Source organism: Bos mutus, chromosome 2, assembly GCF_027580195.1.
Source record: "Bos mutus isolate GX-2022 chromosome 2, NWIPB_WYAK_1.1, whole genome shotgun sequence".
Taxonomy (NCBI): domain Eukaryota; kingdom Metazoa; phylum Chordata; class Mammalia; order Artiodactyla; family Bovidae; genus Bos; species Bos mutus.
The window spans coordinates 11,048,626-11,292,909 of NC_091618.1; the positions used below are offsets into that span (position 1 = coordinate 11,048,626).

Consider the following 244,284-nt stretch of genomic DNA (forward strand, 5'->3'; position numbering starts at 1 on the left):
TACCCCACAGTCCCCTGGTACATACTATTTTGGGTGGACTGTAGCTGTTAACTAAATGAAATAATGAGAATGGTAATGCACATAAGCACAGAGCCGACCATTTAGCCAGCTCTTGATACAGGACCTACATTATTATCAACAGCACAGTATTGGTACTGAGATTATTCACCTTGAGAAAATTAATACAGTGAGATAAGCAGCAAGTTAATGGTAGGTGTTGTGAATCTAGTTCTGTATCTCGTTTGTTATATGTCCTTGTCCAAATCTTTATTTTTCTCATTTTTTTCACTTTGAAAATGAATATGAGAAATTCACTCTGGTCTCCAGCTTAGCTTGGTCCTTATAAAGTCTGCCCTTTGCAAGATGACACCTGATAGGCTATCCTGTGTCTGCCCAGAGTTTCTAGATGGGGCTCCTCGTACTGCTCTGCTTTCTCATCTGCTCAGTCTTGACCCTTGACCCTAATCCATTCTGACCCCTATCAGTTTGTTACACCAGTTGGCTACCACCCAGCTTCCAGCCTTGAACTACATTCAACCCCACGATAAAGTCCAAAATCCATAAAGTGTCAACTGGAGTCTCATCTTCCCACCTTCCCCTCCTCTGTGCTCCAGCCAGGCTTCCCTGAAGTGTCCTGGAGGCACTAATGTCCCTGAATCAGGGTCTTTAGACCTGCCAGTCCCTTTGCTGGGAACATCGTCCCCACTATCTTTATCAAGTTAACTCCTACTCAACTTTCATGTCTCAGCTTTAACATCACTTCTTCAGGGATTACCTGGTTCCTTTGCAAGAAATTAGGTTTCTCTGCTATATGCTATATGGAGATGGTGAAGGACAGGGAAGACTGTTGCGCTGCAGTCCATGGGGTGGCAAAGAGTCGGACATGATTGAGCAACTGAACAACAACTGCTATATGCCATCTTCCTTATAGATCTGGTGTGACACCTAGTCAGAGCTTCACATTAAAAAATAGAAGAATCTGGACTTATATGTGAAATTTCTGTTTCTAATGCTGGCAAGTAACTTAAAAATTGTAAAACACTGAGGGCTAGCCCCAAATATATACAGAATAGTGACCACCTGTGACCTGCCTGTTTGCAACAAGAGCTGTTCAACCTTGAGCTGAACTTGTTAACTCTTCCTGTGTTAATTATCACTCTGTTTATTAAGTGTTCACTGCATGCCAGGCACTGTGGTTCGTGCTTTGCATAGATGATGTCATGTAACATTCGAAACCACTTGTGAGGTCAATAGAGTTCAAAGAGGTTAAGATAGTTTTGCTCAAAATCATAAGCGGTGGAGCCAAGTGTTAAAAGTCTTTTCACTGCACTACTTGTGTAAAGGACAATTTGTCGGTTTAGAATGGGAGAGGCTTCTGAAGGCTTGCCTGCATGTGTGTTAAGTTGCTTTAATCATGTCTGACTCTTTGTGACCCCCCTGGACTGTAGCCCTCCAGGCTCCTCTGTCAATGGGATTCTCCAGGCAAGAATACTGGAGTGGGGTTACCAGGCCCTTCTCCACGGGATCTTCCTGACCAAGGGATAGAACCCGAGTTTCTTGTGTCTCGTGCGTTGGCAGGCATGTTCTTTACCACTGATGCCACGTAGGCAGCCTGAAGATTTGCCTAACAGCTATCAATATTGGCCGCATGCTCACTATGTGCCAGGCATCGTGCTTTGCTGCTGTTCAGTGGCTCAGGCGTGTCCAACTCTTTGCGACCCCATGGACTGCAGCACACCAGGCTTCCCTGTACTTTACCATCTCCTGGGGCTTGCTCAAACTCATGTCCATTGAGTCAGTGATGCCATCCAACCATCTCATCCTCTGCCACCCCCTTCTCCTCCCGCCTTCAATCTTTCCCAGCATCAGGGTCTTTTCTAATGAGTCAGCTGTTTGCATCAGGTGGCCAAAGTATTGGAGCTTCAGTTTCAGCGTCAGTCCTTCCAATGAATATTCAGGATTGATTTCCTTTAGATTGACAGGTTTGATTTCCTTGCCGTCCAAAGGACTCTCAAGAGTCTTCTCCAACACCACAGTTCAAAAGCATCAGTTCTTCGATGCTCAGCCTTCTTTATGGTTCAACTCTCACATCCATACATGACTACTGGAAAAACCATAGTTTTGACTAGACAGACCTTTGTTGGCAAAGAAATGTCTCTGCTTTTTAATACTCTGTTTAGGTTGGTCATAGCTTTTCTTCCAAGGAGCAAGTGTCTTTTAATTTCATGGCTTCAGTCACCATCTACAGTGATTTTGGAGCCCAAGAAAAGAAAGTCTCTCACTGTTTCCATTGTTTCCCCATCTATTTGCCATGAAGTGATGGGAATGGATGCCATGATCTTCATTTTTTGACTGTTGAGTTTTAAGCCAGCTTTTCACTCTCCTCTTTCACTTTCATCAAGAGGCTCTTTAGTTCCTCTTCGCTTTCTGCCATAAGGGTGGTGTCATCTGCATATCTGAAGTTACTGATACTTCTCCTGGCAATTTGGCTCAAGCTTGTGCTTTATCCAGCCCGGCATTTCACATGATGTACTCTGCATCTAAGTTAAATAAGCAAGGTGACAATATACAGCCTTGACGTACTCCTTTCCCAATTTTTTTTTTTTTTTTTTTTCGGGTCCCACTAAGTTGTATTTGGGCAGCCCCGGGGACAGAAGGCCTGCACCTAAAAGAAGGTGTTGGGCCTCTTGGTGGTGAAGCGTGGCTTGTGCTGGAGATGGAGGACGCACTGGGGCGGTGGGAACTTGATCTTGGAGTCGTGGAACTGCTTGACCGCTGGTCGGAGGCACTTGCTGGCTGCGATCTCCTCCCCCTTCATGATATGGATTGAGTGGGCCGGGCTCGGTGCCGGTGCCGGTAACACTGGGGGACGGCGCCAGCGGTGGTCAGGTCCCGGTACTGCCGGTACATGTCGTGGGTGCCGCTGCGGGAGTCATAGCGTAGCCAGATGCCGAAGTTCTTCACTCGCAGGGGAGATTTCTCGAACACCTGTCCACAGTAGACGACTTCCCCCGAGGATTTCTTCATCTTCAACTGAGACACAAAGTACCAGAAGCGGGAGTTGGCAACAACATGATTCAGCGCAAAAATTCTCATGCGATAGAGGGGCGGCATGCGGCATTTGCGGATCAGCAGGCAGCGCCCCACCACCTTATACTCTCGAAGCGTCCCTGAGGCCTTCATGGCGCTCTACCCACGACTGCTGCCACCCTCGAAAAGGCTCCTTTCTCAATTTTGAACTAATCTGTTGTTCCATGTCTGTTTCTAACTGTTGCTTCCTGACCTGCATACAGGTTTCTCAAGAGGCAGGTCAGGTGGTCTGGTATTCCCATCTCTTTCAGAATTTTCCACAGTTTGTTGTGATCCACACAGTCAAAGGCTTTGGTGTAGTCAATAAAGCGGAAGTAGATGTTTTTCTGGAATTCTCTTGCTTTTTTGATGATCCAACAGATGTTAGCAATTTGATCTCTGGTTCCTCTGCCTTTTCTAAATCCAGCTTGAACATCTGGAAGTTCTTGGTTCACATAATGTTGAAGCCTTGCTTGGAGAGTTTTGAGCATTACTAAGCTAGCACGTGAAATGAGGGCAACTGTGTGACAGTTTGAACATTCTTTGGGATTGGAATGAAAACTGACATTTTCCAGTCCTGTGGCCACTGCTTTTTTCAAATTTGCTGGCATATTGAGTGCAGCACTTTCACAGCATCATCTCTTAGGATTTGAAATAGCTCAGCTGGAATTCCATCACCTCCACTAGCTTTGTTGGCAGTTATGCTTGCTAAGGCCCATTTGACTTCACACTCCAAGAAGTCAGATGTCTGGCTCTAGGTGACAATAACAATAACACCATCATTGTTATTTGGGTCATGAAGATCTTTTTCGTATAGTTCTTCTGTGTATTTTTGCCACCTCCTCTTAATATCTTCTGCTTCTGTTAGGTCCATACCATTTCTGTCCTTTATTGTGCCCACCTTTGCATGAAATATTCCCTTGGTATCTCTAATTTTCTTGAAGAGATCTCTAGTCTTTCCCATTCAATTGTTTTCCTCTATTTCTTTGCATTGGTCACTAAGGAAGGCTGTCTTATCTCTCCTTGCTATTCTTTAGAATCCTGCACTCAGATGGGTATATCTTTCCTTTTTTCCTTTGCCTTTAGCTTGTCTTCTTTTCTCAGCTTTTTTTAAGGCCTCCTCAGACAACTCTTTTGCCTTTTGCATCTCTTTTTCTTGGGGATGGTTTTGATCACCACCTCCGGAACCATGTTACAAACCTCCGAAGTTCCTCAGGTACTGTGTCTATCGGATCAAATCCCTTGAATCTATTTCTCACTTCACTGTATAATCATAAGGGCTTTGATTTAGATCATACCTGAATGGTCTAGTTGTCTTCCCTGCTTTCTTCAATATAAGTCTGAATTTGGCAATAAGGAGTTTATGATCTGAGCCACAGTCAGCTCCTGGTCTTGTTTATGCTGACTGTATAGAGCTTCTCCATCTTTGGCTGCAAAGAATATAATCAATCTGATTTTGGTATTGACTCTCTGGGGATGTCCATGTGTAGAGTAGTCTCTTGTGTTGTTGGAAGAGGGTGTTTTCTATGACCAGTGCATTCTCCTGGCAAAACTCTTGTTAGTCTTTGCCCTGCTTCATTTTGTACTTGCCTGTTACTCCAGGTAGCTTGCCTGTTACTTGGCAAACTTGCCTGTTTGCCAAGTCAAACTTGCCTGTTACTCCAGGTAGCTCTTCACTTCCTCCTTTTGCATTCCACTCCCCTGTGATGAAAATGACATCTTTATTTTTTTGGTGTTAGTTCTAAAAGATCTTGTAGGTCTTCATAGAATCTTTCAACTTCAACTTCTTCAACCTTAGTGACTGGGGCATAGACTTTGGTTACTGAGATATTGAATGGTTTGCCTTGGAAACGAACTGAGATCATTCTGTCATCTTTGAGATTGCACCCAAGTACTGCATTTCGGATGCTTTTGTTGACTATGAGGGCTACTCCATTTCTTCTAATGGATTCTTGCCCACAGTAGTAGATATAATGTACAGTAGGGAGATCAAATCAGTCAGTCCTAAAGGAAATCAACCCTGAATATTCATTGGAAGGACTGATGCTGAAGCTGAAGCTCCTATAAATTTGGCCACCTGATGCGAAAAGCTGACTCATTGGAAAAGATCCTGATACTTTGGCAGATTGAGGGAAGCAGGAGAATGGGACAACAGAGGATGAGACAACTGGATGGCATCACCAACTCAATGGACATGAGTTTGAGAAAACTCTGGGAGACAGTGAAAAAGGACAGGGAAGCCTGGCATGCTGGAGTCCAGTGGGTCGCAAAGAGTTGGACATGACTTAGTGACTTAACAACAATAATTATCAGCTTATGTTTGTGTCAGAGCAGTGGTCTGACCAGCAAAGAGTAAAATTTATTTTAAGTCCTGTTTCTCTAATCCAGAGTCCCACAGAGGTCTTAATTGAAGTGGGATCCTTTTAGTTCAATGCATCTGCTGTTGAGAGATGTGGCCAGCAGGGGGCAGCAACATTCACAGCCTCAATTCTGCAAAGTCCAAAGCAAGGGTGAGGAAGTTTAATAGTTTTTATTTATTTGCATATTGTTCTCTGATTGGCCCAGTAAATTCTTTGCCAATTAATTGGACCTGGTTCTCAGCCCATAAAGGACTACCAAGGCTTTGGTAGCCTTTCACAGTTTGTGAAAGAAAAGATCTCAGGATCTGAAACTAAGGTGAAGTCATTCCGCCCAGTGGGGAGTTTAAACTGTGTTAGGTGGAACTGGTTTTCAGTGGTCCCCAACACTTTCTGAGATCTTCAGTTCAGTTCAGTTCAGTTCAGTCGCTCAGTCGTGTCCAACTCTTTGCGACCCCATGGACTGCAGCTGGGCTTCCCCATCCATCACCAACTCCTGGAGCTTACTCAAATTCACATCCATTGAGTCGGTGATGCCATCCAACCATCTCATCCTCTGTCATCCCCTTCTGAGATCTTAGCTTTTTCTTTTGCAAAAATCTTATTTTGTTGTTATTTTTAAGGCATAGTAATGTGTACATTTAAGGAAAAATTCAATAGCACAAAAGAGCACACATTATAGATTGAATCAGTTTCTCTATCACATTCAAATCACACTATTTTCCCACCTCAGAGAATCCTTTCTGGAAAACCCAAATCATAGGAACAGAAAACAAATCAGTAGATGCCACAGGCTCGGTGAGAAGAAGGTGTTGACCACAAAAGACAGCACAAAGGAAAATTTTGGGGTGATGGACAGTTTTTAATTAGATTATTATGGTAGTGGAAACACAGGAATATATGTGTTTGACTCATAGAGCTGAACACCAAAGTGCATGAAATTCATTGTATGTTTTTAAAGAAAGCCTTCCTCAGTGATCAATGCAAAGAAATAGAGGAAAATAACAGAATGGGAAAGACTAGAGATCTCTTCAAGAAAATTAGAGATACCAAGGGGACATTTCATGCAAAGATGGGCTCGATAAAGGACAGAAATGGTATGGACCTAACAGAAGCAGAAGATATTAAGAAGAGGTGGCAAGAATACACAGAAGAACTGTACAAAAAAGATCTTCATGACCAAGATAATCACGATGGTGTGATCACTCACCTAGAGCCAGACATCCTGGAATGTGAAGTCAAGTGGGCCTTAGAAAGTATTACTATGAACAAAGCTAGTGGAGGTGATGGAATTCCAGTTGAACTATTTCAAATCCTGGAAGATGATGCTGTGAAAGTGCTGCACTCAATATGCCAGCAAATTTGGAAAACTCAGCAGTGGCCACAGGACTGGAAAAGGTCAGTTTTCATTCCAATCCCAAAGAAAGGCAATGCCAAAGAATGCTCAAACTACCACAAAAAATTGCACTCATCTCACACGCTAGTAAACTAATGCTCAAAATTCTCCAAGCAAGGCTTCAGCAATACATGAACCATGAACTTCCAGATGTTCAAGCTGATTTTAGAAAAGGCAGAGGAACCAGAGATCAAATTGCCAACATCTGCTGGATCATCAAAAAAGCAAGAGAGTTCCAGAAAAACATCTATTTCTGCTTTATTGACTATGCCAAAGCCTTTGACTGTGTGGATCACAATCAACTGTGGAAAATTCTGAAAGAGATGGGAATACCAGACCACCTGACCTGCCTCTTGAGAAACCTGTAGGCAGGTCAGGAAGCAACAGTTAGAACTGGACATGGAACAACAGATTGGTTCCAAATAGGAAAAGGAGTATGTCAAGGCTGTATATTGTCACCCTGCTTATTTAACTTTTATGCAGAGTACATCATGAGAAATGCTGGGCTGGAGGAAGCACAAGCTGGAATCAAGATTGCTGGGAGAAATATCAATAACCTCAGATATGCAGATGACACCACCCTTATGGCAGAAAGTGAAGAGGAACTAAAAAGCCTCTTGATGAAAGTGAAAGAGGAGAGTGAAAAAGTTGGCTTAAAGCTCCACATTCAGAAAACGAGGATCATGGCATCTGGTCCCATCACTTCATGGGAAATAGATGGGGAAACAGTGGAAACAATGTCAGGATTTATTTTGGGGGGCTCCAAAATCACTGCAGATGGTGACTGCAGCCATGAAATTAAGAGACACTTGTTCCTTGGAAGGAAAGTTATGACCAACCTAGATAGCATATTCAAAAACAGAGATATTACTTTGCCAACAAAGGTCCATCTAGCCAAGGCTGTGGTTTTTCCAGTGGTTGTGTATGGATATGAAAGTTGGACTGTGAAGAAATCTGAGCCCTGAAGAATTGATGCTTTTGAACTGTGGTGTTGGAGAAGACTCTTGAGAGTCCCTTGGACTGCAAGGAGATCCAACCAGTCCATTCTGAAGGAGATCAGCCCTGGGATTTCTTTGGAAAGACTGATGCTGAAGCTGAAACTCCAGTACTTTGGCCACCTCATGCGAAGAGTTGACTTATTGGAAAAGACTCTGATGCTGGGAGGGATTGGGGGCAGGAGGAGAAGGGGACAACAGAGGATGAGATGGCTGGATGGCATCACCGACTGGATGGATGTGAGTTTGGGTGACCTCCGGGAGTTGGTGATGGACAGGGAAGCCTGGCGTGCTGTGATTCATGGGGTCGCAAAGAGTCGGACACGACTGAGAGACTGAACTGAACTGAACTGAAAGAACAAAATAAGACAAAACCTCGTACTTCACCTCCTCACCAAAGTCATTGATTTCACGTTGACATAACAGCACTTATTGATATAAATAAATAGTTTTTCCTTACCAGAAATGTTTTTTAAAAGTATTTTGCACACTCATCTGCTCCCATCTTTTCTAAAAAATAATTAAATTTATTTATTTTTATTTGATTGCACTTGGTCTTAGTTGCAGCATGTGGGATCTAGTTCCCCAACCAGGAATTGAACCCGGGCCCTCTGCATTGGGAGCACAGTCTTCCACTGAACCACCCAGGAAGTCCATGTTTTTTTGTTTTTGTTTTAATTAACAGCTTTTTTGTAAATAGCTATACCATAGGTCTTTGTTGGTTATCTATTTTATGTATGTATGTATATATGGATCTCCTTGGACAGCAAGGAGATCAAATCAGTCAATCCTAAAGGCAATCAACCTTGAACACTCATTGGAAGGACTGATGCTGAGGCTGAAACTCCAATACTTTGGCCACCTGATGCAAAGAGCCAACTCATGATGCTGGGAAAAATTGAAAGCAGAAGAGGGCAACAGGATGAAATGGTTGGATGGCACCACCGATTTAATGGACATGAACTTGGGCAAACTCTGAGAGATGGTGAGGGATAGGGAAACCTGGCGTGCTGTGGTCCATGGGGTCAAAAAGAGTCGAACACGACTTGGCGAGTGAACAACAACATGTATATATGTATGTGTGTGTGTATCTCTCTATATGTATGTAGTATTTATTTATTATTTTTGGCTGTGCCTTGCGGGAGTTTGCAGGAGCTTAGTTCTCCAACCAGGGATGGAACCTGCACCTCCTGCAGTGGAAGCTTGCAGTTCACTGGACCACCAGGGAATTCCCCAGTTACCTATTTTAAAGATAGCAGTGTGTGACACGTCAAGCCTAAACTCCTAATCTATCCCTCCCTGCCCTCCTTCCCCTCTTGTAACCATAAATTCGTTCTCTTAAGTCTGAGTCTATTTCTGTTTTTTTTTTTTTTTAAGATTCCATACGTAAGCAACATCACATGATATTGTGACTGTCTGACTTGCTTCACTCAAGATAATAATCTCTGGATCCATCCATGTTGCTGCAAGTGCCATTATTTCATTCTTTTGAATGGTTAAGCTTTTTTTTTTTTAATAGAGAAATATTTCAGGCAGGCTGAAATATTTCAGCCTTTTATGTAACACTCAAGTACCTTTCATCAACTTTGTTAAATTTTAGCGTTTTGCCTTATTTCCTTGCAGTTTTTTCAAGGAAAAAAAAAAATCAGAGACATGTTTTAAGCCCCAAAGTATTCTTCCTTTCACCTACCTCTTTCCTTTCTCATCAAGAGGTAGTCACTTTCCAGGGCTTCTCTGGCGGTCCAGTGGTTAAGAATCTGCCTCCCAATACAGGGGACATAGGTTCAGTCCCTGGTCTGGGAAGATCCCACATGCCTCAGGGCTGCTAAGCCCACTCACCATAACCACTGAGCCCATGTGCCGAAACTACAAATGGCTACATGCTCTATAGCCCATCCTCTGAAACAAGAGAAAGAGAGGCTTGAGTAAAGCAACTACAGAGTAGCCCCTGCTCTCCGAAACTAGAGAAAGCACATTCAATCAATTAAGACCCAGCACAGCCAAAAATAAATAAATAAATAAAATTTTAAGGTGGTAGAACAGGGTTTAAAAATAATCACTTACCTGAATATTTTATTTATACATATGATTTTGTATTTTGACAATGTATTTGTGAACACAAACAATACACAGTGCTGTTTGGCACATTTAAAAATTTTATACACAAGGTATCAAGATGTATCTATCCTACAGCTTTTTTCCCCTCAGTATTTTGTTTTATCCATATTGATAACCACTAGCTTTAGATTATTCATTTTAACTGTTTTGATGTATTCTGGATTACAGATAGATCACAATTAACTTGCCTATTCTCCAGGTAGATTGTCTCAATTTTTTTCTTTATTTCTTTATTTCTAACACTGCTACAATGATCAAGCTTGTACCTGCAGCCTGAGTCAGTGTTCCCTGCTGAAAAATTGGAAGCTTAAAAAAAATATAAAGATGAAAACTAATATTACTCATCATAACTTTTTTTTTGAGCTGGTACTGTGTAATAATAAATAGATACTATTATTTTAACCAGGTATTTTGCTGGTACCTTATATATGTTACTTTAATTCTCACCAACCTATATATTAGGTACTGTTAGTATTATGTTTCCTATTGTAAAATGAGGAAACTGAATTCTTTTTAAAAAATTTATTTGATCTGAATAGAAACAGAAGTGTAGAGACTGAATCTTTCTGGGTTTAAATAACTTGGCTGACGGCACCCAAATAGAAACTGACCGAACAGCTCTCTGTTGCCAAAGCTTGTGCTGTTAAATTAATATTATGCTCCAATAGTTTCCCAAAGCCCCAAATCCAGAAATGCTAATAGTTGAAAATAGTCTTTACTGTTAATTCACCACTCAGAAGACAAGAGAGGACTTGCTTGGGCCACCTCCCACTTAAAAATTTTATCAGAAGTATATATGTGCAGAAAAGCATACACATCCTATTGATTAATTTTGACAAACTGAATATACACATATAACCAGCACACAGATCAAAACCCAGAATATCATTAGCGTTTAGAAAATCTCCTCTCACCCAATCTTCCAGACACTGCTTTTCCACTTGGAAAGGTAGCTGCTATCCCAGCTTTCAACAGACTATTTTTGCCTGTTTCGTTTTTTATTTATGTGAAATTATACAAGTATACACTACTTGGTCTGGCTTCTTTCATTTAATATTATTTGTGAGAATCATCCATATAGTTGATTATAGTGTATTAAAGGGCACAAAAGGCATATGGGACAACGTACATTTTGCAAAGAATTATGAGCATCAGTGAGAATGTAGCCAGCTATGACTGAAGATGAGATGATAACAATGGATTCGAGTGTAGAGAATGGGCAAATCTGAGTCTTGCAACAGATGGTGTGGGACCTCTTTTGCCTCCTGTCATCTCAGTCTGACCTTAGATTCTAGCTCAAACGGCAGAAAACAGTTGGGTGGGGGCTTCAACTCTCCTGGCTCCTTCTGCAAGCTGTTCTGGAACTCTTCCCTAAGACACTGGTGGGAGCCTACCTGGAAGTGGGAGGAAAGTTGATGCCCTTGGGTCATCCTAACCAGAGGGGGATGGGAGTCAACGGATAAATGCTTCTTTGTGACAGGTTGATTACACTGAGAAGCTTTCTAGGAAATCCTCAGATGACATTGGTAGGATCTAGCCCCAGGCACCTGCAGCAGTGAACATCTTGGTAATGAATTTTTGTGTTGACTTTTCTTCTTTCCCCATTTTACTCTTTATTTTTACATTAAATCCTTGAGGTCACGTTCCAACTAAATTATCAGCAACTAGCCGTTGTCTTGGGTTTGGTTTTCTGGGGGAAATTCTAATTACAACATATGTAAAATTTCTGGTTCTTGGCAAATGTTCAAGAAAAAGTAGCAGTTTCATTATTACTATTACTGTTACCACCATTATTGTGTACGCTTAGTCGCTCAGTCACGTCCGACTCTTTGTGATCCCATGGACTGTAGCCGGCTAGGCTCCTCTGTCCATGGGATTTCCCAGGCAAGAATACTGGAGTGGGTTGCCATTTCCTTCTCCAGGGGATCTTCCCAACCTAGGGATTGAATCCACATCTCCTGACTTTTGCTTTTGTCCTAGGGTACTGGGAAGCCACTGAAGAAGTTTTCCTTTTTTTAAAACAATTTTTTATTGTATTATTTTTCAGGTTTAATGGCATATAATTGGCAAACAATAAACAGCATATATTTAAAGCATGCAGTTTGATGAGTTGTTTTATCACCACCCCCTCCCCCAACACTGTGAGGCTTACGGGATCTCAGCTCCTCCACCAGCGATTGAACCTGCACCCTAGACAGTGAAAGCCCCAGAGTCAGAATTCCCAGTTTTGGTTTATTTAAAATTCATCATATACCTTTGAAACCATAACCACAATCAAGAAAGGTAACACACCTGTGTGAATGAAAACTATTGCCTGCCATATCAGTTAAACAAAGGATGTTGCTGCCATCAAGTCTCCTGGATGGTAAGCCCCGAGGGAACGCAAGATAGAGATAGGATGACCGCCAGCCATCTAGCACCCTGAGGTAACTCAGGATGAGAAAACACAGGATGCTAGCCCTAGAAACCTGAAGTGCTGATCAAAGAAATGATTTCAGTGGGCCCAAACTCTTTCATCTTCCCATATGTAGAAAACCACTAAATTCCTTGGGACATCTGGTTTTCTTTAATTAACAATAATCTTGATTATTTCTTGACTACGATAAAGCCTTTGACTGTGTGGATCACCACAAACTGTGAAAAATTTTTAAAGAGATGGGAATACCAGACCACCTGACCTGCCTCCTGAGAAATCTGTATGCAGGTCAAGAAGCAACAGAACTGGACATGGAATAATGGACTGGTTGCAATTGGGAAAGGAGTACGTCAAGGCTGTATATTGTCACCTTACTTATTTAACTTATATGCAGAGTAAATCATGCTAAATGCCAGACTGGATGAAGCACAACCTGGAATCAAGATTGCCAGGAGAAATATCAATAACCTCAGAAATGCAGATGAAACCACCCTTATGGCAGAAAGCGAAGAGGAACTAAAGAGCCTCTTGATGAAAGTGAAAGAGGAGAGTGAAAAAGATGGCTTAAAACTCAACATTCAGAAAACTAAGATCATGGCATCTGGTCCCATCACTTTATGGCAAATAGATAGGGAAACAATGGAAACAGTGACAGACTTTCTTTCCTTGGGCTCCAAAATCACTGCAGATGGTGACTGCTGCCATAAAAGACACTTGCTCCTTGGAAGAAAAGTTATGACCAACCTAGATAGCATACTAAAAAGCAGAGACATTACTCTGCTGACAAAGGTTCATCTAGTCAAAGCTATGTTTTTTTCCAGTAGTCATGTATAGATGAGAAAGTTGAACCATAAAGAAAGCAGAGCACAGAAGAATTGATGCTTTTGAACCATGGTGTTGCAGAAGACTCTTGAGAGTCATTTGGACAGCAAGGAGATCAACCCAGTCAATCCTAAAGGAAATCAGTCCTGAATATTCATTGGAAGGGCTGAAGCTGAATCTCCAATACTTTGACTACCTGGTGCGAAGAACTGACTTAGAAAAGACCCTGATGCTGGAAAAGATTGAAGGCAGGAGGAGAAGGGGACAACAGATGATGAGATGGTTGGATGGCATCACTGACTCGATGGACATGAATTTGAGCAAGCTCTAGGAGTTGGTGATGGACAGGGAAGCCTGGGTTGTTGCAGCCCGTGGGGTTGCAAAGAGTTGGCCACAACTGAGCGACTGAACTGAATTGAACTGAACTGAATCTTTTCATGTTCCCATTACTCAGTCTTTGTTACAAAAACTCCTGCATATCCTGGCTCCCTCCTTGCCGCTTCAGCACAGTCTGAGTTATCTGAGATATTGTGTCCCAGGGTTAAGTCTTCAGTTTTATCCACCAAATAAAACATTACTATCAACTTTTATGTCGTGCATTTTTTTTCGTCAACACCTGTCACCCCAAAAGTTTCCTCAATTCCTTTATTATCCCACCCTATTGTGCTCCTGCTTCTTTGGCCCCAGGCAACCACCTATTCTGCTTTTTTTCAGGATAATTCCTAGAATTTATGTAAATGTAACCATATCAGATATACTCTTTTATGTCTGACTTCTTTCACTCAGTAATTATTTTAAGATTCATCATTAAATCATATGTATTAGTAGCTCATTCCTTTTTATTACTGAAGAGTATTCCATTGTATAAATATTCATTTACTTTTTTATTATACATTTATTTATTTATGTTTTGGTTGTGCTGAGTCTTTGTTGCTGTGCTGGCTTTTCTCTGTTGCAGAAAAGCGAGGTACTCTCCAGTCGCGGCGCGAGGGCTTCTCATTACCAGGCCGTGTCTTGTTGCTGTGTGCAGGCTCTAGGCTCACAGGCTTCCGAAGCTGCAGGATGTAGGCTCAGTAGTTGTGGCATCCAGCTTTAGTTGCTCTGCAGCATATGGAATCTTCCCAGACCAGGGATCAAACCCGTCTCCCCTGCATTGGCAGGGAGATTCTTATTCACTGTACCACCAGGGAAATGCCCACTTTAAAATAAACATGTATTTACTTGGCTGTGCCTCGTCTTGGTTGTGGCACTCAGGATCTTTCAGTTGCAGATGAGAACTCTTAGCTGTAACATGTTAGATCTAGTTCCCTGACCGGGGATTGAACCTGGACCCTCTGCATTTGGGTGCATGGAGTCTTAGCCACTGGACAACCAGGGAAATCCATTTACCTTTTGGAGGACATTTGAGTTGTTTCTAGTCTTTGGCTAGTTACAAATAAAGCTGCTGTGAACATTCACCTTCAAGTCTTTCTGCAGATGTACGCTTTCATTTTCTTGCGTAAATACCTAACGTAGGTAAGTGGTTGGGCCATATGGTAGATGTATATTTAATTTTTAAAGAAACTGCCAGACTGTTTCTCAGAGTGGCTGTATCATCTTACAATCCCACCAGCAATGAATGAGAATTCCCGTTGCGCTACAGTCTTGCTAACACTTGATAACTGCCAGTCTTTTTAATGTTAGCCATTTCAGTGGGTGTATAATGTTACCTTACTGCGGTTTTAATTTGCATTTCCTTAACATCTTTTATGCATTTATTTGCCATCCATTTATCATCTTTGATAAAGTGTCTCTCTTAAATCTTTTTTTCTTTTTGAACTAGGCTGTTTGTCTTGAGTTGAAAGAGTTCTTTGTGTGTTGTAGATACTGGTCCTTTGTTAGCTATAGGTTTTGCTACCATTTCACCCAGGTCTTTGGCTTGCCTTTTCATTTTCATAACCGTGTTTTAAAGAGCAGAACTGTTAATTCTGACGATGTGCAGTTTATCAGTTTGTTTCCTTTATTGTGTGTTTGAAAGTCACACGAATTTTCTCCTGTATTTTACTCTATAGGTTTTGTAGCTCAAAGTTTTACATTTAGGTCTAACTTTTTTGTGACACAATGGGTTTGGCATTTACAAAGATCCTCTGGCAGTGGGAAGGAAGGTGTTTGAAGGGTGTCCACTGCCTGGAGGCCTGAAACTAAAGAAATTTGGAAAGGTGATGGTGCGTTCCCCTAGACAGGAGTGGGAAAACTGATAAGGAACTGGGATGACTGGACTTAAGCGGCTGAAGGAGATAATAAAAATGAATCCTGGGTTTCTTCCTTATGCACTAAAATTGAGGATAACTTGATTTTAAGTGTACTGCATTTCAAATTGACCCTCAATAGTTTTGCTTCACACCCCTCCACCACCACCCCCACCCGCCACCACTTTGGGAAGATTATTCCTGCCTGGAAAATCCCATGGAAGGAGAAACCTGGTAGGCTACAGTCCATGGGGTCGCAAAGAGTCGGACACGACTGAGCGACTTCACTTCACTTCATAATTGAAATTCAGCCGGACAGGGGCTGGACAGATTTCTGTAACAGCACACCTGCACCCTGAGCACTCCCTGGAGCCCAGTATTGAACTCTCTCCTTCCAAGTCCAAATGCCTTTGTCCTCCTCCGGACCAGGAAAAGTGCGGGGCATGCTGCGAGACGCCGTATGGGAACGACCAGCCCAGAGCCGAGAGAGGTTCCCGCCATTTTGTCCGGCCCCTGCCGTGGCCGGCTCCTCTCGGAGACTACAAGTCCCATGAGCCCCCGCGGCGACACTTCCTACCCCTCACTGTCCGGCCCGCTGCCTTTCCCCCCTCCTGGGGGCCGAAGCCTGAGGCTGCAGCCTGGCGGCCGGCAGGCCAGGCAGGATTTCCGGGGGAAACTGCTGTGGAGGCTGAAGAGGCGGCGGCGGCGCCCCGGGTGAGTTCGGCGAGTAAAGGAAAGTGAGCGGGAAGTGCGCAGGGTCGGCCTGTGGGTGCTCGGTAGGTCCGGCCGCGTTCTCGGCTCCGCGAGGGGCTTGCGGTGCGGGCCAGGGTAACGGCCGGGCCGGGGTCGCTTCGAGCCAGGGCAGGGCGGGGGATGGCCGCCGCCTCCTCCTCCGCCCTCCCACAACCGTTCCCCGTGGCTTCTCCGCCTGCGGCGCGCCCCGCGCGGGCTTGCCCTCTCCGCCCACCGACTTGGCGGGGCCCTTTTGTCTCGGCAGCTTTGCGCCCCTTTGTGCCCGGGCGTCGAGTCACCTCCTCGGGGGAGCCCTCCGGGCCATTCCCTGATGGGGGCCGGTCCCTGGGAATCCGGTCACTGTAACCAGATCAGGTCGAAGTCCATTTTTCAAACCTGCCCTCCCTCATACCTCTGCATCCCAGCTGGGCAGCTCGAAGGCTTCGGAGCACAGGCGAGGCAGACGGAGTTTCTGCCGAAAACCTCGAGTTTATTGTCCAACTCTTAAACGTCAGCCCCGGGTGGCTTCACGACACTAATCTCCTCCAGGCATTTTTCTCGATAGGGGGATGGGCCTATGGGAAAGAAGCTAGCCCCGCTCCCAGAGAAACCGGGAAAGAATCGGATTTGCTGCTCTGTCTGTATGGGTCGCGGCCGTGATCGAGGAAATCACAGAACCTATGCGAATGGCCAGAATGGTAGTTCACATACCTCTAGAATCTCGGAGGAGAGAAAGTGATTTCTAGGGCAACGAGCAGCCTCTATCACAGCACGCAAAAAAATGTCTACAGTAGTTCATCCGACCGCCCTCTATTCCCCTCAAATCCATGTTTTACTTCTGCTTAAAACAAAAGTTGAAAGCAGACGTCCATTAGTAGAAGGACTTGACTTATAGAGAAACCAAAAACCTAGTGGCTTCTAGAAAACTAACTCATAATAGAAGTGATTTACTGCTGAGAATCCCAAATTGTGTTACTGATATTGTGTAGGGGTTTGTTGTTGTTCAGTCCCTAAATCCAGTTGGTCGGACTCTTTGCGACCCCTTGGAGTGCAGCACGCCAGGCTTTCCTGTCCTTTACTATCTTCCAGAGTTTGCTCAAATTCATGTCCATTGAGCTGGTGATGTTATCCAGCCATCTTGTCCTCAGTCGTCCCCTTTTCCTCCTGCCTTCAGTCTTTCCCAGCATCAGGGTCTTTTCCAATGAGTTGGCTCTTCGCATCAGGTGGCCAGAGTATTGCATCTTCAGCTTCAGCATCAGTCCTTCCAATGAATATTCAGGGTTGATTTCCTTTAAGATTGACTGGTTTGATCTCCTTGCTGTCCAAGGGACTCTCAATAGTTTCCTCCAGCACCCCAGTTTGAAAGCATCAATTCTTCAGAGCTTAACCTGCTTTATGGCCCAACTCTCACATCCATACCTGATTACTGAAAATAGGAAATATTCGATTTGTAATCTGTCAATGAGTGGAGATTGCGTTTTTCTGACTCTGCTTTGAAGAAGCATCCACAGAATTATTCTAGAACTTGACTGTTAATTATTTGTTCAAACATGACAGTGCTATCAGTACCTTTTTTGAAGCCTCGCCACCTGGCGTGCAAGATTTAGTTCCCCTGCTGCTAAGTCACTTCAGTCGTGTCCGACTCTGTGGGACCCCATGAGACGGCAGCCCACCAGGCTCCCCTGTCCCTGGGATTCTCCAGGCAAGAACACTGGAGTGGGGTGCCATTTTCTTCTCCAATGCATGAAAGTGAAAAGGGAAAGTGAAATCGCTCAGTCATGTCCGACTCTTAGTGACCCCATGGACTGCAGCCTACCAGGTTCCTCTGTCCATGGGATTTGCCAGGCAAGAGTACTGGAGTGGGTTGCCCTTGCCTTCTCCCCTACCAGGGCTCAAACCCATGCCTTCTGCAGTGGAAGTCCAGAGTCCACTTCTGACTACTGGAAAAACCATAACCTTGACTAGACGGACCTTTGTTGGCAAAGTAGTGTCTCTGTTTTTTAATACGCTGTCTAGGTTGATCATAACTTTCCTTCCAAGGAGCAAGCGTCTTTTAATTTCATGGCTGCAATCACCATCCGCAGTGATTTTGGAACCCAAAAAATAAAGTCAGCCACAGTTTCCACTGTTTCCCCATCTATTTGGCATGAAGTGATGGGACTGGATGCCGTGATCTTAGTTTTCTGAATGTTGAGCTTTAAGCCAACTTTTTCACTCTCTTCTTTCACTTTCATCAAGAGGCTCTTTAGTTCTTCTTCACTTTCTGCCATAAGAGTGGTGTCATCTGCATATCTGAGGTTATTGATATTTCTCCCAGCAATCTTGATTCCAGCTTGTGCTTCTTCCAGCCCAGCGTTTCTCATGATATTCTCTGCATATAAGTTAAATAAGCAGGGTGACAATATACAGCCTTGACATACTCCTTTTCCTATTTGGAACCAGTCTGTTCCATGTCCAGTTCTAACTGTTGCTTCCTGACCTGCATACAGGTTTCTCAAGAGGCAGGTCAGGTGGTCTGGTATTCCCATCTCTTTAAGAATTTTCCACAGTTGATTGTGATCCACACAGTCAAAGGCTTTAGCATAGTCAATAAAGCAGAAATAGATGTTTTTCTGGAACTCTCTTGCTTTTTTGATGATCCAGCAGATGTTGGCAATTTGATCTCTGGTTCCTCTGCCTTTTCGAGAACCAGCTTGAACATCTGGAAGTTTACGGTTCACATATTGCTGAAGACTGACTTGGGGAATTTTGAGCATTACTTTTACTAGCGTGTGAGATGAGTGCAATTGTGCAGTAGTTTGAGCATTCTTTGGCATTACCTCATACCTATTGCAGTTATTTATCATAACACCGCCAACAGCTTGTGATTTGCTGAAATTTAAATATCGGAGAAAAATAATGGAAATATTTTCATTTGGAGCATCTGATTTATAAGGAAATGGAGTTTCTAGGATCACAAACAATGTCATACTGAAAAGACATGCTGAACATTGCTTCCGTCACCCTGTCTTATGGTCTGCTGGGATCCTTGTGCCTAGGCAGAATGGCAGTTTTATGGGGCCCTGGAGGTGGGGAAGGATGGTGAGTTATTGAGCTGTGGTTTTGACTGATGGTTATTCAAAGTTTTATTTACTAAAAGATTTTGACTAATCTTTGCTTAAAGACATATTAAGAAGTATTTTGGAGAACATATTTACAGCAGCTTTGGCTGTTGAAGAAAGACTGACATTCAGATATTTTTCTAGTCAAAGAGTCAAGACTCAAGAACGTGCTTTCTTAGTTTTTGCTCTTAATAAAAACTTTTGATCAGTTTCAGACTTGCAGTTTAAGCCTTGGGTTTATGTCAGTACATGCCATGAATGTGACATCAGAAATAGAAACCTACTTCACCTCCTTAAATTCTTCTTAGATAAAATGCATTACATGCCAGTGGAATTGAGTCAATACAATTAGTCTAGCCTTTCTAACTAGTAGAAGCCTGTTTTAAATCTCTCTTTTATGAAACCATCATAATGGAAAGGAGTTTTTTTACCTTGTGTTTTTTGGTGTTGGTCTACTCTGTTTCAAATCAATTCAGTCAATGAATATTTATTGAGAGCCTGTTGTGTTTTAAGCTTTTTTGTAGTGCCTGAGAAGAAAGCAATGAGAACAAAAATCTTTCTTCTTTGAGGCTTACAAACTGATTAGGGGTGGATTGGGCGGAGATGTGGAGGTGGTGGTGGTGAGAATGTAGTAGTAAGACTGTGAATAAATATTAAATAAATCCTCTCTTATTTAGTGTGCAGTTTTGAGCAGGAAGCTCTTTGATCTTTAGTTTTCTCATCTTTACCATGGGTGTAATGATTCCTTTTCTACCTAGTTTGAATTGTTTCCAGAATCAAGTAGGATAAAAATTTGGTTACATTGTACCTTTCCACATTCCTGTGGTAAGTTATTGTTACTACTATTAGAAAAGGAACATTGGGGGAAAGTTGTTTGTAAAGAAAAGACAGAATGGCTGGATTCTCTGTTCTGAGAGAACCTGACGTCCCATTGGTAAACCTTCTGTGACTGTTAGACACGTCTTCACCCAGGGCTACCATAAGTCTTCATGTAGGCCTTTTTAAACAGCACGATCAAATAAGACCGTTATTCTTCTATATTGTTAACAGTTATTAATCTTACTGGCTTAATGTCAGGTGCCATGCCCTAGTCTACATCCTTACTGCTTAGCACATGGCTTAGGTATTGCACTGGAACTTCATAAATGTTTGGTGAATGAGTGAATGAGTAACAAAAATAGACAACAGTTGAGTGCCAAAATGGATCTTTTACTCAGCAGATATTTTTGTTTTGCCTATCATGTGCTTGGACTGGGGTTCTGTCCCAGCGGTACAAAGATGTGAAGGTATAGCTTCTGCCTTAAAGCTCACAACATTACAGCACCTAGTAGTCTGGTGAGTGTTAAATAGGGGTGTGCTGTATTGATGCGATAAGGGACTGAATGATTCTGTTCTGGTAGACAGTGAAAGAAGGCATTAGACAGGAAGTAATTTTTTTTTTTTTTTTTTTTTTGCTTGTTCTGGAAGGATTAATAAGAAAAGTTACTGTTAAAAGTTATTCCAGCCAGAGGGGGCAGTTTGAGCATAGGAATGGAGATGCTAAAGTATAAGGTGTGTGTCTGATATGGCTAAAGGTAATTACAGTTGGTTTTTACTTTCTTTTTTTTTTTAATTCAGATACTCCTCCCCATCTAGAAAATTCGAGAATAGCAATAGATTTTTCATCCCAGAAAAATGCATATGAGCAAGCATATGCACATCATTCTAGAAAGTTATGCAGTTCTTAGGAATCTCTGGACCAGTGGGACTGAGAGTTGAAAAGTGCAATGGCTGGTGAAAGGAACAGTTGATGGCTGGATACTGAGAACGATTCTGAATGCTTGTTGAAGACTTCAGGCTATGGGACTTCCCTGGTGGCTCAGTGGTTAGGGTTTAGCACTTTCGGTGCTGTGGCCTGGGTTCAATCTCTGGTCAGGGAACTAAGATCCTGAAAATCGTGCAAAGGCTTGGCCAAAAAAAAAAAAAAAAAAATGACGTTAGCCTTTATGATTAATGAATTGCTAAACCATCAAAAGTTTATTAGCAGGAAATTGATATAATCTGATCTGTTTTGACAGGTAATTGTTTGCTATTTTCAGGATAGTTTAGAGGGTTTAGGAGCATATTTAGAATAAGTGCTAAATAGGAGGTAGGATTGAGGGCTTTTGTTTTTTTTCGGTTTTGTTTTGATTTTAAAGGATGAGAGAGACTTGACATGCTTAAGGAAAAGAAAAGGAGCCAGCAGAGAAGCAGGTATTGAAGTTCTACACACAAGAAAAGGAAGAGAATAGAGAAACCTTGGGAAGAGATAAAATCAAAGCTCATAGAGAGGTGATCCTTGAAAAGGAAACATGAAGAAAGGATGGAAGAAGATATATTTGGAAATGATCAAGGTGGAAGTTGAATTTGGAGTGGGTTACCAACAGCTGATTTTTAATTCGTTACAAAATTGTTTCTGTTTTTGGTTCTTTTTTTTTTTTTTTTGGCTGAGAGACACCTGGGATCTCATCTCCCCAGCCAGGGATTGAACCTGGACTCACTACACTGGAAGAAAAAGTCTTAACCACTGGACTGCCAGGGAAGTCTTCCCATCAGCCTGTTTTGTACCCAGACAGTGATGTAGGTACTTTTCTGTGTGCTATTTCGTTTAATTTTACAAAAATTCTATAGCTTGCGTGCGTGCTGAGTCACATCTGACTCTTTCTGACCCTGTGGACTGTAGCCCTCCAGGCTCCTCTGTCCGTGGGATTCTCCAGGCAAGAATACTAGAGTTGGCTGTCGTGCTCTCCTCCAAGGGATCTTCCTGACTCAGAGATGGAGCCCATGTCTCGTGTGTCTCCTGCATTGACAGGTGGGTTCTTTCCCACCAGCGCCACCTGGGAAGCCCATAGCTTGATTGGATATTCCCATTTGACAGCTGAAGGGAGGTATGGCTCAGAGAGATTAAATTTCCCAAAGACATCTTTGTGGAACTGAAGAAATCTGGAACCCAGATATATATTTACTTCAAAGTTTAATAATTTCTTCCTCATAGGGTCTGTTAATGCTTTATGATTTCTTCTTTTTTTAATATTTTCCTTTCGGAATGAATGAGTTAAGTTATCTGCAGAGTCAAAGGATAGAGTGGGCTAGAGGACTCCAGTTCAGTCACTCAGTTGTGTCCGACTCTTTGTGACCCCATGGGCTGCAGCACACCAGGCTTCCCTGTCCATCACCAACTCCTGGAGCCTGCTCAAACTCATGTCCATGGAGTTGGTGATGCCATCCAACTATCTCATCCTCTGTCATCCCCTTGTCCTCCCGCCTTCAATCTTTCCCAGCATCAGAGTCTTCTTTGCATCAGGTGGCCAAAGTATTGGAGTTTCAGCTTCAGCATCAGTCCTTCCAATGAATATTCAGGATTGATTTCCTTTAGGATGGACTGGCTGGATCTCCTTGCAGTCCAGGGGACTCTCAAGTCTTCTCCAACACCACAGTTCAAAAGCATCAATTCTTCGATGCTCAGCCTTCTTTGTGGTTCAACTCTCACATCCATACATGACTACTGGAAAAACCATAGTTTTGACTAGACGGACCTTTGTATGCAAAGAAATGTCTCTGCTTTTTAACACTCTGTTTAGGTTGGTCATAGCTTTTCTTCCAAGGAGCAAGCGTCTTTTAATTTCATGGCTGCAATCACCATCTGCAGTGATTTTGGAGCCCCCAAAATTAAGTCTGTCACTGTTTCCATTGTTTCCCTATCTATTTCCCATGAAGTGATGGGACCAGATGCCATGATCTTAGTTTTCTGAATGTTGAGCTTTAAGCCAACTTCTTCACTCTCCTCTTTCACTTTCATCAAGAGGCTCTTTAGTTCTTCCCTTTCTGCCGTGATGGTGGTGTCATCCACGTATCTGAGGTTATTGATATTTCTTCCAGCAATCTTGATTCCAGCTTGTGCTTCTTCCAGCCTGGCATTTCACATGATGTACTCTGCATATAAGTTAAATAAGCAGGGTGACAATAAACAGCCTTGACATACTCCTTTCCTGATTTGGAACCAGTCTGTTGTTCCATGTCCAGTTCTAGCTGTTCTTCTTGATCTGCATTCCCATTTCTCAGGAGACAGATCAGGTGGGCTGGTATTCCCATCTCTTTCAGAATTATCCAGTTTGTTGTGATTCACACAGTCTAAGGCTTTTGTATAGTCAATAAAGCAAAAGTAGATGTTTTTCTGGAACTCTTGCTGTTTCTATGATCCAGCGGATGTTAGAAGTTTGATCTCTGGTTCCTCTGCCTTTTCTAAATCCAGCTTGAACATCTGGAAGTTCATAGTTCACGTACTGCTGGAAGTTCACGGTTTACACTGTTGAAGCCTGACTTGTAGAATTTTGAGTATTACTTTGCTAGTATATGAGATGAGTGCAATTGTGTGGTAGTTTGAGCATTCTTTGGCATTGCCTTTCTTTGGGATTGGAATGAAAACTAACCTTTTCCAGTCCCGTGGCCACTGCTGAGTTTTCCAGACTTGCTGGCTTATTGAGTGCAGCACTTTAATAGCATCATCTTTTAGGATTTGAAATAGCTCAACTGGAATTCCATCACCTCCACTAGCTTTGTTCATAGTGATGCTTCCTAAGGCCCACTTGACTTCACATTCCAGGATGTCTGGCTCTAGGTGAGTGATCACACCATCGTGGTTATCTGGGTCATGAAGTTGTTTTTGGATAGTTCTTCTGTGTATACTTGCCACATCTTCTTAAAATCTTCTGCTTCTGTTAGGTCCACACCAATTTCTGTCCTTTATTGTGCTCATCTTTGCATGAACTGTTCCCTTGGTATCTCTAATTTTCTTGAAGAGATCTCTAGTCTTTCCCATTCTATTGTTTTCCTCTATTTCTTTGCATTGATCACTGAGAAGGGCTTTCTTATCTCTCCTTGCTATTCTTTGGAACTCTGCATTCAAATAGGTGTATCTTTCCCTTTCTCCTTTGCCTTTAGCTTCTCTTCTTTTCTCAGCTATTTGTAAGGTCTTGTCTGACAACCATTTTGCCTTTTTGCATTTCTTTTTCTTGGGGATGGTCTTGAGCACTGTCTCCTATACAATGTCACGAACTTCCATCTATAGTTTATCAGGCACTCTGTCTATCAGATCTAATCCCTTGAATCTATTTCTCACTTCCACTGTACAATCGTAGGGATTTGATTTAGGTCATACCTGAATGGTCTAGTGGTTTTCCCTACTTTCTTCAATATACGTCTGAATTTGGCAATAAGGAGTTCATGATCTGAGCCACAGTCAGTTCCTGGTCTTTTTTATCTGACTGTATAGAGCTTCTCCATCTTTGGCTGCAAAGAATATAAACAATCTGATTTGGTATTGACCATCTGGTGATGTCCATGTATAGAGTCTTCTCTTGTGTTGTTGGAAGAGAGTGTTTGCTATGACCGGTGTGTTCCCTTGGTGAAACTCTATTAGCCTTTGACTTGCTTATCTTGTACTCCAAGGCCAAATTTGCCTATTACTCCAGGTAGCTCTTGACTTCCTACTTTTGCATTCCAGTCCCCTATAATGAAGAGGACATCTGTTTTGGATGTTAGTTCTAGAAGGTCTTATGGGTCTTCATAGAACTATTCAACTTCAGCTTCTTCAGCATTACTGGTCGGGGCATAGACTTGGATTACAGAGATATTGAATGGTTTGCCTTGGAAATGAACAGAGATCATTCTGTCATTTTTGAGATTGCATCCAAGTACTGCATTTTGGACTCTTTTGTTGACTATGATGGCTACTCCATTTCTTCTAAGGGATTCCCGCCCACAGTAGTAGATATAATGGTCATCTGAGTTAAATTCACCCACTCCAGTCCATTTTAGTCACTGATTCCTAGAATGTTGATATTCACTCTTGCCATCTACTGTTTGACCATTTCCAGTTCGCCTTGATTCATGGACCTAACGTTCCAGGTTCCTATGCAGTATTGCTTTTTACAGCATCAGACTTTACTTCCATCACCAATCACATCCACAACTGGATGTTGTTTTTGTTTTGGCTCCGTCTCTTCATTCTTTCTGGAGTTATTTCTCCACTCTTCTTGAGTATCATATTGGGCACCTACCAACCTGGGGAGTTCATCTTTCAGTGTCATACCTTTTTGCCTTTTCATTCTGTTCATGGGGTTCTCAAGGCAAGAATACTGAAGTGGTTTGCCATTCCCTTCTCCAGTGGACCACGTTTTGTCAGAACTCTCTGCTATGACCTGTCTGTCTTGGGTGGCCCTATACAGCATGGCTCATAGTTTCTTTGAGCTAGACAAGGCTGTGGTCCCTGTGATCAGATTGGGTAGTTTTCTGTGACTGTGGTTTTCATTGTGTCTGCCCTCTGATGGAGAAGGATTAGAGGCTTATGGAAGCTTCCTGATGGGAGAGACTGACTGAGAGGGAAACTGGGTCTTGTTCTAATGGGCGGGGCCATGTTCAGTAAATCTTTAATCCAATTTTCTGTTGATGGGCGAAGCTGTGTTATTTCTCTGTTGCTTGACCTGAGGCCAAACTATGGTAGAGGTAATGAAGATAATAGTGACCTCCTTCAAAAGGTCCCACGCAGCACTGCTGCAGTCAGTGCCTCCGACCCTGAAGCAAGCCACTCCAAAGAGTGTTAAAAGTTTGGAGTAGCAATCATGGAAAAAGTAAACGAGCCACCAGAGATGAGCAGATGAGCAAAAGGGCTGTCGAACCTCAGGGCCCTACTGAGGTTGGACAGATTAGCCAGTCAGCTATCCGTTCTGTCTCCACCAATTCACAGATGTTTTTGAATTCTGTTGATGTGGGCCTGAGAAGACGACACACTATGTTGTAATGGGAGACTCAGAGCAAGTCACATGTCTTGTGCTTCAATTTTCTCATCTCTGTAAGGGTCTGGATTAGTTGGCTTCTCAAATTCTAGGACTTCTATGGTATTCCGAGGAGTTTTAAGAGAGGAAGTGTGTCTAGTGATTGATTTTTTTTTTTTAGGGAAGAGGTGGTTGAAACCACACAGCTTTCAGATTCAAGCTTAGTTTTCAGTTTAACTTCTCTATTATATTTAAAGTACTAGATCTTTGTTTTTACAGTCCGAAAGTTCTGACATTTATTCAAAGTAATGTATTTACTATCTTTGGAGTCTGAAAACCTAAATCCTAATTTCAGCTCCATCACTTCCTAGATGTGAGCTGACCTTTAGTTTCCTCATTTATAAAATGGAGCTAGTAACCATTTCTTCAAAAGTATCAGGATAATGCATGTGAGAAATCTTTGTAAACTGTAGAGTGTTTAGTAAATATGAGAAAAGATATGATTATCCCTGGCAAGGAAAAGGATTAATACTGTGATCAGTGCTGTACAAGGGAGTAAACTCTGGTTTAAAGTGCACCCTTCAGTTCCAGGGTACTTCAAGGGTACATACTGTCAGTGCATTGCATTTAGAAATTTATTTGTAGTATGTGATGTTACTGGATTTTTTTCAAGTGTACATTTAAAATCAAATTTTATCTTGAATCAAATCTGTGACTTAATAAAACAGCCTCCATTGTTAAATATTCTCTGTATTTATTCTCTCAAATGTGAACTTGTTATCCACATTTCCAGGAGTATTTTTAAACTAGCCCTTGACTGTGTTTTAAGGGTAAATAGCAATTTTATGATTATCTGACATAACTTAATTACATTGCATAGGTTGTTTGTTTCCTTTGTGGAGGGCTGATTCGGATGGAACTCAACATCATCTCTTAGAGAGAACTGTCTGAGCCCACATGACCCTTCAAGTCTCATCTAGCAGATAACCAGAATACTTGATTCTGTCTACCCAGCTGCTTACTCTCTTCTTTGTACTTAGGTTGGAAATACAGTGTCCGAAACTGGCAGAAAAGGTTAATGATTCATCTTTACCTTGAGTGATCCCAAAGCACTTTGTCCATGTCTCTGCAGGGCACTTTTCCCTCTGTAGCTTATTTACCTCTTTATTCTCCCCACTGAACAGCGACTGTTTATGAAAATAAACTGAACTAAGGGGGATTCCCTGGTGGTCTAGTGATTAGGACTTGGCACTTTCACTGCCATCAGCCCAGGTTCTATCCCTGGTGGGGAAACTAAGGTCCTGCGAGCCCTGAGTCATGCCCTGCCCCCCTCCAAAAAAAAGTTAACAACTGAGCTAAGGATTCCTTTGTTATTGGTCTCAAATTATTTAACCATTAGTCTTAATGCTGCCACACAAGGTTTGCACATGTTACTTTCTTCTTTTAAAATGAAATTACTGCTACATTTACTATCCTATGATAAGTGATAGTGGAAAAGAATATGAAAAATAATGTGTGTGTATGTATGTATATATAGCTGAGTCACTTTGCTGTATAGCAGTAATACAGCATTGTAATTCAACTATACTGCAATAAAAATAAATGTTAAAAAAGAATGAAATCACTGGATCAGCAGATATGAACATTTATATAGAGCTTCGTTGTCTAAGTTTTTTTTTTATTTCCTTTTTTTGGCCACGCTGCACAGTTTGCGGTAGTTTTCCTGCCAGGGATTGAAACCAGGCCACAGCAGTGACAGCCTGGAATTCTAACCACTGGGCCAGCAGGGAACTCCTTAATTTTATTTATTTTAATTGGAGGATAATTATAATATTGTGATGGTTTTTGCCATACAGCAACATGAATCGGCCATAGGCATACATGTGTCCCCTCCCTCCTGAAACCTCCTCTCACCTCCCTCGCCGCCACATCCCTCCAGGTTGTCACAGAGCACTGACTTTAGGTTCCCTGTGTCATATATAATCTTGCCTGGAAAATCCCAGGGACAGAGGAGCCTGGAAGGCTGCAGTCCATGGGGTCGCTAAAGGTCAGACACAACTGAGCGACTTCACTTTCCCTTTTCACTTTCATGCATTGGAGAAGGAAATGGCACCCCACTCCAGTGTTCTTGCCTGGAAAATCCCAGGCACGGGGGAGCCTGGTGGGCTGCTGTCTATGGGTCACACAGTGAATATGTTTCAATGCTGTTTTCTCAAATCATCCCACCCTCTCCTTCTCCCACTGAGTCCAAAAGCCTGTTCTTTATGTCTCTGTCTCCTTTGCTGCCCTGCATGTAGTATTGTTGGTACCATTTTTCTAAATTCCCTATATGTCCATTAATATATGATATGTAAAAATATGGAATGGTTCACAGATCTACTCAGCAGATTTCAAGTATGCAGTACTTTGTTATTAACTATAGTCATCATGCTGTACTTTAGGTCTCTGGAACGTACTCATCTTATACCCTTCCATCAGTGCCTTTCCTCTTCTCCTTTCTCTTCCCCCAAAACTAAATCTTTTACTCTGTTTTTTATTCATTTATTTATTTGTGGCTGCACTGGGTCTTTGCTGCCACGTGCAGGCTTTCTCTGGTTGCTGTACAGGCTCCAGGCACTTGGGCTTCACTAGTTGCAGCACAGGGGCTCGTTGCTTGTGGCTCTCGGGCCCTGGAGTGTGCAGGCTTCAGTAATTGTGGCATGTGGGCTTAGTTGCTCCTCGGCACATAGAATCTTCCCGACCAGGGATCGAACCCCTCCCTGTCCCCTGAATTGGTAGGTGGATTCTTACCTCAAATTTTTAGCCATTCTGATAGGCAAAAAAAAATCAAAATAAAACTCACTTTACATTGGCATTTTCCTTATTAGCAATCAGGCTGAATATATTTTCATTTTTATTAACTGTTTGTATTTCCTCGGTGAATTCCTTCTCGTCATTCCCATTTATCTGTTCATGTGTGTCAATCACATAGCTATTTTAAAAGGTTAAGTTGACAACAAATATGAAATTTCATTTCTTTACATGTTTAGTTTTGGGTTAAATTATTTTTGGAGATTTTATAAATAGTATTTTCATCAGAGTTAATGTTTACTGCCATAATTGTTTTTTGGAAAGATTTGACATGTCACTGAATACTGTAGCTTTTAAAATATATGTTTTGTTCTGGGGGATTTTCTCATAATGTGATATATATATATAAAACGCCAGGAAGAAACCATGCTACGTTTTTCTAGGTGTAGATTTTGTCATGGTCAGTGATGATGAATTGCCTTTGATGAGGCCTGTCCTTTATAACTCACTAATATATTTCCTGAGAGTACTTTTGCTTATCAGTAGGCCGCACCTCTATTTCAAAGCTGATTCATGCTGCTTAGTGTAACAGAGGACTGTTTAACCAGGAGGAGGAGGTCACAGTTTTTCTTGAAATGGAAAATTAGTTTCATTTTTGTCTTTACCCTTAGTTAATGTTAGATGTTCATTATATGTGTTTAAAATTAAGTAATCTTTTTGCAAGTGTAACTTTTACTAAACAGACCTTCTGATTTTATTCTTTTTTTAATACTTATTTTATTTGGCTGCGTTGGGTCCTAGTTGCAGCAAGTGGAATCTTTAGTTGTGGCTCATGGACTCTCTGGCTGTGCTGTGCAGGCTTAGTTGCTCCAAGGCATGTGGGATCTTTTTTTTTCTTGGCCACACCATGGGACATGTGGAAGTTCCCTGACCAGGGATTGAACCTAAGCCCCCTGCATTGCAAGGCAGATTCTTAACCACTGGACTTCCAGGGAAGTCCCTGAACAGACCTTTTAAAAGACATTTGTGAAATTGTTTTACTGAGAATGTGATTGTTAATCTCTATTTTAAAATTTTCAGTATTTTTATTTCTGCAAAGTCCTATTTACATTTTTAATTTATCTATATCTCTTTATAATGTTCCATTTTCCCAAAAAAGCAAAAACAAGTGAAGTTCTTATGAACTGACTATTTGTAGCTACCAAATTTTTATGTAGTATTAACAAGAATAATTGAGAAATAGCAAAGAAAGTAATTCTAAGAAACGAAAAGTTTTCCAATCAAAAGGGTAGATTCTGTGGTGTCGGATTATAAAGGTACATGTAGATTACAGTGTTAACTCCTTGTGTTAAGTAGTAGCATCTGTCTGAACAATTGTAGCTCACTCTAGAAGAGCAGTTGATACACTGTTTCTTTTTTTTATGGTGAAAACTTTTATATTTGGAATTAGCCAGTTGGACTCAGTTTAGATAGATGAGCCCAGTTTCATAGGCACCATCCAAAGCATCATAGTCAGGAGCCAGTGGAACATTTGCCTTCTTCTCTCCATCAGGCCTGATCAGGGTACTGACTTTACCTACGTCGGTGTCATAGAGCTTCTCGCAGCTGTTTAGTTTGGTGCTTGTTGGCCCTGACATCCACAGCGAACACCAGTGTGTTGTTGTCTTCTATTTCTTCATGGCTGACTCGGTGGTGAGGGGGAATTTGATGACGGCATAGTGGTCAAGTTTGCTCTCTCCTAGGGGCGCTCTTCCGGGGATATTTGGGCTGCCTCCTGAGCCGCAGTGTTCTGGTCTGGATCTTTTGTGTGTGTGTGTGGCTGTGGACACCTTTGGACATTGCTCTCTTGGCCTTCAAAGCCTTTGCTTTGGCTTCGGCGCCATCTTCATGAAAAGACCACTGTTTCTTAATCTTGTTTATTCCTCTAATGGTTTGCTTTTCAGTAAAGTCCAAGAAATAAATGGAAATAATATTTTATTTATTTTTTTTGGAAGAAAATTAAGTCTTATTTATTTCGAAAACCAAACCACTAGGAAAATATATCACAGTCTTGAAACAGCAAACAGACAATATTATCATTTCAAGTAGTAAGTCAGTAAAAAGACAAGGTCCTTATCAAAATGATAAGGGGCCAGAACTGCGGCAAGAACAACGCATGTAGCAAAGGCCCTGGCAAAAGTGGTATTTGGTAATGGACGGCAGTCCCTTTAACGTTCTGAAGGAGCCACAGTTCATCCCTGAGTTGCTAACTTTTCCTCCCTTGACTTTTTTTGTTGCCAGGGGATTGTCTCAACAAAGCTCTGTTATTTCAGGGGGCAGAGTAAGCAACACTGGGTTTAGGCTTTCATTCTGTTTCATGACAAACAGATTTTTCCAAAGCCCGTCCTTCACAACCCTCTTAATTAACTAGCTAATAGTTCCTCTTTCACTGTTCATTCCTGAATATGAGCATATTATACTGCCAAAATCCCGTTTCCCTTCAAGGCCGAGTGTCACTGTTAAATTGTCTGGCCGCTTGGCTGACTTTGCCGCAGGTGGCCTCAGGGCCTACCAGGGCTGCCAGTGAGAGGGAGAGCACCTGCTTCCCTTACCAGTGTGAGGTCGCTTCTTACATTTTTGCAGGGTCTCCCAACTGAATGATGTAATGTGTGAGAATTTTAAGAAACACACATCCACATCTTGATGGTCAGAAATGAGTACCTACAGGGACCCTTTCAAAGTTTTTATCCAAACTGCCTCTCCCAACTTTACATTTTAACGTCATGCCCTTGTCTATAAAAGAAAAACAAGCAAAACAAACCCCTGGAAGACCACTGCCCCCTTCTGCATTAGTGACTGCATGGATTTTATTAGTTTGTGGAAAATGTTGTAGTGATTCTTCTGGTAAACAGGAGGTAGACACCAAATAGAACACCTCTTTTCATACTCCACTAGACCATAAGCTGGTTACGTGAACCTGCCAGCCTCTTGGTATCTGTGCAGTAAGAGGATCTGGTACCTTGGAGGGCCCTGGTTTGGTAGAAGGGAGACTCCCTATTGGCAGGAGAAGTATTTTCCACATGAAATTCAGGCTAAAACAAACCTCCTGTGCTATCTGTGACCCAAATTTGAGCACCTTTTTTTTTTCCATTTCACTCTCTAGGATCGAAACACAAAGGAACCAGCATCCAGAGGAAAGAAACACAGGCCTTAGACTTGCTGCCATTCTTAATTTCCTCATTCATCAACTCTCCTTAAAAGACCCAAATCCCCATTCCTCTTTTTAAATTGATTCCTGCCCTCAGCCCTGATGGCCACTAGCAGACAGCTGTTTCCCAATGGAAGAGAGAGACTCCTTCATTTTCCTGGTCATGGTTGGGATGAGGTTCATGTGGTCATCCACACACTTGGTCACGCAGGTCTCCAGCTGCTGCTTCACGTGAAGCTCTTTACTCCCTGCATCTATTGAATCTTTGGCCTTGTCATTGCAGTACATGGTGCACCGGGCCAGGTGGTCCTGGAACTTCTCCAGCTCACTGGTCACCGGGGCCTGGGCTTGAGCCAGAGGTGCATGGCAGCGCTCAATGCACTGGTGCACTTGCTGCATGGATGCCTGGCTTTCCTCACAACAGGCGGTGCTGCACCGGAACATAAGGCCCTGCATCTTCCGGATATTCTCTCTCTCCAGACTCTTCACCATGGAGTCCACCGCCTCCTGCACCCGGGGCTGCTGCAGCTCCGCCATGGCGACCCGCATGGTTCTGGAAATAATATTTTAAATTGTCCCTTCTCTGCTAATATATAGTGGTTTCATCATCTTGATAATATTTTTAGATACTACTCATTTTGATCAAGTTTGACCTCTTGCCAGCTAAAATCTGCCTTGAGTTTTGGAACTAAAATCAAGGAGTGAGATGAGCTTTAGCATTATGTAGAAGTACAGCCCTATTTCTCATCTGGTTAGAAAGGGAAGACTCTGTTCTTCACTATCTGTATTTCCATTATTACACATATATTGTATTAATACCTTCTCCTTAATCTGACCATCTGTTTTTCTCTACTGGTATTGCTTTTAAGATTAAGGACCATAAACTTACTCTTCTTTGCATAGTATCTGGTGTGGTACTTAGCATGTAATTGGCTCTTAATAGTCACTTGCTTAGCTCAACAGTTATTAAGTACCTACTATATATAGGCACATTCCTGTTTTGTTTATTTTTTGGGCCATCCCAGTCCTAGTTGTGTCATGCGTGATCTTTGATCTCTCCTGCAGTATATGGGATCTTTAGTTGTGGCATGTGGGATCTAGTTCTGTGATCAGGAATCGAACCCAGGTTCCTGGCATTGGGAGCTTGGAGTCTTAGCCACTGGACCACCAGGAAGGTCCTATTTTGAGCTAATTTTTGTATTTTCTATTTCATTGATTTCCACTGTAATTCTTATTATTTCCTTCCTTTTGTTTTATTTTGTTTTTTTTTTTCCTACAGCTATAAATTTCCCTCTAAGCACTAAACAACTGAGCACACAAACACAGCACTGCTCTCTCTAGGTGAATCCCGTAAGTTTTGGTATTTTGTGTTTTCATTTTCTTTCATCTCATCTACTTTGTATATGTTGGGAGTATAGCTAGAGGGCCTCTCTTCCTGGGGAATACTTAGAATGGAAAGGTTAGTACTTTATCTCCTGCTGCTGCAACTGTCTCAGGGTTACAACTGGTAATTTTTACTTCCTTCCACTCTCCATTTCAGATTCCCCTTGCCCTCAGCTATCATCTCTGCCAGTCTCAATGACTTTACTTGGTGGTAGGACCCAAACCCTCATTCCTGAGGAATCTGAACCACTGGTTACATACATGCTTTTCTCAGATTAGTTTTCCAGCTTGTCTGTTTACCATACTATCAGAATTGGGAAAGGAATACTAGCAGGCACCCAAGTGGATCATCTGGGTTCTAAATATACGTTCACTGTCTCCTTTGTGGTGTGGAATGGCAACCTTCTTTCTGATAAGGAGGTTTAGTTACCCCTGCCAAGATGGTAGTTCCTCTTCTTGCCTGGTGATCCCTGGATGCAAGGACTCCACAATGCCCAGGCAGTAGCCATAGCTTATAGCCTCTTGGGACTCTTTTTGTCTCCTGTGGAAGTATTCCTTTTTTTGATGACCTAGATCTTTAACTCTGCAGAACTCAGAGTTTCAGGGATCCCAGGTAGGTCTTGGGGTTTGATAATAAACAAGGTATGGTATTTCAGCCACTGCCCCCCCCTCCACCATTTCCCACATCCATCTATTTTCCCTGTTTTGAAAATATAGTAACATATGAAGGTCTTTGATTTGGTGTATATATTATACTCTGGAAGATTATATTCTTCTGTCATAAAATATCTTATTGAGTTGGTGCTTCAGCTGTGGTTTCATCAGACCATTCCAATACTCTTTTAGGTTAGCAGCTTCTAGATGTTGTATGTGATAAACCAGTAAATCCCATCCCTTCTTGCACTTACTCTACTACAGAGTGGGCCCCTTGTCATGAAATGATGTTATGTGAGTTGATGCTTATTTGCTCAGTCATTCATTCGTGTCCAACTCTTTATGACCCCATGGACTGTAGCCCGCCAGGCTCCTCTGTCCTTAGGATTTCCCAGGCAAGAATACTGGAGTGGGTTGCCATTTCCTACTCCTCAGGATCTTCCCCAGCCAGGGATCAAATCCATGTCTCCTGTCCTGGCAGATGGATTCTTTACCACTGAGCCTAGGAAGCCTTGGGATGATGCTTACTGGTACATTAAACATTTCAGTAACTCTCACATACTGTTCACTGGAGGAAAGGCAAAGGTACACCCAGAAAATATCCCTGTTTCTTCCAGAGTTCAGTTCAGTCACTCAGTCGTGTCCGACTCTTTGCGACCCCATGCACTGCAGCACGCCAGGCCTCCCTGTCCATCACCAACTCCTGGAGTTCACCCAAACCCATGTCTGTCGAGTCGGTGATGCCATCCAACCATCTCATCCTCTGTTGTCCCCTTCTCCTCCTGCCCTCAATCTTTCCCAGCATCAGGGTCTTTTCAAATGAGTCAGCTCTTCGCATCAGGTAGCCAAAGTATTGGAGTTTCAGCTTCAACATCAGTCCTTCCAGTGAACACCTAGGACTGATCTCCTTTAGGATGGACTGGTTGGATCTCCTTGCAATCCAAGGGACTCTCAAGAGTCTTTCTCCAACACCACAGTTCAAAAGCATCAATTCTTTGACGCTCAGCTTTCTTTATAGTCCAACTCTCACATCCATACATGACCACTGGAAAACCATAGCCTTGACTAGATGGACCTTTGTTGGCAAAGCTGCTGTCTAAAGCTCTGCCCATTGGGCACTGCCTTTCAGTGCCATGTCCTGATGAGACTGTAGTGCAGCCACTGTCCAGTTTTGACTTAGACTCTGTTACAGCCATCTGTGAAGAAGGGGAGAACTTTTCCGTTGTCAGCTGGCTATGAGGGCCCCCTCAGTGGCCAAAGGTATATATTAAGGCAGGGGCACTTTGCAGCAGTGGTAGATGATACGAGGGTTTGGGCTGTCTGCTCATGCGCATGACTTCTGGTCCTACTTGCGCTTGATACTGGATGTATCACCTTCACCTAAAGGCTGGATTATTGCTGGACCCAACCAACCTTACGACTTGGTATATCTCATAGAATCTAGGTCATGGTGGGTGATTCTGGATGAATGGTCAACTTGGTATCACATCATCAGGTGTTCTATATCTGCTGATTAATAAACTCTCCTGCAGAACAACTGGATTCTGAAGGCAGGGCTGGGCCTCAGCTTTGCTAGTCCCTGCCCCCACCTCACCCAGCCTGGACACAGCTTCTCATGCATTGAGAGCTCATTCTGTGCTGATCGACTCAGCAGGTAAAGAATTCACCTGCCAATGCAGGAGACATAGGTTTGACCCCTCGGTTAAGAAAATCACCTGGAGAAGGAAATAGCAACCCACTCCAGTATTTTTGCCTGGGAAATCCCATGGACAGAGGAGCCTGATGGGCTACAATCCATGGGGTCGTACAACTTAAGAGTCGGGCACAACTTAGCAACTAAACTTCCACCACCATTAATATAGTAGGTCTGTGTGATATTTTTCAGGAAGTCCATATTGTCATAGGACTGGACTATATGAGATGGTGGCAAAATTGACATAGTCCTGGAAAAGTATGGTGTAATCCATTCCATGTGAATTGGTTTTGATCCTGCTTCCTTGGGAGGAGTAAGAGAAAAAGAGTTAATCCTTCCATGTTTGTCTGCTTACTTTGCTTGTGGCTGTGTTAATCGGCTCTAGCAATGATACCGCATCTGGCATGGCAGCTGCAGTTGTGGCTACTATTAGATTTTGTGATAATCTCTTACCTTCCTGCAGGATGTGTCTGGTTCCTGCAGAACCCACATGGTAAACCCTGCATCCTGTAGGAGTACAGCACTAATATCTGTCATCTCCCCTCCCTTGCGCCTAGAATACAATATTGTCTTCTTTTGTATGTATTATCTTGGAAAGTGGGATGGGGCACCCACTTTTAGAGGCTTTCTTCCACTTGGCCTTTCCCAGTATAATAACTCTTATCCCTTAGGCCAAGGACTAACTAATTTCCAAGCGTATCTATTTTAGTATACATTTGGGGTCCAGGGAAATGACCACCAGGAGGTCCACACACCCAGCGGGTTCATTGTGAACTGGATCTTAGGCAGGACTCGTTTATTTCCTGGTCCTCCTAAGTGCATGATACTTCCAGACTCCAGATGTTGATGTCAACCTTCCCTTAGAAAGTTAGCATTCCTGTTTATGCAGTTCACAATTGCCTGAGTAAACCACCATAGACAGAGCTGACAGCATTATTTGTGTGCTGGGTACTCCTGGATTGAGAATGGTCAAGAGAAACTGCCCATCAGAAGTGCCATAGCACTCCTAGCCTGAGCAGGGAAAGGATGGCCAGGTGGGGCCAGAGGGAGGGGCCAAGAGACCCCTCCTGGAAAGAAAGGAAGAGGTGGACTGAGTGTGAACTGAGGCTTCAAGCACATGCTTCATTTTCACTATCAGATTTCACTATGGAACTGAAATTCAGAGATAAAATTATTAAGGATTTTAAGATAGTGACAAAGTGTGTTAGTCGCTCAGTCGTGTCCAACTCTTTGAGACCCCATGGACTGTAGCCCAGCAGGCTGCTCTGTTCATGAGATTCTCCAGGCAAGCCATACCCTTCTCCAGAGCATCTTCCCAACTCAGGGATCAAACCTGGGTCTCCTGCATTGCAGGCAGATTCTTTATCATCTGAGCTACAGGGAAGATCCGAAGTCACTCAGTCATGTCTGACTCTTTGCAACCCCACGGACTATACAGTCCATGGAATTCTTGAAGCCACAATACTGGAGACTGCAGAGCGTTAAACTTCAAATGCAGAAACCTTCTTAGTGGAGTCCATGAGACCTATAGCATATGGGTCTCTTAGGCCATTGGAGAAGGGAATGGCAACCGCCTCCAGTATTCTTGCCTGGAGAATCCCATGGACAGAGGAGCCTGACGGGCTACAATCTGTGGGGTCACAAAGAGTTGGACACAACTGAGCGACTAACACTACTCTTAGGCCATAGGTTTCTTAGGGAATTTTTATACTTGCTTTGGTGTTACAAGTTCTTTTCTCTTGGGTCATAGGGGTCAGAATCCGAAACTGGTTCAGGTTCAGCAATAGGGCACTGATTCTGATTTTTCTTTTTTTAATTGAGGCAACTGCCCTCAGCATCCTTATCTTCCATCCCTGATTTCTTTTGATGTGACAGATAGAGAAGTGCTTTTATTAACTGCTAGTCTATTTTGCTTCTAGTGATGTCAGGCTTTATTAACTATCTCCATAAGTCTGTGAGTCAGATCCCTTTGACTGCCACCCTGACTTTGGTGATCCTTATAGTAATTGTGTCCATCTTCAAACATTAAGTACCATGGCCTGGTCTCCTTTGTTTTAGGATCATGTCATCACCATTGCTATCAGTGGCATTAGTTTTATACCAAACTCTTAGGGAGGACAGCTTTGAAACTTCAAGTAACATAATACTTGGATGGGTTTTCTGACCATTTCAGCAAGCCGGCTTCATTATGTGAGCCTTTTAATCCCTTCCTCCCCTGTCTGCCTGTGCGGTTTTGGCATTGCTATTTATCATGGGCCATGGCTTTTCCAGCTTTTAGGAACCATCCTAGTGGTAAGTTCATACCATATTCTGAGATTTTTGCCAGGGTGTTAGATCTTCTATCTTTGGAGAGTGATCAGGAACCTTATGTTCTGGTTCTCACATTCAAGCCCCCTCAGAATTCACATTCACTCTCACTTGGCCCCTGTTGGGTACATGTTGGCTAAGTCTTGCATCACCCTTGAGTTGTAGTTCCTTTCAGACCTTATGAGGCATAGCACATCTGGACCGGGTTATGTTGTGACCTACTATAAGTTAAAGGCCTCCTACCTAGGAGGCATGGGGGTGGCAGGTGCTGAGGAGACGTTGTTTACTGGGCAGGGTGGGAAGGTCTCTGCGTTATCTTCAGGTGAGCGGAGAGCGCCAGATCATATAGGGATGATGGGCCCCTTTTGTTGTTTTAGGGGACACTTTCACATTCAAAATTTTGGAGGGGCATCAACTCCACTATCTCCATCTCGTGTGTTAAGAGTCTCATTCTTTCCCAGTCAGGACCCTGATATTGGCATAGCATACCTCCCTTGGCCGAGAGTTAACCTTCTGTGCTGCTGGGCTACACAGCACCAGTTGATTAACTCCTGGGCCTGGTTTCTAGCTTCTTCTCTCCTGCTGCTGCCACAGAAAAGAGCTTTTGTAAATTAAAGAGCTTCTTTGTAAAAGGTCCTGTGGCCTTCATATTTGATTTTCTTATTTCTTTTTACTTACTTATTTCTTTATTTAAGGAACACCACAGGACTTTGGTAAACTCCGGGAGTTGATGATGGACAGGGAGGCCTGGCGTGCCATGATTCATGGGGTCGCAAAGAGTCGGACACGACTGAGCGACTGAACTGAACTGAACTGAACAGGACTTATGGGAGTTTAGCTCTCCAACCAGGACTTGAACCAAGGCCGTGCTGGAAAGTGAAAGTCACTCAGTCGTGTCCGACTCTTTGTGACCCCATGGACTATAGCCTGTCAGGCTCCTCTGTCCGTGGAATTCTCAGGTCAGAACACTGGAATGGGTAGTCATTCCTTTCTCCAGGGATCTTCCCAACCCAGGGATTGAACCCAGGTCTCCCGCATTGCAGGCAGATTCTTTATCAGCTGAGCTAGACCACCAGCAAATTCCCCATAGTTGACTTTCAGTTCACTGTTAATCACTCAGCTTTTTGTTGTCTTTTTCTAGAGCATCAGTTGCTGCTACTGCTGCTAAGTCACTTCAGTCGTGTCTGACTCTGTGTGACCCCATAGACGGAAGCCCACCAGGCTCCCCGTTCCTGGGATTCTCCAGGCAAGAACACTGGAGTGGGTTGCCATTTCCTTCTCCAATGCATGAACGTGAAAAGTGAAAGTGAAGTTGCTCAGTTGTATCCAACTCTTAGAGACCCCATGGACTGCAGCCTACCAGGCTTCTCTGTCCATGGGATTTTCCAGGCAAGAGTACTGGAGTGGGGTGCCATCGCCTTCTCCGAGAGGATCAGTAGAGTTTAGCAATAGCCATCAATTTAGTTCAGTGCAGTTAGTTGCTCAGTCATGTCCAATCTTTGTGATCCCATGGCCTGCAGTACACCAGGTCTCCCTGTCCATCACCAACTCCCGGAGCTTGTTTAAGCTCATGTCCATCAACCACCTGATGATGGTGGTTGATGATGCCATCCAACCACCTCATCCTCTGTTATCCCCTTCTCCTCCTGCCTTCAGTCTTTCCCAGCATCAGGGTCTTTTCAAATGAGTCAGTTCTTTGCATCAGGTGGCTGAAGTATTGGAGCTTCAGCATCAGTCCTTCCAATGAATATTCGGGGTTGATTTCCTTTAGGATTGACTGGTTTGATCTCCTTGCAGTCCAAGGGACTCTCAAGAGTCTTCTCCAACACCACAGTTCAAAAGCATTAAGTCTTTGGTGTTCAGCTTTCTTTATGGTCCAACTCTCACATCCGTACATGATTATTGGAAAAACCATAGCTTTGACTAGAGGGATCTTTGTCAGCAATTCAGTTACATTATCATTATAATTATTATTTCCCCCTTACTCTTCAGGTGTCTCATAAATCCAATCAACTAGAGCATTCTGTCCACAGATAGATCATCACTCTTCACCACTAGTGAAAGTTTAACTGGACCAGCACCTTGTGCAAGGGATTATTTCTGTTACACCTACCACTGAGTAGTCCTCAGTGCCAGCTAGTCTGTGAGTGATTCAACTCCAAAACCCTGTCACACTCCTAATTTTCTCAGATCACTGCTGGCCCCAATTGTTAGTTGTATTCACTTAAAAGCAGACTATAGATTGAAGTCTAGTATTCAAATTGTTAACTAATAAGTACTCTTGGGATCAAAGCTATGAAAGAGATAAAAAGCAAGATTGAGCAGATTTGGTCCTTGTTTTGATTAAGGGTGAGGGATGTTGAATATCTATACTTACTCAACTTTTTTCAAAACTTTTTTTGTTTTGTTTTCACATTTGAGCATTCTTAACTTACTAAACTACTTTCTACTTTCTTCAGGCAAAACCAATTCCTTCATTCTATGATATCCTCATATTCTTTCCCAGATATTTATGTGAGTTTTGTGGGGTTTATTTGTTTGTTTTTTGCATAAACGCTTCACTTTTGGACTTCCTGGTTGTGGAGTGGTTGAGAGTCTGCCTGCAAGTGCAGGGGACGGGGGTTTGATCCCTGGGCCGGGAGGATTCCATATGCCGCGAGGGTACTAAGCTTGTGCGCCACAACTACTGAGCCCATGCTCTAAAGCCTGTGCTCTGCTACAAGAGAAGCCACCGTGGTGAGAAGCCTGCACACTGCAACCAAAGAGAAACCCATGAAGCAGCCAAAAATTAAATAATTTTTAAAAAGAAACTTGGCCTTTTCCCGCTGCTCTCTATTCCTCCCTCTCTTCCTTCTCCCCCTCCTCACCCCTCCCTTTTTCTCTTTGTCCCCCTTCCTAAAAATTTTTTCTTAACTTGCCTTTTTCCCTTACGCTCTGGTAATATTCAGGATGGAGATTAGAAAGGGAACTTATTTGAGGAAACTGAGGATGTTGTATATTTTTAAATGAAAATTAGCCTTGAATGTTTTATGGTATTTTTATGTGTATGTATCTCAACTCCCTTAAACTAAATCCCAGTTTAAACTATAATCAATGTAACTTAATTGGGTTTATTTTTTAAGGAATATAAAAGGTGATGGATATTATGTTTTAAGTATATCATTTGCCTTTTTCTCTCTTTAGAAACTGTTTGTCACCTTCCTAAACTGGTTAATAGTGGCATGGAAGATCCATTTGGTAAGTATCACCTGCATTTTTCTTAGTAAATGATATTTGTGTTTTATCCTTACCTCCATTAAAGCTTTGAGAATAAAATGACTTTTTTTCATGTTTATTGTGCTAAACTCTCTATCAGTTCTCAAACTTTTTGACCTCAGCATCTGTTTATACTCTTATGTATAATTGAGGGCCCCAAAGAGTTTTGTTTGTATAACATATATCTATTTATATTTACTATATTAAAATTAAAATGGAGATGTTTTTAGAATATTAATTCATTTAAAAATAATATTAATAAACCATTCATATGTTACATAAATAAAAAATTTTAATGAAAAATAACTCCCCAAATAAAAAAGATTAACAAGAAGAGTGGCATTGTTTTATATTTTTGCAAATCTCTTTAGTGTCTAGTTTAATAGAAGACAGCTGAATTCATGTATTGGCTTCCTGCATTTAATTTATTTTGTTGTCACATACCCGGCAGAGTTTGGAGAACTGACTGTACAGTTTGGAGCTAATGAGAGTGAAAAGGCATATAACATTTTTGTATTATAAAAAATAATTCTGACATTGCTGTGAGGCACTCAGACTTTGAGATCTAGGTGCCCTAGAACGTTAGTTACTTCAAATAAAGCAAAGAACCATTTGACAAGTTAAAATAAGTTTTAAATTCTGTAACTAGCAACTAGTGACTAGCCAAGTCACTTCAGTCATATCCAACTCTTTGCAATTCTATGGACTGTAGCCCTCCAGGTTCCTCTGTCTGTAGGATTCTGTAGGCAAGAATACTGGAGTGGGTTGCCATGCCCTTCTCCAGGGGATCTTCCCCACCCAGGGATCAAACCCGTGTCTTTTAAGTTTCCTGCATTGCAAGGTGGATTCTTTACCACTGGCACCACCTAAGAGAGTATAAATCTAGATACACAAAGGTTTTATATTTACCTTTTTGACTAAAATGTCAGTCACTGTGTACTCAACTCTGTTTTCCTATTGAAAACAAAGAGAGGTACTGTCTGGGATAATTAGTGGATCATTTTGAACATTTGTGCCTTAGGGTGTTTATTGAAGCTTTATGAAAACTATTGATGTCTGTTTAGTATCCTTAAGGTTACCTCCATGCTTTAAAAAGTGTCTCTGTAGGAGAGAAATGGTATTACTACCATGCTTTATAATTCTCTAGGATGAGACACCTTAGCTGTTTTCCAGGCTTTTAAATATTAAGCCACTCAGCTTGCCTACATGTTACTGGAAATACTTTCAGAAGTTTGTGGTGTGGTCATCTAGAAAGCCCTTTGGGGGAAACGTCATAGTTCCAGTGTCATTGCCATACAGCTTCATTAGAATTCTTGAGGCATAGCTGAAATGAGCCTTCTATTCTTTTTGACTTCTCCCAGATACCGTTGAGAACTTTAAAAGTAAAGATGATGGGTAAAAACTTTAAAAGGAGCCTTTCCATTATCTTAGGTTGCAGGCAACTTTGTAGTTTTATGTATTTAATTTTAAAATATTTATTTATTTATTTGCCTGCATTGGGTCTTAGTTGCGGTGAGCAAGTCGGATCTTACTTGTGGTGCACGGGCTCAGTAGTTAGAGTGCAGATACAGTTTTTGGGGTTTAACACATTGTATATCCCTAAATTTACATTAATCACTATGCTAATGAGTATGTAAAACATTCTTGCACATTGATGAATATTATACCTCACTCCATTAAAAGTATAACAGCTAAAAAAGAAAAAAAAAACAAATCCAAACTATACACTGGGAAGACTAGTTAGGAAGTACTTTCTACTTAAAATATGCACCACTGGTAGTCCAGTGGTTAAGAATCCGGCTTCCAATGCAGGGGACTTGGATTTGATCCCTGGTCCTTGGGAACTAAGATCCTATGTGCCTGGAAGCTTACAACCAAGCCTGCACACTGCAGCTGCTGGGCCCTCGCGCACTGGAGCCCACACGCCACAACTGGAGAGGAGCCTGCCCACCACAACCAGAAACCTGAGAACTGCAACTAAGAGCCGGTACACCCAAAGATAAATAAGAAGAAAGAAATAAAAATAAAACACGCATCAGCAGAAAAAAAGCAACCAGAGACAGTTTTCCTTGATTAACCTCAGCCTGCTAGAGGCAGGTTTTGATTTGAACATTTTGTGATTCTTCACCACATGGGAAAAATCTGAATCTCATTTTATGGCAGTGTAATTTTTGAAGTGCGTGCTCAGTTAACTTCAGTCGTGTCCGACTCTTTTCAGCCCATGAACTGTTACCCAGCAGGCTCCTCTCTCCATGGGAATTCTCCAGGCAGGAATACCAGACTGGGATGCCATGTCCTCCTCCCGGGCATCTTCCCAACCCAGGGATTGAACCTGCATCTCTTATGTCTCCTGCATTGGCAGGCGGATTCTTTACCACTAGCACCGTCTGGGAAGCCCATAACTTGAAATAGTATAGTTAAAGTGTTCCAGAATAGAATAGTTTCTATTCTGTTCACACATAGTGAAGCAAAACTTCACTGTTGTGTCCGACTCTTTTGCAGCCCCATGGGCTGTGGGCTCCTCTGTCCATGGGATTTCCCTGGTGAGAATACTGGAGTGGGTTGCCGTTTCCTTCTCCAGGGGCTCTTCCCGACCCTGCACCCTCTGCATTGGCAGGTGGATTCTTTACCGCTGGGCCACCAGGGAAGCCCACAGTTACCATAGATGACTGAAATTAGGCTCTTTGGGCTCCTGGTACAATTAAGTAATCAGACCGCTGAGATTAATAGCTGTTGTCTTGTTTTGAGAAGACTGCTGTTTTAAACCTTGTCAGATCAGAATTTCTCCTCTGATTTTAATGATCCTAAATGGCTTCTTTAGGACTTTGGCTTTTTTTCACTCTGAAGTGTACATTACATGTAGCTCATCAGTGAAATTCTTAGTTTGAACAGTAGAGGGCAGTTAGTACTTTTTTCATAAATTTGTAGCTTCTGGGGCGTTATTTATGAACAATTCGGTAAATTGAGTTGATATATTAATAGTTGCCTGGTGACAAATCCTAAAGAACATGTCCATATGATAAACTAGTGTAATATAGGACAATTCCAAAGGCTTTTATGGGGAATATTTTTTTTCCCCTTGAGTGACCTCTTTACCTCACCTAATTTAAGCATATCGTAAATAGACTTTAATCTCAGTAAACTTACTATTAAACTAATTAAATTCAACTTAAAATTAAATGTAACTTAAATTTGGGCTCCCTTGGTGACTTAGCGGTAAAGACTCTGCCTGCCAATGCAGGAGACACAGGTTCGATCCCTGGGTCAGGAAGATGCCCTGGCGAAGGAAATGGCAATCCACTCCAGTATTCTTGCCAGGGAAATCCCCTCAAGAGAGGAGCCTATAGTCCATGGAGGTCACAAAAGAGTCAGACATGGCTTAGCGACTAAACAACAATAACTTAAATTTACTGCTGCTGCTGCTGCTAAGTTGCTTCAGTCGTGTCTGACTCTGTGCGACCCCATAGACAGCAGCCCACCAGGCCCCCCCGTCCCTGGGATTCTCCAGGCAAGAACACTGGAGTGGGCTGCCATTTCCTTCTTCAATGCATGAAAGTGAAAAGTGAAAGGGAAGTCACTCAGTTGTGTCCGACTCTTCGAGACCCCATGGACTGCAGCCTACCAGGCTCCTCCGTCCATGGGATTTTCCAGGCAAGAGTACTGGAGTGGGGTGCCATTGCCTTCTCCGTTAAATTTACTAGAGAATTCCAAAGGGGAAGTTGCTATGAAAGTTATACTTGGCTACTAGTCAGTTGAAATATAAATTAATATGTGCTTTTGATCACTAATATGAGAAAAGGTTTGTCTTCTGTGCTAGTGAGAGGATTTTTTCCCCCTTCTATTTTTTTATTTTTTAAATTTAATTTGGTTATATTCCCTGCATTGTACAGTATATCCTTGAGCTTATTTTTATAGAATAGTTTGTAGGGTTTTTTTAATTGCTCACAAAATGTATGTATGATAAGAATTTGGTTTACTGGTTACGGTCTACTCAGTGCCATTGACAAAGAATAAGAATTCTGAATGCAAAATGAGTTTGTTTCTAAGAAGATGGAGCCTTTAGAAGATGGTTGAGAATTTTGTTACAGTTAGATTAACTAACAGTTATGTAGATACATTGAAAAAGAATCATTTGTTGCATTCTGAAAATTAAAGTGAGAGATTTAGTGGGACAGACCTAAGGCCTCTAGGACATTTGTTACTTACATGGACAGATGTTTACACAGTTTATTATATTTTAAAATTACATTTGTTAATACCACCACTGGTCTCAGTGCAAAGTCTTTAGGTATTAGGAAGTTGGCAAGCTCACTGTAATAGGTACGTTTTCCAAAATTCAAATTTTCTCTTGAAAGCTTGGTGTACCTCACTGGCAACAAGTACTGTCAGTTTTACTTAGAGTGACAGATTCCATTCCTTTTTAAGAAAATATCTGTGCAACGTCTAAGCTTGAACAACATAGTTTTTCATGTAATCTTTCCAATAAAAATGGTATTTCATGAAAAAAATGACTAGTTTGGCTTGCAATTCAATTATACAAGTGCCTTTTGTGAAGGTGACCATTGTATTTATCATTTCATCATGCAAAGCTGTAAAAAGACATATAGAAGGCTTGAGATTTATTAAACTAATAATAGTTTTTACAAATTATCAAGGATTTTATTTCTTAAATTTCCATTATTTTTAACTATAACCGTACAGTGGTGAGGATTATGCGTCCTGCTGCAGTTTGGCGCCACTGCCTTGATCTGGTGAAGGTACCAGCGGTTTTGCTTGCCATTGCTTTTGTACCCTCAGTACAAGTGTCAGCACAGTGAAAAATGCACCTCATTCTTTACTATTGTTAAGTAGATCATTGTACCTCTTGGGTCCTAAAAGGATCTTGGGGACACCCCAGGCATCAGTGGGCCACACTTGCTTCAGATTCCTAATTTTCACAGCATCCCTTCTGTGGAAGTCATGGACAGAGTCAAGACTTAGTCCTGGAAATTGTTTTGGGCAAGGCTTCAGTCTTGGACACTTGGCAGAAGAATAATGGTCAAAGGGAATGAGCAACTCTGTGGTCTCTCCTAAGTTGATCATGACCTGCTTGCAGCTTTTGGTGCTGCTGCTGCTAAGTCGCTTCAGTCATGTCTGACTCTGTCGATCCCATAGACAGCAGCCCACCAGGCTCCTCCATCCCTGGGATTCTCCAGGCAAGAATACTGGGTTGCCATTTCCTTCTACGACCTGCAGCTTTTAGGAATAGGTTAAAGAACACTTCTGTAGGATGAAATGAGTCTTCTGATTTCATCAGGAAGCTCAGTATTTTGAGAAGAAATTCACCAGCATTTAGTCAAGACCAGCTCACCTGAGCATTATCTTCCTTAAAAAAGAGAATAAACGGCAGCAGAGATCTTGGTATGACAGCCTTCAGTATGTCTGTTGGGGCACACTGCTCCAATATGGACATGTGTCCCTGTGTGTGGTACACAGCTGTCATCCTGGGGTATCCTTATTCACCTGGGAACTCTGTTTCTCTCCTGTATTGACTCTTTTGTTTCCTAAATCCCATGTCTTCCTCTTTCTTGATTGCCAATAACTACTTGGTGATGGACCTCATGAAATAGTTCTCTAATTTTCATGTCTTTTTTTCTCTAGCTCTTGAAAGATTTCTTCATCTTTATATTCTATTAAATTTTTCTTTTATACTATTATGTTTTTAATTTCTAGGAGATTTCTTTTATGCTCTGAATATTTCTGTCATAATATTCTTTATTGTTTTCAACAGATTTACTTTGCCCTGCATAGGTTCTTTTCCTCCAAAGTTGCTTTCCTTTGTTTTGATCTCATGTGGAGTTTTCTTCTGAAGTCTAGTAATAATTAGCTGAGCTTATGATTAAGAGTGGTCAGTGAGCTTTAAATTAGCTCCAAGTGCATAGGCTGGTGGCCTTTGGGCCTTACTGTAGGGTGAGCTTCTTGTCCCTATTGTTGAGGAAAGTGAAAATGAAAATGAAAGTCACTCAGTTGTGTCCAACTCTTTACAACCCCATGGACTATACAGTCCATGGAATTCTCCAGGCCAGAATACTGGAGTGGGTAACCTTTCCCTTCTCCAGGGGATCTAACCTACTCAGGAATCCAACTAGGATCTCCTGCATTGCAGGTGGATTCTTTACCAGCTGAGCTATCTAGCTCAGTTGATTATTGAGGAATATCTCTTTTTATCAGTTCAGAGAATGGAGTCTTCTCAGCACTGGATGGTGAGGGGTGACTGGGAGGGTTGCTGCAATCAGTATTCATTATGTTCACTCAATTGCCCTCAGTTTTCCATGCTCTGTTCCCATCATCTTTTGAGTCCCCCAGTTCAGAGACTATTTAGTTTTATCCCTTCCAGAAAACAAGTCGCCAGAGTTCTGCCAGAATTCATATGGGACAGACATTCAGGATCATGGAATGGGGAAGGTGATAAAGGAATCAAACAGCTTTTACCCTAAATCTCCTTATGTTAGTCCCTTTTCTTTCAAAGGGACCTGTGGTGGAGTACAGTTAGAGTATTAACTGTCAGCTTACATTGGTTTAAGCTACTAGTGGTTTGTTGTTTTTTTTTTAAAGTAAGGGCTACACTGTACATAAGTGCTGGGGGAAGGAAGAGCCCAAAGAAGATATGTGTACAGTTTGAGCTAATGTGATGCTTCTACCCACTGCTTTTTAAAAAGCTTCTTTTTTTCTGCTTCTGCTTTCTTTCTCCTCCCTTCGCAAATGTTTGTGGGTTAGCAGTCATTCTTCTAATAGCAGACCCAGGAGGAGGAGAGGATCTGTGTATACTAAATTGACTTCTCAAAATGTTTTAAATTTTCTAACAACTTCATTAAGTTTCTGTATACCCTCTCTTCCACAGAAGTGAGCACAGTTCGTTGAAAAAAGTTTTTGGTGGTGTTTGATGAAATAATTATTTAATGAGAAAAATTGTTGGTGTGAAGCCTGAGTTTAAAGCTAGTTTCAAAAGCTTTCATTCATATGCATGGTATTCAGGGAACAGATTGAACAGATTTACAAGGTAATAGCTCCTTTTGATTAGAATTTGTATCATATAGGAAATATGAGAATCAGTTTTTTGAAGCAGAAAACAGAAACCATATCCTAAACAAACTTAAAGTCAATTATTCCTATTCTAAATCTGAATTTATAAATTATTACTATGTTTTAAAGGGGGTTTTCCTAACCTTTCAAGGACATTTGTTGAGGAGCCATGCTCAAGACTAATGCATTTCACTTCAGTTCATGGGAAAATTTTTTGTGATATTATCATGTTGTTACCACTTGAAGCTCAAAATGTGCTAATAACACAGTCCTTTCCTCCCTTCTCTTTAAGAATGAAGGATAAAATACAAACTTAATTAGTTTTGAGATTCTTAAGGTGTAGGAGGTAAATGCCTCTGGAATGAAACAATGCCAAAAATGACATTAATTCTATTTTTCTCCCTCCTGTCGTGTTCAGTAGAAATTTAATATAGCATTATTATAAAATTAAGTATCTTCTGTCATATTATTTCCTGATAAGAGTATAAACTTATGGAGGGCAAGATCTTTTTACTGTTCTATCCCACTGCTCAATAGTATTCATCTGTATTTCTTATAGTGGTTTTAAATTTTCAGCATGAAATAGAATTGATGAACTTAAGGGAAATAGAGTACGTAGAACCTAAGTTTGAAGTAGAACACTATGGATGTTAATAACACAGATGCCCTATTTTTTCTGTCAGTAGAAAAAGAGCCATCTCTGTAGTAAGGCCAGCCGAAAAGTAGTGATGCTGACTTTCTGGACCATCTCCCATATCCTCTCACCACTTTTCATCACTTCTGGCCACTGCTTACTCCCTAGAAAATTACAGAAAGTGTAATAGGTGGACTAAATGTGTAGGTGATTTTCCATCTGAATTTATTTCTGCATACTGAGCACTTTATCAGTGTGTCTTGGACACTACATAGGCAATGATTATAAGAATGAAAATTAAAAGGGAGGGATCGTGGGAATTCCCCAGCGTCCAGTGGTTAAGACTCAGAGCTTTCACTACCTTAGGCTGGAGTTCAGTCCCTGATCAGGGCACTAAGATCCCCCAGACTGTGTAGCGTGGCAAAAAAAAGGGGGGGGAGGATAGGAAGGATGGATGGTTTTCAGTTAACATTTTGTGTATTCCTGTATGGTTTGCAAATGTATTTTGTTTTTTAACGTAGAAAAGGATTTTATCTGGATTGAAGGGTTATTGGCATTTTAGTTCTTTCTTTATATTTCTCTGTTAAAAATTAAGATATATAAAAGAAAGAGAATAAATTTTATATGCAGTAAAATTACCTTTTAAAGTATGTAATAGTGCTGTTTGACAAACATAAAATCGTGTAACTACCACCACAATCAAGATGTAGAGTATTTCCTTCATTGCCAAAAGTCCCCTGCTTACCTTTTATAATCAGAATTATACAATAGTAGCCTTTGTCTGGTGTTTCCGCTTGGCATAAAGCTGTCAAGATTCATAGATATTGTTGCTTGTATCAGTAGTTCATTCCTTTCATACCTTTTCCAGAATGTAACAACATTGGAATCATATAGTAGCTTTTTCATATGGTTTTTTCAGATTGACTTCTGTCATTTAGTGGTATGCATTTATGGCTCCTCCAATGTCTTTTTGTGACTTGATAGCTCTTTCCTTTTTAGCACTAAAAAATAATCCTTTGTTTGGATGTATTGTGATTTATTTATCCTTTTACCTACTGAAGAGCATCAGTTTGCTTCCGGTTATGGCAGTTATGAATAAAGTTGGTATAAACATCTGTGTGTAGTTTTTGTATGGACATTAGTTTTCAGTTATTTGGGTAAATACCAAGGGGTACCATACTTAAATGTATAAGAGTATGTTTAGTTTTTTAAAGAAACTCCCAGGACTTCCATGGTAGGCCAGTGGTAAAGAATCCACCTGCCAATGCAGAGAACATGGGTTCAATCCCTGGTCCGAGAAGATTCCATGTGCCATGGGGTAACTACACCGGTGTGTCACAACTGCTGAAGCCCCCGCACCGTAGAGCCTGTGTCCCTCAGTAAGAGAAGCCAGCACTATGAGAAGCCTGTGCACTGCAATTAGCGAGTAGCCTGTGCACTGCAATTAGCGAGTAGCCTGTGGTCGCCGAAACTAGAGAAAGCCTGTGCACAGCAACAAAGATCCAGCACAACCAAAATACATAAATATAATACCCCATATTCTCTTCCTGAGTGGCTGTCCCATTTGGCATTCCCATCAGCAGTGAATGAGTTCCTGTTGCTCCATACCTTCACCAGCATTTGGTGCTGTCCGTGTTCTGGATTTTGGCCAGTCTAATAATTAATAGGTGTATGGCGGTATCTCATTGTGATTTTAATATGCAGTTCCCTCATGAGTAATAATATTGAGTAATTTTTCATATGTTTATTTGCCATTCATATCTTTTCTTTGATGAAATATCTGTTCAAATCTTGGTCTTTTTAACAATTGGCTTATTTTTTTGAGTTGTGAATGTTTTTTACATGGCTCACATATAAATTCTTTATGTGTTATTACAAATGTCTTTTCCCAGCCTGTGGTTTCTCTTATTAGCAGATGTTTTACTTTGATGAAGTCCAGTTTTTTTTTTGTTTTTTCTTTTTAAGGTTACTGTTCCTTGTCTTCTAAGAAATCTTTATTTAACTCAAGATTAGAAAGGTATTTTTGTTTTTCCTTCAAAATGTTTTGCAGTTTTGGGTTTTACATTTAGGGCAGTGGTTCTTTTTGAGTTAACTTTTAGATATGGTATGAAGTTGAAAATACTCTTCATTGTCCCCTGAATACTTTGACACCTTTCTTAATAAATTCCTGATGAAATAGGTAATTTTCTAGGGAAATACAGTTTGCCAAAGTGACTCAATATATGAAAATCCCATATAGACTAATAGGCATGATAAAAAAGGTAAAACACAGTGGGTTTTATGGACAATTTCATTCATATTTTGGAGAAGCAGACAGTTATAATGCTATATCAACCACAGTAGAGAAAAAGATAGATCATATACCCAGTAAAATAAAATTAGAAAAAAAAAAATCAAATAAATAAAATTGAAAAAAATGTATTATCAAAAAAAAAAAAAAAAGACTCCATGCTCCCAATGCAGGGGGCCCAGGTTCGATCCCTGGTTGGGGACCTAGATCCCACATGCTGCAGTGAAAGCTCCTACACACGGCAACTAAGACCTGGCACAGCTAAATAAAGAAATAAAATTTAAAAAAAAATAGCAAGCACATTTTTTACTCAATTTTTTTCTTTCTTTTTTTTACTCAATTGATTTTAAAATCGGTAACATTCAGTTCAGTTCATTTGCTCAGTCATGTCCGACTCTTTGCGACCCCATGAACTGCAGCATGCTAGGCCTCCCTGTCCATCACCAACTCCCGGAGTTCACCCAAACCCATGTCCATCGAGTCGGTGATGCCATCCAGCCATCTCATCCTCTGTCATCCCCTTCTCCTCCTGCCCCCAATCCCTCCTAGCATCAGAGTCTTTTCCAATGAGTCAACTCTTTGCATGAGGTGGCCAAAGTATTGGAGTTTCAACTTCAGCATCAGTCCTTCCAATGAACACCCAGGACTGATCTCCTTTAGAATGGACTGGTTGGATCTCCTTGCAGTCCAAGAGACTCTCAAGAGTCTTCTCCAACACCACAGTTCAAAAGCATCAATTCTTCAGCACTCAGCTTTCTTCACAGTCCAACTCTCACATCCATACATGACCACTGGGAAAACCCATAGCCTTGACTAGACGGACCTTTGTTGGCAAAATAATGTCCCTGCTTTTTACTATGTTATCTAGGTTGGTCATAACTTTCCTTCCAAGGAGTAAGCATCTTTTAATTTCATGGCTGCAATCACCATCTGCAGTGATTTTGGAGCCCAAAAAAATAAAGCCTGACACTGCTTCCACTGTTTCCCCATCTACTTCCCACAAAGTGATGGGATCAGATGCCATGATCTTCGTTTTCTGAATGTTGAGCGTTAAGCCAACCTTTTCACTCTCCTCTTTCACTTTCATCAAGAGGCTTTTTAGTTCCTCTTCACTTTCTGCCATAAGGGTGGTGTCATCTGCATATCTGAGGTTATTGATATTTCTCCCGGCAATCTTGATTCCAGCTTGTGCTTCTTCCAGCCCAGCGTTTCTCATGATGTACTCTGCATATAAGTTAAATAAGCAGGGTAACAATATACAGCCTTGACGAACTCCTTTTCCTATTTGGAACCAGTCTGTTGTTCCATGTCCAGTTCTAACTGTTGCTTCACATTCAGTTCAGTTCAGTTGCTCAGTCGTGTCTGACTCTTCGCGACCACATGAATCGCAGCACGCCAGGCCTCCCTGTCCATCACCAACTCCCAGAGTTCACTCAGACTCAAGGCCATCGAGTCAGTGATGCCATCCAGCCATCTCATCCTCTGTCGTCCCCTTCTCCTCCTGCCCCCAATCCCTCCCAGCATCAGAGTCTTTTCCAGTGAGTCAACTCTTCGCATGAGGTGGCCAAAGTACTGGAGTTTCAGCTTCAGCATCATTCCTTCCAAAGAAATCCCAGGGCTGATCTTCAAAATGGACTGGTTGGATCTCCTTGCAGTCCAAGGGACTCTCAAGAGTCTTCTCCAACACCACAGTTCAAAAGCATCAATTCTTCGGCGCTCAGCCTTCTTCACATTAGGACATGTTTTATAAAAATTAGATCTAATCTCCTTTTACCACCACAGTTCAGTGACAACCCATAACATGAATGTTGTATATATGCTTTTAGTTCATTTTTTTCTTTTATAATGTGTTTATATAACCCTTTCATAAAGAACAGCTATGTGAAACCAAGAGACACTACCGCAGTTACCATGAATACTGAAGAAATGCCTGCTAGAGCAAGAGCAAGAAAAGAACGCCCACTGTTACTTTATTTAACATTATTTTGGGGGTTCTTGGTACAGTAAGATGAGCAATCGTTAGAGATATGGTTCCAATAATGAACAGAATAAGTATAAACTTATTGGCTAATATTATTCTCTCTTTAGAAAAATAGTCCCAAAAGAATCAACTGAAAAAAAGTTCAGTAAAATGGCTGACTAAATGCAACTTAAATGTTCAAAAATGAATCATTAAAATTTTTTTATGTATGTAGAATAAATATCTTAAAAACCAAGGGGATTTGAAAGTATTTACAACTAAAATTATAAAATACCAATGAATAATCTTAATAAGAAATAGTGTTAGTCTGCCCTTTTTTATTGATTTATGATGCCATTTTGCTCAAGCTAAGTTTTAAAAGGTCTCAAGTGTATTTTTTGGATCATATAGTCTGTTCTGTTGAACTATCTGTCAGTTTTTACACCAGTTCTACATTGTATTTATTATCATAGTCATTTTAAGATCTAAGAGAATATTCCTTATTCTCCTTAACTATTTACCTTGATAAAGAGCAGTGTGCACAGCACAGTGTATTAGCATATTTCCCTTTAAAAGTGTGTATTACTTTTATTAAAGAAAACTTTAAAATTCTTGACATTTTTATGGTTTAATAGTCAGTGATAAGTGGGACTTTCCTGGGGGTCCAGTGGTTAAGACTTCATGCTTCCACTGCAGGGGGCATGGGTTTAATCCACGGTTGGATACTAAGATTCCACAGGCCACGTGGCATGGCAAAAAAAAAAAAAATCTCAACTTTACTTCAAATTCAGATTTCATATGATCAGTGAGATTTAAAAGTTGAAAGTACAGCTAGTATGAACATTTTGCATTAGGCAGGGGACCATTAGTTTCAAAACCACCTCAATGGTTGGCTTCTGGGGCCTCTAGAGTTCTATCATATTAAAAATGGCCTTTCATGATAGAGCCTTGACTTGACGCAAAGACAGGATAGGTTTTACAAGATTGCAATTTGAAACATCATTGGAGTCCAGAACACACACACATGTGCACACACATACACACCCCGTATCGGAGGCTTCCATTAAAAGAAGGGGATAGTAGTGTAATGGATTATCTTGTGGATAGTGTTAATGGCCTTCAATTCCTCTTTTGAAGACTGGTGTTTTATTTTTTCCTCATCATGCTAGTGTGTATCCATTGCTGGCCAGAGTGACATCGTATCAGATTTCAGTCTGTAGCTATAGCTTTCCTTTGTTTCACTGCGTAAGATTAAATAAATACTACATTTTACTTGACTGCTTAAACATCTTAAAACTTCAGGTTTCTTTCGATGATTGTATATTTTGTTTTTCTTCTTTGATCTCTAAAAGAACTTAGATGCTGTAAAGCAGATGGATCTGCCTGCTTTGTTTTGTCCATTTTGCCGCACCCTCAATCCCCACCCCATCCTTTCCCTTTTCAGTCCAGAGCTTAATAATCAAAGTGCTTGAGTAGCAAGAACCCTTAAGAATTATGTCTTAATAGTAAAAGAGAAAAGTGGCAGCAAAGGAAAGACATTCCTGGCTGGGGTGAAGCACTTTGGGGCGTGCTTGTTACTTTTAGTTATAATCTCATAATGCCGGAGAAGGCCATGGCAACCCACTCCAGTCCTCTCGCCTGGAAACTCCCATGGGCGGAGGAGCCCGGTAGGCTGCTGTCCATGGGGTCGGGAAGAGTCAAACACGACTGAGCGACTTCCCTTTCCCTTTTCCCTTCCATGCATTTATTAAATAAAGAAAAAAAAAAAATCTCATAATGCATCCAGGGCCAGTAGCTTACGTTTAACAATGACGTCCACTTAGTTTTGCTTGATGATTTATTGTCATACTTACAACATACCCTAACCAGTCAAAAGGAGAAAAAGTAGATGGATGGTTGATTGCTTGGCTGAATGATTCATTAATTCATTTAATAAGTTTTCTTAGGCACATTACCCTAGCTGCCATGAAGGGCGGGGGAGGGGGGGACAATAAAATACAGTTTCAGCACTCAAAGAGGAGATGAAAAACTATTAATGCTACACAGAATGAATGAATGGTTTTATATAGATAAAAATAATTGTTATTGAAATTTCATGCCACATTTTTCAACGTGACTTGTACTTAAGGAAATTGTCAAAACAAAACTTACTTTATAGCATTAACATTGCCTTTTCTATACCTGTGTTCTTTGAACACTTTAGAATTGATGACTTTAAGGAGAGTTTGTCTTATTGTTTTTGTCTTGAACCTAACAGGAAAAATTGGTGAACATGGCAAAATAGGAAAAACTAGGGGCTTCCTAAGTATCTTAGGTAGTATGGGTAGATGGTACATGGTGGTAAAATTTGGGTTTCTCATGAAATACTAGGACTGAAGTGTTTTTGTTCTAGATTTGGTTTGAGGAGTAGAAATGGTTCTTTCCCATGTAGTCAGCTTTTCTTTATTATAGACCTTTCACTTATTTTCTAAGAAATCCCTTTAAGATTGATTTTGAAATAAGAAACATCATTCTTGTTGGTGTCATACTGGAAAATATCAGAAATAAGCTGAGAGAATTAATTTTTGGTGTTTTAAATTTAACATTGTCATTTTGGGCAATTGACATAACTCTTCTGTATCTGAATTTTACTTTGTTAAAGTACTATCTCCTAAAGTTTTTCTAAGGTTAAAAATAAATGTTCTTATCTGACACCTAGGAGGTATTGTGTGAATTCAAAGTCTGTTTAGTAGTAGTTGGGAGTGGAGATTTACACCCACTTAGATGTGCTTACTGTTTAGATACAAAGATTACTTAGATATGAAGCCTAGCTTTGCCATTTATTAGCTATGAACTCCTTGGACAAGTTTACCCCTGGGTGATTCAGTTTCCTCAACTATTAAATGGGGATAATAAATGTTATCCTTCTTATAGGCTTGGTGTAAGAGTTAGACAAAACTCAGTGCTTAGAATAGTCCCTGGCATTATAATACATGCTCAATTAATGCTAGTTGTTGTTATTCTGAGAGAATGGGGAGAAGGAATGCAAAGAAGTTGAACTTAATTTATCTTCCCTGAGTTTTAGCTTTCGTTTTCATCAAATCTTTTGTTAGAGATGTTCATATGTAACAGTAAACCATTTTGTGTAGTATAATTTATGTTTTGATTTTTTTTTTTTTGATGGAAACTTTTACTATCTGAGCAGCAGCAGTGAGCACAGCAGAAAAGCGCAGAGGTCAGGAAGCCACATGTGCTCAGTGGGTTGCTGTTTGTTCCCCACCCAGGGGTCAAACCCGTGTCTCTTGCATCTCCTGCATTCTCAGGCAGATTCTCTACCACTGGTACCACCTGGGAAGCCCCATTTAGTAAAATGTACAGAAACCAGGAAACAGGAATGAAGGGGAGAAGATGCAAAGACCAGAAATCAGCTTTGAGCGATTAGAAACTGGTAGTGCTCCTTTCAGCCCACTCCAGTATCTTGCCTGGTGAATCCCATGGATAGAGGAACCTGGCAGGCTACAGTCCATAGGGTCACATGACTGAAGTGACAGCATGGCACGGCATGGCACTACTTTAGTTCTTCTGTTTCTCTTAGGAACTAGAAGAAAAGCTGAGCTTTTTAAAAAAATGTTTTTTATAAATCTAAAAGCAACAATAATGAAAAGATTGTGTTGCTGTGTCTATGGAAGTGAATGTATAATAACATGTAACATATAACCATACATGCATAATTCAGTCTAAAGTACAGAAAGGTAGATGTTCATGGAAGGCTTCCTAGAAGAAGTGGTACATAAGCTGAATTTTGTAGGAGTGGGAGTTAGCCAGATTAAGAAATAGATGGAAAGGACATTTTAGGCAGCTAGAACAGCAAATGCGTGGGTAGGAAGACCTGGGCAAATATGTCATAGTTTAGGAATTCCACGCGGTTTGGAATAGGACTAACAACAGCAGCCATAGGAGAGAGGTGAGAGCAAAGTTTAGGTAGAAAGATGAGGCACTGGTGCAACAACATGGACGGACCTAGAGATTTTAATACTGAGGGAAGTAAGACGGAGAAGACAAATCTATAATCTAAAAGGAAAGGCATTGGGCCAGGTATCGAAGTATTTTTTGTAAACTGTGAAGAACCCTATCAGATTTGTATTTTTATAAAGGTCATGTTGGCACCGCTGTTGAGACTAGATCAGAATGGGACAAAACTGAGGCAGGTAAGAAGGAAATTATTAGTGTCCCAAACACACATAAAAGATGTCACTTTCGAACCCTATGGTGCACAAATTCTGTCAGACTGGGAAAATTTATAAGATTTTTTTAAGGATATAGAAGATTTTTGGCCCAAGTGAATAAATCCCAGAAGAATCATTTTATCTTTTTTCTTTTTCATTCACTACAAATGAAAACAGCAAATTTGGTTATCGGCAGTTGGGTTTTAGGATAGGTGGTATTCTGAAGGCTCTTGGTGCCTAGGTCTGGGAACAAGGTGAAAAGGGGTAAAGTACTTCTAGCTAATTGGATCTTGTTTGATTTAGGGCTTTTTCAACAAAAGACATTATTTTATTTTTAGGATGAAAAAACAATAATCAAATTTGCCTCTTGAAAGATTTTATTTGGTGACTCCATTTTCATAGACTTGGTAGTAGCCCTAATAAAGATTAGTTTTTCAGAAAGGTTAAACTAGGAAAGGTTAAACAAGAAGGCAAAGTGGTTGTCTGAGGAGGCCTTACAAATAGCTGAGAAAAGAAGAAAAGTGAAAGGCAAAGAAGAAAGGGAAAGATATGCTCAACTCAATGCAGAGTTCCAGAGAGTATCCAGGAGAGATAAGAAAGCCTTCTTAAGTGAACAGTGCAAAGAAACAGAGGAGAACAAAAGAATGGGAAAGAGTAGAGATCTCGTCAAGAAAATTAGAGATACCAAAGGAACATTTCGTGCAAAGATGGGCTCAATAAAGTACAGAAATGGCAAGGACCTAACAGAATCAGAAGAGATTGGCAATAATACACAGAAGAATTGTACAAAAAAGGTCTTAATGACCCAGATAACCACAGTGGTGTGGTCACTCTACCTAGAGTCAGACTTCCTGGAGTGTGAAGTCAAGTGGGACTTAGGAAGCATTACTACGAACAAAGCTAGTGCAGGGGATGGAATTCCACCTGAGGAATTTTAAATCCTAAAAGATGGTGCTGTTCAAGTGCTGCACTCAATATGCCAAAAAATTTGAAAAACTCAGCAGTGGCCACAGGACTGGAAAAGGTCAGTTTTCATTCCAATCCCAAAGAAAGGCAATGCCAAAGAATGCTCAAACTACCGCACAATTGCACTCATCTCACACGCTAGTAAAGTAATGCTCAAAATTCTCCAAGCCAGGCTTTAGCAATACATGAACTGTGAACTTCCAGATGTACAATCTGGTTTTAGAAAAGGCAGAGGAACCAGATATCAAATTGAAAACATCCGATGGATCATAGAAAAAGCAAGCGAATTCTAAAGAAAAACATCTGCTTCATTGACTATACAGAAGCCTTTGTGTGGGTTACAACAAACTGTGGAAAATTCTTAAAGAGATAGGAATACCAGACCACCTTACCTGTCTGCTGAGAAACCTGTGTGCAGGACAAGAAGCAGCAGTTAGAACTGGACATGGAACAACAGACTGGTTCGAAATTGGGAAAGGAGTATGACAAGGCTATATATTGTCACCCTGCATATTTAACTTATATGCAGAATGTATCATGAGAAATGCCAGGCTAGATGAATCACAAGCTGGAATTAAGATTGCCAAGAAAAATATGAACAGACTCAGATATGCAGATGATACTGCTCTAAAGAGAGAAAGCAAAGAGGAACTAAAGAGGCTTTTGATGAGGGTGAAAAAGGAGAGTAAAAAAAGTTGGTTTAAAATGCAAAATTCAAAAAATTAAGATCATGGCATCTGGTCATATCAATTCATGGCAAATAGATGGGGGGGGGGGAGTGGAAACAGTGGTGGATTTTGTTTTCTTGGGCTCCAGAATCACTGGACAGTGACTGCAGCCATGAAATTAAAAGACACTTGCTCCTTGGGAGAAAAGCTATCCTAGACAGTGTATTAAAAAGCAGAGAAATCACTTTGCTGACAAAGGTCCACATAGTCAAAGCTGTGGTTTTTTCCAGTAGTCATGTATGGATGTGAGAGTTGGACCATAAAGAAGGCTGAGTGCTGAAGAACTGATGCTTTTGAAGTGTGGTGCTGAAGAATAATCTTGAGAGTCTCTTGGACAGCAGAGAGATCAAACCAGTCAATCCTAAAGGAAATCAACCCTGAATATTCATTGGAAGGACTGATGCTGAAGCTGAAGCTTCAGTACTTTGGCCACCTGATGTGAAGAGCTGACTCATTGGAAAAGACTTTGATGCTGGGAAGGATCCAGAGCAGGAGGAGAAGGAGGCGACAGAGGATTAGATGGTTGGATAGCATCTTGATGAGCATGAGTTTGAGCAAACTGCAGAAGATGGTGAAGGATTAGGGAAGCCTGGCATGCTGCAGTCCATGGGGTCTGCAGGGAGTGGAACCTGACTGGGCAACTTAACAGCTACAAAACTAGAATTGGTCTCATTGCTTTGTCAGATGAGCGAAGGGACAGTTTGTTCCTACTTCCTCTGACTTCATGCATTGTTTCCCTAAAGTGTTAATATGTTTCACTGTTACTTTTTTAAAAATAAGATGTAGAAGCAAAGGTATGTGTAATCCACAACACTTCTTCTCTTTGAATTTATAAATACAACCAATTTTTCCTCCAGTGCCTCACCTCCTAGGTTCTGTGGTTGTGAAAGTTTGAGAGTTTTGAGGGAAAAGAATGGTATAAAAGAGATGGATATCTCTTACATAGAAAACAGAATAAAGTACATTGAATTACTGGATGGAGCAAGTTTGATAGAAACACCGTTTGTGTAGTCACCCTTGGTTCTTTTGCGGAATTACTGTTGACTCATGGTGTAACCAGGTGTTCATTACTCAGAATTTTTATTTAGTAGAAGATAAAGTATGTATGCTCCTGCACATGTACCGGAAAAGAATGTTTAAGGGGATTTCCTGTTGGAAATTTCTGAATAACTGTTACAAATGTTATAGCTATCATCAGGCATGAATTGTATTCCCACTGGATATGTGGCTGAGTATTGGTAATTAGGTTTCTTTCTTACTGTCTTAAAATGAAACTGAGGGCCAAAGAAGTTAGAGTTATGAAAGAGAGAGAAGGAAGGAGAGAAGTGATACTGGCTCAGAGTCATCTCTCTGAGTCATCAGCAATGAATGCCACCTTACTGGAGAACATCCAGTGTGTCAAAAACCCTGTGATGGGCAGCTCCTTAATTTCTGACTGGTTAGTTTCTACACATCATTGATACCTCCAGGTTCCTTAGTGGAGGCCATTTGGGACTTAGTTTTTATGGATGTTATGTGGTTTTATAAAATATTTTTGTATTTAAGATAAGATTTCTCAATCACTTTCACTATAACTACATGAAAAAAGTACTATTTGGAGTAGAAAGAATATTAAATGGATGTTCAGTAAGATGGAGGTTGCTGATTTTCAAGCAATAACAAATGGATATAATTCTACATATATCTTTACACTGAGATAAAATCATCCTTCTTTAGGCTTTAAGTTGTTATTAATAGTCAAAGGCTTTACTTGTGTGTTACTAGGAAAGGAAATAGTAATTCAGCTGTTAAAGGAAGAGTATCAAAGATTGTGAGTATAAATATCTCAGTAGTTTGTAACTGAATAAAAGGAAACTTTTTTAAACTGTCAATGTTTCTTCAGAGTATACTGCCTTTAGTAGTTGATGTTTAGTAGTTGGTGGCATGGAAAATAGATACCACATGCCTATGAAATACTCTGTTTTGATGTTAGTGGAAGACTTATAAGTGTGCTTTAAAAATCCTTTGGGTTCGCCCTGTCTGATAGAACTTTGTGCAGTGATGGAAATGTTCTAGATCTGCACTGGCCAGTGTGGTAGCCATGTGTGAAATGTGGCTAATACAGTTGAGAAACTGAACTGCAAATTGTATTTAATACAAATGTATTAATATTAATTTAGGTAAATAATCATATGTAAGAGGAACTAAAAAGCCTCTTGATGAAAGTGAAAGAGGAGAGTGAAAAAGTTGGCTTAAAGCTCAACATTCAGAAAACTAAGATCATGGCATCTGGTCCCATCACTTCATGGAAAATAGATGAGGAAACAGTGGAAACAGGCTCAGACTTTATTTTTTTGGGCTCCAAAATCACTGCAGATGGTGATTGCAGCCATGAAATTAAAAGACGCTTACTCCTTGAAAGGAAAGTTATGACCAACCTAGATAGCATTTTGAAAAGCAGAGACACTACTTTGCCAACAAAGGTCCGTCTAGTCAAGGCTATGGGTTTTCCAGTGGTCATGTATGGATGTGAGAGTTGGACTGTGAAGAAAGCTGAGTGCCAAAGAATTGATGCTTTTGAACTGTGGTGTTGGAGAAGACTCTTGAGAGTCCCTTGGATTGCAAGGAGATCCGACCAGTCCATTCTAAAGGAGATCCGTCCTGGGTGTTCTTTGGAAGGACTCATGCTGAAGCTGAAACTCCAATACTTTGGCCACCTCATGCAAAGAGTTGACTCACTGGAAAAGACTCTGATGATGAGAGGGATTGGGGGCAGGAGGAGAAGGGGATGACAGAGGATGAGATGGCTGGATGGCATCACTGACTCGATGGCCTTGAGTCTGAGTGAACTCCGGGAGTTGGTGATGGACAGGGAGGCCTGGTGTGCTGCAATTCATGGGGTCTCAAAGAGTCAGACACGACTGAGTGACTGAACTGAGCTGAACTGAAGAGGGACTGCAGTGTTAGCACATCTTTTAAGTATTTGAGAACTGACCAGCCCATTTGATAACCCTTACTTCACTGACCAGTCATTCAGTTCAGTTCAGTTCAGTCGCTCAGTCGTGTCCAACTCTTTGCAACCCCATGAACCACAGCACGCCGGGCCTCCCTGTCCATCACCAACTCCCGGAGTTCACCCAAACCCATGTCCATTGAGTCGGTGACATGGCATTACCATCTCATCCTCTGTCGGCCCCTTTGCTCTTCCCCTCAATCTTTCCCAGCATCAGGGTCTTTTCAAATGAGTCAGTTCTTCACATCAGGTGGCCAATGTATTGGAGTTTCAGCTTCAACATCAGTCCTACAAATGAACACCCAAGACTGATCTCCTTACAATGGACTGAGTGGATCTCCTTGCAGTCCAAGGGACTCTCAAGAGTCTTCTCCAACACCACAGTTCAAAAGCATCAGTTCTTCGGCGCTCAGCTTTCTTTATAGTTCAACTCTCACATCTATACGTGACTACTGGAAAAACCATAGTTGCAATTAATATTTATTTTTAGTACATTAATTGAAGAATGTGTTGCAAAGGTCTCTGTTTACATATCATCTTCCCAATGAGGCCCTTCTGCTTGCACAGTTTATAATTTATTCCCTCTCTCTTAGCCCGTCCTATTTCCTTTCCCGGAATAATTTTTTTAATAGCAGTTATCACCATCTAACACACTAGAAAGAAGGCGTAGATTTTTCCCTCTTTATATCTAGTGCAGTGTTTCCAACACCTAAAACAATACCTAATACTTTAGAGATACTCAGGAAATATTTGTGGGATGAATAAATGAGGATTGTGGCTTCCCAATAATAATACCCCAATTCATTAAGCACTTATTTTGCATTCTATGGCAAGCATTGAGTTGGGTTAGCTATATTAAGTGCACCATGGCCACTGTTCTCTGTAATAAAACATTTCTTGGGACCATTATTTGAAACAGAACACTGAATTAGTTAAGTCATTAGTTTGACTCTGCCATAGAATTTCAGAACTCGAAGGAAACTTGGCAATAATTTGATCCAAATACCTGATGTCACATAGTGGTTAAAGTTTCATGAATGTCATTTTTATCCTCTTCTCATTTCCCTTTTTCCCTCATCCACACAACCTGTGAATCTTTTTGCTCAATTATTTTTTTTCACATCCGCTCATTTCCATTCAGCTAATTCTCATTTTCATATAGGCTTACCTTTCCCGCTGACTCTACTGTGCTGTGAAGACCTACCTAGTCCCTTAACCTAGGCAGAGAGAAACCCTTTGTCTTTCTTAACTGAAACTTTCCTGTTCACTATAATTGTTATGACCAGCTCCTCAAATCTAGAAACAGCTCCTGACCACTAGGGCACCCTTAAGTACTTACTGTCTTTGAAAAAAAAAAGCTTTAAGAGAAAACAAAAGGAATTTCAATAGCTCCCATTCCCTAGCCTGAGGTCTTTTGTTCCATGGATCTGAAAGCAGTCCTGCTGGCATAATTCAATTTCTTTCTCCCATAAACACAGTCCAACATATTGTAGGCTTGTAAGCATTACATTTCTTCGTGTCATGTATATAGCCTTGGTGATGTAGCAGCCCGTCAGAACCTCTCCCATTTTTTAAGAAACTGTGATGCTTAAATGTAAACATTGTGGTGTCATTTAAATATGTAAAGAATCTTAAGTGGGGCAAGAAGAAGCCAAATACATTAAGCACCTTCAATCATCAGACTATAATTTAGAGATTTCTCTTATTTAATCCTCACAAAAACTCTGCATAATTATCTCTGTATCATATGTTAAGTAACTTGTTCAGAGTCTCTCGGAGAAGGCAATGGCACCCTACTCCAGTACTCTTGCCTGAAAAATCCCATGGATGGAGGAGCCTGGTAGGCTGCAGTTCATGGGGTCGCTAAGAGTTGGACACGACTGAGCGACTTCACTTTAACTTTTCACTTTCATGCATTGGAGAAGGAAATGGCAAGCCACTCCAGTGTTCTTGCCTGGAGAATCCCAGGGATGGGGGAGCCTGGTGGGCTGCTGTCTACGGGGTCACACAGAGTCGGACACGACTGAAATGACTTAGCAGCAGCAGCAGTCAGAGTCTCTTAATCAGTAAATGGAAAAGCTGAAATTTTCCACAGTTACATATATATAATTCCGAAACCTCGCTTTTCTCTCTGGTAAGCCATGCAGCCTTCTGGAAGCGGGGCAGGCAAGGGACAACAGTTGCCGTATTTGATGTAGAACAGGTGGCAGGGGTGTTCATTTTTTGCCTCCAATGAGTGAGCCACAGAAAGAAAGCGGTGTTACTGGAGTCAGGGATGGCAGTCCCAGTGGCTCCCCCTTAAGTTTAGCCTATGTCTTTCAGCCTGTTCTTCCAGTTAGTTCACTTGAAGAAGACGTGCTTTCTGCATGAGCCTAGCAGTTGTGATTATATGAGGATCTATGTAAACATTTACCTGACACGTTTGTCTTCTTTGAAAGTTGTTACCACTTGCAAAGCAGTAAATTCTCAAAAACCATCCTAAGATGCCATTTTTTTTTCCCCATGAAATTGAGAGTTTCACGACAATTCTCAAGATTGTTTAGAATGATGGATTAGTGTATGGTCTTTATATTTATTCCATCCCTTCATCTGTGATACTTTTCACCTTAACTGCCTTTTGTTACTATGGGGTTGGCCAAAAAGTTCCTTTGGTTTTAAGGTAAAACTAAAAAACACATTTCTCATTTTCACCAAGAACTTTATTGAACAACAGGTTCACCATTTTGTTCCACTGCCTTCTAGTATTTTTCAGGCAACCTTATAATTCCATCTTCTCAAAACTTTTTGTCTTTCTGAGCAAAGGACTTTACCAGGTGCCTTTTACAGTCTTCCAGGGAACTGAAATTATTTTCCATTTAGAGAATTTTGTAAAGACCAGTATAAATGGACGTCCGAAGGTGCAATGTCTAGATAAATCAGAACTTGCAGCTAAGCTGTAAGTTTTTGCCTAGTTATCAAATAAACATGGTCTTGCGTTATTCTGATGGAAGACTATGAGTTTTCTGTTGATTTAATTCCAGATGCTTTTCATCGAGTGCTACTTTCATTTGATCTAATTGGGAGCAGCATTTGTCGTAGTTAATCGTTTGGTCTTCTGGAAGGAGCTCATGATAGAGGACTCCCTGTCAATCTCGTATACGCAGCATCACCTTTGGAAAAAGACCAGCCTTCAGTGTGGTTGATGGTGGTTCATTTCACTTGCCCCACGATCTCTTCCATTCTACATTATTGTGCAGTATTCACTTTTCATCACCCCTCCTCATTTGCTTTAAAAAGGGAACATTTTCATTACGTTTAAGTGGATAATCACCTGCCAAAATACAATCAAGAAGGGTTTTTTTTTGTTTGTTTAACTTCTATGGAACCCAAATGTCAAATTGATTGACATAATCAAGCTGGAGCAAATGACTTTTCAATGCTTGATTTGGATATTTTGAGTATGTCAGGTATCCTTCACCTGGTATAGCATTAATTGTTCTCAAGTCACATCTCAGTTTGATTGCTGACTACTTCAACTCGTCTACCTGACCTTGGAGCATCGTCCAAGGAGAAATCTCCAGCACAAAACTTCCCAAACCACTTTTGACACAGTCAGTCAGTCACAGCACTTTCTACATACACTGCACAAATCTATTTTTGCATTTCAGTTGCATTTTTACCTTTCTTGAAATAATAAAGCATAATATGTTAAAATATTGTTTTTTATTCCATCTTTAATATTAAAATGGCTACACAAAAATTCACCAATTCTGATTTTTTTTAATGCATACTGATTTAACAGCTGTCACAGTGCAAGCCAACAAAATTGTTTCGAATGAAGTTAAAGATAATTGAGTGCTACTTAGAGCCATCTTCGGAGAAGGCAATGGCACCCTACTCCTGTACTCTTGCCTGGAAAATCCCATGGATGGAGGAGCCTGGTGGGCTGCAGTCCATGGGGTCGCTAAGAGTCGGACACGACTGAGCAACTTCACTTTCACTTTTCACTTTCATGCATTGGAGAAGGAAATGGCAGTCCACTCCAGTGTTCTTGCCTGAAGAATCCCAGGGACGGGGGAGCCTGGTGGGCTGCTGTCTCTGGGGTCGCACAGAGTTGGACACGACTGAAGCGACTTAGCAGCAGCAGCAGAGCCATCTTATGGAAAAGAACTAATGAACTTTTTGTTCAACTTATAGGTGCTGTGAGCAAAGCTTAAAGTTGAGGAATGCTGTTTCTTCCATTGTACTGAAGATTAATAAATACTTTTTGCATGTCCACTGTGCACTAAGTTGTGCCAGGCATTGAGGGTTTCAGTGTAAATACATCATGGTTCCTGCTCAGTGGAGAAGTCTGAAGACCATTGCAATTTGTTTTTTGTGGTAGTTGTTGTTCAGTGGCTAAGTTGTTTCTCAGTCTTTGCAGCCTCATGGACTGCAGCATGCCAGGCTTCCCTGTCCTTCACTACCTCCTGGAATTTGCTCAAACTGTGTCCATTGAGTTGGTGAAACCATCCAGCCATCTCATCCTCTGTCAGCCCCTTTTCCTCCTGCCCTCAGTCTTTCCCAGCATCAGGATCTTTTCCAGTGAGTCAGCTCCTCAGGTCAGGTGGCCAAAGTATTGGAGCTTTAGCTTCAGCATCAGTCCTTCCAATGAGTATTCAGGGTTAATTTCCTTTCGGATTGACTGGTTTGATCTCCTTGCTATCCAAGGGACTCTCAAGAGTCCTCTTCAGCACCACACTTAGAAAGCATCAATTCTTTGGCAGTCAGCCTTCTTTGTGGTCTCACTCTCATATCCATACATGACTACTGGAACAACCGTAGCTTTGACTATACAGACCTTTGTTGGCAAATTTAGGGTGATGTATCTGGCATGATGTCGTAGTTGGCTCTTTACTCTTCCAGTGTTTTCTCTTGCTGCCTTGATATTTTTCTCGCCTCTGTTATTTCTTCTATGACTGACTCAGATTTTAGAAGTCATTTAATTCACAATATTTTCTCTGATCACTGAGGAGAAAGTAGACACCTCTGCACCCACTAGTCTGTGTTTGTGTAGCACCTAGGTGCTTATCGTGCTCTATTCTAGATCCTATTTCTTTGAACTGTAAGCACCTTAAGGACAAAAAACTATTGTTTTTAGTTCCAACACATTGCTGGGCACATAATCAGTGATCAGTAAATCTTTGTTTGAATTCTGCTTGAATAACTAAGAAAAGGCTTGTAATAGTGGAGGCAGCATTTGAACCAATTCTTAAAGGATGAGTGGGAGTTCCCTAGGTGGATAAGGAAAAGAAATTCCAAACCAAGGGAGAGGTTTATACAAATAGATGAGATAATGAAGCATTTACAAGGGCTTTATAATTTCCACTTGGAATTTGAGATATAGATTATCAAAGGATGTTATCTCCTGTTCAGACTGATGTTTGAAGCTGAAATTCCAATACTTTGGCCACCTGATGTGAAGAGCTGACTCATTTGAAAAGACCCTAATGCTGGGAAAGATTGAAGGTGAGAGGAGAAGGGGACGACAGAGGATGAGGTGGTTGGATGACATCACTGACTCAATGGACGTGGGTTTGGGTAAACTCCTGGAGCTGGTGATGGACTGGGAGGCCTGGCATGCTGCAGTCCATGGGGTCTCGAAGAGTTGGACAGAAGTGAGCAACTGAACTGAACTGATCTCCTGTTCAGAGCCAGCCAGAGTAGATAGAATTAGGTGGTGGAATAAAGAATAAAAAGCTGCTCCCTCCCTCAATTATATATCCAGAAGTTGAAAATTAGTCTTTCATTTGAATATGTGTCTGTTTGAGCTGTTAATTTCTCTCTGTGAACCTTTCCCAGAGGAAAGTGATTTTCTTCCCAACCTCTCACTAAAGTTCCTTCTTGAGACATCTCAAACTTAAGAAAGTTGTATGCTGAATTAAGCTGAGGGAAATGTGATTGAAATAGTGAAGAGCTCACTCTCCTAGGTAATCCAATTTATACTGATACTTCGGCATAAAAGTACATTTATATGGAAGCATTACACTTTTTTGATCTTGTAAACTGTTGAAAATATAAAGCATGTTGTCATGTTATTGTCTGATGTGCTGGCCAACAGGAATCGAACCTGTTATAAACATCACTAAAGGTTTTGAGTGCTCACCCTTGTTTGCTTAGAAACAGTTCTTCAATAAAGTGAGACTGGTTAGAGGGCTTCAGTTTCTCTTTAAATCTAAGCTGTGGGGTTTCCCAGGTGGCTCAGTGGTAAACAATCTGCCTGACAATGCAGGAGACACAGGTTCTATTTCTGGGTCAGAAAGATCCCCTGGAGGAGGAAATGGCAGCCCACTCCAGTATTCTTGCCTGGGAAATCTCATGGGCAGAGGAACTGAGGGCGCCAGTCCATGGGGTTGCAGAGCTGACACGACTGAGTGACAGCGCACACACACTCAAATCTAAACTGTAGCTTAGATTACTTTGCGTATTAAGCTTCATAAGGCCTCTTTTGCTCTTTCCCTGAATAAAACTGGAAGAGATTCACAAATTTAAATCAATGACTTGCCCCATTCCTTGAGGCAATAATCTGTGGAAGAAAAGTATTCTAAAAGAAAGTATCTTATTAAATAAGTAAGTGTCAGTTGCTCAGTCGTACCCAACTCTTTGCGACCCCATGGACTGCAGCCCACCAGGCTTCTCTGTCCATGAGATTTTCCATGCAAGGATACTGGAGTGGGTTGCTATTTCCTTCTCCAGAGGATCTTCCCAGTCCAGGGATCGAACTGGGGTCTCCTGCACTGCAGGCAGATTCTTTACCAAGTGAACTACAAGAGAAGCTTATTAGGTGACTCTTAAGAGAGAGTTGTCTACTTCTTACAAAGTTGAAGTGAGAGTTGCCTTTGCATTTCTAAAATGTACCGCATGGAAAGCTAGAATGAACTCAAGGCCTTATTGTTAAGTTTTAAAGCCATCAGGGGGCCAATATCTTCCCCTCTCCCCACTTGTCTACTTTTGTTGTTACAGAGTAAATATTGAAGACTCTCTAGCTCTCTAGGGATTAAGACTTTGCTTTCCAATGCAGGGGGTACAGGTTTGATCCCTGGTCAGGGAGCTGGGATCCCACATGCCTCACCACCACAAAACCAAAGCATAAAATCAATATTGTAACAAATTCAATAAAGACTTTAAAAATGGTCCACATCAAAAAAAAAATCTTGAATATTGATTGTTAGAATGAAACTGAGACATGCTGGTTAGGGAACATTTGTTGGTTTGGTACCTCAGTTCATTCAGTACAGTCGCTCAGTTGTGTCCGACTCTTTGCAACACCACAGACTGCAGCGCGCCAGGCTTCCCTGTGCATCACCGACTCCTGGAGCTTGCTCAAACTCATGTCCATTGAGTCAGTGATGCCATCCAACCATCTCATCCTCTGTCATCCCCTTCTCCTCCTGCCCTCAATCTTTCCCAGCATCAGGGTCTTTTCCAGTAAGTCAGTTCTTCCTGTCAGGTGGCCAGAGTACTGGAGTTTCAGCTTTAGCATCAGTCCTGCCAGTGAATATTCAGGGTTGATTTCCTTTAGGATGGACTGGTTTGATTTCCTTGCTGTCCAAGGGACTCTCAAGAGTCTTCTCCAGCACCATAGTTCAAAAACATCAATTCTTTGGTGCTCAGCTTTCTTTATGGTCCCACTCTCATATCCATACATGACTACTGGAAAAACCATACCATAGCTTTAACTAGACAGACCTTTGTCGGCAAAGTAATGTCTCTGCTTTTTAATATGCTGTCTAGGTTTTTCATAGCTTTTCTCCCAAGGAGCAAGCGTCTTTTACTTTCATGGCTGCAGTCACCATCCACAGTGATTTTGGAGATCAAGATAATAAAGTCTATCACTGCTTCCATTGTTTCCCCATCTATTTGCCATGAAGAGATGGGAACAGATGCCATCATCTTTGCTTTTTGAATGTTGAGTTTTAAGCCAACTTTTTCACTCTCCACTTTCACTTTCATCAAGAGGCTTCTTAGTTCCTCTTCACTTTCTGCCTTAAGGGTGGTGTCATCTGCATATCTGAGGTTATTGATATTTCTCCCGGCAGTCTTGATTCCAGCTTGTGCCATATCCAGCCTGGCATTTTGCATGATGAACTCTGCATATAAGTTAAACAAGCAGGGTGACAATATACAGCTTTGACGTACTCGTTTCCCAGTCTGGTTTGGTACATAGGTGACACCATTAGAATTTCTGAGAGATTTGTGATTGTTGTAAAGTATGGATTTCCTTGGGAAATGATTCTGTCTTTAGGAAATAAATATATCCTTAGCCATTTTTACAAGAACCAAAGTGAGTCCTGGAGTTAGAATCAGGAGACTTGGGTTTTAGTGCTGTCTCTGAGCAAAGCATTTAACCTCTTGAACCTTCAGTCTTTCTTTTATAAAGAGTAGGAGATTGAGCCGGATGATCACTAAGATTCTTTATTTAATCCTATGTTTATTGTGCATGCATGCTCAGTCACTCAGTCATGTCTGACTCTTGGCGACCTCATGGACTGTAGCCCTCCAATCTCCTCTGTCCATGGGGTTATCCTGGCAAGAATACTGGAGTGGGTTGCCATTTCCTCCTCCAGGAGATCTTCCCAATCCAGGAATCGAATCCGAGTCTCCTGAAGCTCTGGCACTGGCAGGCAGATTCTTGATATCTGAGCCACCTTGGAGGCCTTGGATTTATTTCTGGTTTCAAATACCCAAGATTAGTAGTGAGCCAAGTCAAGCTGGGCATTTAAAATTGGCAGATGGTAAACAGTAGCCATATGAGATAAGGATCCTTAAATCTATCTGTTCTACTCTTTTTAAAAAAAATTATTTTTGGCTATGCTGAGGTTTTGTTGCTGCATACAGGCTTTCTCTAGTTGAGGTGGGCGAGGGCTATTCTTCCTGAGGTGTGCGGGCTCCTCACTGCGGTGGCTTCTCTTACGGAGCCCTAGAGTGCAAGCTCAGTGTTTGCAGCCTGCAGGCTTTGTTGCTCTGTGGCATGTGAGATCTCCCCTGACCCAGGGATTGAACCCATGTCCCCTGCATTGCCAGGCAGATTCTTGATCACTGGACCATGTAGAAACTCCCTGTCTGTTCTATTCTTATACGGTTCTGTCAGCACGAACTAGATTCTGTAGTACAGTTTCTGGGCTCTGTGTATGTGTGTGTGTGTTTAATGTGCCTGTTTTGAACTAATTCATGGTAGTCCACACGTCTGGGCTGTTCCATCTGCTTAATGTTTCTGTGCACCATCCCTGATTGTGTTCAGACTTCCTCCTTGGCCTGCTTCTTCCAGTTTGCTCTCTGGATTCATGGTACAGAAATGTCATCCTCTTCCGTTTCTGACTAACCTTTTGGTAATGGCTGGGTTTTCTGGCCTAAGCTCTCCTTTTTTGACTTGTTTTTTCACTATAACAACAATGATGAGTATTGCTTGCATTTATTGAGATTTTTCCATGAGCCAGACACGTTATGAAGTGCTTTATTTCTGTTCGTGTCATTTAATGCTTACTACTGCCTTGTACTGCTAAGTATTGTTATGCGCACTTTACAGATTAGGTAACAGATGAGGCCCAGGGAGATGAAGCCACTTGCCTAGTGTTCACACCTTGTAATAGAGCTGGAATTAAAATGGTAGTCTGCCTCCAAAGCTCATCTTCTTAAACTATATGCTGTGTTTTCTTCATGATGATGGTAACTGTGATATGTAGGTGCTGGGGATGTTTTTCCCACCTCTGCTTCCGCATTTTCCAGGAGTCAGAGGTGCTATTGCACATGTGTGTTTTCAGGCTAATAAATGTAAGGGCCCGCTTTGAAGGTATTTGACATTGTTAAGTTGGAGCATTCTTTCAATGTAAAATTTCAATGTATTTTTCCTTTTATTCTTTCCAATTTTCATGGTCAATATCATATTTTTTTTACTACTATTACTAACAAATAATTTTTGTCCAAGTGTACACATTTTTTTCTTACTGATGCCTTAGCATTGTCATTTTCTTATTCCTTGGTGGTGGTTTAGTCACTGAGTTGTGTCCAACTCTTGCAACCCCAGGGACTGTAGTCTGCCAGACTCTGTTCATGGGATTCTCCAGGCAAGAATACTGGAATGGGTTGTCATATCCTTCTCCAGGAGATCTTCTCTAACCCAGGAATCAAACCCAGGTCTCCTGCATTGCAGGCAGATTCTTTTACCGATTGAGCTACAAGGGCAGCCTCTTATTCCTTACCTTTGCTATTTAATCAAAAGCAGATAATAGAGGGGGTTTCTTGAAGGTCCAGTGGTTAAGACACCACATTTCCACTACAAGGGGCATAGGTTCAATCCCTGGTCGGGGGACTAAGATTCTCATGCTGGGAAGCATGGCCACAAATTCAAAAAAAAAGGCAAACAGATAATAGAGATAAGATAATGGGAAAAGAAGAGCAGTGCTAATGAAAGGCAAAGGGAAAAATCCAGATACTAGAAATCTTCCTGGAATCTGAGTTTGCAGAACAAAGATTTAAGCTAAAAGCTCAGTTTCAGGGGTAGCTGTTTTTTGTTAAAGGAATATTAGGGCTTTGACAAACACAGGATTTGACCTCACTAGCTTTAGTATTCTTATCTGATAATAATATATTCTTCACAATTCCTGTTTAGTTGTGGTGATAATTAAAGGATATAGACAGTGTAAAGCTCCTTAATATAGTGCTCAAAATTACTCAGTTCAGTTCAGTTCAGTTGCTCAGTCGTGTCCAACTCTTCACGACCCCATGAATCGCAGCACGCCAGGCCTCCCTGTCCATCACTAACTCCCAGAGTTTACTCAAACTCATGTCCATCAAGTCAGTGATGCCATCCAGCCATCTCATCCTCTGTCGTCCCCTTCTCCTCCTGCCCCCAATCCCTCCCAGCATCAGAGTCTTTTCTAATGAGTCAACTCTTCGCATGAGGTGGCCAAAGTACTGGAGTTTCAGCTTCAGCATCAGTCCTTCCAATGAACACCTAGGAGTGATCTTTAGAATGGATTGGTTGGATCTCCTTGTACTCCAAGGGACTCTCAAGAGTCTTCTCCAATACCACAGTTCAAAAGCATCAATTCTTCGGCTCTCAGCTTTCTTCACAGTCCAACTCTCACATCCATACATGACCACTGGAAAAACCATAGCCTTGACTAGACGGACCTTTGTTGGCAAAGTAATGTCTCTGCTTTTGAGTATGCTATCTAGGTTGATCATAACTTCCCTTCCAAGGAGTAAGCATCTTTTAATTTCATGGCTGTGATCATCATCTGCAGTGATTTTGGAGCCCAGAAAAATAAAGTCTGACACTGTTTCCACTATTTCCCCATCTAGTTCCCATGAAGTGAGGGGACCAGATGCCATGATCTTAGTTTTATGAATGTTGAGCTTTAAGCCAACTTTTTCACTCTCCTCTTTTCACTATCAAGAGGCTTTTCAGTACCTCTTCACTTTCTGATCTGCATATCTGAGGTTATTGATATTTCTCCCAGCAATCTTGATTTCTCAAGATTATTGTTGAATTTAAACAGAAAGAAAAGTACTACAAGTTGTTGTTGTTCAGTTGCTAAGTCATGTCTGACTCTTTTGCGACCCCATGAACTTTAAGCCCTCCAGGCTCCTCTCTCCATGGGATTTCCCAGGCAAGAATACTGCAGTGAGTTGCCTTCTCCAAGAGATCTTCTCAACCCAGAGATCAAACCCACATCTTCTGCATTGACAGGTGGATTCTTCACCATTGAGTCAGTAGGGAAACCTGAAGTATTATGTAATATCTTACAAATGTTTATTTCAATTTTACTATTTTAGTGAGCCAGATTTTCAGATATATTTCTTTTTATTTTTAGAAAAAAATCTATTTAGTTCTAAAATATTGTTTCTAATGTTATTAATTCCCAGTACACAAATCTCATTCTTCTCTGAGTATGCTCTCACAGGTAGGAACTACAGTTTTAGGGCAAGCAGGGAAGAGTCAGAATGGTCTGATTTTGAGGCAAGCCTGTGTCTAGAACATACCTTGGAATGGACTCCTGCTCCCATCAGCCTGCTTATGCATAACCCTGATGTTTTTTGTGTGATTAAATTAAAATTAAATTGAAGTCTTTGGTAGTCTCGCTTCATGACTGGGAGTCTGGAAAGTTGTAACCCAGCTCAGTGTCAGGAAAAGTAGGTGTGGACTTTCAGGGCTATGCCTCTCAGCAACTAGAATGTGGTTGGCAGTCTCCTCCCCTTCCTGCCCTGGAGCTCTTCACAGTGTGCACTCTGGAATGACAGGCATTCCTGTGTGAAGAGAGCCAGCGTGAAGATTATTTGTGAGAACCACCAGTGCCTGGTCCGGGCGGGATACAGGGAAACAGAAACTCCGGCAGATTAACTGACCTGGTGCCATGTCCTGATGTCTGGCGGTGACACTGAGAGAGGAGTGCACGACGCCTCCTTATGTGGATTTATCATTTAAGAAAAGTTTGCTTTGGTTCGTGACAATTTGCTGTTGTGAGACACTTCAGACAACATAATCATGGGGCAAGCTGACATCTCCAGACCGGTAAATCCAGATGGAGTTGGTGAGTAATAGAAGGCAATAAAACAAAATCTTGACAGAGGCAAGGCAGATTTACAGGTGAAGTTGAATATTTTATAGGAATTTGAATATGAGGATTTTGATGTTTTTAACTTGAGGATATTTAATCACTTTGTGAAGAATAAATGAAGAAAAATATAAGTTCATTTTTCATTCAGTTATATTAATTTACAACTCATAGTTTTGTTTTACTTGATCCTTTTGGACTTTTAAGATAATATTGCTAGGAAACCATCTGTTAATTTCTTAGCCTTGCGGAGAATAAGTGCTACAAGAACTCGTGGTTGTTAAGAAGTCAGTGGTGTTTTACTGCTGTTTTACAGGACTTGAACTGTTGATATATACATGCGGTATAGAACTAGAATTGTTGACTTCTATAAACAGGACATGTTTTGTTTTGGTTTGATTTGTTTTTTTGGCCATGGCATGAGGGATCTTAGTTCCCGAACCAGTTCCACTGTGCCCTTTACAGTGAAAGCACAGAATCCTAACCACTGGACTGCCGGGGAATTCCCAACAGGACCATTTTTAAGATTTAAGTTAAAGTTTTAGGCTCAGTTGTACATTTTCCAAATAAGCTTTCCAAGCTTCTTCCATTGTGCTGGTGTTTCCGTTTCTCATAAGGCAACGCTTGGTATAAATATTTTTGAAGTCAGTGCTATGCATTTGAAGTGTTATTGTCTCAGAAATAGCTGGAGACCAGGCTGATCATTGTAAGAGTAGCCAGAGTTTCAAAGAATATAAGTGAAATGGAGGTTCACTGTCACTGAGACTCGTTTTCCTAACATTGTGCGGTTTTGTCGAAGATGAAGATGGAAAGGTGGAAAAGATAGATGTAAGTGGATATTCATTAAAGGGTTGTTAAATATAAACAGAGTGGGGAAAAACCTGTGAATCATTTCTTGACATTATACTTTTTAAAAAAGGTTTATACCTTCTTATACCTTCTCTTTGATTTATGAAGCACCACAAAATATGTTCAGTCCCAGGCTACTTTTTTTTTTCCCCAGAAATAAAAAATGTTAGTGACTTTAAAGAAAGCCATGAAGTGTGGAAACACAGGTAACACTCTCAAATATGTCTTGTGGTTTAATGTAATTTCATTTCTAGAGGTGTATTTTCCCCTGAGAACTTGCCAGATGAAATTCCTACAAAGTAATTTTCATGTTTTATTGAAACTTGGGCACATCAATTGCAAAGTAAGTGATTCAGCCACATATTTTTAGAACTGAAATCAGAACTTGACTGACTTTACTTTGATCACCAGGGCTGAGTCCATATCAATTCAGTAGCTCACTTTTTTTTCTTAATGAAATATTTTATAGGTAGAAAAGGGTATAGAGGAAAATATAAAAGACCCTCTGGGGCTTCTACTTATCTTAAGAGATGAAATTAAAAATGGAGATATTTCCCCCCATCCCCTCTCTCTATTCCCACGTTCCCTTATGATAACATTTTGCTTCTTTGTTCCCAGAGGTAACCACTCTCCAGAATTTAGTCAATTCCCTTTTGGGCCATTAAATTTTCCTGTGGTTTCTACTACAAAGATAGTTCTTTGTTAATAAGTCAGGATGTAAATCATGCTAGGCATTTATCTGAGAGATGGAAATGAAAGGTCTTTGAAAAGCAAGATGGGTAAGCAGGTACAACTTACTAATGAGTGGTGATATTTATGCAGAATGCTAATTTAACATCTAATACTAGACAAAAAATTTCATCTCAGTAGATAAAATTCATAATCTTTTCTGCCTATAAAAAAAGTAGGACTCATCATTCATCAGTTTTTCTGCCTACCAACAACCCTAATAAAAGATTTCTGAAGTAGGGATTTCCCTGGTGGCCTAGTGGCTACTATTCTGGGTTTTCACTGCTATGATCTGGGTTTAATCCCTGGTTCTTGAACTGAGATCCTACAAGATGCACAGTGCAGCCAGAAAAAAAAAAAAAAAAAAGACCTATGAAGAAGAAATAGAGATCACTCGGGTACCTAACTAAGGCTTTTATATTCTGAGTATAATTTTTGGATTTTATTTCCTATTATCTATGTAATTCAAAGGTAACGATAAGCTATTTTCATGGACAGACTTCATTTTATCATTTATAATTCAGGATGTGTTCTATTTGAGCAAATCAGGACCAGGTCTTGAAGGCTCAACATTGATGACTTTGAGGACTATACCATTACTATAAAGTCTTTTACCAAATATAATAGTTTCTTCATGAAATTTTAAAGGCATTTCAATGGGTAGGTGTCTGGTAAGAATATTTTACCAGATTCTTTGGAAAGATAAATGTAGAAAGTAAATTAAGAGCTAAATCGTTTGTTCAAAGTTCTCGGCCTGTAATACAGTAGTTAGTTTTAAGCTTCAAACTTGATGGTACTGGGTTTGGCAAGCCAAATGATGCAAAAATAAATAAATGAATGTATTGATTTCTTATTTTCAAGGCACTGTGAATGTGGCAGACTCTATGGGTATAATTCCTGTCTGTGCCTTTAAGAAGTTTTCTTTCTAGTCAAGACTTTATAATATTGGGCTTCCCTGGTGGCTCACTGGTAAAGAATCTGCCTGCCAATGCAGGAAACACAGCTTCAATCCCTGATCCAGGAAGACCCCACATTCTGCGGAGCAACTAAGCCCATGCACCACAACTGCTGACCCTGTGCTCTAGAGCCCAGGAGCTGCAATTTCTGAAGCCTGAGCGTCTAGAGCCCCCATGCTCCACAACAAGAAAAGCCACCACAATGAGCAGCCCAAGTACCTCAAGTACCACAGCTAGAGGAGCCCCTGCTTGCTGCAGCGAGAGAAAAGCCTGCACAGCAACAAAGACCCAGCACAGCCATAAACAAACAAACAAGTAAATTTTGAAAGAATGTAAAATATTCAAAGTAAAATTTTTACATATTTTAAAATTTGTATAAGACATATTCCATTTTTTAAGGTTGTTAGCCGCCCATGGCTTATAATGGAAGTATCGAGGTGTTAACCAAGAAGAGTCTGCTTTCAAATAAATAACTTTGCAGGAGAACTCACATACAAATTTATGAGATGTTGTGTAAAAACAAGTATTTTTACTGTAGGTTCTCTCTAACAACAGGTGAGCCAATAGAGAATTTGAATGCAGAGTAAGAATTTACGCTGTGATGTCCATTCAAGGAAATAAACAGTGTTCCTCAGCAGTTCATATTAAAATGAAATATATCTATAGGAGAGGTCTGTAGGTTTACTGAGATAGGGACTTCCCTGGCAGTCCAGTGGTTAAGAGTCCATGCTCCCACTGCAGGGGGTGTGGATTCAATCACTGGTTAAGGAACTAAGATCCTGTAAGCCATGCTCTGTGGCCAAAAATAAAAATTACTGAGGTAAAACTTTCAAATAATACTCTAATTCTCAATCAATGTAAAAGCTGTTTCTGTGTTCACTGGAATCCTTTACTATGTTATCATATGAAAACAAACAGCTAATTATCACATGTCCCTAAATTAGGCAGAAAGAATTTTAATAAATTCTACCCAGCCATTTAGTCTAGAACTGTCCTTCTCTTTCTGCCTTTCCATTCCCCCTGTCTAGCTCTTTTTTTTTTTTGGCCCCATCATGTACCTTTCACTCACTAATTGCCCTCTCCCCACTGCCACTTTTCCTTTGTATAAGGATATGCTGCATCAAAAGATATTGTATTGTCATATTTTCTCTTCATTCCTTTTCCATCATCATTTGATTCATTTTGCTCTGAAATTTGTTGTTGTGGGTTCTTAGACATGAAAATAGTGGTTTGGGAAGGGTGCTTTAGAAATAATATGTTATTTGGAGGCAAGATCAGTAAGGGGATTGGTGGATGGACAAATTTTAATATAGTTATATAACAATATTAACATAGAAATGAATAATAGATGGACTAATTAAAAATAAACTTCTTCATGAGACTTGAAAGAACACTTGGCACTACTTGGTCATCAGAATTATCAGACGTCTCTCATACCTATCTAGACCTAAAAATAAATGCTTCTGAGAAAGAAGGAACAGGATTACTTTCTTCATGTGATGCAAGAATCAGGAGAAAGTGTAGGGGTCTGTCATGAACTCCTTAAAGGATTTTCCGTTGTTATTGAATGTAGAATACCAATCAAAAATTATTTTCTGAATAGCCCATTGTCACAATAATGTATTACTTCTTTCTACTTGCTGGTTAATTTTGAGATGTTTAAGGTTTTTTTCCCTGAGAGAATATATTATCTCGCACCTCACTATAAAAACTTGCAACTTGCAACTTTTATCAAAAAATTATAAACATCCAATTTGCCAGAGTAAAGCACCATAATTTCTTGGTGCAATTATGGTCAAAGAACTGTTTTCCTAGAGTTGGAATCTCAGACCTAATTTACCTGCAGGTACAGAGAAAGATACAGAAGAGAGCTGTCTTCATGAGTGCTTTCCCAGTTCTATTTCCCAAAGGTCAGAACTATGCAGTATTTCCAAGGGAAGTTATGGGCCTGTTGCAGACAAAGCCTGCTTTGTTCATTAGTGGCAGGTTTTGCTTTCTGTAATTTTGTTGCAGTTTTCTAAAACAGTTTTTTAAATCCAATAATAATCCTCTTTTCGAAGGCAAAAGCAACTACAATAGTGTAAGTACCATAAATTAGTGTTCTCCATTTACAGAGTTCTAATGCTGTTAAAATGCTTGTATAAAAGCAAGATCTGTTTCAAGTTAGATGGGCATAAAAGGAAATTAAACAGAATCATGAGATTATAAAAGTAATTGATCACTATATATATAAATCAGATCATTATGCTGTATTCCTTGAACTTAAAAAGATAATTGGTGCCTCTTGATAATGGAATGTGTGTATCTTATTGCACAAAGCTATGTATTTTTAAGTTTTGGACAATAACTGATTATTAAAAGCTTTGTGGGTAAAAGGAGAATTTTATACACTTTAAATTCTATACATTTTTAAAAACTCAATCAGATCAGATCAGATCAGTCGCTCAGTTGTGTCCGACTCTTTGCAACCCCATGAATCGCAGCACGCCAGGCCTCCTGTCCATCACCAACTCCCGGAGTTCACTCCAACTCTAGTCCATCGAGTCAATGATGCCATCCAGCCATCTCATCCTCTGTCGTCTCCTTCTCCTCCTGCCCCCAATCCCTCCCAGCATCAGAGTCTTTTCCAATGAGTCAACTCTTCACATGAGGTGGCCAAAGTACTGGAGTTTCAGCTTTAGCATAATTCCTTCCAAAGAAATCCCAGCAAATTTGGAAAACTCAGCAGTGGCCACAGGACTGGAAAAGGTCAGTTTTCATTCCAATCCCAAAGAAAGGCAATGCCAAAGAATGCTCAAACTACCGCACAATTGCACTCATCTCACACGCTAGTAAAGTAATGCTTAAAATTCTCCAAGCCAGGCTTCAGCAATACGTGAACCGTGAACTTCCTGATGTTCAGGCTGGTTTTAGAAAAGGCAGAGGAACCAGAGATCAAATTGCCAACATCCACTGGATCATGGAAAAAGCAAGAGAGTTCCAGAAAAACATCTATTTCTGCTTTATTGACTATGCCAAAGCCTTTGACTGTGTGGATCACAATCAACTGTGGACAATTCTGAAAGAGATGGGAATACCAGACCACCTGACCTGCCTCTTGAGAAATTTGTATGCAGGTCAGGAAGCAACAGTTAGAACTGGACATGGAACAACAGACTGGTTCCAAATAGGAAAAGGAGTACGTCAAGGCTGTATATTGTCACCCTGTTTATTTAACTTATATGCAGAAAAACTCAATAAGGTATAAGAAATAGAGCTCGAACTAAGAGAGTCCCAGTAAATTTGTTGCTTATTACTAAATCTAGTGAAGGGTAGTGGGTAAAGAAGACTGTCTTGAAAACTAAGTTATCTGTCAACTACAGTTGCCTGTGCCTTAACTTGCCTTCCAACTTGGATGACCAAGAATTGGCTGTAAATCAGATTCTAAAATGAACTGGGCTTACTGTTTAACCCTGTTTTATCCTTTATCTCTAGCAAGTAATGTAGGTATAATATGTACCCACAGCAACTAGTCAATGAATACTTTATCTGAAGATGAAAAGTACTAAGTAATTTTTTAATAATACTATACATTTATTTAAAAATCACCTCAGAAATTCATGTGAATCAACTGAGCCTGAACTAAAAACATTGAGTTAAATACCAACCAGGAAAAAACTGAGGGTTGAAGAGCAAACTGCTAGAACTCTACATAATACATAAGAAATAAGTCTAGGACGTCCCTCGTGGCCCAGTGGTTAAGAATCCGCTTTGCAGTGTAGGGGACACAGATTCAATCCCTGATCCGAGAGGAGGCCTGTGCACCGCAAGTACTGAAGCCTGCGCACTCTAGGGCCCGTGAGCCTCAACTACTGAGCCCGTTGGCTACGACTCCTGAAGCCCATGCGCCTAGAGCCTGTGCTCCACAACAGGAGAAGCCGCTGCAGTGAGAAGCCCATGGTGTACAGCAGCTAGAGAGTAGCCGCCACTGACCGCACCTAGAGAAAGCCAGCACGCAGCAACAAAGACCCAGCACAGCCAAAAATAATGCAAGATTTAATTAGTTAAATTTACAAAAAGAAGTCGATGAAATGTGAGGTACTACAACTTGAAGGAGGAAGTAAGTAGTTTAAACACGGGGGCACAGTTTCAAGATACTACTGAAGCTTCAAACTCCAGACTGTAATTTAGTTGGGTATCTTGCACTCCTAACCTCCACCCCCTCCAGAAAGCACCAGGACCTCCACAGCTTTCCTAGTGGCCTGCAGTTACGTGACTTCTTTGGAACACACACCATAAAACTGTAAGCAGCGTTCTACACCCTGTTTTCTGGCAAACAAAGGGAAATAAGGAGGGAAACCACCTTCTTTTGGCTCTCATGGAAAACAGAATGGGACCATAAATACATTTTAAGTTCCGTAATTAATTTAAACAATGAGATACCCAAATGTGACTCCTGTATTTCTTCTGTGAAATTGACAATAGGAGGGAGATGGTCGTAAAATCAGAGTTGTTGAGGACAAATGTTTGGTTGATGTGCAAATTTGCTTATGAGTGGTTTCAAACTCATGCTCTAAGTCCTTTATTTAGGAGTACAGAAACAATATTTGAGGTGTAATTGTATCATTAAAATTTTAAAAAGTGGTTTCTAGACATCTGAACTATAGTTTTTGTTGTATCATTTATTCATCCATCAGTTTTTCTTTCTTTCTATTGCAGTTTTCTAAGTGGTGCAATTGAATTTTCTTCATGTCAGACAAAAATTCATAGTAAGAAACCTGAACAGTTTTAATGGATTCAAGAATGCTACAGAGATTAGTGGCTTCAATTACATCTAATCAGCCACCCCTATCAAGGATTTGTGCATACTTTAAAACCCTTCATTCCACAGCTGAAAAGCTTACACCTGGTGAATTTAGATTACCATTAACTTTGTTCTCTAGCTTCATCTATCACTATTCCAGATACCAAAGAAAATGGCCTTGAATGGTTTAATTTGGTTAATACTTCGGACTGTGATTTTTATGTGGGAAATAATTCATTTTTATAGGAACCTAATGTTTAGGAAGAGTTGTTTTCCATTGTGTATTTATGTATATGCTGGACTTTATTAACTGTTATGGGCTCCCACTTTCAAAGTGAATTTGTTTTTGTTCCAATTATAAAAGCCATCCATGTTCATTGTAAAGGAAAAACACACACACACAAAATATAAGAAGCTAGAAAGGAGAAAAGCAAATATCCCATAATCCTACCATCAAATTATGTTTACATTTTAGACTAGTTCCTTCCATTCTCCTTTTTAATGTGTAGTATAGTTTAGATAATGTAATGTGTAAATAATGTAAATGTAAATAAATATATACCCTGTTTTTAACCTTGAATTATTACTCTAGAAACCTAGTTTTAATAATTATATATTGTTTTATATAAAATTTTCAGTTTATTTATATACCCATTGTTATACATTAAGATATTCACAATTATATACCACTCTAAATAAGACTGTCAGAAATAATATCTTTAGGCAGCTTCCATCTTCCAAAGCTGAGTCTACTAGATTTTTGTGTGAATGTTAATGAGAACTTAAGCTTTTTGATCCTTGCCCCCCTAGTTCTAAATAAAACTTTGTTAGTTTTGGGGTTTTTTTTAAAGAAGAATATATGCCCAAATGGAGTTTGATAATGGGAGGCTAATACCTGTTTCATACTCTTCAAAGTTGGATTTAGGCAGATGGCTGAGTAGGTCTTTCCAAAGAATGTTATTATAAGTCTACTTTCAGTCAGCTACTTTCCCTTCTTGGAAATATTCTTGAATGTAAGTAGGGAAGGCTTGACTGGCTACTTCTTGCTGCTGCTGCTGCTGCTAAGTCGCTTCAGTCGTGTCCAACTCTGTGCGACCCCATAGATGGCAGCCCACCAGGCTTCCCCGTCCCTGGAATTCTCAAGGCAAGAACACTGGAATGGGTTGTCATTTCCTTCTCCAATGCATGAAAGTGAAGTCGCTCAGTTGTGTCCAACTTTTAGCAACCCCATGGACTGCAGCCCACCAGGCTCCTCCATCCATGGAATTTTCCAGGCAAGAGTACTGGAGTGGGGGTGACATTGCCTTCTCTGGGCTACCTCTTACTACCATTTAATTACTTAAAGATCCTACTCTTCATATGTAGGACATTTGATGGAATCAAGTTTTTGTGAATTCCCTCTGTTGTCAGTAGTTGATTCTGGGGTAAAAGAGATGATTTACCCCTTTCCCTTTTCATTAAGAATGATTAATCTGCTTCTCTTTCTTCTTTTTCTGAAATCTTTCATGCATGAGAACACTCCCTTGATTCAGAATTTATTTCTTTCAGCAGGCACCTAAGCAAAAAGTACATGGGAATAACTTTATCAACACTTCATTTTAATCAGTTATAGGTGTTACTTTTGAATAATGGCTAAAAGTTGAGTTTCTAGAGCACTCTCAAACTAGTCTCCTCTAGAAATGCCTAAGAGTGTGACTTCAGAGTTCTCTCTCCCACGTGTCTTATCAACAACATGAAGAATCTGTTTCAACTTGAAGCAGAATCTTTTTTTTTCAGCTGTGCCACAGTGGCACATGGGATCTTAGTTCCCCTGCTGCTGCTGCTGCTAAGTCGCTTCAGTCGTGTCCAACTCTGTGCGACCCCATAAACAGCAGCCCACCAGGCTTCCCCATCCCTGGGATTCTCCAGGCAAGAACACTGGAGTGGCTTGCCATTTCCTTCTCCAGTGCATGAAAGTGAAAAGTGAAAGTGAAGTCGCTCAGTCATGTCCGACTCTAGCGACCCCATGGACTGCAGCCTACCAGGCTCCTCCATCCATGGGATTTTCTAGGCAAAAGTACTGGAGTGGGGTGCCATTGCCTAACCATGGCCCCTTCCCTGGAAGCACAGAGTCTTAACTACTGGATTGCCAGGGAAGTCCTGAAACAAGATGTAAAGAAATAAGATGCACAACGTCAGTGAAGAAAGACTCCAAATACAGGATATGATTCATAAATAAGAAAGAAAAATCTATAATCCAGTGTAAAAATAGTGTACAATAATGATCTAAATCATAAAAATTGATTGCTGTATCCAATTTAAGTATGAAGGAATAAGTTCATTTTTTAAATTTATTTTTTTAAATTTATTTTTTAATTGGAGGAAAATTGCTTTACAATGTTGTGTTGGTTTTTGCCATAAAACTAATGCAAATCAGTTATATGTATATTCCCTCCCTCTTGAACCTCCCTCTCTTCCAACCATCCCACCCCTCTAGGTCATCACAGAGCACCAGGCTGGTTTCCCTGGGTTATATAGCAACTTTCCCCAGCCATCTGTTTTACATCAGATCAGATCAGTTGCTCAGTCGTGTCTGACTCTTTGCGAGTCCATGAATCGAAGCACGCCAGGCCTCCCTGTCCATCACCAACTCCTGGAATTCACTCAGACTCATGTCCATCGAGTCAGTGATGCCATCCAGCCATCTCATCTTTTGTCGTCCCCTTCTCTTCTTGACCCAATCCCTCCCAGCATCAGAGTCTTTTCCAATGAGTCAACTCTTCGCATGAAGTGGCCAAAGTACTAGAGTTTCAGCTTTAGCATCATTCCTTCCAAAGAAATCCCAGGGCTGATCTCCTTCAGAATGGACTGGTTGGATCCCCTTGCAGTCCAAGGGACTCTCAGGAGTCTTATATGTGTCAATGTGACCTTCTCAGTTCGTCCCACCTTCTTCTCTGTCCACAAATCTGTTCTCTATGTGTATATCTTAATTCCTTCTCTGCAGATAGTACATCAGTACCATTTTTCTAGATTCCATATATACACATTAATATACGATATTTGTTTTTCTTTATCCATTCTTGTTTTTCTTTATCCATACATCTGTTGAGGAACATCTAGGTTGCTTCCATGTCCTGGCTATTGTAAATAATGCTGCCAAAGTAATGACTTCTAACAGAAATGAACAAAGGACTGATAAAGTACCTGCTGAAATTTGAAGTCATTTTAAGTGGGTGGCAAATTAGTTTATGTGCTAAATCTCTCAGTTGTGTCTGATTCCTTGCAACCCCATGGACCGTAGTCCACCAGCCTCCTCTGTCTATGAGATTATCCCAGCAGCAATACTGGAGTGGGCTGCCATTTTCTCCTCCAGGGGATCTTCCCAACCCAAGGATCGAACCAAAGTCTCCTGCATCTCCTGCATTAGCAGGCGGATTCTTTACCACTGAGCCACCTGGGAAGCTCAAATTAGTTTATAAGGAAGCTCTAATAAGATACCTAGCTTTACTATTTGTACCCTTTATACATTTTGATAGAAAGTATCCAAAGAATGAAACATACAACAAAAAGTAGTCCAGTGGTGGGGGGGGGGGGAGAGAAAACCAATGAAATTATATGTATAAAGTCTTGAAATAAATGTAAAAACTGAATCCCCAACTGAAACTACTATACCCAGTGAAAATATCCTTCAAAATAAATAGAATAAAATTATTCTACTTGGAAGCGGAGAATTGCAGGAAGAAATGAAGAATATCTGAAAGCAAGTATGCAGGAAATACAAAAGAATAGTATTTGTTAAAACCACAGTAATGTGTTCTGTGGTTTATTGTTATATGTATGTATAAGTAAAATATGACAACACGAATAGTGGAGTTGAAATGTAAAGTTCTTGCATTGTTTTATATGTTGTGAAAGTACTAACTTAAATGTAGACTGCAAGTCAAGGATGCACAGAACAAATGAGGCAAATGGAAAATAAACATCAAAATGGTAGACCTCTAACCTCCAGCTGTGTGTAAAAGCATTCTAAAAGACAGCAGTTTCAAACTAGAGAGAAAAACAAAGCAAGGATGTTATTAGAGCAGTGTAGAGAATTTCATAATGATAAAAGGGTCAATTCAACAGCAAGATACAGCTTTAAAGTATATAAAGCAAGAATTAATAGAAGTAAAGAGACAGATCCACTTTCATAGGTAGAAATAACAACATGCCTCTCTCAGTAACTGATAGAACAAGCTGACAACGTATCAAAAGGAATACTTATTAATGATTTGTATAACATGATAGACCAACCTGACATAACTGGCTTATATAGACCACTACACTCACTCACTGATACACTAATACACTATATTCCCAAGTACACGTGGAACATAGTATGTTATAAATCTAGAGAAGAAAAAGGAAAAAAAACAATAGTAAGTGGCTAGACGCTAAAAAAATTAATAATAAATGACTAATTCTCTTTAAAATCTAGGGAAAAAATTAATGTAAACTTTTTATTTATTTATAATTTAAATTCTGTCTGAGTCTAGGAAACTCACAGGGAAGATCCTCCCAATTCTTCTGTAGGAATAATTTACCTGAGTCGGAAACTCTGGAATGGTGCCATGATTTTCTGGTTTATTTTTCTTCAACAAAGAATTAGGTTACGTGCAAATAGTGTCTGCCTCTGTCTCTTAACATGCAAAAGCTTTCCAGATAGTATCTGGATTTGAATTTAGCAACCTGACTGACCATAAGAATCACCTGGGGAATTTTTTGAAAACAGATTTCTAGGGCCCACCTCCTGCAGATTCTATGTTTTGAAAAGGCAACTGAACTGATTCCAAGTATTTGAACAGCTTTGGGAGTCACGGAAATAATGTTCTGTTTGTCATGAAAGTGAGGAGGAGAGAAGGGAGAATATGAAAATACGGAAAGGAGAATGTGAGAATATGAATAAATTGGGGATAATAACAACTGGGTTAGGACTGGGTGTGGCTGAGCCTCACTTCATGATGCAAGAGGCATACCCACTTCTAAAAGTTTTATGGATGTGAAGATTAAGCACATTTGCATAAAGCATCAAAGAAAAAAACTGCTGTCTTTGCTTTTTGTATTCAGTGACTGGATGGCAGATGCATTCCTTTTTATCATAAGCTGTTGGTATTTTCCAGATACACTGTGACTTAATATAAACGGAATTTATTTTGAGCTCATACGCTAGCAGGCATAAATATGTTTGATTGGATATCATGATTTTGTTGTTTTGAATGTGTAAGAAAAAGGGGGGATACATGTTGTTCAATATAATGAAGAACTAAAACACATAACAGAGAGGGCAGTGGCACCCCACTCCAGTACTCTTACCTGGAGAATCCCACGGACGGAGGAGCCTGCTGGGCTGCAGTCTGTGGGGTCGCAAAGAGTCGGACACGACCGAGCGATTTCCCTTTCACTTTTCACTTTCATGCATTGGAGAAGGAAATGGCAACCCACAACAGTGTTCTTGCCTGGAGAATCCCAGGGACGGGGGAGCCTGGTGGGCTGCCATCTATGGGGTCACAGTAGAGTTGGACATGACTGAAGCGACTTAGCAGTAGCAGCAGCAGCAAAACAGATAAACTAAGTCCTACTTTAGAAGGCGATTTCTTGCCCAGTTGTTGTGTCCGACTCTTTGTGACCCCGTGGACTGCAGCACGCCAGGCTTCCCTGTCTTCCTTTATCTCCTAGAGTTTGCTCAAACTCATGGCCGTTGAGTCAGTGATGCCATCCCACCATCTCATCCTCTGTCACCTCCTTCTCTTCCCATGTACAATCTTTCCCAGCATCAGGATCTTTTCCAATGCGCTGACTCTTCGCATCAGGTGTTCAAAGTATTGGAGCTTCAGCATCAGTCCTTCCAATAATATTCAGGGTTGATTTCCTTTAGGATGGACTGGTTGGATCTCCTTGCTGTCCAAGGGACTCTCAAGAGTGTTCTCCAACACCACAGTTCAAAAGCATCAATTCTTTGATGCTCAGCCTTCTTTATGGTCCAACTCTCACACCCATATTATGACTACTGGAAAAACCATAGCTTTGACTATACTGACCTTTGTCGCAAAGTGATGTCTCTGCTTTTTAATATGCTATTAAGGTTTGTCATAGCCTTTCCTCCAAGGAGTAAGCATCTTTTCATTTCATGATTGCAGTCACCATCTGCAGTGATTTTGGAACCCAAGAAAATAAAATCTGCAGTTTCCATTTTTCCCCATCTATTTGCCAAAAAGGTGGTTAGGTATCAAAAAGATAGTGGAAGCAGGCTAGATTGGATGTATTTTCATTTTAAGACTTTACAGACAACAACTTTCTGTGATTTTGTTACTGCCTAAGATTTCTATAAAGTTTTTTGCCTATTTTTCTTTGTAAAAGCATCACATAGCACTTAGAATTTTTACTTTCGCATTGTTAGTTTGAGGGTTTTTTGTTTGTCTTGGCTTGGTTTTTGGTTTTTTATATTATCTTCTCTATTACTTTTAACCAAACAGGCATTTTCCTATGTGTCTTTTGGAACTGAGTGAGGTTCAGTCATTGGGTGGGCTGGCAAGAGATTTAAAGTTTCAGTCTATCCCTGCCTCAGTAAGGAAGGCTAATATTTGAGAAAGAACAGCTTATGTTACTTAGCTTCATTCCTGCAAGTGTTATCATGAACATATGTTAAATATTATATAATGAGTGCTCTTCAGTGTCTTCAGGTCTCACTGACATTCCATAATTGGTAGAATACTGTCTTAGTTAAAGCATTCACTCTTAAAAGCAGTACCACGTGTTCCCGCTAGTGCTACTCTTGGTGGTCTGTCCCAGGACAGGAGCAACCAACCTTGAAAAAATATGATCCAGTGTTATATTCTATTGCATTTCATGTAAAGAATTAGAATAGTCGAGACCCAAGATGCCCTCAAGTAAAGACATCAGTGGTGTCCTTTTCATCTCTTGCACTTCAGAAACCAGGCCCCTGTTTTGCCCTTGTCATTTTAGGCAAAATAATGTATCAGCAGCCATCCCTGCAGTCATTCTAATTATGATTGTGTAAATCTGATCTTTACCAATAGACTTCCCTAGACTCATCACCTACCAACTGAAAAAAGATTGAATTGGGCATGTGTTTCTTAAAAAAAAAATAATGCTTGTTGACTGTGTGTTTTCTCTTGTGAAAAAATATCTATTAAGAGGTTTTTTTAGTGCCTATATTATGCTCCTTTGTTTCTCCCCACCTCCAAATGCATTATTTGCTTCAAATGTGAATTTATTTACAATAAATATGTTAACTTATTACACGTGACTATATAGTATGTGGCACTTGATGTATTTCTACAAAGTAAAGGCCCCACTTGAATTCCAGGATTGTTATTCCACATGACTCTTTTTTTTTCTTCTCCTCTAGACTTCTCCAAAGAGCCCTGGGACAGTAGGTGGAGTGCAAAGTTGTATTGTGTTGCCTTCCTGCTTTTTTTTTTGTTGTTGCCTTCCTGCTTTTTATTATTATTATTATTCTTGGCCCAGTCTTGGCTGCTTCTTTCTGTGCCACTAAAGCTCACTCACTAAACCCTGCATGTGTGGTCATTATGAGGGACTCATGGCCTTTCATTTCAGTCCTGCACATTTATCATGTCAGTTATGTTTCTTGTCAAATCTTTAGAATCAGTTTTGTCCCTAAAGCAATCTTGTGATAAGCAAAGTGAACTCTCATTCTACTTTAAATTTTTCCTTTGTTTTGAAGCATCTCTAACACCCCTGTCCCATCCCCCAAGTCCCTTCCAGTACTCCCAAATGACCTAAGGTCTTTTTTGCAAAGGGAGAAAATAATCTGATAACATACACAAGAAATTGTTATCCCCTCCCTGACTGTTTATGTCCTGAGAAAGGAGAGCAGGGAGAGGGCAGTGTTTAACAGAGAAAGTGACTCACTCACCGATGGAATTCTCTGCTTCAGTGACACAAGAGATAGTATTGTTAACTGGCCTTCCCCCATGCCAAGAAGCCTACGTTGAGGCAAGATCTCATGCATATTGGGAAGAGATTCACATTTGTGTGTGCATGTGCCTTTAAGAGATTTGAGGTGATTATGATCATCTCATTGAATTTTTGTCCTAAAATGATGTGTCAGCTCCATTGGGTTCTTTTTCCCCTTAGTAATTTATCTGTCCTGGATTTTGATGTCTGGTGTCCATGGAGTCTGTCTGCATGATTATTCATCATTGCTCTGATCCTTTCCAACTACCACAGGAAGAGAGGGGAAGGGACATTTTCAAGATTATGTTGAAATAATAAATTGGCTGTTCTCTTCCCTCTCTCCCTCTCATGCAACAGAAGAAATAGGTCAGCCCACTGCAGACCTAGGCATGGTCATGGACTGTGTGGAAGCAGGAGACATAACGCCTCCTACCAAAAGGAAGAGCAAGTTCTCAGGCTTTGGCAAGATCTTCAAGCCCTGGAAATGGCGGAAAAAAAAAAGTGATAAATTCAAAGAGACATCAGAAGGTGAGATGTTAAAATTGATGTATATGTTCTGAGTCAAAGAGTTCCCCATTGGAAGTACCTAACTTTTTCATTCTCTTCCCAATTTTCTATAACCCCCTATTTGAAGAGGAAATTGAATCTTTTAGAATTAAAAAACAAGTGGTCACTCACTAAGTATTTTGATGGAATTAATGTTTATCAGTTGAGTGGTGAATGGAGCTCCTGAACTACAGCAGGTCTAAGATGCTCTCTTTTTCTAGCCGCACTGGGTCTTCATCACCGTTTGTTGGCTTTCTCCAGCTGCGGTGCGCAGGCTTCTCGCTGCAGCGGCTTCTCCTGTTGGGGAGCGTAGGCTCCGGAGCCGGGTCTCAGTAGCGGCAGCACACGCACTTGGTTGCCTTGTGGCGTGTGGGATCTTCCCAGACCCGGAATCAAACCCATGTTTCCTGCATTGGCAGACAGATTCTTAACCACTGGACTACCAGGGAAGCCCTAAGATGCTGCTTTTTTCCTATTTTGGCTACTTCCTCCCAGAAAAAGTTCGTCCATAAGTATCTCATTATTGAAATTTCCATAGAAAAGGAAGGAGGGACTTTGGAATTCAGAGGACTTGGGTTCCATCCCTGGTTGGGGAATTAAGATCCCACTTGCCACAGAGCAACTAAGCCCTGTCGTAGCCAAATAAATAATTCTAAAAAAAGGAAGGAATTCCCTGGCAGTCCAGTGGTTAGGATTCCTCCCCCTCACTACCAAAGGCCAGAGTTCAATCCTTGGTCAGGAAACTAAGGTTCTATAAGCCTGATAGCGTGGCGAAAAAAAAAGGGGGGGCAGTAAAGCTGAACTTGTGTAGTTCCTTTTGGAAATGATACTTTGCCAATAGCACAGGATGCCAGAGAAATTAAGTTTTAAAATTTGAAGGTTGGTTTTGTATTCTTTTCTTTCCTAAGAATAGAAAATTGAACCACTTTATTCTTTTACCTAAGGTGTTGACTTTTGTCTGCACATTTCTGAGTATTGTTTTCTAATTTAATATTAGTTTTAGAGAGAAAAATATCTATGCGAAAACCGAGAGAAGAGCTGGTTAAAAGAGGGCTTCTGTTGGAAGACTCTGAGCAGGGTGAGTATGCATACACTCAAATAGCATATGCCTGTCTCTGTACACTTGGTCTTTGGTTCTGACTAGGTATTTGAATTTTCTTTATTATTGCTGTTGTTGAGAGGGGAGAGGACTTTAAAAAACTTTCATCATCTAGAATATATATTTTTAAAACTTTGATTAAAAAAGAAAAGGCAATCAGTAGGAAAGTCAGCAAAAGCACTGAACAGACAGTTCACTGAAGAGTACATACAGATGCACAATAAACAGAAAAAGGTGGGTTTCTTACTTCATTAATAATTAAGAGATGCAAATTAAAACCAAAATAAAAGCGCTACGCATAAACTAGAAAACCTAAAATTAACCAAATGACCAAGAACAAGAACTGATGAGGGTATGAAATAAGTGGAATTTACATACAACTATTGTTATAAGCGTTAAAGTGGAATAATCACATTGAAAAATAGTTTAACCTAATTTACAAAAGCTCAGTTCAGTTCAGTTCAGTCGCTCAGTCGTGTCCGACTCTTTGTGACCCCATGAACTGCAGCACGCCAGGCCTCCCTGTCCATCACCAACTCCCAGAGTTCACTCAGACTCACGTCCAACGAGTCAGTGATGCCATCCAGCCATCTCATCCTCTGTCGTCCCCTTCTCCTCCTGCCCCCAATCCCTCCCAGCATCAGAGTCTTCCAGTGAGTCAACTCTTCACATGAGGTGGCCAAAGTACTAGAGTTTCAGCTTTAGCATCATTCCTTCCAAAGAAATCCCAGGGCAGATTTCCTTCAGAATGGACTAGTTGGATCTCCTTGTAGTCCAAGGGACTCTCAAGAGTCTTCTCCAACACCACAGTTCAAAAGCATCAATTCTTCGGCGCTCAGCTTTCTTCACAGTCCAACTCTCACATCCATACACGACCACTGGAAAAACCATAGCCTTGACTAGACGGACCTTTGTTGGCAAAGTAATGTCTCTGTTTTTCAATATACTGTCTAGGTTGGTCATAACTTTCCTTCCAAGGAGTAAGCATCTTTTAATTTCATGGCTACAGTCACCATCTGCAGTGATTTTGGAGCCCCAAAAAATAAAGTCTGACTGTGTTTCTACTGTTTCCCCATCTATTTGCCATGAAGTGATGGGACCAGAAGCCATGATCTTAGTTTTCTGAATGTTGAGTTTTAAGCCAACTTTTTCACTCCTCTTTCACCTTCATCAAGAGGCTTTTTAGTTCCTCTTCACTTTCTGCCATAAGGGTGGTGTCATCTGCATATCTGAGGTTATTGATATTTTTCCCGGCAATCTTGATTCCAGCTTGTGCTTCTTCCAGCCCAGCATTTCTCATAATGTACTCTGCATATAAGTTAAATAAGCAGGGTGACAATATACAGCCCTGTCATACTCCTTTTCCTATTTGGAACCAGTCTGTTGTTCCATGTCCAGTTCTAACTGTTGCTTCCTGACCTGCATATAAATTTCTCAAGAGGCAGGTCAGGTGGTCTGGTATTCCCATCTCTTTCAGAATTTTCCACAGTTTATTGTGATCCACACAGTCAAAGGCTTTGGCACAGTCAATAAAGCAGAAATAGATGTTCTTCTGGAATTCTCTTGCTTTTTCAATGATCCAGCGATTGTTGGCAATTTGATCTCTGGTTCCTCTGCCTTTTCTAAAACCAGCTTGTACAACTAGAAGTTCACGGTTCACGTATTGCTGAAGCCTGGCTTGGAGAATTTTGAGCATTACTTTACTAGTGTGTGAGATGAGTGCAATTGTGCAGTAGTTTGAGCATTCCTTGGCATTGCCTTTCTTTGGGATTGGAATGAAAACTGACCTTTTCCAGTCCTGTGGCCACTGCTGAGTTTTCCAAATGTGCTGGCATATTGAGTGCAGCACTTTCACAGCATCATCTTACAGAATTTGGAATAGCTCAACTGGAATTCCATCACCTCCACCAGCTTTGTTTGTAGTGATGCTTTCTAAGGCCCACTTGACTTCACATTCCAGGATGTCTGGCTCTAGGTCAGTGATCACACCATCGTGATTATCTGGGTTGTGAAGATCTTTTTTTACAGTTCTTCTGTGTATTCCTGCCATCTCTTCTTAATATCTTCTGCTTCTGTTAGGTCTATACCATTTCTATCCTTTATTGAGCCCATCTTTGCATGAAATGTCCCCTTGGTATCTCTAATTTTCTTGAAGAGATCTCTAGTCTTTCCCATTCTGTTATTTTCTTCTCTTTCTTTGCATTGATCGCTGAGGAAGGCTTTCTGTTCTCTTCTTGTTATTCTTTGGAACTCTGTATTCAGATGCTTATATCTTTCCTTTTCTCCTTTGCTTTTCGCTTCTCTTCTTTTCACAGCTATTGGTAAGGCCTCCCTAGACAGCCATTTTGCTTTTTTGCATTTTTTTTCCATGGGGATGGTCTTCATCCCTGTCTCCTGTACAATGTCACAAACCTCAGTCCATAGTTCATCAGGCACTCTATCAGATTTAGTCCCTTAAATCTATTTCTCACTTCCACTGTATAATCATAAGGGATTTGATTTAGGTCATACCTGAATGGTCTAGTGGTTTTCCCTACTTTCTTCAATTTAAGTCTAAATTTGGCAGTAAGGAGTTCATGATCTGAGCCACAGTCAGCTCCTGGTCTTGTTTTTGTTGATTGTATAGAGCTTCTCCATCTTTGGCTGCAAAGAATATAATCAGTCTGATTTCGATGTTGACTATCTGGTGATGTCCATGTGTAGAGTCTTCTCTTGTGTTGTTGGAAGAGGGTGTTTGGTATGACCAGTGCATTTTCTTGGCTCTATTAGTCTTTGCCCTGCTTCATTCCGTATTCCAAGGCCAAATTTGCCTGTTACTCACGGTGTTTCTTGACTTCCTACTTTTGCATTCCAGTCCCCTATAATGAAAAGGACATCTTTTTTGGGTGTTAGTTCTAAAAGGTCTTGTAGGTCTTCATAGAACTGTTCAACTTCAGCTTCTTCAGCGTTACTGGTTGGGGCATAGACTTGGATTACTGTGATATTAAATGGTTTGCCTTGGAAACGAACAGATATCATTCTGTTGTTTTTGAGATTACATCCAGGTACTGCATTTCAAACTCTTTTGTTGACCATGATGGCCACTCCATTTCTTCTGAGGGATTCCTGCCCACAGTAGTAGATATAATGGTCATCTGAGTTAAATTCACCCATTCCAGTCCATTTTAGTTTGCTGATTCCTAGAATGTTGACTGGAGAAGGCAATGGCACCCCACTCCAGTCCTTTTGCCTGGAAAATCCCATGGATGGAGGAGCCTGGTGGGCTGCAGTACATGGGGTCACTAGAGTGGGACGCGACTGAGCGACTTCACTTTCACTTTTCACTTTCATGCATTGGAGAAGGAAATGGCAACCCACTCCAGTGTTCTTGCCTGGAGAATCCCAGGGATGGGGAAGCCTGTCTCTGGGGTCGCACAGAGTCAGACACGACTGAAGCGACTTAGCAGCAGCAACGGCAGCAGAATGTCGACATTCACTCTCGCCATCTCTTGTTTGACCACTTCCAATTTGCTTTGATTCATGGACCTGACATTCCAGGTTCCTATGCAATATTGCTCTTTACAGCATCGGACCTTGCTTCTATCACCAGTCACATCCACAACTGGGTATTCTTTTTGCTTTGGCTCCATCCCTTCATTCTTTCTGGAGTTATTTCTCCACTGATCTCCAGTAGCATATTGGGCACCTACTGACCTGGGGAGTTCCTCTTTCAGTATCCTATCATTTTGCCTTTTCATACTGTTCATGGGGTTCTCAAGGCAAGAATACTGAAGTGGTTTGCCATTCCCTTCTCCAGTGGACCACATTCTGTCAGACCTCTCCACCATGACCCACCTGTCTTGGGTGGTCCCACGGGCATGGCTTAGTTTCATTGAGTTAGACAAGGCTGTGGTCCTAGTGTGATTAGATTGACTAGTTTTTTGTGAGTATGGTTTCAGTGTGTCTGCCCTCTGATACCCTCTTGCAATACCTACCGTCTTACTTGGGTTTCTCTTACCTTGGACGTGGGGTATCTCTTCACGGCGGCCCCTTCTGACCTTGAACGTGGAATAGCTCCTCTAGGCCCTCCTGGGCAGCCACCGCTCTTTGGAGGTGGGGTTGCTCCTCTTGGCCGCCGCCCCTGGCCTCGGAGGTGGGGTAGCTCCTCTCGACTGCTCAGACGTGGGGTAGCTCCTCCCGGCTGCTGCCCCTGACCTCGGACGTGGGGTAGCTCCTCTTGGCTGCCTCCTCTCCGGCATGGGGTCCTCCCGGCTTCTGCCCCTGACCGCAGACGTGGGGTAGCTCCTCTCGGCCGTGCTACGGGTGCCGGTTGCAGCCGCCCGCACTAAATGTGGGCAGTTTACAAAGACTGTAAACCTATGTACAGTCTTTGGTATATACGGAACAAAAACACATGTATACATGTGTATCAGGAGATATATATAAATATGCTCATAGCCGCAATGTTTATTAACAGAGCAAAACTAGAAACAACCCAAATGTCCTCAGTAGTAAAATATATAAGTAACTTGGGATATACATTGATAAAATGAAATATTATATGGCAATACAAACTATACCTACTTCCTTTAATGTGAATTTCATCAGTAATACTGAGCAATTGAAGTCAGTCATGAAAGAATATATATTGTATTATTTCTATAAGTATAAAGAAACAACAGTGTTTGGAAATATATGATTGTGTGATTAAACTATAATAAAAACACAAAGAAAGGATTATCATAAGAGTTAGAAGAGTGATTGCTTTGTGGGGGAAGGAGAAACATTTTATAATATTTCTTAATGTCCATGATGCTCGCTCAGGTGTTTTCCTGGTATTATGTTTTTGAAATTTACATTTCTATTTGTACCATTTTCTACTGGTGTTAAACTTGATAATGAAAAATACTAAATAATGATTAAGATATTTCTATAAAATTCAATGCCATACCATCTGTATTTTATTTATTTAAAGAAAGCCTTTTGAATATAATCTTCAAGGTTACTTTCCATGTAGAGTTATTACAAAATATTGGCTGTTTTCCCCTTGTTGTACAATACACCTTTGAGCCTATCTTATACCCCACAGTTTGTGCCTCCCACTCCCCACCCCTTTATTGCATATAAGTGGGCATATATTTTTTGTGGGAATGAAAACATCTAATGAAGAAAAAATATTAAATAAAACATAAAAAGTGAGGGTAATTGATTTTTTTTTTTTTTAAGAATCTCAACTTAAGGGGTAAACAATGATTTTATTTCTTCTAATAATTACCTCCTTATTTTCTATATTAAAGTCCATTTTCTTACTGAGGGGAATAAAAAAACTTCCTTCAACCTTCCCTCCAAAGTGCCTTCCTTATCTGGCTATGGTCTTTAACTCTGAAATTGCCATTTAGTGGTTGGTGAAGGATCCTTGGGGCCAACATTCTCTTTCTCTTTGTACATCCTCAGCTTTGTGCTAGCTGTAGAACTGTGTCATTTTCTTTTCTTTTTTTATCAACTACATCTCCACGCCCATATTGCTACCCTAATCTTTCTTGTTAGTCTGTCATGAAGATCATGCTTTGGTATTTCAACACTCACTGCTGGCTTAATAATGTCAGAACTTTCTCCAATGTGACTTATATGAAGCAGCTTATCAGAAAAGTAAGACTGTAATACACTGGTTGCATTTCATTTCTCTTCATTAGAGCTACTTGCGTAAGACAAATCTGAAAGCAAAGTTTTAAAAATATATTCTTTGGTTGGTGGGAGAAAGGAACCAAACCAATGGAATATTATACTCTAGGCTTTGGACCATGTGATTGTGTTGCTTACTTGCAAATTTTAATTAAATTATGTATTTATTATCTCAACTATATAAAAATTAAGCAGAGAAAACAAACTTGAAGGAAATATACTAAAATATCATTAGCATTAGTTATTTCTGGATGTTAGAATGGGAGTATAGAAGATTTTTTCTATTTTTCTAAATTTTCTGCATGGTTAGTAATGAGCATGTATAACTTGTTTTTTCATGAGTCTATTTGTTTTTTACAGTAGGACACAAAATCTTCTAGGTATTTAGGTGGGTAACTACAATTATAATGCCTCTTTTACAGCACCTTTGGCCGCTGCTTTTTTGATAATAGCTGTTCCTTACCCCGTGCCCTCTCTTGTCTCTCACCTTTCTTTCTCACTCACCAAACCCCATACATTACTTCCTTCTTGTTTTTCACCTTCAATCAGTCAGTTTTGCTATATGCTTCCTACTGGCTTTTGGTCCAAGTTATTTTTAGCCTAGAAGCAAGCTTGAAGGTCTAATTGACAAGGGAATTGTAACCATTGGACAAGATGCACCTATGCTAACCAGAGAACTGACCTAAGATTTACTCTGTAAGAAGAAACTGAGATGGGCCTTACAGCCTGCTTATGGATCTCCAGTTTAGGTTAAAAGCAGTATTTGAACCTTGCAATTCTTTTCATACTCAGAAACGGCTTTTGGCTTGATTATGGTTCTGACTTGACCGTATTATAAAATATATCATGGACTTTCTGAGTTGGGGGTTGCAAAGCACTCATAGATGTTCAGGCCAGATTCTATTAATATTTCTATTCTACTCCATTAGCGTTTAGCACAGACCCTTTGCATTAAATAGAAGAAATTTTACTTCAAAGTAGACAATCCTGATTAAGTAACTTGAGAAATGACTGATCACTTTTGCTGGTATGTGCTGAGTAGAAACTAGTTAATAATGTGTCTTAAACTTTCACTACATGTTTTTCTAAAGTGGGGGTCTTTGTTGGCTTTGAAGTGATTCATTACTTTACATTCTAGAAAACCCTGTTTTTTGTTAAAGCTGAGCTATATTAACATGAGTAGTAACTTACTACATTTGCATAGCTGTTGTCATCTTGCCCCGTCTGTTTTAAAATTTAAAATACAAATGCTTGTCAGAATACTTTCACTTTAGAAGTACATTTTCATTCAGTGCTCATTTGACTTAGACTTTTTTTTCACTACTTTTAACCCAAGCTCCACCTGTTATTGAGACTGTGTAAAGAATGATACTATCTAATTTCTTAGTAGGAAATGCTGGGTTGGGGTGCAGGAGTCTACAAGGAGTATCTCCCTATGAAAAACAAAGAGAGTAACTAGAGAGTAATTAGTTCCAGTTTCCATGACCCTAGGAGGTGAGACAGTTCAGACTCTAACCTCAGTTTTTCAGTTCTCTCCTCCAAAGGAGTCTAGGTAACCTCACCAGTAACTGGGAACATTTGTCTAACTGTTCCGTGAAAAGTTCTTAACCTACAAGTATAATAGCGATGAGTGGTCATCCCAAAGCCTGCAGCCTGGTGATCAATCCTGCCATTTAGCTTATAGGAATCCGTCATGTGTGTTAGGTTTACCTTTGATCTATCAGTTCTCCCCCTTGCTGTCTACTCCTGATGCCCTCAGGCACCTCTGCTATTTCTCACCTGCCTTCTGCTCATTATTAGCTTTCCTGTTCCAATCACTGCCTAATGCATCCTTCTCATCCTTCTCAGAGTTAATCTTCTACAAGACAGAGCAGATCTTATCTCTCTCCTACTTGAATTCTTTGGCTTCCTGTTACCTACAGGATTCAGTCCAGACTCCTTTACCTGGTGTTTGGTACCCTTCATAGCCTGGCTCTTGCTTACTTTTCCATTCTCTGTTCTTGCTTGTGTTTTCATTCCTATTAACACTTTCTTCTGGGCATCTGTTCTCTTCCCAGGCCAAACTAATTGTCAGTTCCCAAACATGTCAAATAATCTCATACCTTCATACATGCTATTCTTTCTTCCTACGTGTCTTTCCTTATCTTGTCATCGAGTAGTAGGCTCCTGCTCCCCCTTTAAGACCCAGTTTAGCTACCACTTTCTGTGAAGCTTTTCTAACCCCATTGCCACCCCCAGGAGAATTGTGTCTTCATTCCTACCATAGCACTTTATTCATTATAGCTCTTAACATTTAACATAGTGATTACCTATGTATAAGGAATCTGTCTTATTCATGTAGCAAAGCACATAATAGACAATCAAATGTTTATTGGAGAGAGGAATTACTTATTTTCATTGCTACTGTAAATCCAAATAATTTAGATCTCAATAATAAGATAAAACAGAAAGAGGGCTGGATGAAGGGGATAAGAAAGGTTAGAAATTGCTGACTCTTCTCCCTCCCTGATGACGCCAGTCCACCAGTTTGCTCTTTCTTTTGGACCTTGCAGGTGGTGAGGATCCAGGGAAGTTGAGCCATGCCACATTAAAGAACGGCCACACCACCCTCATAGGGAGCACCAGATCTTCTAGTCCAGTCCAGGTAGAGGAAGAGTCGGAAAGAATAGCTAGTCTTAGGAAGCCTGTTCCAGAAGAGGAGCCGAAGAAGCGACTAGGTAATTAACTCTGAGTTTTCTAGTTTAAGAGCCATGGACTGGTCATTCTCATTTATCTCAGGGGATTGCAGGAGCCAGAGGAGAAGTAAAATCCAGAGGGACTTCTGTTTCCCTCCAGCAATTCTTCAACTAGTTGCCGCTTGAAATAGAATTTCTCCCCTCATTCTTATATTTACAAAATACCTAAATTTGTGATTCTCAAGGACTGAGGTGTGTTAGTTGCTCAGTCATGTCAAACTCTTTGCGACCCCATGGTCTGTAGCCTGCCAGGTTCCTCTGTCCATGGATTTCTCCAGGCAAGAATACTGGAGTGGGTTGCCATTTCCTTCTCCAGAGGACCTTCCCGACCCAGAGATCAAACCCAGGTCTCCCGTATTGCAGGCAGATTCTTTACCATCTGAGCCAAATGGGAAAAGGCTATTAAATATCAGATGTCTGTGGGATTTTTTCAGGCTAAACATCCCTCCTCCTTCACCCAAGGGACTCTGTGTCCAGTTGCCTGGCTCTTGTGTGAAAAATCACTATCATAACGAGCCTCTCTTACTGATTGAGAAAGTGTTATATCCTAAAGTGTGTGAGGTTGGGAAACTTTGTCTGTAAACCAACCTGTACGTTAAATAATAGATGGAGTTGACCATAAGTGGTAGATGTGTTACCTTTTTCAGCCTGTCTTGTGACTCTCTTTCCTTTTAAATCCCATCTATTATTTCACAGGCTCCAGTGGAAGCCAGCCTCATTCTGAAGCAGAGTTCGTTCCCGAGAGTATACCCAAACAGCCTTTACTCCCCCCTAAAAGACACTTGTCCTCTTCTCACGAAGCAAATGAAGGGCAAGCAAAGGATGCCACTTCCTCGGGCAGCTTGGCCAGACCCAGCTCGTCTGCCTCCACCACTGCCATCACCACAGCACCTGCTGCTACCATGGCTGCCACGAACCCAGCAAAAACTGTCCATTCCTCTGGCCCCCCTTCCCAAGCACCCAGGACTCTGCCCGCTGCTCCTGCCAGCACTCACACCACTGCTACCCTGAGCCTTACTCACACAGGCCCTGCCAAGCAGCCCCCTATTCCACCCCCGAAACCAACTCACAGAAACAGCAACCCTGTCATTGGTACGTAAGTCTTTAGCTTTCCAAAGTTTGGGGTTTGGTTTGGTTTTAGATGGTGGTTTTATTGGGTAATTGGTACAATATGGATTTGGTCTGTGAGAGAGTTCTCCATAGCTTGTCCCTTTGAATGCCCTCAGTATAGAAAAAAGTCTTGAAAATGAGACAGATGGCTATGAATGGAAACAGTGGGGTCAGATATCACTGAAATTAGGTTCAAGGTTTAGGAGATTAATATTTATTTTTCCTAAAGCATTGTTTCTGAACTGCTGTTTATAGTTGGTGGACTAGACATACGAACAGACGTGGGTTTGACCTACATGGTGAAAGGGTTTGTTTTTTTGTGTTTTTTTAACCTACTTTAAACTGCCAATGCATGCCTTCCTTCAACATAAACCCAGTAGATAAAGTGGTGATTGTAGAGGTGCCTGTGTAACTTGTGGTTCAGTATCTAACATAGCATGTTCATGGGGAACTGCAAAGCTACTTAAACTATCTTGATAAAATCACGTTTTGTTTTGGGAGAGTTAAGGATGCTACTCGTAATAAAATGAGTGGTAGAAGAATTAAAGCAGGGAAGATAGTAACTTTTTATTGGTTTAGTAAGTTTTTTATATGTACAGGAATTATATTTAGATTGGTTTTCGTTATATAAATTTAGAGGAATTTTCAAGAAAGGGAGGAGAAGAAAAAAGTAGTTTCTCAAGAAAAATGATATTAGCTTTAGTACTGCTTAAAGTTTTTGTTAATGATTGAATGAAGAAATAAAAAGTGTGCTCATTAAATGGCTAATTAACCAAATTAGGTGGAGTGACTAGAACCCTGAAAAACAGGCTTAGAATTCATTGTGAGTATAACAGGTTGGAGTAGCTTGAGAAAAACAGGATGGAGGTTATTACTATTATCACAGCCTTGGATGGATAGTGCCATGTTGACTTATCTCTGAGGATCGAGGAACTTTCCTACACTTGTTTTCAAAACCTCCATATGAAGTTTTATCTGTTTTATCTAGTGTATAGTTAGGGCAAAAAGAAAGTGAAGAAGTTGTGATTGGCTCAAGGTTATAGTTAGTGAGAGAGAGAAACCAAATACAGGCCTTTCAACTCTAGAGTGCAGGCCTCTGTCTGTACATTTGTGTTTTCAAACTGTTGTTTACATAGGGGTTCTCATTGTGGTCACCTGGAGGGCTTGTTAAAACACAGAGTGCTGGGCTCTGCCCGTAGAGTTTCTGATTCAGTAAGTCTGGGGTAGTGCCCGAGAATTTACATTTCTGACGAGTTCGCAGATGATGCTGATGCTCTGTATATGGGAACCACACATCAGGAACCACTGCTGTCTGTACTGTACCCTGGGCCAAACTATAGAGGCCGCTCCTGGCCTCAGGTGAACAGCCCAAAGCAATAGGCGCTGTGACTGAGGGATTGACAGCAGTCCATGAGCAGTCCTCAGCTGAAGGAGAAAAATAGGATAGTTCACTGGGTTTTTATTAAAGTTAAATAGATTTAAAGAACTATTCTTTAGGGTGTTCCCTGGTGGCCTAATGGTTAAGATTCCAGGCTTTCACTGCTATGGTCTGGGTTCAATTCATGGTCAAGGAACTGAGATCCCACAGACTGCAGGGCACGGCCAAAAAAAAAACTTTATCCTTTATTCTGAAATTATGGATCTTCTTAATTCTTTGGTGTTAAAAGACCTTTTTTTTTCATGAAGGGGTTATGCTAATGAGTGGTTTACTGAATATCCAGGCTTAGTTGAGGGAATTCTCTTGTGGTCTAGTGATTAGGGCTCCATGCTTCCACTGCTGGGGACCTGGGTTCAATCCCTGGTCAGGGAACTAAGATCTCAAAAGCAATGCAGCATGGCCAAAAAACCCTTAGTTGAAAATAATTAAAATGTAAAGATTAACAACCTGAGATTGATTGAGAATGTCTTTTTAATAATGTTGGTCCATGAAACACAAACATTTGGAAATCAGTATTTAGACATTGGTGTGTCTACTAACAGGCATGATAGAATTAGGACTAAGGACTGATTAGGAGTATTGGGACTAAGGAAGGACCTCCATCAATAACTGATGAAGGGAATTGTAACCCCTCCAGTGAACATTTTGCGTCTTTCCCGTGCCAAATGCCATTATCACAGTGTGTGTACCAGAAGTCCTTTCCTTTTCAGGTAAATGTTTCCCTTAAATCACTAAAGGTAACTTACTTTATCAATTCAGTTGTTAAAATACTCAGATTTGATCTTGTCAGGGTTGGATTTTGTTGTAGATGGAATAGCTAACCACTGTTTTTAGCCATTTCCAGCAACTGAACAGCAACAATTTTTAGCCAGCCAGCAAAAATCCAATCTACCAGAATATATCTCTTTCATTGATCCTAAAATTTCCATTTTTTGAATCCTTTTTTATAAGTATATGTAGTATTTTTCTAGAAATACCTTTTAAAATTTTACTTATGAAGAATAACATTAAAACATCATATTAGCTAGACTTTTACTTTGAATGCTGCCAATGGAATGGGATTTAAACCAATTAAATTTTTTTATTTTAGGGAAACTTGAGGTGTTGCTGTCTAGGTAAGACATATAAAACCTTTGTAAACAATTGGTAGGACCAAAGTGAGGGGTTTGGGTCGAGGGTCGGAGGTTGGTGACCAAGAAAACTACTGTTTAGAAAGTTAAAAAAGAGAGAGAGAGAGAACTGCTGTTTAATTATTTTGCCAGGTTGACCTTTTGTGATGTGATGATCCACTTCTTAAAAGCCATTTGGAGTTCTGAAAGGGACTTCGCTCAATCGACACCTGAGACGTGTGGGCTTGGGGGGTCACATAAGGATATATACTGCCATGGTACAGGGAGGGGCCTCTCATCTAATAAACATGTGTTGAGGACCACTGTGTGCCAGCCACTGTGCCCCACCCTGTGAATATGCTGATGGAGACAAGGGACGCCCTGTCGTCAAGGAGCCCGTGTGTACTGAAAAGTGGAGATGGCAGATTGGATGTAAAGGACAGGAAGAGGTGTGGGTACTAGTGAAAAACAAAGTCAGGGGAATCCAGAGGATGGAACCTCATAAGAATGAGTCCTGGGAACTAGCTGAGTCCTTAGCAGTTTGTAGTATGATCTTGGGCAAGCCACCTAACTTTTGGGGCCACAGTTTTTCCTTCTGTAAGATGGTAAAGATGATCTGTTGTATAAGAATATGAAGTGTTGTTAGACAAAAGAACTTATTAGCCACATTTTTTTTTGTTGTTTCTTTTTGTATTAACTTTATCTACACCAAGATCAAGTCATAAAAAGTTGTTATGTCTGCTATTAAAAAAGTAAGAAATTTCTCATTAGAGTATTAAGGTGGTGGTCATCTTACACCTCTATATGTCTGTTGGACCTTCTACATATTTAAATATTAATTGTTTGCTTCACGATGAGGTAGAGAATGGCAAAGCCATAAAATGGTATAATTAGCACGGAAGATGAAGACAACTCAGCTCTAATTCTAGGTCCTGGGCTGGCCCCTCAAAGCACTGTAAAACCATCTTAAATTGAGGTACTGCTTTCTCTTTTCCAGCTGAATTGTCCCAAGCAATAAACAGTGGTACGTTGTTATCAAAGCCATCCCCACCTTTACCACCGAAGAGAGGCATTCCATCAGCCTTGGTACCCACCTCAGAGTCTGCTGCTGCCACCACCGCCACAAAAGCACCAAGCGATCAGAGAGAGAAGAGCGCGTGCTCTGTGGGCTCTGAACCCCTGCTGACTCCCTCCTCCTCCCCACTGCCTGCTCATATACCTCCAGAACCCCCTCAGTCCCCTCCATTCCCTGCTAAGACTTTCCAAGTTGTGCCAGAAATTGAGTTTCCACCTTCCTTAGACCTACCGCAGGAGATTCCCCAGCAGGAAAGCCAGAAAAGGGAAGTACCCAAGAGGATGTTGGACCACAGCTTCGGGGAGCCCCAGGTACCCCCTAGGCTGCCCCCAGTCCCGCTGCACATCCGAATCCAGCAGGCCCTAACCAGCCCACTTCCCATGACTCCTCCCTTGGAGGGCTCTCATAGAGCTCATTCGTTGCTCTTCGAGAACAGCGACAACTTTTCTGAGGACAGCAGTACCCTGGGTCGGACCAGGTCACTTCCCATCACTATTGAAATGCTAAAAGTGTGAGTGCCTTTCAAGCTTGCTTCTTGTTCCCTCTTTACTCTAGCTAGCCTTTCTTGGAAAAAATTACTTATAGAGAAAATGTGAACAAACTTAAGAAGAGTACTCAACAAATAAGACACGTTCTTGAATTTGGACTTTTACCCTGCTCATTTCTATAACATTGTTTCCATAGCAGAAATTTCCATGATACAGAAATTACAAATTTCTCTACTTCAAAATTAAAACCACTGTGCATTTTTATGTCTTATAGAGGAAGCAGTGTAACGTGGTGCTTCAGAACATTGACCTTGGAGTAAGCTGGCTCTGGGTTCACATCCCAGCTCTGCCTCTTACTACTAGCTTACAGTAGTGTGTGTCACTTGACCTTCCTGCTCTTTAGTTGTGCAGCCTGTAAACAGGAATAATACCGACCTCATAAGCTTGTGAGAATGCAGTTAGACAAGTCTGAAAGCTCGAGTGCCTGGCATATGATCTTGGTAGAGAGGGCAGGGAGAAACCTAAAGAAAAAGAAGGGAGCTCTGAAAAATGGTTCAGTATTCCAGCTCTGTAGACTGGAACTGCTCATCTTTTCTCTAGTTCATCTGTCTCCACTCAGTAGTTATTCCTACTTTGTCCGTCTTTTTAAAATTCAGACAAATTGTGACTGAAGGGTAACATTTCTTGGCAAGCTGGAAATTTGTCTTACTAAAAGAATTGTTGTAGAGCTGTTTCAGTATCCTCCTTTTTATTTGTTCTGCCATAATTTCTTGTACTTCCTGGTCTTACTTATTTCATATCCTGGAAAGAGACAGTTTAGGAATTTGAAGTAGGTTACGTCATAGTTTATGCCTCCAGAATGTAAAGGGGAAAAGTTAGTTTTCATCTTTACTTCTCTTTGCTTCCTTGGTTTGAGAAGTGGGTTCAGTATTTTTATTGAGTGTCTTCCCTGAGCCAAGTACTATGTCAGATGCTATGTAGTCTTCTCATTTAGTCACACCAAAGCAGACTTGCATCTTATATATAGGTCATCAAGGCCCTGTGTGCCAGACACTAGTGCATTCTAGAATTTGTCTATTTCATTCTCACAACAAGCCAACAGGTAGGTATCATCCCCATTTACAGAAAAATTTGGTCACTTAAAATCTAGTAAATAAGTTGTAGCTCTGGGATTTGAGCCCAGAGCCCTTCAGATTAATAGCTGCTAAAAAGTTTCTTAGCAAGATTGTAAAAAAATAAGGAAAAAAACTATAAATTATTTCATTCATCAACTTTTTCAGTTATTTAATACTTTGACTTGCAAATCAATTACTCTTTATGTCTCTGAAAGGGAAATGTAATTATGTTAATTTGTTAGTCCAGACGATGAAGAAGAGGAGGAGCAAAGCCACATATTTGCATTCGATGAAGACGTAGCATCTACCTCAGTCATTCCTAAACTACCGCAGTGTCTGCAGGAGGAAGAAGAAGGGAAAGAGAGTGACTCTGATTCAGAAGGTCCCATTCAGTACCGAGATGAAGAGGACGAAGATGAAAGCCATCATAGTAAGAAGGGGAGAGAAAGAGAAGGAGAAGGCTCTCGTACAGATACAGCTGTGTGTGGTCTTAGCAAGCGTAAGATGCATGGATGCAGACCCCCTCTCCCACCCAGGCGTCTGGCTGACTGCTGTTGGAAGCCTCTGGGAAAGACACTTGTCCTTGCTGTTCCCGTCATACAAGCCAGTCAGAGGGAGCCCAATAGGTTGAGTCAATCAGGTTTTATGTGTTTAGTTTTGATTTAAAAAATGTTTATCTTGATGGTATTAAAGAATGTGGAGTAAAGGGAAGTTAGTGTTTGGGCTTTGTGGAAAAGACAGAAGTGATACTCTCCTTCAGCCTTATAAACTTAACTATGTTCATGGGGCAAAGGAAAAAATATATATGTTCATATGTACCCATCTGCGAATAATAGAATCCTGATTCCTGAAAATGGAAAGCAATTTTAGGAGGAGGAGAACCATCTGAGGTGTGTTAGTTCGAATGCCTTTCTGTTGTAATTCAGAGGCTGTCCCCTGCTTAGATGATCCCTCTTAGAACAACTCTTACTAAGAAGAAAATGTAGAGAGAGAACTGGTAGAAGGGAAAAGGTAGAGTTAACCCATGTCCATCTGCTGCAAAGATTTTTAGATATCTTCAGCTTTACCCCCACCTCTATGTTAGGTAACTCATTGGAGGCCAACTAGAAAGCTGGGATTCTGATAATGTTTGTTCAGATTCTTACCTAGCTCCAGGTAAGGTTGAGCCTGAAGCTTCTACATGTTTTTCTTTCTCTTGTGCAAAGGTGCTCTGGCCAACAAAGTGAAGAGGAAAGATACGCTGGCCATGAAGTTGAACCACAAACCTAGTGAACCAGAAATGAACATGAATTCTTGGCCTCGAAAAAGCAAAGAGGAGTGGAATGAAATCCGGCACCAGATTGGGAACACACTGATCAGGTAGGCCTTTTCTTAGAATATATTGATCTGATTTGATTATGCCAGTATATGTGGGCTTCCCTGATTTCTCAGTTGGTAAAGAACCTGCCTGCAATGCAGGTAACCCCGTTCGATTCCTGAGCGGGGAAGATCCCCTGGAGAAGGACTGGGCTACCCACTCCAGTATTCTTGGACTTCCCTTGTGGCTTAGCTGGTAAAGAATCCGCCTGCAACCCAGGTTACCTGGGAGACCTGGGTTCCATCCCTGGGTTGAGAAGACCCCCTGGAGAAGGGAAAGGCTAACCAATCCAGTATTCTGGCCTGGAGAATGTCTTAGAGACTTACTTGGTGGTGGAGCATTCATATATCCTTTTTTAAAAAATTTTAGAAACAGTTTTTTTAAAAAGTTAGTTTAAAAAAAAAGCATAGTTAAAAAAAAGTACATGTTGTACACAGATGGGTATCTTCAATGAATCTGGAAATTAAGGAACTAGATAGCTCTCAGAGCTTTACACCATAAGATAGACATGCTGTTGTTGTTGTTTAGTCACTGAGTCATGTCTGACTCTTTTTTGACCTCGTGGATTGTAGCCTGCCAGACTTCTCTGTCCATGGGATTTCCCAGGCAAGAATACTGGAGTGGGTTGCTGTTTCCTTCTCCAACGGATCTTCCTGACTTGGGTGGAATCCACATCTTCTGCATTGACAGGTGGATTCTTTACCACTCAGCCACTAGGGAAGCCCCAAAAACACATAAGTGTGTTTGTTTTTTTTTTAAATTTTAGTTTCTAAGAATTCAGGTGGTTCCTAGGACAGCAAGGCTTTTCTGGCATTTATCCTGTTGCTCAGCCCTGAGGTCCAAGCCCAGTTAAATATCACACCCACAATTTCCATTGTATCTATTTCACATGTTCCATGTAACTGCCTCCTTTCAAAGTGTTAGTATTAATATATTTTTCAAGTCACTAGAACCAAAAGCATAGAGAAACTGAATGCAAGCCAGCTTCCTGCATATGTACTACAAGTAGAGCCCAGGTATACAGACAAGTTTGCCCACCTCAGATGTTTCTCTAGGTAGAGTAAGGAAAAGGAAGGTGGAACTCTTGGCATAGTCCTTAAAAATAATTAAATAAGGATGCCTGTTCATTAAAATATATTCTCCTCTCCTACCTCAGACACCAGGCTCTGCTGTTGGCCAAGATGGCAATCTTAATGCAGACCTGTGGCTCTCTGAGTATTACCAGGAGGTCATCAAGATTAGGAATTAGTTAAAAATGGGGATTTTTTTCTTTTTAATTTTATTGAGATATATTTGGCATACAGCACTGTATAAGTTTAACATATAGAGCATAATGATTTGACTTACATACATCATAAAATGATTATCACAATAAGTTTAATGAAATCCATCATCTCCTATAGATATACAATAAAAGAAACAGGAAATATATTTTTTCCTTGTGATGAGAACTCTTAGGACTTACTCTCTTAATGACTTTGATATATATAACATAGATATTAATTATATTAATCACATTCTATATTACCTCCCTAGTATTTATTTTATAACTGAAAGTTTACACCTTTTGACCACCTTCATCCAGTTTCCTGTCTCCCACCCCCTGCCTCTGGTAACCACAAATCTGATCTCTTTTTCCATGAATTTATTTGGTTTTTGGAGTATAGTTGACCTACAATACTATGTTAGTTCCTGGTACACAGGTTTAATATTTCTATACATTGCAAAATGCTCACCACAATGAATCTAGTTACCATCTGTCTCGATACAAAGATATTACATTATTATTGACTATATTCCTGACACATTGTACATTTTATCCAAAAATGGCAATCTTTGATAATAGATTCCTTTTTGCTTTATTACACAGATAGTTGCTCATCATTGAGTATCTTTTCCCAGGTCATAATAGTCTTAGAAGAGCTTGTTGAACATTGGCCATGAATAGTCTGAAATTGAAATGCAGAAATATGAGAGATTAACATTTATAATAACAATTTACAATACCATAAAAAAACCTTTAAATATTGTGGATAAACCTGATGAAAGATTATGTAAGACCTGTGCATTGTAAAATATAAAATAATGGTAAAGAAAGTAAAGAAAACCTAAATATATGGAGAGAAATAACATTTTCATGGATCACAAGTCTCAGTATTATCAAGACATCAGATTTAATGCAGTTCCAATCAAAATGCCCCTTAGTGGACTTTAACTGACAAACGGATTCTACAGTTGTCAGAAATATAAAGCAACTATGAAAAAGAACAGGACTGGAGGACTAACACTGTCTTATTTTAAGACATATTATAAAGCTAAAGTTACCTAAACACTATGAAATTGACATAAAGGAGGATGAACAAAGAAATCAATGGAACAGAAGAGAGAGCCCAGGAAGAGACTCACTCATATAGAAGAATATGGTTTAGACAAAATTTTCTTAGATATGATCTCAAAGCATGATTCTTAAGAGAAAAACACTGATAAATTGCACTTCATCAAAATTTTTTGTTCTCTGAAAGATACTTTTTCCACATGCCTCAGGGGAATTAAGCCCGTGCGACACAGCTACAGAGCCCACAAACCCTAGAGCCCGTGCTCCAAACAAGAGAAGCCACAACACGAGAAGTCTGCACGCCGCAACTAGAGAGTAGTCCCCTCTCACCACAACTAGAGAAGCCCACGTGCAGCAACAAAGACCCAGCTCAGCCCAAAACAATAATTTTTTAAAAAATTTAGAAACAGAAATAAAGGTGGGGGAAGCAGAAGACTTTAAAAGACACATTATGAAAAAAGATACACAGATGACAAGAATATGGAAAGATGTTCAACATCATTAATCATTTGTTGTTGTCTGGTCACCCAGTTGTGTCCGACTCTGTGACCCCATGGACTACAGCACACCAGGCTTCCCTGTCCTCTGCCATCTTCTGGACTTTGCTCAGACTCTCATCCATTGAGTCAGTGATGCCATCCAACCATCCCATCCTGTGTCAGCCCCTGCTCCTCCTGCCTTCAGTCTTTCCCAGCGTCAGGGTCTTTTCCAATGAGTCAGCTCTTCATATCAGGTGGCCAAAGTATTGGAGCTTCAGCTTTAGCATTACTCCTTCCAGTGAATATTCAGGAATATTCAGGAATATTGATTTCCTTTAGGATGGACTGGATTGATCTCCTTGCAGCTCAAGGGACTCTCAAGACTCCACTCCAGGGACCTCCCTGGTGGTCAGTCACTAAAATTCTATGCTCCCAGAGCAGGGGGCCTGGGTTTGATCCCTGGTCAGGGAACTAGATCTCAAATGCCACAATTAAGACCAAGTACAGCCAAATAAATGAAAATGCTAAAAAAAAAATGTCTTCTACAGCACCACAGTTCAAAAGCATCAGTTCTTCAGTGCTCAGCCTTCTTTATGGTCCAGCTCTCACGTCGATATATGATTACTGGAAAAACCATAGCTTTGACTAGATGGATCTTTGTCAGCAACGTAATGTCTCTGCTTTTTAATATAGTCTCTAGGTTTCTCATAGATTTCCTTCCAAGGAGCAAGCATCTTTTAATTTCATGGCTGCAGTCACCGTCCACAGTGATTTTGGAGCCCAAGAAAATAATATCTGTCAATGTTTCCACTTTTTCCCCTTCTATTTGCCATGAAGTGATGGGACTAGATGCTTTGATCTTAGTTTTTTGAATGTTGAGTTTCAAACCAGCTTTTTCACTCTCCTCTTTCACCCTCATCAAGAGGCTGTTTAGTGCCTCTTCACCTTCTGCCATTAGAATCTTATCATCTGCATATCTGAAGTTGTTGGTATTTCTCCCAACAGTATTGATTCCAGCTTATGATTCATCAAGTCCAGCATTTCATATGATGTACTCTGCATGTAAGTTATATAAGCAGGGTGATAATATACAGCCTTAACGTACTTCTTTCCCAATTTTGAACCAGTCAGTTGTTCCATGTCTGGTTCTCTTGCTTTTTAACTCGCATACTGGTTTTTCAAGAGATAGGTAAGGTAGTCTGGTATTCCCATCTCTAAGAATTTTCCAGTTTGTTGTGATCCACACAAGTCAAAGGCTTTAGCCTAGTCAGTGAAGTAGAAAAGTGAGTGTCAGTCACTCAGTTGTGTTCGATTCTTTGCGACCCCATGGACTGTAGCCCGCCAGGCTCCTCTGTCCATGGGATTCTCTGGGCAAGAATACTGGAGTGGGTTGCCATTTTCTTTCCCAGGGGATCTTCCCGACCAGGGATTAAACCCGGGTCTCCTAGCATTTGAGGCAGAGTCTTTACCGTCTGAGCCACCAGGGAAGCCCCTGTGAAGAAGAAGTGGATGTTTTTCTGGAACTCCCTTGCTTTTTCTATGGTCCAACAAATGCTGCCAGTTTGAGCTCTGATTCTTCTGCCTCTTCTAAATCCCAGTTCACGTACTGCTGAAGCCTAGCATGAAGGATTTTGAGCATAATGTGAAATGGAAAGGAATGATGGAATACTACAGAGCAGTAAATACGAATGAACTACTAATAATGCCTTTGCTTATATGGATCTCAGTAATTATCCTGAGTGAAAAAAAACTAGACAAAAAGAGTGCATACTGTATGGTTTTATATAAAATTTTAGAAAATGGAAACTATACATAAAACAAGTCATTGTTTGCCTGGAGGCAGGGAGGTAGTGATTACAAAGGAAATGAGACTTTGTCAGGAAGGTCATAGTAGGTAGAATTGTACCTCCCAAAATGAATCCTAATCTCTGGTACGTATGGTACATACGTGCTGTGTTGTGTCCGACTCTTTACAACACCATGGACTGTAGCCCACCAGGCTCTCCTGTCCATGGGATTTTCCAAGCAAGAGTACTGGAGTGGGTTGCCATTTCATCCTCTAGAAGATCTTCCCAACCCAGAGATCAAACCCATGCCTCCCCTGACTCCTTCATTGCAGATGAATTCTTTACCACTGCACCGCCTGGAAAGATGGTACCTATGAATGTGACCTTATTTGGATAGGGGGTCTGTGTAGATATAATCAATTTAAGATGAAGTCATACTGGATTTTCTTGGGCTCCAAAATCACTGTGGATGGTGATTGCAGCCATGAAATTAAAAGATGCTTGCTCTTTGGAAGGAAAGCTATGACAAACCTAGACAGCACATTAAAAAGCAGAGACATCACTTTGCTGACAACAAAGTGTCCGTATAGTCAAAGCTATGGTTTTACCAGCAATCACTTACAAATATAAGAGTGCAACCATAAAGAAGGCTGAGCACTGAAGAATGGATGATTTTGAACTGTGGTGCTGGAGAAGACTCTTGAGAGTCTCTTGGGCTGCAAGATCAAACCAGGTCAATCCTATAGGAAATCAACCCTGAATATTCATTGGAAGGACTGCCGCTGAAGCTGAAGCTCCAGTACATTGGTCATCTGACGCGAAGAGCCAACTCACAGGAAAAGACCCTGATGCTAGGAAAGATTGAAGGCCCGAGAAAGGGGCAACAGAGGATGAAATGGATAGATAGCATCACCAACTCAGTGGACATGAATCTGGGCAAACTCTGGGAAGAAAGTGAAATACAGCGGAGCCTGGCATGCTGCAGTCCATGGGGTTGCAAGCAGTTGGACATGACTTAGCGAGTGAAAAATAACGACATACTAGATTAGTTAGGGTAGGCTCTAGTCCAGTGACTGGTGTCCTCATAAGGGGAGGGAAATTGGGACGCAGAGACTCAGACACACATAGGGCGAATGCTAGGTGACTAAGGCAGAAACTAGGCTGACGCATCTAAAAGCCGAAGAACACAGAAGCCGGGAGAGAGGCAGGAACAAGTTCTCCCTCAGAAACTTCGGAAGGAACCAGCCTTACCAACGCCTGGATTCTGGACTCTGGCCTCCAGAACTGTGGGAGAATAAATATTTCCCTGGTAGCTCAGACGGTTAAGCGTCTGTGTACAATATGGGAGACCTGGGTTCGATCCGTGGGTCAGGAAGTTCCCTAGAGAAGGAAATGGCAATCCACTCCAGTACTATTGCCTGGAAAATCCCATGGACAGAGGAGCCTGGTAGGCTACAGTCCATGGGGTCGCAAAGAGTCGGACACGACTGAGCGATCTTCTTCATAAGCCATCCACTTTGTGGTAACTTGTTACAGCAGCCCTGGAAATCATTCCAAGGATGATGGATGTGTTCCTTCCCTTGATTGTAGTGATGATTTTACAGGTACATACATATGTCAGAATATCAAATCATGCAATTGATTGTATGTCATTTATACCTTAGTAAAGCTGTGGTGGTGTGTTTTTTAATGAATGTTGAAAAAAGATGGTCTTGTTCAGAGAGACAAGAAAAACTTTGAAATACATATAATTGTAAATTGTATATAAAATGGTCCTGGGAGTTTTCCATGCAACTAAAGAGTTACTAGCACATAATTAGATACTGTTGAGAATTATACATTAAGAGTAAGAATTGAAGAACTTTCTGTTTCTAGAAGTGACAAGTTTTCATTGGTGAATAACATCTCAGATCTGGGAATGAAATAAGAAACTTCATCAATATTTCCGAGAGGACCAAAATTGAAATCATAGGTTTTACAGAATATAACTCCAAAAGAGACAAGTTTAAATTCCAGTGGTTCCTAAACCACTGGTTTAAAAATCAAAAGAAGGACTTCCCTGGTGGACCAGTTGATCAGAATCTTCCTGCCAGTGCAGGGTACAGGGAATTCTAAGCCCATGGGCCACACCTACTGAGCCTTGCTTCCTAGAGCCCATACTCCCCAACAAGAGAAACCGCCGCAGTGAGAAGCCCCTGCCACCGCAGCTAGAGAAGGCCTGCCCGCAGCAATGAAGACCCAGCACAGGCAAAAACAAATAATAAAAAGTAGTGCTTCAAAATAAAAATTTAAAAAAGAGAGGGGCTTCCCTGGTGATCCAATGGTTAAGACTCCATGCTCCCAATGCAAGGGATACAGGTTCGAGCCCTGGTTGGGGACCTAAAATCCCACATGCTACAAGGCATGGCCAAAAAGTAAAAGTTTAAATAAATAAGTAAAATGAGGGGAATCAGAGTCATATGGGAAGCATTACAAATATTTATATATGTGTATGTACACACATACTCATAAAATCTCAGTCCTCAAAATCAGAATCTTTATTAATATCTTTGAGGATCTGTGTTAACCCATATGCTGAAGGAGCAGATCTGTTTGGGAGTCACAAAAGCAGTCCAAATGTTCATTTTACACATGAGTACACTCAGAGTCTAACTAAGCTTTTCTGTGGTGACAGAACTTGTTGGCACCAAAGCTAGTCTCCTGTTTGCTGGTATAGTCCCTTTTTACATTGTAATATATGTATTAACACTTTCAGTGTGAAAAATGTTTCATAAACAAAAACTGAAAATTTTTTGATTTCTTTCTAGTGTAGGGGCTAACATAAACTAAGACCAAAACAGATCTGTATAAACAGGGTTGGGTGACTTAACATAGACAAAACTCCTGTTCATCTCCTTTTTAGACGACTGAGTCAGAGACCAACACCGGAAGAACTAGAGCAACGGAACATACTACAACGTGAGTCCAGATGTGGGAACGAAGCTGTGTAGATTTTCTTTGTGTATTTCTGACTTTAATATACATAACAGAAAAGCATTTTTCAACAAGGGCCGAGCAGAGTATTCCAGCCAAGGAAGGAGTATTCTTAATTTTTCCCCCTGAAGGAACGTAGTTCCCCAAGCTTCCTTTACAGAAAATCATTATGATATTGTTTTGTGTACTGGAATGCTCCAGAAAACTGTATTTTAATAGTCTCATAGTATCCTGCACCTACCTTGGGCATTTGGCCGACCCAGTGTTTGACTACACCAGTTGACAAGAAAATTGTCTTGAGCCCACAGTTAGTATTTATTCTGACTCGGAGCCTGTGAGAATTATCTGTGTGTAATCACTGAAAAGTTTGATATGCTGATTGCCATTCTGAAGTAATATTCTTTGTTTCTGACTATCAACTGTAGCTAAAAATGAAGCTGATCGTCAGGCAGAAAAACGAGAAATTAAACGTCGGCTCACTAGAAAGGTACGCTCCCCAGGTGTTCAGTCTCAGTCTGTGTCTGGTGTGTGAATGGCCTGTTTGACTGGAAAGAAATGAATTTGACTTGAATTGCCATAGGTTTCTGTGAAAACAGAACACATGATGAAAATATAGAAAACAATACAGCATTACAAGAACTTTTTTTTTTTTTTAACTATTTAAAGAAAGCCTGGCACATGAAGGTGTTCAGTAAATATTTGCACACGTTTGACCTTTTCTTTAGTAGACCTGGAATTTTGGTATCAACTAAAACCTGCGGGAGTATGGACACAGTAACAGGAAGAGTGTGTAGTGCTTGTTTTTCCAAGGCAAACCTTATATTCTAATGAGAGAAACAACTGAATTGACCCTTAGTTACACCTGAAAAGTGTGAAAAACCAAGTACGATTTTCTCATTGGTCCCAAATCAGTTAGGGTAGAATCATTTCTGTTGCAGGCTTGTTTAGCCCTTAAACTCTGGGAGTAAGCCATTTTTCCTTTGCCTCCCTCATTATTAGTTGGTAATTACCTCCTGTAGATTCTTAGAATTGGTCTGCGTTCTGTAGATATTTTTTAAAATGTACGGGAATCCCCAGGAAAGCGAGGAAACTAGACATCTCCTCCTGATTTTTCCTACTTCTCCCCTTCCCCAGGACCAGACGAATTATCCTTGGTAGATTGCGGGTGGCTAAAGGCCATCATAGGATTTAAAGGCTTCAGATTGAGCAGGTTAACTCATTGTTCACCCTTAAATCTTAATTTGTTACAGAATCTGGTGTCTTGGGCATTACTCACGTTGACAGGAAATTCACCCTTAATGTCCCTCATTAATAGATACTGCTTTCATATTCAGTGGATTCACCTTCTAGTGTCTTAGATGTGAATTTGTAGCCTGGACCCTTTTGCTGCCCAACATGTGGTCCACGGACCAGCAGCACTGGCATCACCTGGGATTTGTAAGAGCTACAGAATCTCAGGCCCCACTCCAAATCTGCTTAGTCAGAATCTACACTTTAACCATATCCCCAAATGGTTTGTATGCCTGTTAAAGTTTGAGAAGCACTGGTTATACTGGTTTAATAGCAATTCTTCGTTCTCAATCTTGGCTGTGCATCATGGAGTTAAACAAATTCCTGATACTCAGCATCTGAGGATGGACCCAGAGATCAGTCGTGTTTAAAGGTCCCAAGGTGATTCTGTTGTGCAGTGAAAGTTGAAGCTCTGGATTAAAGGCAGTTTGAATGCATGATTGATGCCTGAGTCCTGGCATAGTGAACTGAGGGCCTCCATTTCTTTCAGCTCAGTCAAAGGCCAACTGTGGCTGAACTACTTGCCAGGAAGATTCTGAGGTTTAATGAATACGTGGAAGTGACAGATGCTCACGATTATGACCGGCGAGCTGACAAACCTTGGACCAAACTGACCCCTGCTGACAAGGTATCTGTCATTTGTCTGTCTCTCTTTATTTGAAGGACACAAGACATCAACTAGAACGGGGAACCATAAACAAAATGTCTACTTCTTGTATAATGTGAAATATCTAATTATGATACAAAATACCAAGAAGTACAAACTAAAACATGGACATCGTCACCAAAACTTACAGAAGAGAAAATCCCTGCTGTATTGCAGGGTACAAAAAGCTGCAAGGAAATAAAGCATATTTTTTAACGGGAGTTATGTTTCATTGGAGGGAGTTTGGGTGGTATATTTTAGTAATTACTCATATTTCACTTTAATAACAGGGAAAGCATTTTTACATGCTTGGGAAACTGTAAAAGCTACAGTCTCTCTTTTGAGCTCTTCAAGGGTTTTGATTTAACTGGAGATTTCAGGTTTATTATGAGACAGAGGTTGTCAGGAAGGCAATGTGCATCAGGCTCAGAGCCACACACAGAACTCTGTGTTCACCTGACTTCTTCCCTCTCTCTGGGTTGCCTGGTCAGAGTTAAGCACAGTAGAGATCAGATGACAAAGCACGCTGTTGCTGTTGTAGCAGACAGAAGATGCTGAAACATTTTTGTTTCTACTCTACAGGCTGCCATAAGGAAAGAATTAAATGAGTTTAAAAGCTCAGAGATGGAAGTTCATGAGGAGAGTAAACATTTTACACGGTAAGACCTAAATACTGGAAGCTAAGTAGAACTCCACCAAAAAGCAAATGAGGCAGAGTTGTTCAGCTTGAAAGGATTCTAAAGACATAGTTAAAAGAACAACACTCGGTGTTAACTGCACAAAGACTATATTAAGAGAAAGAGACGAGAACTAAGAGGCATAGTTCATGCCTTATGGAGTATGGCATTTTATGTATTTTATATCTTACTTGTTACTTGCAGTTAACATACCAGGTGTGTTCATATCCCCATTTTATTAATGAGGAAATAAGACTCAAAAGGGTTAAGTAAGGTGCTTGACTTGCACAACCAGGATGTGGGAAAAGCAATGAATGACTAAAAGCAGTTGGGTGCTCTCTTTTCTGCACCTCACTGTCCCAGGTTATGGATACGGAATGGTTGCTAAGCTGGAAAGGAACCTGCCCCCTCTGGTTTCAGTCCTTTTTAGCACAGTTGATCTTACCAGTTTAGTGTATAAACATCATGGAAAAAGCCACAAAGCACCCAAGAAGCATTCTGATTTGGAATTACTGTTGTGATTAAGGCCCCAGCCCACACCTAAAGACTCAGGTAGCCACAAATGGAATCTGTAGAAGTATCTAGGTGACTCTCAAAACACTTATAAGAAGAGGCTAAATGAAAGAAGGTATGAAAAAAAAAAAAAGAAAGAAAGAAGGTATGATGACAATTACAGTTTGCTGTAAAAAGAAGGAACAAGCAAAGTTGGAAGACAAAATATTAAACATTTTTCAATAAAAATACAGAACAAATGGTTATTTTAACTACATAATTTTTTTGTACTGAACTATGACAAAATTAGAGAAGGCAGCTTCTTTGAACAACAGTTGTGCCATTCAGGGCACTGTAATATGACCTCAATAACAAGCCGTACTTGTCAGTAAGGAGATTATAGTCTAAGCTGGGAAAAGATGTGTATACCACTCTGTACAGTCAATATGATAAATGCCTTAGCCATTCTGAGGGCTGAAACTGTCGGGTTTCATGTCCCACCTCCACCATTTCCTGCCTGTGTCAGTATTCAGTTCAGTTCTTCAGTCACTCAGTTGTGTCAGACGCTGCGACCCTGTAAACCTCAGCATGCCAGGCCTCCCTGTCCATCACCAGCTCCCGGAGTTCACCCAAACCCATGTCCATTCAGTTGGTGATGCCATCCAACCATCTCAACCTCTGTCATCCCCCTCTCCTCCTGCCCTCAATCTTTCCCAGCATCAGGGTCTTTTCAAATAAGTCAACTCTTTGCATCAGGTGGCCGAAGTATTGGAGTTTCAGCTTCAACATCAGTCCTACCAATGAACACCCAGGACTGATCTCCTTTAGATGGACTGGTTGGATCTCCTTGCAGTCCAAGGGACTCTCAAGAGTCTTCTCCAACACCACAGTTCAAAAGCATCAATTCTTCAGGGCTCAGCTTTCTTTATAGTCCAACTCTCACATGCATACATGACCACTGGAAAAACCATAGCCTTGACTAGACGGACCTTTGTTGGCAAAGTAATGTCTCTGCTTTTCAATATGCTGTCTAGGTTGAACATAACTTTCCTTCCAAGGAGTAAGCGTCTTTTAATTTCATGGCTGCAGTCACCATCTGCAGTGATTTTGCAGCCCCAAAACATAAAGTCAGCCACTGTTTCCACCGTTTCCCCATCTATTTGCCATGAAGTGATGGGACCAGACGCCATGATCTTCGTTTTCTGAATGTTGAGCTTTAAGCCAACTTTTTCACTCTCTTCTTTCACTTTCATCAAGAGGCTCTTTAGTTCTTTATTTTCTGCCAAAAGGGTGGTGTTATCTGCATATCTGAGGTTATTGATATTTCTCCTGGCAATCTTGATTCCAGCTTGTGCTTCTTCCAGCCCGGCGTTTTTCATGATGTATTCTGCATATAAGTTAAATAAGCAGGGTGACAATATACAACCTTGACGTACTCCTTTTCCTCTTTGGAACCAGTCTGTTGTTCCATGTCCAGTTCTAACTGTTGCTTCCTGACCTTCATACAGGTTTCTCAAGAGGCAGGTCAGGTGGTCTGGTATTCCTATCTCTTTCAGAATTTTCCACAGTTTATTGTGATCCACACAGTCAAAGGCTTTGGCATAGTCAATAAAGCAGAAGTAGATGTTTTTCTGGCTCTCTTTTGCTTTTTCAGTGATCGAGCGGATGTTGGCAATTTGATCTCTGGTCCTCTGCCTTTTCTTAAACCAGCTAGAACATCTGGAAGTTCACAGTTCACGTATTGCTGAAGCCTGGCTTGGGGAATTTTGAGCATTACTTTACTAGTGTGTGAGATGAGTGCAATTGTACTGTAGTTTGAGCATTCTTTGGCATTGGAATGAAAACTGACCTTTTCCAGTCCTGTGGCCACTGTTGAGTTTTCCAAATTGGCTGGCATATTGAGTGTAGCACTTTCACAGCATCATATTTCAGGATTTTAAATAGCTCACTGGAATTCCATCACCTCCACTAGCTTTGCTTGTAGTGATGCTTTCTAAGGCCCACTTGACTTCACATTCCAGGATGTCTGGCTCTAGGTGAATGATCACACCATCGTGATTATCTGGGTTGTGAAGATCTTTTTTGTACAGTTCTTCTGTGTATTCTTGCCATCTCTTCTTAATATCTTCTGCTTCTGTTAGATCCATACCATTTCTGTCCTTTATTGAGCCCATCTTTGCATGAAATGTTCCCTTGGTATCTCTGGTTTTCTTGAAGAGATCTCTAGTCTTTCCCATTCTATTGTTCTCTCTCTTTGCATTGATTGTTGAGGAAGGCTTTCTTATCTCTCCTTGCTATTCTTTGGAACTCTGCATTCAAATGGGTATATCTTTCCTTTTCTCCTTTGCTTTTCGCTTCTCTTCCTTTCACAGCTATTTGTAAGGCCTCCCCAGACAGCCATTTTCCTTTTTTGCATTTCTTTTCCTTGGGGATGGTCTTGATCCCTGTCTCCTGTACAGTGTCACGAACCTCTGTCCATAGTTCATCAGGCACTCTATCTATCAGATCTAGTCCCTTAAATCTGTTTCTCACTTCCACTGTATAATCATAAGGGATTTGGTTTAGGTCATACCTGAATGGTCTAGTGGTTTTCCTACTTTCTTCAATTTAAGTCTGAATTTGGCAATAAGGAGTTCATGATCTGAGCCACAGTCAGCTCCTGGTCTTGTTTTTGCTGACTGTATAGAGCTTCTCCATCTTTGGCTGCGAAGAATATAATCAATCTGATTTTGGTGTCGACCATCTGGTGATGTCCATGTGTAGAGTCTTCTCTTGTGTTGTTGGAAGAGGGTGTTTGCTATGACCAGTACGTTCTCTGGGCAGAACTCTATTAGCCTTTGCCCTGCTTCATTGTGTACTCCAAGGCCAAATTTGCCTGTTACTCCAGGTGTTTCTTGACTTCCTACTTTTGCATTTCAGTTCCCTATAGTGAAAAGGACATCTTTTTTGGGTGTTAGTTCTAGAAGGTCTTGTCAGTATTAGCTATTTTTAGTAGTAATAAAGTACCATAGTGAGCAACAGTACAAGAAAGTCATAAAGAAAATGATGTTTAGGCTACATCTTACATTATGTAAAATAATTTATTTGCACGAGAAGGAAGGAAGGGGACTTCCCTGGTGGTCCAGTTGTTAAGGATCCACCTGCCAATGTAGGGGATACAGGTTCGATCCCCGGTCTGGGAAGATTCTATGTTCTACCAGGGCAACCAAGCCTGGTGCCACAGCCACCAAGCCCAAGCTCTTAAAGCTTGTGTTCTGCAATAATAGAAGGCACTGCAGTGAGAAGCCCCCCGCTCACCACAACTAGAGAAAGCCCATGCACAGCAATGAAGTCGTAGCCCCACCATAAATGTTTTATTAAAAAGAAGGAAGGAAGGAAGATGGTAAGCAAACCTGCCAGCTATAGTGGGACTTCGAGAGGCAGGAAAATGTGTGCTCTTTGTAACAGAACATGGAGCTGGAGCAGAGGACAGATGGGGGCAGCATGGTAAAGCTGAAACTAGCAAGATGGGTTACGGTCAGGTTCTGGAGAGCTTTGGCTCTTAGGTGAGGATGTTGGAACCTCTGGGGATCATGTATTTGCGAACAAACCCTGGTGGAAGTTTGGAAGGGGATTTGGAAGAATGAAGAGACCAGCAGCAAGGAGACCAGTTAGGAAGCAACTGAAATAGACTAAGCATGCTGCTAGTGCAAACCAGGGAAGATAAATTTGAAAGACATTTCATGCATAGAATCAACCAGAGTTGGCACTCTGTTGATTCCAGGGACAAATTAAAGGAAGTAATTGAAATGACTCTTTGATTTCTAACATGATTTTTGAGGACTGGTTAGTCTATAAGGAATTCAGTGAACAGTTTAGGACATTTATTCAGTAAATATTTATTCAGCACCCACTACATGATAGATACAGTGCTAGGTGCTTGGGATATAGCAGAGAATAAGGTAAAGTCCCTGTCCTTAAGGAGCTTTTGTTCTAAAAGAAGAAAACAGACAGTGAACAAACTAGAAAGTCAATTATATATGTTGAGCCTATGACACATTGAAGGGAGCTGCCTAGAAAACAGTTGGCTATTCAGCCTAGAGTCCAGGGAGGAAAAGAAGATATAAAGATTCAAATTTATGAGAAAAGATAGTGGTTCTTAAGGAGAAAAGTGCTTTATATTTAAATGATGGACGGAAGAAAATGAATCTGGAAAGCAGATTGAGGAAAAGCAATTGAAAAAGAAGGAAAACTAGGGAAAACATAGTGTTACAGAAGTCAAAAGAAGTTTCAAGAAGAAAAGAAGATGGTCAGGAGTATCAGATGCTACAGAAATGTCAGGTAGGGTTAGAGTGGAGGAGAGGCAGTTTTTTTTTGTTTTTTGTTTTTCAATTAGAACATAGCATTTCTTTATTTTTAAGATAATACAGTTGACCTGTGAACAATGCAGAAGTTGGGGTGCCCACAACCCTCTAAGCAGTTCAGTTGAAAATCCACATATGATTTATAGCTGCCCTCCCTATATGTGGCTCCTCTGTATCCATGGTTCCATTTCCTATACATCCAATTCAATCATACAGTTCTGTGGTATTTACTACTGAAAAAAATGTACATAAAATTGGACTTGTGCAGTTGTTGGACCCTGTTGTTCAAGAGTCAACTGTCATAGCAAAGTAGTCTGCAACATCTGGTAACCTGGCTCTTTCTGATCATTTCTTTTAGCTACCACCGTCCGTGATGCTGAAGTTTGAGAGAGGATCTAACAACCCCCCAACACAGGGCTGCTTCAGTGTGCAGAGAGGCACGGAGGGAGCTTCAGCACTTCCCAGCACAGCCAGAATTGAGTCCTTTGGGCTACAGTTCTGGAGTGAACAGCACTTCGATGAATGTAGCATTTCACTGGAATGGATTCTCACGTGCTGCCTTGGGCAAAACTGAACACTTTGTCAGTGCTTTTGAACCTTGTAATGATGCAGCATACCTGAGGCGTCTTCCCTCACCAGCCTCAATGTTCTGGGTCACGTGCAGGTTCCAAGTTTTATTGGCTGAACCTCACCCACGATGACTGCCTGTGCTAAGGCACAGTTTGCACCATTGGCCTTACCAGCCCTGTCCTATTGTGAGACCCACCTGTATAGATGCTAAATTCTAGCCATCACATCCAGTTGGTGATGGGGGAAACCTGCTGGAGGCCCCCAACCTTCTAGGAAATGGGGCCCCCATCTTCAGGGAGAAGCCTTCATTTCCCACTGGCATGTCAGCTAAAAGCCCTGCACTGTACTTTTTGTAATACAGCAATACAGTCCTCTTCAGGCAACCCAGCCCGGGAGAAGCTCAGGATCTGACATGTTCTTCTTTTGGCACAAATTATTCTGATTTGTATTTTTTTAAAAAATTGTGAAGAAATGATGGGAGCTTAACAGTTTTCCTATCTGTTAAACAGTCTTGAGCTGCAACTAGATTCCAAGTTGGGAAAATGAGACAGCATATATGTTTTCTATATATAAAAACAAAACCAAAAAGGGCCTTTACATTAAGGCCAACTTGGCAGAAAACTGACTCATGGCTCAAGTTGTTTAGACTGTTGTATTTTTGTTGTACCAGATGATAACTCTAAATCATTCTAACCAACAGATGCATTCTCTCCCCTACAGCAGGAGCACTGCGGGAGCACTCGTGTGCTGTCAGCCCCCACGGTTCCAGCCAGAATCACTGCAAGGTCCTGGGGGTGTGGGGACTAGACAGAAAAAGGTCCTTGGAGAAGCAGGTGGGAGGGGCGCGACCATGACCCACCGCTCCTCTCTGTTCCTCAGGACTGGTCGCCCTCTCCTGCCGCGCTTCCTCTTAACTCCCAACACTGACCCTCCTGCTCACCCTGTCTGGCAGCTGCCACCTCACTCAGCCCTCCTCTTCCAAGCTGCAGCCAGCGCAGTTGGTGCCTGGGCATTGGCTCAGCCCCCACACCCTTTTATATGTGTAATATATATTAATATGATTTCCTGAAACACACGATTCAGTTGCTTTCTTTGAATTTTTGTTGAAAACCATATGCCTTACTATGTCCCTCTAATTCCTACCCATTCTAAGTGGAAGGGAAAAAAAGTTCCTATTAAACTTTATGAATGTGGCTTTTCCCCCTGAATGTTCAGAAAATCGTGGCTGTTTCATGGATTTCTTCTGACTTCTTCTGCCAGTCCTTGTCCTGTCTCTGCTCTTTCAGTAGATGTTTCTCTGTTCCTCCTTTTGCGTCCATGTAAGGTTTGCTGAAGAATCAGAATATCAGGTCAAAACAAGGCTAAAGTGACCTTAAAAGGTAGTAGCTTCTCTCTGTATGGGGAACAGGGAGGTGTTTGGATTTCTCGGTAACTGTCAAGTGCTTTATGGCTATGGAGATACACTGGGCTTACATCTCCTGCAGCTCCTTGACGTTTGGGATGACTGAGGGAAGATAAAGAGATGATTCTACAAAGTTGTTAGAGGTGTGTATATAAGGTGACCACACATGAAGCGTTAACTTCTAACCTTTCTATCTTGTTGGTTTGGAGACTACTTGGCTTTTGCCAGCATCCTCTGTGGCTTCAGATGACATTTTTCACACCCCATTCACTCCCTTCCTTTCCCTTAATGTGCCAAGCTTGAAACAGGATTTGATTTCCTGAGCTACTTGTTTGCTTCCTGTGTGCCACCAAGGAATCTAATTCATCTTTCATCTCACTCATGTTCTTTTGAAACAAGTTACTTTGGGAGTCAAGTCCTTTCAGGTGTTTATATAAATATATATATATATAAAAGTGGATTTTGTGTTCTCCTTCCATGTAAGTAACAATTCACAATCATAATGTAAAGAAGAAATAGAAGTCTGTTGTATTGTACTTCAAGATGCTTCCCTGATGTACAGAATCTCCTTGTAAAATAAATAATTGCATTGTATATCAGTCTTCCTATCAATATTAATTATTAATGTATTTTAGAATTAAAAAGAACAAATTATATTATTTTGGTATGTAGTATTTCTTTTTTATGTTCTACCTCATTCCAGAAGTTTTAAGGTAGGTTAAAAATGATTCCTCAGAAACTTCTCTGGCAGTCTAATGGTATAGACTTCCATGCTCCCATTGCAGGGGCACAGGTTTGATCCTGCTCAAGGAACTAAGATCCTGCATGCTGCACAGCACAGCTGAAAAGGGGGGGAGGGGAGGTCCCTAAAATATTGCTAGACATCCTAAATGAGAAGTAAATGAGGGAGAAAAGTTATAGTAAGAACATTAAACGCAGCCAGAGATGAAGGTCAGTAATGTTTGTGTCTGTCTGTATAAACTGTAGAAAATGAATAAGCTTCAGAGTTGAAAGCCAACTGTGAACCCCACACTGTGTACCTCTAGGTTTTATTAATCCCACCTAGTCTGGGAGGTAAGTAAAAATACACTCATTTAACCAGTGAAGAACTTCAGAGGTAAAGTTACCTCCCCCAAGTCAAAGCAAATTATATAATCATCCTTTATATATTCAAGGAAAACCAAGTGCATCCTGACCAATTGTCCCTAAAGGGACTTACTGTATATGGACCAGATATAATTAGGCCTTAGGCTGACATCACAAAAATAGGACAATTTGTAGCTCATGTATTCCACTCTGGCAAGCAGCCCAGTTTCAATCCAGATGGCCCCACCAATGACTCACCTTGTACTTTTCACTTCAGAGGCTGGTCTTGTTTAGCATACCACCCTTTACCTAGGGTTAAGAGAAACCATGAGTCAGAACTGCTTGAGTCATTGGGCTCCACCTGCTCCCATATCTTCCTTCTGCTAGCCCTCCAAAGAGACCTCAAACTGCCATTACCTTCTTGAGGTCATGTGTTGTCTCTAGAAGTGTTTGTGCAGCAGTTCACAACTCAATAAAAAATGAGGTTAACAACAACAACAAAAACATGCACCTCATGTGTGGACCTTACTCACTACCTCTACCGCCTACTTTATCAATTATCAGAATTAGAGATCGTAATATGTTCAGCATCCCAAATGTGAAACTTTGGTATTACTATGTTCGGCATTCCAAATCTGAAACTTTGGTATTACTATATTTGCAAGTTCCTCTCTTACCTTGCAGAATTCTCTACCCCAGAAATGTCTCAGTTCCTTTATCTCCTCTTGCCTTATTTACCACTCAAGTTGGGAGCCAGCACAATTTAACGGGACTTTATAACTTCCAATCCATCTTCCAATACTGCCACTAGAGTTACCGTTCTAAAAGGCAAAGACAGTCATAGCAATCCTTTTATTTCAAAACTTATTAGCCCCTAGGACTTCCCTGGTGGTCCAGTGGTTAAGATTCAGCCTGCCAGTGCAAGGGACATGGGTTCAATCCGTGGTCCAGGAAGATTCTGCCTACCTGGGAACAACTAAGCCTGTGTGCCACAACTACTGAAGCCTGAGCACCCTAGAACCTGTGCACCCCAACTAGGGAGTAGCCCCTGCTCACCCAAGTAGAGAAAGCCTGAGCCCAACAATGAAGACCCAGCACAGTCAAAAATTTTTTGTAAATTAAAAAAAACAACCTTACTGCCCCTTAGATACCTACAGGGTAAAATTTAAACTTTGCTTGGACTACAAGATATTTTGTATTCAGCTCTTGACTACTTCTCATGCTCATGAGAAGTCCAGGCAGTTCTTTTGATGTTCCTAATCAAGCTGACCCCTTACCCTTCCTGGGAGACCACAGACCCGCCAGTTCCTCAGCCAAGAATGCTGTCATCATTTGCACTTCACCCTTCTACTATTCTTCTACAACCTTCTGCTAGTCTTCTACTAAGAATCTGCCTGCAATGCAGGAGACCCTAGTTCAATTCCTGGGAAGGGAAGATCTGCTGGAAATGAGATAGGCTACCCACTCCAGTATTCTTGGGCTTCCCTTGTGGCTCAGCCGGTAAGTGAAGTGACGTGAAAACCACTTAGTCATGTCTGACTCTTTGCAACCTCATGGACTATACCATCCATGGAATTCTCCAGGCCAGAATACTGGAGTGGATAGCCTTTCCCTTCTTCAGGGGATCTTCCCAACCCAGGGATCAGACCCAGGTCTCTCGCATTGCAGGCAGATTCTTGAGCAGCTGAACCACAAGGGAAGCCCTCAGCTGGTAAAGAATGGCTCAGATGGTAAAGAATAGGCCTGCAATTCAGGAGACCTGGGTTCAGTCCCTGGGTCGGGAAGATTCCCCAGAGAAGGGAATGCCAACCCACTCCAGTATTCTTGCCTGGAGAATTCCATGGACAGAGGAGCCTGGCGGGCTACAGTCCATGGGGTCTCAAAGAGTTGAACATGACTGAGCGACTTAACACTTTCTTCTACTATTCCTTCAAGTTTTAGCTCAAATTTTAACTCCCCAGGAAAACCCTCTCAGCCTTTAGCCAATTTTTCAATTGCTCTATCCTCAGAATACCGTATTTATGCCATACATCACTTATCAAGTAGTAAGATAATTTGCTGTCATGTCTGTTTCCTCCACTCTTGAGTTCTCAAGGACCGAAAAAGTAGTTCATCTCAATTTCCAGTGTCTAGCACAATGTCTAGCAAATTGTCATATTCACTATGGAAATATTGAACGAGTGATTGAAAGGCAACTGAATACTCATAATATCACCAGAAAAGTAGAATTATTTGTCTTTCTTTCTCTAAACTGCTAGTTCTCAAACCTTTTTGTTTCGTGACCCCTTCATAATTTACAACATTACTCAAAACCCCAAAGAACTGTTGTATCTGTAGGTGATACCTATTGATACTTACTGTACTAAAAACTGAGAAAATTTCAAAATATTTATGATACATTTCAAAATAATAATCCATTATATTAATTGATAATATATTTGTATTAAAAATAACTATTTTTAAAAATAGAGAAGAGTGGCACTGTTTTACAAAGTAATGCTCAAAATTCTCCAAGCTAAGCTTCAACAGTATGTGAACTTCCAGATGTTCAAGCTAGATTTAGAAAAGACAGACAAACCAGAAATCAAATAGCCAACATCCACTGAATTATAGAAAAAGCTAGAGAATTCCAGAAAAAAAAAAAAAAAACCCACCCGCTTTGCTGACTACACTAAACCTTGTGTTGTGGATCACAACAAACTGTGGAAAATTCTTCTAGAGTGGGGTTCCCTGGTGGCTCAGCTGGTAAAGAATTCGCCTGCAATGTGGGAGACCTGGAATCGATCCCTGGGTTGGGAAGATCCCCTAGAAAGGAAAAGGCTACCCACTCCAGTATTCTGGCCTGGAGAATTCCATGAACTCTATAGCCCATGGGATCACAAAGAGTCGGACACGGCTGAGTGATTTTCACTCACTTAACCTGCCTCCTGAGAAATCTGTATGCGGGTCAAGAAAGCAACAGTTAGAACCAGACAGGGAACAACACACTGGTTCCAAACTGAGAAAGGAGTACGTCAAGGATGCATATTGTCATCCTGCTTCTTTAACTTAAATGCAGAGTACATCATAAGAAATGCCAGGCTGGATGAAGCACAAGCTGGAACCAAGATTGCCAGGAGAAATATCAGTAACCTCATATATGCATATGACACCACCCTTATAGCAGAAAGCAGAGGAACTAGAGCCTCTTGATGAAAGTGAAAGAGAGTGAAAAAAGTTGGCTTAAAACTCGACATTGAAAAAACGAAGATCATGGCATCCAGTCCCATCACTTCATAGCAAACAGGTGGAAACAGTGACAGATTTTATTTTCTTGGGCTCCAAAATCAATGCGGATGGTGACTACAGCCATGAAATTAAAAGATGCTTGCTCCTTGTAAGAAAAGCTATGACAAACATAGACGGCATATTAAAAAGCAGAGACATTACCTTGCGGACAAAGGCCCCTCCAGGCAAAGCTATGGTTTTTCCAGTAATCATGTATAGATGTGAGAGTTGGACCATAAAGAAAGCTGACCGCTGAAGAATTGATGCTTTTGGACTGTGGTGTTCCAGAAGACTCTAGCGAGTCCCCTGGACTGCAAGGAGATCAAATCTGTCAATCCTAAAGGAAATCAACCCTGAATATCCATTGGAAGGACTGATGCTGAAGATGAAGTTCCAATACTTTGGCTACCTGATGTGAAGAACTGACTCAATGGGAAAAGACCCTGATGCTGGGAAAGACTGAAGGCAGGAGGAGAAGGGGATGATAGAGGATGAGATGGTTGGATGGCATCATCGATGCGATGGACATAAAACTGAGTAGGCTCCGAGACTTCGTGATGGACAGGGAAGCCTGGTGTCCTGCAGTCCATGGGGTCGCAAAGAGTCGTACACGACTGAGCGACTGACCTACTACTACTAACTATACGCCTGCTGCTGCTAAGTCGCTTCAGTCATGTCCGACTCTGTGCGACCCCAGAGACGACAGCCCACCAGGCTCCCCCGTCCCTGGGATTCTCCAGGCAAGAACACTGGAGTGGGTTGCCATTTCTTTCTCCAATGCATGAAAGTGAAAAGTGAAAGTGAAGTCGCTCAGTCGTGTACGACTCGTAGCGACCCCATGGACTGCAGCCTACCAGGCTCCTCCGTCCGTGGGATTTTCCAGGCAAGAGTACTGGAGTGGGGTGCCATTGCCTTCTCCAAACTATACGCCTAAACACTTAAAAACACGCACTGGCTGTAACCTGCATCCTCCTTCAAGGTACTGCGGGAAGACTCTAGTATCGCGAGATGCCGCTGAGCCAGATTAGGGGCGTTAACCGGCAACGGGTTCCCAGAACCCTTAGCGAAATTTTAATTCCCTAACTGCGCATGTCGCAGCGCAGGCGCAATAGACATTTCTTTACTGCCGCTGGCTCCAGGAGCTATAAATACCGATGCCTTTGCGTTCTGTGGTCTTTTTGGGAGAGACTCTCGTCGTGCTTTAGTGTTTCTAGGTGAGTGGGACCAACTGCCTGCTTCGTGGGCGCTTCATCTGATATGGGGTCGGTCTGCCTTTTCTGTGGGAACCGTACTATTTAGAATGATTCCGAGTCTTCGGCGTTCGTGCCAACTACAGCTACTCGCAAAAAATGGGGTGGGGTGGGTCGGAGAGGCCTCGCACGCCTCGGTTCTTGGCGGTAGCTAAGGACTGCTGGCGACGGAACTCGAGGACCTGCAGGACTGCCGTCCTCCTTAAGTGCGCGCGGCGCTCTCATTTCCTAATGCGCCATTATGCCGCCTCCTGGCGTGTTAGCGTCTTCACTAGAGTTGCAGACAGCTCATTCACTGATTTAGAAACGGCTCAGCTGCCACTTATTTTTTCTTTGGGGGTAATGTTTAATTTTGTATGATAGACTTACTGGTCCTTAACTGTATAATCGCCTTAACTGTTTGTATTTGCTACGTAGAAGTATTTGGACCAACGTGGATACCCCGGGAGGTCACTCTCCCCGGGCTCTGTCCAGGTGGCGTACGGGAGCATAGGGTTCTGCCCGGTGACGTACAGTCCCTTTCCACAACGTTGGAGATGAAGCCGGGCCTTGAGTCTGCGCCTGCATATTCCTACGTCTTCTCAGAGTCCTGTGGACAATGACTGAGGAGAAAAACCATGCAGGAAACAGCTCTGTAGAGCAATCTGTCTGGATCTGGGTTGCTCCGAAGTGAATTTTTTTTAATTGTTTTAACCTGTTTTGCTGTGCAGTTGGGTTAAGGTTTTCCCTCTTTTGCAGCATTTTGTTTGGGATTCCAAATACAACTGGATTTGAGGTGAGTAGATCTAGGAATTGCTTTTGGCCTGTCGGTGTTTGCTAATTTTGTTCCACGAAATTGATTTTCACGTCTTTAATATTCGTGATAGAGAAGATTTTTATATTGCAAAAGGACTAATTTTGACAAAGTGATTAAACCAAAGTTCGCAAAGTTTTCATGCGTGAGCTGTGTGTGTAATGTGTGTATCTGCTCAGTCCGGAAGAACTCAGGATTCGGGTCTATGATATTAGAAGTGAAATTGGGCATATGCTCCAGCATACTTGTGAAAGTAACTAATAGATAAAGCATAAAATAGTCAATAGCTAACAAGAACTTGGAGGTTGTGAGAAGCAGTTTATAATCCTGTGGACTTTGACATGGTTCAAGTATAGGTGTGAAGGGATGGAGATAAAGGGAAATGTAATCTCTAAAATAGTGGTACATTAAGTCTGCTACATACCAACCTTTCTGTGAGAAGCGTTGTAGACTTATTACGTGGCATTACAATAATAACCAATTCCATGGTACTGTATAGCCCATTGTGTTAGCTGAGTGCCTAGGCTAAACTTTGGTTTAGTATTCTGATACTGTTCAGATATCCCAACGTGGATACCCCGGGAGGTCACTCTCCCCGGGCTCTGTCCAGGTGGCGAACGGGAGCGTAGGGCTCTGCCCGGTGATGTACAGTCCCTTTCCACAACGTTGGAGATGAAGCCGGGCCTTGAGTCTGCGCCTGCATATTCCTACGTCTTCTCAGAGTCCTGTGGACAATGACTGAGGAGAAAAACCATGCAGGAAACAGCTCTGTAGAGCAATCTGTCTGGATCTGGGTTGCTCCGAAGTGAATTTTTTTTTAATTGTTTTAACCTGTTTTGCTGTGCAGTTGGGTTAAGGTTTTCCTTCTTTTGCAGCATTTTGTTTGGGATTCCAAATACAACTGGATTTGAGGTGAGTAGATCTAGGAATTGCTTTTGGCCTGTCGGTGTTTGCTAATTTTGTTCCACGAAATTGATTTTCACGTCTTTAATATTCGTGATAGAGAAGATTTTTATATTGCAAAAGGACTAATTTTGACAAAGTGATTAAACCAAAGTTCGCAAAGTTTTCATGCGTGAGCTGTGTGTGTAATGTGTGTATCTGCTCAGTCCGGGAGAACTCAGGATTCGGGTCTATGATATTAGAAGTGAAATTGGGCATATGCTTCAGCATACTTGTGAAAGTAACTAATAGATAAAGCATAAAATAGTCAGTAGCTAACAAGAACTTGGAGTTTGTGAGAAGCAATTTAAAATCCTATGGACTTTGACATGGTTCAAGTATAGGTGTGAAGGGATGAAGATAAAGGGAAATGTAATGTAATCTCTAAAATAGTGGTACATTAAGTCTGCTACATACCAACCTTTCTGTGAGAAGTGTTGTAGACTTATTACATGGCATTACAATAATAACCAGTTTCATGGTACTGTATGGCCCATTGTGTTAGCTGAGTGCCTAGGCTAACTTTGGTTTCGTATTCTGATACTGTTCAGATATCCCAACGTGGATACCCCGGGAGGTCACTCTCCCCGGGCTCTGTCCAGGTGGCGAACGGGAGCGTAGGGCTCTGCTCAGTGACGTACAGTCCCTTTCCACAACGTTGGAGATGAAGCTGGGCCTTGAGTCTGCGCCTGCATATTCCTACAGCTTCTCAGAGTCCTCTGGACAATGACTGAGGAGACAAACCATGCAGGAAACATCTAGTATACAAAAATTTTAACGGGGAACTAAGATTGTATAAATGAATCTAATCCTTTTTTCTTGTAATGTCATTTTCAGGAGAGAAGAGGAGCCTCACCGACTTCGCAGTTAGCAATGCTTTGGAGTCTTTCTTTGACAGGGAAATTAGTAAAGTAAAAATTAACTCCAGGCAAAAGTACTGGAGTGGAACCCATTCCTTTCTCCATGGGGATCTTCCTGACCCAGGGATTGAACCTAGATCCTACTGCATTGCAGGTAGATTCTTTACATTCTGAAACACCAAGTAAAATGAGTAATACATTCATTGAAGATAGGCCTGGGAGATTTGGAAGTGTATAGATACAATATTTAACCCCTGGAACTACACCTTAAAACCCATGAGTTCTACTGTTCTGAAATTTATAAGACATGCCAGAGACTATATGGGCAGGTCTTAGAGTATAGTGACCTGGAAGGCTCAAAAGACCTTTTCAGGTTTCCTATCTGGTGAAAACTTGATGTAATGACACTAAGATATTGACCTCTTTATCTATCACTCTTAAAAGTGGAAAGTAGGTGCCCATGAGAATCAGCATGTCTTAAAGAAATCCATCAATTTCTAATGTAATCGTGAACTTTAATAAAGATGACTATATGTGTATTTGTGTGGTCTTTTGGGGGTTTTGTTATGTTTTTGTCACATCGTTTTGCTGGTAGAATCTTAGTCCTTAACTAAGGATCAAACCCAGATTCCCTGCAGTGAAAGCAGCCAGGGAATTCTATGAGTGTTCTGTCAATCCTGGTAGGTTTTGCTGTAGCTTGAAGGTCTTAAGCTCTTGTGTTAAATATTGGCATTTGTGTACGACTACTATTGGGAAATGCATTCATTGTTCAGTCACCAAGTCCTGTCCAGTTCTTTAGGACCCCCATGGACTGCAGGCTTCCTCTGTCCTCCCAGTGTTTGCTCAAACTTAGGTCCATTGTGTCAGTGATGCTATCTAACCATCTGATCCTCTGCCTTCAGTCTTTGCCGGCCACAGGGTTTTTTTCCATCTGGCTTCTGTATTGAAGCTTCAGCATCAGTCTTTCAAATGAATATTCAGGGTTGATAACCTGTAACATGTAACCTGTCTGGTTTGATCTTGCTGGCCAAGGGACTCTCCATCTCATCTGCAGCACCACAGTTTGAAGGCATCAGCCTTTTTTATGGTTTACGTGAAAACTGGAAAAACTGGCTTTGACATTGTGGACCTCGTTAAAAGCTTGAGTTGGTCTTTCTTTTTTTTTTACTGGGTTGAGAATTCAAAGGTGGTGGTCTGTCACTAAGTTGTGGACTCTTCACTACCCCATGGACAGTAGCTTGCTGGGCCCCTCAGCCCATGGAGTTTTCCAGGCAGGAAAACAGGTTGCCATTTCCTCTTGCAGTTAACCCAGGGATAGAACCCATGTCTCTTGTGTCTCCTACATTGGCAAGCAGATTCTTTACCACTACGCCACCTGGGAAGTGCACAGTGTTTAAGGTAACCTGTCTTAAGTGTTACAGATTTATACTTTTCTAAACTTACAGGTGTTGAGAGGTCATAGTCTGCTCCTTTATCAAACGGGTGTGCTTGAGTCACAATAGAACTTTGTCAAGCCCTTTTACAGGCTGCAGCATTATGGGAAAGTCATGAGACCCTGAAGGATGGGGACTATTGGGGAGCCATCTAGAAGGTAGAGTCTAGATCTTCAGTGCGGCCATAAATGGAATTTTACAAGCTGAAGGGGTGAAATACCTTGTTTGGAAGCCATTGGAGTCAAATATAAGAATTTTTTAACTTGGGCTGTGGCACAAACAAAAATGTTCAGATTCAATGCAAAGAGGGTAAAAGAATAGCTCCTGTCTGGGACTGCCTCCCTAGGTTCCTCTGTCCCCCCCTGTCTTCCATTGGCTCAAGTTCTTGTCCGTTAAGTTGGTGATGCTGTCTAACCAACTCCTCAGCCTGTTGGGTGCTTTATGGCTAGCTATACGAGTCACTACCTAAACAAGTAGCGACACTTGTGCCTGAATTCAGATTCAAAGTACTTGGCAACCCCAGGGGTGGGTATTAATCTGACTGCTTTTATGGAGAAACCCAGGAAGAGAAAAATAATTGCCCAGATCTACAACTAGGAAGTAGACTGGTCCTCTATTTGTATCCCCAGGGTTGGCTCTCTGTCCAGATCACATTTTGGCCTCAGTTCAATTCAGTCGCTCAGTTGTTTCTGACTCTTTGTGACCCCATGAATTGCAGCATGCCAGGCTTCCCTGTCCATCACCAACTCCCAGAGTTCACTCAAACTCATGTCCATCGAGTCGGTGATGCCATCCAGCCATCTCATCCTCTGTCATCCCCTTCTCCTCCTGCCCCCAATCCCTCCCAGCATCAGAGTCTTTTCCAATGAGTCAACTCTTCGCATGAGGTGGCCAAAGTATTGGAGTTTCAGCTTTAGCATCATTTCCTTCCAAAGAACACCCAGGACCGATCTCCTTTAGGATGGACTGGTTGGATCTTGCAGTTCAAGGGACTCTCAAGAGTCCTCCAACACCACAGTTCAAAAGCGTCAATTCTTTGGTGCTCGGCTTTCTTCATAGTCCCAACTTTAACATCCATACATGACCACTGGAAAAACCATAGCCTTGACTAGATGGACCTTTGTTAGCAAATGTCTCTGCTTTTGAATATGCTATCTAGGTTGGTCATAACTTTCCTTCCAAGGAGTAAGCGTCTTTTAATTTCATGGCTGCAATCACCATCTGCAGTGATCTTGGAGCCCAAAAAAATAGTCTGATACTGTATGTTGTTTCCTCATCTGTTTGCCATGAAGTGATGGGACCAGATGCCATGATGTTAGTTTTCTGAATGTGGAGCTTTAAGCCAACTTTTTCACTCTCCTCTTTCACTTTCATCAAGAGGCTTTTGAGTTCCTCTTCACTTTCTGCCATAAGGGTGGTGTCATCTGCATATCTGAGGTTATTGATATTTCTCCTGGCAATCTTGATTCCAGCTTGTGCTTCTTCCAGCCCAGTGTTTCTCATGATGTACTCTGCATATAAGTTAAATAAGCAGGGTGACAATATACAGCCTTGACGTACTCCTTTTCCTATTTGGAACCAGTCTGTTGTTCCATGTCCAGTTCTAACTGTTGCTTCCTGACCTGCGTTATAGGCCTCATTCCCACATAAATGCTTTTGGATGGTAGATGCACAATAAATCTGAATGGTGTTTTTAGTATAAATTCTCAGGGTAAGGTAGGGTTCTAGGTGGGATTTCTTCCAGTATCCAAGTGTCAGGTCAGTCTCTCAGTCGTGTCCGACTCTGCAACCCCACGGACTGCAGCATGCCAGGCTTCCCTGCCCTTTACCATCTCCTGGAGCTTGCTCAAACTCCTGTCCATTGAGTCAGTGATGCCATCCAACCATCTCATCCTCTGTCATCCCCTTCTACCTTCAGTCTTTCCCAACATTAGGAGCTTTTCACTCAAGCAAACCTGTCAGGAAGTATTCTAGGTCACACCCTTTCTGCTAAACTTCAGGTTGCAACACACCTACCCATAGACTAAAACAGGTTCTTCTGGCTTTTTTCTGCATATAGGCCTTGATAGTCATACCAGTTGTTGCTAAACTGAGACTGCCTGAATTTGAATCCTGATACCACTTGTCGTCCCTGTGACCTTGGGCAAGCTGCTTAACTTCTTCCTGCCTCAGTCCATGTGCTCTTGCATAGAATGTATGCATACATGCTCAGTTGTATCTGACTGACCGCATGGGCTGTAGCCCGCCAAGCAAGCCTCTGTGTCCCTCAAATTTCCCAAGCAAGAATACTGAAGTGTGTTGCCATTTCCTTCTCCAAGGGATCTTCCCAACCCAGAGCTCAAACCCATGTCTACTACATTGACAGGCAGATTCTTTACCAACTGCGCCACCTGGGAATCATGGGGACACTAAAAGTACCTACTTCTTGGATTTGTAAGGAGAATTAGTGTTAATGTTTGTAGAAAACAGTCTGCTAAGTACAATGAACCTGTAGGAAAATTCTCTGACTTCAAACAACTAGGGACTTCAAGTGCTCTGAAGTGCTGTTTGAGTGCAGCACTTTAACAGCATAATCTTTAAGGATTTGAAATAGCTCAGCTGGAATTCCATCATCTCCTCTAGCTTTGTTCATAGTAATGCTTCCTTAGGCGCAACTTGACTTCACACTGCAGGATGTCTGGCTCTGTGTGAGTGACCACACCAGTTGATCCGTTCAGTTTTATTGAATAAAGTCTTAGCATGAAAGGTAAATTACCTACTAAATCAAGCTCTTATTTCGCTCGGAACCTACCTATCCAGGAGAGAAAGGGGGAGATGCAAGGATTAGTACCCTCCAAGATCAGCTAACTAGGAAATAGCAGAGCCAGGATTTAAACCCATCTCCAAAACTGTATCAAGGTATACTACTAACTGAAAAAGGCAGTGTGGTAAGGTATGTACATTACTTCATCTAATACTCCATGCACCCCTGTTAAAGTAGGTACAGTGTTTGCCCATTTTGCAGTGGAGACTGAACTTGGAGTTGAGGAACTTGCCCAAGTTATATAGCCAGTAAGTGGCAAAGCATGCATCTGAGCAAGAAAGTTGACTGTAGAACCTGTACTCAAACTTCGGGAAATGTTAGCTGTTTCCACCTTTTGTATTCAGCTAATTATTAGTACCCACTACACCATAAAATGTCTCAGTTGTAACAAATTATAAATCTGCTATGTGCCTGGGTCTACTTAACTCTGAAAAATATCAATACTTAGATAGACATTACTTGCCAACAAAGGTCCATCTAGTCAAAGCTATGGTTTTTCTAGCAGTCATGTATGGATGTGAGAGTTGGACCATAAAGAAAGCTGAGCACCAAAGAATTGATGCTTTTGAACTGTGGTGTTGGAGAAGACTCCTGAGAGTCCCTTGGACTGCAAGGAGATCCAACCAGTCCATCCTAAAGGAAATCAGTCCTGAATATTCATTGGAAGGACTAATGCTGAAGCTGGAACTCCAATACTTTGGCCACCTGATGTGAAGAACTGACTCATTTGAAAAGACCCTGATGCTAGGAAAGATAGAAGGCAGGAGGAGAAGGGGACGACAGAGGATGAGATGGTTGGATGGCATCACCGACTCGATGGACATGAGTCTGAGTAAACTGCAGGAATTGGCAATGGACAGGGAGGCCTGATGTGCTGCAGTCCATAGGGTCACAGAGTCGAACACTGAGCGACTGAACTGAACTGAGATAGACATGAGTGCAGTTTCCTAGGGAGTGAGAGCCCTTCCTGGCTGTTAACCTCTGTCTTTTACCACTTTCTGTCTTTGTGCACATCTTACCCTCTGATGGATGGGATCTTAGTTCCCCAACCAGGGATCAAATCCAGGCCCCCATGCAGTGGAAGGGTGGAGCCTTAACCACTGTACAGCCAAGGAAGTCCCAGAACCTGTATCTTTATGAAGATATCTGACATTTGATGATGATTTGCCATGTGCTAGGCCTGGTGGCTCAGACGGTAAAGCATCTGCCTACAGTGCATGAGACCCGGGTTCAATCCCTGGGTCGGGAAGATCTGGAGAAGGAAATGGCAACTCACTCCAGTATTCTTGCCTGGAAAATCCCATGGATGGAGAAGCCTGGTAGGCTACAGGCCATGGGTCACAAAGAGTCGGACAGGACTGAGCGACTTCACTTCACTTCACTTCACTTCACTTCAGGCATTCTTTAAGCCTTAAAAGAACACAGCCTTATACATGGCAGGGACTTTTTTTTTATATCCATGTATAGAAAAGGAAGATAATCAAGGCTACATTAGTTGCCCAAAGTCACACATCTTTAGATGAAGGTTTGCATCTTTGGAGTCTGAACTCAACCACCATCCTTACTCCCTTTCCCCTAAGGATCCAGAACAGCCTGTCTTGAAGGGAGGGTGGGCACCATGAGCATCCCATCGTGATAACATCATTATCATTCTAATGTGATTACTTTTTACTTGATGTCCATCTAACCTACTAGTTGATTTATCCTCAAAAAATGGGATGTTTGGCGCATAGCAAACACTGGTTGATGATTTTGTTTTTCTGTGTTCTATTTCATTGATTTCTGTTTTGATCTTTATTATGTTCTTTCTTCTGTTTCCTAGTTTCTTAAGGTAGAAGCTGAGGTAATTAATTTAAGACCTTTCCTTTTTTTGTAGGACAGGCATTTAGTGCTATGAGTTTCCCCTACATACTGCTCTGACAATATTCCACAAGTGAAAAACAAAAGAAACAATATCCCACAAGTTCTGCTAACTTCTCTTTTCATTTAATTCCGTTCAAAATACTCTCAAATTCTGTTGTGCTTTCTTCTTTGATCTGTGGGCTACTTAAAAGTACATGTTTATTGTTTATATTTTTATTTATTTAGGCCACGCTGCAGGGCTTGCAGTTTCCCACCAGGGACTGAATCCAGGCCATGGCAGTGAAAATGCTGAGTCCTAGCCACTAGACCCCCAGGGAATTCCAAAAGTGTATTTTTAAGTAATTGGGAGTTTTTCAAAGATCTTTCAGTTGTTGGTTTCTACTTTCCATTGTAGCCTGATTATATACTTTGTTTGATTGAATCTTTTTAAATTTAACAAGACTTTTCTATAACCCAGTATATTGGGAATTGTTTCACGTGTGCTCAGAAGGCATGAGTATGTTACTGTCTGAAAAAATCGAGGTGGAATGTGAAAGATGAAGTATTCTGTAAATGTCAATCAGTTCAAATCCATTGAAAGTGTTGTTCAAGTCTATCCTGGCTGATTTTCTTCCTACCTATCAGTAATATTGAGAGTAAGGTACTGAAATGTCCACCTGTCTTTGTGGATTTGTCTATTTCCTCTAGAAGTTCTATCAGTTTTTGCTACACGTATTTGGGAACTCTGTTATTAGTTGCATGTATTTAGGATTGTGCATTTTGATTTTCTCCTTTACCATAGCGAAAGTACCTTCTTTTTTAAAATTTTTAATTGGAGGATAATTGCTTTACAATGTTGAGTTAGTTTCTCATACAACAACGTGCATCAGCTGTAAGTATACATATGTCCCCAGTCTCTTGAACCTCCCTCTCATGCCCCGCCCCCACCCAAACCCACCCCTCTAAGTTGTCACGGAACCAGGCTGAGCTCCCGGTGTTATACAGCAGCTTCCCACTAGCTAGCTATTTTACATATGGTAACCCCAGGTAATGGAAATGATAAAGAATCTGCCTGCCAATGCAGGAGAAGGAAGAGATGTAGGTTCGATCCCTGGGTTGGGAAGATCCCCTGGAGGAGGAAATGGCAACCCACTCTAGTATTCTTGCCTGGGAAATCCCATGGACAGAGGAGCCTGGCGGGCTACAGTTCGTGGGGTCGCAAAAGACTTGGCAACTAAACAACAACAACAATGTACACGTTTCAGTGCTCCTCTCTCAATTCCTCCCCTCCCTCCACAGGAGTATTCTCTGTGTGCACCTCTATCCCTGCCCTGCAAATAGGTTCATCAGTATCACTTTTCCAGACTCCATATATATGCGTTAATATACGATATTTGTTCTTCTCTGACTTACTTCACTCTGTATAAAAGACTCTAGGTTCATCCACCTCACTGCAACTGACTCAAATACCTTCTTTATTTCAATAATACTCTGCTCTGAAATTGACTTTGCTATTAATATAGCTGCTCCAGCTTTCTTTTGACTAGTGTCACCAGAGTCTCTCTTTCTGTCTTTGTACTTTTCTGTTTGTGTAGAGTTGACCCTTGAACAACAATGGGGTGCTCCTGTATTGGCCCTCCATATCTGTGATTCTGCAACTTTGGGTTTAACCAACCTCCGATTGTGTGGTACTATAGTACATAGTTCATATTTATTGAAAAAACTCTTGAGTATAAGTGGACCTGTGCAGTTCAGAAGTGTTGTTCAAGGGTCAGCTGTGTTTATGTTCAATGTGTACTTCTTGTAGGCAGTGTGTGGTTGGGTCTTGCTTTTTCTATTTGTTATGACAATCTGTCTTTTATTTGCAGTGTTCAAACCACATTTATTTTTATTTTTTCTTTTAGTTCATTATTTTTGTCTGTGGTAGCTCTTCATTGCTGCACGCAGGCTTTCTCTAGTTGCGGCTAGCGGGGGCTACTTTTTGTTGCAGCTCGAGGGCTTCTCATTGCTGTGGCTTCTCTTGTGGAGCACAGACTCTAGGGCACACAGGCTTCAGTAGTCGAGGCTCGTGGGCTCTAGAGCACAGGCTTAGTAGCTGTGGTGCTCAGGCTAAGTTGCTCCACTGCATGTGGGATCTTCCCAGACCAGGGATCGAACCGCCATCCCTTGCATTGCAAGGTGGATTCTTAACCACTGGACCATCAGGGAAGCCTCCAGACCACGTTTATTTTTTATCACACATCTGTTGCCTTATAGTTTATAGGTTTATAGTTCGAACATTTTTTATCCATTATTTCTTCATATATTTAAAAAAACAAAAAGCATTTTATTTATTTGGCTGTGCAGGGTCTTAGTTGTGGTATGAGGGATCTTAGTTCCCTGACCAGGGATTGAACCCTGGCCTCCTGCATTGGGAGCGTGGAATTCCAGCCACTGGACCACCAGGGAAGTCCCCTCTTCATATATTTTCTATTCCCAGTTCCTCCTCATTTTCAGGGTCTCCAGTTACCTGCAGAGTAGGCCACTTATTAAAGTTATTCCATAGTTCACTCATACTCTTTTCACTTAAAATTTTTTTCTATGTTTCATTTTGGATAGTTTCTTTTGCTATGCATGAGGTTCACTAATCACTGCTTTTCCAATATCTAATCTGTTATTAATGCCATCCACTATATTTGTCATCTTCACATCAGATCAGATCAGTCACTCAGTCGTGTCCGACTCTTTGCGAGCCCATGAATCGCAGCACGCCAGGCCTCCCTGTCCATCACCAACTCCCGGAGTTCACTCAGACTCACGTCCATCGAGTCGGCGATGCCATCCAGCCATCTCATCCTCTGTCGTCCCCTTCTCCTCCTGCCCCCAATCCCTCCCAGCATCAGAGTCTTTTCCAATGAATCAACTCTTCGCATGAGGTGGCCAAAGTACTGGAGTTTCAGCTTTAGCATCATTCCTTCCAAAGAAATCCCAGGGCTGATCTTCTTCAGAATGGACTGGTTGGATCTCCTTGCGTCTCCAAGGGACTCTCAAGAGTCTTCTCCAACACCACAGTTCAAAAGCATCAATTCTTCGGCGCTCAGCCTTCTTCACAGTCCAACTCTCACATCCATACATGACCACTGGAAAAACCATACCCTTGGCTAGACGGACCTTTGTTGGCAAAGTAATGTCTCTGCATTTGAATATGCTATCTAGGTTGGTCATAACTTTCCTTCCAAGGAGTAAGCGTCTTTTAATTTCATGGCTGCAGTCATCATCTGTAGTGATTTTGGAGCCCATAAAAATAAAGTCTGACACTGTTTCCACTGTTTCCCCATCTGTTTCCCATGAAGTGGTGGGACCGGATGCCATGATCTTCGTTTTCTGAATGTTGAGCTTTAAGCCAACTTTTTCACTCTGGATCTTTTTTATCTTCCATGTCCCTACTTAACTTTTGGACACATGGAATACATTTAGAATAACTTTTAATATCATTCACTTCTAATTCTATCATCTGTGTCATTTCTAGGTCAGATTCAATTGACTGTCCTCCTTACTATGGTTTATGTTCAGTAAATAAAATACAACAATAATAGAGTGAAAAATTAATATTTATGTTCAAAGAAGATAAGATAAATGGGGCCAAAGAAGGCTTCATGGAGATGGCAAATAAAATTTAGCCTTAAATATATATATTTGATATATATGTAAAAATCAAGAATTCAGCTAGACAGGAAAGAAAACACTGGTAGGAAAGGTGAGAAAGGTAAGAAAGCAGGAATGAGTATGGGCACGTTGAGAGGACAGTGCAGAAGCCAAGAGGGAGGCGGGAAACAACAGCTTGGGGCATTTGGTGCTCCTAGCACAGCCCTGAAGAGATATGTAAGTCTTCAGACTTAGAAAATGAGCTTATGGATGCTGGGGAGAAGGATGGGGGAAAGGATAGCTAGGGAGTCTGGGATGAGCATGCACACACTGCTATATTTAAGATGGGTAACCAACAAGGTCCTACTGTGTAGCACAGGGAATTCTGCTCAGTATTATGTGGCAGACTGGATGGGAGGGGAGTTTGGGAGAGAATGGATATATGGCTGAGTCCCCTCACTGTTCACTTGAAACTGTCAAACATTGTTAATCAGCTATATTCCAATACAAAATAAAAAGTTAAAAAAAATATGTGAATCTCTACAGATTTTTAAGCAAGTCTCATAGTCATGATTTAAGGAGACTAACTTGGGGATCTTGATGGAATGAAATGAAGGCCAGGAGGTGCTGCTTTAGACCAGAGGGGCAGAAATAAAACATGGCGAGGAGAGGGAAGAACCAGGAAAGATGTTGCAGTTTGAGTGAGAAACTTTTAACCTTGGCTTGAAGGATGAAGGGTGAGGGGGGGGGGGTCTTGATCCATGGAAAATGAGTCTTATTTGGTGTATTGAGTCTTCTGCGTACAGCCATAAGACTAAAACCTAGCGTAGAGGTCAGTACCAGACCAGATGGGCTGTCCTCTCAGTTAAAAGGTGGTGGCTCAGCCCTGAACAAGATTTATGAACTCCATCCACTTGTATCATGACCCCAGACAACTTGCTTAACCTCTTTGAACCGCATTTTTAAAATTTTCCAACTGTCAAGCGTTTCGTGAGGAACAAATGAACGAATGGATGGATGTGTGTCTGAAGTTCAAGTTAGAGGTTTTACAAAATAGGTAACAATACTTATTTTTATAATTACATCAAGCTATGTGAATGAATAAGATCTTGGAGGAAGACAGCAAAGAGAGATCCCAGGGTTAAAACTTGGAGGAATTTCACAGTATATCATCCAAAAGGGGAGTCCGTGATGGAGGCAGAAGTAAACTTGAGGAGGTAAGAAACCTTGAAAATGGGGAGTACTTTGGGATGGGCTCTGTATGGAAGAAATTCAGCTGGTAAACATTCATCAGGAGCTTCCCTGGTGGCTCAAATGGTAAATAAAATAAAATAAAATAAAATAAAAAAATCATCTGCCTGCAATGTAGGAGACCTGGGTTCAATCCCTGGGTTGGGAAGATACCCTGGAGGAGGAAATGGCAACCCACTCCAGTATTCTTGCCTGAGAAATCCCAGGGACAGAGGAGCCTGGTGGGCTACAGTTCATGGGATCACCAAGAGTCAGAAACAACTGAGCAACTAACACTTTCACTTCAGACACTCATCAAAAGTGTCCATCTAGAGTTCAGGAATGATAGCATGACTTTCACAGTCAAGAATCTACATGAAATGGAGAAAACATCCTTCTGCAGAGGTCACTCCTTTGACTTGGGAAACCCCCAGACACAATGAAAAGGCCTGAAAGGTGACCACAGGGAACCTGAAATACTGAAGAACTGTCTGAATCCATCCTGAAGAAGGAGCATGTTAACAAGAGAAGGGTAGGCAGCTACCCTACCTAGCTAGCTCCCAACCTCAGTTCACACCCTCCTCTTCTTTCTAATCTGGCCTCCCTGCCTCACTCTTGGTTTCCCCTCCACCCAAGCCCATTCTCCATTTTGTTCCAAAACAAAAATCTGCTCCCGTCATTCATGTGCTCAGATCCCTTCCAGAGTTCCCCATTTCCCCAGGATAGAGGGGGTCTCCTTAGACGAAACCGCTAAGTCCCTCCCACGGCACCCTCTGCCCCCAGTCAGACTCGGGCCGTTTCCCCAACCCACCAGAGGCTCTTATCGCTCTCTGTCCTCGTAAGGATGCTTCTCCTAGGATGCCCTACCCTCTTGGGCTTAACCTGGAAAGCCTTCCTTAAGTCCCGGCTGAGCTATATAACCCTGTGCTTACCCTTGTCACAACAGCCCTTGTCACAGCCTTGAGTAGTTGTTGATAGTCTGACTTCTCATCTTTCTCTGAAAGCCCCTTGAGAGCAGGGACGATCAGTGTCTCTTTTATCCGTACAGTCCCTTCCATACCATATTTTTTCCCCAGGCAAACCCTGATTTCAAGCAGTCTTTCTGGTTGTCAGTTCACTCGTTCCAATTTAGGGCCTTCAAAACACACACCCGTTCTGTAACCCCGAGCCGGGGCGGAAAGAGCCTGGTGGCGAGCGCCTTAGCCGGATCGCGCCACCGGCACCTCCCGGGGCGGCCGCCAGGGGGCGCCGGGCTCTTTGTTTTCTTTTCTGGCCCGGGGTCGGGGCCGGAGGCCTGCAGAGCGCATGCTCTGGGGCAGTTCGCGGCCGGGCCGGCGAGCGGAGGAGTTCCTTGTGGCGGACCTGCAGCGAGGTAGGTCGCGCCAGTCACGCACGGAGGGTCTGGGCGGAGGGCGGCGCGTGGGGCGGGCACAGCCCGGGGGCGCCCGCGGGCGGCGATGGGCCGGGGCCGTTGCCCGCGCGCGTCCGTGTGGCGCGGCGCCGGCCCCACGTGAAGCCAGCGCGGCTGGGAGGCGCGGGTGCGGGCGCTCGGGTCTGCGGCCCCGCGGGGCGCCCGGGAGCCAGCCCGCCCGCCCGGGCCCCGCCTCGCCGAGCGAGGGCCGCGCGGCCCCTCCGCCGCCGCGCCTCGCACGCCCGGCCCGCGCCGCCCGCGGGGGCGGGAGATTCAAACGGCCCGAACGCGGCCGGCCGGGGGTTTGCGCGCGGCCGCGGTGACCTCGGCGCCGGCGGTGCGTAGAGCCGCGCGCCTCCCGGACCGGGGCGGCCGCCCCGGCGGTGCCGCGTTTCCGGAGCGGGAAAGTGATTTTAAAAAGTCCAGCACTGGTTTGGAGAATGCGGTTTGCGGAGTGGGGTGGGAATCCCGCCCGGCAAGGGTCGGATCGAGGAGCTCGAGGGTAGGCTGCCGAGGGTCTGCGTAGGGAGCGAAATCTCAGCGTCAACAGGCACCGCCACGACTGCTGACCGGTGGGAGAGATGTGCCGGGAACTCCGCATCAACTCGTCTGTCAGCAGATTAATCGCTGGCGGTCTCCTCCGTGCCGCGCGTGCAGGGCTGGGGGAAATGGTGAAAGGGCCCCGGGTGGCCGTGATGGAGCTCCCTGCCTCCCCTGGGGAGGCCCATGTGATCCCCAAGGTGTGCCCATGGAGCCGCGGCGCTCGCTGCTCCTCGTGGATATTAACTAAGGTGCTCCAAGTGTGACTTGAGTGCCTATAGCAGAAGTCGAGTGTAGGGAGTGTGGATGGGGAACTCGGACGTTGACGCAAGCCTGGGCAGGAGGATGAGTGATGACTTTCCAGCCGAGGTGACTCTTGGCCAGGGTTTTGAAAGAACAGAGAAGTTATTCAGGCGGACCGAGGGTGGAGGGCTTCTGGCGATCCAGGCAGGGAACACAGCACGTGCAAACGCAGGAAGGTGTGGGTGAGTGTTGTCATCAGAGCTACCACGGTGTTTGTCTGGCGCACAGGGTACCAGGAGAGGAAGAGCAATATGATCGAGCAGGGGCTGGGTCTCCAAAGGTCTGGAGTGCAAGTGCTGGGTGGGGCGGAGAAGGCAGCGACGGTTTTACCCAAGAAGGGCATCAGAGTGGAGTCTGGAAAGGTAAACTAGGAGTTCTCCATGCTCTTGTTGGGAAGCCATCCCAAGAGCAGGAATCCTGTTCAGCTTTGCAGCTGCCTAGTTGGCTACCCCTGGGCCATCCACCTAATCCCCCTGGGCCTGGTCCTTACCTGTAAGATGAAGATAAGAGAGTTACTAATATACTGTAAAGCTGTGGTTCTAACACCTGGGGTAAGGTGTATCCTCATTCTGCTGGGGAAAATAAATGCACTTAAGCCTAGGCTCCCCTCTGTATTTTTGGGCTTCCCTGGTAGCTCCGTTGGTTAAGAATCTGCCTGCGATGGAGGAGACCCAGGTTTGATCCCTGGATGGGCAAGATCCCCTGGAGAAGGAAATGGCAACCCACTCCAGTATTCTTGCCTGGAAAATCCCATGGACAGAGGAGTCCAGCAGGCTACAGTCCATGGGGTCACCAAGAGTCGGACACAACTTAGCGACTTAAACTACCACCACCCCTTCTGTATTGAAGGGGGATCCTGGTAAGGAGCCCTTGGGTGAGGTCTACCAGCTCAGTAACTGACATCAGGCAGGAAGGAGTTGCTCCCCCAGTGTTTGTTGACAGACAAACAGAGCCTCTCTCGTCCCTTCCCTCCCAGGGGACTTCCCTCACAAAGAGATTCTTCAGCCCTTGCATCTGTCTCGCAAGTGTTTGCCTCCTGACATTGGGGTGGCTGGGTGGGGACAGCTGCTGGGGTTGGAGAGGGCGCCGTCTCCTTTTGCAGAGATGAGGTCACAGAGGGTCACAGCAGGAACACAGGGGCCCTGGTAGACTGTCTAGTCTACCAAATGAAAAAACAGGCCTAGGGAGAAGTGGGGATGGGGGATGCTCTGGTCCTGGTGGGGAGTGGTCAGCAGACCTGGGCTGTCATCCCACTTCTGTGTCGCCTGGGCCCCCTTCCCCAGAGCCTTCACTTTCATATCTGTAAATACCAGAATGATCACACCTGTGAGGGCAGGGTGTGAGTATTCCAGGATTGACTGGCACATGTTGTTGTTCAGTCGCTAAGTCATGTCCGACTGTGTAACCCCATGGATTGCAGCATGCCAGGCTCCTCTGTCCTCTGCTATCTCCCAGAGGTTGCTCACATTAATTTCCATTGTGTTGGTGTTGCTATCTAACCATCTCATCCTCTGGTGCCCCCTTCTCCTTTTGCCTTCAATCTTTCCCAACATCGGAGTCTTTTCCAATGAGCCGGTTCTTTGCATCGGGTGCCCAAAGTATTGGAGCTTCAGCTTCAGCATCAGTCCTTCCAATGAATATTCAGGGTTGATCTCCTTTAGAATTGACTGGTTTGGTCTCCTTGCAGTCCACAGGACTCTGGAGGGTCTTTTTCAGCACCATAATTGGAAAGCGTCAGTTCTTCACCTTCAGTTCAGTTCAGTTCAGTTCAGCCACTCAGTCGTGTCCGACTCTTCGCGACCCCATGAATCACAGCATGCCAGGCCTCCCTGTCCATCAACCAACTCCCGGAGTTTACTCAGACCCACGTCCATTGAGTCAGTGATGCCATCCAGCCATCTCATCCTCTGTCGTCCCCTTCTCCTCCTGCCCCCAATCCCTCCCAGCATCAGAGTCTTTTCCAATGAATCAACTCTTCGCATGAGGTGGCCAAAGTACTGGAGTTTCAGCTTCAGCATCATTCCCTCCAAAGAAATCCCAGGGCTGATCTCCTTCAGAATGGACTAGTTGGATCTCCTTGCAGTCCAAGGGACTCTTAAGAGTCTTCTCCAACACCACAGTTCAAAAGCATCAATTCTTCGGCGCTCAGCCTTCTTCATAGTCCAACTCTCACATCCATACATGACCACTGGAAAAACCATAGCCTTGACTAGATGGACCTTTGTTGGCAAAGTAATGTCTCTGCTTTTCAATATGCTATCTAGGTTGGACATAATTTTCCTTTCAAGGAGTAAGTGTCTTTTAATTTCATGGCTGCAGTCACCATCTGCAGTGATTTTGGAGCCCCCAAAAATAAAGTCTGACACTGTTTCCACTGTTTCCCCATCTATTTCCCATGAAGTGATGGGACTGGATGCCATGATCTTCGTTTTCTGAATGTTGAGCTTTAAGCCAACTTTTTCACTCTCCTCTTTCACTTTCATCAAGAGGCTTTTGAGTTCCTCTTCACTTTCTGCCATAAGGGTGGTGTCATCTGCATATCTGAGGTTATTGATATTTCTCCCAGAAATCTTGATTCCAGCTTGTGTTTCTTCCAGTCCAGCGTTTCTCATGATATACTCTGCATATAAGTTAAACAAGCACGGTGATAATATACAGCCTTGACATACTCCTTTTCCTATTTGGAACCAGTCTGTTGTTCCATGTCCAGTTCTAACTGTTGCTTCCTGACCTGCATACAGATTTCTCAAGAGGCAGGTCAGGTGGTCTGGTATTCCCATCTCTTTCAGAATTGTCCACAGTTTATTGTGATCCACACAGTCAAAGGCTTTGGCATAGTCAATAAAGCAGAAATAGATGTTTTTCTGGAACTCTCTTGCTTTTTCCATGATCCAGCGGATGTTGGCAGTTTGACCTCTGGTTCCTCTGCCTTTTCTAAAACCAGCTTGAACATCAGGAAGTTCACGGTTCACATATTGCTGAAGCCTGGCTTGGAGAATTTTGAGCATTACTTTACTAACGTGTGAGATGAGTGCAATTGTGCGGTAGTTTGAGCATTCTTTGGCATTGCCTTTTTTTGGGATTGGAATGAAAACTGACCTTTTCCAGTCCTGTGGCCACTGCTGAGTTTTCCAGATTTGCTGGCATATTGAGTGCAGCACTTTCACAGCATCGTCTTTCAGGATTTGAAAGAGCTCAACTGGAATTCCATCACCTCCACTAGCTTTGTTCGTAGTGATGCTTTCTAAGACCCACTTGACTTCACATTCTAGGATGTCTGGCTCTAGATGAGTGATAACATCATCGTGATTATCTGGGTCGTGAAGATCTTTTTTGTACTGTTCTTCTGTGTATTCTTGCCACCTCTTCTTAATATCTTCTGCTTCTGTTAGGTCCATACCATTTCTGTCCTTTATCGAGCCCATCTTTGCATGAAATGTCCCCTTGGTATCTCTAATTTTCTTGAAGAGATCTCTAGTCTTTCCCATTCTGTTGTTTCCCTCTATTTCTTTGCATTGATCGCTGAGGAAGGCTTTCTTATCTCTTCTTGCTATTCTTTGGAACTCTGCATTCAGATGCTTATATCTTTCCTTTTCTCCTTTGCTTTTCACTTCTCTTCTTTTCACAGCTATTTGTAAGGCCTCCCCAGACAGCCATTTTGCTTTTTTGCATTTCTTTTCCATGGGGATGGTCTTGATCCCTGTCTCCTGTACAATGTCACGAACCTCATTCCATAGTTCATCAGACACTCTATCTTCACCTTAGGAGACTGTTACTGGAAGTTGACTCTGTATCTGACTTACTGAGATTGTATCTCACTCTTCTTCCAGACTGTGAACTCCTTGAAGATGGAAGCTGTGTTTGTCTATTGGGGAGTGAGGGGTGGGGACAAAGACTAAGACTTATACCCAGCCCAGACTCTCGATGTCTAGTTAAGAAAACACACCCAGGGACTTCCCTGGTGGTCCAGTGGTTAAGACACCACATGTCCACTGTAGAGGGCACAGGTTCAATCCCTGGTCAAGGAACTAAGAGAAATTAAAGAAATAAATAAAACCAGAGTGGTTAGAGAGGAAGTCTGTCCAAAGGACTGATTTGTGCGGTAGAAAACATGCATGTGGGTCATGGGTGCAGGGCTCCACCTTTTAGAAGGTGCCTTCTCATCCCCCGCATTGCCTCCGGGATTGTTGATAGACACCGCAGTGCCTGGAGTCCTCCCTTTGAGAGACGAAGACTCTCAAGTTCAAAGGGGACTCAGGTGGGCTGGACTTAAAAGCTGGCGCGCTCTGTACCGCGGCATGGAGCTGTGCTTGTGGTCCTTCCACACGTGCTTCAGCAGATCTGTCGCCCGCCTGGCCCACTCTCCCAGGCCCTCACTGCTTCCGTGTCTCCCCTTTGCTCTCACCCACCGTCTTGTCCCTTTCAGCAGGCTCCCACCCTCTGCTCCTTGCCTTTGGCCAGGTTCATAGGAGATCCTGGGGAGCCCTGTCCAGGCTGCCTCGATCACTGCCTGGACCATGACCTGCCTTTAGCCAACTGTTCTTTTGCTTTTAATTTTAGGTATACCTGGATTCCATTCCTGGCTCTCTTTTCCGGCTGTGCCAACTTAAGCAAGTAAATCTACTTCTCTGCGCCCCAGTTCCCTCAGCTGTTAAATAAGAGTGACAGAGCCCTCTTCAGCTTGTTGTGAGAAGTTAAAGGTTGTTAGAAGGTAGGTGTGGCCAGTGCCCCAAAGAGACTCATCTGAAGGAGCAGACTGGTTAAATAATTATGATCCAAAGTCTGTCCTAATTTCTTGGAGAGAATGATTCCTTTAGGATTGAGAGAGGGATCCGAGGTAGTGTACCAATGGAGGCAACTTTGAGTAGAAGTTCTTGCAGTAGGATAGGGCTGGGGTGGGATGGAGACGCATTGGTATGGAGAGAAGAGTAAGCAGTCTAAGACTGTGAGACGGGAGGGTGTGACAGATAAGATGAGCCCAGAAGTTGTGTCAGTACCAAACCCTGGAGGTCTTTTTAAAAAGATCATGAATGGTAGATTCATTTTTTTTTTTTTTTGGTTAATGATCCATGACACCGAATACCTCCTATAGCCTTTGTTTTTCTGTCTCCACTCCAGGCCTTTCCCATAGCTCAACCCAACAGCAGCACCAATGTGCTGATACCATTCTGTTTTGTTTTGTTTTTTTTTTCACTTAACTTCTTGTTGTGAGTACTTTTCCAAGCTCCTTCTCAGTCTCCCTCCCCAGCAGAGCTGATGGCTGCAGGTCATTCTGATGAGCTGACGGGGAAATATGCCTTTGACGGGACAGGGCCCCAGACCCAGTGAACCAGTGCCAACCTGGCCAAGGGTTATGAGCTGTTTACTGGAAAAAGTGGGTCCCTGGTGTGTCCCACACTCCTTAACCCATCCAGCTCTGCCACCTTAACATCCCTTCTTGATCAGTTCCTGCACACTTCACACTTGACAAAAACCTCAGTCTCTCCACCCTGTTTGTCCCCCAGTCTTCTCAGTAACTGGAAGTCTACCATCTACCTAGTCACTTAAGCCAAAGGCTAGGAGTCCTTGTGTTGGACTAAGTTCATAGGGGGATCAAAGGGGCCCTGCCCAGGATCCCGTGGATTTTTTAGGATGAAATAGTCATTCTGGGTTCCTCCCCCACCCTCATTCCCTACATCTAATCCACTGGCAAAGCAAGCCTGTTTCCTAAATTGTGTATTTTTATTTGTTGCCTCAGACCAAATCATGTCACCAACTTCTCTCATTTGGATGCTTGCAATCGCCTCCTCTTCCAGTCCCTTCCAGAACAATCGTTAATGAGACAGTCTTCTTAACGCTTGTCTGTTTTCCCTACTAGGCCTTGTACGACCCGGCCCCTGCTCCCCTTGTGCCTCTGATCCATCACTGTCCAGCTGCAGCCCTGCTGGTCTCCCCAGGTTCCTGAGCACATCACATGCTTTTGTCCAAGCCTTCCCCTGCTGGCTTTCTGTGCCTAGTATTTCAAGTCTTAGCCCAGATGTCACCTATCTGACCTATATCTCCTCTCCTATCCCAGTTACTCTCTTTTTTTTTTTTATTGTGATAAACAATTCATAACATAAAATTTACCATTGTAGCCATTTTTAACTGTATATGGTTCAGTGGCATTAAATACATCTACACTGTTGTGTCCCTGGAATATTCCTACTATATCACCTTGCCTGTTCAGCAGACCACACTGTCTGTAATAATGCTCTCTCTGCGTGCGCATGTGTTTCTGTCTGTAAGCTCCATGAGAGCAGGTGGAGGGTTAGTTGTCTTCTTCCTTGCTACCCCTGGTCCAGAGCCAAGCAGTGGTAATAAGCATTCATGGCAGTATTGAGTCCATGCTGCTAGGTACCGTGTGCTTGGCACTGCAAAACCCTTCGCAGACATTTCATTCCATCTGGACAGCAGCCCTCGAAGTGGTCATTACATCCCTTTACATGAGGATACACACAGCTCAGAGAGGCCAAACATGGTTGCACAAGCAGGGTTGAGCAAACCACAGCTCTATCCCTGATGCGAAGAGCTGACTCATTGGAAAAGATCCTGATGCTAGGAAAGATTGAAGGCAGGAAAAGGGGATGACAGAGGATGAGATGGTTGGATGGCATCACTGACTCGATGGACATGAGTTTGAGTAAGCTCTGGGAGTTGGTGATGAACAGGGAAGCCTGGCGTGCTGCAGTCCATGCGGTCACAAAGAGTTGGACACGACTGCGCAACTGAACTGAACTGAGTCAGTGATGCTATCTAACCATCTCATCCTCTGCCGCCCCCTTCTCCTTTTACCTTCAGTCTTTCCCAGCATCAGGGGAAAGCAACTGAACTGATCCCAGTGAAGGTGCATTTCTAGTGTGGGAAGAGGGGTCTCAAAGAGGCTGGTTGGAGGGGAGGAGTTGCCACCCTGGGAGAATAAAAGTTGGGTGAAACATAGAACTGCCACCTCAACAAAGTCAAAACTGGGCCAGTCTCAGCCTGTAGAAGCTCAGCCTGCAGAGGCTCAGTCCACACAGCCGTGGGGCATTCTAGGCCTTTGGCTGCTTCCTTGTCTTCGGCACTTTGTTCTCCTCCCCCAGGTCAGCCAGCAGAAATGTGCCTGGAGGTTCCAGGCCGTTGACCTCATGTTCATATACCGTGGAACGTGGAACGGGGAGCTGGAGAGGCTCCAGAGAAGGGTTCTTAGAATTCTCTTGCCATTTATAGCCTTGGTTAAAGTCTCCATCCCTTTTCTATAAAATGAAGGAGAGGTGGTTAGATTAGATTAGCTGTGCCTAAGCACTATCTGGAACAGACCCTAGATGTTTAAACACTAGCATTGATTTATTGAGCCCTTGCTGCTAAGGCACTTCAGTCGTGTCCGACTCTGTGCGACCCCATCAAGCTCCCCCGTCCCTGGGATTCTCCAGGCAAGAACACTGGAGTGGGTTGCCATTTCCTCCTCCAATGCATGAAAGTGAAAAGTGAAAGGGAAATTGTTCAGTCATGTCCGACTCTTAGCGACCCCATGGACTACAGCCTACCAGACTCCATCCAAGGGATTTTCCAGGCAAGAGTACTGGAGTGGGGTGCCATTGCCTTCTCCAATTGAGCCCTTACCCTACCCTGTAATTGTATGTGTGCATGCTAAGTCACTTCAGTCATGTCTGACTCTTTGCGACCCTATGGACTGTAGCCTGCCAGGGTCCTCTGTCCATGGGATTCTCCAGATCAGAATACTGGAGTGGGTTGCCACGACGTCCTCCAGGTGATCTTCCTGACCCAGAGATCGAACCACCCTGTAATTACTTTTACAGTATTAGCTCATTTAGTCATAGTCATAACAATGTGTAGGTACTATTGTTGTTCAGTTGCTCAGTCATGTCTCTTTGCAGCCCCATGGCCTGCAGCACACCAGGCTCCTCTGTCCTCCACTCTCGGAATTTGCTGAAATTCATGTCCGTTGAGTCAGTGACACCACCCTTACAGCAGAAAGCAAAGAAGAACTAAAGAGCCTCTTGATGAAAGTGAAAGAGGAGAGTGAAAAAGTTGGCTTAAAGCTCAACATTCAGAAAAACTAAGATCATGGCATCTGGTCCCATCACTTCATGGCAAATAGATGTGGAAACAGTGGCAGACTTTATTTTGGGGGGCTCCAAAATCATTGCAGATGGTGACAGCAGCCATGAAATTAAAAGACGCTTACTCCTTGGAAGAAAAGTTATGACCAACCTAGACAGCATATTGAAAAGCAGAGACATTACTTTGTCAACAAAGGTCTGTCTAGTCAAGGCTATGGTTTTTCCAGTGGTCATGTATGCATGTGAGAGTTGGACTATAAAGAAAGCTGATCGCCAAAGAGTTGATGCTTTTGAACTGTGGTGTTAGAGAAGACTCTTGAGAGTCCCTTGGGTTGCAAGGAGAGCCAGCCAGTCCATCCTAAAGGGAATCAGTCCTGAATATTCATTGGGAGGACTGATGTTGAAGCTGAAACTCTTAATACTTTGGCCACCTGATGCGAAGAGCTGACTCATTTGAAAAGACCCTGACACTGAGAAAGATTGTACGCTGGGAAAGATTGTACGCGGGAGAAGGGGATGACAGAGGGTGAAATGGTTGGTTGGATGGTATCACTGACTCGATGGACATGAGTTTGAGTAAGCTCCTGGAGGTGGTGATGGACAGAGAAGCCTGGCGTGCTGCAGTCCATGGGGTTGCAAAGAGTTGGACACAACTGAGTGACCGAACTGAACTGAGTCAGTGATGCTATCTAACCATCTCATCCTCTGCCGCCCCCTTCTCCTTTTACCTTTAATCTTTCCCAGCATCAGGGTCTTTTATTTCATGACAGCACTCACCATCCACAGCGATTTTGAGTAATTACTATCTCCATTTTACTGAGGAGAAAACTGAATGGTGAAGAGACTAAGTTACTTTGTCCAAGGTCAGACAGCCAGAAAGTAGCTGAGTACATAGCCTGGCTCCTCTTAACCACTACTTGCTCTACCGCTTTTGCATCTGGATAGCTGCAAATTGCCTGGGCCCTGGTGACTGTTCCAGAGGGATCACAGAGTTTGGGAGCCTTAAGGCTTAGCTGTCTTTCATAACCTTAAAAACCAGGCTCAATAAAGATTTATTTCAGAAACTGCTTATGTGGAGGAAAAAGGGCTTTTGACCCAATTTGGGCTGGGTTGAAATTGAGACACTAGGGCAGAGTGTCTGTTCTCAGTGGCCTTGAGAAGGCAACAGCATTTAGCTGAAGCAAGGAGGCAGTCAGCGCTGACGGCTCAGCTGGCTCAGCTGCCCTGGACCGTGCGAGCTGCCACAACCTTTCGTGTCGCCCAGAGGTGATTTCCTTTCCGCCTTTGTAACAGGCTGTTGTGTGCTAGTATGAGTTCATATACAGTGTTTATCTCTTGTTGGATGGGTTTAAAGGAAAGCCAGGTTCCTCCTAGGAGTGGTGGCATTTTGGATCAAAGAGCACAGATGGTTTTGTTTTTTAAATGTATTTAAATTTTGGCCATGCAGGGTTTTCATTACTGCTTACAGGCGTTCTCTAGTTGCAGTGAGTCTGGCCTACTCTGTTGCGCTGCATGGGCTTCCATTGCAGTGGCTTCTCTCGTGAGTGTGGGCTCTAGGGCATGCAGGCAGAGTAGTTGTGGTGCATGGGCTTAGTTGCCTCACAGCATGTGGAGTCTTCCCGGACCAGGGATTGAACCTGTGTCCCCTGCATTGGCAGGCAGATTCCTAACGACTGGACTGCGGTTGAGAAAGTGGTCTGGGTTGGTTTTATTTAATGAAAATAGCTGTGAGTGTGTGTTTGTGTGGTCTGATTATAACAGTAATGTATCACCAGAGTTACTATGGTTATGTTGGGATTGCAAGGAGTTGTGACGTTCATTGAATGTTCTTCAGTGTTTTAATTTTTTAATAATAAAATTTAAAAATACATGCTGTTTGTATCTTAGATTAAGATATAAAGAAAGAAGTAAAATTTGTCCGTAATCACATTTTCCAGAGGTTACCATTATTAATACTGAATGTATTTCCTTCCATATATTTTTATATGTGTATGCTTTTTCTTTTCCACAAGTAGGATGATGGCCTGTTTTTCAATCTGCTTATGTTACTTGGCAATGATTCAGTAAATAAATCTCTGAAAACATCACTTTCAGTGGCTTCGTACTGTTTTATCATCAGTATTCCACGTATTATTTAGCCAATCCCCTACTCCTAAGTACATGGGTTGCTCCATTTTTTGTTGTTTTTGTTTCTTAATGTTACGAAGAATACAGTAGAGAATATTAGTGGAACTTAATCTTTGGGTTTATTTATTATTTGGTTCTTCTCAGGTAAATTCCGAGAAGTGGAATTGCTAGGCATTTCTTTTCATTTTTTTTAGGGTTTTTGATAAATATTGCCTGAATAGAGCCATTTCTGACATGGAGTCTTTGCCTGGGTTTTTCAGGACAAGAAGATGCCACCCAAGCGTATAGCTAAGAGAAGGTCTCCCCCAGAAGATGCCCTCCCCAAAAGCAAGAAGGTGAAGGGTAAGTTGGCCCTCAGTATGGGTGGCCTCTTGGCATCCCCAGAATCTGGTACTGGGCTCCTTCCTCCCTGAGATTTGAAGCCAAGGGGCCAGGAAGTCCAGGAACTCCACCCAGCTGGAGGGTCTCCTGTAGCTCACTGATTCCCACCCTCTGGGAATGATAAAGGGGCAGAGACTTGCTTAAAAGCACTCAGATACAGGTGAAAAACTAGACCCTACGGCTTTGCCCTAGGCAGTAATGCCTAGTTAAGACCATTGACCTCCAGACTGGGTTCACGTCCTGGCTCTGCCACTTTCTAGCTGTATAGCTGTGGCAAATCACTAACCTCATTCATAAAACGGGCAACCTCACCGGGCTGCCATGAGGAAAATGAGCTCGTTTCCTGGTTAGCATTCGAGAGAAGTGCCTTTGGTCTCCTCTCTGCTCGGACCCTGGAGGGATTCAGGGAGGAGAGCCACCCCCAGTCTGGGAGGGTCGGGGGAGTGTGGACCCACACTCAGACAGTGTCTGTCTTTTGCAGACCCTCGTAACCAGGCAGTGAGGGCCGTTGCTTCCCGCCGTGTTCCAGGCGCCCGCTCCTGCCAAGGTGCCTGCGGGCTGTGCTCTCCTGTCCAGAAGGCCCGACCAGGTGGCTGCCTGCCCAGAGCGCCCTCTGCGCAGCCGCAGCAGTCCTGGCAGCCGTGGCCACACCCCCGGGGGGAGGGGCTGGACGCCATTGGCTGTCCGGGGCTCTGGCGGCCCCGCCCTTCGTTGGCCTGGCAGATGGCCCAGCACTGCACTCTGATTGGCGCGTACCTCTTGCGGTCTCTTACTCCTCCCTTTCCTCTTCAGCTGCGTGTCTGCTCCCCAAAAGAAGTGGAGAGGGGGTCAGTGTGCCTATGTCCAGTGGTTAAGTCACAGCCTGAGGATGGAGACTAGAGACTGTGCTCTGACCATGTAGGCCTCCTTGATGTGGTTTCACCGCAAACTTTACTCGTTATTAGCTCTTATGACACTGTCTAAGGCTCTGTTCCGGAGAAGGCAATGGCACCCCACTCCAGTACTCTTGCCTGGAAAATCCCATGGACGGAGGAGCCTGGTGGGCTCCAGTCCATGGGGTCGCGAAGAGTCGGACACGACTGAGCGACTTCACTTTCACTTTTCACTTTCATGCATTGGAGAAGGAAATGGCAACCCACTCCAGTGTTCTTACCTGGACAATCCCAGAGACCGTGGAGCCTGATGGGCTGCCGTTATGGGGTCGCACAGAGTTGGACACGACTGAAGTGACTTAGCAGCAGCAGCAGCAGCAGCAGCAAGGCTCTGTTCTCCTTTTCTATAAAATGGGAGCCTGAAATGGAAGGCCTATAGCATAATGTGGGGGGCTGCAAATCAATTTAACATTCGTAGAATAAGCAGTGTTAGATGTTATTATGCCCTCTCTGTTAGTTGGTTCCTGACCAAGAACAGCCAATCAGAAAAGCTATCTTGTGCCCCACTTCTCCTCCCCACCTGAATTTTTTTCTCTGTATCAAGTATATTATTGCCATTTCCTTCCACTCACATTAATAATGCGCTTAGGTGGGCACTTTGCTGGTAGTCCAGTGGCTAAGACTCTGCTCCTAGTGAAGGGAGCCAGCGTTCCATTCCTGATCAGGGAACTAGATCCCACGGGCCACAACTAAGGAGCCTGCATGTTGCACTGGGACTGAGCATAGCCAAATAAATAAATACAGATTAAAGAATATGTGGAGTTTTTTGGGTTTTAATTTAAAATTAAAATTCTTTTTATGTGAGTCATATTTTAAAGTCTTCATTGAATTTGTTTCAGTATTGCTTGTTTTGTGTTTTGGTTTTTTGGGTATGAGGCATGTTGGATCTTAGTTCCCCCTCCAAGGATTGAACCTATGCACACCTCTATTGGAAGGCAAAGTCTTAACCACTGGACCACCAGGGAAGTCCCTAATGTGCTCAGTTTTTAATCTTCACAAACATTCGATGAGATAGGTACTTCTCTTACCCTCGTTTCACAGATGAGGACGCTTAGGCTTGGAGAGGTCTAACTAATGTTCTGAGGCAGGGCACGGATTTGAACCCAGGTCTGTGTGATCCCACAGCCTGTGCAGCACCCTCTCCTCTCTCTTGTCATCCTGCACACTCAGGGGCTATCTTCTTTACCCCTCAGTCTCCCATAGGTCCCACGGCACAGAACCAGGTGTGGTGCTGACACTGGGCCAGGGCGACGTGGGCCAGCTGGGGCTGGGCGAGAATGTGATGGAGAGGAAGAAGCCAGCCCTAGTGTCCATTCCAGAAGACATCGTGCAGGCTGAGGCTGGGGGCATGCACACTGTGTGCCTAAGCAAAAGTGGCCAGGTAGGTCAGGGTGGCACCAGACGGGACAGGACCTGGGGCTGGGGGCCTTGGGGAAGGAGCTCTGAACCATATGCATTACTCTGTAGAGATGGAGCTGGCTAGATAAGCAGGGAGTGGCCTAGACAAGAAGATACTGAGAGGCCAGACCTCGCACTAACGGGGACATCCTCTGCACAGGTCTACTCCTTCGGCTGCAATGACGAGGGTGCTCTGGGAAGGGATACGTCAGTGGAGGGCTCAGAGATGGTCCCTGGGAAAGTGGACCTGCAAGAGAAGGTGGTACAGGTGTCAGCAGGAGACAGTCACACAGCAGCCCTCACCGAGGATGGCCGTGTCTTCCTCTGGGGCTCTTTCCGGGTAAGACTGGGTCTGGAGGATGGCTGTGGAGCTGGTGAGCAGAATTAAGTACAGCTGGTGGGGCCCCATCTCCATGCCCGTGTTGTACTTGTGGAGAGATTGAGACCCTGGGAAGGGCTTGGACCGGACCCAGGTTTCTGGTTCTTCATCAGGCCTGTGCACACTACTGACTGTTGCTGTGAATCTGATGTTATGATGTTGTGTGTCATGGAAAAGGAGTGGCTCAGGGATACCTTTGGTCTTCGGCTGAGCCAAGAAGCCTGCTGACACATCTCCTCCCTTTTAACCTTCCTCCTCCGCTTCCCAGTCTCCTTCCACACTTCTCAGAGGCATATTTCAGAATTTTCAAGACAGGAGAGTGTGGTTTAAACAGCAGATTCAGCATTAAAATTGTTTTGGTACTTTGTTATTCAATTTATTTTGAAATGTCAGAAATAAAGGAATCTGATATTTCCTCATTGGAGCTCTTTTAACACATTTTAATGGAGAATTTCAAACATGTAAGAGTAATCAGAATGCTATTTTGAACTCTTATTTACTTGCCTGAACAATTATCAGCTTATGACCAAACTTGTTTGATTTTCACTCCCTTCCATTCCCCAACTCCTTTGTTATATTTTAATGCAAATCACAGACCACTGATTTCACTCATGAGTATTTCACTGTGTGGCCTGGCTCCTGTCTACCTCTCCATGCTCACCTGGCACCAGTGCCCTTCACCACACACCTCTGGGGGGTGTCTGCAAAGCTGGATCTGGCTGGTATGAGACAGGCAGGGCTGGCTGAAAACTGACCCGCCCTTCCCTCCAGGACAATAACGGTGTGATCGGGCTCTTGGAACCCATGAAAAAGAGCATGGTGCCCGTGCAGGTGCAGCTGAGTGTGCCCGTGGTGAAGGTGGCCTCGGGTGAGTCTGGCATCTCGCTCTGGGCAGGAGGTGGAGAACCTTTTGCTGGGTTGGGCCTTACAGACAAGCCCTGCATCTCCTGCTTTCCTCTCACCCTCAGGAAATGACCACTTGGTGATGCTGACAGTTGATGGCGACCTCTATACTTTGGGCTCCGGGGAGCAGGGCCAACTGGGCCGCGTACCTGAATTATTTGCCAATCGTGGTGGCCGTCAGGGCCTTGGTAGGTGTTTGTTTGTTTTTCATTTATTTTTGTCTGTGCTAGGTCTTAATTGCTGCATGGGCTTTTCTCTAGTTGTGGCAAGTGGGGGTTACTCTCTAGTCAACTTCTCATTACAGTGGCTTCTCTTGTTGCGGAGCACAGAGTCTAGGGCACACAGGCGTCAGTAATCATAGCTCATGGGCTCAGTAGTTGTGGCTCCCAGGCTCTCGAGCACAGGCTCAGTAGTTTTGGCTCATGAGCTTACGGCATGTGGGATCTTCTGGGATCAGGGATTGAACCCAAGCTTCCTGCACTGGCAGGCAGATTCGTTACCACTGAGCCACCAGGGAAGCCCCTTGGTAGGTGTTTTGCTGATTTAGTTTCAGTTTATGTTCAAAGGATTCGTTAACAAAAGAAACCACTCATCACACACAAACAAGATGTTGTTGGTTTCACCTGTGCATCACAAGATTTCGTCTGACCTCAGGGCGTTGGCCAGACCTCCAGGGGCTTAAGAAATTCCAAGACCCACTCCCTTTTTTAAGCGCCACTGGACTTACTGGTAACAATTGGTGTGTTCACAAGTAGGCATATAGTCCAAGCAGGGTCCAGGCAAGGTCAGATGTCAGTCAGAGGCCTGCTCCCCTACTTCTGAAGCCCGAACACGACTACCTCCATTTTAATTTCTCTTAAAGTAGGTAGCTTAGGTTCCTCTGGTGGGGCAAGTTGGCAAGCCATCCCCTGCTGAAGGTCAAAGGCAGAAGGGATTCTCTTGTGTTCAGGCTTGCATCGGGTGGACCTGCAGTGATAGTTGAGGAATCCCCAGACTACCTCAGAGTTGAATCTTGGCTCTACCCCTTACTGGCCATGGGCCCCCAGACACAGTTTCCCTATCTCTAAACTACCTGCCTCACTGGGTTGTTGTGAAGTGCACAGAGTTCATATAGAAGGCTGTCTGACAGCGTAAGTCCCATATAAATGTTACCTCTCTGGCTGTGGGGGTCTGAGTGAGGCACCTGGCCTCTGTTGGCCTCAGTTTCCTCTTCTGTATTCTACAGAGAAGAGTCCCTGCTTAGGCTCCCTGTGAGGGCTTCAGCAGTAAAGGAGACACAGTGGGGCAGAGGGGAGAGGCCGTGTGTGTGCCACTGACCCTGACCTTCTCTCTGCCTGCAGAACGACTCCTGGTCCCCAAGTGTGTGATGCTGAAATCCAGGGGAAGCCGGGGCCATGTCAGGTTCCAGGATGCCTTCTGCGGTGCCTACTTTACCTTCGCCATCTCCTCCGAGGGCCATGTATATGGCTTTGGCCTCTCCAACTACCATCAACTTGGTGGGTCCCAGAGTGACTTGGGTTGCAATCCCGCCTCCACCACTCACTCATTGTGTCCCCTCCGTGTGGGGGTCACCTAACCGCTCAGAGCCTCAGTTGTTGTTTTGAGTATTTATTTATGTATTTTTGGTTGTGCTGGGTCTTTGTTGCTGCACTGCGGCTTTCTCTAGTTGTGATGAGCGGATGTGATGAGGGAAGGGATAAAGAAGGCAATTCCTTGGACAGTGTCACCCCTGACAGCCCCATCCTGGCCTTTCCCCCCCAGGAACCCAAGGCACAGAATCCTGTTTTGTACCTCAGAACCTAACATCCTTCAAGAACTCCACCAAGTCCTGGGTGGGCTTCTCCGGGGGCCAGCACCATACTGTCTGCATGGATTCAGAAGGTAGGGGGTCTAGACCTCTCTCTGGGGTGAGGGTGGAGTGTTCCCTGGGCACAGGTCTGGCCCCACTCCGTAAACAACAGTGCTTGGAACCTGGGCCTGTTCCATGGATTGGGCTAACTGTGGGTCCATGAGGGTCACCCCACCCACCAGCATCCTGGTGGTCTTCTACCTGGGAGTTAAGTGGGGCCTGTGGAGGTTCTTCCAGGCTTCCCTCCACACTGAAAGAGATGCTGCAGATCTCACCACCACCTTGGGATTGGGGGACCCGCTCCCATGGATATCAGTGCCCACCCGGCCTACCTGGATCATGCCGTCTGCTATTCTTCGTCTCTCTCCCTCCTCCCACAGGAAAAGCATACAGCCTGGGCCGGGCTGAGTATGGGCGGCTGGGCCTTGGGGAAGGTGCTGAGGAGAAGAGCGTACCCACCCTGATCCCCAGGCTGCCCACGGTCTCCTCAGTGGCTTGTGGAGCTTCTGTGGGGTATGCTGTGACCAAGGATGGTGAGTGGGACCGCCCACAGTCGGTCTGGTTGGGGTCTGGGGGTCATGATTCTTAGCAGAGTGCCTGGCAGGTTCCATTGCCCACCATTCTATGGAACTAAGATGTGGGAAGCAGTATTTGTGATGACGTTGTTTTTGTCCTGATAGAAGTTCTGGCTTCGATGACATAAAGTGGGTAAACACATTATTAAAATTATTTTAATGTGTTGGAGCCAAGGGGATATATTAATTACTGAGGCCCACATAGGCAAGGCTTCCTGGGTGGCTCAGTGGTAAAGAATCTACCTGCCAGTGCAAGAGATACAGGAGTTGTGGGTTCGATCCCTGAGTCGGGAAGATCCCCTGGAGAAGGAAATGGCAATGCACTCCAGTATTCTTGCCTGGAAATTCCCATGGACAGAGGAGCCTGGTGGTCACAGTCCATGGAGTCACGAAGAGTCAGATACAACTGAACACACAGGCACGGACAGGCAGGACTGGAACCCAGGTCTCCAGACTCCTCACACAGGCATGCCTTTACATTTATATCTTGGTGACCCTTTTTTTATACCAACTAGTAACTGCCAGCTTCCCAGGGAGTTGTACTTAAAATATCATTAGGAGAAAGAAAGCTTAGTAGTTGGGGTCCTGGCAAGCACAGCAGAGGGGGGTGTGGACAAGTTGTTGCCAAAGCCTGAGGGAGCAGACTTGGAGGCCTTGAGAAAGCGGGCTGGCAGAGGTGCTGGATCCGGGACTGTCCAGAAGGAGTTCCTGGGGAAGTGGGGCTCACCGCACCTTGAAGGATTAGTCCTTAATGGTAAGGAAAGGAGAACGTCCAGAACAGTCTCAAAGGCAGGTGGTTCAGGGAATGGAGGTGATGTAGGGGTTTGGGGAATGACCAGTCATTGTCAGGCCTTGAAAGGTCTGCCTGGGAGCAGGGAGAAGTCTTTGTCAATGCATAAGGGCTGTGGTCTCTGGTTGACAAAGCTCTTTTTTGTCCATCATCTCCTTGCCTCCTCCCAGCTTCTCTGAACTCCCCGGAGGCTGGGACATTGCCAGGCTGCCTCAGGCCAAGCCCAGAAGGCACCCTCATGTGCCAGGCTTCTCACTCTGCAGAAGAAAGCTGGGGCTGGGGATCCTCGAGACAGCTGCCCCTGTTTCTTTCCCCTATAGGTCGTGTTTTCGCCTGGGGCATGGGCACCAACTACCAACTGGGCACGGGACAGGACGAAGATGCCTGGAGCCCCGTGGAGATGACAGGCAAACAGCTGGAGAACCGGGTGGTCTTAACTGTGTCCAGCGGGGGCCAGCACACAGTCTTACTAGTCAAGGACAAGGAACAGAGCTGGTGAAGCCTGTGAGGGCCTGGTTCCTGGCCCCCCCAACCTCCCTCTTGGAACAGGGAAGCCGTGACGACTGCGTGTTCCAGCAGGCCTCTCCCAGCCCCAAGTACTCTGTCACCTCCTGCCTTTTCCTCATCAGCAGAACAGAACCCTTCTCCCCTTTATGCCCCCCTCTTTTCTGGAATCATCCTGGGACCTACAGGATGAGGGTGGGATAGATGGAAGAGAGGGGAGGGGTTTTTATCAGAAAGAACATTGCTCACCCCACAGCCATATGGTCAGACCTTCCTGCTCATCCCTACTTCTATGGCACTGGCTGACCCTGGTTTTGCCTCTCCAAAACCAAAACTTCCTCCCCTGCGTGTTTGGTGCCCAGATAACGCTGAGAAGTCAGGCTCCATCAAGCCCCGCTCTAGTCCTGTGCCACTCTTCCTGTCCTTCACAACCCACAGGCGGACACACGGTACAGTCGTCAGACCCAGCTGTCATGGACCTATGCCTGGGGGAAACTGGAGAAGGGGAAGGCTACCCAGCCATGGGCAACCCCAAGCCAAATATTTGGCCCTGAACAGGTGCCCATGGGGCAAAAAGGAAAACAGGGCTCCTCTGTTTGATCAAGAAAAAAGCCAATCCACCTTTCTCCCAGAAGCACAAAGCATTCTGTCCTTCAGGCCTTGTCTGCAGTCTCCCCCATCCATCCTGCCTCACCTGCAGCCAAGGGCCTGAAATCTGGAAAGGCAGCTGTGCCTGCAGGGCAGGACTTGTGGGGAGAGGGGAAGGAGGGCTTTATAAACAAACTTAAAGCAATATTGAGAGTGAAGGGAGGGGGGGGAAGAGGGTTGGAGGGGTAGAGGCTGGTCTCCAGAAAGGGAAACAGCAGCATGTACAGTGGCAGAAAAAACAGGAAAGGGTTTTGATTTTCTTTTTTTTAAATGTAAAGTATTTTGGAGGAGAGAGTGAAATCTTTTAACACTTTGAATAAATTTAGAGTTTTATAAAACAGGCCACTTATTTTCTACACACTCCCTGCTTTTTTAAGGGAGCACCTGCTGTGTTGGGAAGGGCAGAATGACCCCATGCCTGTAGACCTGGGGAAGACTAGGACTTCAGTGATGTCAAGAACTCCTGGTATGTGCCAGCTGTTCATTTTTTGTTATTTGTTGTTTTGTTTTTGTTTTTTCTTTTTGTATGAAACAGTGGCTGTTCTAGACAAATCAAAATGAGTTGATTGGTTTTTCTTAGGTATTTATGTTTCAAGAATCACTGGATTTTTAAAAAATTATATTGTACAGTATGTGAGACATGGGGTGGATCTTTTTAATATCCTAATTTGAAACCAAGATTTTTGAGTACAATACATCTCTAGAGATACTTACACTAAGTTTAATGATGTATCATATCAAAAGCTAGTGTAACTGATTAAACATGATTAACTGCACAATAACAACTTATGCATAATGGTGTAGATTTTCACAGGCATTTGAGCAACCAAGTCACATAAAGCTGACCTGTCCAGTATGGTGGTCAATAGCTACTTGTGGTTATTTAGATTTAATTTAAATTTGTAAAAATGTAAAATGAACTTCCTCAATTTTATTAGCCATATTGCAAGTCCTCAGTAGTCAAAAGCAGCTAGTGCCTATGGTTTGGGGGCTATGCAAATACAGAAATTTATAGAACATTTCTATAATTGCAGAAAGTCACAGTGGACAGTGCTAATATAGGAGGTCTAAATATGTACAGCAGGGAAGTTTTATTAGTGCCAGGAGGATTCTTGATGTCAGCTACTCTTGGAAAAATGAATATGATGTAAAGTAACTTAAAATGTTTTCTGTGATTGTTTTTTCCTCGAACTTTTAGTTTCAATGCAGGTCCTATCCTGATTAGAAATGGACTTCTAGAAGGAAAAAAAATCACAACTTTCGACTTTAATATTTTCACTGTAGAGAGGCACTGTGTGTCTGCTCTTCCTTCCCCTGCCCCCCAAAAAAGTCCATTTGGATTAGATTTATTGAAGCTTTCCCTTTTGACATACAGCAGATTGAAAGTACTTTCTCCTTAAAAACCACTCTTGTGGATTGAGACTTAATGGCCCAGGCACTGTACTGAGCACTTTGCATACAATAATAGCTCATTTCATCCTCACATCAGCCTTGTGAAGTCGGAACTGCTGTCCCTCAGGAAAATGTCCCTGGGAGTTCAAGTGACTAACTTGAGATCTAGCTGCCTTTCTTTTCCTTGTATTGTAATGAAAGTCACTCAGTCGTGTCCGACTCTTTGGGACCCCGTAGGCTATACAGTCTGTGGAATTCTCCAGGCCAGAATACTGGAGTGGGTAGCCTTTCCCTTCTCCAGGGGATCTTCCCAACCCAGGGATTGAATCCAGGTTTCCCACATTGCAGGTGGATTCTTTATCTAGCTGAGCCACAAGGGAAGCCAAAGAGTACTAGAGTGGGTAGCCTATCCTTTCTGCATCAGATCTTCCCAACCCAGGAATTAAGCTGGGGTATCCTGCATTGCAGGTGGATTCTTTATCAACTGAGCTATCAGTGAAGCCCTGATATGTATTGTATGTAACAGTTATAAAGCTCTCTGTAGGTGCTTTATGTATATTAGAAAAGTATCAGGCACAAAGTAAAGGCTCCACAAGCCTTTGCTGTTACAACCGTTGCACATTTCAAAATTCCCTGTGGTTCATAATTGCCTTGTTTTTTCACTTGCTTACTTTTTTGGTATAAGTGTTGTTCAATAATTCAGTGTCATAGTCTATCAGAAGTATGAATCTCCTTTTTTACGTTCAAACGTGTCAAGTACTCTTAAGTTTTACCTTTTCCCCTATCCTCCTCCAACCTGGATTGACTACCGCAAAACAAATGTAATCACCACATATGGCTCAGCTGTAAATACTATTTACAATCATAATAATGTAGTACAATTAACAAATTGCAATCAGAAGACGGAAAAGTGTGTATGTCTGAGGGGACGTCCCTAAAATATCTGAAACTACAAATGAATAGAAATTATATTATTGAGGGCTTCCCTGGCGGCTCAGTGGTAAAGAACCTGTCTGCCAATGCAGGAGACACCGGTTTGATCCCTGTTGCTGGAAGATCCCTCGTACTGCAGAGCAACTAAGCCCCCGCCACAACTATCAAGCCTGTGCTCTAGAGTCCTGCGGCCCCAACTACTGAAGCCCTCGTGCCCTAGGGCCTGTGCTCCACAACAAGAGAAGCTACCACAGTGAGAAGCCTGTGCGCTACAACTAGAGCGTAGCCTCCACTCTCCACAACTGGAGAAAAGCCGGCACAGCAACGAAGACCCAGGACAGTCAAATTGTCTTTTAAAGTATATTATTTAGAAATACACATATTTTAGGGAAAAGGTTGGGATAAGGGATAGGTAGGGTAAGGGACAGCTGTTTATTGTTTGACATAAAATTAATTTTTTTTCCGGTGTCTCAGTTCAGTCGCTCAGTTGTGTCTGACTCTGCAACCGCATGGACTGCAGCACCCCAGACTTCCCTGTCTATTACCAACCCCTGGAGCTTGCTCAAATTCATGTCCATCGAGTCTGTGATGCCATCCAACCATCTCATCCTCTGTCCCCTTCTGCCTTCAAGCTTTCCTAGCATCAGGGACTTTTCCAGTGAGTCATTTCTTCGAATCAGGTGCATCAGTCCTTGCAATGAATATTCAGGACTGATTTCCTTTAGGACTGACGGGTTTGATCTTGCAGTCCAAGGGACTCTTGAGAGTCTTCTCCAACACCACAATTCAAAAGCATTGATTCTTCGGCGCTTAGCCTTATGGTCCAACTCTCAGATCCATACATGACTACTGGAAAAACCAGAGTTTTGACTATATGGACCTTTGTTGGTGAAATACTCCTTGGAAGAAAAGCTATGACCAACCTAGACAGCATATTAAAAAGCAGAGACATTACTTTGCCAACAAAGACGTCTAACATATCCCCGACATTCTTGTGGAAATTTGATTAGAAACAGCAAAGAAGGAATCCTGTCTGATAAAACTTACATTCTAAATTAAAAATAAATATGTAAAAATCTTCCACATGTAAAATGAAATTTAAAAATAGTAAGCAAAAAGCACAGGGGTTGGTAGGTAGTGCTATTTATCAGTTATAATTCTAAGGCCTCCAACTGCCGTGTTGGAGGACTTATTAGAAGCCAGCATTAGGCCAAATGTTTTCCCAACTTGTCATTTTCTCCTCACAACAAACACAGTTTGGGACTTCGCTGGCAGGCCAGTGGTGAAGACAATTCCAATGCAGGGGGCATGGGTTTGATCCCTGGTCTGGGAATTGAGATCCTACATGCCACACTGCTTGGCCAAGCAAAACATGGCACGAGGTGAAGTGAAGTCATTCAGTTGTGTCCGACTCTTTGCGACCCCATGGACTGTAGCCTCCCAGGCTCCTCAGTCCGTGGGATTTTCCAGGCAGGAGTCCTGGAGTGGGTGCCTCAAGGTAAGCACTGCTCTTTGTTGTTGGTTAGTTGCTAACTCGAGTTCGACTCTTCGACCCTTTGGACTATAGCCCGCCAGGTTCCTCCTTCCGTGGTATTTCTTTTTTTTCTTTTTTTTTTTTTCTTCCGTGGTATTTCCCAGGCAAGAACACTGGAGAGGGTTGCCATTTCCTTCTCCAGGGGATCTTCCCCATATACAGATGGAACCTGTGTCTCCTGCACTGGCCAGTGGATTCTTTACCACTGAGCTGGCAGGGGAACCAAGTGCTACTGTTACCCAAAATAGTGAGGAGGGCTTGGATTTGGGCTCTATTTGTTCGAGTCTATAGTCAAAGCACCTAAAGACTACAGTACTGTGGAAGTGAATAGAAAAAAACTGGAAATTTGGCAACTTGTGATTGGATTTAAAGCTGGATCCACCAGAGCTTGACTTTGGGTCCAAACACCCCAAATTTGGGATTTATATACTGTCAAGGAAGGGCTCAAGTGGCCCATCAGCCCAGAAGGAGCCTCGGAAATGGATCCTCAAGCACTTGGAGTGACTTTCACACCTGGAGATAACAATTCTCATAGAAGTTTCACATTCTAGGAAATGGGTATTAAACTGAGGTGAAGGCCTGGGACACTCCCAGATTAGAAGTCAAATTGTCAGGATTATCTAGAAATGGTGTTTACAGAGGGCCTTCTGTGGCAGGTCACTGTTTTGGGACAGGTTAGAACTGGCGGTTTGGATTAGTGTAGAAGTGAGACGCCAGAAAGTGACAAGACTTGAAGACTGGTTTGAGATGACACAGTTGCCCCAATTTACACTCGCTGTAATTCTGCCCTCCCTGCTCCCCAGGGAATGATGGAAGACTCCCAGCGCAGCAGTCAACAGAAATCTCTTGCAAACTGGGAAATGCAGTGTGAAGGGGTGGCTGGAGCGGACCAGTTAGTAATTTGCCTGAGTGAGTGGAACTGAAACGTCCAGACTCCGAAAGGAGATCTTTTACTTGAAGGGGGAAAAAAAAGTGCTTATATTTGCTTTTTTTTTTTTAACAAGGAGCGTAAAATTCTGTAATTTTATCTGTACATGTGTGTTTAAATAGAAACCCGAGAAAGCTAGTCACCAGCTCCACCCACAGCCCAGCGCAGGGCAGGGTCTGCCCCGCTCCCTCCCGCGGGCTCCAGTCTTGGGACCTGCCCGCCGGGAGCCGGAAAAACCCGGAGCGGCACGCGGGCGCGGTCCTGCGCGCCGAGCTGCGGAGCATGCGCAGAAGGCGGTCGAGGCGCATGCTCCGTGGAGGTCCCGGTTCGGTGGCTCCCGCTTCCGCGCCAGCTCTGGGAGCCCACAGAGTCCCGGCGGGGCCGCGGGCATGGCGGCCAGCCTGTGGATGGGCGACGTGAGTGAGGGTGGCTTCCTGTGTCTGTGGCGCAGGAATGTTAGCGTCGCGAGGAAGAAAGGGGCCGAGGGGGGAGGGCCCTCGAATCTCCAAAAGGGTGGACGTGAATGGGTAGGGGAGTTCTTTTAGGCGACGCCGGCGCGAGTCCCAGTTATTTAGGTACCGGGGGGGCCAAGACTGAGGGGAAGGGTCCTCAAAGGGTGGAAGTGCTTGGAGAGGGGCAGTTCTTTTAGGTGACGCCCAATTCAGTCCCAGCGTGTAGGTGAAGGGGGCTGACTCGGAGGGGGAGGGGTCTTGGGGGCCCCGCCTGGGTTCGCGGAGGGGAAAAGGAGGGTTTGGAGGCGGTTAGAATAGGAGGAATCCTAAGGGTTGAAGAGCGCCCCTGGTTCTGGGACTGGAGGGATGGATTCCTCCATCCAAGGGGGGCGGCTTCTACAAAGGAGCACATTTAAAGGAAAAGAAGGCGAGGGACCGGGAACGCAGGGGTTCAAATCATTCTGCGCATGGAAACCTCTTCCCCCGCACCCCCAACCCCACTCCCGCCCACCAGCATCGTGCAGCCCACCCCGGGCTGAGGGCGGAGGGGCTCCGGATCCGGGAAGCGAGGAGTCTGGATGTGGCCCGACCCGCTCTGCTCTTGTGTTTACGCAGCTGGAGCCCTACATGGATGAGAACTTCATCTCCAGAGCCTTTGCTACCATGGGGGAGACAGTGATGAGCGTCAAAATTATCCGAAACCGCCTCACTGGGTTTGTCCTCTTCAGTCTTCGTTCTACTTTATAGATCTCGCTGCGTGTGTCATTCAAGAGAAAGTTAACATCGCGGAGGGTCAGGGCTTTGACCTCTAGTAATAGTTGTCATAATGATGTTAACATTTTGTGGTGTACAGATGACTTGAGGCAGTCTGGGTTTGAAAGCTCTTGTCTGCTGTGTGTGACTTTGAGCAAGTGACTTAATCTCTCCCTCTTGTCTGTAAAAATAGACATAATGAAAGCACCTACCTCATAGAGTCCTGGTGAGGATTAAGTGCCATTAATTCACGGTCAAGGTTTACCACAATGTCTGGCATATGGTATATGCTTGGTAAATATAAATAGATTATGATCTGCTAGGTAATAAGCACTTTAAAATCACAAAAACCTCTGAGCTAAGTACTGTTATTAGAGAAGCTTAATAGCTGTCTTAAATTTACACAGCTTTTAAATGAGAAGCCAGGACTCTAATTCAGCTGTGTTCTCCAAGTTCATGAGTACCCTTAACTCTCATGTGAAACACTACCTATGTGCCACTGTTCTAGATTTCTTGGACACATGGCTGAAATAACCCAGAAATAGTCCCTCTTCTCATGGATTTTACTACTTTCGAATAGGGGAATGAGACAGTAAATACCTACACAAAACAAAATGTGAAGAATACTTTCACATAGGCAAAAAAAAAAGACAGTATTTAGTGAGTATCTACTCTGTGCCGAGTACTAAAGCAGCTTGCTAAAGCATCAGTCAGTTGAAAAATGGTGGGAGATAGGAAGTGCAGCCTAGTCTTTGGCTATTTGGTAAACAGGTACTTTCTTATTCTTACAGACAGCAAACCCTGATAAATCAGCTACTGGCATGAAAATACATTCTGTAATACTTTCCAGAACACTGACATAGGTTCTCACATTTTAATCTTTATTAAGAATTGGAATCATCCTTTCCTGCCATTGGGCTTCCCTGGTGACTGAGTGGTAAAGAATCTTCCTGCCAGTGCAGGAGACTCGGGTTCAATCTCTGGGTCAGGACTATCCCCTGGAATAGGAAATGGCAACCAACTTCCATATGCCTGGGAAATCCCATGAACAGAGGAGCCTGGCGGGCTATAATCCATGGGGTCACAAAAGAGTAGGACATGACTTAGCGACTAAACCAGAAATAGCAACCATTGATTACTAAACCCTAGCTGTTTTTTATGGTGGCACCAACATACATATTACATGTGCACTGTACCTCATATGACAAAGACTTTGAAGTGCCTTGTGAGAATACTGTAAATAAATGTAAATTAAAAACAAGGAACAAAATACAGGGAAAAAATAAGACCCAAGAAAAAGTAATGCACAGTAAAGCATAGTGCTTAACAATGTAGTGATTGGTTGCAAAATACTTAATACCACAGAACTGTACAGTTAAAAAATAGCTGAAATGATAACATTTTATGTAACTGTGTGCGTGCTCAGTCGTGCCTGACTCTACAACCCCATGGACTAGCCCACCAGTCTCCTCTGTCTGTGGGATTCTCCAGGGAAGAATACTAGAGTGAGTTGCTATAACCTTTTTCAATGTAATGTAATCCTTAATGACAATTTTTTTAATTCAGCAAAGAAAAAGAATACAGTTGCATGTGAAATAACCACATCTCTTCCATCACTGGTGGGACTAGAAAATGTTACAGCCACTGGGGATAAGTATCTGGCAGTATCTTTTTTATTTTTTTCCTTAAAAAAAAAAACCAACAACGTGATTTTTGGCTGCACTGGGTCTTTGTTGCTGAGCACCGGCTTTCTCTAGCTGCTGTGAGTGGGGGCTGCGCTCTAGTGCGTAGGCTTCTCATTGCAGTGGCTTCTCGTTGCAGAGCAGGGGCTCTATTCACGTGGGCTTCAGGAGTTGTGGCACACAGGCTTAATTGCTCTGAGGCATGTGGGATCTTCCCCGAACAGAGATGGAACCTGTGTCCCCTGCATCGGTAGGTGGATTCTTAACCACTGGACCACCAGGAAGTCCATATATCTTCAGTACATCTGCCTTAGCAAGTCTGCTGCTGCTGCTGCTGCTGAGTCGCTTCAGTAGTGTCCAACTCTGTGCAACCCCATAGACTGCAGCCCACCAGGCTTCCCTGTCCCTGGGATTCTCCAGGCAAGAACACTGGGTGGGTTGCCATTTCCTTCTCCAATGCATGAAAGTGAAAGTGAAGTCGCTCAGTCATGTCCGACTCTTTGTGACCCCATGGACTGCAGCCCACCAGGCTCCTCCGTCCATGGGATTTTCCAGGCAAGAGTATTGGAGTGGGGTGCCATTGCCTTCTCCTTAGCAAGTCTAGTCTTAGGTATTTACTCAAGAGAAATGAAAACGTGTAACTAGCATGAAAAGGACTTGAATATGTATAGCACATTTTGTGTGAGTGTGTGTGTGTGTGCACGCGTGTGCATGCGTGCGAGCTCAGTCCCTCAGTTGTGTCCGACTCTTGGTGGCTTCTCTGCCTATGGAATTTTCCCAACAAGAATGCAGGAGTGGGTTGCCATTTCCTACTCCAGGGGATCTTCCAGGCCCAGGATCAAACGCGCATCTCTTGCATCTCCTGCATTGGCAGGCGGATTCTTTACCACTGTGCCACCTGGGAAGCCTGATAGCATGTGGGACAATGGCCCCAAACTGCAGTCCAGGTATCTGAATAGGTAGATATGTAAATACTGGTATAGTCATACAGTATGTGACTGGTATACACATACAGTTTATGTATATGTATGGTATACGTATACAGTATATGACTTAAAATTTCTGGAGTTTGCTTAAGTTCATGTCCTTTGAGTTGGTGATTCTATCTAGCCATCTTATCCTCTGCCACCCTCTTTTCCTTTTGCCTTTCAGTCTTTCCCAGCATCAGGATGTTTCCACTGAGTCAGTTCTAAAATACACAAAATTAATCTGTGGTGGAAATAACTCAGCATCTAGAAGAATTTGTGCATTTCATTGTATGTAACTTAAAAGGAAAAAACTATGCAGTAATTGAACTCTAATAATAAGCGTGTTAAAATAATTGAGAAAAATGTACCAATATCTGCAACTTACTTTGAAATGTATCAGAAAATAAGGATGTACCTGTATTTTCCATCTCCTGTTAATGTTATCATACTTTCATTATTTAAAAAAAATAAGAAAAAATATCAACAAAAACAAAAAAAAATGATAAATGGGTAAGGATGTGGATGGATTGTCATTTGGTAAAGTAAATATTTTTTAAAAAGTGGTGTATGTGTGTGTGTGTGTGTGTGTGTGTGTGTGTGTGTATATATATATAAGGGTGTTTGCTATGGCAGCTCTTTTAATTTTTATGTTTGGAATTTTTCACAATAAACTGCTGGGGAAAGAATATGGTCAGATTATCCTGAACTCAAGTCCAGCCTTTGGCAAATACCAGCTGTGTAGTTTCGGAGAAGGCAATGGCACCCCACTCCAGTACTCTTGCCTGGAAAATCCCATGGACGGAGAAGCCGGGTAGGCTGCAGTCCATGGGGTCGCTAAGAGTGGGGCACGACTGAGCGACTTCACTTTCACTTTTCACTTTCATGCATTGGGGAAGGAAACGGCAACCCACACCAGTGTTCTTGCCTGGAGAATCCCAGGGATGGGGGAGCCTGGTGGGCTGCTGTCTATGGGGTCGCACAAAGTCAGACATGACTGAAGCGACTTAGCAGCAGTAGCAGCAGCATCAGCAGCTGTGTAGTTTAAGGAGTATTGTATAATCCTGAATCTCAGTCTCCACATCTAAATGGGAGCAGTAGTTTGCTTCTCTCATGGAGTTTTTCTGTGACAATTAGATGAGATGGTGCATGTGAAGTGGTGAGCACAGTGCTTGGCCTATAGTGACCGCTCAGTAACAGTCAGCTCTTACTGGTGATGGTCTTTACATTGGCTTAAATTCTAGCACACACAAGACAGAAAACACAGATTTGCCCCACCGTTCTTCTAAGCATTAACATTTATGGAGCTCATAGACTGTGTTCTTAGATCCCTGGGCTCTGGTACTTCCCTTGCCCATATCTTTTGGCTTGGTGTCCATAATGTTATTTGAACTGAGTATCATAGTTCCAGAGAAGTCTGATTTATTTCACTGGTGATAGATTTAAGAATGCTGTTAAATAAAACTGATTTCAGTATAGATCTCTTAGGAGGAAGGAATATCAGAGGATCTAGCCACATGAGTCAGCTCTCTGCATCAGGTGGCCAGAGTATTGGAGTTTTCAGCTTCAACATCAGTCCTTCCAATGAACACTCAGGACTGATCTCCTTTAGGATGGACTGGTTGCATCTCCTTGGAGTCCAAGGGACTCTCCAGAGTCTTCTCCAACACCACAGTTCAAAAGCATCAATTTTTCAGCACTCAGCTTTCTTTATAGTCCAACTTTCACATCCATACATGACTACTGGAAAAACCATAGCTTTGACTAGATGGACCTTTGTTGACAAAGTAATGTCTGTGCTTTTTAATATGCTGTCTAGGTTGGTCATAACTTTCCTTCCAAGGAGTAAGCGTCTTTTAATTTCATGGCTGCAGTCACCATTTGCAGTGATTTTTGGAGCCCAGAAAAATAAAGTCCCTTATGTCCCTTAGTAATGCTTTAAAAATAGACCACCAGGAAACTCACACATATTCCCCCAATTAGGTCTGGTCCGTGGATTTACTTTGTCCAACTAGATTTTAAGTTTCTTAAGGTCAGGTGCCATGTTCTTCAACTCTCTATCTGCCTGGCTGGTGGTAGGTTATCAAAAAAACTTTTTAAATTACAAAAAATTTAAATTTACAAACAGTACAATGTACACTCATATAACTACCACCTAATTTCAAAAATTGTTAATACGTTGCTATATTCTCCTTATCTAAGTGTCTATAGAGATTTAAGGAGATTGATGTTTTCTTTTTGCTGAACCACATGAAAGTAAATTATAGGCATTACAACGTTTCTAAATATTTGAGTATTGTTTTTTAATGAATTAGGATCCAGTCAGAGATCAGATCCTGTATTGCATTTGTCTCTTTTTAATGTAGAAATGCCCACTTCTTTCTTTTCTCAGAATAACGACTTTTTGAAGAGGTAAGATTGTCTTACATTAGGTTCTACATTCTGGATTCTGGTCCTAAATTCTGGATTTGTTTCCTTGCCAGCAAATTTGGAAAACTCAGCAGTGGCCACAGGACTGGAAAAGGTCAGTTTTCATTCCAATCCCAAAGGAATGCAATGCCAAAGAGTGCTCAAACTACCGCACAATTGCACTCATCTCACACGCTAGTAAAGTAATGCTTAAAATTCTCCAAGCCAGGCTTCAGCAATACATGAACCGTGAAATTCCTAATGTTCAAGCTGGTTTTAGAAAAGGAAGAGGAACCAGAGATCAAATTGCCAACATCCGCTGGATCATGGAAAAAGCAAGAGAGTTCCAGAAAAACATCTATTTCTAGTTTATTGACTGTGCCAAAGCCTTTGACTGTGTGGATCACAATAAACTGTGGAAAATGCTTCAAGAGATGGGAATACCAGACCACCTGACCTGCCTCTTGAGAAACCTGTATGCAGGTCAGGAAGCAACAGTTAGAACTGGACATGGAACAACAGACTGGTTCCAAATAGGAAAAGGAGTACGTCAAGGCTGTATATTGTCACCCAGTTTATTTAACTTATATGCAGAGTACATCATGAGAAACGCTGGGCTGGAAGAAACACAAGCTGGAATCAAGATTGCCGAGAGAAATATCAGTAACCTCAGATATGCAGATGACACCACCCTTATGGCAGAAAGTGAAGAGGAACTAAAAAGCCTCTTGATGAAGGTGAAAGTGGAGAGTGAAAAAGTTGGCTTAAAGCTCCACATTCAGAAAACGAAGATCATGGCATCTGGTCCCATCACTTCATGGGAAATAGATGGGGAAACAGTGGAAACAGTGTCAGACTTTATTTTTATGGGCTCCAGAATCACTGCAGATGGTGACTGCAGCCATGAAATTAAAAGACGCTTACTCCTTGGAAGGAAAGTTATGACCAACCTAGATAGCATATTCAAATGCAGAGATATTACTTTGCCAACAAAGGTCCGTCTAGTCAAGGGTATGGTTTTTCCAGTGGTCATGTATGGATGTGAGAGTTGGACTGTGAAGAAGGCTGAGCGCCGAAGAATTGATGCTTTTGAACTGTGGTGTTGGAGAAGACTCTTGAGAGTCCCTTGGAGATGCAAGGAGATCCAACCAGTCCATTCTGAAGGAGATCAGCCCTGGGATTTCTTTGGAGGGAATGATGCTAAAGCTGAAACTCCAGTACTTTGGCCACCTCATGCGAAGAGTTGACTCATTGGAAAAGACTCTGATGCTGGGAGGGATTGGGGGCAAGAGGAGAAGGGGATGACAGAGGATGAGATGGCTGGATGGCATCACTGACTCAATGGACATGAGTCTGAGTGAAATCCGGGAGTTGGTGATGGACAGGGAGGCCTGGCGTACTGCAATTCATGGGGTCGCAAAGAGTCGGACACGACTGAGAAACTGATCTGATCTGATCATAGTGTTTTATTTGTTCTGTTCCTAATATTTCCTGTAAGCTGGACATTAGATCTGAAGGTTTGCTTGGGTTGCATAGGAATATTTTTATTTTTTGGCTGTGCTGGGTCTTAGGGCACACGAGATCTTCTTCAGTCTTCAATTGTGCAGGGTCTTTAGTTGTGGCATTCGAACTCTTAGTTGTGGCAACTGGGAGGATGGAACCCACGCCCCCTGCCTGGGAGCTTGGAGTCTTAGCCACTGGGCCACCAGGGAAGTCCCAGGAAACGTTTTTGGCAAGAGTTCTTCATAGGCGATACAGTACATGAATAAATGATTTACTAAATGAGTCTGGTACTGCCCTGGATGGGCAATACTTATACTCAGGTCTATAAATTCTGAACTGGAGTATAGCATGGAACAAAAATAATATGGGCTGTCATGAGAAAAACATTTTTTCCTGCCCTCCAGCCCAGACTTAAGTCTCTCATCTAGGTATCACATCTTGTGTGTACGTGTGTGTCTGTCTGCCTGTGAAAGCTTGAATTACTCTTTTTTTTTTTTTTTTAATTTTTTCATAGGAGGAAACTTGCTTTACAGTTTTGTGTTGGTTTCTGCCATACAACAACTTGAATCAGCCATAATTAAACATATATCCTGTCTCCCCTCCCTCTTGAACCTTCCCTCACCACTCCTTTTTAAATATATTTATTTATTTGGCTGTACCTGGTTTTAGTTGCTGCATGCAAATACTTAGTTGCGGCATATAGGATCTAGTTCTCTGACCAGGTGCATTGGGAGCTCAGAGTCTTAGCCACACGATCATTGTCAAAGTGCCTGGGTATCAGATCTTTAACCATTCCCTTTTTCTGTTTTCGCTCCAGGATCCCGGCTGGCTACTGCTTTGTAGAATTCGCAGATTTGGCCACAGCTGAGAAGTGTTTACATAAAATCAACGGGAAGCCCCTTCCAGGAGCCACACCTGTAAGGACACTTAGATAATGATAATGTTGCCATTTTTGTTACCATGAATGACTGTCATTTGTTGAATCCCTACCATATATTTTATTTAATCCTATAACAACCCTAAACAGTAGACATTGTTATCTTTGACAGACCAGGAAACTGAAGCTCAGGGAGATGGAATAACTTGCCCAAGGCAACACAGGTAGTAAGTGGCAGAGCCCCGATGCAGACCGAAGATTGGTTGCCTCTAAAACCCATGCCCTTTCCACTCTGCACCGCTGCCTCCCTTCACAGAAGACTTGAACCTCTAGACCTCTTGCTTGATTGACAAAGTAGAACAGGCTGGCAGCTGTGAGGACACGTTTCAAGAGAGTTGCATTCTGCTCTTCCCACAGTTACTTAGCTTACAGCTGCACCACGCTGGCACACCTGGGCTCATAGAACCATGGAGCTGGCAGTGCCCTTAGCGGTCATCCGTGCATCCCCCTCCTTTTAAACAGGAGAAAAGGCTGAGGCTTAGAGAGGGGGAGATGTTTTGGCCAAGGTAATTTATTTCAGTTTTTTTCCAAAAATTGTTGATTCTTGAAATACCTTTCTCTGTTTTAGTTTGTTTGTTTTTAAATTTTCAGGCAAAGCGTTTTAAACTGAATTACGCCACTTATGGGAAACAGCCAGATAACAGGTAAGTAGAGAGTAGCCACAAGGTAGTTTCAAGTCCTGGGAAATGTCTAAATAGAGACAAGATGTGTTCACTGCACTGGTCACTTCCAGAGAGGAGGATGGGGCGCTGAGTTTGGCTCCAGAGTGCTTCCCTCCTGAAGGCCAACCCCTCCCATCCCTGTTGGGGGATGCTTCCAGTTTGCTCATGGCAAGGCCCTTGTCTTCTCTGTATTTGCTCCCTCTCCTAGTCCCATGACTGCCCATGGTAATGACATTTATTCAGTAAGAATTGCTGTAGCAGCATAAATGTATCAAGCATTTCAGATTGCTTTGAAAGGTGGAGAACAATGTATCAAAGGCTTTAGATAGATTTATACCCTTTGAACCCATAATTCTGCTTTTCAGAATTTATTCATGGATATGTGTAAAGATTATCCCTAAGTGGCACTAGGTAAGGAACCCGCCTGCCAGCGCAGGAGACATAAGAGACGTAGGTTTGATCCCTGGGTTGGAAAGATCTGGAGGAGGGCATGGCAACCCACTCCAATATTCTTGCCTGGAGAATCCCATGGACAGAGAAGCCTGGTGGGCTACACAGTCCATAGAATCGCACAGAGTCGGACACGACTGAAGTGACTTAGCACGCTTGTGTAAAGATTAGCCTTGAAAATGTTCATTGATATTGTGTAATATCACTTATATGTGGAATCTTAAAAAGAACTTACTTATAAAACAGAAATAGAGCCACAGATGTAGAAAATAAACCTATGGTTACCAGGGGATAAGGGGACGCAGTGAATAAATTGGGAAGTTGGGAGTGACTTGTACACACTAGTATATATAAAATAGATAACTAATTAGGACCTCCTGTATAGCATAGGGAGCTCTACTTGATACTCTGTAATAGCTTATATGGGAAAAGAATATAAAAAAGAATGGATATGCGTATATGTATAAACTGATTTACTTTGCTGTACACCTAAAGTTAGCACAACATTGTATATCAACTCCAGTAAAAGTTTTTTAAAAAAAGAGAGAAAATGTTCATTGAGGTACTACATATAATCGGCAAAATTGGGGGAAAATCCAAGTAATCTAATAATAGGAAAGTGGTTCAAGTTACAATATGTTCATTTTTTGGAATATTGTGTATCCATTAACGTGTCATGTTGTAGCAAAATACTCACATGTCAAGATGTTGGTTAGATGCTGTAAGTGAAAAAAATGCTAGAAACAAAATTAATGAGTTGTATCCAATTTTTATAAATTCAAAGGAAGAAGCTAAAGCAAAAGAACAAAAATGCATATCAAGGTGTTCATGGTGATTCCCTTTGAGTTGGGTTATTGGTATTTTATTTTTCTTTGTCCTTTTATATATTCTGATCTTATACAAGGAATATGTATCATACTTGAAATAAAATAATAATGAGTTTATTGTTCTGTTATGGGGGTTGGCAAACTGTGACCTAATTTTGTCATTCGCTAAGTCACTGCAGTCGTGTCCGACTCTGTGTGACCCCATAGACAGCAGCCCACCAGGCTCCCCCGTCCCTGGGATTCTCCAGGCAACAACACTGGAGTGGGTTGCCGTTTCCTTCTCCAGTGCATGAAAGCGAAAAGTGAAAGTGAAGTCACTCAGTCGTGTCCGACTTAGCGACCCCATGGGCTGCAGCCCACCAGGCTCCTCCATCCATGGGATTCTCCAGGCAACAACACTGGAGTGGGTTGCCATTGCCTTCTCCATTACCTGAAAGCTAGAAATGGTTTTTACTTTTTTTTTCGCGGTGCCTCACGGTTTGCAGGATCCTAGTTACCCAACCAGGATTAAACCCAGGCTGTCGGCAGTGAGAGCACAGAGTCGTAACCACTGGACCGCCAGGAAATTCCCTCTGTATTTTAAATTATTTATTTATTTGGCCATGCTGCTCTGCTTGTGGGGTCTTAGCTCCCTGACCAGGAATCAATTCTATGCCCCCTGCAATGAAAGTGGACCACCTTAACTACTTAAGTAACTTAACTACTGGGCCACCAGGGAAGGCCCCCTGGCCCCCCTTTCATTTTTTAAGGATTGTGGAAACAGATAAAAGACAACAGAAATCAGAGGTGCCCCCAGAGAGCCTACAATAGTTACTGTACGGCCTTCACAGAAAATTTTGCTGACCCTGTCCTGAAAGTTGAGGGATTTCATGTTAGCCCATCTCTAGGAGAGAAGGTTTAGTTCTCACGCTCCCTGTACTTTTCACCATTTGGATTAAAAGTATGCAGTGAATGCAGAATCTCTGGCTTTATCTTTTGAGCATCTCTGACTTATCCCCTGGTCTGCACTCAGGTAAAGCTTGAAGCCAGATAGGCTTTATTCAGTGGGTGAAGGGCCTGGGGTAGGAGACTCCTTTCGAAACTCTTCTACCAGGACTGCCAAATGAAACCAATTACGACTAGGTTCAGAGAAGGCAATGGCACCCCACTCCAGTACTCGTGCCTGGAGAATCCCAGGGACGGGGGAGCCTGGTGGGCTGCCGTCTATGGGGTCACACAGAATCGGACACGACTGAAGCGACTTAGCAGCAGCAGCAGCAGGACTAGGTTAAGGGCCCAGCAGATGTGTTGTTCTGTGACGCAGCACAGAAGAGGTTTATCTAGAATGGGCCAAGAGAGCTCACAAGAACAGAAGTTTTCTTCTTTGTGTCTGAATCTTGTTCTCTCTTCTCAGCCCTGAGTACTCCCTCTTTGTGGGGGATCTGACCCCAGATGTGGATGATGGCATGCTGTATGAGTTCTTCGTCAAAGTCTACCCCTCCTGTCGGGGAGGCAAGGTGGTTTTGGACCAGACAGGCGTGTCTAAGTAAGGTCTTACTTTTATTCATGCCTACCCTGTTGGTTGCAGCATGTATCTCATAGCTGAGGGTGTGATAATGAGGCCATGGTGGTAAGAGTTCAGGCTCTGGAGCCAAACCGCCTGGTGCAAATCCCAGCCTCAGTACTGCCCAGGGATTATGCAGCAGACAAGTTACTGAGCCTCTGCCCCTGTTTCCGCATCTGTGAAATGGGACCGATTTATAGTATCTGCATCTCATGGGGGTTGGTGTGAGGATGAAATGATGTAATGTAAATAAATCAATAGAAAATGCTTTATAGGTATTTCCTTTTTTATTTATTATTTTTACTTTAAAAATGGAAAGACCTTAAGGGTTTGTATATATATTTTTTCCTCTGTTACCGTTTTTTACAGGATATTGAATATATATAGTTCCCGGTGCTATACAGTAGGACCTTGTTTATCTATAGTGGTTTATATCTGCTAATCTCAGACTCCTCCTAATTTATCCCTTTTCTACCCTCTTGCACCTTTGTTAACCATAAGTTTGTTTTCTGTGTCTGTGAGTCTCTTTCTGTTTTGTAAGTAAGTTCATTTATATCATATTTTAGATTCCACACATAAGTGAGATCATATGCTATATGTCGGGAAAGATTCCTTTTTTGATCTGAGTAGTAGTTATGAGCTTGGACTTTGAATTCTGCTTCTGGTATGACTTTGGGCAAGTCATTAAACATCTTTGAAGTTTGGTTTTGCCTTCAATAAGATGTGGATACTCCCTTCATCAAGTTGTTGGACAGTTTATTGAGATAACTGGGAAAATACTCAGCATAGTGCCTGGGAAATAATAAGTGGTCATTAAATGTTAACTGTCATTCATTTATCCCCAAGTGGGATATGAGTTCAGGAAAGCAGGAACCTTGTCTGCTTGTGACTGCTGAGTCCCAGTGCCTTGGGTAGCACCTGGCATGCAGGGCAGGCTCCGTAAATATTTGGCCTTCTGTGACTGTTACTACTACTGCTTCTACTGTAATAATAATAATAATACTTTCCAGTAGATCGGGAAGGAAGCTCCTGTTTGGGGAGAAGCCATATCAGGATGGCATGGAGGAGGTTGGTGAACTGAAAGTGGGATCCTCCAGTGCTGGGGTGTCACACCGCTCTGTGACACCCCTCTGTTCAGTGGGGCGCTCAGGCCTGCCCATGTGGTTTGATGGGTGCTCTCTCCCTTCTCAGCTTCTTTTCCATTCTTTGGTTTTACCTGCATCACATTTGTGATCTAAATAGTGCGTGTGTATGTGTGTGTCTTTTTCCTGCAGGGGTTATGGTTTTGTGAAATTCACAGATGAGCTGGAACAGAAGCGAGCCCTGACAGAGTGCCAGGGAGCCATAGGACTGGGGTCTAAACCAGTGCGGCTGAGCGTGGCCATCCCCAAAGCGTGAGTCCTGCGCTGGCGTGGGAACCGAGACATGCCTCGTCGGTTGCTGATAATCAGGGCATCCGCTTGCTGATTGGGAGGCTGCCAGGCGACTCAGTGCAGGTCACAAGTAATGAGTGCCTGGTATTTGCCAGGCTGGGTGCTGGAGATGAGCCAGCGTCACTGTTGCCCCTGCAGAAGCTTACAGCTGAGGAGAGAGCTATGACTGGGGGAGGCAGGCACACTGAGAATCGCCATAGCGATGCTGGAAAAGCAGTTGGGCTCTGCAAACTTAGTTTGTGTGCTCTTTGCCCAGTAGAGCTGCTATTGAAACATACAAACCTCTTATGAGTGCCCCTTGCTATGGGAGTGGCTAAGAATTAATGATATAGGGAATATGATATAGGAAATTGCCACAAGCCACGCCTTGTGGCCAAAAGAAAAATAATGATGTAAGCAGGATAGAAGATTATATACATCACTATTGTACCTGTCACTCTGGGCAGGAAACCCTTCTTCCCGTGCATATCCAAGCATGTTTTATACTCAGATATAAGACAGTTTTTCTCTGCGTAGAATCTTCCATCCTTTGGCCCAAGCAGTGGTTCTCAACTTGAGGACATTGGCAACACCTAAAGATAGATTTGATTGTCACATCCCATACTGGGAGAGGGAAGCCTCTCGAATCTAATGAGTACAGGCCAGGTATGCTATTAAACATTGTACAGTGCACAAGACATCTCCCGGAACAAAGAATGGTCTCCTCTGCCACCCAAAAGTCAACTTTACAAAGCCTGAGAAACTTCGTGTTAAAGTGTGTAAGTGGTTACCCTTTTTGGGCAGAACTTCCAGATGGCCGTGTTTTTTAAGACAGCAAAGATTTGGGGGCTCTTTGCAGTTTAGCCTCAGCGATTCTCCCCTCCAAATGTTATTTGTTCTAAACTCTACTGTATATGTAAAAACATTAAAGAAAACATTGAAAAGAAAGAAGTTCCTTGTTACTCTAAATGACTGCTTATAATTTCTGGGTTCCTTTTCAGGCTTCTGTATAAATGTAGATACTGATGTAATACACTGCATGCATATGGGTCAGTTTACATGTGGTAGATTCGTTGCTTATTCATTTTTAATGACAATAACAGTGTTCACCCTTGTTCTTCCCAGTTTACTCAGTATACACACTCACTTTGCCGTAGAGTTGCATAGTTGTCATCATTACAACATTTGTAATAGCTGCGGAATATTCTTTTGATTGCATATTCTGTCTAGCAGTTCCTCTGATGTTTACTATTTTGGTCGTTTCTGCTTTGTCATAATTTATTCAGTCAGTGATAACTGAGTCCCTGCAACTGCAGCCCCACCCTAGACTTTGAAGTTGTAGCTATAAACAAGAAAAACAAAGTCTGTTCTGCAGAGCAGTTATTTTGTTACATCTGTTTCTTCACTGAGCATTGTTGTCAGCATTTAATGCCTGCCTCTGGGGAGGTGCCCTCATGCACTAAGAATTGAGTGATCAGAGTTTCCTTGGAGAGTCAGACTTGTAAGCCGAGTGTGGAGAAACAGAAATGTGTAGACCCAGGCCCTGTGCCTTCAGTGACCTGAACATGTCATGAGGGTGGTAGACTCCTTGGACGCATGGGTCAGGGGGGTAGGGTCATGGAGGCAAACATGAGCAGTTTTTAGCCTGGCAGTGGGCAGGGAGAGGAAATCTCTGCCATCAGACTTGATCGAGCCGTCCCATCGGGAGGTGATGCTAAGGCAGTCAGATGCAGCCTAACTGCTCAGGCTGAGTCCTCACCAAGCTGACATTGAGCACACGAGGAACCTGGGAAGAGGTCATCACCTGTGGTTTTTTAAGGTTTTGAAAGCAGTGGATCTTTTGCACGCTTGACATTGTCTTTGGTTAGCAGTGACTGGGGTAGCTGTGGAATCAGAGAAGAAAGCTTTCCGTTGACTTTGGGCCTCAGCCCTGGTTGGTCAATGCAGGAAGGGGGAGATGGATAGGAGACTTGAGTCTGCAGGGCAGGTGCTGTATGAACCGTGTTGTGGTTGGGGTGCAAGCCTTGGAGTTAGAATTTGGCTCCAGTCCTCTGTGTAGTCTTGGGTAAATCACTTAACCGTTCAGAGGCTGTGTTCTCATATTTACAGAGGGAATAATAAATAATAGCTCTGACATAGAGCTATGCAGGACTTAAAGTAGGAGACCATATATAAAAAAGAATGGGAACAAATCCCAAGTACCTACTCCACAGATGGTATCTCTGACTACAGTTCCAGGCTCCTGAAACACTTAACCTTATGTTTTTGCAGGGAAAAGGTGATAAGAGATTTTGTAATTTGCAAATGCTCCTTGGATCATTCTAAATCCAGATTATCCAGGCCATGTTTATCTGAGCCTTTGTGGCTGGCAGAAAAACAGCCCTCCAAGATCTTGAGAAGGGGAAAAGTCAGTACTAAAAAAGTTTGTAAGGGAGACAAACCTAACCATTGGAAGTGCCTTTTTTTTTTAATTTGGCCATGCTGTGTGGCCCACAGGATCCCAGTGCCCCGATCAGGGACTGAACCTGGGCCCGTGGAACTCAAAGTGCAGAGTCCCCACCGCTGGACCACCAGGGATTCCCAGAAGCTCCTGTCTTTAAAGCTGGCTTCTGGGATCAGACTGCCTGGGTTTGAATCTCTTAACTCACTATGTGACTTTGGACAAACGATGTAATCTCTCTCTACCTCAGTTTTCTCATCTGTGAAATAGGATTAATTATATATTTACTGTATAGCACCATTGTGGGGATTAAACGAGTTAGTCTGTGTAAAGCACTTAGAACAGTCCCGGTCATATAGTATTATGGAAATGTTTGCTCATTTGTTTGTTTATTTTTCCTTCTTCCTTTAAGGAGCCGTGTGAAGCCAGTGGAATACAGTCAAATGTACAGTTACAGCTACAACCAGTATTACCAGCAGTACCAGAACTACTACGCCCAGTGGGGCTATGACCAGAACACAGGCAGCTACAGCTACAGTTATCCCCAGTACGGCTACACCCAGAGCACCATGCAGGTAACCATGATTTGGCCAGTCTGGCCCCGCATCCTCTAGAGACCTGGGTGAGTCTCCGGGATGGGGTGGTTAAGGACAGGAGCTTGTGCTTCAGAAAGACAGGGAAAGATGAAGCAGCTTAATTCCCCTTGTTAAGAAGCCATCCTAGTCATGGGCCAGGCTTTCACTGTGCTTCTCACCCACCTCTCTGGTCTCTTGGCAGACGTATGAAGAAGTCGGAGATGATGCATTGGAAGGTAAGAAAGGACTCCCTTCACTCAGTGTAGGATGTGAATGTCACCTGAGTCGGGAGTGCGGGTCCCAAATCACCCCAGGGAGCGACAGGTGGAGGCGGGCGCCTGAGGCTCCCTGGACTCGTGGTGGTCTACCCCAGGGTGTAGGTCTGAACCGAAGACTCCATGGCCTTATATTTGTTGCACAGTTTGTCAGATGCCTGTAAAATAATTTTTAATTTCACATTTTAATTTTTTCCATACTTTTTTTTGGCTACGCTGAGTCTTTGTTGCCGAGCCCGACAGTCTTTCTCTGGTTGTAGAGCACAGGCTCTAGAGCGTGCAGGCTCTTTGTCACCTGTGGGCTTAGTTGCCCTGCAGTATACGGAATCTTAGTTCCCTGACCAGGGATTGAACCGGAGCCCCCTACATTAGAAGGCAGATTCTTAACCACTGGACCACCAAGGAACTCCCCCCATGTATCTTAAATTACATATTCTCCTCACTTTCAAGTAATAGTTAGGATTGAAAGTTTGGAAAATACAGTAAAGTATAAGGAAGAGACTAAAATCACCCCCCAGTTTTGCTGCATGGTAATAGCCATTATTGCTTATTTAAAATTAAAAGTGTGTGTTGTAATTTTTTACTGAATTTAACAGAGAAAAAGTAAAACCAAAGTAATTGCTGACCTTCAGACAAATATTTTTTCAAATGAGATATTCATACTTTTAAAGGAGTCTAAGGTTTGAAAAAATTATAAAAAAATTTTTTTTAATTTTTTTCAACATATTTCTGAACAGAATGTTAGGTTTAAGTTTTAAAGAAGTAAAATCAAACATCGATTTCTAAGTAAATAAAGCTTTATTATAAGGTACAAAAAGACTCCGAGTTTAAAATCTTAAGTCTGTTTTAAGAATTATTCTTCAAGAGAAGGTCATAGGGAAAATGTGATCTGTAAGCAAAATATCCTTTAAAGGAAACATCATCCGTAGCCATAAAACAAACTTCATAGCGTTTTAAAGCACTACACTGAACGTGTTGTCATCTGATTCTGGCAGCAGCGACCATAGGGGTGGGCTGGGCAGACACAGCTCCAGTAGAGGGATGGTGAGCAGGAGATCCACGTGGTCTTCTCAGGATCACGCAGTGAGTTAGGAGCAAGGTTCAACCTGGAGTCCCTGTCTTTCTAGCCTTAGTCTCTTGCCTTTTCTTGCTTCCTTTTTAGAGAAATTATCCTGATTATAACCATATTTGTGTGTAACTCCTTAGAGTTTTTCTATTTCTTCATCATCCATTATTACAGCCAACACTGCTATAATAGTTTTGCAGGCACTGCTGCCTGTGAACACTTGGATGAATAGGTATTTTTATAAATCCCATTATACAGAAAAGAAAACTGAAGCTTAAATAATTAACAGCCAACAAGTTTCACTATGTGCAGGGCACTGTTCTAAGCATGTAAACAGGTATTAACTCACTTGACATTCACAGTGGTTTTGTGATAATTAAGTACCATAATTATCTTGATTTTACAGAAGAGGAAACAAATTAAATTTCGTGTTCAAGGTCAGCTTAGTTGCAACATCATAGCAAGAGGTAGACTGTCTTGGAACCCTGCAGTCTTGCCCCAGACTTCAGGCTCTTTACCACAGTTACAATGCCACCCTCTTTTTTTTTGGTGGCCAGATCTTAGTTCCCCAGTCGGGGATTGAGCCCACACCTTTGGCAGTGAAAGCATGGAGTCCTAACCACTGGACCACCAGGGAAGTCCCTAATGCCTCCCATTTTAAGCTAATAGCCGCACAGAGACAGGGCCCAGGAGGGACGTCATCCTTCTTCATCTGTACCTTGGGTTCAGCAGGCCATCTTCCAGGCCCTGTCATCCAAATGAGGAAGGGTGCTGTACTGTCCGTGCATCCGTACATTTCTACACACCCAAATACCTGTCCTTGGGAATTCCCTGGCAGTCCAGTGCCAGGTGCTTTCACCACCATGACCCGGGTTCAGTCCCTGGTCAAGGAACTGAGATCCCTAGAGCTGTGTGGCTCAGCCAGAAACACCCAAAACAAAACACAGCAGCAGCAGAAATGCTTGCCCTTGCTGGAGCCTTTTGCTAATCTGTCCCATATGCCATTACCAACACTGAGTGGAGTGGCCAGACTGGTCATGCTCTGCTTTCCTAGAGTTCCCATATGGAGCTGCTGTACATGCTCAAAACTTCAACTCATAATTTAGATTAGAATTAACGAGAGAGATTCCTCTGGTTGCAGGAAGGGGCACAGTATATATGTGAAAAGATTCACCACTGATTGGTTGATCCAGCACTAACTGGCTGATTCTAACGAGTACCTGAGAAAGTTGGAAACAGTTTACAAAAGAAGCGCAAATGGCCTATAAACCACAAGAGAAAAGAATTTAAGCATATACCATTTGTGTTAGTCAAGATTCTCCAGAGAAATAGAGCCGAAAGGATATATGTATTTATAATCTGTGATGTGCTTCAGCAAGCTGGAGGCTCAGGCAGGATTTCTATATTAGCACCTAGAGGTAGAATTCCTACTTTGGGAATCCTCAGTTTAAGGCCTTTAATTGATTGGCTAAGGCCCACCCACATTATTGAGAATAATCACCTTTACTTAAAGTCAACTGATTTGTAGATGTGAATCACATCTACAGAATATCTTTGTCTAGACTGGTGTTTCACCAAACAACTGGTCACCACTACCCTGACCAAATTGACACAAAATGTAACCATCACACTGCTAATACTAGTACTTAAATACAAATTAAAATATACTATCTTTCTACAAAGAATTCTTAAAATGTTCATATGCATGAAATCAATTTTACCTGAAAGATTTTATCCCACAATGATATCAATACAGATAAATAATGATAGGAGATTTATTAAATATTGGTAAGATTTTAATTAGATTTTTGTTTTATTAAATCATGTCTTTTTCTAAGAATATTGATGTAGAAAAATGTTCTCAATGAAAAAATTCCTGAAATACAATAGGATATACAGTAAGAACTCGGTTAGGTTTTTTGGTTTTTATTTTGGAGGGTGTAACTCACATAACATAAAATCCACCCTTTTAAAGTACACAGTAGTTTTCAAAAGTAGCCACAAAGTTGTACAGCCATTACCACTGTTTAATTCCAGTGAAGAATACTGTGAAACCACTAGCAGTCACTCCAATATCCTGTCCCTGGCAACCACTCACCTACTTTGGATTTACGTATCCTGAACATTCTAAATAAATGGAGTCATGTGTGATATGTGGTCCTTTGTGAACGGCCTCTCTGACTTAACTTCTGATTTCTCTGTGTTACAGCATGTGTCATTCCTTTCTTTTTATGGTTGAATAATATTCCATTCTGTGGATATCCATTCAGTTGATGGACATTTGGATTGTGTCCATTTTCACTGTTACAAATAATGTTGTTATGAACATACGTGTGTAAGTTTTTGTGTGGACATAGAAAAGTTTTCAGGGACAGGTTTTCAGTACTCTTCAGTATATACCTGGGAGTGTAGTGCTGGATCATATAGTAAACTCCGTTTAACCATTTGAGAAATGGCCAGACCTGTCCAAAAATGCTTGGAGCATTTCCATTTCTCCACATTCTCACCAACAGTTACTAGTTGTCATTTTGGCTATCATAGTGGCTTTGATAGCAGATTGCCACTTCATGGCAAGTAGAAGGGGAAAAAGTGGAATCAGTGGTAGATTTCCTCTTCTTCGGCTCTAAAATCACTGCAGATGGTGACCACAGCCATGAAATCAGATGATGGCTTCTTGGAAGGAAAGCTATGACAAACCTATGCAGTGTGTTAAAAAGCAAAGATGGCACTTCGCTGACAAAGGTCTATATAGTCAAAGCCATGATTTTTCCAGTAATCATGTACGAATGTGAGAGTTGGACCATAAAGAAGACAGAATGCTGAAGAATTGGTATTTTCAAACTGTGGTGCTAGATAAGACTATTGAGAGTCCCTTAGACAGCCAGGAAATCAAACCAGTCAGTCCTAAAGGAAATCAGCCCTGAATACTCCTTGGAAGGACTGATGCTGAAGCTCCAGTACTTTAGCCACCTGATAAGAGCCAACGCATTGAAAAAGACCCTGATGCTGGGAAATATTGAGAGCAGAAGTGGGCAGCAGAGGATGAGATGGTTGGTTGGCATCACTGACTCAAGGGACATGAGTTTGAGCACACTCAGGGAGATGGTGAAGGACAGGGAAGCCTGGGGTGCTGCGGTTCACGGGGTCTCATTCATTTGGCTGCACCGGGTCTTAGTGGTGGCAGTTGCAGCGTGCACAATCTTTAGTTGTGGCATGTGGAATCTAGTTCCCTGACCAGGGAGCGAACCAGGGCCCCCTGCATTGGGAGTTCAGTTCAGTCGCTCAGTTGTGTCCAGCTCTTTGCAACCCCATAGACTGCAGCACGCCAGGCTTCCCTGTCCTTCACCAACTCCCAGAGCTTGCTCAAACTTGTGTCCATTGAGTTGGTGATGCCATCCAACCATCTCATCCTCTGTTGTCCCCTTCTGCCTTCAATCTTTCCCAGCATCAGGGTCTTTTCCAATGAGGCAGTTCACATCAGGTGGCTAAAGTATTGGAGCTTCAGCATCAGTCCTTCCAATGAATGTTCAGGACTGATTTCCCTTAGGACTCACTGGTTTGATCTTGCAGTCCAAAGGAGTCTCAAGAGTTTTCTCCAACACCACAGTTTAAAAGCATCAATTCTTTGGTGCTCAGCTTTCTTTATAGTCCAACTCTCATATCCATACATAACTATTGGAAAAACCGTAGCTTTGACTAGACGGGCCTTTGTCAGCAAAGTAATGTCTCTGCTTTTTAATAGGTTGTGTATGTTGGTCATAGCTTTTCTTCCAAGGAGCAAGCATCTTTTGATTTCATGGCTGCAGTCACCATCTGCAGTGATTTTGGAGCCCAGAAAAGAAAGTCTGTCACTGCTTCCATTTTTCCGCATCTATTTGCCATGAAGTGATGGGACTGGATGCCATGCTCTTAGTTTCTTGAATGTTGAATTTTAAGCCAACTTTTTCACTCTCTTTCATTTTCATTAAGAGGCTTTTTAGTTCCTCTTCACTTTCTGCCATAAGGGTGGTGTCATCTGCATATCTGAGGTTACTGATATTTGTCCCAGCAATCTTGATTCCAGCTTGTGCTTCTTCCAGCTCAGCGTTTCACATGATGTACTCTGCATAGAAGTTGAATAAGCAGGGTGACAGTTTACAGCCTTGACGTACTTTTTTCCCAATTTGGAACCAGTCTGTTCCATGTGCGGTTCTAACTGTTGCTTCCTGAACCTGCATACAGATTTCTCAGGTGGCAGGTCAGGTGGTCTGGTATTCCCATCTCTTGAAGAATTTTCCTCAGTTTGTTGTGATCTACACAATCAAAGGCTTGGGAGTGCAGAGTCTTACCCACCGGACCACCAGGAAAGTCCCTACTGTTCTGAGTTTTGCAGTGACAAAACTTCCTTCTCTTTATAGGTTTGTCACATAGCTATACACCCCTGAAGAGCAGGGTGTAGTTTTGCCTGTTTTTGAATTTTAATGCTGTGCTGTATATACTGTCTTGCTTCTTTCCTTCAGTATTTTATTTGTGAGATTCATCCGAGTTGGATGCCACCGAGGTTCATTCTCAGTGCTCAGTAATATTCCCTCCTAAGAATAGATTACTTGTTAGGGGTTTAAAAGGAAACTCTTAGGTGTTTTGTCATGATTTCTGGTGAACAAATACCACTATTGCAATCAAGAAAAAAATATTTTTAAAAACAGAACTTGGTGTTTCAGCTTGTGTATTTGACTCTGGCTCTTTCCTTAGACATTCTTTGTTCTTGATTTAGTAATCTTGATCAGGTTTCCCAAACCCAAATTTCAGAAAAGGACCACACCAGAAAATCTGAGACATGTGACAGCTACAGGTATGTGTAGTGTTTAATAAACATGGAATGACAGCCAGAACTACTTGAGTACTAATTACATGTTACATTCTGTAAAGTTAGTTAGACCCTTGATTAACTTTACCATAGGAGCCACCAAGTAAGCCCATAGTAAAGAGTCTGCCTGCAGTGCAGGAGACCCTGGCTCGATCCCTGGGTCAGGAAGATCCCCTGGAGAAGGAAATGGCAACCCACTCCAGTGTTCTTGCCTGGGAAATCCCATGGAGGAGCCTGGCAGGCTACAGCCTATGGGGTCACAAAGAGTCGGACACGACTGAGCGACTGCGCTTTCTACTTTCTTTTCTTGATTCACTAGGGCTTAGGGCCTCTTGCCAGCCTCAATCATAAGCCCACATGTAACTGTAGTCAGCCTTCTCGATCTTCCATTCCTTCACCTTCTTGGATTCAGCCAGCCGTGGATTGAATTGCGTAGTGCTGTAGCATTTACTCCTGAAAGCCTCCACACGCAAGTGGATCCTGTGCTGTTTGAGGGCGGACTGTCCCCTGCCCTGCTCTCATCCTCACGAACCCTACAGAGGCAGCAGGGCCGGCAGCCCTGGCGAGGAAGGAGGGAGCAGGGCACCGAGTCCCGTGGCTGCTGAGTGCTGCGCCCCTCTGCACCCCCGAACCCACCCTTGCTTCTCTTCCAGACCCCATGCCGCAGCTGGATGTGACCGAGGCCAACAAGGAGTTCATGGAGCAGAGCGAGGAGCTGTACGATGCGCTCATGGACTGTCACTGGCAGCCTCTGGACACAGTGTCTTCAGAGATCCCTGCCATGATGTAGCCAGGACAAAGGACAAGCCAGAATGGACTTGAGGGAGAGAAGAGACTCCTTTTTTAAAGTTCTGCAAGACTTTTTTTGAAATGTTTCATAAAGATTTTAGTAATCAACCATTCCTGCAATTATATTTTTCCTCTAACACAGCTGCCTTCATTTGAGTTTGAAAACCCAGAGACCAGTTCGAAGAGGGTTGAATGAAGTTCATCTTTGAACAGTAATCTCATTTATCTACATAATGTCACCTACACTCCTGGACATGATTAACCAAGGTGGGTCATAAGTTACTAAGCCAACTTCTTAGGAAAGTTCACATTTAAGGTTGTGGTTACCTGCTGGGATAGTGTCAAATGGTGGGCTGTTACTTGTTTTCAGGTTTCCTTTCCCCCTACAAATTTGCTTCAAATCTGTTGGCAAGGAATTCATTGTTTGAACTGGGGAGTAAATTGCAGGGCCCACTGAATAGTTGAACGGTGGCTCAGATGGTCAAGTGTCTGCCTGCAATGTAGGAGACCTGGGTTCGATCCCTGGGTCAGGAACATCCCCTGGAGAAGGAATGGCAGCCCACTCCAGTACTCTTGCCTGGGAAGTCCCATGAACAGAGAGGCTACAGTCCATGAGCGACTTAAATTTCAATTTGAATGGTTGAAGTGTTTAGGCTTTGCTGTCCATGAAATTTTTCAGGCAATACTGGAGCAGATTGCCATTCCCTCTTTCAGGGGATTTTCCCCACCCAGACAGCAAAGCACCTCTGGTACTGGCAGGCCAATTCTCTTACTACCGTGCCACCTGGGAAGGTCAAAGTGTTGGAGCCAGCTTATTCTAGACCAAAAGGGCCTGGACTGTTCTAGGTACAAGATGGTGCCATGAATGTGCCAATCTCGCCTCTTAAGAAAATGTTAAAACTAAAGTAAGTGCATAAACTATTAAACTAAATGCATGAGTCTTATTTACATATAGGAAATGGTAATTCAGAAAGCTAGCCTGTGAGATTATCAATCATCACCAAACCAGATCTTGATGACTGTCACATCTCTGCTATATTTTCCAAATAGGAAATCCCATTTACCAGGGCCCTCCTGAAATGCCTGGGATTATGCCAAGGATTGCTTCCCTAGTTATTTTTATGTGTAGACCTGAGGAGTGGCAGAGTATGTAACCTTTAAAGATCATTAAGCACCAGTCTTGGGCTCAGCCTGAATTCTCACTCAGCAAGAGTAATATAATTGCAATTATAGAACTGATCCATTTTATCACTTTCTGAGAGATCAATTGTCAGAGATTGAGACTCTTAATTCATCCTGGGTTTTAAGGAATATTTAAATGAGAATAAGGAATAAATTGAAAACATCAAGAAACTGACACAAATATACATCCATGAGTCTTTTATTGGTCATTTATATGCCAAGTAGCAGCATCACCAAAAACAAAACAGCGATTTCCACCTGAATGCATCCCTGGTCTCTTCATTTGCCTTTTTGGTTCTCTCCTGAAAAGGAAGTATAAGCCAGTGTGTTAGTAACGCCCCAATTAATCAGTGCCCCTCCAGGTTTTCTTAAGAGCTGGTCTCAGTCCCATATCCGCATTTATCATCCACAGATGTCCACTCAGATTAGGTTTCATCCTAGACCAGTCACAGTGTGAAAAAAATACCGAGCTAGACAGAACTGCCTGTTTCTACCCAATTGTCTCCCACTCAGAGGGCTGGGTGGCTCCATGGTTACCCAAAACCACTGGGCATGAGCAGCAGTCAGGCCTCAGTCTCAAGGTGGAGACTTAAAGCTGCTGCATTCTACTCTCTGGATGTGCTCTTTGGCCTTGGTGCAGGCCAAGTCTAGCAGACCGAGTCACAAAATAAACATTTTTTGTCATCTGGTTCTGAATAGCCAATAAATACAGCTTCCAAGGAAAGCCAGATGTTAATGATACATTATAAAGACTTTTACACACTGAGTATCTCTCTATTGGCCACACTGTTTAGAGTCCTAACAAGCTAAGTAGGAAGTTGTGATAAAGCTTCAGCTATTTCAACTCACCCAACTCTGTAGATCCGCACAGATGAAGACAGCTTTACTGGCAACAGGTCTTAGGGGGAGAAAAATACCAATCAGGAAGCAAGAAAACTACTGGTATATCCCTCCCAAATACAAAGATATTAGCCAGCAATTACTATACAACTGCCAGTTTCACACAGTCTCCGTTTAAGATTATCCCATTTTAAGGGGTGGAGAAAAGTTCCAAGAGAATTCAACCTTGTCCGAAACTAGCCCACATGCTGTACAGCACACACCACGAGCAGAGTTTCAGTACTGCTATTCCTCCTTTTACGACCACCAAGACCAGGGTTTAGATCCGATGGGAAAGGGAACTGGAGGGTCAGCCTGTCTCCAATACCCAACTTTACCTTATTCTAAAGGACGGCTCCAGTGACAAGGTGGTATTTTCAGTTACTTCAGTGTCAGGCACTGCCAGTTAAAAAACGGGGGGCAACCTGCAAAAGAGTGTGGAAGCTCTAACCAAAAATCTAATGTACACAGAATGTGATTTTGATGGAAACACGGATTCAAGTGGAAGACTTCCAGCCCAAATCCTGAGAAATTATAGGAAAGGCGAGTGGCAGCTGCAGGTATTACGCTGACCTGTGCTGTCAAAGTCTCTCCACGTTGCTCTCGCATGCAGTTGGAGATCCCATGGCCACAACAAGCCACAGCCCTTGGAAACATGCTGTACTGACCCCCCAGGCAGCTCCCAAATTACCTCTTCACAGAGAACCTACCGGGTCCTGAGGCTTGCGTTCCATCCCTGTCACGTCCTCTTCACTCACCAGAAAGGTTAGCTTCAGTCATCCTGGAATCTTCTGGCACAACTAAAATGAGAACAGCATTGTCCTGAATGACCTACTTGTTCCATTCATCTGGTTTTCAGAACAAGGTTTTTGACTTGCCTTTGGGCTGATGCCTTAAGCTTTTCAGGGCAAAGACCCAAAGCATGACCACAATCTGCACCACTTGCCCCTGGATTTCCCCAGCACAGCTATCTAACCCACCCATATCTGCATCTGCATACTGGTTCTTGGCCTCTGCCAGCCACTTCTCAAAAGCCTTATTCTTGCATGTAAGACCCCATCAATGGAACACTTCCGGTAGCCTCTGAAAACGTTGTCAGTTTTAATAAAGGTCTCTGGTTGTACCTGAGAAATGGCAAGTACAATGGGAACTGTCTTTTCCAGAAATGTTGCAGATCAGTTACAGCAAACAGAACGGCGACCGTCAAGGAAAACTGTCACTTTGGGCTCCTTTTTGACCACAGCAGCTATATGGAAGCAGCTGCAGCTTCGATAAGGGCCACGGGGGCGGGGCGGGTGGGGAACCTAGGTCACAGGGCAGAACCAACACTGCAACCCTCAGACTCACCTAAATCCTGTGTGTCAGGACTCATCTACTGGGACATTCTGGAAACTAAAAGAGAACAGACATCCTATAGGTTCTGATCACCACCTTCTTTTACTATGTGCCAGTGGTTTGTCTCATTTTATCTTCACAGGATCGTTTCCTCAACCCCGTCTTACATCAGATTTAGACTTGTTATTTGCCAAAGTCCCCTATCAGTGGAGAAAGTGACAACCTTGGGGTTCAAAATAGGATCTGAATGACTATAGCCTGTCCTCCAAAAAACCTTATCCTTATATCCACCAGGGTGACTTCCTTATCATGTGTTGTGCAGCCAGATAATTTAGGAGAAGGTAGGTAAGTTAACATGCCCAAGGTCACGGAGCAACTGTCACAGGCCTATTCAAGGTCTGGCTGACCCCAGCACGTGGTCTCCCCTAACTTAAACCACTCAGTCCCAGAAACGCCGTACACCCGACCGCCTGCCCATGTTACTCACCCGTCACACCGGAGCACAGGGCCGCGAGGGCCTGCGCGTGGAGCAGGGCGTGGCCCACACAGGGTCCGGCTTCTTCCACTGCGCCTGAGAACCACGTGGCCTTCCGGCTCTCGGCCCGACTAGGCCAGTAGGCCTGGATCCTCCGTGCCGCGCTCAACATCTTGCCGCCTCTAGAGGCAGCCCCGGCAGGTGCGGCGCCCGTGGCAGCCAGGCTAAGGCCGGGTATGGCGGAGGATGGGTGTGGACCACTGCAGACAGAGAACCCAAGACGGACAAGACGACCGACGCGCGGCTGCCGGGTAAAAGGACGCTTGTGAGACAGGAAGGGGTTTATATGGGCCCCGCCCCTCGCAGTTGTGCCTGACGATTGGAGCAGCGCGCCGCGCGGAATGATGGGAGTTGTAGTTCGCTCGCCTCTGGCGAGCGGCCGAGTGTCTGACTCGCAGTCCCAATCGCGTGTCGTGTGGGACCCTTTTTACTCGGTTGGAGGAACCTTGTGTAAGTGATTTCTTCAGGATTCGAAGAGATTCCTCCGCCATCATTCAGCACTCAGTGAACATCCAGTAACCCAGGACGGATCTCAAAAATATCACCGACTTTCAAAATCGGGAAGTTAACCTTTAACCCAGTGAACTGAGCCAGCGGTTTTGGTTCAAACCGCCTGAGAGCACGTCGCGGAGCAAAGACTGAGCAGTATTTCGGCGGAGAGATCTGGGGGCGGGCTTCCTTTTCAAAAGGAAGAGGTGACTGATTACAGAGCTCATTAAAAGAATGCATTGTTTGTTCGGGCTTATGTCTTCGGCTAATAGATTAAAAAAAACTACTGAGTGCTTACTGAGTACATTATGCTCGATTATCTCAGCTAGTTTTCAAAATAACCCTGTGTATGGGAATTACAATTATGCCTCTTTCACAGATAAGGAAACAGAAATGGCTTACGCAGATAGCAAGCGAGTTAAGACGTGAAATGAGGAGGTTCACCCCATACGCCACGCTCATAATCACTGTGCCACATACAAGTTTTATCCATAGAATGAATAAGCATCAACATAAAAAAAAAAAAAAAAGTAGTGGGACTCTGAGACCTGAATGCAGGGACCCCAGTTTCCATCCGGGGTCAAGGAACTAGATCCCACATGCTGCAACTAAAGATTCCACCTGTGGCAACTAATACCCAGGCGTCCACGCTCAACCAGCTCTGACCCAGGCTCCTCTGTCCATGGGGTTTTCCAGGCAAGAATACTAGCATGCATGCATGCTCAGTCGCTTCAGTCGTGTCTGACTCTGCGACCCCACAGACGGCAGCCCACCAGGGTCCTCCGTCCACAGGATTCTCCAGGCAAGAACACTGGAGTGGGTTGCCATTTCCTTCTCCAGATTCCTAATAAAAGGAAATAAGATGGATACTATAAGTCACCATCAGTTCAGTTCAGTTGCTCAGTTGTGTCTGACTCTTTGTGACCCCATGAATCATAGCACGCCAGGCCTCCTTGTCCATCACCAACTCCCGGAGTTCACTCAAACTCATGTCCATCGAGTCAGTGATGCCATCCAGCCATCTCATCCTCTGTCATCCCCTTCTCCTCCTGCTCGCAATCCCTCCGAGCATCAGGGTCTTTTCTAATGAGTCAACTCTTCGCATGAGGTGGCCAAAGTACTGGAGTTTCAGCTTCAGCATCAGTCCTTCCAATGAACACCCAGACTGATCTCCTTTAGAATGGACTGGTTGGATCTCCTTGCAGTCCAAGGGACTCTCAAGAGTCTTCTCCAACACCACAGTTCAAAAGCATCAATTCTTTGGCGCTCAGCTTTCTTCACAGTCCAACTCTCACATCCATACGTGACCACTGGAAAAACCATTGCCTTGACTAGACGGACCTTTGTTGGCAAAGTAATAACTCTGCTTTTCAATATACTATCTGCTGCTGCTAAGTCACTTCAGTCGTGTCCGACTCTCTGCGACCCCATAGACAGCAGCCCACCAGGCTTCCCCGTGCCTGGGATTCTCCAGGCAAGAACACTGGAGTGGGTTGCCATTTCCTTCTCCAATGCATGAAAGTGAAAAGGGAAAGTGAAGTCACTCAGTCATGTCCGACTCTGTGCGACCCCATGGACTGCAGCTTACCAGGCTCCTCCATCCATGGGATTTTCCAGGCAAGAGTACTGGACTGGGGTGCCATTGCCTTCTCCATATATTATCTAGTTTGGTCATAACTTTCCTTCCAAGGAGTAAGTGTCTTTTAATTTCATGGCTGCAGTCACCATCTGTAGTGATTTTGGAGCCCCCCAAAATAAAGTCTGACACTGTTTCCACTGTTTCCCCATCTATTTGCCATGAAGTGATGGGACCAGATGCCATGATCTTCGTTTTCTGAATGTGGAGCTTTAAGCCAACTTTTTCACTCTCCTCTTTCACTTTCATCAAGAGGCTTTTTAGTTCCTCTTCACTTTCTGCCATAAGGGTGGTGTCATCTGCATATCTGAGGTTATTGATATTTCTCCCAGCAATCTTGATTCTAGCTAGTGTTTCTTCCAGCCCAGCGTTTCTCATGATGTACTCTGCATATAAGTTAAATAAGCAGGGTGACAATATACAGCCTTGACATACTCCTTTTCCTATTTGGAACCAGTCTTTTGTTCCATGTCCAGTTCTAACTGTTGCTTCCTGACCTGCATACAGGTTTCTCAAGTGGCAGGTCAGGTGGTCTGGTATTCCCATCTCTTTCAGCATTTTCCACAGTTTATTGTGATCCACACAGTCAAAGGCTTTGGCACAGTCAATAAAGCAGAAATAGATGTTTTTCTGGAACTCTCTTGCTTTTTCCATGATCCAGCGGATGTTGGCAATTTGATCTCTGGTTCCTCTGCCTTTTCTAAAACCAGCTTGAACATCAGGAAGTTCACGGTTCACGTATTGCTGAAGCCTGGCTTGGAGAATTTTGAGCATTACTTTACTAGCGTGTGAGATGAGTGCAATTGTGCGGTAGTTTGAGCATTCTTTGGCATTGCCTTTCTTTGGGATTGGAATGAAAACTGACCTTTTCCAGTCCTGTGGCCTGGAGTTTTCCTGAGTTTTCCAAATGTGCTGGCATATTGAGTGCAGCACTTTCACAGCATCATCTTTCAGGATTTGGAATAGCTCAACTGGAATTCCATCACCTCCACTAGCTTTGTTCTTAGTGATGCTTTCTAAGGCCCACTTGACTTCCCATTCCAGGATGTCTGGCTCTAGGTCAGTGATCACATCATCGTGATTATCTGGGTTGTGAAGCTCTTTTTTGTACAATTCTTCTGGGTATTCTTGCCACCTCTTCTTAATATCTTCAGCTTCTGTTAGGTCCATACCATTTCTGTCCTTTATCGAGCCCATCTTTGCATGAAATGTTCCCTTGGTATCTCTAATTTTCTTGAAGAGATCTCTAGTCTTTCCCATTCTGTTGTTTCCCTCTATTTCTTTGCATTGATCACTGAGGAAGCCTTTCTTCTCTCCTTGCTATTCTTTGGAACTCTACATTCAAATGGGAATATCTTTCCTTTTCTCCTTTGCTTTTCACTTCTCTTCTTTTCATAGCTATTTGTAAGGCCTCCTCAGACAGCCATTTTGCTTTTTTGCATTTCTTTTCCATGGGGATGATGTTGATCCCTGTCTCCTGTACAATGTCACGAACCTCATTCCATAGTTCATCAGGCACTCTATCTATCAGATCTAGGCCCTTAAATCTATTTCTCACTTCCACTGTATAATCATAAGGGATTTGATTTAGGTCATACCCGAATGGTCTAGTGGTTTTCCCCACTTTCTTCAATTTAAGTCTGAATTTGGCAATAAGGTCATGATCTGAGCCACAGTCTGAGCCACTAGAGTGGGCTGCTGTGGTCCTCCAGGGTTGAATCCCTGTTTCCTGCATCTCCTATATTGGCAAATGGGTTCTTTACCACTGAGCCACCTGAGATGCCCAATATTCAGACAGCCAAATAAATAATTTTTTTAAAATTTCCATTATATATTTTAATAAGAGACAAATTGGGAGAGAATAGTTGCAAAACATGCACTGAATAGGAGTCTTGCATCTAAAACATAAAGAACTCTTAAGGAACCACCCTGGTGGTCCAGCGGTTAGGAATCTGCCTGCCAGTGCAGGGAACACGGATTCCGTCCCTGGTCCAGGAGGATCCCCCATGACGCTGAACAGCTAGGCCTGTGGGCCACAATTACTGAGCCTGCGCTCTGAAACCTGTGTGAGCCACACCTATGGAACCCACGTGCTGCAGCTACTGAAGCCTGAGCTAGAACCTGTGCTGTGCAACAAGAGAAGCCACCACGATGAGAAACCTATAAGCAAATAAATGGCCCTTAAAACTCAACAGCAAAGAGTAAAATCACTCCATTTTTAAAAAGGGGGAAAAGAAGGGGGGGGCACAAAATTTGAAAGACACCTCACCAAAGAAGATAAACAGATGGCAAATAAACACATGAATGACGCTCAATATCATAACACTACAAACACAGTGGAAGGGCTAAAAGTTAAAAAGTTAAAAAGATTGACAAAGTCAAGCAACGACGGACAAGTAGAGCACGTGGAAATTTCATACGATATTCAGGACTGTAAAATGGTGCAACCACTTTGGAAAACGATTTTGCAGTTTTTAAATAAGTAAAAATGCACCTACTACCTGACCCAGCCGTTGCAGTACTAGGTATTTCCCAAGAGAAATGGAAAGCATGCATCCACACGAAGACTTGAATATGAATGTTCACAGCAGTTGTGTTTGTAATAGCCAAAGACTGAATATAACACAAATGTCCTTCAACAAGGATTGGATAAACAAATTGTGGTATGTTAATACAGTGAAGTACTATCATGTTGAGTGAAGGAAGCCAGACTATATGCTGTATGATAAAGATTCTAGAAAATACAAATTAATCTTTAGTGGCAGAAAGCAGATTGGTGGTTGTCTGGGAGAGGAGGTCAGGAGAGAAGAATTAAAGAAGGACATGGAGAAACTTTTGAGAATAATAGATGTTCATTATCTCAATTATGGTGGCTTTGGGGATGTACACTTATGTCAAAATGCATATTGTACATTTTTAATATGTGCAGTTTACTCTGTATCAATTACATTTTAATAAAGATGCTAAAAACAAAGAAGTAAGCAAGAGAAAATTCAGATCATGTAATTCACCTGCCCCACAATCACTGACTTCTCAACACATTTGGAATAAATGTGTTGGCCTCTGAAGCCACAGGTGATTTGGCTCCTCCTCTTTGCTTTCATTACCTGATCCCTGGTCTAGGAGGATCCCACATGTGGCAGAGCAGCTAGGCCTCCGTGGCACAACTGCTGAAGTCCACACGTCCTAGAACCCATAGTGTGCAACAAGAGAAACCACTCCAATGAGAAGCCCACACACTGCAACGAAGAGTAGCCCCTGCTCACAGAAACTAGAGAAAGCCCAAGCAGCAACAGAGACCCAGAGCAGCCAATAAATAAATAAATTTTAAAAATTAAAGAAATAAAATAAAACTAAGATCTGATAGCCAGTGGGAACCTGCTGTGTAGCACGGGGAGCTCAGCTGGTTGCTCTGTGATGACCTAGAGGGGTGAGATGGAGGAGGGAGGGCATAGATGTATACACAGAGCTGATACACTTTGCTGCACAGCAGAAACACAACACTGTCAAGCAATTATATTCCAATTATAAGATTCATTAATTACAAAATAAAACAAAGGAAAAAGAAAACACTAAGATCGGTCTAACGCAAATATACACCTGCTATGACACACAGTTACCCCAGGACTGCCCTGAGAGGAGGACGCCATGATTTGTCTCACTTCGCAGAAGGGAAGCAGGGCTGGGGAGGAGAAAGGGCTCGCCCCCTGGCGAGTCACACAGGCAGTCTATGACAAAGTCAGCTGACAACTGGATTCCAGCGCCAGGTGCAGTCAGGGGCAGACGCGTGACCCAGCCCACAGCAGGCACATCCAGGAGGGGAAGTTCAGGAGTCTGATGCTGACAGCGCACTCTGCCCACATGCTGACCACAGAGGCTTCTGGGATGTCTGGGTTCAGACTCCCTTTCAAGCTGTCCCATGCCTGTCTGCCTTCACCCACTGCCTCTGCCTGAGTACCCTTCCTCGCTTACCTCCCCAGCTTCCACTGTCCTTGGAGACCCAGCTTCAGCTTCAGCTTTTCCAAGAGGTCTTTTCTGACCCCGTGGCTCCCTGAGTCCAACTCTGTTGTGGTATTTGAATGAATAATGAGTGAATGAATAAATGAATAGCACATCCACTTTTTTTCATTCATACAACCATAAATATTTACTGAGCCAAGCACTGAGGATACAGCCTCTGGTCCTTGTCCTCAAGGGGCCTGAGCCTAGAAGGGAGACAGACATCACAAAGGACAAAAGGGCCTGTGACCTCACTAGCCAGTCAATGAGGGGCTTCTTGAAGACACAGATCTAACCTGAGGCCTAAAATTGGGGTTAGTTACCCTTTGAAGAGCAGAAAGGGAGTGTTCTTGGCATTGGGCTAATAAGAGGAAAGATGTTCTGCACAGCTGGAGCAACAGTGGTGGGTAAAGAAGAGAGAGGGTGGAATGGGGGGAAACGGTTCTGCACAGGCCTGATGCAGAAACTGTTTTTCCAGCTGAACAGAGCAAGGTGATGAGAACATCCTGATGGAAACCTCAGAGGGGCAGGTGGCACTGGGGCAGACTCTCCTGGTTTGGACAGAACTGGCAGGGAGGAGTCCTCCCCCAACATACACACCCTACCTGATTTTCCTCTTTCTCTCCTGGAGTGGGGGTGAGCAGAGACTTGGGCCCCTTCAGGCTAGTGCAGTGACCGAAGGGCAGAGTTACTAGGAGGCTTAACAAAATGGCTTCTCACTGATTTATTTAGGAAACCTGGGCCTTCCCAGGTCCCCAAATTGTCCAGCCAGAAACAAATTTGGCCACTACTTTGTCTTCTGTGCTGAGTGATATTGGGCTGGTTACTTAACTGTGTTGCTGCTGCTACTGCTGCTAAGTCGCTTCAGTCATGTCCGACTCTGTGCAACATCTACTCACAGGTTGTATATGGAGGAAATGTGATGATATGATGGTTTGCCTTAGTGAGAACTGCTTCCCACTGCCAACCTGTTAAACTGCAACATCCACCCACTGTGGGTTAGTGGGATTAAACCAGCAGACAAGCTGTTTGGGACCAACCTTGAGCCTTGATGTCCTGGGTGTTCAGAAGACCCGATTGGAAAGAGTGGAGATCTTGAATGCCGGAGCATCTGCCTTACCCTTGCCCCAACCCACTTTGTCCTGGTCCTTTGGGAAATTGCTTTCCAGTCCCCTTCTTTGGCATCAAGGGTAAACCACACAAGTCAGATGTGTGACAAGCCACACATCTGAGCCTCGGTCTCCTGAACTCTAAAATGGGCACACTATAGCCTTCTCAGAGGGTTGCTGTCCCAAAGCATAAGAAACTGACCATCTCATCTCATAAACATTAGTTGTACAGTCCACAAGCCAACTGTACTCTCAGTTGTCTGTCTACCCTGCCCCCTCTACCTGACTGTGTCCAAGTCTCTCTCTGGACCCTGGGGCCCAGCACAGGCAGGCAGCGGGGAAGCAGTGGGGCCTGCTGAACCGTTGAACCTGAACACTGAGCCGGAAGCTCTAGGCCAGGGCCAGTAGGGCTCCAGGAAAGGGGCATCTGGGTGAGAAAAGTGCATCTATAAACCATCAACTTTCTCCAGGTCCAGCAGCAGGGGCGCAACGGGGGGACTAACAGACAGTTGGGGCTGCAAAGGGAAACCACCTCAAAGAGTGAACGAAGTGGTTGCTCTGGCGCTGTTAGTCTCAGGCCAGTGCAGGTTGGGTGTGGTGATCGGTCCTCTGTAGCCCTCCTCCCCACATTATCTAGTTTAATCTCTTCTTCCTTGAGGTAGAGATTATTATCTCCATTCTACAGAGGAGAAAACTGAGGCTCGGAGCAAGGAAGTGACTTGTCCAGATGTTTCCACCGGGCCGGGTGGCTTCCTCGGCATCCGGTTCGGCGTTGCTGAAGACGCCCCAGGTTCTCCAGGCCCGGGTCTGGGTGTCTCTGGGGCCTCCTGGAGGCGGGGGGCGGGGCCCAGAGACGGGGCGGGGGCGTGGCTGCAGGGGCGGGGGCGTGGCTGTGGGGGTGGAGGCAGGATCGCACAGTTGGCCGCCGGGTCTCGGGAGGCGACACGCTGGCCATGGAGGCGGGGGCTGCCGCTACCAGTTTCGGATCGCGCTGCTGGGGGACGCGGCCGTGGGCAAGACGTCGCTGCTGCGGTGCTACATGAGGGGCGCCCCCGGGATCCCCGAGCCCGAGCTGGAGCTCGAGTCGGCGCCCACGGTGGGCGTCGAGTTCTATACCCGCACTGTGCAGCTTCAGGCTGGGCCGCGCGTCAAGCTGCAGCTCTGGGACACGGCGGGCCAGGAGCGCTTCAGGTGCGCGGTGGGTGGAAGGTGGGCCGGGGGAGGGACGAGAAGGGTTTGGGGTGAGGGGTTTCTGGTTGGGGCGGGGTGACCATGGGGATCCTTCAGAGTCACCGCCCTCAGTGGCCCAAGTAGGATCTGGGGGTCCCTGCCCCGGGCCCGGGTCCTTCACGCTTGAGTCATTCATCCTACAAATAACAGCTGGTGGGCTGAGCCCCTGAGCTTGATGCCTGAGACCTGGCCCGGCCGGCCCCAGTGGAATATTCGACACTGAAACCTAGAGGGATGAATGACCTGGGTGCTGAGAGGGCCCACAGAAGCGCAGAGAGGGAGGTGTCAGGGAGAAGTGGAAAGAAGAGAAATTTGTGTTGGCTGTGAAGGATGCGTAGGAGTTTGCCAGGGAGAGAAATGGGGAAACCTGCAATCAGGAAAACATCAGGTTTTCTCCAGGAATGGTCAGGAGAGTATGGGAATCAAACTGCTCCCTGACTGAGGAACACACAGTAACTTGGGAGAGACACAGACCCGGGGAAAAAGGGAAGCAGAGAGCAGTGTGAGATGAGCTGAAATTGGGGTGTGAGGCAGTCACTGGATGGAGGAGGACGCAGGGCCCGGTGTGCTGAAGGCATAACCCTCTCCCACCTTACTCCCTTCACCAGGTGCATCACCAGGTCCTTTTACCGGAATGTGGTGGGTGTCCTGCTGGTCTTTGATGTGACAAACAGGAAGTCCTTTGAACACATTCTAGACTGGCATCAGGAGGTCATGGCCACTCAGGGCCCTGACAAGGCGATCTTCCTGCTGATTGGCCACAAGAGTGACCTGCAGAGTGCCCGTTGTGTCTCAACCCAGGAGGCGGAGGAGCTGGCTGCCTCCTTGGGCATCGGCTTTATGGAGACCTCCGCCAAAAGTAACTGCAATGTGGACCTGGCCTTTGACACCCTTGCCAACACCATCCAGCAGGCCTTGTGGCAAGGGGCCATCAAACTGGAGGAGGACTGGGGGGGTGTGCGGCTCATCCAGAACACCCAGATCTCCAGGCTGCCCAGCAGGATGCAGCACCCGGGCCCATGCAGGTGTTGACTCTAGGAGGGAAAGGGTTAAAGCAGTGCTGGTGGGATGGGGAGTGTTCGTATCTCTCTGGAGGCCAAATGGCAGAATCTATTCAGACAGTTATTACAAACCATATCCTGGCACAGTCATGCCTCCTGGATTTTGGGGTCTCAGAGCTCAGCCCCTTTTCCACCAGAAAGGTCTGAGAGGCCAGGTGCGCAGCTTCCTGTCCTGGAGCCTGTTTCCTCTGTGGTCAGAGGAGCGCATAACAGACCCCACTCGTGGGGGGTTGTGGGCATGACTGAGATCATGGATGTGCTCTGCTCAGCCACAGCCAGAGCCTCCCGAATGGTGAGAATCGAATAGCAAGAACTGTCATCGCGGCTGCTCTTTCCTCTCTTGGCTAGGATGTGGCCGTTTCAGGTAGTGTCCCTGGGCTCGGATGCCGAGCTGCTCAGCGTGTGGACGCTGCTACACAGGCGAGGAGGGGGGCAGGGGCTTTCAGGCCGAGCCAGGTCTTCAGGCTTGGATGAGAAAGCGTGTCCTAAAACCCTGATTGCTGCCAAATCACAGCCAAAATGGATCGGAGAGGCAGGGATGAATATGAACAGCTCTCTGGCTGGGCGCGTGGTGGACACTGTTGGTTAGCCACCAAAATCTCCCCTCAGGGCTGAAGAACCCATGGCCTCCTCCCCACCAAAGCTCCTAGCTGCTGGGAGTGCTAATGTGGTGGCGGAGCCCAGGCTGCTGTCTCTGGGAACTGCCTGCTCATCTGGGGCAGCCCACAGTCCAGCATCAATGTATCAGATCTGTTGGGGGCGGTGGGGGAGTGTTCAAAGGCCTGGCCTTCTTGCCTCAACTCTGAAGGAAACACCCATCTTCATCATTCTCCATGGGGTCGAGGCCACTGTTAGGACAGCATCACAGCTAAATTCTGCTCAATCCTGCTTTCTTCCCTTCCTCCCCCCCAAGCAGGTATTGGTCTCAAGAATCTTCTAATAGGGACTTCCCTGGTGGTTCAGTGGCTAAGACGCTGAGCTTCTGATGCAGGGGGCCTGGTTTCGACCCCTGCTCAGAGAACTAGATCCCACATGCTGCAATAAAGATCGAAGATCCTGAGTGCCACAATTAAGACTCGGTGCAGCCAAGTAAATATTTTTTTAAGAAAGAATTTCCTAATAAAGGTCTGCACACAAATACAAGGGGAAAAAAAAAGTCTGCACCCTTGGAATTCCCTGGCGGCCCAGTGGTTAGTATTCTGTGATCTCAAAGCAAAGAGCCCAGGTTCAATCCCTGGTTGGGGAACTGAGATCCCACAGTCTGCATGGCATGGAAAAAAAATGTATATATAAAAGTCTAGGGGACTTCTTTCATGGTCCAGGGGCTAAGACTGAGTGCCCAGTGCAGGGGACCTGGGTTCAATCCCTGCTCAGGGAACAATTACCCACATGCTGGAACTAAAGATCTCACATGCCACAGTGAAGACTGAAGATCCTGCCTGCCGCAACTAAGACCCAGAGCAGCCAAAGAAGTAAATACTAAAAAAATAAAAGTCTGCACACTGATTTTGTTCTCAGAATCTGGCTGCTGGGGAACTTAACCTGCCATAGAAGCTGCTAGGCACAAAATATCCAGTGGCGATGCAGGAAGGCTTTATGGAGAGAGGAATCTTTACACTTCACTGAAGGCAGGAGAAGAGGGTGACAGAGGGTGAGATGGCTGGGTGGTATCACTGACAATGGACACGAACCTGGGCAAGCTCCGGGACGCAGTGACGGAAGGGAAGCCTGGCGTGCTGCAGTCCATGGGGTCGCAATGAGTTAGACATGGCAACTGAACAGGCAACACAGCAGGTGTAAAGGGGTATCTGGGCGGTCTCATTGTGCCAGCGGGCATGGGCAGGGCAGAGCAGTTGCCACAGCAAAAATAGCACAGCCACCCTACTCACTGTGACCTGGGGCCAGTTACTCTACCTCGCTGAGTCTCAGATTCCTCCTCAGTAACCTGTCACTGAAAACCCCTCCTTCCTAGGGGTCTTGGGAAGTTTTTACTCTGGTGATTTTTAGCTTCCTCGCCATGGCACCTGGGCCAGGAGGAGACCTCTCTGTGCTCTACTCCTTCCCTGCCTTCACTTTTTAAAACATCACTCATTCTTCTGAACATCTTGCAAGGTTGGCATGACTATCCTCATTTCGCAGATGAGAAAGGGTAGGCAGGAGAGGGAAATTATTTGCTTTAGAGTTATCATTCCTTCATCAAAAATGTCTTAAAATGAGCATCTACTCTGATCTGGGCTCCAGGGATACAGCAGTGAACAGGAAAGAAAAGTAGTCCTAGAGCTGACGTTCTAGTGGAAGAGATAAAACTAGTAAGTGGGACTAAATGAGTCCTAGCTGTAAGTGCTATAAAGACCACAGATCCGGGAGATGGGCCTGAGGGTGATGGGGGCTCCTTTAGAGCAGATGGTCAAGGAGGGTCTCTCTCAAGAGATGGCCTTTGATTTGAGAACCTAGATGAGGAGGAAGAACCAAGCTAAAAGCAGAGATCTAGGCAGAACAGCGTCCAGCTCTGATTGGGCACTTCTTATGTACCATCTGCCAACAAGTTTGCCATTGCTATCTCAGTTCAGCATCCCCCACCCCGATCTTTAGTGTAGATTGTATCACCCATCTTGAGGGTCTCAGGCCTGTTGGATGTGACTTAGCATCCACATTGCCCCAGGGGATCTTTGTAAAATACAGATTTGACCTGGCTGCTCCTCTCCTAGAATTCTTCCCTGGCTCCCCATTGCCTGCAGGGTAAAATCCAAACCCTTTCCCCCAAGTCCAATCTAATCTGGTCCTACGGCCTCTCCACCTGCTTTGCCCAGCTTCCCAACCACCTACAGCCCTGGGCTTTGCACATGCTGTTCCCTTTGCTTGAAAGACCCTAGCACTTTCCTCCCTCCCTGTGTTATCTGATCAGCCTGCAACACTCAGAATAACATGGCCTCCTCTCAACCATTGCATTATCCCAGCTGCCAAAAATAGGGCAGGCTTTTGGTCAAACCTGGGTTTGAATCTCAGCTCTGCTATATACAATTGTGGGACCCTGGGGAACTCATTTCATCTAAGCCTCAGTGGACTCATCTGTAAGATGGGGATAATACTAACACAAGTTTTAGAAAGGATCAAATGACAAATCAAAGGCAGTATTCCTCACTAGGCACTAGGAGCTCAGAAGGTGGAAGTCCACTTCTTCCCCTGAGGGTTTTGCTCTTATGACTGTTAGGGAACAGAGACTGCCAAAGTACATACTTCAGGGAAGTAAGAATTCCAGACGCTAACAAAGTTCTTAAAGGTCCTGACCTCTTGCAGAGATATGAGTTGGGCTCCCCACAGGCTACTTGGCCTCCAAGCCTTTCCGTGAGCTGCTTCCTCATCTGAAAACCTTGCAGCCCAGGCCTGAATCCCCTGTGCCCTTCAGAAGGAACAGAACTGAAGGTCTGCCACTCGGGAGACCCTTTCTGAAGACCCTACCTATTCTGGGAGCCACTGAAACCTGGCAGATGAAGAGGGAAGGTTTGTCCGACCCACTCTGCGCAGGCTGGAACCAGAGCCTTCTGGGGAGATCTTTCCTCTACCTCTGAGCCTCAGTTTCTTTATGGTAAAATGAGAATGATTTCTACCTCACAGTTTTGTTAGAGGATTAATTATGACGTGGACTAAGTGTTAGGTTACTTAACACTTAATGTTAGGTTACTTCAGCCAACAAGGCCCCTCTGCATCTTTAGTGTGTGATTCCCTTGCCTGGAATGTCCCTCCTCCATCTCTGACAAAACTCTGTTCACCCATCAAAGCTTAGTCCAACCTAACCTATTTCTTTCCCTGAGCCTTCAGGGCACTTAACTGAACGGCTCTCCTCTGCAAATTTCAGGCTCTGCTGTACCTTTTTGGCCCACTAGAGGGCAGCTCTTCGAGACCGGGCTGATTCCCTCGAAGAAGCTCTCGAGCAGGGGAACACTGGGCTTTCTAAGACCATTAGGGAAAATCTGAAACATAACCAAGAATAAAGAAACTAGTATAAAGTAGTGTGAAGAACTTCTTGTACTCATAACTCAGCTTCAACAAATAGCAGCAAGCCCATCCTATTTTCCTCTCCCTTTTTTTTTTTTTTTCCTCTCCCTTTTCTTTATGAGTTATTCTTAGATCCTGGCCCTGGTGGGTTACAGATGTGGGAGGACCTCTCTACAACCCCTGGCTGGGGCGTGTCCCGCAGGAGTCCCAATGTTGGGAGAGGTAAGCCTCACACTGCAAAGCCCACGCTCAGGGACTCAGGTCAGCAGAGGGAAGAAAGGGGTCAGCACATGGGGTCTGCAGGGAGGGCATCTTTGCCAACCGCATCACCCAGGCAGTAAAGGTAGACTTGTCTGAGTTGTGGAGGCAGAGCCCAGGGGTCTAGCTGGCCAGGAAGGGTCCTGGGCTCAGCCCCTGCTCTGCCTTCTGTACCACCCACCCTTGAGGGGAGAGTCCACCCATCAGAAAGGGAAGGGGTGGGACTCCCCTGGTGGTCCAGTGATTAAGAATCTGCCTTCCAAAGCAGGATTCGATCCCTGGCTGGGGAACTAAGATCCCACAGGCCACGGGCAACTAAGCCCACGTGGGGCATCTAGAGAAGCCCATGTGCCTCAACAAAGACCCAGCACAGCCCAAGTTTTTTAAACAAAGAGCAAGGGAAGGGGCCTTTGCCTGGAGAATAAAGGACTACACTGGGGCTTTGGGGAGCTTCCCAACTACAGGAACTGTGACACCTCAGTCCAGCGCTGCCCTCCTCCTCCCTGCCTTACCCCATGCAGGAGGGACCCCCTCCAGGATGCCTTCTGGATCCCAAACGGTGCCTTCCAGGTCCTCAAACTCACCCCTGTTTTTGTGACCACCCCCTACAGCTGCCTTTTGGTTGATTCAAACTTTGTTTATATGCCTGCTGTTAGCATCAGAGGGCTTCCCTGGTGGCTCAGCTGGTGAAGAATCTGCCTGTAATGTGGGAGACCTGGGTTCGATCCCTGGGTCAGGAAGATCCCCTAGAGAAGGGAACAGTATTCTCCAGGATTCTGGACAAGTCCACAGGGTCACAAAGAGTCGGGCACGACTGAGCGACTTTCACTAGCATCAGAATCTTGTCAGATGGGATCTTTCCCACAGCCCTAAAATGCTCCACAGCTGAGAGAGGTGATGCTCAGGCTGAAGAGGGGTGGGAAGCCCAGGGTCAGCCAGCTGGGCTCCCCACACCCTCCCAACCCCCTGCAAGACACACACATGGCAGACTCCAAACACGGGCACTAGACCCCACCACTAGGCCTGAGGGCTGTCCACCCCCAGGCTTACTCTGCTCACCTCTGACCATTCTCTCCTGACGTAGCACCTTATGCTTCAGCCACGTTGATGAGGTGACTTCTTCACACCTCCAGGTCTTTGCATGCACTGTCGCTCCCTTCTCTGTGCCCCGCTAGGACTTCGGGAGAGAGTTTAGGGCACAGTCAGGGGAGCAGGTTCTGGAGTCAGAGGGACCTGGTTGAAACCTTAGCACTATCACCAGTACCTGTGTGATCTTGAGTAGATTACTTACAATCTCTCAAGTTCAGTTGCCTCACTGAAAAATGGGGTTAAATGACATTATTGCAAAGTGCTTAACACTTTTTCTTCACGCTTGTTGGGGAAACAAGCTTATTCACAGAAGGTGCTCGGCACACACATGGCACCTAAGTTCTGTCCGGAGCACACGAATTCACCAGCCCTGCTCCCCACTCCCTGGGCTGCTCAGCATGTGTTAAGTCGTCTGTGTGCTCAGTGTGCAGAGCTCTGGGAATCAGATGGGCCTGGTTACTTAGCTAGTGAGGTAGAAGGCCTTGCACCCAGGCTAAGCTGCCCCAGACACCGAGTTAGGAGATCCCTTATAGATACTTGGTGACACCCTTCTCCCCACATCCAGTCACCAAGTCCACACGAGCACCACTTAAACGGCTGTCAAATCTCCCTTCTCTCCACTTCGTTACAGCCACCTCAGTCCAGGCAACAAGTTCTTATGAACCTCTGCTTCTACAAATGTTTTCTTATCCCCTCCACTGTCTGGCCAGAGTGATCTTTTCAAAACACCAATTTGACCATGTCACATTTCTGCCTAAAATCCTTCAATGGTTCCTGCTTTCTGGGTAAAGCCCACTCTTCTGAGGCCTACAAGACACTGCATGACCTGGCCCGTCTCACTTCACCACACTGCACTGGGGTTGGCAAATGTGCAGCTCTCTCTCCTTTAAAGTGGCCCTGCCTTCCCATGGATCCCTTAGATTACAGCTCAGCTGCTCAGACTCTCTCCCCTGACCCTGGGAGCCTCTGCTTTGTAGTTCTCGTCACAGAGGCAGGTTCCCTTCCCCTCGGTGGAAGGAACGCTCCCTGTGTTCATTCATCACCATTGGCCATGCCTGGCATGGGCAGGGGCACAGCTTATAAACACTCGCTGGATGAACACGCCTCTCAGGAAGCACACAGGACAAGATGTCTCAGCTGGAGGAATGCACTCACCTGTCACACAGCTGATCAAGAACTGAGGTCTTCTGACTCAACCCAGCTCTTGCCATTAAACTGCCCGGATTCCCTGCCCTCTTCTGTCCTCAATGGAAGATTCAAAACTAATTCTGGATTCCTTCTTGGCTGCCAAGGCCAATGACTCGCTCCTACTGCAGGAACTCGGTGGAAGGCTTTTTGCAGCTTGGTAATCACCAACAGAACATCCTTTGAGTGTCCCCCAGCAGCATCAGGAGGTTCTGGAGAAAGCACAACCCTTCAACATCCTCTGGCTGGTGGGAGGCCACAAGAGTGATGACTGAGTGACAGGTGATGCCAGAGGAAGGCGAGAAGCTGGCTGCCTCTTTGGGTGTTTATTATGTTGAGACCTCAGCCAAAAGCAACAGTGACATCCAGCACAGACTTTAAGCTGCTCACTCAGGAGATCTATAAGCTGTGAAGACAGGGGTCATGGGGCCAAACTCAAGGTGGGAGGGAGTAAAAAGCAGGGTCCCACCACAGACCAAGTCTCAGGAGGCAGAGACCCAAAGCAGGGCAAGGGGGATGTGTCTGTGCTGGTGGCCCCTGGGTGGGCAGCCACGCTCCCTGAAGCTCCTGGAAACTTCATGATCCACAAAGGTCTCTGCCAGGCACAGAACAGGATGATGCTAGGTGCCACTGGAGGTCATGACCCTGACGTCTCAAAGCACCTGGTTTCCTCTGTGAGATGGTGAAAACACTAGGATCTCCACAACTACAAACAGACAGAAGCCTGCACGGAAAGGCCTTCCCCCAAGTCTCCTGCTATCTTTTCTCAGCATCAAGGATGAACTCCAGAAGTTCCAGAAAGCATATCAAAAACAATTTCCCCAAATCAGGATGCCTCTTCAGTTTAGGGCTGATAAGAAAAGGTCACCCTGCTCGATTGTTATGGCAGAGAGACTGGACTGCAAGTCCTGCTGATGGTAAGGTCTTCCTTGGAGTAAAAATAATGGAAAAACCCCTGGGTTTTTTCCTCCATCATACAAATGAATAATAGTGCTGCCATCTGCTGACTAGAGGCCCACATTCAGCCTTGCTTATCCTTCTCTGGCATCTCAAAGGCTGTAAGCCATGTACCCTGTTTCTTTCGATTAATAACTTCTTTATTCTGGAAAAGCAAATGAAAGTCATATTCATATAAACACTGACATTACAAAGTACAGGGAGAAGGGGGAGGCAGAAGGGAACAGAAACCTCTAAAAATCCTGCTAATATTAATACTCTCTCACCAAACAAGACCATAATGCTTTGTCCCCTATTCAATCACTTACATAATAAACCACAAATAAAATCTTCTCTGGAAGATACACTGCTCTTCTTTGAGACGGCAGGGAACAAGGACTGGAAGTTGGGGTAGGAGGCTTTATTCTTTTGGCAGATCCTCTCAGTCATTATAGATATTGCTGCACTGTTAATAAAAAATATATGCTTCTCTGTAAAGCATTAAAAAAAAAAAAAATCCAAGGATGAGATGGCTGAGGTCTCAGCTCAAGTATCTCCGAATACATTGCTGTCCATCCCCTGAGCTTTCCGTGCGTTATTTCTTGGTTGTTTTCCGGATCAACGCCATTCTCTGAAAGGAGAGAAAAATAAGCAATGACACAGGTTAGAGTGAGGAACTGTCCAGGAAATCCATGTGTGGTTACCAGGTAGCATGATCTACACCACTCCTGAGGCTGGAGTCCTCAGGAACTTACAGGCACAGGGCAGCTCAGCAGACTCCTTCTAACTAAAGTGCAGTCTGCGGGGCCCTAAGAGATGTTTCTATTGGCCAGTAGACCCATTTCATTGACTGAAAGACTCAAAGAGCCCTATGCTAGCAGGATGGCAAAAAAAAAAAAAGTTAAAAGCAGAAGCTGACACTTCTTGCCTTTTGGGGATTTAAAGGGACAGGCCATCAAAATATGTGTTTTCTAGGCTTACTCCCCCTCACCATTCTCTTTTCCTGATGATGGTGAAAATAGGGAAGAGGCCTCTGTTTTGAGCCTGTTGCCAACACACAAAGGGAGCTGATATTTCACACTGCATGACCTGCAATGGAGGAAACTGACTCTAATAATTTCCACCATAACCCATCAGGGCAACATTCAGATCATGGGTTTCAAATCTTCCTATTACCAGCCACTGGCCAAATTAACGACTTGCTTTGCTCACTCTTTTTGACTAAGAGATTGTTTTAACATTATGATATTTGCTGACTGATAAATAAATAGGGCTAAAAGTGGACAATTTGATAGCAGAACCAAATTGACTGTCCACTGCCTTGAGGGACTCCCTTCTGAACAACACTGCACTTAGGCTATTAGCAGTCTCCTTATAGAGCTTCCTTTGTGAGCTTTGTAAACATACCCATCCAGAGATCCTAAGCTATGGAAAAGCAAAGTACACTCAGTCAGAACTGCCCAACTGTGGCCATCTAAAGCTTGCAAAGAGCCCACTTTCAAATCAGAGTAGCCAGTTAAATTAAGATTTGTCAAATGGAGGCCAACATTGCTATGAGACTGACTAGTGACTGGGACAGCTTGTTCTCCAGCAGAAGTGGAGACAGATTCTCTTACTGACCCCTCAGTTCTGCAGTAAGAGGGACAGAGAACAAAGGTTAAGCTGGGGCAGAGGCCAGAATGCCTGACAGAGCAGCCTGGGTGCTACCTCCTGGCATAAGTATAGCATACTTCTTTCCTTAAACTGCCCTTTAGTCAGAGGGTCCTAGATGATGTTCAAATCAGCAACAATGAAAGATTTCATTAACGAGATGTGGTGGGCGTAAGTTCCATCCATGTTAGAAGAACCTAGAATCAACAACTTTAAGCAACACCACAGACACTCAATTTTTTCTCTCATCAGAGTTGAGAGAAAAAACAGACCTCACTGAGAACAGCGAAGTACCAAGGAAAAACATGTCTGATGTACCATGGAGCTTTGCTGCCTCCTGCCCTCTCTGACATTTGGGGGAAATGACACCGCAGTCATTTCCCAGCTGCAGATGGTAGCTGTGTGCCTTCTCTCTGAGACACAACTCAAGGAATCAGCTGTGGCAGCCTTGGGACTCTGAAGGCTTCTCACCTGTTTGTGAGCTTCTGTGGTGCAAGCTTTTTTGTAGGGTCGGATTTCTTCAGAGCCAAACCCTGGGATCCACATGTTCCACTGGCGTTCTGTAAGGAAGAAGCCCACACAGAGATAAGGGGACCAGGAAGAGAGTGCCTGGGTGCAGTGTGACTCTCAGACAAGGGTCAGGGAGGACTAACCTGGGCAATCCACTGTACTAATAAATAGTAACTCTGAAGAGCGGCTCTATGGGATCCAAATAGGTAACTGCGTATGGTGCCTTAAAGGTTTTAGAGGACACTGTTTGACCCTCTTGCAAGGAAAAAGGAGGTAAATGAGTCAAAATTTTGGGTGTGAAGCCCTAAGGTTTTCTATGTAGCTTTTCAGGAAAGTTACTTGTTTCTTCAATCATCTTACCCTTATGGTCAAGGCAACCCCTCTCAAACCTAAAGGAGGAGTAGGAACAGAAAGGCACTCTTAGCAATCTGGAGTGAAGAGCCAGGTCCTAGCTCTGCTGCTTCACTGTGGAGCAATATAATGTTGGGTCTTGGTTTCTTGACCTTTTATATAGTAGTAACAACAGAAATATTCATTGGAAGGACTGATGCTGAAGCTCCAATACTTTGTCCACCTGAGGCGAAGAGCCTAGTCATCGGCAAAGACCCTGATGCTGGGAAAGATTGAAGACAGAAAGAGAAGAGGGCGACAGAAGATGAGATGGTTGGTTGACATCACTGATTCAATGGACATGAAATTAGGCAGACTCCAGGAGATGGTGGAGGACAGGGAAGCCTGGTGTGCTGCAATCCAGAGGGAAGCAAAGAGTTGCACAGGATTTGGCGACTGAATAACAACAGAAATAACCACCTGATAGGGTAGTAGAGAGCCCTCAGTGGCATGTTGCAATCCCACAGCCTGAGATAAACACACAGAAATACAGATACTGAAACAGGTATGTCCACGCCACAGCTCCATGTCCTTTTGCCACTGCATGACCGTGCCTGTAGGACTGCTACTCCACGTTACCAGAGGGCAGACATCAGTTGGTATTCTTGGTTATTCTCCTTTGTCAGAAACTGGCATAGCTACATGGACCCCTCAATCCACAAATACAAGTGTACTGCACTTTAAGTAGATCAAATGTAAAGAAATCACACATATAAGATTATTTAGGGAATAAATCTCTACTCAAAAGGAGTACATATTTAATATATATTCAAGTACAACTAGTTAGAAGATACCTAAGTTAATCAGTTGGTAACCTTGAATATTTAGATTCATTTAAAACTAAAGATAATGAATTAATATGAATGTATACTCTACAGATAAATATATTTAATGGAAAAAAAATAAAGAAATGAAGACCATGTCAATAGAAGGTGAGGTTATTTAACCATTCAAGTATAGGAAATAGCTGGATGAGAAGCAAACACTGGCAGTATCCATCCCAGCCTGCCCAAAAGCAAGCCATCAGGGTTTACAGCTCCACTGGCACTTATCCTTGGTGGGGCTAGGAGGAGGGGAGGTGTGCGCAGCTGACCTAGATGGTCAACACCAGGTTCCCTAACTTCCCATGCTTTGATCCCATGCCTCCCAGCAATCTTCCTTATGATTCAGGTTCCATTAGGTCCCCTGACAAAAAGCTATTCTGGTCATACAGAATTTCAAGTATTCATGTTTGTGATAATTATTTCTTACCCTTAATGAAGAAACTGACATTCCAATTTTATTTTCAACAATCAAAATACAAAACACTTTTACAAACAGGAATGTTAAACTCTGAAAGTAATAGAAACTGTGTGGGATTTTTTAGGGGAGGGTATGATAAAATACACATAAAATTAACCATTTTTAAGTGTATGGCTCAGTGGCAGTAAGCACATTCACACAACCATTACCATTACCCACCTCTTTTCATCCATCCAAACCTAAACTCTGTACACACTAAACAATAACTTCCATTGCTCCATCCTCCTAGCCTCTGGTAACCACCACTGTACTTTTGGTCTCTATGCATTTGTGTTGTGGTGGTTTTAAAGTATGTCTTCTATCAAGAAGTGGAGTCTGTGATCCCTCCCCTTGAACCTGGTCAGGTCTTTGTGATTGCCTCATAGAACAGAATTCAGCTTCCCAGGTGGCACTAGTGGTAAAGAACCTGCCTGCTAATGCAGGAGATATAAGAGATGCTGGTTCGATCCCTGGGTCGGGAAGATCACCTGGAGAAGGAAATGGCAACCGACTCCAGTATTCATGCCTGGAGAATCCCATGGACAGAGGAGCCTGGCGGGCTATAGTCCATGGGGTCACAAAGAGCTGGACACAACTGAAGTGATTTAGCACGTGCACATGCAATGCAGTGTGTCTTCAGAGGCTAGTTAACAAAAGCCATGCTATTTCTGCCATGTTTATTATACAATAATAGGTAACTGAAATATCTGTCTTCTGCTATTCAGTTCAGTTCAGTCACTCAGTCGTGTCTGACTCTTTGCGACCCCACGGACTGCAGCATGCCAGGCTTCCCTGTCCATCATCAACTCCTGGAGCTTGCTCAAACTCATGTCCATTGAGTTGCTGATGTCATCCAACCATCTCATCCTCTGTCATCCCCTTCTCCTCCTGCCTTCAATCTTTCCCAGCATCAGGGTCTTTTCCAATGAGTCAGTTCTTTGCATCAGGTGGCCAAAGTATGATGCAAAAGTATGATGCAAAGTCTTCTGCTAATAATACCAGCAATGTTAACCAGAAGTGTGTCATTTATTCCACCCCCAGTACCAGCACCTTCTGAGCAGTAGCTCCCTAATACTGAGAAGGAAGCCTTTCAGTCAGGGCTGATCTGCACTGAATCCCTTAATAACAGTGCCTCATTCTTTTGGCCTGACTTTGTAGTCACAGATTGTTCCCTTCCTTTTGATCATACTGCAACCAATGCAGCAGGAGATGGGGATGGGGGTGGCTTATTCATTTCCAAGTGATTATGATTACCAATGTTAGATGAGTGTCTCCCAGAAAAATCCAGGCTCAAATTTAGTGTCTATTAAGTAGAAAAGCAGAATGCAAAATTATATGTACATTAGGGATAAAATGTTCTTGGGAAAAATACATCAATAAACTAAAAACTGGAAGGAAAATACCATTATATGAATGGTGGACATCTAATAGTTACATTTACTGAGCTCATTATTTTGTGCCAGTCACTTTACAACATTATCTATAATCCCCCAATGACCCTGTAAGGAGGATATTATGATCCCTATTTTACGAATGATGAAATCGACTTTAAGAGAAAGTAAGTGGAAAGGATAAGGTAGTACAGTTAGACAGTGGCAAACTCAATGCAGGGCTCATTCCCCTACCATGGATGAATTTCTCTTTCCTGTTTAATGTTACTATTGAATGAATATATAAATCCCAGAGCTCTAACGTCTGATCCTGGCAGGAAGGTTCCTACAGTGTGGATACCTCAGGGAGAAACGAGACCGCATACCTAGATGCAACTGGACATCTTTCACCTCCAGGGTGCTGGACTTGCGATGCCGAGCAAGCTGGCAGGCAGCTGTCACCACACTCTCAATAAAATCATCAGCAATCTGCAGCAGCATCTGGGGGAAAAACGGTGGGGGAGAGTAACCATGGCATGGCAGGGTAGGCTCCTGTTGCTGAGACACCTGTATTTGCTTGAATCACATATCTAGTCAGGCTTTCTATTACAAGGCCTGGAATCAGCATTTGAGGGAAGGTAAGAAGGAGGAGTGAGGACAAGAGAAACATACCCACTCGTTAACCAGGTTCAGAGAAATTCACACCTTTCTGAGGATGCATTTTCTATACTTTCTACCTAGCAGCAGTCCACCAGCCCAAGCCCTATCCCCTCTATATCTTCTTCTGAATTAGGGAGGAACATAAAAGTGAATCATTAAATCCTCATTTTCTCATTAAATCCTTCATATTCTCTTAAGCATTTTTATTTCCGTTATCTCACCGAGTCCTTATAATAATCCCATGGGGGGAAAAATGGGGCATAGATTTTATCCTAATTCTATAGAGGAGGATGCTAAGATTCATGGAGACTAACTTGTTTACAGCCATGTAACTACTAAGCAGTGGAAGCAGGATTCGAGCTCAAGGCTCTAAGTCCAAATCCTGGATTCTTTCCACTTCATTATCCACTATTCATAGACTATGTAAAGAGCAAAATCAGAATTCTGAAGTTAAAGATCTACAATTAAGAAAACCTGAAATTTTGATTAGTGAATACCTTCCTCATGTCTTCCTCTGGAAAAAAAATAAAATTACAACCATAGTTCTAAACATTACTTTTTCTGCTAGACCATTAATATATTGCTATCTTTCCTATGGAACTATCTAAAAGAAAGATTTCAAATGATTAAACATGGTAAGTCAGCTCCAAAAATGACCTCTCTCCTAACCCAATAAAACAACAAGAAAAGGGTTGGGGGTCGGGGGGAAGACATATAAACCCACAAAGACAAGAAGAAAAGGAGAGAAAACCTTAATGGACAAGAAATTCCAATAAACTTTTACAGCAAAATTTTGGAAAAGAGGTAACAAAGAAAGTGGGAACTGACCTAGCAGACAGAAGGTATAACACAAATGTCTGTAGAGGGGACACCAATGAGAACTGAACTGATTTCCCAGATCCAGGATTTGGAGCTATCATTAACCAAAGAAGACTTGACTCAGATATGGGACTAAAAACTGAAGAACTGTTAGATGTCTATATACAGAACAGACTTCCAATCCTCATCTTCAAAAGCAGCCAAGCGACTCTTCCCCACACATACCAGGATTACTAGACATCTGAAGAAAATCTCCAACACTAAAAAGAAAATAAACAAACCAAAGGGGGATTAGGGGACCCAGAGGAAACAGACAATACAGGGAAAAGAAGAAAATGTCAAACAACATAATTAATATCTTCAGAGAGAAAAATAGAAGAAGATCCTAACAATCATAAAATAAGAACAGAATGGATTAAGGGGGAAAAAAACAGTCAACAAGAAAAAGTTCATGGAAATTAAAATTTTTATTAAAAAAAAAAAAGTTAACATTTAGAAGATAAACTGAGGAAAATTTCTCCAGCAAGCAAAACTTAGAATTGCAAAGAAATGAACAATAGAAAAGATTTTTTAAAAAACCCAAAACTAAGAGGATCAATGCAGAAGATCCAACATCCAACTGTTACTGTTACAATAACCCTGTGAAAAAAAAATGGAGCATGGATTTTACCCTAATTTTTTAGAGGAAGATGATAAGATTCATGGAGACTAACTTGTTCACAGCCATGGAACTATTACACGGCCAACTGTCATTCCAGAAAGAAAGAACAATAATGGAGAAGAAATTATCAAAAAACTAAGATTAAAAAAATGGAACCCTCATAACAGCTGGTGGAAATGTCAAAGGATGGAACACTTTATAAAAACAGGAAATTCCTCAAAGGAAAAACACAGTTACCATATGATTCATCAATTCCAGTCTTAGGTATATATTTAAAAGAAATGAAAACGTATGCCCACAGAAAAAATTGTACATGATTTCAAAAAAAGAAAGGGAAGAAAAAACAAAAAACCTGTACATGAATGTTCATGGCAATATAAGTGATAATAGCCAAAAAGTGGAAATAATCCAAATGTCCATCAACTGATAAATGGAAAAACAAAATGTGGCATACCCATACAATGTACTATCATTATTATTCAGTCATAAAAAGAAATGAACTATCGATACCTGCTACAACAGGATGAATTTAAAAAACATTATGTTAAGTGAAAGATACTAGTCATACAAGACCAATTATTATATGATTCCAATTATTTGAAATGTCCAAAATAAACAAATCTACAGAAAGTAGTTTAGTGGCTGCCAAGGGTTGTGGGGATTGGGGGAAAATGAAGTGACTGCTCCTTTTAGGGGTGATGACAATGTTCTAAGATTATGTTGATAACTGTACAATTCTGTGAATATACTAAAAACCAATGAACTATGTATATTTCAAATGCATGAATTGTGTGTTACATGGATTTTATTTCAATAAAGCTGCATCTAAAAAACCAAACTCACATAGTGAGGACAAATATTTTCTCTCCAGATAAAAAAACATAAAAATAACAGTGGAATTATACTGTTTTTGCAACCTGCATTTCCTTTCTCTATCATTACATATTCCTCAGAAAAGAAAAAAACAAACAAACAATATCATCTTTGAATTGAGACACACAAGTGTCTAAAAGAAGCCTGTAAGAACATAGCACAACAAAAGAAAAAAGATAACATGTAAGGCTCATATGAAAATTCAGAACAGGAAGAAATTTGGACCCTAAAAGAACTTGGACCAGAACTGACTAAGGTTTCTTAGATTTCAGAAGACAATGGAGCAATGCCTTCATCACTAACAGGAAAAAAATAATTTCCAAATAGAATTCTAAATTCAGCCAAACTAAAAATTAAGTGTGAGGTTAGACTGCAGATATTTTCAAACATTTTACCTATCATCTAGCCTTTCGTAGGAAGTAACAAAAAAAAAATCTAGTCTAACAAAATGAGGGAGTAAAAGTAAGAGGATGTGGGATTTAGGAGACAAGACATCCATCAGAAAAAGAGCAAAAGGAAGGGGAGGGATCTGTGTAAGTGGATTAAAATAAATCAAACTAGAAGAGGATGGAGGTCTCTCCCAGAGGGAGAAAACCCAAATTAAGTATTTTTCCATTTGGAAAATAATGTTGATGGGGTATAAGATAGCTAATAGTGGAAGCTGAATAAAAAAGGCACAAAGAAAACTAAGTAACTAAAAAGGGTCAATTATCTACTTCAAGAAGATAAGTTATACCAAAAAGGAAAGGTAGTCATAGGCATGCCTTGGCTCACTGGTGATGAGTAAACAATTGAATAGCCAGAATAATGTAAATACTGATTTCTGGGCTATGCAAAAATTGTGACAAAACGATACTGGAAAAATGAGAGAAAGCAAAGTCTGTATGGCACGTATGTGAGTGGTTTAACAAATTCTTGTCTACCATAACAGTAAGTTTACAACTATTAGAAAATTAATGAATCAAAGAATATCTGTTTAAGTATATTACTCAGAAATTCAGTGGAATGGGGACTTCCCTGATGGTCCAGTGGTTAAGGCTCAGCACTTCCAATGCAGGGGGCATGGGTTCAATCCCTGGTCAGGGAACTAAAATCCCACAGGCCCCAACAGTGTGGCCAAAAAAAAAAAAAAAAAATTAATTAATTAAAAAAGGAAAGAAATAGAAGAAACAATTTAAACTGTTGAAAGTGACTGCCTATGAGCAGCAGACTACACCCTTTTTGATAGGCAAAAATAGCAGTGTTCGGTATAAGTGCTAAACATTCTCTAAGGTGATTTGTGTAAGTTATTCTACCGGACCCTCACAAAAACCCTGAATAACCCTGTAGATAAATACTGTCATACCTTACCAACACAGGAGGAAGCTGAGTTTCACAAAGCTTCACTAACACACCCACAGAGCCAAGTCTCAAATTCAGATATGTCTGCCTCTAGTCTGTGCTGTTAACAGCTATTCTGTACGACTTCTCAGGGACACAGTCTCTGGAGTACCCAGTCCCACCTTACCTCCTCCACATCTTCATCCAATTGCTCATTAGGATCCACTTCTCTTACTAAGTCCTGTAACTTCTTCTTGGTCAATACCTAAAGTTAATTGGGAGAACAGTTTTCAGCCAATTTACCGGGTTTGATTTCTACTTTCCAAAGAACTCTCAGTCTGGCCTACCTGGAGCTACTACTGGAAGACTATATTCTAGAGTCAAGAATAGCCTCGGGAAAGGCGGAAAGAGCAGCATGGAGGAGAGGCCAACATCTGTCAAACAGTTTTAGGAAACTCTATTAATTACCAATTTTCTGACCATCACAAGTTGTATAGCTCCTCTGCTGCCTTTGTATAGCTTCCCACCTGCCCAGCTCACAGAGCCTCCTCTCTGTGCTCTCCTAGGCTACCCAGGTAAAAGCAACCACCTCCTCCTTCGGCCTCTGTCGTACCCTGTGTGCCCTTCCATCATTGGGTTTCTTTCCTTGTTTTCTGACTTAATAGCCTAAAAGCTCCTCAATGGCTGGGAACATGTGTTCCTCTCTGTTTAACTGAATATTTGTATAAGTATGTACAACTATCGGAGAAGGCAATGGCACCCCACTCCAGTACTCTTGCTTGGAAAACCCCATGGACAGAGGAGCCTGGTAGGCTGCAGTCCATGGGGTCGCTAAGAGTCAGACACGATTGAGTGACTTCATTTTCACTTTTCACTTTCATGCATTGGAGAAGGAAATGGCAACCCACTCCAGTGTTCTTGCCTGGAGAATCCCAGGGATGGGGAAGCCTGGTGGGCTGCCTATGGGGTCGCACAGAGTCGGACACGACTGAAGTGACTTAGCAGCAGCAGTACAACTATGATCCCCTCTTTCATAAAGGAAAAATTATATCACATGTACATGCCACTAAAGAAGAATCAAAAACACACACTAAAATGTTTACCACAGTTACTTTGGGGTGGTCATAGAATTACGGACTATTTACTCTTTTTCTAAAATTTCACAAAAAGCCTGTATAACATTGGAAATGGGAAAAAAGAATACAATTTTAAAAATAAATATTTGTTAATAATGTCTCAGATCTATCCATTCTACCATTATTGCTTAATTCTTTACCACATATTGTGACTTACTGTAAGAGTCTCAGACTTCCTCTCAGTCTGCCCACTTTCTTACCTTTCTTGTCCCCTGTCAAGTTAATCCCCCTAAGATACTTTATTATGTTATTTTAATGCCTCATTGAATATTTGCAAAGATTGTTTATTGACTAAAAGTTCCAATGGAAACTAACATAGGCCCAGTATGTTCTGTTAGAATCCCACCTATACAATTTTAATTCCTGCTCTTCTCCAACTCCACACTCAGTATGGTAATCAATCTCCTGACTATCTGCATAACCCTTCCCATTCACTGTTGCTAGTTCCTCCCTCATTCTCTTGAACTATTGTCTCCTCATCCTGTTCTACTCAGCCTACAAGGCCCAAGTCAGAGATTATACTTATTTTTTATGGCTCTGGAGGACAGAATCAGGATCATGGGTAAAAAGAGGGGGTCAGATTATAGAATCATTGCAGAAAATGAATAATGGTAGCAGCTAGATGAACTAGAAGGAGAAAAGACTGGAAGCAAGGGTACTTTTATTACAAGAATAATGAATAATGAAGCCATTAATTATTTACCTATTTTATTTTGCTTAACAATTATATAGCATATATTTATATATAAATATATAAAAACCTATCATAGGCAAGGTATTGTATTAATGCATGCATGTGTGTGTGTGTATATATATATACACACACACATATATATGTATACACACATACATTCTACAAAGTAAAAATTGATAAATGTACATGATATACTGATAAAGAACTTAAGAAGTCTGAGAGGAAGAGGCAGCATCTGAGTTGGACATCTCTCAAAGTATCACTGCTTTAAAGAACAGATAAGAAGTGCCCACAGAGAACAAAAAGATGATGATACCTGATTGTTTTCAGGGCTGAGACGCCCTCCTGTCCCAGGAGTGCCTGGGATCTTCACCACTGCAGTGCTATTGGCCATGGAGCCTTGTGGAGGGGTGCTCGCTGGTTCCGGTTTTATTGATGAGAAATTGGACAGGTTGATTAGGGCTGAGGGACCAAACTGGTTCATAATCTGTCTTGCTTTGGACTTTAGCTCATAGAGCTTATCGAGATCTTGTTTCTTTTTGGAGCTATGAGGACCAAGGCCAATCAACTGTAGAAGAAAAAAGAATTAATTCAGGAAAGACATGTAATAAAGGATGAGTTTTAAAAGTAAAATTCTATGAGGTCTGTTGGACTTTGAAGGGTCTTCATCTGACACCCGCACATTCAAAATGGAATGAAGAATGTTCACTGCTCTCACCTGATATTTAGAAACCATCTCTTTCGGAAAAGCTAAATAGTCCACACAAGTGAAATAAGAAATTAAATGAAATGAGGAATCTTATGTACATAAATAAACTAGAATGAGCAAGACATTTTTGAAGACTTTGTAAAAACAGAATACTTGGTTAAGTAGTACATGCATTATTTTTGAACATCAAATAACGCTAAATTCAAATAAATCATGGCACAATCACATACTTGAAACCTAGTCACAAAACTTCAAAAAACAGATTAGTTCATTTCAGCATTTCAAACATGCTTAAATCTATGCCAGGGCCTGATAAACATAATAAATTTAGCAACTGTTAAAAGTAAGCTCTTCTCTGTCATCAAGGGCAAATTTTCTCTGAGTGTTAGCAATCTTTAAATACATGCAGAGTCCCTAGCCTGGAATAGCCAAGACTTCTAAATTTTAGAGCCATGAGGTTGACTCGGTGGACCTCAGCTTTGGTGTCAAGATCAGAAGCACATTCAAGAAGTTCTGCCCACAGTGACCTCAAGGAGCTTACTTACAGCTATCTGAGTGTCTAGATCTTTAATTACATCAGCAACGGCTGTGAGCCCGGTGAAATGAGAGGCAGCCATTTCAAAAGCTACCTGTAAATGAATAACTGGCGTCAAGCACCACCCTTGTCACAGAACCATTTCAGTTGCATGGCCTGCATGTCTTCAAAGACCAGGATGCAGGCAAACTGGATGCAGAGAAACATCTCTTTATTCCTACTGTGCACCCAGAAAAACATCTCCATCTCTTTCATATATAACTTTTTAAATTAATTAAAGATAACAATAGTAACATTAAGACTCTCTTCCAAAAAATGAATGCTCTACTATTAGGGATAAACTAGCAGCATATGAAACACTTTATTGACCAAAATTACAGAATTTGAACCTGCAAGAATCATGGCAAAGTTTTCAGAACTTGATAAAGCTTAACAACCTAAATGGAGAAGGCAATGGCACCCCACTCCAGTACTCTTGCCTGGAAAATCCCATGGACGGAGGAGCCTGGTAGGCTGCAGTCCATGGGGTCTCGAAGAGTCGGACACAACTGAGCAACTTTACTTTCATTTTTCACTTTCATCCATTGGAGAAGGAAATGGCAACTCACTCCAGTGTTCTTGCCTGGAGAATCCCAGGGATGGGAGAGCCTGGTGGGCTTCCGTCTATGGGGTCGCACAGAATCGGACATGACTGAAGTGATTTAGCAGCAGCAGCAGCAACCTAAATGAGTATCTTCATCTATTCTACTCTTGCTCCTATTGCTAAGCTCCTCTCCAACAAATTGTTTAACTCTCTAATGGCAGAAATCATCTTCTGCTGGTTTACTCTTAATAAAAGCAACTAGTTAAATGATTAAGAGAAACTTTGTTGGCCAAGAGTTGACTGAGGTGGGTAGCATAACATAAAGATTACTTTTTTAAAAAAACACATGGTCCATGTTTCCTTCTCCCTACTCACAAATGTTACCAAAGAAAGAATCAGAAAAAGAAAAGGTTGTTAAATGGTAATAACTCTTCTAATGTTATAAAACACAAACTATTTTCCTGGAGCAAGTTCTATGATAAAGCTTTACTGAAGATTATCAGTATGAACATACTCTGTCCTCAAATTACATTCCCACAACATTCAGCAGACTTACTTCCCAAATAGCACTGAGTATTGCTCAAAGTAAATGGAAGAACTTTTGTGTATTTCTGAATAATGGAAACTTCCCTATTAAGAACTTGGACATAGGGACTTCCCTGGTGGTCCAGTGGCTAAGATTCCATGCTCCAATGCAAGGGGCATGGGTTTGAACCCTGGTTGGGGAATGAGATTGTAGGTGCCACAACTAAGCACTGGTGCAGCCAATAAATAAATATTAAAAAAAAAAGAACCTGGAGATTAAAAAAATATATATCTATCTACACAGTACCAAATATGAATAATCATATAGGAATTAATCTTAAGGAATAGCTCTGATGGCTACTAATAAAATAAACAGCCTTAATGAAATAAGTGGAATCTGTGTAACGTAAGAAAAATCAAAGTTTCTAAGACAAGACTGAAATTTACCGTTCCCACTGATTTTGTTGAGAAACAAACGATACTTCTAACTTTAAAAAATTCTGGGTCAGTGAGCTACTTCTTCCATTAAAACAAAACAAACAAAGCAGATGATAACCAGACACCCATTTCCAGACTGGCACTGCTCTGAGTTTCCTAGACCGTTCCTTTATTTGGTTGAATTTAAAGCACCAGAACACCTGGGTGGGTGATCATTTCATGGGCTTATACACCTGTCAAGCTCATCACACTGAATATTTAAGATCTATGCATTTTAAATTATGCCACAATTAGGGACAATAAACCAACCCCTCCCCCAAATAGGTAAAAGATTACACTCCCAGGCATTTATCTCAGAAAACAGAAAACTTATGTTCTCACACAAAGCTATATACTCATGTTCATAGCATGTATCAATAGAGAAAAGACATATTATTGAATAAATGGTGGTGTATGATTGAGTATATCTGGAAAACATCTAGTTTCATATTTAAAATTTAAATAGTTGATCAATTTGCACTGGGGGGTGTTATACATTTTCCCTTTCATATGCTCCTCCATTCCAGATTGATCAGATATTTAAATTTTAAATATCAAATCACAGATAAAATACAGAATATCTTTAAAGAATATTCTGAAACCTAAAATTTACCTTTTATACAAAAATTAACTCAAAGTGGATCACATATATGTAAAATGTATAACTACAAAATTTAAAAAAAAAAAAAAGAAGAAAATTTTTGGGCTCTAGCTAGGCAAAGCATTCTCAGACATGACACCAAAAGCATGATCAATAAAAGGGGAAACTGATAAATTGGCCCTCATCAAATATTGAAAGTTTCCTCGGTGAAAGCTCATGTAGAAACGATGGAAAGACAAGCTACAGACTAGGAGAAAATATTTAAAAACTATAGATCCAACAAAAGACTAGTATCTAGAATGCATTAAATAAACTCTCAAAACTCAATAGATTAAAAAAAAGTAATTCAACTGGAAAATGGACAAAAGTCACACCAGACATTACACCAAGGAGGATAAGCAGAGAGCAAACAAGCAAACTGAAAGTCATTCAATCAACAACATTAGTCATTAAAGAAAGGCAAATTAAAACTATAATGAGATATAACTATACAATTATCAGAATGACTAAAATAAAAAATAGTGACCCCAAGTGCTAATGAGGATGCAGAGAAACTGGATCACTCACATAGTGCTAGTGGGAGTATAAAAGGCATAGCCATTCTGTAAAACAATTTCTTAAAAATCTAAATATATACTGTCACAGAGGAGCCTAAACAGACAAGAAGACTAAGTGGAAAAACTAAGAACTGAATAAACCATGGACTTCAGCTAATAAAGATATATCAAAATTGGTTGATTAGTTGTAATGAATATACAATACTAATGTAAGATACTAATAATGAAGTGCATTATTATAGTAACTGGGTACAGGGTATATGGGAGCTCTGTACTATCTTCTCAATTTTTCTATAAATCTAAAATTGCTATCCTGGTAGGACCTCCTAGATAAATAAATAAAACTGCTCTAAGAGTTTATTTAAAAATGGAAAAAGAAAAAAATCACTAACACAGGAAACAACAGGAATGAATCAAAATATTTTGGTGGAAAAAAAAGTCGGTCTCAAAATAATACATACTATGATCCCATTTATGTGAAATTTTAATATCTAATGATCTAAACACAAGTCTCTAATGATAGATGAGGCCGAGACTGACTGCAGCAGGGCAGGGTGGAAGTTTTCGAGGTGATGTAAACCTTCTATATCTGAAGTGCGGGGAATGCTTACACAGCTGCTACATTTATCAAAACTCACAGAACTATATGCTTACAAGGTATACATTTTATTGAATGCAAATTATACCTCAACAAAGTGAATGTGGAAAAACAAAAACAAAAAACCACACAACTACTATATGACCCAGCAACTGCAATCCTAGGCATTTATCCTAGAGAAAGGAAAACTTACGTTTACACCAAAACCTGTACATGAATGCTCATAGTAGACTTACATGCAATAATCAAAAACTGCAATCAATTCAGATGTCCTTTAATAGGGGAATCATTAAACAAACTGGGGTATATCCATACCATGGAATACTACTCGGCGAGAAAAAGGAATGAACTACTGATATGCACAACTTGGCTGAACTTCCAGAGAATTATGCTGAGCAAAAGCCAATTCAGAGTACACACTGTATAATTCCATTTATATGACATCTTTGAAATAACAAAATTTTACCAACAGAGGACAGATTAGTGAGGTTGTCAGGGACTGGGTGGGAGGGAGGGAGATGTGGTTATAAAGGGGCAACGAAGAGCCCTTGTGATGGAACTGTTCAATATCTTGATAGTGATGATGGATAAATTAACCTATAAAAAGTGATGAAATTGTGTAGCACTTAGTACATATATACATATAAGCAAACAAGTACAGGTAAAACTGGGGAAATCTGAATAAGATTGTTTGGTTGTATCAATGTTGATATCCTGATTGTCATATTACTCAACAGTTTTGCAAAATGTTATCAGTAGAGAAAACTGGTGGTGCAAAGGGTGCTCTGTATTATCTTTTATAATGTTATACAAATCTAAGTTATCTCAATTTTTAAAAATTGGAAAAACAATATTCTCAAGAGTAACTAATATCCTTTTAAAGAAATGAAAGCTCAGGAGCTACAGCTCAGGAGCCATAAAAGAGACTAATATGTTCAATTACACAAAAATAAAAATGTCTGCATGGCAACAAGTATAACAAATGAAGTTAAAGGACAAAAGACAAACTAGCAAAAATACATGCAAGATGTATCAAAGAACTTTCTTTTATATATAAAAAATAACTGCAAATCAGTAAGAACTAACTACCCAAAATAAATACTATGAAGAAACATGACAGTACAAGAGAAATTCAAATGGTTCTTAAAACAATGAAATGATCCTTATTCTCATTTATAATAAAAATACAAATTAAAACTACAGGGTACTATTTATTTGCCATTTGGCAATGATGATAACGTTTTAGTATACATCAGATCAGTCGCTCAGTCGTGTCCGACTCTTTGCAACCCCATGAATCACAGCACGCCAGGCCTCCCTGTCCATCACCAACTCCCGGAGTTCACTCAGACTCACGTCCATCGAGTCAGTGATGCCATCCAGCCATCTCATCCTCTGTCATCCCCTTCTCCTCCTGCCCCCAATCCCTCCCAGCATCAGGGTCTTTTCCAATGAATCAACTCTTCGCATGAGGTGGCCAAGGTACTGGAGTTTCAGCTTTAGCATCATTCCTTCCAAAGAAATCCCAGGGCTTATATACATACTTTAGTATACATACTGTGTTTGAAAATTTTATGGAGAAATAATCATTTCATAAGTTGCTGGAGTGGGAGGAATGAAAGTCAGAAGTCTCTGTAAAGAGCTACTTGGCCTTATCTATCAAAATAAGAAAAGTGTATATTGTTTTGATCCCATGGTTCTATTTTTAGCAATTTATATTACAGCTGAACTTGTATGTGAATAGAATACTATACATACAAGCAATTTCAACCTAAATGTCTATCAAAGTGATAGTTAAATACACTAGAATATAACTATATAATGGAATACACTGGAAAAAAATGAGACATGAAAATATTATCTAAGTGAAAGAAACCAGTCACAAAAGATTATATATTGTATGATTCCATTTATATGAAATGTCCAAAATAGACCAATCTATACTGTAGTGGTTGCTAGAGCTGAGGAGTGGGGAGACGGACAGCGACTGACTTCTAATGTTTATGCAGTTTCTTTTAGGAGTGACAAAAATAATCTAGAGTAAATTGTGGTGATGGCTGCACAGCCCTCTATGTACCATAAAACTCTGGACTAGGGACTTCCCTGGTGCTCTAGTAGCTAAGACTCCAGGGCTCAGGTTCAATCCCTGCTCAGGGAACTAGATTCCACATGTCACAACTTAAAAAAAAAGATCCCCCCTGCCTCAACTAAAGATCTTGAATGCCACAATGAAGATCAAAGATCCCCGTGCTACAACTAAGACCGGGTGCAACCAAATAAACAAAGAAACCAAACGCTGAAGTGTATACCTTTTCTTTTTTTGGCTGTGCCCCATGGCATGTGGAATCTTAGTTTCCCAACCAGTTGTTGAACTCCCACCCCCTGCATTGGGAACATGAAGTCTTAGCCACTGGACCACCAGGGAAGTCCCTGAATTGTATACTTTAAATTGGTGAACTGTATAATACGTGACTGTCTCAATAAACTGGTTTCTAAAAAGCAAGGAAGTTCATGAAATGACCTGCAAGATACACTGTACATTGAAAATGCAAGGTACAGAACAGTGAGGATAATTTGTTATCACTTGTTTAAAAAGACACATAATTATAAATGTATAAATTATTCCTGGAAAGATACATAAGAAACTGATAGCCATAGTTGTCTTGAGGGGGATAGGGATGGTAGTATCTGGGTGGCCATGGAACCAAGGTGTGAGACTTATTTTTCATTATATACCCTAAATGTAATATGTGCATACGTAACCTGTAAAAAATTAAAATAAACTACTGTTTGGTTTGTTTCCTCTGAAGAAATAGGTAATATTGACCCCTGTTTTTAAAACCTAACAAAAAATACAGCATTAGCAACATAAATAAATCTTGACCTTTATCTCATACCTTATACAAAATACATTCAAAACTGATCATAGACTTAAAAGTAAAAATGTAAAACTATAAAACTTCTAGAAAACATAGGAGAAAAATCTCCCTAACTTTGGGTCAAGCAGAGTTCTTAGACACAACACCAAAAGCACAATCCACAAAAGAAAAAACTGATAAATGGGCTTAATCACAATGTAAAACTTCTGCTCTGCAAATGAAAATAAAGACAAGTTTCAGACTAAGAGAAGATATTTACAAATCATGTATCTGCAAACAATTTGTATCCAGGATATACAAAGGACTCTCAAGATTCAATAAGAAAACAACTCAATTAAAAAATGGGCAAAAGATCTGAATAGATCCTTCACCAAAGACAAGCAGATGGCAAATAAACACATGACAAAATACTCAGTATCATCACTCATTACGGAAATGCAAAATAAAGCCACTATGTGCTCAGTCATGTCCAACTCCTTGCGACCCCGTGAATTATATAGGCCATGGAATTTGCCAGGCAAGAAAACTGGAGTGGGTGGCCATTTCCTACTCTAGGGGATCTTCCCAACCCAGGGATCGAATCTGTGTTTCTTATGTCTCCTGTATTGGCAGGTGGATTCTTTACCACTGCACCACCTGGGAAGCTCCAAAGCCACTATGAGATAACAGAAAGCACCTCCTTGGAGTAGGAAATGGCAACCCACTCCAGTATTCTTGGCTGGAGAATCCCGGGGACACAGGAGCCTGGTGGGCTGCCATCTATGGGGTTGCACAGAGTTGGACACAACTGAAGTGACTTAGCAGCAGCAGCAGCAGTAGCAAGCATCTACTAAAATAATTAAAATTAAAAATAGACAAGTGCTAGAGAGGCATCATTGACTCGATGGACATGAGTCTGAGTGAACTCCGGCAGTTGGTGATGGACAGGGAGGCCTGGCGTGCTACAGTTCATGGGGTCGCAGAGTGGACACGACTGAGTGACTGAACTGAACTGAGAGAGGATTTGGAGCAACTGAAACCCTCACACACTTATGGGGTGATTGTAACATGGTACAGTCTCTTTGGTAAGTGGTTTGGCAGTTTATTATACAATTGTATACTTACTATATGACCCAGCAACCCACTGCTAGCTATTTACCCTAGACAAATGAAAACTTTTAGTCACACAAAACTCAGTATGTGAATGTTTACAGCAACATTATCCATAATTGCCAAAAACTGAAAACAATCTTTCAACTGGAGAATGGATAAATGAACTATGTATAGCCATACAATGGAATACAATTTAGCAACAGAAAGGAAGAACTACTAATACAAGGAACATGGATAATCTCCAGTGCATTAAGCTAAATGCAACAAGCAAGATTCCAAAGGCTACTTCCTGTAAGGATCTGGAAAAGGCAAAGCTTCACATGGATGGAGAACAGATCAGTGATTGCCAGGGGTATGACACTGGGGAAAGTCTACTACAAAAGAGCAGCATGAAGGAAATCTGGAGGGTGTTGGACCTGTTACGTAACTTGAGTGTTATGGTGCTTACATGACAGTACACACTTGTTTCAACTCACAGAACTGTAACCTGAAAAGTGAATTTTACTGTGTGTAAATTTTAAAATAAAATTTCAAAAAATCACGATGTGATCAAAATGGTCCAAATTATCTGTTTAATGACAACTTTCATTAGCTCAACTGTAGATGACGCTGGTCAAGCACAATGGAATGAAGTGACCGTAAATAACCTGAATTCCATTATGTAATGTACTATGGTTGTTTTTGGGCTACTCAAATCTGTAACTCATTTTCTTAGCATGCCAAGAGGTAGGAATGTACTATGGATTAAAAACAGAGCTATTAACTGCAGGACAGTTTGAGAGAACAATTATACTAGCAAAATGTTACTAGCCCCTTCTATGTGGAAATCATGTGCCTGGATTGCCTTTAAAATCCTATTACCTCTGAAATGTTTAGGAATTTATTATTTAAACAAATACTAGGTAGGGAATTCCTTGGCAGTCCAGTGATTAGAACTCTATGCTTCCACTGCAGGGAACACAGGTTTAATCCCTGGTCAGAGAACTAAGATCCAAACAAACAAAAAACCCCCAAACTGAAAGGGGCTACCAGCCTGATGGCATAAAAGCCTTATCACTGTGGTACATGACTTAATGATTTGAGTTTTCTCCCTGACTGTTTCTCCTCTCACTGGTTTCTAGATGCATCTAAACAAGCTCACGGTTTCCAGCCTAAATAAACCACAAATAATCCATTGTACTGCAGTCTGTGAGATCTGAGGGCAACAGAAATGTGGGATTTTTTTCTACTCGTTTTTTGACTAGTTTGATACTGTTCAGGAATTTTTTTTTTTTTAAGGCAATTTTGAATTAGCAGAAAAGCAGTACAGTACAGCAGTCAAGGGATGGACTCTGGTAGCAGTTTCTGGGTTCAAGCACCTACTCTGCCACTTATTAGCTTTATGTCCTTGAGCAAGTTACCTAATCTCTTTATGTCTCAATTTCCTCATCTAGAAAATGGAGTTAATCATAAGGTATACCCCATGGGATTGCTGTGACCATTCACTGAGTTATGTGCTCTAAAGCACTTAGAAGAATGTGTGGCACTGCTAAGTACCATTTTAAATGTTTGCTAGTGTACTATATATGCTTTCCTCTTTTAAATTTTCATTATAAAAGTCAGTATATTAAGCCTAAAATGTTTCACCCATCCTGCTATGTATTAGTGGCATCCTATAATTATTCTCATTACTTCAGACATTTAAAAAAGAAAAGTGGATTAAAAAGAAGTTGTGGCAAATGGTCAGCAGGAGGCTGATGAAAGGCGCTGTGACACAGGGAAGATGCAAGTCAGTCGGGCTAGGTGCCACCACAGTTCTGCCAGAGTTATGTGAGCTGCCTTTGCCCAGTTTCTACTCCTATAATTAGAAAAGGACCAGGCAAAATCTAAAGTCTCCTCCAGCTCTAAAAATTAGTATAAGGTTTAAAATTAAGTCCATGTGTATAGATTTAAAAGTTTGTCTTCAACACACTTGTTTCACAGAGCAGGTTATAAACACTGTCGATGTGCTGCCTCTCAAGTACTTTGGGTCAAAAGTAATATGTTCTATGTTCATATCTGCTCTAACACAATGATTTTCTGATCAGATACTTACTTCGAAATCCTATTCTAATAACTCAATCAATGCTAGAGCCACAAATGAGTGAAATAAGTAATACGATTTGCAAACGTAGATGAGAATGATAACTCCGGAGTAAACTATCATGAATTAAATCATCAGGTATTTTGAAATGGCAGTATGGTCACGCTTTACCTCATAATTTGGTGTAAGTTTTGATCACTTGCATTCAGTATAGGCATTTGAAAACAGTATAGGCAAACCCACTGGGAACTAAGTTATTCCAGTTTCCTCAAACATCTAATTCATATTACAATAACTGTAAAGTTACTCCATTTAAGTCCTTGTTCTTCTCATTGGTCTTTCTTAGCCTCCTAAATTTAAAACTAATATGTCTTACTCCACTGTGAGGAAAGTTCTATACAGGTCCCATTTTTCTATCTTGAATATCTGTGCTTCTTTAAAATACAGGAATTTAGTTCCCCTCAAAAGCACACTGCTTTAATACCCTAATAAGTTACAGTACTTGATATTAAGAGGAGTCTGGAGGAGGAGGAGGGAGAGCTTTTATTCAATGCTAGGCTTTGTATAACTATTCCATTTTGCTGAAGAGCAAACTGAGACATGGTGAGGAATCCATTCAGAAAAACAGAAAAATATATTAGTCAAACACATAACTGGATTTGACTGGGGCTGGGTCACTTAGTAGCAAATGATTTCAGGCGAGGCACTTCACTGATTTCATATATCTGTACAATGGAATTAACAATATTTAACTTGTGGGACTGTAACCTTACTCTGTTTCAGCAAAAGGTATTACTGAAGAATGAAAGTAACTGGTTCTAGTATCCCCACCATCCTTATCTAAAAGCAGCCATCTTCACTAAATATGTTAAAAATAAAGGACACAGTTTACTTATCCCTGACTTTCTAAATGACTTACTATATTTTTGAGGGGGAAGGGGCTTCATTTAAAGGTTTCCTAACATGTAAGTGACACTCATTTTATCAATGTCAATACAGTAAGAAGACTCAAAATAAAATACTAGAATCTGTAAAAACTTCCCTCTTGAGTTTGAAGTTAGAGCAAAGATTCTAAAAATATATTTTCAAGGAATATTAACCATAAGCATCTCCTACCTGCCATGCAGAGCAGGGTACTGTATCAAAATCATGATCTAATCAGTCGTGGCCTCACTGTAATTTTTATCTTCTTTGGATTTTAGCTTCCTTATATGTAAAATATGAGTTTAAAAAAAGATTATCTTTTCTGGTCCTTTCATCTCCACCATCATTTTTTGAGATGCAGAGATCTGCGCTCAGTTGACTAGAATGGGATTTAAAGCACTTACTAAGTATATAACTGCTTCAACTTTACACCAGGTGCTTTACCAGAACGAAGCTGAAAAAGATGCTTGCAAGTGGGCTTCCTAGATTGCATCCGACACAAGACAAGCCTGCCAAAAGGTCAAGCAGGCAGCGCGAAGGAGTCGTTGTCTTCCCCTGAATACATCCTTTACCACTCTCGGTTCAGAGACTAGGAGGAGAAAAAGTGGATCCCTGTATCTTTTCCGAACTCTCTCCCTTTTACTAAGAGGCTCATTTCCTCACAGCCACGGCCTCTTATCCTCTTCGCTTTTAGGAGTTCGGGTCCTTACAGCCCTGTTCCCTCAGATACTTCGGAATCTCCGAGCCCCGACCCCGTCCCCAGAGAAGTCCGTCTTCACTGACCGCTCCTGTTCTTCCCAAACCCGTGTCCTCTTACTGCTCCTGCCTCTCAGGAACCGAAGTCTTCGCTGCCCCGTTTCTGAATCCTTCCTCAGAAGCATGGGTCTTCACTGTCCTGCTTCTATCGCTTAGCAGCCCGTCCTTACAGCTCCGCTTTTACCTCTTAGGAGACCGTGTCTTCACGCCCCGTTCTCTTCCGACCCTCTCCTCTTAAGAGCGTGGGTCCTCACAATCCTGTCTGGCCCTCTCAGCCCGCTTTCCCTCAGATGCCGGATAACTCACATCCGTCCCCTTTCCCTATGTCCTGTCTGGAGCCCAGGTCCCCACAGCCGTATCTTCTCGAGCCCCGAGCCCCTCGGTCCCGTCCCAAAAGCCTGATTCCTCACACAGCCCCGTCTCCTCCACAACCTGGCTCTTCAAATACTGACCACTGTGGGTCTGGGTCCTGACTCCTTCCTCCCGCTCTTCTTCCTCAACTGCCAGGGCCCAAGACTCACAGGCAGCAGCGTCTATCTCCCCATGATATGCGGAGACTGCCCCAGTGAAGCGTTCGTCTCAGCAGCCTGTCCGACTGCTCGGCCCTCCCCGAGTACTTCCGGCACCGCTCCCCGCCTCCAACCCGGAAACGCGCGGCTCTTCCGGCCGGCGGGCCCGCGCCTGGTTGCGCAGGCGCGGACTGCCTTCAGACACGTGGTGGTGATCTTGCCGGGTAGCTCGGTTTTGGCAGTTGGGGTTTTTCCTGCTTGTGACTGACTGGTAGTGTGAGCTAGCTCTGCGCCTTCTATCCCGGCGTTACTAACCCTGACCTTGTTGTTTCTCACCAAAATAGCTTGTTGTATATATTGCTAGCAAGACCGGTAGAGGTCGGCATTTTTGGTTGGTATCTTTGTCGTGCTGTGAGGACAGTAATTGCAGGCGGGAGGAGAAGGGGATGACAGAGCATAAGATGGTTGGATGCCATCACCGACTCAATGGACAGGAGTTTGAGTAAACTCCGGGAGTTGGTGATGGACAGGGAGGCCTGGCGTGCTTCAGTCCATGGGGTCGCAAAGAGTCGGACACGACTGAGCGACTGAACTGAAACTGAATTGAGGACAGTAGTATCTCCTGGGACCAACACTCCAAAGATAGCTAATTATTGGATGTCAACCGGAGAAACTTGGGACAAGAAAGGTTTATGGCTGTGGTTTGGCAGTTAATAACAATTGAGCGCTTACTATCCACCAGGAACTTTTTATAAACCGTCGCTAAGTCATTTAACGATTTCAAGAAACCTGTGAGAGGGACTTACCTTGTGGTCCAGTGGGTAAGACTCCGCGCTCCCACTGCAAGGGACGCGGGTACTATCCCTGGTAGAGGAAGTAAGATCCCGCGTCCTGCGGGACGCATCCAGAAGAAAATAAAGGAAACCTGTGAGAGAGTAACCAAATTCTAACTAATAAGTGCAGAGGCACAACTGTAACTCAGAATTCTCACTCTGAAGCCTGAACTGTCTAATCATTAGAACTGATGCTTTCGGTTACTTCATCTATCAAATAAATGTCAAATGCTTGGTGAGAACTGCTGAATTCCTGCTAGATGCTAGAGTTGTAAAGAAGACCTTATTCCAGCCGGAGTGCCTTCCAGCCCGAATCCCTCCTAGAGCCCAGGTCCCCAAACTAAGATGGACGAGAATCCACAGACAAAAAGTAGTGTACAAAGCGCTGTGATAGCTTAGTGAGCAGCAGTACTGTCAGCAGGAAAAGCTGCCTCCCACCAGGAATGGTACAGCAACTTGCTCTCCCTGTCTTTATATGTTGCCATCCTCATCCCACCAAATTCCCAATCCACAGGTAACCCTGCCGCAGATCTAGATTCACAGATTTCAGGCAGCTTCAGCATTAGGCTCCACACGACTGAGCGACTTCCCTTTCACTTTTCATTTTCATGCATTGGAGAAGGAAATGGCAACCCACTCCAGTGTTCTTGCCTGGAGAATCCCAGGGACGGGGGAGCCTGGTGGGCTGCCGTCTATGGGGTCGCACAAAGTTGGACACGACTGAAGCGACTTAGCAGCAGCAGCAGCAGCAGCAGCAGCATTAGGCTCCAAGCTATGGTACTAGTCTAATTTCTCTGCCACTGCTCTCTTCATTCTCCTAAGGGTCTGGCATTCCATTTTTGTTTTTGCACTCTGTCCTTTTAAGACCCAGTTTACTTTTTTTCTGGGTCTTAATTATTCTTTTTAATTTTATTTTTATACAGTTTTAAAGGTTACACTCATTCAGTTATTACAAAATATTGGCTATATATCTCCCGTGTTGTGCGATACATTCTGGTAGCCTCTCTCACACCTAGTAGTTTGTGCTGCCCACTTCCTCACCCCTATATTGACCCTCCCCTTTCTCCATTAGTAACCACTAGTTTGTCCTCTAAATCTAAGAAACTGCTTCTTCTTTGTTATATTCATTAGTTTGTTGTATCTTTTAGATTCCCCACATAAGTGATATCATACAATATTTGTCTTTCTCTGACTTATTTCACTTAGCATAATGCCCTCCAAGTTCATCCAAGTTGCTGCAAATGGTAAAATTTCATTCTTTTTTTTAATGGCTGGGTAGTGTGTGTATATATATATATATATAATCCATTAATCTGTTAATGGACACTTAAGTTGCTTCCATATCTTGGCTATTGCAAATAATGCTGCTATGAACATCTTGGTGCATATATCTTTTCAAATTATTGGTTTTTTTTTTTTTTCAGATACATACCCAGGAATGGAATTGCTGGGTTTTATGATAGTTCTATTTTTAGTTTTTTGAGAAACCTCTATACTGTTTTCCACAGTGACTGCACCACTCTGGGTAGGAGGCAAGATAAACACAAAACTGTTAACAGTAGTTTGGGAAAACAATTCTCACATTTCTGTACAGTATCAATTCTCACTTTTCTGTACTATGTCAATTTCTTTCCAATTTCTTTTTTATATTAAAAATGAAATATACATGAATGATTCCAATTTTATGCCTTTCTGGAAAACACAAAACTACAGGGCCAGAAAAGAGGTTGCCAGGATTGGAGATGGGAGGAGGGGTTGACTAGAAAAAGGGACAAAGGAACTTTTTGGGGTGATAGAAATACTGATTGTGATAACAGATTCATGTCTGTATGAGTTTGTTAAAACGCATAGAACTGTATGATAAAAAAGGTGAATTTACTGTATATAAATTATACCTCAATGAACCTAACCTTAGGGCTCCCCCTCTGTGGCTCAGCGGTAAAGAATATGCCTGCAGTACAGGAGACACAAGAGAGCCGGGTTCGATCCCTGGGTGGGGAAGATACCCTGGAGGAGTGCACGGCAACCCACTCAAGTGTCCTTGCCTGGAGAATCCCATGGACAGAGGAGCCTGGCGGGCTGCAGTCCATGGGGTCGCAGAGTCAGAAAAGACTGAAGCAACTTAGCACGCAAACCTAACTTTAAGAAATGTCAGAGAAACTACAGAAAGCCAGGACTATATTTTTAAAATAGTCTTAATTGCACAAGTAACAAAATATATAATAAAATAATCGTTATGGGTTTTTAACAAAACATAAGTAAATCTAAAGTTTTGTGTGTCTGTACCCAGACTCCTTTCCAGCATTAATCATTAATATGTATTAATACAAATATGTAGCCATAAAAAATAAAGCACTGGGTTTTGTATGCACACATGTGCTTTTTATTACGTCAGTGATATCATGCGGTACCCTATTCAACACATTTTTCACTCAGTTTTTAAATATTTGTTGATAAAGCACAGTATTTTTTGTTTGTTTTCTTACGTTAATGGTATCACGTTGTACCTTATTCTACTGCTTTTATCAATCTGTGTATTTTGATGTCCAATTAACTCCTTGGAAGTGCAGCAGATGGCATTCCACTATAAACCCACCACATTCTGCTGTTCGTTGCTGTATAGGTGAAGGTTAAATTGCTCCCAGTGTTTTGATCTTACAGTGATCCGACCCCTCCAGTGCTCGTGTGGCCGCTTCGGGGTGAACGCCTAGGAGTAGCACAAGTTGTGCATTTTCAATTTTAATAGGGTGAGATTTGAGTCTTCCCCAGATAGGTACGTGTATCTACCGGAAAGTCAGTCTCGCAGCGCAGCTCCCGCGCAGTGGAGAATCGCGCTCCTTCCTACAAACCCCTCCCCTACGCCTCCCTGAGCACCCGCAGGCACCTTCCCAGCAAGCACCGCGCCTATTTGCATACGACTCAAGCCTCTGCTTTTATTTTAAATAAAAATCCAAAGACAGATGATAGAGTCTCCTTATGAAGACTTCTCTCCCTTTCAGAAGGGTCTGCCGTTACACCTTCAACTTTGGGAACTCTGAATGGAAAACTGCATCGACTTTATTTTCACCTTTACCATAAAAGGGATTTGCCGACACTGCCACCCTGCTTTGGAAGCCGGAAAGGCAAAAAGGGCTTCTGTCGTGAGTGGCACACGTAGGGCAGCTCGTTTGCTCTACGTGCGGAATCGACATCAAGAGATTTCGGAAGCATAATTTTTGGTAATAGGGCAGCTGGTGATCGTTGGTCCTGGCGCCCCCGCTTATGATGTTTATAAAACAGAACTTGAAGTTAGTCCTTGTAATATTCCTTGATATGAGAGGTTTTTGCCTTTTGTGTGTGTGTGTCTGTGGATGTTTCGTAACTCGGTTTTCGAAAACTTTAAATTTTTAAGCAGAAAGATATGTGGAGCGAAGCAGTTTTGATTACGTTTTTTTCCCTTTCGTGAGTTAGGAAGAGTAAATGGCGTGTTGGCGTATTTTTCCGCTAGACCACGCAGCCGTAAGAGATGTTCACACTTTTCTTGGTTGGTTGCTTACCAGGTTAACGGAATCATAATACAAAGCTAATTTTGTAAAAATATTTTTCTTACTACATGTATACATTATCGGTTTCTAAGTTTGTGTTTATATTCTTCCTGTAATTTATGCCCTTTGAAAAGAATCACTACTTCAAAACACCAGGTAAGTAGCACTCTTACTGTTGATAACGTTTTCGCAGAGCAGCTCATTAAGAGACACAAAAGTGTAAAACCTTCAAAAAATTCATCTCATATGTTATATTATGTTTAAGAGGACATTAAGGAATTTCTCTGGCAGTCCAATGTTTTATATGCAGAGCTGCCGCTGTAGGGGGCGCAGGTGGTCCGGGAACTAGGATCCTGCATGCTGCCTTGTGCGACCGAAAAAAAGAAAGCGAGGTTTTGCTACAAGGATTCATTCCATTCGTTCTAACAACAAATTTGTAAGTGTTCTGCAATACAGGATGGTCCCTCCAAACCCCTGGAGGCCCAGACGTAAAGAATCTGCCTGCAATGCCGGAGACCTGGGTTCGACCCCCGGGTTGGGAAGATGATCTGGAGGAGGGCATGGCAACCCACTCCAGTATTCTTGCCTGGAGAGTCCCCATGGACAGAGGAGCCTGGCGGGCTGCAGTTCATGGGTCTCAAAGAGTCGGATACGAGCCACTAAGCACACTGTAGCGCACTCCAAATCAGCGCACAGGTGGGGAGTAGGATAGTTGGATCCAGGATCCCCCCTTGGATACACAAAATCCGCAGATGTTCAAGTACTGTATATAAAAAGGCAGTGTGTGCCTGCGTACTCAGTCGTCTCCAACTCTTTGCAACCCCACGGACTGTAGTCCGCCAGGCTCTTCTATCCATGGAATTCTCCAGGCAAGAAGACTGGAGTGGGTTGCCATTTCCTCCTCCAGGGAGGGGATCTTCCCCAACCAGGGATGGAATCTGTGTCTCCTGCCTTGGCAGGCTGATTCTTTACCATACTTGCATATAACCTCTGCACATCCTCCAGGTATATTTAAAATCACTTCTAGATTACTTACAATACCTAAAACAAGGTAAATGCGTGTAAAATAGCTGCAGGCGGGCAGCAAAATTAAGTTTTGCCTTTTGGAACTTTATGGGGTTTCTTCTGTTTTTTTAATCGGTGGTTGGTTGAATCTGTGGATGCAAAACCCAGGGATAACAGAGGGCTGGTTGTATTGTTTTGCTCACTTAATGAATGAGAAAACAGAAGCTCTGAAAGGCCCCCAACACAGAGCTAGAAAGCAGCAGGGTCAAGAGATGAGTCCAGCTCTTCTGAAAGGAAACTTGCTCTGACTGCACAGAGTAATATCCAAGAAAAATGTCAACCAGAATGGAATCTATTACAGATGGAAGATTTACTGGGAGAGTGAAGCTTTTTTGCTTTTATTTCTCTATATTTTCCAATTAGTTCTCAGAAAACATGGGGTAGATGAAAAGATTAGAGAAATGATGAGGATGCACAGTCACTGGAATACAAATGATGAAAAATAAAATCGGACTCACAAAGAAGCCAGTCAGTAAAGACCATATATTATATGATTCCTTTTACCCAAGATGTCCAGAAGAAGCAAAGCTATAGAGACAGAAAGTAGGTTAGTGATTGCCTGGGACTGGAGTTGAGAGCAGGGACTGACTACAAATGGGCATGAGGCATCTTTCTGCCGTGAAGAAAATGTTCTACAAGTAAATTATGTTGCATAAATCTATGAGTTTCCTAAAATCATTAAATTGTACACTTAAAATGGGTAAGTTTTATGATATGTAAATTGTATTTTAATAAAACTGTA

At 42.8% G+C, this 244,284-nt stretch overlaps 5 protein-coding genes, 3 long non-coding RNA genes, 8 other non-coding genes and 2 pseudogenes across 43 annotated transcripts; 9 read left to right on the top strand and 9 right to left on the bottom strand.

Moving 5' to 3' along the window:
• Positions 1 to 2,665: 2,665 nt before the first annotated feature.
• Positions 2,666 to 3,183, bottom strand: LOC102283307 (large ribosomal subunit protein eL20 pseudogene; annotated as a pseudogene).
• A 12,786-nt stretch (positions 3,184 to 15,969) lies between these two features.
• Positions 15,970 to 125,365, top strand: PHACTR4 (phosphatase and actin regulator 4). Of its 12 annotated transcripts, none has more exons than XM_070383988.1 (17): positions 16,128 to 21,832; positions 21,936 to 22,064; positions 39,181 to 39,299; positions 41,223 to 41,276; positions 89,411 to 89,434; positions 90,337 to 90,507; positions 91,523 to 91,603; positions 99,838 to 100,002; positions 100,717 to 101,112; positions 104,675 to 105,263; positions 106,598 to 106,785; positions 107,561 to 107,714; positions 115,216 to 115,271; positions 115,712 to 115,773; positions 117,067 to 117,204; positions 117,805 to 117,881; positions 123,093 to 125,365. In XM_070383988.1, exons 4-17 carry the CDS (start codon positions 41,261 to 41,263, stop codon positions 123,106 to 123,108), a joined length of 2,133 nt encoding a protein of 710 aa, XP_070240089.1. In that variant the 5' UTR covers positions 16,128 to 21,832; positions 21,936 to 22,064; positions 39,181 to 39,299; positions 41,223 to 41,260; the 3' UTR covers positions 123,109 to 125,365. The 12 variants fall into 12 exon arrangements, with proteins under 12 accessions (XP_070240031.1, XP_070240041.1, XP_070240135.1 ...); XM_070384025.1 differs by having other exon boundaries at positions 39,181 to 39,285; positions 89,411 to 89,438; XM_070383979.1 differs by having other exon boundaries at positions 39,181 to 39,285.
• On the bottom strand, positions 31,708 to 32,667 carry LOC102283868 (protein FAM136A pseudogene; annotated as a pseudogene).
• LOC138991008 (uncharacterized) lies at positions 107,733 to 130,040 on the bottom strand. 2 transcript variants are annotated; one of them, XR_011467047.1, is made up of 4 exons: positions 129,222 to 130,040; positions 126,470 to 126,613; positions 126,051 to 126,101; positions 107,733 to 109,661 (listed from the first exon to the last, which is right to left on the bottom strand). It is a non-coding gene; the product is annotated as an uncharacterized lncRNA (long non-coding RNA). The 2 variants fall into 2 exon arrangements; XR_011467049.1 differs by lacking the exon at positions 126,470 to 126,613.
• A 110-nt stretch (positions 130,041 to 130,150) lies between these two features.
• LOC106700841 (uncharacterized) lies at positions 130,151 to 133,443 on the top strand. The gene is made up of 4 exons (XR_011467050.1): positions 130,151 to 130,273; positions 131,048 to 131,084; positions 131,978 to 132,014; positions 132,882 to 133,443. It is a non-coding gene; the product is annotated as an uncharacterized lncRNA (long non-coding RNA).
• LOC138984983 (small nucleolar RNA SNORA73 family) lies at positions 130,738 to 130,941 on the top strand. Its single transcript, XR_011462218.1, has one exon. It is a non-coding gene; the product is annotated as a small nucleolar RNA SNORA73 family (small nucleolar RNA).
• Positions 131,667 to 131,870, top strand: LOC138984984 (small nucleolar RNA SNORA73 family). Its single transcript, XR_011462222.1, has one exon. It is a non-coding gene; the product is annotated as a small nucleolar RNA SNORA73 family (small nucleolar RNA).
• LOC138984978 (small nucleolar RNA SNORA73 family) lies at positions 132,601 to 132,804 on the top strand. The gene has a single exon (XR_011462215.1). It is a non-coding gene; the product is annotated as a small nucleolar RNA SNORA73 family (small nucleolar RNA).
• Positions 133,444 to 145,115: 11,672 nt separating the features above from the next.
• On the top strand, positions 145,116 to 168,043 carry RCC1 (regulator of chromosome condensation 1). Of its 8 annotated transcripts, XR_011467055.1 has the most exons (13): positions 145,116 to 145,208; positions 150,651 to 150,801; positions 156,559 to 156,640; positions 157,161 to 157,268; positions 158,805 to 158,992; positions 159,170 to 159,349; positions 160,160 to 160,256; positions 160,357 to 160,479; positions 161,632 to 161,787; positions 162,053 to 162,172; positions 162,521 to 162,673; positions 163,826 to 165,123; positions 167,075 to 168,020. XR_011467055.1 is itself a non-coding variant. In XM_070384058.1 (12 exons), the coding sequence occupies exons 3-12, from the start codon at positions 156,568 to 156,570 to the stop codon at positions 164,002 to 164,004; spliced, it is 1,377 nt and encodes a 458-aa protein (XP_070240159.1). In that variant the 5' UTR covers positions 145,116 to 145,208; positions 150,651 to 150,801; positions 156,559 to 156,567; the 3' UTR covers positions 164,005 to 168,042. The 8 variants fall into 8 exon arrangements, 7 of the variants coding, with proteins under 7 accessions (XP_070240159.1, XP_070240182.1, XP_070240188.1 ...); XM_070384058.1 differs by having other exon boundaries at positions 163,826 to 168,042; XM_070384081.1 differs by having other exon boundaries at positions 157,161 to 157,226; positions 163,826 to 168,039.
• Positions 168,044 to 169,718: 1,675 nt separating this feature from the next.
• On the top strand, positions 169,719 to 193,167 carry TRNAU1AP (tRNA selenocysteine 1 associated protein 1). 2 transcript variants are annotated; one of them, XM_005895925.3, is made up of 9 exons: positions 169,719 to 169,860; positions 170,512 to 170,609; positions 178,026 to 178,125; positions 178,737 to 178,789; positions 181,478 to 181,609; positions 182,902 to 183,021; positions 185,892 to 186,054; positions 186,257 to 186,290; positions 192,895 to 193,167. In XM_005895925.3, the coding sequence occupies exons 1-9, from the start codon at positions 169,834 to 169,836 to the stop codon at positions 193,029 to 193,031; spliced, it is 864 nt and encodes a 287-aa protein (XP_005895987.1). In that variant the 5' UTR covers positions 169,719 to 169,833; the 3' UTR covers positions 193,032 to 193,167. The 2 variants fall into 2 exon arrangements, with proteins under 2 accessions (XP_005895987.1, XP_014333730.1); XM_014478244.2 differs by lacking the exon at positions 182,902 to 183,021.
• A 1,228-nt stretch (positions 193,168 to 194,395) lies between these two features.
• Positions 194,396 to 197,227, bottom strand: LOC102284699 (uncharacterized). Its single transcript, XR_314882.2, has 6 exons — positions 196,914 to 197,227; positions 196,439 to 196,483; positions 195,802 to 195,891; positions 195,430 to 195,516; positions 195,062 to 195,110; positions 194,396 to 194,514 (listed from the first exon to the last, which is right to left on the bottom strand). It is a non-coding gene; the product is annotated as an uncharacterized lncRNA (long non-coding RNA).
• LOC138985041 (small nucleolar RNA SNORD99) lies at positions 194,586 to 194,659 on the bottom strand. The gene has a single exon (XR_011462277.1). It is a non-coding gene; the product is annotated as a small nucleolar RNA SNORD99 (small nucleolar RNA).
• On the bottom strand, positions 195,277 to 195,402 carry LOC138985023 (small nucleolar RNA SNORA61). The gene has a single exon (XR_011462259.1). It is a non-coding gene; the product is annotated as a small nucleolar RNA SNORA61 (small nucleolar RNA).
• Positions 195,622 to 195,752, bottom strand: LOC138985015 (small nucleolar RNA SNORA44). The gene has a single exon (XR_011462253.1). It is a non-coding gene; the product is annotated as a small nucleolar RNA SNORA44 (small nucleolar RNA).
• Positions 196,240 to 196,374, bottom strand: LOC138985009 (small nucleolar RNA SNORA16B/SNORA16A family). Its single transcript, XR_011462247.1, has one exon. It is a non-coding gene; the product is annotated as a small nucleolar RNA SNORA16B/SNORA16A family (small nucleolar RNA).
• Positions 197,228 to 202,157: 4,930 nt separating the features above from the next.
• On the top strand, positions 202,158 to 207,495 carry RAB42 (RAB42, member RAS oncogene family). Its single transcript, XM_070384128.1, has 2 exons — positions 202,158 to 205,385; positions 206,033 to 207,495. Exons 1-2 carry the CDS (start codon positions 204,922 to 204,924, stop codon positions 206,454 to 206,456), a joined length of 888 nt encoding a protein of 295 aa, XP_070240229.1. The 5' UTR covers positions 202,158 to 204,921; the 3' UTR covers positions 206,457 to 207,495.
• A 6,854-nt stretch (positions 207,496 to 214,349) lies between these two features.
• On the bottom strand, positions 214,350 to 238,250 carry TAF12 (TATA-box binding protein associated factor 12). Of its 8 annotated transcripts, XM_070384153.1 has the most exons (9): positions 238,064 to 238,229; positions 237,260 to 237,444; positions 237,048 to 237,137; positions 226,568 to 226,651; positions 225,630 to 225,881; positions 223,671 to 223,748; positions 219,537 to 219,651; positions 216,071 to 216,159; positions 214,350 to 214,580 (listed from the first exon to the last, which is right to left on the bottom strand). In XM_070384153.1, exons 4-9 carry the CDS (start codon positions 226,637 to 226,639, stop codon positions 214,545 to 214,547), a joined length of 642 nt encoding a protein of 213 aa, XP_070240254.1. In that variant the 5' UTR covers positions 226,640 to 226,651; positions 237,048 to 237,137; positions 237,260 to 237,444; positions 238,064 to 238,229; the 3' UTR covers positions 214,350 to 214,544. The 8 variants fall into 8 exon arrangements, with proteins under 8 accessions (XP_070240254.1, XP_070240249.1, XP_070240260.1 ...); XM_070384148.1 differs by lacking the exon at positions 237,048 to 237,137; XM_070384159.1 differs by lacking the exon at positions 237,048 to 237,137 and having other exon boundaries at positions 238,133 to 238,213.
• Positions 238,251 to 242,077: 3,827 nt separating this feature from the next.
• LOC138985025 (U11 spliceosomal RNA) lies at positions 242,078 to 242,210 on the top strand. The gene has a single exon (XR_011462261.1). It is a non-coding gene; the product is annotated as a U11 spliceosomal RNA (small nuclear RNA).
• Positions 242,211 to 244,284: the final 2,074 nt, after the last annotated feature.

Excerpts from the sequence above, each read along its gene's own strand:
- TAF12 (XM_070384143.1), bottom strand. The coding sequence starts at position 226,639 with ATGGCTGCCTCTCATTTCACCGGGCTCACAGCCGTTGCTGATGTAATT. Across the intron at positions 219,652-223,670 it reads TGGATGAAGATGTGGAGGAG|ATGCTGCTGCAGATTGCTGA; the intron begins GTAAGGTGGGAC and ends TTTTTCCCCCAG. Across the intron at positions 216,160-219,536 it reads AGATGTCCAGTTGCATCTAG|AACGCCAGTGGAACATGTGG; the intron begins GTATGCGGTCTC and ends TCTTCCTTACAG.
- TRNAU1AP (XM_005895925.3), top strand. The coding sequence starts at position 169,834 with ATGGCGGCCAGCCTGTGGATGGGCGAC. Across the intron at positions 178,126-178,736 it reads CCCTTCCAGGAGCCACACCT|GCAAAGCGTTTTAAACTGAA; the intron begins GTAAGGACACTT and ends TTAAATTTTCAG. Across the intron at positions 181,610-182,901 it reads GACCAGACAGGCGTGTCTAA|GGGTTATGGTTTTGTGAAAT; the intron begins GTAAGGTCTTAC and ends TTTTTCCTGCAG.
- RCC1 (XM_070384058.1), top strand. The coding sequence starts at position 156,568 with ATGCCACCCAAGCGTATAGCTAAGAGAAGGTCTCCCCCAGAAGATGCC. Across the intron at positions 156,641-157,160 it reads CAAAAGCAAGAAGGTGAAGG|ACCCTCGTAACCAGGCAGTG; the intron begins GTAAGTTGGCCC and ends TGTCTTTTGCAG. Across the intron at positions 162,173-162,520 it reads TGTCTGCATGGATTCAGAAG|GAAAAGCATACAGCCTGGGC; the intron begins GTAGGGGGTCTA and ends CTCCTCCCACAG.
- PHACTR4 (XM_070383950.1), top strand. The coding sequence starts at position 22,028 with ATGGAGCCCATGTCTCGTGTGTCTCCTGCATTGACAG. Across the intron at positions 89,435-90,336 it reads CTCCAAAGAGCCCTGGGACA|AAGAAATAGGTCAGCCCACT; the intron begins GTAGGTGGAGTG and ends CTCATGCAACAG. Across the intron at positions 101,113-104,674 it reads AAACAGCAACCCTGTCATTG|CTGAATTGTCCCAAGCAATA; the intron begins GTACGTAAGTCT and ends TCTCTTTTCCAG.
- RAB42 (XM_070384128.1), top strand. The coding sequence starts at position 204,922 with ATGTTTCCACCGGGCCGGGTGGCTTCCTCGGCATCCGGTTCGGCGTTG. Across the intron at positions 205,386-206,032 it reads GCGGGCCAGGAGCGCTTCAG|GTGCATCACCAGGTCCTTTT; the intron begins GTGCGCGGTGGG and ends TCCCTTCACCAG.